Source organism: Apodemus sylvaticus, chromosome 14 (genome assembly GCF_947179515.1).
Source record: "Apodemus sylvaticus chromosome 14, mApoSyl1.1, whole genome shotgun sequence".
NCBI classification, from domain to species: domain Eukaryota; kingdom Metazoa; phylum Chordata; class Mammalia; order Rodentia; family Muridae; genus Apodemus; species Apodemus sylvaticus.
Genome location: NC_067485.1, coordinates 67,475,545 through 67,763,902, shown reverse-complemented (window position 1 = coordinate 67,763,902; position 288,358 = coordinate 67,475,545). Strand labels below are relative to the sequence as shown.

General features: G+C 41.3%; 2 protein-coding genes across 2 annotated transcripts; one reads left to right on the top strand and one right to left on the bottom strand.

Annotated features, from left to right (window-relative positions):
* The first annotated feature begins 7,544 nt into the window (after positions 1-7,544).
* Positions 7,545-15,533, top strand: Vim (vimentin). The gene is made up of 9 exons (XM_052156924.1): positions 7,545-8,256; positions 8,799-8,859; positions 11,369-11,464; positions 11,545-11,706; positions 12,089-12,214; positions 12,821-13,041; positions 13,448-13,491; positions 14,319-14,404; positions 15,172-15,533. The coding sequence occupies exons 1-9, from the start codon at positions 7,694-7,696 to the stop codon at positions 15,211-15,213; spliced, it is 1,401 nt and encodes a 466-aa protein (XP_052012884.1). The 5' UTR covers positions 7,545-7,693; the 3' UTR covers positions 15,214-15,533.
* Positions 15,534-92,814: 77,281 nt separating this feature from the next.
* On the bottom strand, positions 92,815-245,894 carry St8sia6 (ST8 alpha-N-acetyl-neuraminide alpha-2,8-sialyltransferase 6). The gene is made up of 8 exons (XM_052157409.1): positions 245,713-245,894; positions 245,120-245,218; positions 172,419-172,508; positions 135,171-135,257; positions 105,818-105,962; positions 101,434-101,546; positions 96,358-96,450; positions 92,815-95,185 (listed from the first exon to the last, which is right to left on the bottom strand). Exons 1-8 carry the CDS (start codon positions 245,811-245,813, stop codon positions 94,717-94,719), a joined length of 1,197 nt encoding a protein of 398 aa, XP_052013369.1. The 5' UTR covers positions 245,814-245,894; the 3' UTR covers positions 92,815-94,716.
* Positions 245,895-288,358: the final 42,464 nt, after the last annotated feature.

Sequence of the window (288,358 nt, the reverse complement as noted above, 5' to 3'; positions counted from 1 at the left end):
TTCCTGCAGTGTTGTTCGAAGATTGCACAATGTGTATCCTGAAGGACTGAAAAGCTGAAACTCTTCCCTCCCATTCAAGCTAAGAGAAAGTGCGTAAGCAACAGGAATTGTTTTACTTGTAGAAGTGATACACTGTCAAACTCTGCTCCTTCTCTTCCATTTCCACTAGCAAAGAGAAGAGAGTGGGTTTTTTTGTTTGTTTGTTTTTGTTTTGTTTTTTATTCACTGAATTGTATGGAAGGGTCAGGTGACATCTCTGTCAACTCATGTTGATAGGTTGAGTCAAAAGTAGAGAATAAGTTTTACACAGAAAACCCCTATGATGTCTGAAATCCTGGGATGATTCAGTACAGGTACAACATTCTCTGAACTCAAATTAGTCCTGGTTGTTGCTTTCTCAGAACAGGGGGAAATGCAAAGACAGTCACTGTACTAAGAATGCTCCTGCATCACCCCCTCCCTGCCAATGATGAGCATATATCTTACCATATAGGTGATGTGTAGGCTTTTAGGGGGTATGGGGTGGGGAGGGTGCAGCGATCATCAATAGTCTCACCAACCTACAGATCATGCAAGATGTGAGTACTGGTGTGATGGTGGCACTATTATGTGGTTGACAACCAACAGCATTGTGACGGATAGGAGCTCTGCCAAATGCAAAGGAATTCGCATCTGGTTTTGCAAACCTGTCCAAATGGCTGTATCTGGAGATCTTATAGGCTGACGGGGTGGTGCTACTGTTGTATCCATAAAAGGATATATTGCCAAACTGTCTTCTAAATAGTTAAGTTTATAGCCATAGACTAGTGTCCCTCTGAATCTGGAACAGACATGTTCCATTTTGTAAAAAAAAAAAAAAAAAAAAAAAAGACAGGGACTACAAAAACTACAGAGAAAGTGTGAAAATTAAGCAACTGTTTAAGGCACAGCCCTAAATGGGACATTTCTATCATCTGTATCCTGTAAGGCCCAGGGGACATCACAGAACAGGAGACAGAAAGAATTAACATCTAGGAGATGGAGGAGAACTCCATGAAATGCTGTCATCAGATATGATATGGATATTGTGACCATGAACACTAGGCAGCTATGGTTACCTGAATAAGATGGGCCCTTCAACATTTCATCATGGGTGGATAGAGAAGGTGCCAGTGAGACCCAATCTCTTTTTACGAAACTATTGACTTGTCACTGGAGGAGAGAGTAGGATTTTCTTTCATGTTGTAGCTACTGGGGAATCAGAAGGGGTTCAGATGGAAAGAAAGGCATTATAACAGAGGATAATGAGGGTGTTGATATAATCACAGTACAGTGCATGCTTGCATGAGACTTTCAAAACTAAAGAAAAGTAACAAGAATGTTTTTAGATCTGTAAAAGAAAACTGTGCTTCATTTTTTTGTTTTATTATTACCTGATTTTTCACGTAAATATTTCTAGTATAAATAATAGTAACTTCCCACCACTTGGGAACTATATGATCTCTACAAATTAGCAATTTACCAAAATATCAATGTAATTGGCAAACTTTCTAATATTAGCATGACCTTTCCCCCAAGTCTTTAAAAGGTGATAAAAACAACATTATAAGTCACTGGACACACACACATATATATATATATATATATATTTGTCTTGTTGCAGTAATATGGATAAGTAACTACACTGCAACAATTTCCTTTAGGACTCTGTTAAGTGACATCTCAATTTTATAACTCGACTGCCAGGGATTTTTTCTCCCCATCTTTCTTTTCTACTTTCCCCCCAGTAAGTGAGCTGGGGGAAATCCATAGACTCCAGCTACACTTCCTCATGTAATATTTGTTGGGACTGTTTTGGTGTCTACACAAGGATTCCCTTCTGCACATTAGCTATTGGCTTTTGTTCTTTCTACCCACTCCCTACCTTCTTCCTCTATTTCAGATTGCAATAAGATCATTAAGAACTTAAACTTTATGACTAGTCCTATCAAGTACTGTTCTTCCTTCCCAACGCTTAAAGACATCTCTACAAGTATATCTTGGAGTACATTTGTTCCCTATTCTTTTAAGAATGACATAGAAATACTGAAGATTTTTATCGTATCCATAGAAACCAAACACACTGAAAGCAGAAAGCAGGAAGTAATGGCCAGCCAGCAGGAGCTATCTATCACCCCTGTGAGTAGTGTAGAGTCTGAAGACAGTTCTGCCTACCTCTATGAGATGTTAATCTACATTGAGGAGAGTAGCCTGCTTTGGTGGGAGACCTTAATAAAAGCTGTTTGCCATAAATTAATTTCACACCTAAACTGTTCTGCCTAGAATATGCTAATTTTTAAATTGCTGTCTGGAAAGCCCTGAGGTGTGTTAGCTTCTGTCATTCCTCTAACTTCAGCCTCTAAGAATCACCTTCCCTTCAGTTTCCTTTTGATCTACACACAGCTCTCCAGTCAGTCTCCCCAGCTCACCCTGGACAACACATAGCAACAAGTATGCCTTTCTCCTCAGAAACCACAGTGCATTCCCACTGCCCACTGCATCAATTACCAACTCCTCTCCCTGGCATTTGGTCTTCCAACGCATGGTCCCATGTTAGCTTCCAGTTCCCTTCCCCCATCCCTGCTTCACAATCCAGCAACTCTGAGATTCTTGGTATTCCTTAAAAGCCCCCAGCACTCTCCTATCCAAGCAATCTTTGTTTATAATGAGTGGCCAGCATAAGAAATCCTTTCTCCACCATGGCGTACTGTAGAAACCACACAATTCTTGAACCATCTCTTACTATTATACTTTTTCTGTATCACCATCATATTGATCTAATATCTCCATCTAAACCATCCAGCATTTTATGTATGACCCATGGTGCTCAGGCTGGCCTTGAACTCACGACGTAACCTAATGACTTCATTTTCCAAGTGAGGGTAGTATGAGCTTGAGCCACCAGACCTGACTTCTCACCTGCTTCTTAATTCTTCCCTACAGGTAGGAAAAATGTCTGACTTTCTTCACTCTACTAAGAAGTGTGGAACACTGTGGAGAAAATCGGCATCATGGACATTATTACAACTTAAAATTTTGCCGAGTACTGTCTCTGTTGTACCATCTATACATTCACACGGTCTCAATATAATATTGCAAGAAGACATGGCCACACCTGTCATCTCTGGTTTGTGGCAGAGTGCACAACACTGGCTAAATACCCAGTGAATATATTCTGAATAAACTAATAAAAGATATTGATCATGACTTGCCATAAAGTGTAAATCACATCACATCAGATAGACAAGCATAGTGTATGAATGGGATAAATGACCCGAAATATTAGCCTCATTCCCTTCTCTTTCTCACAGATTCTGTAAACATTCTTCTTTCACCACTGCAAAAATAGTAGTGAGAAAAGGAATGAAAAAACTCTCATCTCTTGGAGCTCATGTCCTGGCAAAGGGATGAATGATCTTTAGACCAGCTTGGAGTTTCAAAAGCAAGACCTTTAAGAAAAGGGGGTTATGACCTGAGACAACTGCATTGGTGGAAATACTGAACATCTGGATGAAGGGGAACTCCAGCGGGGGTACCACAGGAAGGAGGTACAAAGGAACTTACGCACTTGAACAGATGTGTGTCTATGGCTATCAGTGGGACACTGCCCCTACTGGACCTAAGAGATGCCAAGTAAGGGCGTAGTGATGCTAAAGTGTCCAGTCTTGTTTCCTTAGTACGGTACCCCAACAAGTGAAGTTGAGGAAGCTGCTGTGGATGGTGGATTTTAGGCCATGAGATGAACTATAATTTTGCTTAGAATACTACTTAAGGAACAGGGCAGAGTTTAGGTGAAAATGTTTAACTCCTAAGTGAAGGTATGCCTGTAGAGTAAAGGTGAAAACACATGCCTATCATTATTGACTATGTTCAGTAACATAAAGTATTTGTTCTATGACTTGGCCAAATTCCTCCAGGAATATGGCAAGCAAGATATTGAACAATGGCCCTGCCTGTTTAGTTTCTAGGACTTAGTAAATATTCTACATGGTCTCTATGAATTGGATGATTGTATGCTATCACCATGAAATCAAACAAAAGAGACACCATCTTCCTGAAATGGATGGCCAAGCACAGTTTGATGGATGCTCTGGCGATATTGAGTTCAATGTACGTAAAATACCTACAATCCTGCGAGAACAAAGCTAAAGCACCTATGTTACTACCTTCATTCCCATGACTTAGGGTCTGCCTTGGTTTTAGCCTCTCGGATTTTAACTTTGATATATAAAACTTATGTGTGTTTATAGGATGCTACATGATATTTATGCCCCCTTGGGTATTTTGTTTGTTTGGGTGGAAAACAGAATCCCATGGATCCTTGGCTGTCCTTGAAATAGTTATGCAGAAAAAAAAATTGGCCTCAAACTTCTGATCTTTCTGGCTCCAGCTTCCAAGTGGTAGGATTACAGGTTTGCATCACCTTGGCTGATCTTACCCACCATCTTATTTCTAATATTCAAGCAGAAGGATCTGCTACCTGCAGTCCTCTTGACATGACTTCCTGTAGGCACCTCTCCAAAAACTCAATAGGCCACTAAGCTCCTGTCCTCACAGCTGGCTGCCCTGTCAGCTCAAGTTACCATGTTAAACTGACATGGCCATAGCTTGCAAATTCCAAAAATCATTCTGTTAAGTACTCGATAGTGTTTGTGCCTGACCTACAAATCATATGACCATTCACTTATTTATATACAAACTTGAATCACACATAAGTTCAGATTTAAAAATACTTCTGAGATAGGTTTTCATTGCAAACAAAAATAAATATGAAAACTAAGAAAGCTATGCTCATAGAACATTTTCCGCCAAAAATAAGCACATAGTGAATGATGACAAGAATACACACTTAGATATACTGATTTCTTTTTTTGTGAATATCATATTGTAGATAAAGTGCTCTGTGTGTGTGTGTGTGTGTGTGTGTGTGTGTGAGAGAGAGAGAGAGAGAGAGAGAGAGAGAGAGAGAGAGAGAGAGAAAGAGAAAGAGAGAGAGAGAGGAGTGTATGTTATGAGTGTGTATATGTGTGTAGGCATGTGTGAGTATGTGTATGATGAAGCAAACTCTTTCCAAGTCTTCTCTTCTTCATCAATGAGTAAAACGATTTTTTATAGCAGTTTTCACTTCTCTACCCTCTAAAACACTTTTTAAAAAGAAGAATGAATTGAAGATAAATACACAGGTTCATGTATTACCACATCAGCAAACATGTCAGCAGTAGAAGGAGAGTATGCATAGATGTCCCTGAAACTACAAAAGGGAAACAGGCCAGGAAGAAGGGACACCCTTCAGGTGATAAAGAGGACCAGAGCCTACTGAAGAAGTCATCACGACCTGAGGAATTTGCTGTGGGTGCCCACGTGGCACACTGCCACACCACACCAGAACCCAGTCCTCTCTTTCCACAGTGACTCATTCAGCAAGAGTCCCCCTGACAAAGCCACTGCACTGCGCTGGGATCAACAAACCATGTAGGAGGAAGGTTACCCTCCCTCCTCCCCACAGGGAAATCACTTTCCTCATCCAGGGCCCTTCCAAGCAATCTCACAATGGTGGCCTTTGCTGAGCAGTGGCTTGAATGAAAGGCTCTCAGTATGCAGAATGGTAACGTGAGGCACAGGCTAACCCCGGGAGTGCGCTCTGGGAAGGACCCACAGCCTCTCATTGAACTGAAAATAAAGAAAGGCGCAGCAGGAGAGCTGGGTCCCAGGGGGTCCTAGAACTGACTGAGATGAGGTAAGCACGGAGTTGCTTCAAAGAGTCTTGTACAAAAAAGCTAGCATAAATCCTGCTTGTGTCTCTCTCTAAACGGCTTTTGTTAATTGCCAGGTAAGCTGGGAACACTCTGTGCTCCAAAGAAAAACAAAAACAAAAACAACACAAGCTCCCTTTCCTTCTCTGTTCACTAATGAACCAGTTTCCCAGGGTTTTTGTTTGTTTGTTTGTTTTGTTTTCTTTTTGATTAATTGTTTCAGTATTCCACAAATCGACTCCAAAAGAAAACTGTAATTTTTCTATCGGTGTCTAATCACAAAGGGCCTGACTTCCCTTTTCTGAAAAGTCCTTCTCCCTCGGAGATCCGAGACCCCTTAGAATTGCCAAGTAGCTAACAAGCAATAGCCTTGAGGTGGGCGTTTTCCTTCTGAAAAGGTGACAGTCGCTGGATCTCAACAGATTCTGATCCTTTTGTTCTGTGGACAGTTGTCTCCTTTTCAAGTCAAAAAAATTCATGCTTTTTGTGTGTGTGTGCAAAATAGGATCTGTGACATTTTCCAGACAAGTCACTAGAATCGTGTCCCCTGCATTCCTGCTCTAAAATCTACACAAATCTGTTTCTTTAGTTTATCACTTGAGTTACATAACTGCTTTTCATCCGAACTCATTCACCGAACTGGATTAGCAACACCTAATGAATTCTTGTCAGACTTGGGTTATCTTCTAATGAAGTCCACTTTCAGAAAAGCAGTGATCACTGACCTTGCTTTTGAAACTACAAAGTAGTTTCCTCTTTCACCCAGAATTTAGGGTGTGGCTTCACGCAGGAAGAAGAGTCAAGAGAGGGAAGCGCAGCAGGGAGACTTAGCAAGAAAAGCCTTTCTGAGTGCTTTTGCGGTCTGGGAGGAGTGGGATGTGTTTGTGGCTCTCCCAAGAGTTTCTTCCTAAGGAGAACTCCCCACACTTCCACAACAATCACAAGCGCGGTCACGCTCAAAGTTGGTTTAAAACTTGGGACAATGAGCTTAGCGTTCTTGGAGTCTGGAGTCAATCTCAACTAACGGTTTTTCCTGAACCGCTAGACGATCTCACCCTCAGGGCTCCATGAGTCACATCCACTGACTCAGCGACCCCACCCCTGTCCCCTGGGCTTTACTCAGGAGGCGGTGGATCCTGATCCTCTGGAGTTGGACAGAGTCCGTTAGATCAGGGGATACGACCAGGTCAAACAAGCCCTCTGCAAAGGATCGGAGCGAGCGAGCGCCCGGCCTTGAGCCAGATATCTTGGACTGTGTGCTTCTCCACCCCCAATCTCGGGCCCTCTTTGTTTCTCTCTCTCCCCGCCTTCCGATCTGCAGGACCGCTTTTTGCAGGCTCTTCCTGCTCCTCCTGATCTCCCCACCCACCCAGTCCCAGAAGACTGCAGCTCTGCGACCGCGCCCCTCCTACCGGCGCGCCTAACCCCACGCCCCTTTGGCCCAGTGCCAGGGACCGCTTTACTCAACTTTCTGGAGCCCCCCTCTTCCCCCACGAATCCTTCCCGTGACCCCTTCTTTCTCAGCACCCAAGGCAGCAGAGAGTTTGGGTGATCACCAGGAAAGCCCCTGAAAGTCCTAGCCCTTCTAAGTAGTAACCGGACTGTGCTTGATCCCCGACAGCCCAGGAAGAAGGCTCGAGGGGAGCAACCCCCCACCCCCCCCCCCCGCCCACTCCTTCCTCACTTCTCTCCCGGTCCCCATTGGCTGGCTCTCTCGGCGGCTAGGATGGCAGTGGGAGGGGACCCTCTTTCCTAACATTGTTATAAAAGCAGCGCCCTTGGCGGGGTCCAGTCCTCTGCCACTCTTGCTCCAGGACCCCAGAGACCCCAGCGCTCCTACGGTTCACAGCCACCGCGCCCTCACTCTCTTCTTGCACTTCTTGCAGCCACAGCAAGCCAGCCCATCTTCGTCCTTCGAAGCCATGTCCACCAGGTCCGTGTCCTCGTCCTCCTACCGCAGGATGTTCGGTGGCCCCGGCACATCGAGCCGGCCCAGCTCCAACCGGAGCTATGTGACCACGTCCACCCGCACCTACAGCCTGGGCAGCGCACTGCGCCCCAGCACTAGCCGCAGCCTCTATTCCTCATCCCCTGGTGGCGCCTATGTGACCCGGTCCTCCGCCGTGCGCCTGCGGAGCAGCATGCCCGGCGTGCGGCTGCTGCAGGACTCGGTGGACTTCTCCCTGGCCGACGCCATCAACACTGAGTTCAAGAACACGCGCACCAACGAGAAGGTGGAACTGCAGGAGCTCAATGACCGCTTCGCCAACTACATCGACAAGGTGCGCTTCCTCGAGCAGCAGAACAAAATCCTGCTGGCCGAGCTCGAGCAGTTGAAGGGCCAGGGCAAGTCGCGCCTGGGCGACCTCTACGAGGAGGAGATGCGGGAGCTGCGACGGCAGGTGGATCAGCTAACCAACGATAAGGCCCGTGTCGAGGTGGAGCGGGACAACCTGGCCGAGGACATCATGAGGCTGCGGGAGAAGTAAGGCCTGACCCACGCAAGTGGGGTGTGGGAGAGAGGGGGGGTTCTGGGCCCTGCACTGGGGCTGCCACGCCCTTGGGGATGTGGTTGGGGTGGCTGTTGTCTAGAGGATAGCAGAGGAAGCGGGCCCCACCCTGAACCTAAACTTTGCAGTGAGCATTTCTCTTTTCGCCCCACTCAAACACTTCCACTGAACTTTTAGAAAGTTTGTTAGGTCCTTCTGGTGGGCTTACAGTTAGCAGACGGGAGGAAAGAATGGGTGTGAAGGATTCCAGACAAAGAGATGGCAAAGGCATCTGGGATGCTGGGACAGGGGATTGGCAGTAATTGTAGGGAAGGGCAGTGATTGTCTTTTTTAGTGTGCTCTGACTCCAGCTAACACCTGCAGAGAGCTGCCACCTCGACAAGTTGTAGTCACTGCTGTGGGTGGAGGCGCCACAGCAGCCCTGGCCTCAAGGCTTGGCGGCTTTAGTGGTTGGGTGTGGCCGCCCCGCCCCTGGCGGTTTCCCAGTTCCCCTTTGGTTAATGTGCTGCTGCTTCAGATTGCAGGAGGAGATGCTCCAAAGAGAGGAAGCCGAGGGCACCCTGCAGTCCTTCAGACAGGTTTGTAGACTTCTTTTTCACATGCAGCCAGCAGCCCCGTGGAGCCAACCCACGCGCGCCATTCTAAAAGTTACTTCGCCCAGGTTTTAAAAGATGCAGAACGTCTCGTCTGCGTGTAAAGCCCTCTGGTGGCGGAAAGTGCACAGATTGAAAAACCAAGGCCGATCTTTGGAACATGAAGGCTTTATTTTTCTGCTTCGTTTCCAGATTTTTCTTATCCACTTCCACACCCCAACAACATTTTCCCTTTTCACTTTTTTGAAACATATCGACATTCTGATATTGAATGGTTACAATTTGAGTATATTACGGATTGTGAGGTGACATTGGCTAATTCTCACAAGGTCATAAAAAGCACAGTTGCTCCCTCCAGTTGGAAATGTAGAATACTCTGGAGGATGAGAAAGTTTAACTGGAGTTAAGCCAAGTTCCCTTTCTTCCTTCGAAGTTCGGCACTGCATGAAAGTTAGCCGAAGAGTCATTGCACAACTATTTTTGAAATCTAACAAGGGTGAAAAGAAGCCATCTGTTCCCGTGGCTCAAGGGTGTTAAAGGTTTCTATGGGCTTCGCTATGGAATGTAGATAGGGACGTTCTGGCAAATGCGGTGGCTCTGGACAGAAATAATAGGGGCCTTTGTGTTCCCAGAGCAGCTTTGCAACAGGCTACATTCTTATTGAATATGTAATGATGTAACCACAGTTCCGATTGGACACAAGTATTTGCTAACATCCGTTATCTAGTGTCTGGGCCAGGCTTGTGAGGTATGTGGTGTTCTTAAAGCTAAAGTCCTCCCTCACCTTTGGAAAGGCCCCTTTTTATGGGGGTTGTAGACTCATTAGCGCCCTCCACAAACAAAATTAAACCCTAAACTGAAGAATGGAGTATATTATGAAGGGAGGCTTTGTTTGTTTGTTTTTATTCCAAAGTTAGGCATGACTTTAGCACCCCAAAGTGGACAGATGGCCAGTTCAGCCTTGTCATTTGGAACACTTTCGTTAGGTTCAACAGCAAAACTCTCCAGATGAATGTTCTAGGGTAATATTCTGAAGGTATTTGCATCCTTAATGGCAGTAGTCAAATATGTGGGTCCTTTCAGTCACTGGGCGTTTATAACCAGCACCCAAGGAATGCTTTGTGTAAAGCACCGAGTTAATACGCAACATCTCTTATTTGTGGACTAAATAAAATTGTTTCATCTGTTTAAATGAAATGGCACATTTCATTGAACTTTTTCTAGGAGGTTAGTCTGATATCATTTGTAGCTTTTTGAGGGCTTAGCAGGAGTCAGAAATGAATGATACTACTATTTAAGTTCTTATTTTCATTTTTATTAATTAGTATTTTCTTTGAAGCTGACAGACTAACTCAATGTTATAGCTCTAAACTATATTGCAAATACAGTTGTTTATAGAGAGAAGGAACAGAAGTATCCCAACATTTCCTTGGAAATGACCTGAATTTGAACAATGGATTACTACTTGAAATGAGTCTAGCCTGGGCACCTGGATGCCAGAAAACTGAGTGCTTATTCTGAATTCCAAAGATAAGCATCCGAAAGTTCGAATACAGAAAACAAAAAGAGCTTGCATACATGTTAACTCTTCTGAGCTCAATTTTAAATGAATATTTTAATGTGTATGTGTTTGTATCTGTGCAAGTGTGTAGGACCTTTATGCAGGTATGCACAAGGCCAACAGAGGGCCCCCTGGAGCTGGAAATATAAGTCCTTATGAGCTGCTGGATGTGAGTGCTAGGAACTAAACTCAGATTCTCTGAAACATCAGCATACTCTTACCACTAAGCCCCACTTTAAAAACATTTTATTTTTATTTTTGAAGCTCTCATTTTTATACCACATGTACTCAAGCAAACACGAAGTTGCAGAATCTCACCAACTACTATTATCACAAAATCACAAAATTATTAAATGTGACACTGATCTTCAGGTTTAAAACTGATAATGAATTTTTGCATACAGAGATGTGGACTCAATATAGTTCACCATACCACGTCATTGTGCATCTACATGCATTTATTGTTGACTTGTCTACTAGTTAGCTTCAATACAACAAAATGGCTTCCTATTAATTTTTATAGCTAAGAATGAATATTGGAATGTGACCATAAATGATTTATAAATTTATCAAATGTCATGAAACTTTCAGCACCTTTATATAATAAGGAGAATGGGTTCGTATGGTTAATTTTGAACAAGCAGATAAATAAGGGGATGCAGAGATGGGCTAAGAGCACTGGCTACTCTTTTAGGGGGACCTGGAGTTCAATTCCCAGCATCCACAGAGCTGCCCACACCCATCTTCAGTTCCAGGGGGTCAGATGCTCTCATCTGGCTTTCATGGATATCACATGCCCATGGTATACTTGCATACATGCAGGCAAAAACACCCATATACATGCCATAAAATGAAGAAAGAATTAATATATACAAATTAGATAAAGCATAGATTTTAGCACCCTCCACATCATGTTTTCTCTTTCCGAAATAGGATGTTGACAATGCTTCTCTGGCACGCCTTGACCTTGAACGTAAAGTGGAATCCTTGCAGGAAGAAATTGCCTTTTTGAAGAAACTGCACGATGAGGTAAGTGACACCAATTTCAGTGGGTAAATACAGCCGCCACCGTGTTTTCTACAACCTCTCCCTGTCTGTTCTTTCCCCAGGAGATCCAGGAGCTGCAGGCCCAGATTCAGGAACAGCACGTCCAGATCGATGTGGACGTTTCCAAGCCTGACCTCACTGCTGCTCTGCGTGACGTCCGCCAGCAGTATGAAAGCGTGGCTGCCAAGAACCTCCAGGAGGCTGAGGAATGGTACAAGTCCAAGGTATGAATGAGCCAGAGTGGCAAGAGCCTCTAGATCTCAGACTCCTCCCTCTGATTCCATTAACAACCTTCAGCTCTACTCAGAATCCGCTTTAGCTTGTACTGCCCAGAGCACCCCTCCCCTACCCAGCCCCATTCACAAAGCTTCCTTTAGTATGGCAAATTCCCTTTCCACTAAGCCGCTGCTCTTGACCGCCGCCATTGCAGTAGAGCAACAACTGTTTGAAAACGCCTTGCTGGTGTTCCGCTTCTCTTTCCCTGGCTTTCCAAACAGACATTCAGACAAATTCTAGGAAACATAGAGGCAGCATGAAAAAGAATCTTCTAAGAAAGTGAAAAGTCATGGAAGTGAACAATCTCCATTTCTCATTCCTTCTTTATAGTTTGCTGACCTCTCTGAGGCTGCCAACCGGAACAACGATGCCCTGCGCCAGGCAAAGCAGGAGTCGAACGAATATCGGCGACAGGTGCAGTCACTCACCTGCGAAGTGGATGCCCTTAAAGGCACTGTGAGTACCATGCAGCAGCAAAGGGGAGAAAATGCCGTGCTCAGTACTGTTCTGTACAGTTAGACCTGTACAAATAAACACACACCTACACACACACCTACACATTCACACCTACACACACACTTACACACACACCTACACACTCACACCCACACACACACATACACACTTACACCTACACACACACCTATACGCACACATACACACACACACCTACACACTCACACCTATACACACACACACACACATTCACACACTTATCCAAAGAAAATGGATTATCAAGATAGTTTTAAGGATTATTTCATGAGTACCTTGAAAGTCTTAGCTTACATGTGTTATTGGTTGTAATAAGAGGGATTTTAGAGGTTACTCCTGTAACCTTAGCATTCTAGAGAATGAGTCAGGAGTATTATAACTCAAGGTTAAGCTAGGCTGCATGTAAAAATGTTATCTCGACAAAGTAAAACATGGAAGTGAAGTGTGTGCTTGTTCAAAGCTAGTAGGCATCTACCATCAAGAGAATTACTGCATGCTATTTATGCATATTTCTGGGGACAGCCGGGTTTTCTGGGAAATCACATGAGAAGTCATTCCTCCTTTCTGCAGAACGAGTCCCTGGAGCGCCAGATGCGTGAGATGGAAGAGAATTTTGCCCTTGAAGCTGCTAACTACCAGGACACTATTGGCCGCCTGCAGGATGAGATCCAGAACATGAAGGAAGAGATGGCTCGTCACCTTCGTGAATACCAAGACCTGCTCAATGTTAAGATGGCCCTGGACATTGAGATCGCCACCTACAGGAAGCTGCTGGAAGGCGAGGAGAGCAGGTACAGGAGGGAAACCCGCATGTGCGAATGAATAACTCAGAGTCGTCTTTCTAGCTCCATCTCATTTAACCTGGAGACGATATAGATGAGGAACTTAAGGCTGTGAAAGTAACTTGCTGTGGTCAGAGCTAATTAATAACAGAGTAGATTTGGACCCACATCCATGCCAAAGTCAATACATTCCCCCTCTATAATTTCTCTGGTTCATATCCCTGTGTGGAAAAAAATATCCTCAGTTATTTAAATGGGCCTGTGAGACAAAGTGTGGGTAGAAGGTTCTTAAACAAGTCACTAACAGCAATAGATTTTCTATTTAATGAAAGCAAGAACTGTGACATCTTGTTCCTGCCTATTGAAGTGCTTTGTTCTCAAGTTTTTGTTTGTTTCTTTCTTTCTCTTTCTATAGGATTTCTCTGCCTCTTCCAAACTTTTCTTCCCTGAATCTGAGAGGTAAGTACATTGTTTTATTTTATGGGGAAAAATGTCACAAGGCCATAGCCAGTCACTCTGCCTATAGCACAGTACCCACATTTTAGTAATTCTTGAACCGTGCTTTTCCAAAGAAAATTCAATGAAACATGATTTCTCTTTTATAAATATATGTATATATCCATTTTATTTTTTAAATATTTCTTTTTGGTTTTTGAGGTTATGATATAATTAAATAACTTCCCCCTTCCTTTTTTACCCTCTAAACCCTCCATATACCATCTCCTGACATAGATGGCTGTCTTTTCAATTTATGGCTTCTTTCTGTTTAATTACTGTTACTTACACACACACACACACACACACACACACACACACATACACACGTTACTATGTATTCATACATACATGAATACAATGGCTCATTTTGTATGTTTCTTACATGTATGTTTTTAGGCTTGATCATTTGGTACTGAACACATTTTTCTTTTTATTATAGTTTTCATGACTGCTGGGGACCAAACCTAGGGCACTCAGCTAAGCTAAGCCCACAGAGCTCCACTTCTAAACTGATACCCTAAGTTTCAAACACAAGTGCACTCTTGCCTTCAATACCCTGTTAAGTGTAAACTCCAGTTTGCTTTCTGCTAGTGGTAAAGTCAGTGAACTACTACCTCAGCCTGAATGAAGGAGGCCTTAGGTGCTGTGTATTCAAACAGATAGTGCTTAGTAGGACTGTGTATGAGTAGCACTTTAAATAACCACAAAAATAAAGTCATAGTGCTTTGGGTAAAATGATAATGTTTTAGTCGTTTTCTTAATTTTCTGTTTTTTTTTTTTAAATTCAGAAACTAACCTGGAGTCACTTCCTCTGGTTGACACCCACTCCAAAAGAACACTCCTGATTAAGACGGTTGAAACCAGAGACGGACAGGTCAGTATTTTTTAGATAAAATACGGGAAAGTTTAAAAGAAGGAATAGTGAATAAATTATACAACCATTTCAAAGATGTGTTGGTCCCCTTTAAGTCAGCAAACAGATATATCAGATGCAGACAGCTAACTTAAGGAGTCCCCCTGCATACTAGATGAATAGCCCCCAATTACACCAATGCAAGAACCAACTAACTATTTGGTCTTGGATAGGACAGTCATCTTTCTGCACACCATAGCTTGTACATTGAAATGGGAGTAAAACGCCCTTAAAGTACCTCCTACAAGAGTTGTATTAAAGTGTACAACTTAATGACATCCAACATATCAGGGATGGTTTGACATTGGACATATAGTTCTCTCTCAGTGACTGTCACCTGTTTATATAGTCCAAGGACCTACATATGGTCAACCAGCTTCTTGTTAGCACTCCATGCCAGGGAAGACATAGTTACAATTAATTATAATTATAAAAGCTCAGCCTTGCGTGAGGATATAAAATGCATTTGCCATGACTCTTCTTATGTCTTGGTTGCTTCTGAGCTTTGTGTTTGGGATTGCTATGGCCGACTTCCTAAACACAGTTTCAAAGTGTTCTTTTGTAAGGATACTTCTATTGTCTGCAGGAGAAGCCCACACTGCCTGTGTATCTCCCTAAGAACCTTGCTCTGAAGAGAGAGCATAACCTCCCAGCCTGCTCAACACATTCTGTCTGATTAGGGCCGGATCTCCTTACCATGAGTTGATTTTTGTTTCTTTTTTGAGCAGGTGATCAATGAGACGTCTCAGCATCACGATGACCTTGAGTAAAAATTGCACACACTTGGTGCAATCACGCAGTACCAGCAAGAAGGAAAGAAAAAAAAATCGTATCTTAGGAAAACAGCTTTCAAGTGCCTTTACTGCAGTTTTTCAGAAGCGCAAGATAGATTTGGGATAGAAACAAGCTCAGCACTTAACAACTGACACCCCTAAAAGATGTAGAGAAGGTTTACAAAATAATCTAGTTTACGAAGAAATCTTGTGCTAGAATACTTTTTAAAGTATTTTTGAATACCATTAAAACTGCTTTTTTCCCCCAGTAAATATCTGACCAAGTTGTTACTGCTTCAATAAATCTTCAGAAATAATGTTTTAGTGTGCTATTTTATAATATCTGAACAACTTTCTTTAGTTCTACTGGTTAATTTGCGAAAATCACGTTTAGGTTTTGAGTTACAAGTTTAATTTATTTATGTTTGCAATATAGTTTTCAAGTTAGCCTTTTAAGAGGGAGAACACGTCTTTTTCAATTGTTTATTGTTTTAATTTGATATGGGTATATGATTTAGAGGTGTGCTTACACACACAGGCCTTTAAATGAATCCATGCATGTTCGTGTGCTTATGCATACACATGTGCACACCCATATAAAATTGATACAAATACTATGTGGTATTGGGGAAATGGCTCACTTGATAAAATGCTGGTTTTGAAATTATGATGAGCTTAGTTTGGACTCCTGAAATCCATGGAAAAGAAGAACACGGTGGTGTGTACCTGTAATTCCAGCACTGGAGAGGACAAGGACACAAAGGTCCCTGGAACTTGCTGCCCATCCAGTTAAGATGATTTGTGAGCTCCAGGTTCAGTGAGACACCCTGTCAAAAAGTGGAGTATGAGAACCTGGTCTCCATCTGCACATGTGCACACACACACTTGCATATACACATACTGTGGGGAAAAATGGGCGGGGCCCACATAGGGGAAAATTGGCTGGGCCCTCGCACCACACCGGGGTAGGGACAGTGGGCACCCGAGTGCCTATATATAGAGAGAAGCTGTCTGGCTAGCAGAGAGCAGGGTGCTTGTTCAGAGGGCGATGCCGTTCTGGCATGGGCCTCCTGGGTACCTGTAGAGGAAGTTTGGCTGAGAAGAGGCTGGGTCCTTTCCTGGTGGCTGGAAACATTGAGGCATGATCCATGCTCCTACATGACAGGTTTTGATAAGAAGAGACAGTTCATAGTTTCAATGCTTCGCTATAGAAAACTAGGAAGAGAAAAGGAGATAGAGAAGTAAAGAGAGAAAGAGAAGATAGAGGGATGAGCGCTGGCCATGACCACGTGGAAAGAGGGGAAAGAATGGGGAGAGAGGGGGAACAGGGAGACAAGAGCAAGGACAAGAGAAAAAATGAGAGAGAGAGAGAGAGAGAGAGAGAGAGAGAGAGAGAGAGAGAGAGAGAGGCAAGAAACCTCCTTTCATAGTGGGCTGGGTTACCTAGCTGTTGCCAGGTAACTGTGAGGCGGGTGACTGTAGGGGTGACGTCCAGCCAGAACGCTAGGGGGCCTGGGGCATGGCTATACATGACTGAAGGCCACCGGATTATGGAGTTGAGGAGTCAGGAGTCTGGGAGCATGGCTCACTGGTTCTGTCCCTTGTAGAATGTTCTATTGGGTCTCTGGAGTAAGCCTTGCTCAACCAGGCCACAGACTTCCTTACACAGACACACAACATACCTGAACACATATGCCATAGACACAATCAAATAAAATAGATGCTATATAAATGGTTCTCAGTTTACAATGGACCAACTTCCAACTGCTGACTCCACTGTATGTCAGAATGATGGGCATCAGTAGAAGCTGTACTTTGCTGAATGGCCTCTTTCTGACATAGATCACAGTGACACAGGAGATGTGGCTGTGATTTCTACACAGCCACACACCCGGTACTCCATACTGTACTGCTAGCTTAGGATGCTAGCTTAGGATGCTTATTATGTTTTGATTGCATGATCGACATATCAAAGCATAACCCCATTGCAAGGAGAAGGACACCTGCATAAAAAGTTATCATGGGCCAAAATGGTGACAGGTCTCTTGAAAATCAGCTAAGCCGGATTTGGGCCCATGTAGGACTTCAGTTCCGACAAATAAGCTTCCTACTAAAGAAGAAAGATGTATTTTAGCATGTGCTCCATATCCATAGCAGAAGCTCCAGCATGTGAGTTAGAATTTCACAAAATGGCTGAGATGCAAATTCACATCTTTCTGTAATGAGACACAGATGAGTCACTAGATGTGGGTGCGCACCTCCAATCCCAGCTCCTATAAGGGGGACGTGGGAGGACCAGGAGCTCGAGTATCCACAACATCCTGAGTTCAAGTCTAGCATCAACTACTCAAGACCCTGTGTTATAGAACAGTGGAAAAGATGTAAAGGAATAGAGTTCACCAAGTTTAATTTACAAAACTGGACTATTTTATGCATGTGTGTGCATGTGTGTGCGTGTGTATGTATGTATATATGTATGTATGCATGTATGTATGTATGTATGTATGTATGTATGTATGTATGCATGTATTTTTTACAGCCCAGCTTAGCTGTCATTCAAGATGGATCTTCTGATAAACAAAGATGCTGCTGTGAATACATTTTCATCTAACAAAACAAAACCTCTATCTTTTTTTCTGAGGGTTGAGATTATTGTATGGAAGTCACATATTAAGTTGTGCTAACTCAAACTGCATATGGTTTCAAACCCTGGGGCAACAGAAAAGTAATCTAAACCCAAAAGGTTGGTCATGCCATGAGAACAGACCTTTGGAGGGTGGATAAACTGAGGTTAAAAAAAGGATGGAAGGTATTGTCCGCAGGGAGTAGAGCTATCGAAGATGTGTGTTCTAGAGCGGAAGACCTCCTAGACTTCACTTGTTTCAAATTCCTATAATTCTATGATTATCCACCCCCTCAAGGACTAATAAGCAGACACTAGAAGTAACTTTTCTTTGTTTGTATCTGTCTTTGAAGTCAAGGGAATTCTCCCAAACCCTTTCCCATAGGCTATGATATGAGCTGTGATTTATATCACTGTTAGAGACACTGCAAAGGCCGAGAAAACATGGGTCACTGAAGTCACAGTTTATGTCTGTTGTATCACCACAATTTGTGTGTCTGTATGTGTTTGTGTGAATGTGACTCTGTGTGTTTCTGTATGTATACTTCCGAGTGTGTCTGTGTGGGTGTATATGTGTCCATATGTATTTGCATGTGTGTTTACATGTGTCTCTATGTGTATATGTGTTTCTGTATCTCTATGTGAGTGTTTTGTTCCTGTGTGGGTCTATATATCTCTGTATATATTATTTGTTCACTGTGTGTATGTATATATAGTATGTTTGGTTATATAAGTGTCTATCTGTGTGTGTGTATGTGTGTATGTATGTATGTATGTGTGTGTGTCTGTGTGTCTGTGTGTCTGTGTGTCTGTGTGTCTGTGTGTATGTATATATAGTATGTTTGCTTATATATGTGTATCTGTGTGTGTATGTCTGTGTGTGTATGTGTGTATATGTGTATGTGTGTATGTATGTATGTATGTATGTATGTATGTGTGTGTGTCTATGTTCCTTTGCTTTCCCAGCACTAGAATTACAAGTGAGTCACCACATTCAGTTTTTTTCCTAGACAGGGTCACATTATGTAAACAAGGCTGGCCTGAAACTTGCTACATATACCAAGCTTACCTTGAATGCACGGTGATCTGCCTGCTTCTGCTTCCTGAGTATTGGGATGACAGCTATGAACCACCACACTAACACACTTGGCTTTAGATGTCAATGACACTCAGGTGTGCATGCTCACAAGGCAAGCACTTTCCCCCTGAACTACATCCAGGTCTCAGAGTAACTATTAACAGTACTTCTTTTCTAACTCATAGTCTTCCCTCTTAGATATAGATGATATCTGTTCATTTTGTCTCTAGAATAATCTAGGAGGAAAGAGACCATGCATACGCTTGGCTCTTCACCGCCCTGTGTTATGACTAGTATATCAAATGCTAATTGCAGCGCTTGACAGAAACCCTTGGAAGATTGCTGCAAACTTGAAGCCAGCTTCACCACAAAGTAAAAAACGAACCCTGTGAGTATCCCAGACCCACACAGACACACTTCTGCATTGTGAGTTGTAAGCACATGGCCTATTATCCATGGTAATAATAATTTTCTGTTAACGGGCGCATAGTGACTCGAGTATATCAACAGCATTGGAAACAAAAATCAGCACCATCTCCCTAAGCACCTTCTCTGCCTTCACTCACTGTGCGATGTTCTCCGAGCCCTGATCTATTGTTTCCATCTCATCTCTCCTTTCTAACTAATCTTTGGCTTGTGTGACTTATGAGACTGGGACTCCCTCAGCTGCGGATTCACTTTCTTCATATAGGTCTAGCAGTTAGTACCATTTAAAGTCACATTTATTCCCAGACGGTGAGAAGGACCAAGACAATAAGGAGTGCTGCCAATACCCATTGAGACTAATAGCTCCCAGCCTGCAGAGCCCCTGACAACTGAAACTCACATCCCAGGAATTGAGGTTCTGGACGTGAGATTCATCTCCTTTATCTGTGACTGTCAGAAATGAGACCTTAATGGAAAGCCTCCTAGGAGACCATCTCATAGGAATTCAAATCTCATTAAGTCTTCTTTTTATTTTTATCTTTAATTACACTGTTAGCATTTTCCTTATCTTCCACTTTGAAAAACTAATAAACCCTACGTTCTCCCCACCTAGGGTGAAAGCAGAGATTAATGTTTGGTTCTTTTATGTATAACATTAATCCAAGATTAAAGGAGATTATTATTTTTTAACTAGGGGATGGGGAGAAAGAATGATGACATAAAGTGTAAGTCTAAGCAATTTACCAAGAGGATTGTGGAAGCCAGGAGAGTGAGCGACTATGAGACCTCCTCTCCTAGGGCAGTGACAGATGGAAGAGGCTTCTGGCTATGTAAGTGCATTTATCCTACAATGCACAGCAGTCAGCTGCCTTTTCTTGATGAGCCTTTAACACAGACACCAGAGATCCACAGTCTCTTTTCTATGGCTACAGATGGACATGAGAAATGGAGAGGGCCATAAGCTTCGACTTTAGCTGCACCCCTCCCCCCAAAAAACATATCGTGAAGCCTACTTCCCAGTGTAACTAATATGCAGAAGTTCTGCCTTTGGGAGGTGGTTTAGTCCTCATTGGTAGAATTTGAGTGTTTACTTAACAGGCCTGGAGAATTTATTTGCCACTCTGTCTGGCAGGACACAGTATGAAGAAGTCACCATATACAAAATAGAAACAGTTTCTCACCAGACACAGAGTCTGTTGGCACCATAATCCATAATCTCCATCCCATAGAACAGTAACCAATGGGTTTCTAAGTATCTATATGGGATTTAACATAATCACAGGTTATGTATGAGACATCTATGGAAGTAAAGGATTTCTAAGTAACTATATGGAACTCAATATAACTATGTGTTTTATCAACCCAAACAGATTGTGATACTTCTGTCCCTAAGGAGCCTTCACAGGCTTCCAGAAGCAAGCAAGGAAGGTTTCCAGGCAGGCTGTCTTTCTAAACTTCTAGACTATAGACAGAGGGTCTGGTGTGAATTGCTTGGTTCATCTGCTAGAGCACAGCACCACAGACAGAGTGGTTTTAAAAACATGCATTATTACAAATAAACATAAGTTATTACAAAAGGTTCTGGAGAATGGGGCTCAAGGTCAAGGAGCTGGAAGGAAGACACAGTAAACCAGAACCATGGTATTACAATTGAATCAGTAATTAACTCTTCATTAAAAAGCAATAGCAAGAAAAGATGGCCCAACAGCTGAGTTGGCCATATCAAACCATTTCATATGTAAATGTGAAATAATCATAAATGGCTTCCTAATCATAAGAGTGATCATTGTGTATATGTTGTCATCCTCTTGTGTTGCTATAAGAAACCACCTGAGATGGAATAATTTATTAAAAGCCAAAAGTTTCTAGAGAATAAGAATCCAGTGCCATCCAACAACTGCTGGGAGCAGACTCAGAGACCCATATCTAAACCCTAGGCAGAGCCAGGGGAACCACACAGAAGAGGGGAAGGCAGCATTGTCAGAGACAGAGGGGTTGAGGACACTGGGAGGACATGGACCACAGAATCAACTAAGCAGGACCCATAAGGGCTCACACAGACTGAATTCACAAACTCAGACCCGGGGCAGATTTGTGCTAGGTCCTCTGAAAACTCATTTGCTTGCTACAGCCTCTCCTAGATGGCTTCTGACAGCCCTCCGCACAGAGCTATGGCTGTTAGCTTGGCATTCCTGTGGGGCTCTCTGACTCTTTTGCCTGTGCTTAGGACCCTTTCCCTCATAATGGGTTGCCTCATCTAGCCTTAATAAGAGGGTTTGTGCCAAGCTCTATTGTATCTTGTTCAGTGGATATCTTTTTTTTTTCTTCTTCTCTCTTTCTGGGAAACAGAGGAGTGGATCTGGAGAAGAACTAGGGGGAGTGGAGGGAGGAGAAACCGTGGTCAGAATGTAACGTGTAAAAGAAGAATAAAATAAAAACAAACTATGACATGGAAACACTTTAAAGCTTAGACTGTGGAGTCGGAGCTGTATCAAGTCATCCCCACACAATTCAAGAGATGTTTTCTTCTTTTTGACAAGCTGCTTCTATATGATGTAAAATATAAAATTGGACAATAATGGCCCCCTCATGAGAATTGTGAGGGTGAAAAGATAACAAAGTATGTGAAGTGCTGTCATTTATAGAGCAGTCCCTGCCCAAACTCATTAACGTGCAACTACCATTGCAACAGTGTTGCAGTGAGACATTTAAGAGAGGGTTCATCACTCTCAATGAAATGGGTTCTGTTATAGGGGTTTCTTGTGCTCCTGTTGCTCTTTCTTTCTTTCTCCATTATGGAATGATGAGGAAAAAAGTCCCTCACCTGATACTCAGTGTTCAATAATTCTGGTCTTCCTATTCATCCTATACAACTATAAAATACATCTGTGTTACACACACACACACACACACACACACACACACACATATGTATATATATATATGTGTGTGTATATGTATACACATGCACTAAGATTAAGGGCATAACAAGCTGGTTTCTTCTAAGGGCCTAGACTCTGCTTCCAAAATGGTGACTCATCATTGCATCTTCTGAAGGGAACAGAAGCCATGTCCTCAGATGGCGCAGGGGTAGAAGGAATGAGAAGGGGAGAGCTCTTCCTGATGCCCTTTTGTGCAAGTGAGGACCTCATGGTGCACTCTTCTTCTGAAAGCCACACTTCCAAACATTTTGTGTAGGGATGTTCTTGTCAACATGAATTGTGAAGGGATCATAAGCCCAACTTAAGGCACAATGGGATCTGTAAACTGCAATCCAATTTTATACATTGATACAGAACCACATATTATAATGAAAAATCAACCATCCAAATTGTGCTGACCAAGATTCTGCAAAAGGCAAGGGGTGGGTTAGACAGGACAGGTGCTTTACCATGAAGGATGAATGGAAGAGCAGAGTGGACACGTGATATGAGTCCCAGGCATGTATCCTGGGCAGGTCTGACAACAGAGAAAGGAAGGAAGAAAAGACAGAACAAGAGTTGTTGCAGACAGCAGAAGAGAGAAGATTTCAAGCAAGCCATCAAGGGATCCCCAGGTCACTTGCACAGGAAAGCAGACTTGCAGCTATGGTTCAGTCCCGTGTCTTCACCATATGTATGTACTGGTTGGGGACAGCTGAAGGTCCTGGATACATGGTGGCAGATGCAAATGTCAGTTCAGTATGTTCCAGTAGCAATCTGTGACCTATATTCCTGCCACTAGACAGACATGATAATGGAATGTTTTAAATATTAGCAAGCACTTCAAGGATGTTAAAATTATTTACCTGTTTGGTTTGTCTTAGACATCCAAGACCAATCAGAGACTGATCTTTAACAGGCTAATGGGAAAGAGCACCACATGATCAGATTCACAAATGGGATCTGTTTAATTGATCATTTAATCATTATATATACTCTTAGAATGGGGACCTAAGAACTTTTCTTAACTGTCAGGAACCTGTACGCAGTGAAGAGCAAGGCCAGGTGTGGTAGTTTATGCCTGGAATTCAGAACTTGGGAGCCTAAGACAGAGAGATTGTGATTGAGGGCTAGCCTGGGCTAATTGGTCCTATAAGACCAAATAGAATAAGAATAGCTACTATCTCCACTCCAAAACACACTACACTATAGAAAAAAAAAACTTAAAAATAAGGAAGTAAAAATCTTGAATTAATGATATTATCGCTGATTTAGTAAATTCAAAAGAATGCTCAAATTCTGTATGAAGCAATCAAAAGGGTTAAGAGATGTGCCATTCGAGACAAGATAAGGTGTGATGAGATGCTAATACTAAGAAAGCATGTCCTGCTAGGAGGCATTACACTAGGCTGACACAGAAATGAGCACCAAAGACATAGAGTGCCCCCTAATCCACATATAGGAAAATTCTATTTCTGATGGCTTTGGGTAACAGAGCTCCGTTTGTTTCTGGATACTTTAAGCAACAGGCAACACTTACCTGCACTAGAAAATGACATCACAGTGGGAGGTTCTAACATCCATTTCTAACTTTCCAAGCTTTTAATAACTCATAACTTTTGTATCTAAGTGCCCATTTTCAACAAACTTTTTTATATCAGTAGTCTAAAGCTAATTTGGGGAGGAAGGATTCTGTAGCAGTAGGCGATTAATCCGCAATGGGATTCTGACTTAAAAGTATTTCTGTTTCCATTCACTGACTTTTCCATTGCCACAAACCAGTCTGTGTTTTAATTAAATATGGGCACAGAAGTTCCAGTTATGCAATCAAATGTGTGTAGGGTCGTGAATCCAGTTAAATAATTGAACGTTTTCTGCACCACCTCCAGATAAATTCTCATGCCCTCTGTGACTCATCGATCATGAGTTAGTTTACTGTGAGAATAAAAGGCATGGATTGGTCGGAGCTGTCCATGGGTGGTAGAGAGGATGAACTGCCTGTGAAACAATGTAATCAGCTCTGGGCAGAATCCATTTCAAAATGTCTCTCCCCGTGGGCTTTGACAGAAACAGGCAGTTTCGTTCCAATTGCTGTGAGCTTCAGCAAATCCTTCTGTGTGTTCTCCATTGTCACTTTTAAGCCCGAGTTACATTCCCCTGCTTTTGCTTTCAGACCAGCAGAGCTTAAGGGAAGCAAGAGGTTGTTCATACAGTTCGAGTGTGTTCTAGGAAGAATTGGATACAGTCAAATAAGCAGGAAGAAGGACAGCGTATCTATGCATATGCATGCGTGAATCTGTGTCCACACATATATGAAGATGATGTCATGAAAGCTATCAATCTGTATGCTTGATTAAGCTAAATAGTAAAGAAAACAAGGAGTTCAATGTGGTTAAGTCTATGCCTGGCCTTCAGGACATGGGATAACGGCATTCTTCAGCTTGATTGTAAGTGCTCTTGACAATACTATATTGTTGAGATTTTACTTTCTCTGCTAAAGTCAACAGCAGACAGGAAAAGTTCACAGTAAGCAAATTCTCAGAGAAACGATGCTTTTTGAGGAAGATGTCAAGGTGAGTTACACCAAAGCTACTCAACAGACCTTGATTAATGGACCTTCATTTAATAGGCCGTGTGATGCATGTGACCCAAAAGTGACAAATCTGAGGACCATAAGCAGAGACTCTTCTTAGTAATTCTCTCTTTGCAAGACATTACTACCCACCATGATTTTCCATAGTCCCCTGACTCTCTCTTCTATACACCTTGTGTTGATTCACTCACATTTCAATCAACCTATCTTTCTCCATCTTTACCCATCTCTTTCCCAGTATCATAACTTTTTGGGTTTGTTTTGCTTTCTTTTTGAGTCTTTGCCCCATTTAGTTAATCAGGGCTACTTGTGTGCCCACTGGATTGGAACGGTTCACTGGAGGAGTCATCGTGCATACAAAATGAAAAACAATGCTTCCTCCTCTTCCTGACTCTATCAGTAGCAAATAACTTAGCAGTGAAGGGTGATGTCCAGTAATGCGTAGGTGATCTTTCGTACAATAAATAGAATTTTTAATTTTCCTAAGAAGACCTGATAAGCCACCACTGGAGCAGTAGTAGAAGGAGCCAGCTGAGGTCTGCAGACCAAAGCTGATGGGCATGAGGCCGACATAGAATAGGGTTTGTTTCCTAGACTGAGGCTGGGGCTATCTGGTATCTCTTAACTGTTAGAATCCAGGGAGCCGTTGCCATGATCATAATGACTGCAAGGCTGGAAGGACATTTAAAGGGACTGACTCACAGGAAACTGGAAAGGTCAGTTATATACCCTGACTTCTTTAGGAAGGAAATACAGAGTCAGCCATCAAGAGTGCATTATGTTCATAGCAGCCTTATGTATACTAGTCAGAAGCTGGAAAAAACCCAGATGCCCTTCAACAGAGGAATGGATACAGAAAATATGGTACATGTATACAATGGAGTACTACTCAGCTATTAAAAACAATGAATTCATGAAATTCTTAGGCAAATGGATGGAACTAGAAAGTGTCATCCTGAGTGTGGTAACCCAATCACAAAAGAACGCACATGGTATGCACCCACTGATAAGTGGATATTAGCCCAAAAGCTCAGAATACCCAAGATACAATTCACAGACCACAGGAAGCTCAAGAAAGGAAGACCAAAATGTTGATGCAGAGATTTCTTAAAAGGGGGAACAAAATACTCACAGGAGTAAATATGGAGATAAAGTATAGAGCAGAGACTGAGGGAAAGGTCATCCAGAGACTGTCCCACCCGGGGATTCATACCATATACAGTCACCAAACCCCAGCACTATTGTGGATGCCAAGAAATGTTTGCTGAAAGGAACGTGATATGGCTGTCTCCTGAGAGGCCCTGCCAGAGCCTTGAAAGTATAGAGGAGGATTCTCTCAGCCAAGTTTTGGACAGAGCTCAGGGTCCCCAATGGAGAAGATAGAGAAAGGACTGAAGGAGCTGAAGAGGTTTGCAACCTCATAGGAAGAACAACATCAATCAACCAGAACCCCCCTCCCAAGATCCTAGGGACTAAGCCACCAACCAAGGAGTACACATGGCTCCAGCTGCATATGTAGCAGAGGATGGCCTTGTCAGGCATCAGTGGGAGGAGAAGTCCTTGGTCCTATGAAGGCTCTATAGATGCCCCAGGGTAGGGGAATTGATGGCAGGGAGGTAGGAGTGGGGTGGGAGGAACACCGTTATAGAAGCAGGAGGAGGAAGAATGGGATTGGGAACTTGGGGGGGGGAGGGGACCAGGAAGGGGATAACATTAGAAATGCAAATAAAGAAAACACCCAATTTAAAAAAGGAAAAAAAAAAGACTGCTTCTTAACTCCTACAAGCAGAGGCGGGAGTGGAAGAGGCAGAAAAGGCTGGGAGCACTCTCACAGTGCAAAGGTGTCTACCCTTTGATCAGTTCTCACTCCTGAACTGATTTTTCCGGCTCAGAACCCAGCAGGTAGTGCCCAGGAAAAGGCTTACAATGTCACAACCCTAGGTCCTGAGTTCTAATACCTTCTGCAAAGGTGACTCGTTGATGGCAACCATTTCCTGAAGTAACTGTGCCCTTAAGATAGAGGCCTAAATCTTCTGAAGATTTTTGGATACCAGGTCTTTCAGGTTTTTTGTTTGTTTGTTTGTTTTTTGTTTTTTTGTTGTTTTTGTTGTTGTTGTTTTTGTTGTTTTTGTTTTTTCATTTTTCAGACTGTGCCTCTAGGAAAAGAAAATCCTTTATCTTTTAATCCTTCTGATGGCCTCTCTTCACTTCTCAAAGCTCCAAAGTTTCAAAATTATTATTGTCTTTTAAAATTATTTTTAACTTAAGTAAAATATACTACTATTAATTCCCCCACCTCTCCTGTGTCCTGACTATCCCAGGTGGGCCTCTGTCCCTCTCAGTCTCACAGGCTTCCTCTTCTAGAACCATTGTTGATAAATTATCTTTTTCTTTTAATGCTTCCTCATCCAAGTAACTTTTCTTGACCTTATTACTGTCTCTTTATTCCATCCTGTTTTTTCTCTAAAAGGCTTTTCCTGTAACACACACATTCCAGCTTGGTATTGCAATCTTATATATGGGGTCACTTGACAGTTTTATGTGGCCTCTCTAGAATGTAATTGCCTGAGTTCAGGAGTCCTTTGTCTGGTTCATCGCTATATCCTCAGAATTCTGCAAATACTGCCTGACCGATAGTGCACGCTTAATGGAAATTATCCAGTAAGAAACTCCACTCTAAGGCAGGCCATACATTCACACTCTAAAGGAAGTTCCTGAAGTAGAAAATAGGGATAGAAAAAAAAGCTACCCTATGGATCCCACACAATCCTTAATCAGTCAAGCAGTCATAATCCCCATTTTATAGATGGGAAAACTAAGGTTTACAGACCCTAACAATTAAGCAATACTGACAAGGCCATCCGGGTAGCAAATCAGGAAACCGAGATTTAAGTTCACTTCCAAAGTGTGTATTCTCAACCACTGTAGAAGCCTAATGAAAAGGAAAACTGAACAAAAAACCAACAAGAAACAAACAAACAAAACTCTACCTTGTAACGGGTTGAGGCTCTGAAGGAACATTAACCTATTCAATTTCTAGACACTTTAAGCATACCAACTCTTGCCATCAATCTTCATAATTGCTAAATCATAAACTCGGCCTTGGGAGTAGTCCTGAAGAGGGTCTCAGCCTTCTCTGGGTCCTTCCATCTTTCACTTTGTCTTGCTAATCAGGCCTCAAAAGTGCGGAAACATTCCTCCCAGAGTAAGAGAAGTCTGGAGAAGCATTAAGTCATTACCAGTGCCAAGTGGAGTGCTACCGTGTGTTTTTCTGGTATTTTAACCCATCTAGTGTCTAATGACTCAGAAAACGTTTCTCTTATTTAATCCCTCTCAGAATGGTTCCTTTATTGAGAAGCTTCTAATACCCTCCCTTGTCAGAGAAGTGAGTCTCTTCAGATACCTGTCAAATGATTTTATGTGGATAACATAAAGCAAAGGTTGGGGGTGGGGGCTTGGGAGAGCAGAGTCATTCTGGAAAGCAAACAAGGAAAAGCACTCAGTTGGGAAGAATTTAATTGTTATTAGCACAGCCAGCGCCAGCTGGGCCATGAGAAAGCCACACAAATCAAAGACCACTGTCTAAAATCAAATGCATGCCAACTTAAACCCTAGTCCTTGGTGGACCCGATCCAGTATCCAGCTTCCTTATACATCGGATAATGCTCTGGAACAGGACCTAGGACACATTTGCATGTAAAACACCATTTGAAAAAATAAATACAGCCTTTGGAAAATCGTAGGTTTCACCCCAGGTAACGGAGGCTCCTCAAAGCCACCAAAGCCACCAGTTCATGTTCTGTAGATTACTGACTCACCTCAAAGGGCTCTTTTATTTTATTATTATTATTATTATTATTATTATTATTATTATTATTTAGATTGGCATTTAGCATGATGAGTTTGTTAAATCCTGTGATGGTGGAGTTGCCAACATCTTTATGAAAATATTTTCATGGGGAAAATAATCTTTTTCATTAAAAAAAAGGAAGCAGAAACTGTGGGAAGATGAGGCAGAAAGAAGGGGAGATATGAAAGGGGAAAACAGGAGAGGGATTGAGGAGACAGAGAGAGGGGGAGCAGGAGGGGGGAGAAGGGGAATGGAGATGGGGAAGAGAGAGAGAGAGAGAGAGAGAGAGAGAGAGAGAGAGAGAGAGAGAGAGAGAGAGAGAGAGAGAGAGAAGAGATTGGACAAAGAATTGTTCTCTGGGGCGGAATGTAGCTCCCTGGCAGAATGTTCTGGTTTTTATCCTTATCCCTCTACCACATGAATCCCTCCATAGGAAGAATTTCTTCAGGATCTCTAACATCATTGAAGAACGTTTGCCTGAGAAGATGGTTCCAAATAAATAAAAGTATCTAAGAAACCACTACCCATTCTTTCAATATAATTGCCCTTATGACAAAGAATGGTGTGGCCATTGTAGTGTTCAAAGAAATACTGACATCTACTGGCAGGTCCAAAAATCACAAACCCTTTCCAAGGACTAATGCTAGTTTCAGGGAAATGGGATTCAAATACAATGGGTATAAAACTCAGTCTTCCTGAGGACTTGAGGTGAGAAATAGCCATTAATATTTCTCCATAGTTCTATATTACCTAGACAGATGTTGACTCAGTTGCTAAAAATATTTAGCAAGAGAAGCAACCTTCCTAGAAGAGCAACAGAACATGATTCCATTTGCTTCATGAACTCGGAACAGACCTTGTTAAAATCAGCATTTCAAAACACATAAAGAGTAAGAAGCAACACTTCTTATTCAGAAGATAGACTTGTCCCTGTGAACTGAAAGTTGCAGAATAGAAAGCCACATTCATGTCGAAGACCCTACAATGTTGATTAGCAGGTTAGAACTTTGTGATTGCAGTGACTTGGAATGTTAAAAATCTATAACCATCCTGACCTATGTGTAGTCCTCCTAACTACTGTTCATTGGTCGCCTCCCAGTCTCACCTAACGTCCTGGGGACTGTGACATGGAAACCTTTAGCAGACCACTAGTTTCCATTAGACTCAAAGATAGAAAGGTCATCGTATGAAAAATATAACAGAATCCTCTCCACTTTATTCACCCTCCCCAAGGGCACCAATGATGTACTTAAAGTCTTCATCTATGACTTTTGGGGTTTTGTTCTATTAAATGTTTCTGTAATGACTCCATTTGGAATGCACCATTCTTGGTAGCTGAGGCCCTGCTCACTCATTTTGGCTTAGAATGAAGTCTCCTGTTCCTTTGAAGTGAGAACTGTGATCTGTAAGAATGTCTAGTTATTGGATTTGTCAGTTCTGCTAAATTACTTCATTTCTCGAACGCTGAGTCTTTTTTTATCTGAAAGGGGGAATTAGAGATATCAGCCCTGGCTGACTCCACTGACAATTAGGGGTGGTTAACAGAATACCTTGTTCACATCAAATGTTCAACTGTGGGAGCGGTTATTATGTTTAAGGGACAGAGACAACCCGGAACCATTGTGTCTTCACTGCCCAAGCTGTGATTGAAGAGGGAATTCATGAGTCACCAGGGAATCTTGTTACTAGGACAGTTCTGATTCAGCCAAGAGGGAACTTGAGATCCAGTTCATACTGTCAGCTCTCTGCTGGGGATCTTCTGGGATAACTTTAAGCCCAGGGAATCTATGGGGTTCAACCCCCTCTAGTGAGCAGGTGAATCAAGATATCTTCTAACAATTCTTTTGTTCATTTTTCTTCTTTGTTTCTTTTACTTAATATATATACACACATACATTATATCCAGACTGGTTTCTCCTCCTTCCACTCCTCCCAGTCCCTCCCTACCTCCTCTCTTCCCCAGATCCACTACTCCTCTGTTTTCCTTCCAACAAAACAAAACCAAAACAACAAACAAACAAACAAATAAGACAAAGCAGCCCTACCAGGGAAATCAACCAAACATGGCTTGATAGGTTACAATAAGAGCAGGCGCAAACCCTCCTCTCAAGGCTGGACAAGGCGACCCTGTAGGAGGAAAAGGATTCCAAGTTCAGGAAAAAAAGTCAGGGACAGTCCTCAGTCCCACTGTTAAAGATTCCCATAAGAGCACCAAGCTACACAACCGTAAAGTACATGCAGAGGGCCTAGCTCAGACCCAAACAGGTTCCATGTTTGTCCCTTCAGTCTTTGTGAGCCCCTATGAATCCTGCTTAGTTGATTCTTAGTTGAAGATGTTCTCATTGTGCCCCTGACCCCTCTGGCTCTTACAATCCTTCATCTCCATCTTCTTTGGGTTCCCTGTCTTTGCATAGTGTCTAGTGCTTTGGGTCTCTGTATCTGTTCCCATCAGTTGTTGGATGACTAGGGCTCTCTGATGACAATTTCACTAGGCACGCATCTGTGAACAGCATTAGGAATCATGTCATTGACTCCTTTTTCCCTCTGACAGTTGTTTGGTTGTATTCTGGGTTGTTTAGTCAGGCAGTGCCATGCCTGAGCCTCAAGTTGGACCAGTCCTTGATTGGCCACTTACATAAGTCCTGAGCCACCATTACCCCAGCACATCTTGCCAGGGGGATAGATTGTAGGTTTTGTGTCTGGTTTGATGTCCAGTTCCGGTTCTGGGAGCCTTGACTGGCGATGGGAGATGGCCAGTTCTGGATCTTTAGCCTCCATTACTAGAGGACTTCGCAAGGGTCACTCACACAAATTCTAAGGAGTTTACACTTTACTAGGTTTCCACATCACCCCCAACCATGGATGCCACCCGATTACAGTCACCTCTCCTCTCCTCTCTCCTTATCAATTTATGAATTAAACTTATCATGAGACAAGGTTGGATTCTAGTCAGAAAGGCCCTGTAAGAGGAGTGTTGCAATTAAAGCCTGTCAGCTAAATGCTCTGCTTCCACTTTAAGCTTAGTACAGAATGCAATGCTTATGAACAATTAAGATCAAAGGGTTTGGGGTTATCTCTTTTCAAGTGGCTGGTGAGGGTAGGGCCATGGGTGCCTGCAGGTCTCTGTTGTTGCTTTTGGTTACTCCCCAGAACTTGAGGGTAAGACCTCATTGCTGAAAAAAATCATATTCTTGAGTCATAAGACATGAAGGAGTCAAGCTTTTATCAATCTGAAAACTTCATAGCTTTAACTGGGTAGTTTTCATGGTGCTGGAAAGTTCTATGTATTCTGCCAGGGAAGAAAATATCAATAACAGTCTTACCAAGCTGTGAACCCTGAGAGCTACAATAAAAACTGGCCTAGAAAGATAAGCCCACTAATGCAGTAATAGAAGAAAATTGAGGGAACAACCGACAACTCTCTTAGTGGACTTAAAGCCCATACCACAAGATGGACCTCATACCTGCTAATGTTAACTGGGCCCCAAACCTGTGTCTGACAAGGTCATAGGCCCTAATAGAGAAGCTAGTGCTGTTATTTTGGTAAATAGACATAGTAATACTATTATTTCCTTGTACCCATAGATTAGTACATCTCTTAACTTTTATCAGAGAAGCTTCTTTTTATACTTCATGGTAATTAATATGGTGACTCACGATTCATCCCTGTGGATAAAACAAGAGACTATGGGAATGCCAATATCACATTCCTCTCCACCTCAAGACTCAGGGATCATCGTGAGAAGGGTAACAGACAAAATAGACACTTATTTATTTTTTTCTTTTTTAAAAATTTTCTATATTCTTTGTTTACATTACAAATGCTTTCCCCTTTCCTGGATCCCCCCCCTCCCAATATGTCCCATAAGCCCTCTTCTCTCCACCCATTCTCCAATCACCCCTTCCCTTTTCTCTGTCCTGGTACTCCCCTACAATGCTGGATCAAGCCTTTACAGGATCAGGACCCTCTCCTTCCTTCTTTATGGGGAATCATTTGATATGCTAATTGTGTCTTGAGTATTCAGAGCTTCTGGGCTAATTAATAACCAGTTATCAGTGATTGCATTCCATTTGTATTCTTTTGTGATTGGGTTACCTCACTTAGGATAATATTTTCCAGTTCCAACCATTTGCCTAAAAATTTCATGAATTCATTGTTTTTAATTGCTGAGTAGTATTCCATGGTGTAAATATACCACATTTTCTGTATCCATTCCTCCATTGAGGGACATATGTATTCTTTCCAGTTTTTGGCTATTATAAATAATGTTGCTATGAACATAGTTGAGCATGTGTCCTTATTGCATGCCGGGGAATCCTTTGGGTATATGCCCAGGAGTGGTATAGCAGGATCCTCCAGAAGTGACGTGCCCAGTTTTCTGAGGAACCACCAGACTGATTTCCAGAGTGGTTGTACCATCTTACAGCCCCACCAGCAGTGGAGGAGTGTTCCTCTTTCTCTATATCCTCGGCAACACCTGCTGTCTCCTGAGTTTTTAACCTTAGCCATTCTGACTGGTGTGAGGTGAAATCTCAGGGTTGTTTTGGTTTGCATTTCCCTAATGACTAATCATGTTGAACATTTCTTAAAGTGCTTCTCAGCCATCCGAATTTCTTCAGGTGAAAATTCTTTGTTTAGCTCTGTACCCCATTTTTTAATAGGGTTATTTAGTTCTCTGGGGGTCTAACCTCTTGAGTTCCTTGTATATATTGGATATTAGCCCTCTGTCGGATGTAGGGTTGGTGAAGATCTTTTCCCAGAATGTTGGTTGCTGTTTTGGCCTTTTGACAGTGTCCTTTTCCTTACAGAAACTTTGTAATTTTATGAGGTCCCATTTGTCAATTCTTGATCTTAGAGCATACGCTATTGATTTTCTGCTCAGGAACTTTTCCCCTGTGCCCATGTCCTCAAGAGTCTTCCCCAGTTTCTTTTCTATTAGTTTCAGTGTGTCTGGTTTTATGTGGAGGTCTTTGATCCACCTGGAGTTGAGCTTAGAACAAGGAAGTAAGAATGTATCAATTTGCATTCTTCTGCATGCTGACCTCCAATTGAACTAGCACCATTTGTTGAAAAGGCTATCTTTTTTCCAGTAGATGTTTTCACCTCCTTTGTCGAAGATCAAGTGGCCATAAGTGTGTGGGTTCATTTCTTGATCTTCAATCCTATTCCATTGGTCCACTTGCCTGTCACTGTACAAATACCATGCAGTTTTTAACACTATTGCTTTGTAGTATTGCTTGAGGTCTGGGATACTGATTCCCCCAGAAGTTCTTTTACTGTTGAGAATAGTTTTAGCTATCCTGGGTTTTTTGTTATTCCAGATGAATTTGAGAATTGCTTTTTCTAACTCTATGAAGAACTGAGTTGGGATTTTGATGGGGATTGCGTTGAATCTGTATGTTGCTCTTGGTAAAATGGCCATTTTAACTATATTAATCCTGTCAATCCATGAGCATGGAAGATTTTCCCATTTTCTGAGGTCTTCAATTTCCTTCTTCAGAGACCTGAAGTTCTTGTCATACAGATCTTTCACTTGTTTGGTTAGAGTCACACCAAGATACTTTCTACTGTTTGTGGCTATTGTGAGGAGTGTCATTTCCCTAACTTCTTTCTCAGTCCTTTGAGTATAAAAAGGCTACTGATTTGCTTGAGTTGATTTTATAACCAGCCACTTTGCTGAAGTTGTTTATCAGCTGTAGGAGTTCTCTAGTGGAGTTTTTTAGGTCAATTAAGTAGACTATCATATCTACTAATAGTGATAGTTTGACTTCTTCCTTTCCAAATTGTATCCTTTTCATCCCCTTACGTTGCCTAATAGCTCTAGCTAGGACTTCAAGTACTATATTGAAAAGATATGGAGAAAGAGCGCAGCCTTGTCTAGTCCCTGATTTTAGTGGGATTGCTTCAAGTTTCTCTCCTTTTTGATGTTGGCTACCAATTTACTATATATTGCTTTTACTATGTTTAGGTATGGGCCTTGAATTCCTGTTCTTTCCAAGACGTTTAGCATGAAAGGATGCTGAATTTTGTCAAATGCTTTTTCAGCATCGAATGAAATAATCATGTGGTTTTTTTCTTTGAGTTTGTTTATGTAGTGGATTGCATTGATGGATTTCCTTATATTGAACCATCCCTGTATCCCTGGGATGAAGCCTACTTGATCATGGTGGATGATCATTTTGATGTTTTCTTGGATTCAGTTGGCAAGAATTTTATTTAGTATTTTTGATATTCTTAAGGGAAACTGGCCAGAAGTTCTCTTTCTTTTTTGGATTTTTCTGTGGTTTTGGTATCAGCATAATTGTGGCTTCATAGAATGAGTTGGGTAGTGTTCCTTCTGTTTCTATTTTGTGGAATAGTTTGAAGAGTATTGGTGTTAGGTCTTCTTTGAAGGTCTGATAGAATTCTGCACTAAAACCATCCGGTCCCGTTCTTTTTTTTTGGTTGGGAGACTTTCTATGACCCCTTTTATTTCTTTAGATGTTATGGGACTGTTTAGATGATCTATTTGATCCTGATTTAATTTTGGTGTTTGGTATCTGTCTAGGAAATTGTCCATTTCCTCCTAATTCTCCAGCTGTGTTGAGTATAGGCTTTTTAGTAGGGTCTGATGATTTTTTTAATTTCCTCAGTTTCTGTTTATATATCTCCCTTTTCGTTTCTAATTTTGTTAATTTGGATACTGTCTCTATGCCCTTTGGTTAGTCTGGCTAAGGGTTTATCTATCTTGTTGATTTTCTCAAAGAACCAGTTCCTGGTTTTGTTGATTCTTTGTATGGTTCTCTTTGTTTCCACTTGATTGATTTCAGCCCTGAGTTTGATGATTTCCTGTCTTCTACTCCTCCTGGGTGAATTAGCTTCTTTTTGTTTCAGGGCTTTCAGGTGTGCTGTTAAGCTTCTAGTGTAGCACTCTCCATTTTCTTTTTGGAGTTTTTCTCTTAGCACTACTTTCCTTGTGTCCCATAGTTTTGGGTATGTTGTGTCTTCGTTTTCATTAAATTCTAAAAAGTCTTTAATTTCTTTCTTTATTTCTTCCTTGACCAAGGTATCATTGAGTAGAGTATTGTTGAGTTTCCATGTGTATGTGGGATTTCTGTTGTTTTTGTTGCTATTGAAGACCACTCTTACTCCATAGTGATCTGATAGGAGGCATGGGATTAGTTCGATCTTCTTATATTTCTGAGGTCTGTCTTGTGCCTAATTATATGGTCGATTTTGGAGAAGGTACCATGAGGTGCTGAGAACAGGGTATATTCTTTTGCTTTAGGATGAAATGTTCTATATATATCTGTTAAATCCAATTGGTCCAAAGCTTCAATTAGTTTCACTGTGTCCCTGTTTAGTTTCTGTTTTCCTGATCAGTCCATTGAGGAGAGTGGAGTGTTGAAGTCACCCACAATTATTGTGTTAGGTGCGTTGTGTCCTTTGAGCTTTAGTAAAGTTTCTTTTATGAATGAGTGTGCCCTTGCATTTGGAGCATAGATGTTCAGGATTGAGAGTTCTTGGTGTATTTTTCCTTTGACCAGCAAGAAGTGTCCTTCATGTCTCTTTTGATGACTTTAGGTTGAAAGTCAATTTTATCTGATATTAGAGTGGCTACCCTGGTTTGTTTCCTGAGACCATTTGCTTGTAAAATTGTCTTCCAGCTTTTATTCTAGGGTAGTGTTTGCCTTTGACACTGAGGTGTGTTTCCTGTATGCAGCAAAATGTAGGGACCTGTTTATATATCCAGTCTGTTAGTCTATGTCTGAGTTCATTGATGTTAAGAGATATTAAGGAATAGTGATTATTACTTCCTGTCATTTTTTTTATATTTGGTTGGTTATCTTCTTTTGGGTTTGATGAAAGAAGGTTACTATCTTGCTTTTTCCAGGGTGTAGTTTCCCTCCTTCTTTTGTTTTTTTACCCCTATTATCCTTTGTAGGGCTGGATTTGTGGAAAGATATTGTGTAAATTTGGTTTTGTCATGGAATATCTTGGTTTCTCCATCTATGGTAATTGAAAGTTTTGCTGGGTATAGTAGTTTTAGTTGGCATTTGTGTTCTCTTAGAGTCTGCATGAGATCTGCCCAGGTTCTTCTAGCTTTCATGGCCTCTGGTGAGAAGTCTCGTGAAATTCTTATAGGTCTTCCTTTATATGTTACTTGGCCTTTTTCTCTTACTGCCTTTAATATTCTTTCTTTGTTCAGTACATTTGGCGTTTTGATTATTATGTGATGGGAGGTATTTCTGTTCTGGTCCAGTCTGTTTGGAGTTCTGTAGGCTTCTTGTATATTCATGGGCATCTCTCTCTTTAGGTTAGGGAAGTTTTCTTTCATAATTTTGTTGAAGATATTTGCTGGCCCTTTAAGTTGTAAATCTTCACTCTCATCTATGCCTATAATCCTTAGGTTTGGCCTTCTCATTGTGTCCTGGATTTCCTGGATGTTTTGGGTTACAAGCTTTTTACAGTTTGCATTTTTTGACTGTTGAGTCCATGGTTTCTATGGTATCTTCAGCATCTGAGATTTTTTCTTCTATCTCTTGTATTGTGTTGTTGATATTTGCATCTATGGCCCCTGATTTCTTCCCAAGTTTTTCTACCTCCAAAGTTGTCTCCCTTTGCAATTTCTTATTTATTTCTACTTCTGTTTTTAGATCCTGGATGATTTTGCTCAGTTGCTTTACTTGCTTGTTTGTGTTTTCCTGTAATTTTGAAAGAGCTTTATGTGTTTCCTCTTTCATGACTTCTGCCTGTTGATCCAAGTTAAAGTATTTCTTTAAATGATTTTTGAATTTCCTCCTTATTGGCTTCTATCTTTTGACTCATATTCTCCTGATTTTCTTTAAAAGATTTTTGTGTTTCCCTTGTAAGGGCTTCTACCTTTTGGTCCATTTTCTCCTATATTTCCTTAAAAGATTTATTTATGTCCTTGTGTTCCTCTAACAGCATCACGACTAGTAATTTTAAATCCAAATCTTGTTTTTCTGGTGTGTTAGGGTATCCAGGGCTTGCTGTTGGAGAATTGGGTTTAGATGCTGCCATATTGCCTTGATTTTTTTTTTTTTTTTTGGTAATGTTCCTACATTTGCTTTTTGTCATCTGGTTTTCTCTGGCATTAGATGGTCCTGCTGTCACTGGCTGGTGCTTGAACCTCCTGTTAGCCTGTAAGGCAATTTCAGCACCACTGGATGAATGGGTTTCCCCTGGCCCAGATTGCTGATGTGCTGCCCTCCTCTTGGGTGCTGTTGGAGCCCTGGTGTGTCCTGCCCCACATAATATTATACTTGGGTTGTCTCTGTGAACCAAACATGGTGCTGCCTGTCTGCTCTTTCAGGAAGTAAAGATGGTGGCTGGGATCCCACAGGTACCCATCAGGGCACAGGACCCATGCCTGGCTGGCACACAGACGAACTGATGATCTGCCCAGGTCCTGGGCGCAGGTGTCAGCCCACAGCTCGGTGGTTTGGGTCTGTGTTCCCAGAGATCTTAGACTCGGGATATCTTGGTACCTGAGGCCGCTTGTCCTGTCTGACCGGGAGCAAAGATGGCGGCTGCCGACTACCAATCAGAGTAGACATTAATAATTAACATGGCAGAGCTGTTGTACACATGAACTCGCGGAAGCTGGAACTTCATGCTCAAGATCACATAAAACAAAAGTCTAAGTATGGGTGGGGCCTAGGTCAAGGGCCTGTAGGGAGAGCTATTGGCAACTATGGCTGCTGGGAAATGGATAGACCATTATCTTCTGGGAAGTGGCCCGTAGAAGCTTACTATGTTCCAGGAAATGGACATTTACCACAAATATACAGGCAGTACTAGGGACTCAGTGGGTTTGTGTTTGTTTGCTTGTTTGTTTGTTTGTTTGTTTTGGAAAACACACACAGTTATGAGGGAAAATTGGTGTTGCCATTTCCCTCGCTGTGCAGAAGGGTTTTAATTTCAGGCAACCACACTCCATACTTTCTGTTCTTTCCTGAGTAATTGAATTCTTTTTGCAAAAAGTCCCTGGCTGTGGTTCTAACTTGAAATTATTTCCCCATTTTCTTACAGTAGTTTTAAAGTTCTTTTTATAACATAGTCTTTCAATCTGTCTTTAATTTATTTTTTTGTACAAGGTACTAGAGATATCTAATTCCATTACCCAGTTTTTCTGAAGGTCCCTCCCGTTCCACCCCCCCAAACAAACAGCAATTGCTATGGAAATGCTCTTTTTGCAGTCATAAACAATAAAATTATGTCATTTTCATAAAAAATTAATGGCACCGAAGATTACAATGTTAAGTAAAAACCAGCCTTCTAAAGAAAAATGTTTTCTAAAGAAAAATGTTTGCTCAAATGTATCTATGATGTATCTATGATGGGAATACACAGGGAATCTTTCTGGACAGAGGAAGGGACTAGTGTGAGAAGAGGGTGAAGGCAGAGCAGATAATTGTGGGGGTAATATGTATAGCACATGGCTGTAGGTCTGTAGGACTGTCATTACACTGTGGGATGAGAACATATGATTGAAGTCATGGTACTACTTCCTATTGGGGATGGCCTAACCTCTGTGTTGTGTGACATTTCTTGGGGACACATGAACAAATACCTATTAACTGTAATAGGACACAGTTTACAGGCCTTAAAATGGATTTAAATTTTGTTCTAGTTCAGCAGTAAGTTTATTGGTAATAGGAAGAAGAAAAATAGGAATATAGGTAAAATATTTCTCAAAGGAATTTATGTAATAGCTTACAAAATCAATGCATGTAGACAGATCAGCCAGTCAAGAGTCTCTTCTCCCATTAATTATTGGGAAGGAACCTTGAAAAATCATACAACTTTCTAATTCTACCTGGACCTTGCACATTTCCTGGATTTTGTATGTTTCACTTAATTCCCAAGTCTTAGAGTCTTCCTTCTTTCCTACAGGAGATGGTTTAATTCAGAAGAAGTAGCTATATATATCACTCCAGCCCCTCATCCTATTCTTACATCTTTCTGCCTCCTCTTCTGTGATCTTTGATTGGAGAATATACTATGGTTAAATATTGGGCCACTGTATCACAGTGCCCACAGACATGGGTCTATAATAAAGCAGAACTGTTGGTGACAATTCTTCTTAGCAATCTGTAAAGTGCCTTTCAGGTACCATGAAATCCAGGCCCCAGGGAGGATGCTTTCCTTTTACTCCTCCTTGATTTTTATGTGTCCTTTAGCCAAAGCTTGCGATATCCTTAGGAATAGACACAATGGAGTACTATTCAGCCATTAGAAACAATGAATTCGTGAAATTCTTAGATAAATGGGTGGAGCTGAAGAACATCATACTAAGTGAGGTAACCCAGTCTCAAAAGATTAATCATGGTATGCACTCACTAATAAGTGGATATTAGTCTAGAAAATTGGAATACCCAAAGCATAATCCACACATCAAATGATGTGCAAGAAGAACAGAGGAGTGGCCTGGTTCTGGAAAGACTCAGTGTAGCAGTATAGGGAAAAACCAGAACAGGGAAGTAGGAAGGGGTGGATGGGAGAAAAGGGGAGGGAAGAGGGCTTATGGGACTTTCCAGGAGTAGGGGACCAAAAAAGGGGAAAACATTTGAAATGTAAATAAAAAATATATCGAATAAAAAATATTTAAAAAAACAAAAAAACAAAAAAACCCAAACAAACAAAAAAAGAAACTTACCACCTAGTTCAGGAATATACCTTATTGCAATGAAAATCACCGTTTTGGATTTGGGAGCTTCAGGGCTATGCTGGCTAACAACTTTCAGAGAGGGAGCCCACCCTAACTACCATATGGCTGCTGTGTATATCCTTTCTACTTACACTGAGTGCCTTTATTTAAACTCTGTATTTGTTGCTTTACTATTCCTCCAAATGTGTTTAGAAATTACACTCAGCATGTAAATAAATCTTCATTTGTTTATCTCTTTTAGAATTTATTTAGAAAATAAATTTAGAATTTATTTTACCTGAAGACTAGAAGGGTTGGGGCTAGCAAGATGTTTCTGCAAGTAAAGTTACTTGCCACCAAAGGTACCTTGTGAAGACTCAAGATAGATTCCCTGCACCCATGTGGTGGGAGAGAATTGACTCTTTCAAGTTTTCTTCTCCTCTCCACACACATGCTCTTGTAATAATGCCTGCACACACACACACACACACACACACACACACACACAGAGAGAGAGAGAGAGAGAGAGAGAGAGAGAGAGAGAGAATAAATAAATATTTCAAAAAGGAGATACTGAAAGCATCAGCATGAGTCCGAACTCTCTCCTTCAATTTCCATAAGCATTGCACCCAAACTCTATCCTTCAACTTTTCTAACATTGTAGTAACTTATCCATATGTTCAAGAGCGGCCAGCACTGGAGGCTTTGGTTGCCAGGAAGCCCTTGACTAACCAAACAAACTAAAGATTACCAGTTCCTTTGCACTCCCTTCCCCTCTGCGGCTGCTGCCAATACTGTGCTCATTGTTGCTGGAAGGGCACCAGGCAGTGAGAACCTGAGAGGAAGGAATTAAAGGGCAATTATCCCCCTTAAAAATTTTTAATTTGAATATCATTTCATTCTCGGTTGAGTCAGGCAAATATCTATCTCCCTTTCTAAAAAGGTGCCAGCACATTATAAAATCCTACTCAATAAATTTATTTCTATCAATAGCACCCCACAATACTGCCTAGCTGAAAATACTGCTGTGGGCCTTGTAAACTTAGAACTGCAGTTCCTAAATGTCAAGTGTTTATTACCTGGAAACAAAGAGAAACAACTATACATTAAAAAAAAAAGGGTTCTGCAGCTTCCTTGATGAGACTTTTTAAGGATCATTAGTTGTCTAAATAGAAATTGTATTTCTGAAAGGGAAGAAAATGAGCGATCGTTCTTTAGTTTCGGGGGATCCCCTTTACCTTGTACTAGACTCAATCTATAAACTCAAGCAGTCATTTGCCACTCTGGTAAGTCTAAGGCCCCTTGAAGTTCCCTTCTTGGTTCTAAAAGCAAATACATCTAAAACCATCTAGCAAGCACAAGTACTGAATAGGCCTCAATTTGATTTCCATTTTTTTTTCAAATAGGCAGAATAGCTTTTATTAATGTAATCTGAGGGTTAAATTCAAGCTGTCTTTGGTTCTTACATATTTTCTGTATCTCATACTCTCCTTCCCCAAATACACTTTTCTCAGATGATAATGGTCACTGTTCAGGGAAGGAAAATAACAATCGTAGTAATGATCATCATCATATATAAATGTTTTCTGTCTGGCAAACTAGAGGACAGCTTCCCATCTGCTTCCTTTCCATTCTTTCTGCTTTTCTTTAGGTGTCTAAATAATATAAATATCCAATTATCTCATGATCAACTTTACAGATGCCAGCCTCACAGACTTTCATTTGGTTTTGCATGATCGTGGAGAATAGGGATGTTGAATGAATTCTACTTTCCCATCTGTGTTCTTCATTTTGCTCTGTGAAGTCTGGGGAGTAGTTAGATACTGAGTTGATGCTATGTGATTCTGCAAGACATGCTCCCACAAGAAGAGCAAGGAGAATTCTCTCTAATGGACAAATGCACTGGACATTAATAGGTAAGAAAGCATGGCATGGCTTTAGAGAAGCAAGTTGTAGCTCCTTCTTGTGGAAAGAAAAGTCACCGGTAAAATGGCTGGGTCATAGGTACAATGAATGATCTATGTCAGAACCCTGGAAATTCTTACAAGCTTCTACCCATACATTAGTGCTTCATTATTATTGATGTTTAATATATTAGGAAGAATGAAATTTGATTTACAATTTATGGAAGAGAGAAATATGCAAGGAAAGTGATGAATGGTAGTGCTTTAAATGATTAAGGATGGCAAAATTCACTAGCGCAGTTCTCAGATGCCTTTTAAGCCCGTGAGGTTGTGTTATATAAAGGATCCAGGAAAAGAGAGAAAATGCATGGGACTGAAGTAATGTAAAAAGAGAAACTATTTCCTATCAAACACACAGAGAAAATCTGGCCAGCACTTCCAACCAGAGCCAAATGCTGCTCTACTGATGGGTAACTGAAGGGAATTCTTTGTGATATCACTACCAACAAGAAGTTGAGACCGCAGCTCAGTTCTCGAGCACTTACCTAGCATGCACATTGCAAAACAGAACAGATGTAAGGCTCATATTGAACATGGAGAAAGTATGTATTTAATGTGCAAAGTAGTGTAGAGTTTGAGGCAAGAATAAAGAAGGCTCAGTATGAACACTGTCTTTCTTCAAGAATAAGAGTTTTCCCTTAGTCCAAGGAGCAAAGTCAGGGTAATATGACATAGTCTATGCTTAACACATGAGGAACTATAAAAAAAACTATTCAATATTTTGACAAGGCCTGAAAGCAACTGGAAAGTGGATTACGTAGCCAAGAGATTAAATCTAATTTATAGCACTATTCAGGAGGAATTTGGCTCTGTCTAAATAACCATTTCCTGCCTCTCCCTTAAATGCTCTAATTGCTTTTTTAGCCTTGAGCTCCATTCAGTTGATAGTGATTTTTATTAGAAGTTTATTTGAAATAACTTCAAAGTTTGAGTGAGATGAACTTTATGTTTTTTCCCCCTCAAACTCTTCCCATTTCAGAATTTAAATTTTTAGAGAAGAAAAGAAAACAGCCTCTCAAGGGGATCAGTTCCCTCTTTATTTTGATTCTCCACAAAGAACTGAGTCAAAGATAGTCACAGAAATCAAAATAAAGCAACAGAATAAGCTGTGGTTTAGAAATATTAGCACTTTATGGTGTTTTATTTGAATGAAGTAAGAGCCTTGATTGGATTATTATTTTTAAAATCCCATGATCGCTAATTTAATCTCACAAAATAACAGTGTTAGTTTTGGTTATTTTCTAATCTAAACTTTTACCCACTTGTTGACCTAAGATGGCCATTCAGTGTTTATCTCTACTCATCTGTGGATTCTCGCTCTTTCAGCTTCCTAAGCAGAGACTAGGACATGATGGGGTAATGGGTGACTTGAGATTTGAAGATACATTAATCCTTTGTAAGACTGAAAGACAAAAGAGTTGTTTTTGCCTGAGCAGTCATTATATTCGTCACTTCTCGTCTTTGTGACCACAACTTAGAGGATGGACAGTTTATTACAGCTTGCTCTCAATTCCACAGTGTAAGGTAAGGTACGGCAGGTAGTTCACGAGACCAGGTCTGTGTGAAGGAGGCTGCTCACATCCTTAGAAACCAAGAGCTAAAGGCCAAGTAGAAGCCCAAAGTCATCTCCTAATGGCCTACTTCAGTACCCATTACCATAGCCCCTCTCTAACAGTTCCATAGCCATGGGTGACTGGGGAACAAGGATTCAAACAAGGGCCTGTCAGGGACAATCCGGGATCAAATGATGCTTTTTGATGTATAGCTTTCCCCCATGCGGAGCCTAAAATACCTATGGCTTTCAGTAGATCATGGTTGCACAGCTCATTTTTCAACCTTATTCTTACTTTAAACCCTTTGAAATGACTTTAAAGCTATGGAAAGGTATACTATTTCTTTACCAAGGAGATGGAATCACAGCAGTCCTAAAACACTTCCTTAGTGTAGCTATCACTTAAATATACTTACTTCTTGGTAAAGATGGAAACATGAGAAATAGTGAAGATGTTTTGGAAATGTGAGAACAAAATTTAGACTTCCCCCCAACGTTACATCCTATCCTTGATGCATAAGTTAAGAAGTACCAATTGGAGGGAAGCTCTGAAATCCACACATGGGCGGTAGCAGTGGCTGCTCCAGCTGAAGGGCCATCAGCAGTGGAACCAAGGCGACACAGGGTCCAGTTAGGCCCTGCGCCCACGACCACTGACCTTCGCTGACCAGCCGGGCGGCAAGCAACTGCGGTTCTGCGGAGCCTTTCGCTGCACGGAAGCCACTTCAGAACTCGGCTGCCCGCCAGTCAGGAGAGACTCACCGCCATCTTGATCCCGGGCTCCAGAGATCGGTCAGACTGAGGTACACAAACATAATCCTAGGCCCAACACCGCAGGGGTCTGAGCCAGACGGGCGTTGGCCTGCACCCAGGCCCTGGGCTGTTCGAGTGGCCATCGGGGCGCCAACCCAGCCAGGAGTTTTTTTTTTTTTTTTTTTGCCCCGGCCGGTGCACGCGCCGCCATTTTGCCTACAGGAGCCAGAGTGCTCGGGAGGGCAGAGACTGCTAACAAGCGTAGCCTGAGGCTAACAAAACGGGGGTCTAGGCCCCAAAAGGCACAGGACTGACCCCAAGAACTGGGCGGCTTGGTGGGCCATCTGTGTGTCAACCCGCCCAGGAGGTTATTAGCACAACAGACTCTCCCGGTGCTTTCGCGGAGCACGGACGCGCACGCCCGCCATCCGGGTCACCTGGCGGACCCAAATAACAGACATAGCCCTAGGGGAACTTTGCTCGGACCTTGGCCTCCCAGGCGTTTGCCTGGACTCAGGGCCCAGGCGACAAGGCTAACCTAGTGTGCGCCAGCCCGGTTGGGGAAATCGGCTGCCCAGCGGAGTGAGCGGAGCACAGGGGAGGTCACAGCAACATTCACCTTCGGAGCTCCCTGGGGGTGCACACGGGTTCCACCTGGTCCACAGACACAATCTGGGGCAAGGCCTCAGGCAGAAGCCCCCAGCTCAAATCTCTCCGCTTCAGATCAGCCTGGGTGGCCGCCACATCTCCAGGTCCCTCAAGAGGCTAGTGGGGGCTTCCGGGCGGCCAGCTGGGAAAAGTCGGTGTGCTCCGATAAATCCTGCGGGCCCCAGCGGGAGCCTTCAGGTGCCTGCTTTGGGATCTGAACAGCCTGGAAAACAGCACCCTGTCTATAGGCAGTGCAGAGTGTAAGCTGTGCACCAGAGGCCAACGGGGAAGGGGCAGCTTGCACTGGTGAGTCCAGCACTGACAAGACCAAGTAACACCAGTGAGAGCTAGATGGCAAAAGGCAAACGCAGAAACGTCACTAACAGAAATCAAGGCAATATGGCAACATCTGAACCAAATTCTCCTCTACCAGCAAGTCCTGGATACCCCATCACACCAGTAAAACAAGATTTGGATTTAAAATCACTGGTCATGATGCTGGTACAGGAACACATGAAGGTCATTGAGGAGAAAATGGATCAAAAGTTAGAAGCCCTTGCAAGGGAAACACAAAAATCATTGAAAGAAATCCAGGAGAATACAAAAGCCAACAAGGAGGAAATGCAAAAAACACTTAAAGAAATACAGGAGAACTTTGCTCAACAGGCTGAGATCATGAAAGACGAAACACAAAAATCTCTTAAAGAAATACAGGAGAACTTTGGTCAACAGGCTGAGCTCATGAAAGAGGAAACACAAAAATCTCTTAAAGAATTACAGGAAAACACAAACATGCAAGGGAAGGAGCTAAGCAAAACCATCCAGGATCTAAAATCAGAAGTAGAAACAACTAAGAAAACTCAAAGGGAGACAACTTTGGAGATAGAAAGCCTTGGGAAGAAATCAGGGGACAGAGATGCAAATATCAACAACAGAATACAAGAGATAGAAGAAAGAATCTCAGATGCTGAAGATTCCATAGAAACCATGGACTCAACAGTTAAAGAAAATGCAAAGTGCAAAAAGCTTGTAACCCAAAATATCCAGGAAATCCAGGACACAATGAGAAGACCAAACCTAAGGATTATAGGCATAGATGAGAGTGAAGATTTACAACTTAAAGGGCCAGCAAATATCTTCAATAAAATTATGGAAGAAAACTTCCCTAACCTAAAGAGAGAGATGCCCATGAATATACAAGAAGCCTACAGAACTCCAAACAGACTGGACCAGAACAGAAATACTTCCCGTCACATAATAATCAAAACACCAAATGTTCTAAACAAAGAAAGAATACTAAAGGCAGTAAGAGAAAAAGGCCAAGTAACATATAAAGGAAGACCTATCAGAATCACAGCAGACTTTTCACCTGAGACTATGAAGGCTAGAAGGTCCTGGGCAGATCTCATGCAGACTCTAAGAGAACACAAATGCCAACCAAAACTACTATATCCAGCAAAACTCTCAATCACCATAGATGGAGAAACTAAGATATTTCACGACAAAACCAAGTTCACCCAATATCTATCCACAAACCCAGCCCTAAAAAGGATAATAGGAGGACAACACCAATACAAGGAGGGAAACTCCACCCTGAAAAAAGCAAGATAGTAACCTTTCATCAAACCCAAATAAGTTAAGCAATCAAATTTAAAAAATAACGTCAAAAATGATAGGAAGTAACAATCACTATTCCTTAATATCTCTTAACATCAATGGACTCAATGCCCCAATAAAAAGACACAGACTAACTGACTGGATACGTAAACAGGACCCTACATTTTGCTGCTTACAGGAAACACACCTAAGGGTCAAAGACAAACACTACCTTAGAGTAAAAGGCTGGAAGACAATTTTACAAGCAAATGGTCTCAGGAAACAAGCTGGAGTAGCCATTTTAATATCAGATAAAATTGACTTTCAACCCAAAGTCATCAAAAGAGACTCTGACGGACACTTCTTGCTGGTCAAAGGAAAAATACAACAAGAAGAACTCTCAATCCTGAACATCTATGCTCCAAATGCAAGGGCACCCTCTTTCATAAAAGAAACTTTATTAAAACTCAAAGCACACATTGCACCTAACACAATAATTGTTGGTGACTTCAACACTGCACTTTCCTCAATGGACCGATCAGGAAAACAGAAACTAAACAAGGACACAATGAAACTAATTGAAGCTTTGGACCAATTAGATTTAACTGATATATATAGAACATTCTATCCTAAAACAAAAGAATATACCTTTTTTTCAGCACCTCATGGTACTCCAAAATCGACCATATAATTGGTCACAAGACAGACCTCAACAAATATAAAAAGATAGAACTAATCCCATGCCTCCTATCTGATCACTATGGAATAAAAGTGGTCTTCAATAGCAACAGAAACAACAGAAAACCCACAAACACGTGGAGATTGAACAATACTCTACTCAATGACACCTTGGTCAAGGAAGAAATAAAGAAGAAATTAAAGACTTTTTAGAACACAATGAAAATGAAAACACAACATACCCAAATCTATGGGGACACAATGAAAGCAGTGCTAAGAGGAAAACTCATAGCCCTGAGTGCCTCCAAAAAGAAAATGGAGAGAGCATACATTACCAACTTAATGACACACCTGAAAGCCCTAGAACAAAAAGAAGCTATTTCACCCAGGAGGAGTAGAAGGCAGGAAATCATCAAACTCAGGGCCGAAATCAATCAAGTAGAAACAAAGAGAACCATACAAAAAATCAACAAAACTAGGAGCTGGTTCTTTGAGAAAATCAACAAGATAGATAAAACCCTTAGCCAGACTGACCAAAGGGCACAGAGAAAAGTATCCAAATTAACAAACTTAGAAATGAAAAGGGAGACATAACAACGGAAACTGAGGAAATCCAAAAAATCATCAGATCCTACTACAAGAGCCTGTACTCAACACAACTGGAGAATCTGGAGGAAATGGACAATTTCCTTGACAGATACCAAATACCAAAATTAAATCAGGACCAACTAGACCATCTAAACAGCTCCCATAAAGCCTAAAGAAATAGAAGGAGTCATAGAAAGTCTTCCAACCAAAAAAAGCACAGGACCAGATGGTTTCAGTGCAGAATTCTACCAGACCTTCAAAGAAGAGTTAACACCAATACTCATCAAACTATTCCACAAAATAGAAACAGAAGGAACACTACCCAATTCCTTCTACGAAGCCACAATTACGCTGATACCAAAGCCACACAAAGATCCAACAAAGAAAGAGAACTTCAGACCAATTTCCCTTATGAACATCGATGCAAAAATACTCAACAAAATTCTTGCCAACCGAATCCAAGAACACATCAAAACGATCATCCACCATGATCAAGTAGGCTTTATCCCGGGAATGCAGGGTTGGTTCAATATACGGAAATCCATCAATACAATCCACTACATAAACAAACTCAAAGAACAAAACCACATGGTCATTTCCTTGGATGCTGAAAAAGCATTTGACAAAATTCAGCATCCTTTCATGCTTAAAGTCTTGGAGAGAACAGGGAATTCAAGGCCCATACCTAAACATAGTAAAAGCAATATACAGCAAACCGGTAGCCAGCATCAAACTAAACGGAGAGAAACTTGAAGCAATCCCACTGAAATCAGGGACCAGACAAGGCTGCCCCCTTTCTCCTTATCTTTTCAATATTGTACTTGAGGTACTAGCTCGGGCAATTCGACAACATAAGGAGGTCAAAGGGATACAAATTGGAAAGGAGGAAGTCAAACTATCATTATTTGCAGACGACATGATCGTCTACCTAAGTGACCCAAAGAACTCCACTAGAGAGCTCCTACAGCTGATAAACAACTTCAGCAAAGTGGCAGGTTACAAAATCAACTCAAGCAAATCAGTGGCCTTCCTATACTCAAAGGATAAGCAGGCTGAGAAAGAAATTAGGGAAATGACCCCCTTCACAATAGCCACAAACAGTATAAAGTATCTTGGGGTGACTCTTACCAAACATGCGAAAGATCTGTATGGCAAGAACTTCAAGACTCTGAAGAAGGAAATGGAAGAAGACCTCAAAAAATGGGAAAACCTCCCATGCTCATGGATCGGTAGAATCAATATAGTTAAAATGGCCATTTTGCCTAAAGCACTATACAGATTCAATGCAATACCCATCAAAATCCCAACTCAATTCTTCACAGAGTTAGAAAGAGCAATTATCAAATTCATCTGGAACAACAAAAAACCCAGGATAGCTAAAACTATTCTCAGCAACAAAAGAAAATCTGGGGGAATCAGTATCCCTGACCTCAAGCAATACTACAGAGCAATAGTGTTAAAAACTGCATGGTATTGGTACAGTGACAGGCAGGAGGATCAATGGAACAGGATTGAAGATCCAGAAATGAACCCACACACCTATGGCCACTTGATCCTCGACAAAGAGGCTGAAAACATCCAATGGAAAAAAGATAGCCTTTTCAACAAATGGTGCTGGTTCAACTGGAGGTCAGCATGCAGAAGAATGCGAATTGATCCATCCTTGTCTCCTTGTACTAAGCTCAAATCCAAATGGATCAAGGACCTCCACATAAAGCCAGACACTCTGAAGCTAATAGAAAAGAAACTGGGGAAGACCCTTGAGGACATCGGTACAGGGAGAAAGTTTCTGAACAGAACACCAATAGCGTATGCTCTAAGAGCAAGAATTGACAAATGGGACCTCATAAGGTTACAGAGTTTCTGTAAGGCAAAGGACACCGTCAAGAGGACAGATCGGCAACCAACAAATTGGGAAAAGATCTTCACCAATCCTACATCAGATAGAGGGCTAATATCCAATATATATAAAGAACTCAAGAAGTTAGACTCCAGAAAACCGAACAACCCTATTAAAAAATGGGGTACAGAGTTAAACAAAGAATTCTCACCTGAAGAACTTCGGATGGCGGAGAAGCATCTTAAAAAATGCTCCACTTCATTAGTCATTAGGGAAATGCAAATCAAAACAACCCTAAGATTTCATCTTACACCAGTCAGAATGGCTAAGATTAAAAATTCAGGAGACAGCAGGTGTTGGAGAGGGTGCGGAGAAAGAGGAACACTCCTCCACTGCTGGTGGGGTTGCAAATTGGTACAACCACTCTGGAAAGCAGTCTGGCGGTTCCTCCGAAAACTGGGCACCTCACTTCCAGAAGATCCTGCTATACCACTCCTGGGCATATACCCAGAGGATTCCCCACCATGTAATAAGGATACATGCTCTACTATGTTCATAGCAGCCCTATTTATAATTGCCAGATGCTGGAAAGAACCCAGGTATCCCTCAACAGAAGAGTGGATACAAAAAATGTGGTATATCTACACAATGGAGTACTATTCAGCCATTAGAAACAATGAATTCATGAAATTCTTAGGCAAATGGATGGAGCTAGAGAACATCATACTAAGTGAGGTAACCCAGACTCAAAAGGTGAATCATGGTATGCACTCACTAATAAGTGGTTATTAACCTAGAAAACTGGAATACCCAAAACATAATCCACACATCAAATGAGATACAAGAAGAAAGCAGGAGTGGTCCCTGGTTCTGGAAAGACTCAGTGAAACAGTATTTGGCAAAACCAGAACGGGGAACTGGGAAGGGGTGGGAGGGAGGACAGGGGAAGAGAAGGGGGCTTACGGGACTTTCGGGGAGTGGGGGGGGGCTAGAAAAGGGGAAATCATTTGAAATGTAAATAAATTATATCAAATAAAAAAAAAAAAAAAAAAAAGAAGTACCAATTGGGTTTTTTAATGTTTCTTTCTTCTTAAGTGATTATCAGCTACCCAAATCCTGAGAATCCAAATACTGGAAATAAAATCTTTCAGCTGATAGTGCAAGATGAATAAAGAAGAGATGAGATGTAATAGAGTCAGAGAAGGAAATAAAAGCTTATTGAGAAACCAAGTATGTGCACCTATAGTTTACTACTTGCTCCTGTTTTATTACAACTGCTACAACTGCATTTGTGCACAAACATTGGTGGAGAGTCCTCCTTGGTGACTGAAATATGTTAGAAAAGTAAAATAGTTGACTCAACTAGTTAAAGCTATAGCAAGAAGATGGTACTGACTGACTCACAAAAGTGAAGTATCTCACTTATTTAGATTCCTCTGGATGCCAGATGATTTTATTTAAGACACCAAGAATACAAATGAACAAAACAAACCCCCTGTTCTAGGCTGTGCATTCACCTCCGTGGTAGAGTACTTGTCTAGAGTGTACAAGGCCCTGGATTCTATCTTCAGTCTCACAAAACAAAATAATCAAAAGAAGCATTTCTTTAAAAAACCCAGTCCTTCAGAAGTTTATACAGTAAACACCAAATTATCAAAAGCATGCTACATATTCATGTATATTTGCACATATTTATGGGCACAAACACAAACACGTATGCACATTCACATACTCACACATGTATACACATAGTCACACACATACACACACAAACATACACACATACACACATAAACATACACACATACACACACAAACACACACATATCCAATACATACACACAAACACATACACAAATACCTACACGCACAAATATATACATACACACATACATACATAATTACACTCACACACAAACATATATACATTCTCACACATATACACAAACATACACACACATACAAATACACAGAAACATATATACACAAACATACAAACACACACTCATACACATACAGACACAAACACATACATACACTCACACACACAAACATATACACACATACAAATACATACACACAAATACACAATACTCAAATACCTATAAGGCACAAATAGACAAAACACACATATCAATACACACACACACACACACACACACACACACTTACAATTTTCTTTTTGAATCTGTGACCATAATATGACAATTTGAAGCAGGACAATAATGGTTGTATACACCAAAAGATTTCGCAGCTCTTACTGAATGAAGTACTACTACCTCTTTCTTCTAAGAATGAGATTCCTGATGTATACAAACACCGGCAAGGACCAACCAAATGGCCATTTGTTACGTACCAGATCCATCGCAATGTGTCACAGAGGAGCCATGGAAGATGTTTTCAGGAATCCCAGATGGAAGGCATTTGGAATTTATACCTATGATTTAAAACAAGCTGAGGTTCCTCTTTGACAGCTCAGGTTTCTCTATCAATGCAAGGATGTACTTTGAAAATAAGTGCTCTGTTTTGGCGCAAAGCATCAACCTGTTCTGGTCCAGTTGAAAGTAAAGAGGCAGCAGTCCATATAATCACCTTCTCTACAGTTTCTCTCTGTGGGTCTGGCCCCTGCTTTGCACACCTCATGTCCAGCTTGTAAGGACGTACCGATGTCCTCGCTTACCTGGATTAGGCTCTCCTTGTGCAGCTCTGCATACCTGTTCTGGGGTTTCACTGCCCAGCCTGGGCTGCACAAACTGGCTGGCCTCAAGCTCCTCTTCTTCTCTTGGCTTTCCAAGCGTCAGGGTTATGGTATTTGCCCTCGTCCCTTTGGTGCTCTTCTGGAAACCAGTATGACACTACCCTTTTCACTGTGCTGTCTCTGTTCTAACCCATGGTTTCTGAAACTGTGGGGCCATGACACTGCATTGGGCTGTGTAATTGGGTTATGAAAAAGTTGGCAACAGAAATAGATTTCTGAATACACTATAGGCAAAAACTAATTCAACTTCAAGCATGTAACCGACGCAAGGTGTTTGTGTCTGTGTCCCCATGCTGCATTCTGTGACTTAACTGCAGCCTAGGTTCTTTTTACAAATTAATTTATTTATTTACATCCCAAACACTATCCCCGATCCAAGGATCCAAGTCCTCCCTTCCTAGAGTCCCTATCCCTACCTCCTCCCCTTCTCCTCTGAGAGGGTGCCCTCCCTAAAGGACTTCCCCAGCCTGACACATCAAGTCTCTGCAGGGTTAGGTACATCCTCTCCCCCAGGTTCTGACCACCTAACACATGGTTGTTCGGTGGTCTCCACACGTTTTCATCTTAACACCAGCAAGTGCTGCTGGGAACATCTTGGCTCAGATGTTACAATCTACAGTGCTAGAATAGTTTGTAAATTACATTTGTGTATGCCTATGTGGTATGTGTGTGTGTGTGTGTATTAATGTATGTGTGTATATGTGTGTGTGTATGTGTTAATGTATGTGTGCATATGTGAGTGTATGTGTTAGTGTATGTGTGAATGTGGGTGTATACATGATTATGTGTGTGTGGGAGTGTTTATGTGTATATATGAGTGAGTATGTGTGTGAATGTGTGTGTGAATGTATTTAGTACCTTTCCCTTACACAACAGTATGTTCTTTACTGAACATGTGATGATATTTTACTTCATTCCTTAAATGCTTTTCAGTCTGGCAACATAAAACATAATCGTAAGCCTTCTGCCTATTTCTGCCTGTGGTAATACATTTTTTTTTAAAGTATTGTGTTTGAAGCACGTCTCCTTCATTAAAAAGTTTTGCTGCAAATGTGCATTTTCAAGTCAGCATTAATTCTTGTTAACTAAAGTAAGGCTTCTAATTAACAATCAAATTCTGAATTCTATGTGGCACACTAGACTACTCCATTTGATGTGTTGCTTTCTAATTCCATGCTTGCTGTCTTCAGTATGGCTCTGCCCCATGCAGTCAGTTGTCTCTCTACCCCAATCTTTGTTGCACTCCAGGTCATGCTACTTATTCACACCCATTCTGCCCATGACCATCTTAGCACACACAGGTCAGGAAATGTCAAACTCTCTCCAACACAAACTTCCAGTATTGTCTCCCAGACAACAAAATCAATACCTGAACTGGGCTTTGTCTCTCTTTTCTTAATTACATTGTATTTACTTATTTGGGTGGGGGCAATACATGTCACTGTGAGTGGAGATCAGAGGACAGCCCCAGGGTTAATCCTCTTTTCCTCCATGGGTCCTGAGGACAAGGTTCAGGTTTGGTGGCAAGTGTCTTAACCTGCTGGGTCATTTCACCAGTCTTGTTTGTCTTTCAGAATCTTTTAACTTCCCTCTTTTTTTTTTTTGCCTGCTCCCTCTAAGTTTATTTACAAAGCTGAACACTAGGGTTCAAACAGATATTATTAAAGCATAGACCCTAGCCTAGTTATACTAAATGAATTGTCTCCGTGCTCAAATGGAATTATTTTGCAAGGAATGAGCAGAAGAAAAGGTTGAAAAGGAAAAGGGGAGTGAGATCTGATGGTACCTGCCAGTCATTCTAGCAGTCCAGAGACTGAGGCAGGAGAATAGCACACTGACTGAGGCTTCCCTGGCCTGCACAGTCAGTTCCAAGTAACCCTGGACTATGTAGTGAGATTCTTGCTTCTAAAAATTGGGAGGAGGATACCTGAATTTTTCATGCTGACCTCTTCTTTTAACTTTTGTCATCTAGAACATGTATGCATTTTACATGTGTGTGCATACATGTATGTACATGTATATGTTTGCATGTTTTGCTTGTGAGTTATATTTGTGTGTTATATGTATGTATATATGTGTATGTGCATGTGTATATGTTTACGTGTATGTGTATATGGCTTGTATGTATATGCATATTGTATGTGTATATGTGTGTATGTTTGCATGGGTGTATAAGTGTGTGTGAGTGTGTATGTGTATTTGTGTATGTGCGTGTTTAAGGTGTGTATGTGCATATGTGTATGTGTATAGTTCAGTATGTGTTTATATATAGGTGAGCATGTATATGTGCATGTGATTGTATATGTATGTGTGTATGTGTGTGCGTGTGAGAATGTGTGCATGTGTGTGTGTGTGTCCATGTGTGTCCCTGTGTAGGTTATGGGTCAATTTCACATGCTATTCTTTCTGAACTGTAGGTAAAAGTAAAGGTAATTATTATTGAGATAGAGTGTCTCACTGGGCCCCAGACCTCACTGATTAGGCTGGCTGACCATTGAACCTCAGGGATCTTTGTCTCTACCCTCCTAGCTCTGTCATTAGAAGCATGCACTATCATGACCAGATATTTCTTATGTGAATCTGGGGACTGAAAACAGGTCCTCATGCTTGCACATTCAGCACTTTAGAGACAGAGACACCTCTCTAGCCACTGTCTCTTTCTTTTGACCTCAGTTTCCACCTGTTTATCTACAGCTTGGAGACTGAAGTCACTGCAGATGTGGGGAATATGTACAAAGTCTCAGACCAAGTCAAGGGTGAGGCACAGGCAAGATTCTTTTTATTCTTTTATCAACTATACTAATTTCCTATTACTGTCATTGCAAATGTTCATCAATTTCGTGGCTCAAATCGCCTTCTGTCATTTTTAGTCCTGGTGTTCAGTTGCCCAAAGTTGGTCTTAGTGGCTAAAAATTAGTGTCACAATGGCTGAATTGCTTTGGGGCAAAAACTCAGTTCCTTAATTACTCCAGATTGCAGAGGATCTCTTCATTCTTTGGGCTTGGGTACTGCTCTCCATCTTTGAAGATGGCTTAATAACATCTTTAAATATTTATGGGAGGACTGGAGATGGCCCAGAGGTTAAGACAGTGTGTGGTTCTTACAGAGGAGCCAAGTTCCGTTTCCAGTACTACATAGGCAGAGTTCACCACTGCCTGTAACTCCAGGTCCAAGGGATACAGTGACCTCTTCTGGCCTGTGCAGGCACTCACACACATGTGCATATGTACACACAGATATACACACATACACATATAAATAAAAATAAAGTAAGTCTTTAATTTCTGGCCTTCTTACTTCAGTCTGGAGAATCCATGTGGTTATCAGATCTACCCACATAGTCCAGAATAATCCTCCCATCTCAGAATCACATGATTGCAGTTTTAATTCTACTCACTACCTTACTGCCTCTTGCATTTTATTACATAAAATATTTACTTTTCTAAAACTGAGAACATTTTTAGGAGTTCATTGTTTTGCTTGCTATATTAACTGAGTCTATGATTCAACAACCAAGTCTCTTAACACACACACACACACACACACACACCTCCTTATGTATATACTAATGAAAATCAGATTGCACATGGGGTCAGAAGATAATTTTTGGAAGTTGGTGTCTCATATTGTCAGACTTACAGGGTGAGGGCTTTTATTCACTAAAATATTCTTAACAGAAAATTTAATTTACACACATAACATGCCAGCATTAAGTAGTATAATGCATGATGGAAGACTGTGGCTATCCAAATGTGTCCATGTACCAACCAACAAAAATAAAGATACTTATAGATATGTGTGGTATTCTAGAAACATAATTAATGAGCCTTATTCCAGAAACACACACGCACACACACACACACACACACACACACACACACACACAGAAACTTTAAACACTTTAAACCAAACAACAAATATCTTAAACGAGTGTCAGAAACTAGAGAACAGCAAAGAGAAAACAGTGACTAGTGGCTGTTATGGTTTGAAACTGAAAATCCCACATAAGGTGTGCTGGATAGTTTTCTGTCCATTTGACACAAACTGAAGTCATCTGAGGGAAGAGAACCTCAATTAAGACAATGTCTCTGTAAGACCAGCTTGTACACAAGCCTGTAGGTCAGTGTTTCTTAACCTGTGCATCACAGGGGTCACCTAAGACCATTGGGAAGCAGAGATATTCGAATTACAATTTATAAAAGTAGAAAAATTACAGTTATGAAGTAGCAACCAAAATAATTTTATAGTTGGGGTCACTCTAACATAAGGAGCTGTAAAAGGGTCATAGCTTTAGAAAATACAGCAAGAAATGCTGTAAGGCTTTTTCTTAATTAGTGACTGATGGAGAAGGGTCCAGACCATTGCTTGTGGTACCCTCCCTGGGCTGCTTGCTGGTCCTGGGTTCTATAAGAAAGCAAGCTGAGCAAGCCACGAGGAGCAAACCAGTGAGCAGCCCCACATCATAGCCTCTGCATCAGCTCCTGCCTTTAGGTTCCCGCCCTCATGCTTTTTAATGAAGAACTGTTATATGGAAGTGTGAATGATATCAACCCCTTTCCTCCCCACCCCCATGTTGCTTTTGGTCGTGGTGTTTCGTCACAGCAATAGTAACCCTAACTGAGACACAAGGATTCTCATGCTTTGGAGGCGTGTTCCTCATCTGGTGGCAGTACTGTTGAACAGAGGGGGCCCAGCCGCGGAGAGGGTCCTCAGGTGCAGGTCTCCGCCTCTTTCTATGGTGGTCACCCATCTCTGTCCACATGAACAGTCTCTGCCAGGCCTTTGCTGAATGTGCTCGAGTGACTCAACCATGCCTCCTGCCATGACAGGCTGACGCCCTAGCAAAACAGATCTTTCCTTTAAATAATTTTTATTGGGGGTATTAGCTACAAGCAGCACTAAACCAGTAATGAACCTTGAAATTTAAATGTTATGAATTTAAATAAAGAATGGTAGACTCAGAAGGGTTAGAAGTCTGAGATTTATTTCATTTATTTTACAGAAATCTAACTTATCACTCGATAATAAACCCTGGGAGAAAAAACGAATCTTAGAGCCCTGAGCTCTTCTGCACAGATGCTGTCTCTCCTACAAAGATAAGGAAGAGAAAGGCGAAGAATGTCTACACCCGGTGACCTGAGACCTTGCTAAACAGCAAGCAAATAAACAGCATTTGAATACTTGTTAGAAGCATCCAGCCTTCAAGGTTAAACTTCAAGCTAAATTAGCTGCTCCTAAATTAGGTAATTATAAGGAAAACAAGAAGCAAAACAAGACTTCCCGAGAAATATGTATCTGACCACCAGGCTTATAATATAGCAACTTAACTATAACACTTTAAAACACTTGTTATAGGAAGCTGATCTTCTTCATGTCAGCTGTAAATGAACTCATCCTCCGTGTGACAAACAACCTACTCAGGCTGTGACCAGCTGACCTTGTGACAGTGAGTCTACCACACTTCCTTTACTCTTCTGTTTTACAGAGTTGTTTAAGTCCCTCCCCCACCTCTCACCACCCACTTATTTTCCCCAACTTTATAAATGACTCAACCTGCCTCTCAAAAACCCGAGCTTTGTATGTACTGTGCATAGTTGCCTTCTTCTACACACCAGGAAAGAAATGTCACAAGAAAAGCCAAACCTGGGTAGGGCTGGCACGATGCCTCCGTGGCCAGCGTGCGTGTTCTTGCAGAGGATCTGAGTTCAGTTCCCAGCCTCTGTATGCAGTTCACGGCTGTCTGCAACTGCACTTCCATAGGACCTGATCCTTCATGCACATACACACATACACACAAGAAATGAATAAATGTAAAATGAAATCAAGTCAAGCCTGGGATTGGAGGGGGATGAAGGAAAATCAAAGTAAAGTAAAACATTTCTGAATTTATTTCATTTCTGCTGTCTTGTGGGGAGCCACAGAGAACCAGTGTCTTAAGTCTGTAGACATTGCTGTAATGGTTTCACATAATGATAAAGGGGGTGTGGTATTTGGTTTTGAAAGCATTTGTCCACAGACAAAGAAAACCAGCACATTTTCAAAACTGAAAAATTTTAAGAAACCATTCTCTGATGCACTCCAATAAAATCGAATAAACACAGAATGCTCCCCCTTAATCTGAAGGAAGGAAACCCACTCCAAACATTTCACAGGAAAAAAAATCAAAATAAAAAGTTGGATCTGTAGAGAAAGAAATGGGAGGAAGGGGGCCTCAGTGTAGAATCAATGACCACTGTGAAAACAGCACCCAGTGAGAGATGGGGACCGTGGAGCCTGTGTACGGGATGTTCAAGGCCACACTCAGAAAAGTTATTGTCCTCAGAGCTGTCGTTTATTGCAAGGACAGGGTTTGTATTAAATCAGAAAGACAGAAGGCCTGTGGGGCAGAGTCCATGAGAAACCAGGTGCAAACTGCAGATGTTCTCGCCCAGTGGAGTCACATGGATGCACTTAATTCTCTCAGAAATGATGTGAAACACTCCTCAGAGGTGTTCCCGGCCAGGGGAATGCACCTGAGCCTTTGAGCACAAAGCCTTTTATTGAGGGTCTATCTATAAGGAATACATTTAGCGTTTAAGAGGATAATACTCTCTATCATGAAGAATAAAAGCAGGCTCCCCCAGAAATCCGGCTGCTAGCATAATCATCTCACTAAACTACTATCATGTGACTCAAGAACCCAGTATGCAAGAAAGCTAACATCAGTCAGAATATACCAACAGGTCCGAGTTCTTCTCCAAGTAGCCAACGGAAGGGCCAGCCCTGAAGATAGAACATGCAGGATCAGTAGCTCAATCTGTACACAGAACTTAGACTTCCCTGGCCAAGTGTCATCATGGGGTCTAAAGCATGGACCATAGGGGCACACAACTGTTTGTTACACTAGGAACCCAAGTGACAAGGGAAAAATATGGTAGCCATGCCAATATTTGAGAAGGAAGGAGAAAGGAGAGGAAAGAGAAGGGGGGTTGGGCAAAGGAGGAGGATTGAAGAAAATAGGTAATGAGAACTCAAGACTGACTAATGTTGTAATATTTACATGCCATTTTATGTGTTTGGGTGTATAAAGACTTGTCTCCAAGGATAAAAGGCAAGTCTCCAAACCTAAATGGTTTAGAGGTATACAATACTAGGATATGGATTTTCCCATTAATTTATTTATTTGTACAGTCCCTTCCCCCATCCCCCAATCTCCTCTGAGAGGATGCCCCCCTGGGAGTCCCCCCACTCCCCTACCTCCCCTAACCCCTCACCCCAACATCAAGTCACTGAAGGTTTAGGCACGTTCTCTCCCACCAAGGCTGAACAAGGCAGCCAAGCTAGGTAAACAAATTTTGCAGACAGACAACATCTTTTAGGGACAGCCTCCATTTCATTTGTGAGGGACCCACATGAAGACTGAGCGTCACATCTGCTACAGATGTGCTGGGGTCCTCAGCCTCGCCTGTGTATGCTCTTTGGTTGATTGTTCAGTCTCTAAGACCCCACAAGGAACCATGTTATTTAACTCTGTTGGTCTCCCTGTGCCCTTGGGGGCCTTCAATCCTTTCCCCAATTCTTCTACAATATGGAGTTTTAAACTTTTCCATACTTCGTTAATATAAGGAAAATAGTAAAATTTGCCTTCTGTGGATCAGTTTTTTTTCAAATAAAGCTGGTTCTATGAGATATGTATTAGGTAAACTGGATTATAAATTTGACATAAATAAATGTGAGTTTTTACTTTGGCTCTCCATATGCTAATACCCACAGTAAGTTCTACCAGTACAGGATTTAGTACAAGTGTTTCTAGATCTTATTTATCCAGAGCCTCCCTCACTCCCTTCTTTTTCTGGGGGGGGGGAAGGTGGGAGAACTTTTGAAATCTTGTGTTCCCCATGTTTACTCCAGGGAGTAAAAACTACTGATGAATTTTAAACAGGTAAATGTTTGTGGTAAATTAATACGGAAAAGAGATGCTAGACACTAATGGCTGTCTTCGTGAAGTCATAAATCCTCCCTGGCAGTGGAATAGCTCAAGGTCGAGATCATTAGGAGAACATCTTTTCTTCATTCTCTCTTTGGGCTGCCCTCAGTGATTTATGCAACTTTACAGCTTTTAAGTTTTTGCCTCTGCAGAACACGGGGAGGGGAAGAGAAGAAAAAGGCTAAAAACGTTCTGCTGGATTATGTGGGAAAGAGGACCCCAGAATCTCGATTATGAACTTTAATTGGTATTAGAGTGAACGGAGCACCCCTGAGGAGCCTCAAACGGCATTGGCACTCATCACCACGAGTTCAGCTTTGGTTATAAGTGTGCTAATGGCTTCATTTGAATTTTACTTGTTTGTAGAATGTATACAACTCAGATGTTCCTTTCTATGTGACATATAATTAGACTGATCACTCCTCTGAATCTTCCAGCTGCTGTGTCTTCAAATATTGGCTCCAGTGGTCTAGGAGACGTATCACGATTGGATTAGGTATGCAAGAGATTTAGAAGGTTTAGCTACGAGAAGCAAAGGGTAGTTTGGAATCAGAGTGACGAGCCTTCAAACCACACTCAGAGAACGGTATCTGCAACAGGAGAAAGGAGAGCAGAGGAGAGCAGAGTGAGGTGCCCTCAGACTTCAGGGAAGTCTCCTCAGGACCATGGGGATGCCCAGAGTCTCGTAGACTCTTATAGTCTTGGCTAGCAGAAATGGCTGTTTTCTGCTACCCTAGCCTCATTGGCTGGCAGCGACTAGAATGGGCGGGGCCTGGGTGAAATCTCTAGGTCATCCTGAGCTCCTTACTAATGACACTCTGTGGATGCCCAGCGGGGGACAGAGAGAACTGTGACACCTCCAATGGCCGGCACACTTTTCACATACCAGGTTTCACTTTCACATTTATTGGAATTCTTTATTCTACATCTCCCCTGACTGCCTGGTTTGTCACGTTCCTGAGCACAGGAGCCATGTCTGATTCATCTTTGGATACATGCCAAGTGGCCACACACTTGGAGACACCACTAGTTTTGTAGCATTAAACAAATATTCAGAAGTTGATTTGTTTTTCTGTAACAAGTTTTCCCATAATTCATGATGCCTTGCGACATGAAGCTGAGGAGGAATTTTCTCTGCTACTTCCGTTGCCCTCACCCCCTTTTGAGTGTGACACCATGCTGTTCCCACCGCCCTCTACTGACTTATCCTTGTGCACTTTGATTTCCTGACAGTACCATGGAGTTGATCTGGGCCACTCATCAGATTTTCTCTATACCACATCCCCCTGCCTGTCTAAAATCAGCATGACCCGTGTTAGATATGACTTTTATATGACCTACAAAGTTTACCATGTGCGATGTAAGGGTTCAACTTGCATGTTTAGCTGATATTGACTATGGGGGATGCCTGATAATTAGCACCGACTTGAACAGATAACAAAAACAATAAATAATTAATTTGGATAACACCAGATAGATCTCTAATTAATAATCCCTTTGTGTAACATTGAATGAGTTTTGTTAGGGTGTGGACTTAGCTTTCTGTTTTTCAATGAAAATATAGAAGTTGCTTGTTGGGATTACTGCTGTTGAAACTATTGTTGAAGACCTCACCAAAAAAGAGCTTATAGGCTAGGGGGTCACAAATATAAATATAATTTTTACAATATAAGGTCAAATGCTCATTTTGTCTGGTAGTCCCTGTTAGTAATCCAGAGTTCATTACAATCAGAATGTAGTTCCTAGGCATCCAGATGTGCATGTGTATCTATAGATAGAGACATTCCCTTTGAACTCCCATATCTCAGTAAACTGGAAGCATTAGAGAAATAATGTGCAACCTCAGATAGGAGAGAAAGGCTGGAGAAATGGCTGAGTGGATAAGTGCTTGATACACAACTTTGACAATCTGAATTTGGATTCTTGGAACTCACACAAAAAGCTAGATGTGGTAGCACACATCTGTAATTCTACTATTCCTAAGGGAATGATCTGGGATACAGCAGAAAGAATGAGACTCTGCCTTAGGACAAGCTGGAAGATAAGACGCAACTTCTGAAATTGCCTCTACATGTACACCATAGCATAGATATGCCCAAGAAAGGGAGAGAGGATGGGAGGGAGGCAGTGAGGAATGGAGAGACAGAAATAGATATAGAGAGAGACAGAGAGACAGAGACAGAGAGAGACAGAGAGAGAACATTCTTTTCATCATCGAGCAATTTAAAAAGAAACAGTCCTCTGTGGCTACACCTTCCTGAATGTGACCAAATATATCTAAAAAGAAACACTATTCTTTATTTTTCCCAGTCACTCAGACCACATAGATGAAATTATGACTCAGTCACTTCCCCAAGATTATTTATAATATAGAAGACTCTCTATAAACAAGATATAGACAAGAATGCTTAGAATTATTTTCCCCAGGGCTTATGTAGGCTTGAATTCCTAGGTACTGGAGGCTTAGGCTAGTGCTGAGCAAATCAATCGGAGAACCTTCTCTATTGCACATTTTTAGGGTGAAATATTGGTCCTACTTAAGTTTAAAATTTCATTTTCCCATGAAACAAAGTGGAATGCTGACCTATCAGCAATCTAAAATATCCTTAGAAAGCTTTTAAAGATTAGGTGAGTGTGAATATTACTACCAGCTCTGGCCACCGGTCAGCTCCATTCATCAGCCAGCCGGGCTTGTGATCTATAATCTCTTGGTTTGCAGCATTTATAATTTGTTTGTAGCATTCCGCATATAATAAAAAAGAGCCGTCTATTAGAGCGAATGCTGTTCCATGTGGCTGTATTAAGCATCCTACTGGGCGTCTCTGGGGTCATACAGAGCCAGCCATTCTCAGCTCTGTCAAACTGCAGAAAATAGAAGCTTACATCAAATTGCCATTTCAGTGCCTGCAATTCTGCTAATCCTTCATTTCAGCAGAGGACCAAAGCCGATTTCACCACAGTGCAAACTGTCGCGAGATGGTGGTGATTGCAAGACTTCTGTCCCATGATACCTGCTCTTGGCTAAAAGAGTAATAATCCTTTAAGAAAATATGATGGTTCCTCCTTCCTTTATCCCACAGATATTAGCCTTGCACCCAGAGGATGAAGCCAAAGAACATCGAGGAAGAGCTGTTGACGGCAAGAGCGGGCTGGAGCCTGCGCGGTCTGAACATTTAGGTTTCACCTCAGGTTCTAGGGCCTGATTGAAATGTGTTTCTATGATTGCAGTTCAGTCCCTAGAGGGCCCTACAGGATAGTAAATCCACATCGAAAAAGCCGTTGTAGGTTGAATTTGTGCTGACTTTATGGGACGACAGCCTTTTCCCATTTAGATAGGTCCAGGCGCCACAGAATGGGATCACGCTGCTCCTTCGGAGGTCACAAGCCTATGCCTTCCTGGAGTGGAATCCGTCACCTAGGATTGCCCTCATTACCCACAGTTTCCCCCAAATCATAAAACCTCTGTTTCCTCTTGACAGCAAGCATTTCACTATCTGTGGCTTTCCCTTTGACTCGCAGACCAGAAGTGCCATAGCCAGAAAACCGGCTGGGTCCCAATGGCGTCCTTGCTCCCAATGGCTTCCTTGTTCCCAATGGCTTCCTTGCTCCCAATGGCTTCCTTACTCCCAATGGCTTCCTTGCTCCCAATGGCTTCCTTGTTTCCATCTTAGTAGAGAAGTGGCAACTTCTCTGGTAGATGGTTTCCAGTGTCAAGGAACCCTCATCCCAAAGAGCAATTCTGCAGCAGCATCTTCCCAAGGGACTGCTCATTTCGACTTCTCCAGAACTTTAAAGGTTGTATGTATGTATAACACACACACACACACACACACACACACACATGCACACACACACACACGACATTCTGTCAGTCTTGATTGTGGTGAATAGGTCACAATGCATATGAATGCAAAAACATCACATTGTATACCTTAAGTTTACATACTTCTTTGTCAATCAATAAAATTTTATTTGCCTCAATATGCAGGGAAAAACACATAGCGCCCAACATTTTATTGAGGAAGGCATGGAAAGAAGAGATATGAGATCATACTCTCTCCCTCCCTCCCTCTCCCTCTCCCTTTTCCATCCCTCCCTTCACCCCTCTATCTGCTGGTGTCTTGTGTCTGGATTTAGCAGCATTGCATGAATTGTTCTCTCTCTCTCTCTCTGTCTCTCTCTCCTTCCCTCTCCCTCCTCTCCCTCTACCCCTCTCCAAGCCTTCCTTTTCCCTCCATCCCCCTGCCCTCTCTCTCTATATATATTTTTTTCTGTGCTATCCATTGGATTCAGTGGGACAATAAATTAATGGAAAGGCTTTAAAATCTTGTTTCTTGAATGTGTTTAGTGTTGAGGAAATCCTAAGAAAGGCAGAGGTAACTGAAAATTTATTAAAACCTCTGAATTAACTGAGGATTATGACAGTAATGAGTTTTCTATTTGTTTAGGATTCATAACCATCTGACACCAGTCAGCAAAGGCACAAGATGCTGATTTCAAGAACTACCAATTAATACCAAACATGGTGTTGAGCAGCCAAGTCAATCAACTTAGTCGCTGCATTCACAGGAATCTGAAAATTCTGCTGGGGTCTGCTGTCTAGATTTAGCAGCATTGCCTGAATTGTTTCTCTCTCTCTCTCTGTCTCTCTGTCTCTCTCTGTCTCTGTCTCTGCCTCTCTCTCCCTCTTCCTCTCCCTCTCCCTCTCCTTCCCTCTCCCTCTCCCTCTCCCCCTTTCCCTGCCTCTATTTTGTGATGCTGGGCATGTTACTTTTCTCAGTGCTGTTACAAAGCCATCCTAAAGAAAGATGGGTTCATTTTGGCTCACATATTGACAACACAGTGAATCAAGGTAGGGAACCATGGCGGCAGGACCTTGAGGCGGCCAGTCACATTGTATCCACAGTTAGGAAGCAGATAGTGGTGACTGCTGTTGCTTAGATCCCTTTCTTTCTATTCAGTCCAGGATCACCAAAAAAAAAAAATGGGGCTAGCTACATTTAAGGTGGGTCTATCCACCTAAATGAATCCAACCTACAAACTCCCTCTCCAACATGCCCAGAGATCTGTCTCCTCCATAACTGCAGATCCTGTTAGGTTGACAGTATTAATCTCACACTTGGGATGGATCTCAAACAACCACTCAAGCACTGAGCTAGAACCCCAGCCTCCATATGCTTAAAGGGGAGTCTACAGTCTCTCTCTTTAGGCGCCACTCAGGGTTTTTCCTCTCAGTGGTCTCCTTGTCTCATGTTGTCTTCAGTATAATGTTGGAAGCTATGTTTTTATTCCTGTGTATTGAGGTAAACGAATATGTAGATTTAAGGTGTACAGTGTGATGTTTTCGTGTTCATATGCATTGTGAAATATTTACTATAATCAAGCTAGTGAGCACACACACACACATATAAAATCTCATCTGCATAGTAACCATTTTGTGTATCTGAACATTGTTGAGAACACGAATAAATGATCTTGGCAACCATCAAATAGACAATGACATTGTTAACTAGAATCTACTTATTATACTTATTATACAATAAGTCTTTCGTTGTTTTTTAAATAAATGCTGATAATTAATTTGTTTATTACAAAATCTCACATATCAGGGGCTGGACTTGAATTCACCTCCCGGCTGAAGGTGATCTTCAGTTGGGATCCTATACAGCTGAAGTGCTGCGATTTCAGGCATGAACCACTATGTCTGCTTTATGTAGTGTTGATGATCAAACCTAAGGTCTTGTGTGTACTAGGCGAACACTCTACTCACTCAACCACACACTCAGCCCATATCTTATTTTTCTCCAATTTAGTTTGCATTCTTTGATCAGTGTTTTTTTCATTCACCTCTGCCCCTGCAACTACCATCCCACTGTCCACAAGTGTGAGTCAGACTATTTCAACCTCTGAGTGTGTATGAGATCACTCACTAATTGTTTCTCTAGGACTATGTAGTTACTGGCTGTTTTTATTTATTGAGATCAAATTATTTTCATATAGTGTCATTTGGTTTTGTTATTCTTCCTCCTCCAACTCCTTCTAGACCCTTCCCATCTTCCTAACCACTCAAGTTCATGTTCTTTCTCTCTCTTCAAAACAAAACTCCAGGAAAATCAAAACAAACAAATAAAATCCGCAAAGTAAAAATACCCAAGGAAAGGAAAGAGGTAGCACAGACTGGCCTGGATTTTGCTAGATAATAGCCCAGGCTAACCTTGAGGTCCTGATCCTACTGCCTCAGACTCCAAAAGGGCTGGGATGACAGGCACACCTAGCACACTGTTTTCTGTGCCTCTGTGCCTGTTTCTATTTAATGTGATTCCTTCCAGGTTTATCTATGTTGTCATAGGTGGCAAGATTTCCATTTTTGAAGGCTGAATAATATTTCACATTTCAAGTATATACATATGTATTGTGTATATACTTATGCATATTTATTTTCCTCATCATTTCATCTGTCTGTGGACACTTGGGTTGTTTCCGTATTCTGACCTTGGTGAGTAACTTGGTGGCCATGTTTTGTGCTGTGTGACTACTACCTGCAGTGGACACTTGACCTAAGGCAGGCCCATCACATTTCTTCTCTAAGAGATTAGAATTTAGAAATATTAGGGGAATAAGAGATGGTTCAATAGGTAGGAACTCTTGCTATACAAGTATAAAGTCTTGAATTTAAATCCTAGCACCCACATGAGAAGCCGGGCATGGCTGCATGGGCCTTAAAACCAACACTTTGAAAGAGAAAGGAAGAACTCTGGGATTTGCTGGTCACATGCTTAACTCTGGGTTCAGTTAAAGATCCTCTCTCAAAGGAATAGGTCAGAGAGTATTAGATCAGGGCACCCCAAATATCCCTTTCCTTTGCACATGCAAAGGTGTGTACACATGCACCGTATGTGCACACAGGCACACACACACACACTCACACATACACACAGGCAGGTAGCTCCGCTGATCTGTGCAGGTAGAAGCATTATTCTTTATACATGTCTAGCTATTAAAAAACACATGAAGGAAGAAAGAGAAAGAGAATATTGGCCAATATCTTTGTTTATGGCTGGAATCGGGATGTGATGGTGTAGAGCATGTTTAAAGGAAAATCAGGGAAATCCAGGAAGCCTGTGGAAATGACATAAGAAGCTGGGTGCACAGTAAAGTCACAGTGGTCCCAGAAAGACAGAGCGCGGCTAAGGCATCACCACACACGTGAAACCAAACAGCTCTTGAACAGGACCTTAAGCTCTAGCAAATTTCCTTTTTCAGTGTGAGATATTTTGAAGTGAATTTACCATTAACAGAAAATAAAATGTTCTCTCACACACTACAAAGATAATAGGATTTAGATACAGGGGAGATTGTGAAAGTTAGGTAAAATATAAATTGTTAGCAAGTATCTTTAATAAATGGTAATTATTGTCATTATGCTTTTTCTGCAAGCAACTTGGGATTATACTCAATAAAGTCCAATGCTGGAGAGAGAATTTTGAATTGAGTTAAAAATGCTAAAAGAGATAAGTGGTACATTAATAGAAAAATATGGTTATTTATCCATGCTAGTATACTTTTCTAGAAACTCAGGTCTGAAATTTCTATACTGTCCCTTCAGAGGCACTGCTGGTAGACCACAGGGCTCTGCATAACAGTGTTTGTGTGTGCATATACACATCTGAACAAGCAGATGTAAATTATGTGCAGTGTCTTACAGATGAAAAGAATTTATTTTCATTTCTTACTGAATTCTGTTTGCAATTATGAGGACATTATCCTCTAATGAAAACTATAATAGATTTAATTCGATGCCTGTTTCATTTGTGCAATTATTAACCAAATAAGCTGGAAACTACCAATTACATCCATGAATCCTCCCAGGCTCCACTACAACTGAGCAGTGATCAGACCCACAAACCTTAAAGTCATGTAGTAGCAATCTCAAGACAAAAGGAGATTCAGTCTCATTAATTTGAAAAGAGGGAGGGGACAGGATAGGAGAGGGGAGGGAAAGAGAAGGAAACTGAATTTCTGTATGTAACAGCAGCAAAGAAAATTTAAACAACTGATTTCTAGGAACTACTGGATGTTCAGTGCAACCTTACCTTCCTTTTCCTACCTACTCGCCATCTTTGTGATTAGCAGAAGGCTGGCAGCTCTGTCAATCCGTGGAGGTAGAAATATTATTCTTTATATATGACTAGCCCTTAAAAACAAAATAATAACATGAAACCTCTCCGTGTCTGTTCTCTTTCAATGGGGTGAACATGGAAGGCACAATTTAGAAAGCATGTGCTGGTGACAGACATGGCCTCAGATGGAAAGAGACAAAGGCCCAGGGCTTACACTTAGGGGGTGACCTGCCTGCCAATGACAGATGCCTAGCCTCAACATTCCTGAGATGGAAATAGCCACGATTGGAATCGTTGCACACATTGGGAGGTATTGGTGACACTTCCTGGCTTTATTCTAAACTCTAAATTTAATATTTATTGATGCAGTGGACTTTTTGCCATCATTTTCTAGGTTTCTGCCTTGTTATCTTTTGAGAAAGTGGCTGTGCTATGTTTCAAGAATCTCCTGAAATCAAAATGGCAAAGAGACTGAGCATGTGGCCCTCTAGTCACCATGCATGAAGTTAAATATCTGGGGAAAGTCAGTGAACAAACACCCTATTTTATCGTTTGCATGTGTTTGTACCCAGCTTGTGTTAAATATTATATAACATAAATGAAGAAAGACCAGTAACAATCACAGAGCTCTGAGGAAATGACTGGAAACCACATATATCTTTAAGCCCAAGGCATAGTTACCAAAAGACACATTAATAATATTTAACTTTTACTTTAAAGGCAACACCAATGCATTAATTTCATCTCTCTCAAATGTTAGCTTTTTCAAATTTGCTATTTCTTTGTAACCAGTTTCTACTAATTTATTTTGAGGGAAAAACATATTTCTTGGAATATAAACTCCTGAAAGCTATTGAAGGTAACATGGCTCTAGAACAGTATCATGGCCATTGAAAACAGGATAGCTGCTGAAAGCTCATGGATAAATCAATAAGAACTTGAAGAGAGCCGTTCATCTGCCCCAGAAGAAAGGGGCTTGGAATACTTCATAAGAGGCTCAGGTTAATTTCTTTTCTTTTAGACTATGGTTGTGTTCCTCAGATATTTCAAAGTTAGTATAATTCATATGCAATAATTGAATTTATATCCCTAGAAGCAGCATTTGCTCATCACCTGCATTTAGGATTTTCTTCCTGGTGCATTTACTACTTTATACACACACACACACACACACACACACACACACACACATGTGTGTGTGTATGCATATATATGTATGTGTATATATGTTCATATATACTCACATACATTGCATATACACACATATACACATACACATACATATACACATATATTACATATACACATACATCATATACATATACATACACACATACACATACATATACACATCTATTGAGGTCTTAGGGGCAGACTGTGAGGATTCTAGTTCACTTAACACATCCCAAACAGATAAGCATGGTTCATAACAGCTGTCCAGTTTTGGAAGTACCATTTGTACATGCTGGTTGACCTCAGTGGTACTTCCTAGACCTGTCAATGTACAGTCTCCACAGCTGTCTTCTTACACAAATTACTGCCCTTCTTACAACAGAGGGTCAGAGCATAGGAAGCACAAGATAAAAATTTAAGTCACATTTGTGCCAAAAACTGTCTGCATTGAGGAGGCAGGAAAACCACCAACAAATTAGGAAAAATGTTAGTAAGAATTAAAGTAACAGTCTGCAGCTGGAGACGATCCACTGGCACATGGCTCCATACCCAGGTGGCACAGGGAGATAGCTAGCCTCCCAGGAGTGTGGTCAGGCCTGTGAGTGCAGGTAGAACCACCCCTTCTGCTCAGAGGAGCCTGCCCAGAACCTTCAGGACACAGGAAATGAGGGGCTGCTTGGAACAGGAGTCTTCCGATTTCCAGCTGCTCCCAGAGCTGATCCTGGGACACAGAGCTACATATACAAATACTGCCAGGAGAGAGCTGGTTGCCCAGGAGTGCCTACACACCTGTGAGCACAGGTAAGACCATCACTTGTCTTCAAATTCCTGGCTCAAGAGGAACCTGCTCAGAGCCATCAGGACATAGAAACCAAAGATCAGTTGGAGACAGGATCCTTCTGGTTTCTGTCTGCACAGAGCTGACCCTGCACTACAGCTTTCCATACCTAAATACCTACCTGAGACAACTGGTCTCCCAGGAGTACTGAAACACACGCTGGACAGACAAGCCACAGAGACAGCAAGACCAGTTAACACCAGAGATAATCAGATGGCAAAAGGCAATGCAAGAACATTACCAACAGAAACCAAGGGGACATGGCATCATCCCAGTTCTCCCACCACAGCGAGCTCTGGCTACCGCAACATACCAGAAAGGCAAGACTCTGATTTAAAATCACATCTAATGATGATGATAGAGGACTTTAAGAAGGGCATAAATAACTTCCTTAAAGAAATACAGGAGAATATGGGTCAATAGGTAAAAGCCCCTAAAGAGGAAACACAAAAATCCCTAAAAAAATTACAGGAAAACACAAACAAACAAGTGAAGAAACTGAACAAAACCATCCAGGATCTAAAAATGGAAGTAGAAACAATGAACAAATCACAAATAAAAACAATTCTGGAGATAGAAAACCTAGGAAAGAGATCAGGAGTCATAGATGCAAGCATCATCAACAGAATACAAGAGATAGAAGAGAGAATCTCAGGTGCAGAAGATAGATAGAAAACATTGACACAACAGTCAAAAAAAATGCAAAAATCTCCTAATCCAAAACATCCAGGAAATTCAGGACACACTGAGAAGACCAAACCTAAGGATAATAGGAATAGAAGAGAGCCAATATTTCCAGCTTAAAGGGCCAGTAAATAACTTCAAGAAAATTATAGAAGAAAAATTCTCTATTCTAAAGAAAGAGATGCCCATGAGTTTTAAAAAAGCCTACAGAGAGGGCCGCCCCAGCGGAACCGAGGCGGCAAGGACCAGGCAGGTCCTGTGCCCACTAACACTGGCCACCGCCGGCCAGCTGCGCTGCATGCGGCAGAACTGCAGTGCAGTGCATTTTACCACGCTGAAGCCCCATTAGACATCTGCCTCCTGCCAGCCAGTTATGAGAGGCGCTCCACCATCTTGGCTCCCAGATGCCAGAGAGATCTGACAGTGCCAGAGGGATCAGCACTTGGAAAAGGTCCCCAGAGCATCCGCCATCATAACTCCCTGAAGGAGCAGACGGGCAACACCAGGTTCACAGAGACAACTTGGGGCAGGACACACTAGGGCTGCAAGGGCACCCAAGAGGAGGGCAGCACATCAGCAATCTGTGCCAGGGGAAACCCAGTCATCCAGAGGTGCTGAAATAGCCTTACAGTCTCACAGGAGTTTCAAACACCAGCCAGTGACAACAAGACCAACTAACACCAGAGATAACCAGATGGCAAAAGTCAAAAGTAGGAACGTTACTAACAGAAATCAAGGCAATATGGCAGCATCTGAACCCAATTCTCCAACAACAGCAAGCCCTGGATACCCCAACACACCAGAAAAACAAGATTTGGATTTAAAATCACTGGTCATGATGCTATTAGAGGAACACAAGAAGGACATAAATAAATCTCTTAAAGAAATACAGGAGAAAATGGATCAAAAGGTAGAAGCCCTTACAAGGGAAACACAAAAATCATTTAAAGAAATTCAGGAGACTATGGGTCAACAGATAGAAGGCAATAAAGAGGAAATGCAAAAAAAAATCACTTAAAGAAATACAGGAGAACATGGGTCAACAGGCAGAAGACATGAAAGAGGAAACAAAAAATCTCTTAAAGAATTACAGGAAAACAAACAAACAAGTGAAGGATCTGAGCAAAACCATCTGGGATCTAAAAACAGAAGTAGAAACAACTAAGAAATCACAAAGGGAGACAACTTTGGAGATAGAAAACCTTGGGAAGAAATCAGGGGCCATAGATGCAAATATCAACAACAGAATACAAGAGATAGAATAAATAATCTCAGATACTGAAGATACCATAGAAACCATTGAGTCAACATCCAAAGAAAATGCAAAAAGCAAAAAGCTTGTAACCCAAAACATCCAGGAAATCCAGGACACAATGAGAAGACCAAACCTAAGGATTATAGGCATAGATGAGAGTGAAGATTTGCAACTTAAAGGGCCAGCAAATATCTTCAACAAAATTATGGAAGAAAACTTCCCTAACCTGAAGAGAGAGATGCCCATGAATATACAAGAAGCCTACAGAACTCCAAACAGACTGGACCAGAACAGAAATACCTCCCATCACATAATAATCAAAACCACAAATGTACTAAACAAAGAAAGATATTAAAGGCAATAAGAGAAAATGGCCAAGCACCATCTAAAGGAAGACCTATCAGAATTACACCAGACTTCTCACCAGAGACCATGAAAGCTAGAAGATCCTGGGCAGATCTCATGCAGACTCTAAGAGAACACAAATGTCAGCCAAGACTACTATACTCAGCAAAACTCTCAATCACCATAGATGGAGAAACCAAGATATTCCATGACAAAACCAAATTTACACAATATCTTTCTACAAACCCAGCCTTACAAAGAATAACAGGAGGAAAACTCCAATACAAGGAGAGAAACTACACCCTGGAAAAAGCAAGATAGTAACCTTCTTTCATCAAACCCAAAAAAAGATAACCACTCAAATATAAAAATAAAATAAAAAATGACAGGAAGCAATAATCACTATTCCTTAATATCTCTTAACATCAATAGACTCAATTCCCCAATAAAAAGACATAGACTAACAGACTGGATTCATAAACAGGACTCTACATTTTGCTGCATACAGGAAACACACCTCAGTGTCAAAGACAAACACTACCTTAGAGTAAAAGGCTGGAAGACAATTTTACAAGCAAATGGTCTGAGGAAACAGGCTGGAGTAGCCATTATAATATCAAATAAAATTGACTTTCAACCTAAAATCATTAAAAGAGACATGGAAGGACACTTCTTGCTGGTCAAAGGAAAAATCCACCAAGAAGAACTCTCAGTTCTGAACATCTATGCTCCAAATGCAAGGGCACCCTCATTCATAAAAGAAACTTTACTAAAGCTCAAAGCACACATTGCACCTAACACAATAATTGTGGATGACTTCAACACTCCACTCTCCTCATTGGATCAATCAGGAAAACAGAAACTAAACAGGGACACAGTAAAACTAATTGAAGCTTTGGACCAATTGGATTTAACAGATATATATATATATATATATATATATATATATATATATATATATAAAACATTTCATCCTAAAGCAAAAGAACATACCTCTTTCTCAGCACCTCATGGTACCTTCTCCAAAATCAACCATATATTGGTCACAAGACAGACCTCAACAAATATGAGAAGGTTGACCTAATCTCATGCCTCCTATCAGATCACTATAGAGTAAGAATGGTTTTCAATAGCAACAAAAACAACAGAAAGCCACATACACATGGAGGCTGAACAACACTCTACTCAATGACACCTTGGCCAATGAAGAAATAAAGAAAGAAATCACAGACATTTTAGAATTTAATGAAAATGAAGGTACAACATAGGTCTATGGGACACAATGAAATCAGGGACCAGACAAGGCTGCCCCCTTTCTCCTTATCTTTTCAATATTGTACTTGAGGTACTAGCTCGGGCAATTCGACAACATAAGGAGGTCAAAGGGATACAAATTGGAAAGGAAGAAGTCAAACTATCATTATTTGCAGACGACATGATCGTCTACCTAAGTGACCCAAAGAACTCCACTAGAGAGCTCCTACAGCTGATAAACAACTTCAGCAAAGTGGCAGGTTATAAAGTCAACTCAAGCAAATCAGTGGCCTTCCTATACTCAAAGGATAAGCAGGCTGAGAAAGAAATTAGGGAAATGACCCCCTTCACAATAGCCACAAACAGTATAAAGTATCTTGGGGTGACTCTTACCAAACATGTGAAAGATCTGTATGACAAGAACTTCAAGACTCTGAAGAAGGAAATGGAAGAAGACCTCAAAAAATGGGAAAACCTCCCATGCTCATGGATCGGCAGAATCAATATAGTTAAAATGGCCATTTTGCCTAAAGCACTATACAGATTCAATGCAATACCCATCAAAATCCCAACTCAATTCTTCACAGAGTTAGAAAGAGCAATTATCAAATTCATCTGGAACAACAAAAAACCCAGGATAGCTAAAACTATTCTCAGCAACAAAAGGAAATCTGGGGGAATCAGTATCCCTGACCTCAAGCAATACTACAGAGCAATAGTGTTAAAAACTGCATGGTATTGGTACAGTGACAGGCAGGAGGATCAATGGAACAGGATTGAAGATCCAGAAATGAACCCACACACCTATGGCCACTTGATCCTCGACAAAGAGGCTGAAAACATCCAATGGAAAAAAGATAGCCTTTTCAACAAATGGTGCTGGTTCAACTGGAGGTCAGCATGCAGAAGAATGCGAATTGATCCATCCTTGTCTCCTTGTACTAAGCTCAAATCCAAATGGATCAAGGACCTCCACATAAAGCCAGACACTCTGAAGCTAATAGAAAAAAAACTGGGGAAGACCCTTGAGGACATCGGTACAGGGAGAAAGTTTCTGAACAGAACACCAATAGCGTATGCTCTAAGAGCAAGAATTGACAAATGGGACCTCATAAAATTACAAAGTTTCTGTAAGGCAAAGGACACCATCAAGAGGACAAATCGGCAACCAACAAATTGGGAAAAGATCTTCACCAATCCTACATCAGATAGAGGGCTAATATCCAATATATATAAAGAACTCAAGAAGTTAGACTCCAGAAAACCAAACAACCCTATTAAAAAATGGGGTACAGAGTTAAACAAAGAATTCTCACCTGAAGAACTTCGGATGGCGGAGAAGCATCTTAAAAAATGCTCAACTTCATTAGTCATTAGGGAAATGCAAATCAAAACAACCCTAAGAGTTCATCTTACACCAGTCAGAATGGCTAAGATTAAAAATTCAGGAGACAGCAGGTGTTGGAGAGGGTGTGGAGAAAGAGGAACACTCCTCCACTGCTGGTGGGGTTGCAAATTGGTACAACCACTCTGGAAATCAGTCTGGCGGTTCCTCCAAAAACTGGGCACCTTACTTCCAGAAGATCCTGCTATACCACTCCTGGGCATATACCCAGAAGACTCCCCACCATGTAATAAGGATACATGTTCTACTATGTTCATAGCAGCCCTATTTGTAATTGCCAGATGCTGGAAAGAACCCAGGTATCCCTCAACAGAAGAGTGGATGCAAAAAATGTGGTATATCTACACAATGGAGTACTATTCAGCCATTAGAAACAATGAATTCATGAAATTCTTAGGCAAATGGATGGAGCTAGAGAATATCATACTAAGTGAGGTAACCCAGACTCAAAAGGTGAATCATGGTATGCACTCACTAATAAGTGGATATTAACCTAGAAAACTGGAATACCCAAAACATAATCCACACATCAAATGAGGTACAAGAAGAAAGGAGGAGTGGCCCCTGGTTCTGGAAAGACTCAGTGAAACAGTATTCAGCAAAACCAGAACGGGTAAGTGGGAAGGGGTGGGTGGGAGGACAGGGGAAGAGAAGGGGGCTTGCGGGACTTTCGGGGAGTGGGGGGGCTAGAAAAGGGGAAATCATTTGAAATGTAAATAAATTATATCGAATAATTAAAAAAAAATGAAAGCAGTGCTAAGAGGAAAACTCATAGCCCCGAGTGTCTCCAAAAAGAAAATGGAGAGTGCACACACTAGCAGCTTAAAGGCACACATGAAAGCTCTGGAACAAAAAGAAGCTAATTTACCCATGAGGAGTAGAAGACAGGAAATCATCAAACTCAGGGCTGAAATCAGTCAAGTAGAAACAAAGAGAACTATACAAAGAATCAACAAAACCAGGAACTGGTTCTTTGAGAAAATCAACAAGATAGATAAACCCTTAGCCAGACCAAACAAAGGGCATAGAGACAGTATACAAATTAACAAAATTAGAAATGAAAAGGGGGATATAACAACAGAAACTGAGGAAATTAAAAAATTCATCAGATCTTACTACCAAAGCCTATACTCAACACAACTAGAGAATCGGGAGGAAATGGACAATTTCCTAGACAAATACCAAATACCAAAATTAAATCAGGATCAAATAGATCATCTAAACAGTCCCATAACCTCTAAAGAAATAGAAGGGGTCATAGAAAGTCTTCTGATCATAAAAAGCACAGGACCAGATGGTTTCAGTGCAGAATTCTATCAGACCTTCAAAGAAGACCTAACATCAATACTCTTCAAACTATTCCACAAGATAGAAACAGAAGGAATCACTCTGCTGGGCAGCCTATCTCCCAACCGGGTTGGTGCACACAAGGCTAGCCTAGCTGCTCAGGTCCCTAGTCTAGACAAAAGCCTGTCAGGCTAAGGCCTGAACAAAGTTCCCCTCAGGCTATGACTGTTAATTGGTTCTGTCAGGTGTGCATGCTCCCTGTGAGTGCCGGGAGAGTCTGCTAGGCTAACAACCTCCTGGCCAGGTTGGCACACAGATGGCCCACTGAGCAGCCCAGGGACTGGGGTCAGTTCAAGGCCTGTCCGGCTTAGACCCCCGCTATGTTAGCCTCGGGCTATGACTCTTAGCTGACTTTGCCTGCTTGAACTCTCTGGCGTCCCATAGGCAAAATGGTGGTGCATGTGCTGGGCAGGCAAACAACCTCCTGGACCGGTTTGCACACCGATGCCTCCCCCCTCCCCCCAACAGCCCTGGGTCTGGGTGCAGGCCAAATCCCGTTGGGCTTAGACCCCCGCGATGTTGGCCTTGGGTTATATTTGTGTACCTCAGTCTGTCTGATTTCTCTGGTGCCCGAGATCCAAGATGGCGGAGAGACTCTCGTAACTGGCTGTGGGGAGGCAGAGTTCTGATGTAGCTTCTGTGGGGTGAAAGGCGCTTGCAGCCCAGCTGGCCAGCGATGGTCAGTGGTAGCAGGCGCAAGGCCTGCCTGGACCCTGTCACCTTGGTTCCACTGCTGATGGCCCTTCCGCTGGACCAGCTGCTGCTACTGCTGCCACTGCCACCGCCTCTCCTATATTTCTTTAAGAGATTTATTTATGTCCTTCTTGTGTTCCTCTAATAGCATCATGACCAGTGATTTTAAATCCAAATCTTGTTTTTCTGGTGTGTTGGGGTATCCAGGGCTTGCTGATGTTGGAGAATTGGGTTCAGATGCTGCCATATTGCCTTGATTTCTGTTAGTAAATTTCCTACTTTTGCCTTTTACCATCTGGTTATCTCTGGCGTTAGTTGGCCTTGTTGTCACTGGCTGTTGTTTGAACCTCCTGTGAGACTGAAAGGCTATTTTTACATCATTGGATGACTGGGTTTCTCCTGGCACAGATTGCTAATGGGCTGCCCTATTCTTGGGTGCTGTTGGAGCCATGGCTTGTCTTGCCCCAAACAATGTTATACTCGGGTTGTCTCTGTAAACCTGGTGCTGCCTGTTCTCTCTATCAGGGTGCGAAGATGGCAGATGTTGCAGGGACCTTTTCCAAGTGATGATCAGTCTGCAGGGCAAATGTCCCCCAACAGGGCTGGGACACAGACAGCCCGCAGAGCTGCCCAGGCCTTGGGCACAAGCAAAAGCCTGAAGGGCTGAGATCCACGTGATATTGGACCAGGGATATATCTCTGTGTACCTGGCACTGCCTGTCAGGTCCGTCTGGTATCCAGGAGCCAAGATGGCAAATACCCCCTCCAAATGCCGATCAGTCTAAGGGCAAACATCCCCCCACAGGGCTGGCACATAGATGGCCCGCAGAGCTGCCCAGGCCCTAGGTGCAGGCAGAAGCTTGACGGGCTGAGACCCATGCCATGTTAGACTCGGGATATCTCTGTGTACCTTTTTACTACCCTTTTCAATAAATAAAAAATAATTTTTAAAAAAGGGAGAACTACACACCCATGTGAGGAGATACAGAGACAAAGTGTGGAGCAGAGACTGAAGGAAAGACCATCCAGAGACTGCCCCACTTGGGGATCCATCCCATATACAGTCACCACACCTGGACACTATTGTGGTTGCCAACAAGCGCTTGCTGACAGAAGCCTGATATAGCTGTCTCCTGAGAGGCTCTGCCAGTACCTGACAAATACAGAGGTGGATGTTCTCAGCCCACCATTAGACTGAGCACAAGATCCCCAATGGGGAACCCAAGGAGCTAAAGGACCTCGCAGTCCCATAGGAGGAACAACAATATGAACCAGCCAGTATCCCAAGAGCTCCCAGGGACTAAACTACCAACCAGACAGTACACATGGAGGGACCCATGGCTCCAGCTACATATGTAGCACAGGCTGGCCTTGTTGGACAACAAACGGAGGAGAGGCCCTTGGTCCTGAGAAGGCTGGATGTCCCAGTATAGGGGAATACCAGAGCAGGGAAGTGGGAGTGGGTGGGTTGGTGAGCAGGGAACAGGGATGGGATAGGGGCTTTTCAGAGTGGAAACCCAGAAAACAGATAACATTTGAAATGTAAGTAAAGAAAATATTTAGTAAATAAAAAAAGAAAAAAGGAATTAAAGTAACAAAATTAAGTTTGGTGAGTCTAACATATTATTTCTGTCTACTCCTGGGTATCTGCCTCTAAACAAATTTTGAAAATCCTTCATTTACCAGCCAATAATCAGACATGGTGAGGGGTATCCTTTCTATGTTCCCATAATCCTCAGTCCCTAGTCCCCTTTTAAGATTACTGAATTATATTGTATTTTGTAAATCACATTTATTTTTAGAAAATCATATAATTTTAGGAAATTATCCATCATGTTTTCTCTAAGTGATAATTTCTCTTACAGTTAAAACATATTAGCCAAATTCTAGAATCCAAATTTTGTTTTGTTTTTTGTTTTATATCCTGGTGCAGCTACTGAACCCAGGGCCTTGTACTGTCTATGTAAACACTGTATTACTGAACTTTAACTTCAGCAGAGTTTCCAGAGAATACATTGGATTGCATTGGCATATCTAGTCACTAGCGCAGAGTAGAAATTTTATCAACATTTGAAGAATCAACAGAGAGCATTTGTTATTATGCAATACAACATGTTAGATTTTTAAAGTTGGTTTTCTAATCATCTCATTGGATATTCAAAAGCCGTGACATACTTAGGATGTTAAGCCAAGAGGTTGGGTATGTGGGTCAACTGATAGAGTGCTTGCCCAGCATATATCAAGCCTTGAGTTCAAATCCCAGCACTGCATTAATTGGGCATGGTGGGAAACATGAGTAGTCCTCAGGCATAGAGGCAGAATGACCAAAAGTTCACGTTCATCCTTGACTTCATAATGCATTCCAGACCAGCCTGGGACATATGAGACTTTCTCTTCAAAAGGAGTTAGGAATAGGAGTAGGGTCTGGAGAGATGTTCAAAAGAACACTTGCTGCATTTCTCAGCATGCACATGACTGATCAAAACCATCTATAACTCCAGCTCCAGAGGACTGGACATCCTCTTCTGGCCTCTGCAAGAACTATACACACGTGGCATGCAAACGTAACATGCAGGCAAAACACCTATACACATAAAATAAAATAAATAATTTTTAAAAGTAAAGCTGAAAGGAAATGGAGGAAAACGTGATTTAACTTTCTATCATGAACCCATTATGAAATCCTAGGAGTTGAAGCTACATAGAATATTTTGGCAACAAACAATATCACATAGCCAAAATGAAGATGAATTTAACAGTGAAAAATAAAATTGTGCTCTCTTATGGCAATCCTTGCTGCTCATTTCCTCCAGCCTGGACTAATTGGACGTCTCAGATTATTTAATGTTGAAGACAAACATATTTATTTAAAGTTATAGTCAATTACTGTAGAAGATTTTTATGGCAACTGACGGAAATAATTAGCTGTATCTGAAATTCTTCCAAGAGCCAGCTGCTTCTAAAGTGGCCTGTTTTCCTTGTCTACATTGTCAGCAAAGTATTGCCTATGGGTTTCTTGGTTTGGGGAAGTAGGGAAGAGAACTTTGGAGGCTAGATAGGCAAACTTGTACAAGTAGGTCTTGCTGAGAACTGGCTGCTTGCCAAGTAGTCTCCATCTCCAGCGAAGGAGACAATCTAGCTGCATCAATGGAGTGGGTGTGATGTTTCGTTGAAACACTAGAAACTTCAAGAATATGATAGTTTGGGGGCTAGGGACAAAGCTAAGTGGTATGTACCGAACTCTGGTTTTAATCCCAGCACCACAAATTAGTGATAACAATAAAACATCTTTCAGCTTTGAAACTACAGGAATGCCAAATGACAATGATGTCATTTCTTGGGAACGTTCCTTAAATGAAGCATCTGAAGATAGCTGGTGTCAGAGCAGATTTCATGATGCTGACGCTAACCAAGAGACATTGTGCCTTATGGTAAGTCACTTCTCCGACAGTCTAATACTATACATGTACTTTTATTACATATCTGTCAAGGATTTTGAAACAACTGTTGAACTTGGCACATGTGATAGATCATGCAAGAACATGACATTGTTTTATATATCTTGGAGAGGGAATCTTACTTGAATGAACACCTCCAGAAGACTGGCCTATAGGCATGTCTGGAGATGGGTATTTTCTTAATGATCAGTGTGGGAGGGGTCAAATCATTGTGAGTGGTGCCATTTCTGAAACAGTGATCTCAGCTATTATACAAAAGAGTTTGAACAAGCCACAAGAAGTCAGCCAGTGAGCTGCACTCCTCTGTGGTCTCTGTATCAGCTTCTGCTTCCAGACTTCTGAGTTTCTGCTCCGATTTTCCTCAATAATTGGCTGTGACCTGTAAGTGTATGTGAAATAAATCCTTTCTTCCCAATTGCTTTTAGTCATGGCATTTTATCACAACAATAGAAAACCCAATGAAGTCACCCTGACTGTGTCAATGTTTACACTCACAAAATGCTGGTAGGTGTGTGGCTTGATGACAGAATGTCAGAATCCACTAGATTTTATATTTCCATATCTGGGTGGAAAGAAAGGTAGACATGCTTAGAATGCATGTCTCCGAGTGGCTGGAGTTCCCTGCGTGTGCATACACTTGAAACTTACGAATCTTCTGGGAATGGAATGAAGATGTAGGAAACCAGTGGTCTTTAGTACCAATGTCCAAACTATGACAACAAGGATGTACCTCAAGATTCTTTTAAGACTCCCAGGACAAGGGGCCTTAGAAGACCCAAGCATTCTTTGTTGTTTGACAACTGCAGTAAGTTTACTTGATGGGGTCCTTGAATGGGGGAAAATCTGCTGACTCTCACCTCTCTGGATTTCCTAATTTACATTTTAGAGGCCAAGAAGGCTGGTAAAATGCTGGCTAAAAAATTACCATAAGAAGGACTTTTCTGAAGTGTTTTCACCTTATATTTCCTGATAACAGGAAGTAGCACAAACTAGTTGATTACAATATGCTAAAGCACAGCAAAAGCACTGTAAAAATACAGAAACTTCTAAAGGATACACATGTGTGTGTGCACATAAACAACGCAGTTATTCTTTATTAAAACCAGGAGTCAATGAAGCATGCTGCTTCAGAAGATAGTTGTCTTCCTGGAATCCATTGCTAAATTTATTGGGGTTATGTAAAAGGACAGCCTCACTTTAGTCTTAGGAAACACTTGCTGATTTAGGGCAAAGGATCATGATCTCACCCATTTACCCTCAAATCAAGAGTGAGTCCTCGTGGGAGGTTAATGGGGAGCTTATTAGGTTATTCCTGTAAATTTCCTGCAAATACAAACTATTTCAAAATAAAAGCTACTACACGTACCTTCCCGAGTTCCCATTTTCACCATATAGGTTAGTTCAAGTTCCTCTTCTTTTGAACGTTCAGTTTCCTTCCCCATCTACAAAAGAGGTAAAACTAACTAGTAACAACTTAAAACTAGTCAATGAAATGATCATGAGCCTGGGAAAAGTTAGTTACAGTTTATGAAAATCACCAAAGTTATTTTCTTAGGCTTGAATTTGGTTTTGGTCAACTACAAGCAGTTAATTCCTTACAAGATAACTACCACTATGCTAATACCATATGCAGAAGCCATATGTATTCAAGGGACATTTATACCCAATATTTAATTTTTGCAAATGAAAGCACTGTAAACATGCCATAAAAAACTAATTTTAAGACAAATTATAATACAAATATATTAATCCAAAGATTAATATACTAACTGAAACCAAATAGAGAAGCTGAAAGTATTCACATTTAATTAGAAATTGGATTTTTAGTAGCTTCTCAAAAATCAGGAGTGACAGACAGAAAGAAAGACAGAAACAAAGAAATAAACAAAGAAGAGGAGAGAGAGAGAGAGAGAGAGAGAGAGAGAGAGAGAGAGAGAAGAGAGAGAGAAACAAGTATCAGAGAACCATTTCCTCATTCTCCTAGATGCAGCCCAAATGTTAATTATTTTCAGTATGTACAGTGAAATTTTCACTTTCCATACGTGTCATGTAAGAAACATATTATCAATATAAAAATTAGGCATTGGGCTAGAGGAAGGACTTAAGGAGCTGAAGGGGTTTGCAATCCCATAGGAAGAACAACATCAACCAACCAGATTCCCCTTCCCAGAGATTCCAGAGACTAAATCACCAACCAAAGAGTACACATGGAGGGAGCCATGGCGCTAGCTGAATATGTAGCAGAGGACGGCCTCATCTGGCATCAATGGGAGGGGAGCCCCTTGGTCCTGTGGAGACTGGATGTCCAGCATAGGGGGGATGCCAGAACAGTGAGGTGTGACTAGGTGAGTGGGTGGAGGAGCACCCTCCTAGAGACAAAGGGAAGGGGGAGAAGGGGATGGGGGCTTTGTGGAGGGGAAACCAGGAAGGGGGTATCATTTGAGATGTAAACAAATAAAATGAATAATAAAAAAAATTAAGCATTGCTGCTTCTCCATGAAAAGCTTGACTTGAGGACGTTGTAATGCAGACCAGTACTGATTTTCACATTGGTATTTTTCTTTCTTTCTTTCTTTCTTTCTTTCTTTCTTTCTTTCTTTCTTTCTTTCTTTCTTTCTTTCTTTCTTTCTTTCTTTCTTTCTTTCTCTCTCTCTCTCTCTCTCTCTCTCTCTCTCTCTCTCTCTTTTCTCTCTCTCTCTCTCTTCCTGTTCTGGTGCTGATGAGAGTTTTATAATTTCTCTGACAGCATTAATATCTAACCTTAATTTTACCTAGAATCATTTTGACAACAACAAAAGTTAAAAAATCATTTTGTTGGATGGCAGGTGCTCTTGCCTTTAAAACACTGAAAACATTTTACTTAGGAAGGTAATCCATGAAGCATGCCTTTTGGCATAAAGGGAAAGAAAAATGAGTGATATTAAAAAAAATTCACCTTCCCCAAAGGAATCGTGATTTAGAGAAGTGTGCAAAGCACTGAGGCGGCCTCTGGCACCTTCAAAACCCAAAATCCATTTCCCCATGTAGACAAAATACACTGAAAACCTCCCCAGTTCCCATGATAAGCCAGTACTCCTGTTCTTATTCCATTTCTGTTGCTGGGTTAAACCACGTTACTGAGAAGCAACTCGGGCGAGATGGGCAAGATGGGTTCATTTCAGCTTGTGTTTCCAGGTTTCATTCTATCCTTGTATGGAAGCCAGAGTGGGATCTAGAAGCAGTTAATCACATCACATCCATGGTCGAGAGCAGAGAGAAATAAACAAAGATGCTTTTTGCTTAGCCTGCTCCGCTCTTACACAACCCAGGACCCAACCCCTTGGGATGGTGCTGCCCACTTTCAGGCTGTGATGCAGAGACACATCAGTTAAGGCCATCACCACCATCTCCCACAGACAGGCCAACAGGCCAACCTGATCTATACAATCCCCTCTGTCAGTGACACTCTCTCCCCAGGTGACTCTAAGCTGTGTCAACTTGACACTTAAAACTAACCCTCACAACTCAGAGAGGGCCAAATGTGTTTTTTTCTAATTTCAAATGTTGTCTTAATGTGTATGGGTGTTTTGCCTGTAGGTGTTTATGCTAGGAATTGAATTCAGGTCCTCTGGATGAACAGTTGGTGATAACTGCTAAGCCACTGAACCATCTCTGCAGGGCCATCACTGTCTTCTTGAATCCCAGAGAGGAAAAAATGATGCATCTCTGGGCAATAGGGGTGCATGCATGCATGCATGTGTGTGTGAGCGTGTGCATGTGCATATGTGTGTGTGTTGTTTGTGTGCATGTACTAAGGTATATGTGTACATGTGTAAGAACACGGAGGCTAACAAATGACATCAGACATCATTCTCTGTCATTACTTTGAGAAGGGTCTCAACCTAACCTGGTGTTCCCTGATTAAGCTAGCCTGGCTGGTTAGTGTGTGCTAGGAATCCACTTGTTCCCATCAATGGCAATGACATTAATCCATCTGCTGCCACACATGGGCTTCTGCCACACATGGGCTTTGTGTTTATATTGGTGCTGAGCACCTGAGCCATGATTCTTAGGCTCACATGGCAAGCACTTTGCCAACTGAAGATGTCTCCAGAGATTTTTGAAATATAAAGTTTAGACTTTCTGCAAGATTATATACATAACATATGGAATCCTGTCTATGCAGACCTACACTAAGGGAATCCATATGACCACACCCACACATACATGTTAAAACTAGACACCCTCTGAAATGAACAGGAATGAACTAAGATGGTCTACAAAATGGAGGTATGAGATTAGCATGTTAGATATAAATTTTTCACAAAATGTTGGTTTAGTGATACATTATGGAAGAAACTACTAGAGATGTTTATTTCTTGGGACCAAACAGTCTTCTAAGACTAGCTAACTATGGCACTCCCAAGACAGAGAGCATTTCATGATTCATGAGAGAAGCACATAACTACTTAATAATAAAGGTTTCCAACCTGTAAAGCCATAAACTTTGAACTATTTAGACATTACCAAAACATATGCTTATCCGAAGATGGCAATTTCTAAGACTTCACATTTGAGCAAATATTCTATTTCACATATTTCACATAAAATTAACCAAGTCATTTTCTTATAAGAAAGGCAAGTAAGAATTAATCCTACATATTGCATTGTGACTTAGCACACTGGAGGAATCCATGACCTAAAAGAATTTTTAAAAGGTTGTTTTAATACCATGAATGAATGTATTTGGTGTGTAGTAATTAAGTTTTAGGAAATTTAAGTCGGCTAGCATATTCTCTCAGTGATCTACAGGAGGTTATGGTCACAAAGGTCAGGGTGAGACTGGCCGTGGAATTTTTATCAGTGATGCTGTGTTTCAGGTTCAAGTTTAAACCTTTAGTGGTAGATGTTGACACAGGAAGCTTTCTTTTCACAAACATGGTAGAGGCCCACCCAGCATCTGCTCGGTTGCCCCTCCTTTCCCAGCATAAACCTGTTGTCCATACACACGTGCCCTCCTTGGACACCTGTGCATTGGGAATAGGACTGTCAGAGTTATATATAAATTATTTTTGTCAATGACACCCACATTCGATAAATGTTAAAGTTTATTGAAATCACCGAAGAGGATTCAGTGATTATTAGATCTCTCTCTCTCTCTCTCTCTCTCTCTCTCTCTCTCTCTCTCTCTCTCCTCTCTCTCTTTCTCTTTCTCTCTCTCTCTCACTCACACACGCACGCGCACACACACACACACACACAACTATGGGTTCATGAACAGGTTGAGCCAACTAGAAATAAAGAAATGTTTGCTGGAGTTTTTGAAGAAAGCTAATTTTCTTTCCTTCTCTAAAGTGGTCCAAAAGTGACCCTGTCCACTTTCCAATGTCATGGCCATTGGTATCAGTGTGTAATTTAACTCCTGAAGGGATGGCATTTCTCTGACAGCTCTAGACTTAAGTTAAGATCAATACACAGAGCTAAGCTGGGCTCAGAAACTCATGGGAAAATGAGGCCAGGACCAGAGGATTAGCTGTTCAGTTTGTGGACTTCTGGGTCAATGGACCAAGAATGCCAAAGAGCTCAGCCTACATTAGTGGGGCTTTTGATATTTTCAGTGGAAAGAACTTGAGTCTTTTATGGTTTCTCGTCTGTGAAATCAGATAGCTGCTTTGAAAGCTTGGGAAAATTCATAGTAACACATGAAAAGCATTGTATAGAAGAGCCTGACCCAGCACACATCTTTAGTGCATGATAACAAAGTTTGAAACTGGTTGTCTGTATCCTGAAACTTACTATTAGTTTTGTTTACAGTTATCTTTGATTTTTGATTATTTATATTTCCAAAACAGATGAGACCAGCGGTATTAACCTCCAAAGGTTAATACACAGTAGTAGCTGAGCTAAAGATGTTAAAGTTTTTTGAGTTACAACGCAAATAATATAATAAACAATAGATAATGTAATTGTTCAGTGATACTTTACTAAATATCACACACATATGATATATATATATATATACACATATATGAACTAAGGAATAGATATATATTTAAATAAGTATATTATACAAATGTGTTATATATTAAATATGTATTGTTTAATATTTACATATATGTATTATATTTGTGTACATACACACCCATACACACACACACACATACACACACACACACACACACACACACACACGCACACACATCCTTAAATGATACCTTAGGCTAGAAAATTAGAAGTTGGAAACTTTGATAAAGAATATGATGGTAGAAGTACAATTTCAATGGGATAATGGTAAAAGTCTAAAATTTTAAGCACTGTAGAAATATTTTTTCAAACAAATGCCACCAATGGCAGCAAAACTACACAGGACCAAATGCTGCCTGAGCTCACAGCCTTGGGGGTCCATTCTGAGCTCACAGCCTTGGGGGTCCATCCTGAGTTCACAGCCTTTGGGGATCCATTCTGTACTTGAATCTTGGCTCTGACACTTGAGTACGATGTGTTCTTAGGTAAATTTCTTAGCCTCAATTTTCTTATTGTACAATGGGAATAATAAGGCCAAGTGAAGAAGGTGGAGAGAAACATGGTGAGGAGATGTAAAGAAGGCTTGGAGAATGCATGGGACATGAAAACTTAGTAGGGGACCGAGGATGGCAGAGAATCAGCCAGCCATGGGTGTGGACTAGCATAGTGGTGGAGGGGAGCAAATGAGAGGAGAGAACAATGATACACATGCATGAAAATGCCATGATACATGCCTTGTACACTAACCTAAAATTAATAATAAATACATAAATAAATAAATATATTTCATATATACATATACATGCATACATATACATGTGCTTGTGCATGTACATGTATATGTATATATATACATATACATATATATATATATATATATATATGTGTGTGTGTGTGTGTGTGTATGTGTGTGTGTGTGTATGACAGATTAAGGAGAAAAGAACCCAGTAACAGTGCATCACGGGGTCCTAATACATGTAGAAACAAGAAGTGTGCAATTAAATACAACTGAAGTGAACATACAAATGAAAAGGAAACTTTCAGATTATAATACAAAACCCAGACACAGGTTTTCTCTAATAAAATAGCTTTAAATATAAAGAGACAGAAGTAAAAATTGGAAATTGGAACAGATGCAGAAAATACCAGATAAACTGAATTCAGAGTAAAGGAATATTACTAGGGCAGAGACAGTGACTTCAGGGTGATAACTGGGCTGTGGATGAAGAGCCTTAAATGTATGCAAAACAGAATTATCTTAAAATGGCTTCTATCCACACCTGGACAGAAGCACTAAGCTGTAAATGCCCCCCACAAAAATATAGGGAATCTTAGTGACCTTGGATTTGGTCAAATGTTTATAATTTTCAACAGAAAGAATGAAAACTCAATAAATTGGAATTCAGTAAATTTTAAAACTTTCCTTAGTCAATAGTTGTGAAAGATGTTAGATACACATTGACCATGTGTCTTGCCATTTCCATACATTTTGCCCCAGAGAAATAATAATGCACATTTACAACAACGTAGACATGACTGTTGGTGATAACTTTATTAGTAGCATCCACCGCTATAGATGACAAAGTTGTGTATAAACAGGTGAGTGTGTAAACAGATTTTGATACACTTACATTATAGTCAGAAAAAATTTAAAATTGATTGAGACAGAAACACAAATTGATCTTAGAATCATTTTGAGAAAAAGGGCAAGACAGCACATAAACATGATTTCATTTATATAAAATTCTAAAAAATGTAAACAGTCTATATTGTAAAAATGCAAGCTAGCCTATAGAAAAAAGGATTAACTGATTACAAATCAGCACAGGGAAACATTTTGGTAGAAATGGAAATGGAAGTTGATAGTGGGCATGGCTTCATGATTATGCGCAGGTCAAAGATTTGCAAGCTGAACACACTTGTCCGGTTGTATGTCAGTTGTAGAGAATGGCCTTCGCTTTCCCTTTCCCTTTGTGCTTGCGTACTGCGGGAAATGGCTTTATAGTCAGACATGAGAGTTTGGATGCTACCTCTGCTCCTATAATGCAACCTTATGTAAATTACACTTTTATGTCTCAGATTCTATTTTGATTTGTGGGAGATAAGAATGTATGTGTCCGTGGCTGCAATAAAGGTAATGACATATGTTTATCCCTAAGCCCATCCCATTTCCCTCTTCTAAGTGGATACTCTGCTTGTATTTGATGTATGAACTTGGTATGTATGCAACTATATATATGTGTGTGTGTGTGTGTGTGTGTGTATGTGTAACAGAATGGCACTGTCTTAGCTTACTTCTCCTTTATGCTAAAGTGTTAAGACTTATCATTATTACTCTATCTCTCTATGGCAGGTTGCTTCTAACTAACTGCTGTGTTAGTAGTTTCTACATTATGTATCTGGCAAACTTAACTCATTAACTTTCCAAGGTAGAAAGTTTGTTGTCTAATCGTCTGCCTTAATATTTGTCTCCTGGAAGTTCTCTGGCACATACATTCTGAAGTAAGATGGCTGGGTCATAGGAGAACTGTGAGACTAATTTCACTCAACACTTCCAAACTGCTTTCCAAAATGTTGAATTCCTAATGCTGGGAATTAATCACATTACTAACTTTAACCAATACAACGGCTATAGCATTCACTCCAATTTTCACTTCTCAGTTTACTAATAAATTTGAACAATTCTTGTTCTTATTAGCTACCCAGGTTTTTCCTTTGTAAACAACATCCATATTGTTATTTTCTCATTTTAAAACTTTTACATTTTGATGGGCAGTCTCTTGAAATGTCTGTCATGAGCCTATGAATATTGAGATGACATTTAGTGAGTAGAATTATTTCACTTTAGTATAGTCACACCTGTTATTTCTTAGCTTAGCTACTTAACATAATTACCTTTGTCACTTGCAGAAGTACAATGTATCCCCCCCTTGGAGTCTATGCTGTTACATTGTTATCCTTGAATCTATCTGGAGCCTAGCTTCACAGCTGACATGGTGCTGGACAGGAGCACATTTCTTCCCAAGTAATGATCTGTGTTCCAACAGTCTCTGTTAAAGAGTTTGACTGTCTCCACCACATAAGCAGTGACATCTTTTTCATACACCATGGGACTAATTTTATAAAACCAAGAATGATCCTAGAAGAGTAATGACCCAGAGTAATAAAAGGTCAAGTGGTATTTGTATCCACCCTTCAGAACCACTTATAAATAGGAAATGCTAAACACACCTGGATTTGGGGATTAAGTATAGAGAAGGATTCTTCCTAGGTCTATCAGATATAACAGATTCTCATGATGTCTTAAATGTTTAATAGCAAAATAATGTTTTTATATACTATTACATAAATAAAATATTGAATATGTCACATCAAAACTATACTTCTGCAATAAGATCATAGCATACCAATTATGTGCATTTTTTTCAATTTTCCCAAAGTTTTCAGAATTTCCTGGAATGATTCAGAATACATGATAAGATACAGCATTTAATTACAAGATATTTTTGGAAGCAAGTAAAAAAGTTCAAGCAAATATGAATCTGGTTTATGGCTCAGTTCAGTATTCCATACGAAAAAAGTCCTCAGGGATCAATGGCTTTGGCTATCTGTTGAAAGTCCACACATTTACTAGGTTTAAATGTACATGTAGAGTTCATGTACACGTACTCTGTCATGAAACTGTCATGAGACTCATGTTCTGTCTTTTCTTTTGGCTGGGAGTTAAAAAAGAGTTATCCCTTTGTCTACAAGCATGCAACACCATAGATGGTGAACTTGAATGTGTATTTTCCTTTGGATTTGGGAAAGAAATTATTTTGAATTTTATTGTCTTGTTACATTACCCAATGATGCCAAACAAAGAACAGAAAACAAATTCAAGCAAGCTGGTGTCTCTCTTAGAGCCTCGATGGATGAGGTATCCTAAAACTCCTAACTGAAAGTCTACCATAACCTAGCACCAATATTCAGACTACCTCTCTTTAATGGCTATAGATGAACTGAAATTTAATAGCAGAATGTAAGATTTAACCCATCTCCCAGCAGTTACACAATGCTTGCCACACAGAGTCCTTGACAGTGTTATCAGACTCCATGTGGTTAATCTTCATACAAGGAGTTGATGGTCATTTTTGTGTTTGGATCTTGGTGGAAGGTTGAGATATTATCATTCACCATTAAGAGACAAAGAGAACTGAGTTTTGTTTTATAATTTATGTAGCTATATACGGATATATTGAATTATTCATACGCTAGCACATTTTTAGAATGTATTCAGTTATGTTGGTTTGGGGGAAAATAAAGGGCGTTATGGCGGATCTTGGGGGAACAACGGGAAAAGGTTGCTTGCTCAGATAGGAAGCATCCTGAGGTGAATGAGCCACCCACGTCCTTTAGACGTGGACTCTTCTAAAGAGAGTTTGAGTAACAGCCAGGAGCCATACATTATGGTAAGATCATAACTACAGACCCATCTGGGAGGGAGAATCGAAGGAGGAGCACGCTAGAGACATGCAGCCCGCATACAACTCATCCAATTCACCCCACAAAACACGTTTTTACAAAGAGCATTTCAGTTTTGGGAACCGTGAGCCATCCGTCACAGTTCTTTTTGTGGCGTGGCAGTGATTTGCTGGAAGTGTCACACTACAAAGTACCAAATTGTCGTCATTGTTGTGGTCATCATCATCATCATTATCATCATCATCATCATCATCTCCAAATTCCACTTGTAGCTCTACAGACTAGGTAACATGAGATCTGACCACAGTACACGGGAAATCTCAGGGCTCTTCTGACTACTGCCCGTGTTAATCCAGGTAGAGCTGTAAAGTGTCAGGTGTGCTCAGGTTTGGCAGCACGAGCATGAAACAAGAATTAAGTTGATGATATGCATCTGTGGAGAAGTCTGTGCTTTTCTAGGAATTTCAAGAATTCCCTTTTCTACTGATTTATGTTGAAACAGGGCTGTCATTGTGATATTAACCTCACATTATTTTGAGAATTTCTGAAACCCATGTGTGTGACACTGGAGTTGTCTGTCTGTCTGTCTGTCTGTCTGCCTGCCTGTCTGTCTGTCTGTCTTGATATTCGAGAGGGAAAAAAAACCTCTGGAGTTAAAATACCATCTTATACAGGAAAAAACTAAGTAAGCTCAAAACTTCCTGACAAGACATAATTTTTGCTAGTGTAATTTGTAACATCTTCACATTGACTATTTAATAACTTAGGTCACTGTAGTGTCCTACCTTTATTTTTCAGTCATATTCTGCCAACACCATTGAAAGACTTTGTTTCTACTTAGCACAAAATATTTTGAGAAAGATTTTTGTTAACTATAAAAATAAGTTTTCTGATGTACTTTTTAAAAGATTTCTTTGCTAACAGCATGTTTGAAATGTGACCAATGTTGCTAGGAGATTATTTAAAGCTAATTAAATCCATTAGCAGCAGCATAAAAGAGCCTCTATCCACCAGAAGAAGATAATAAATACATTTGATTTTTTAAACAAAAAAGCCTTTTACCCGTTGCAAAATATTTATATATGAACTTCTGATATATTTCTAAAGCTAATAAGTTTGATTTGCTATAAAAGAATGAAAGAGATGTAAACTTGAAGCAACATTACAAATGTCAAATACAAGGTGACATTTTATCAGAATGAAGAATTCACAGGGTAATGTCTCTTCAAAAGAGCATGTGATAAGCAAGCTGGCTCAGGTAAGAATTAAAGAGTGAAATTTATAGTTTCCTTGCTATGTAGACCTCATCTCCTATACTCCTATTTCTTGGGAACATCCACAGATGAACAGAATATACACACATGAATATGTAGTAGGTCAAATAACTTAATAAATGTGCTTACATCAAGGGGCGTCAGTGGACAGCAGGAAGGGGTGTAAAATGCTCATATTTTGCATCTACTCAAATTTTACTCAAAACTGATACTTAGCTTATGAGTGTAATTTCTCATGAAAACAATTCATCTTTCCCTGGAAGAATGTGTTAGGTGTTTCCATCCTAAGCCTTCCTTGTGAAGTGATTGGCTCTGAATTACTCACATTTCTTCACCAGAGACCAACAGCTGCCACCCCCATGCTCTGTACTCTCTCCCTACACAGAGATTTTAGGGCAGCCTCACATTTCAGCATACTCAAATGGTTAATTGGAACAAAGGGAACAGATTTCTCCTCCTGTTCTGTTTCTTTTATCCAGAATCCACTTAATTTGCTAAGAATTAGTTTTTTTAATTTTAATTTTTTATTTTTTTGTTTTTCAAGACAGAGTTTCTCTGTATAGCCCTTGCTGTCCTGGAAATCACTCTGTAGACCAGGCTGTCCTCAAACTCAGAAATCTGCCTGCCTCTGCCTCTCAAGTGCTGGGATTAAAGGCATGGGTCACCCCTGCCTGGCTTCATTTTCTAGTTTTAATTGTGAAACCAACTCTTCCCTGAAATAGATACAATGAAGTCAATTCTACTGGAATCAGATTTAACCATCCCTGGCTATGATCCTTCTAGCACTGTGTTCATAATTGTTATGGTGACACTTGTGGTATCTTATCAATTAATGGTCCACACCTGCATGCCTTTCTGCCAGTGACAATATCTTCACATTCTCCAATAGAGGATGGTCCTTGTGTCTGATATCAAGTAGATGCTCACTATTTTAAAAAAAAAATCAGATGAGTCACTTCATGGGTAGATAATGTGTCAGAAGCAGTGGATATTTGAACTACTTTATGCCATTGAGTAGATCCTGTCAGTGGGAGGGAGAAAAAAAAAGCAGAACCCCAAAGCAGTAAGTTCGAGTACAAACTGATCAAGGTAAGGAAAATACAGTCAAAAGAGGCCAGAAATGCCCCAAATCCAACCAACACCTTAACCCCGCTGACATCACAAGTGAACTGAGTCAGAAGCAGGCACATTGCTAAGTAAAAAAGATTGTTCTTCCTGAATCATGAAGGGTGTTTTGTTTCTGTACTCTACTAGGAGGAAGAATAGGAAGGATTTATTAATAAGGAAAGAGCTGTGCATAAGAACTCAGCACATGATTCAGACATTCTCTTCAGAAAGGGTCTTTGGCACAATTGCACACAGTTTCATTACCACTCTGATAAAGGTGGGAACGGCTATCACAGATAGGAACAAGGAAGCATTCCTTGAGTCCCTGCCTCAAATTCTACGCCAATTTGAAAAATGATTTCATTTTACTTAACAGAGTCTGATATTGTGATCTCCATTCTCAGAGAAAGAACATTGAAGATGAGAATGAGTGACTCATGGAGGCTGCAAAGTTCCTGGGGGGGGCTTTGGTCTAGCCAAGTGGGGGAGCTCTTCTGTAATCCTCCATTCTCCACACCTTCCTCCATCAGCGTTTGGAGATGCTGTGACACACCCACTCCAGCTACTGAAATCATCCTTATCCTAAGAAATGTTAAGCAGTTTCACATCTGCTGAATTGTAGTTTGAGGATGCCTCTCATGTGGAGCTGGAGCATTTGGCTGTATTCTTTAGGCATCTGGTGGAAACCATGCTTAGGAAGCTTGTTGTCATAGTAGTGGTGACTGAGAGGGGTTTCTTCCACAGTCTTAGAGAAAGGCCAGAATCCGTAGAGCTTCACATTTTCGCACAGTTCCACCGCAACGCTTGCGATCATCAAACCCGTGGACAGGCGGTACGCAGTCACCCCTTTAGTTCTCCAGAAAAGAGCAAGGTGTCGCAGGTACCTGGGATGGAAGAAGAGAACCCTTTGCCTCATTTTAGATTCTTTGAGTGTTTGGTAGACTTTAAAAGAGATGCCAGTGTTGGCCCGATAGGAAAAGGCTGGCAAGAGAAGAAATGCATCTCCATAAGTAGAAATATCGTCCAGAAACCTTGCTTTTCTCTCCTTCAAATTCTTGTATCTGCCAAATTAAAAAAAGGATGGTCACAGTTTAGAAATAACAACAACAACAACAACAACAATAGCTTTGGTTATATGGTAACCATGCAACTATTCATATCCAAATGCAACTATTTATCAAAAATGCAACTATTTATATCCATTATATTGAAAAGTCAAACTATTGAGTTAAAAACATTAAGTATCAAATAAATATCAAAGACTTGGCCTTCATTTTTCTTTCTTGAGCTACAAAGACTTATTGATAGACAGACATTTCTTCTATTATTTCATATTACAACCCAGTAACATTATCTAATGTTGCTTTGGCTTGTTAATACCTTGAAACTTAAGCCTAACCAAATACCATAACCTATATGTATATAATTTATACATTTTATACATATTTACTCCACAGATTTTTGTTTAGAAAGCCTATGCCTGCCTGAAATGTGTGTGTGTGTGTGTGTGTGTGTATGTGTGTGTGTGTGTGTGTGTGTGTATGTGTACTGGCTTTAGGCTATCATCCTCTTATGCTTCACATGACACCTTAGGAAGAACTCTTTCATGTAACATATCACAATTAGTTTGTAGAAGAAGACAGCTACACTATTTAGTTTTTACTTCGAGATTCTAGAACAATTTAAGGAGTCTATTCTATTATGGATGATTAGCAGTCTCTTCTTGACAAAAAGTGTATATGGAACTTGAACGAATAAATATTCTATAATAGCTACATTGCAAAGAGGGCCATGAAAAATTATTCTAAATAACAAACTATCCAAAATGAAAGCAAATGCTGCTTTGTCAGGCTATGTGAGGGCTTCCTCCAAAACGTCTTTAAAAACAGTTTTGTTTTTAAGCACTGACCACCAGGTAAAAGGTGTAAATAGCATGAAGACTCTGAAGGCAAATGGCAGAAACTGACTTCTCTACTGTTTAAGTTGAAGAGATAAACTGTCCTTTGATTAGAAGCAGGTAGCTCAGGACACTGGAGGCACAGCTGAGCCACTCTTCTGATGGAGCGCAGCCTGCAGGAGGTGTCAAGCTTTGTGCATGTATTCCTTTGTGTTTTCCCCGGAAGCCACCTCAGCAGTGTGTCACACTGTGTGTTGTGTCAGCCTCAGCAGCGGGAGGACCGTGTGAAGTGATCAGAAAGTGTTCTGAGGAGCTGTGCAACTTGCAGGCACTCACTTCAGTGTTATGATGCTGGGATTCACAGTCACAAGGTTTGTTTTGCTTCCAACATCTTTACTAGCACTTCCTGTGATTGGGGGGAGGTTACACCTGGAACAAAGAAGGAAACATATTTTCAAAATATAATCTGCAAAAAGCAGATATATATGTACACATACACACACATACATGCACACATATATGCTCACACATACACATACACAAACATACACACTCACACAAACATACCCATTCATAAACACATACATATATATAACACATATACACACCATGCACATATATACACACATACACACATACATACACACATACATTCACACATACACACATATACACTCATACACTCATACATACATACACATAAATACACACATACACACATATATACACATACACACATACATACACACATACATTCACACATTCACACATATACACTCATACACTCATACATACATACACATAAATACACACATACACACATACATACACACATACATTCACACATTCACACATATACACTCATACACTCATACATACATACACATAAATACACACATACACACATATATACACATACACACATGTACACACATACATACATGCCCAAACATACACACTTATACACACACATAAACACACACATTCATACACATATACATACATATACACATATATACTCACATACACACATAAAACACACACACACTACACACACACACACACACACACACGGTAACTGTTATAATTTCAGAGGAAACCAGCGCTGTCACAAGAACCTCAGAACCCACCTGCTTGCTACTTGAAAATAACCAAGAAGAACAGGGTGTACTTGTTTCAACATTGCACAACATACATTGATTTGATGAGTGATTTTAATATTTTTATTGACATTTGTAAGTACTAAGACCAGAGATTTCAAATCTTTCTCACTATGCTTCTGAAGGATTTTCAAGGATTTTTTTTATTTTTATTGAAGTCATGACTTAGACCAACTGTATTGATGAATACTGATTATAATCTCAAGATGGAATGATTCATACAGAGTTAAAGAAGCCAAGGCACTGAAAATGGTAATAAAGTCTCTCAGAAATAAGACCTACATAGGGACACTGGTATCTTCTGATCTCCATATGGATAACTTCATCACCAAATTAGGTTATTTATGAAGGAAACTCTAGTGTTTTTGTAGCCATTTTCATTCCGCTGTCCTAAACCTGGAGTATCTATTTTTCAATGGGAGGCCATGGATGATGCTAATTTTGAGCATGCTCTGATCACATTAAAATGAGGATATTCTTTACATTTCAGTTAGACCGTTTTTTTAAAGGGCGAGCATGGGAAGCAAACACTGAGTGTCCCAGGGAAGCTGTGCACAGCCCACACCATCTGCAGTGTGGATGGAGATGCAGGACTCTGCTCCATACCTGATGAAACACAGGCATAAATGAAATATAACCTTCTCACATTGATATAAAATATACATCAGAAAATATGTATTCATTATAGATGGGGGGTCACAGAAAGGACCTTATCAGTGGCCTCCTGTAACAAATCACAGACGTATATTCTTTTGAAGTACCCAAAGTGGTTCGTTGTGGTTTGAGGCAGGGTCTTCCTTTGTAGCCCAGGGTGACCGGGGCTCCCTCTGAACCCTAGGATGGCCTTAGACTCTCAAAGATCCTTCTGCCTCTGTCTCCCCACTGTTGTGATTGCATGCATAAGCCACCATAGCAGGCATGAAAGTGGTTCCTCATATAACTGGAGACATTGTAGAAAATGTATGCGTGCAACCTTTTATATGCATATGTGTATAATAGATCTAAGATATTTATGCAAAATAGACACACGGATGTAACAGTACAGCTATAGCATACTATATGATGTTGTGACGGCCATATGTGTTCCTTATACACTTAATGTGTAGCTCCCAATGTTTGGAATGAAAACAAATGGGCAGCTTCTCTGTGTGATGAGCAAACACAGGAAAAAAGTACAGGCTTAAAGACTAAATACATTTTAATGGCATCCACCATATGTACCCCTAATTTTGCTTCCAGTTTGAATGGCCAACTTCAGAAGAAAGAGCGTGTTTAGAAAAACCTAAGCGTCAGCTAAAGCAGAACCTGGAAACCCAGGGCTTGTCTTAAAGTTATAAATCAACTATCTGCTGAGACTTTTCCCTAGACTATAAGCCTAAACTGTTCTTTCTATGGCTGCTATAAAGTAAAATTAATGCTTTTGCATAATACTCGCCACAGATGTTTGTGGGATTTTAAGTCTATAAAGAGCCTATCACATGAACCATTATTTATCTTCATTGTGACCACCCCCCACCATCACCACCACCACACACAAACACTGAGGATTTGAAGAATGGATTCCGATACTGGTCTTGTCAATGTGAAACTTGAAGAATCCAGACACTGTTCTATAAAGAATTCAATGAGGTCTTCTTCCCATTTTTTGAGGTGGGATTTTGATGGGTATTGCATTGAATCTGTATAGTGCTTTAGGCAAAATGGCCAAGAAGACCTCAAAAAATGGGAAAACCTCCCATGCTCATGGATCGGTAGAATCAATATAGTTAAAATGGCCATTTTGCCTAAAGCACTATACAGATTCAATGCAATACCCATCAAAATCCCAACTCAATTCTTCAGAGTTAGAAAGAGCAATTATCAAATTCATCTGGAACAACAAAAAACCCAGGATAGCTAAAACTATTCTCAGCAACAAAAGAAAATCTGGGGGAATCAGTATCCCTGACCTCAAGCAATACTACAGAGCAATAGTGTTAAAAACTGCATGGTATTGACACAGTGACAGGCAGGAGGATCAATGGAACAGGATTGAAGATCCAAAAATGAACCCACACACCTATGGCCACTTGATCCTCGACAAAGGGGCTGAAAACATCCAATGGAAAAAAGATAGCCTTTTCAACAAATGGTGCTGGTTCAACTGGAGGTCAGCATGCAGAAGAATGCGAATTGATCCATCCTTGTCTCCTTGTACTAAGCTCAACTCCAAATGGATCAAGGACCTCCACATAAAGCCAGACACTCTGAAGCTAATAGAAAAGAAACTGGGGAAGACCCTTGAGGACATCGGTACAGGGAGAAAGTTTCTGAACAGAACACCAATAGCGGATGCTCTAAGAGCAAGAATTGACAAATGGGACCTCATAAAATTACAAAGTTTCTGTAAGGCAAAGGACACCATCAAGAGGACAAATCGGCAACCAACAAATTGGGAAAAGATCTTCACCAATCCTACATCAGATAGAGGGCTAATATCCAATATATATAAAGAACTCAAGAAGTTAGACTCCAGAAAACCGAACAACCCTATTAAAAAATGGGGTACAGAGTTAAACAAAGAATTCTCACCTGAAGAACTTCGGATGGCGGAGAAGCATCTTAAAAAATGCTCAACTTCATTAGTCATTAGGGAAATGCAAGTCAAAACAACCCTAAGATTTCATCTTACACCAGTCAGAATGGCTAAGATTAAAAATTCAGGAGACAGCAGGTGTTGGAGAGGGTGTGGAGAAAGAGGAACACTCCTCCACTGCTGGTGGGGTTGCAAATTGGTACAACCACTCTGGAAATCAGTCTGGCGGTTCCTCTGAAAACTGGGCACCTCACTTCCAGAAGATCCTGCTATACCACTCCTGGGCATATACCCAGAAGACTCCCCACCATGTAATAAGGATACATGCTCTACTATGTTCATAGCAGCCCTATTTATAATTGCTAGATGCTGGAAAGAACCCACGTATCCCTCAACAGAAGAGTGGATGCAAAAAATGTGGTATATCTACACAATGGAGTACTATTCAGCCATTAGAAACAATGAATTCATGAAATTCTTAGGCAAATGGATGGAGCTAGAGAATATCATACTAAGTGAGGTAACCCAGACTCAAAAGGTTAATCATGGTATGCACTCACTAATAAGTGGATATTAACCTAGAAAACTGGTATACCCAAAACATAATCCACACATCAAATGAGGTACAAGAAGAAAGGAGGAGTGGCCCCTGGTTCTGGAAAGACTCAGTGAAACAGTATTCGGCAAAACCAGAAAGGGGAAGTGGGAAGGGATGGGTGGGAGGACAGGGGAAGAGAAGGGGGCTTACGGGACTTTCGGGGAGTTGGGGGGGCTAGAAAACGAAATCATTTGAAATGTAAATAAATTATATCGAATAAAAAATTAAAAAAAAAAGAATTCAATGAGTGTTCAATAATTTCTGGACCATCAGATCGACGCCCATTGTGTAATTACTGCCGATATAAATTACAAACACGAGGTAAGTGAAGGAGGAACAATGTTTTGAACGCTGTTTTGTGGCTGTGGTTAATCTGTAGAACAGCAGCATTAAATCCAGAGGGACCAAAGTATCTCAACAAGATTGATATTTCCAGAACAGAAAGAAGTAGACTTCTTCTGCTCCCTCTTCTAAGTCATATTATAGGGCAGTCGCCCCTGTCAGATCCTAAAGCAGGTTTTGTAACCGAGTGTTAGCATGAAGTCCACACAAGCCAATTTTGTGTCTGTTTTCATAAACTATCTTGTCTTCAAACAAAAGTACTTTACAGGACCAGCATTGAGCATATGTGTAATATACATTAATTTTTTTCAAGCTGGAAAACAGTGATGTGTGTGTGTGTGTGTGTATGTGTGTGTGAGTGTGTGTGTGTGTGTGTGTTTGTGTGTGTGTGTAAAGATCTGTGAGAACAGAGATCTTCAAGGACAGAGAAACATTCCTCCTGGGAGCCTTTCCAAGAGAACCCAACACCCTCCACAGACTGAAGGCTCTGATAAGCACCCCAGTCCCAAGACTGTGATTTCACAGTCTCTCCTTGCATAGCCTTATGGTACTGATGTGAACATGCTCAGGAATTCGTGAGTGCCCTGACCTCCAAGGAGGCCTACCTGGGCAATCTCTAGATGCTAGCAATGCAATCTCAAAGACAAAAGCAAAATTGACACAGGATGTGCTTCTGGTGCCCTTTAAAACAGCCAATAGCTCCTTGGTTCCCAAGAAACCATCTTGGCAAGACTCACCTAAAGACGAAGTCAGATTTATCAATTTCTGCTCCGCAGAAAGACTCGTTCAGAATTCCCCCATTGCCAACCACTGCACACTGGTTATAGGGATAGTCCACAAAAGGCTGCGACTGGTGGGAAAGAGAGAGAGGAAACCAATCACAACAACATAGGCTTGCTTAACAATTAGAACAAAGACTGCAATGTGGCTCCGTAGAGGAGATCCAATTCCCAGAACCTTTACAGAAAGAAAACCAGAAATGTCATCAGCTGGGTTCCAGAAGTTTGACTTTTCATGTGTGCTTAGAAGAAGAAAAAAGGAGTAAGAAACAGAAACAGAAGCAGGCGTTAGAGGGGTTTAAAAAAGCAGCACAGGGGCTGAAAAGATGACTCCTCCCATAAGAGCATTTGTTATGAAAACAAGAAGACCTGAGTTCGAATCCCCAGCTCCCATGTCAAACCACAGACGTGCCTGCAGTCTAGCTTGGGGTGGGAGGAGACAGGTGTATCATGGGAGCCCCAGTTTGCTGGTCAGCCAGTCTAACATAAGCAGTGAGCTCCAGGTTCCACAGGAGAGCCTGTCTCAAAACATAAGGTGGAGAGTAATGCAGGAAGACATCTGGATTCTACTGGCTTCTCCGTATATGTGTACCTTCATTTGTGCACCCCCAGCTAGCTAATTAAATAAGTGCATACCATTATGGCCAACTTATTGCAACATAGTTTTTTTTTTGTTTGTTTTTTAAATCATGTAAGTTTGTTACATTCCTCTTGGGAGGGATAAATACTACATAAAATGTAATAGAATGGAGGACTGGAAAAATATGCTTGTATATAAACTGTAATATAATGTTTTTATTGAAGCTATTTTATCATGTAAGTCAGACTGGTTTCAACACCACTGTGTAGCTGAGGATAGCCACTATGTAACTGAGGATGACCTGGGATGCCTGATCCTCCTGTTTCTACCTTCCATGAACTCACCATACCTCTTACCATGTAGAAGAATGGAAGAAGAATGGGGAAAAAAAGTCACATATCATGCCTTTACAACAAGCAGGACCATTCAGGATTTAAAGGGGGACAAAATTAAGAAGTAAGAGAATAGCTTCAACTCTTTCCTTTCAATGTGTAAAAGTAAAGGTTATTTGTCAAATCTATCTTTGCTTCACTAACCCTTAGATATGCAGGCTCAGCGAGGTCACCGGATTTATGCTGGCCAACCTACTAGCCGTTATCAGTGCAGTTTGGGGACCCCAGACAACTTTGGGGTGACATGGTTTTCACCCCCACAAGACACATTAACTTTGTTTACTCTAAAAGGCTGCACATTTTCCCCATAACCTCCACATATGAAATAGAACTTTGCCATTCAATAGTATGTATTTCCCTTACTGTTCTATATCCACTGAAGTAAAAATGTGTCCTCGAGCCCTGGACTCACACCCTACAGTAATGGAGTCCATTCGTCTCTTATGTTAGAGTGTATATCCTCACAGGCAGAGAACGTGTCTCTTCATTTGTCATTTCCCCTCATCTTGCATCCCATAGCTAGAATAATTCAGTGCTCGGAGTGAGCTTTTCATAAGCACTTGCTGGCCCAGGGCTTCCCCACCGCGCATTCCCAGCTGTGTGTTAGAGCTGGCTCATTTGACATTGCAAGAGCCGGCTGGGCAGCTCAGTTCTGTGAGCTGGCAGTTAAATCACCAGTAACATAAAATTGGCTGTGATGTTAGTATCCAAACCACAGAGCATGGGAGAGGTGACAACACCAAGGCTTCCCCTGTCCTCAAAGCTAAGTCTCTGGCCCCACTGGCAAGGTCCTCGGATGGCTGTGGCTCTAAGATGCTCAAGGTGCTTGTAGTCCCCTGAGCCATGATCACAGCCACCAGCTCCTGAGACTGCTTGCCTTTACATTTTAATTGTCATATTATGTTGATTGTATGGGAGGCACTGTTGCATATGCGTAACTTCATAGCAAATTTAACTCACACAACCACTGGGTGAACATTTTATAGATGGGAAAGTAGAGGGGCAGAGTGAAACAGCAGCTCTAGACAGGCAAGCCTGGGCTAGGACCCAGCCAGGCTGCTCCAAGCCACTCCCCAGCCTGGTTTGCTCCCAGTCAGTGAATTAACATGCCCATGATACACTTCAGTCCTCTCTATCCAGAAGGCCGGCACGGTGCCTGGGTTTTAAACGAATGCTTTCCAGCTAGCAGAAGCTATTTCTCATCTCTGAAATTCAAACTCAGGATGGCTCCAGAGTCTTTACTCAATGGTGCCTCAATAAATTCTGAATTTTATAGACTGGGTGGGATGCAGTAATGCAAATATGCTCTTTATGACACATTAGCAAAGATTATGAAGGGAAACATATCTCAAATGAAGCCCTCAAAATAATGGCTGTTTTCTCTGGTTTCTTGGTCACTTGGGAAGAAACAGCCACATGTTTGGGGAGCCAGCCCTTACTAGGAGCTGAAATAAATTACAACCTCAATATCCCCTAAAAAATAAAGCAGTTTTTGGAGGCAGGTACTTCATGGTTTTTGATGGAAAGGTTTTATGGCAAGCTGTTCTGGAAGTCCTAGGTAGCTATGCACAGAGGAGTGGAGGAGCATGGGGACCTCGGGGAGGAGGTTGCTTGCCTCCTGAATCCCAGCCTTGGAAGGTAAAATGGAAGCAGCACAAGGTGACATCATTTTATCCAGGTCACTGCAGGATTTCTTGTTTGCCAACTAAAAGCAAACAGTTTGAGATCATGGGAAGTGCATGCAGTCGTTAATATACAGAATTACCAACTCTTGACAGTTCTTCTCTTCAAGGCGCTGCAGGAAAGGCAGATGCACCGTGGCATCTCTGAACTGAGCAGCAGAACCCACGCAAGAAAACATCAGCAGACTGTGCCTGGACGAAGAGACACCGCTTACACGACCATCCTAGACCTCCCATGCACAAAGGAATACCTGGTTATTAACATGATTTCACTACTGCTAGTTTCAATGCACAGTGGGATGTTTTATGAGGGTCTTGGTTTTGCTCTGTTATTCTTTTTGTATGTTTTGGTAGTTAGGGAATGGAACCCAAGATCTTTTGCCTATTATGCAAGAATTCTTGTCACTAAGTCATACAAAATTCCAGCTCTTGGTATTTGGGACAGTCTCATTATGTAGCCCAGGCTGGCCTCAAACAAACAAAAACAAAGCAAAAGAAAAAAACAATAAAAACCAAACCAAACCAAACCAGTGCCATCCTGCCTCTACTTCCCAAATGCAAGGATTATATACATAAATTACCTGATTGCACTAAGGTTTTTTTCCCTTAAACCTCGAAGTACACTTATTTACAATAAGCTAGGTTCATTTATTAATCACTTAAAAACACCAAATTTGTCTTTATTTTAAAAAAGATTTTACCTGTTTTCTGCATACCTTTTCTATATCTGCAATACTTTTCTCTATCATTTTATAGGTATTTCTCACTTATTCTCAACAAATTAATCTTTCTCTGAAGTGCATTGCAAAATGTTGTAATAACTTCCATGAGCCGCAATAAACTAGTCTCAAGAAGTCAAATAACAAAAAAAAGAGGGAATTAACTAAGAAACCCTATCTTTAGGTAGCAAGCTGCATAAATATATCGATCCTATTCTGATCATATTAATTTGGCATCATTGCTTTTAAACATGATAAAAGACACCTATGAACTCACAAATATAAATGAGAGGTTTTTTTTCGTGACAAATGTCCTCAATTTTGTACTTGTAATACATAAAAAGTTTTTTTCTCACTGCACCTAGCAGCGGAGTATGTATCGTTTACTCATGTTTATTTACAGACATGCAGTGAGTGTAGATATGTACTAGGGAATGGTCTAGGCACCTGGGATACAGCAGTAAACACAGTAGACAATAAAAAGCCTTGTCTTGTGGATGTCATGTGACTGGACCATGAATTCTCATGTAGTCCCTTAACAAAGATAAGCCACGGAAGCCTAGCGCACAAGGATGACAAGTGGGAGAATCTGACCCTAGGCAAAGAAAGCATGGTGGTCTCCTCCCTAAGCCCCCATTGCTACGGCTCTGAAACCCCACGTGTTTCACGACATCCACTGAAAAGTCAGGTGCAGGGATAAAAGCACTTATCACTTGTGATACCAACCCTGACGCTGCACTCAGGTTTGTTTTCATCAGGGCCTGGGGCTGGAACTCAGTGGTAGAGTCCTGACCAAGCTTGGGCAACGTCCTGGGTTGAGCCTCAAGCAGGCAAAAGATAACATTCCAAGACCTGCTTTCTCTGACAGGTCACCACTCTACCGGTTCCACATGTCATAGCATTCACATGGTAGCTTTAGAATGACGCTTTTATTCATGCACGTTGTGATGACATGCAGTCTTCACTCACCACTGGCAACATGTGGAAAATGTTTTCCCGGATGGGGATTTGTCTCTTGCTTTCCACCTCGTAGCTCATGTTCGTCCCCACTGGAGTGTTGTTCTGGGAAACCACGAAGTCTTGAACGGCATCGCAACAGGAAGCCAGTTTTGCTCTACAACGGATGAGAATGAAAGTAAACAGAGAAGGACAAGGAAGAGACAAACAGGGACGGATGGACACTGCAAGAGGAGCCGTGCTGGTGGGTTTCAAAAGGAAGACAAGTCAGGTACACACGTGACTGTGACCATCTTTCTCTGCAGCCCTGGACTGGGGGATGGTGAGAAAACATGCAGACCCTCAGGCAGTAGCACACGTCACAGCATGTAACAGTCCTGAACATAGCGGTGGCAAAAGTTAAAAACCTCCACGCTACAAGATTGCCAGGACAAACAGAGAAATGAGAGAATCCATCACAATAGTCCCCATAGCCACCATAATGTTTAGGAGGTTTCAATCACCCAAAGATAATCTCAGTACGAACCTACTTTACATAACTTTAGTATAGCGCATTGTTATGGTTGTATTTTTAATTATTTTATTTTTATGTGTGTGGGTGTTTTATTTCCTTGTATGCTTGGGCACCATCTGTGTGCAGTACTGGCAGAGAGCAGAAGGGGGTAACAGCTCCTCTGGAACTGAGGTTACAGATGGTTTTGAAGACCATGTGGGAATTAGAATCAAACCTAAATCCTCAGGTCGACCAGGCACCCCAGCATTCTCAAGCACTGGACCATCTCTTTAGCCCCAGTTTTAACTATATCTTATCATGAGTTAGTATTGTTAAGCTCTTATGTAGAGCTTATCAACTAAACACATGCATGTATAATATTCTATGTGCATATATGCAGTATACATTAACAATGTCTATATTCACCTATATACTATGTATACTATGCATATTTAGTAAGTACTATGGATATATACCATATATGCCAAGTATTGGTACATATTAATATTCATATAATATATACAATACAATACTGCATATTATATATCTACTATACATATACGATGTATGCACATATATAGCATACATATATATTACACACACACATACACACATACACACACACACACACACACACACACACAAGTGTGCGAGCAGGCACGTATGGCCCAGAATTCTCTGGAGTTTCAGACAGTCAGGGTGGGGAGGGAGGTTATATAATGGATTTCTCAAGCAAGGATAATGAAGGAAAACATTATATAGCTGTTTTGTAATAGGCCTTCCTGAGCAACTCCTCCCAGCTCACCTCTGTCCCCTTGGGACTTGGCCTCATGGTGAGGACTTGGGGTCCTCTCAGCTCTTCCTTACAGCTCACGTCAGCCATTCCTTCTAGTCCACCTCCATTTCTTTGTCACTCCCCGGCAATCTACAGAATGGCTCTCTATGAAGGTCCCACAGCAGGCACCCATGCCTGGGACTGAGACCAGAGCACCCACCCCTCCAGGTGAAACCAGAGAGCTACATTAAGACACACCATGATCACCACAACTCAAGATACTTCAATCCCAGGGCAAACAACGTGCCGCCCCACAAACACACCAGCTGAGTGTGGTGGCTGTGGACAGAGAGGAGCCGTTCTGCTGCTTGGCAGGGAGTCACACAGAAATGGGCGTGGGCTAGAGTGAATGGCTGACAGGGCCTGCAGGGAGAACCCGGGGGCGGGCCACGAGGCATGTTGTAATAGGCTAGAGAAAGGCCAGTTAGCTGAAGCCCACGACAAGTATTTCAAAATAGCAATTACAAGTATGTTCGAGGACTTTAACGAGGATATGATTCACCTTTCAACCTTGCAGGATTCTGCAGAATCCCCCCCTTCCTTCTGTATTTTCTGAGTAGAGCCCAGCCCCACATTTTTATGTTGGCTCTTAGTTTTGAAGGGCGCCCTTTAGGACACATTTCTACTGGAGTTCTGTGCTTTTGAAGTAACACAGTGCTCTAATTTGTTTTGGTCATTTAAAATTCGATCCTTCAAAATTCCAGTAATTGTTAGGTTACAGAACCTGGAAGTCATTCATACAAGGTCAAGACTTTCTACGCATCAGGGAAAACGTGCTCATAAAAGCACTTCTCTCTTCTTAGTTGATTTCTGTCAGCTCCTATTCCTTTCCATCTTTCTGTCCCTTTCTATCATCTTCCTACCATTTCTAAGACAGTTCATAGAGATAAACAAACCTAGCCATAATAATAAAAATACTCAGTAGTTTATAATTATAAACTTAACTTGATAACAGTTCCTATATCACTCTGCAAACTCATAACTTCACGTGTGATTATCACTTTAAGTGTATCATTAATCCAGTATCCTAAGAAAGGGCAATATAATAAATTCTTACCTACTTTCAACAAGTAACTTAATAAGGCTCTTCAGTGCTTATGAGAACACTACACAACCACAAACAACAAATTCCAACCAGGGTTCTCTATTAGTGCTTTCTTATATTGATAGGTATATCTGGAATTATACTATTTAAGTGTGTTATAATAACATTTTTAAGCTTACAGGAAAGTGAAAAGTGGTACAGTGGGCCATTGAGTAGCCACCAGCTAGATCCTACAGTTAACCATTTACTAAGTAGATTCTATTGTATGGCTGTCGTCCGTGTTCACGACTGTAGTTGTTTCCATCAATCTGAACTGCAGGTCTCATGACGACTCTACGTTCTACACCTCCGTCCTGTGGCAACACTCCTGCTTTCAACTCCTGATTGCTGGATTTACAGGCATTCATGTCAGACCCTGGTTTTACCACTAGAATACAAACTTTGTGTATGCTCTTCTCACCGTGCAATATGTGTGTTTCTTCCCTTTGCTTCAGGGATATTCTGTGTGATATTCTATATATCATTAGTCATTGGCTTTAGGTTCTTCAGAAAATCACAATAAAAAAACGATTATCATTAGGTGCATGGTAACCCGGTTGTACATTCACATAACTAAGCACTTAAGAGACAGAGGTATGAGAATGGAGAATTCAGGGCCAGTCTGGGTTCCACAGTGAAGCCTTGGCTCCTAACAAAAAGAAAACCAGAAAAAAAAAATAAAAGCTCGATATAAACATCTAATGGTGCAAAATGATCTCCAAGGAAATACCAGTGTAACAGAACAAGGTTTCCTGTGCCTGCAGGCTTTAGATGCAGGCTGACAGAACTTGCAAGGGTGAGAACTGAGCATGCTCATTTCACCCCAGATTGTCTGTGTAGCAGAGAAGCAACCAGAGGTAGCACAAAACTAAGTGGCTTGTGACCACCAAGGTAACCAGGACACAAACAAAAACATAACAAAGCAAAACAAAACAAAATCTTGTTACTCCACTCCTAGTCCTCTAAAAAAAAAAAAGAAAAAACGGCCGGCCCTGCTCAGGGTGACATGAAGTCAACCCTGTGCCACAGTTTGCAGACTCTTCCCTTCTTGTGAAAAGTGGAGATACATTAACAAATAGAGAATGCTGCTGTTGCTGATTAGAAGACCTGTCCCTTCTGGCTGCTTAGCATATGCTGAGAGAGGCTTCACAGTCTTCGGTGAGTGTGGAGGTTCACGAGCCACGCACCTGTAAAGCCCTGTGCCTTTACCTAAGCACGTGCAGACATACACTATCCCCACACTCAGTTCTCACAGCGAGGGTGTAGTAGACAATATCATCACACCCAGTTTAGACCTAAGAAACGTGGGGTTGGCACATGAGTGGGCTAAGCACTCTGGCTTAGCCCCGGAATCTCAGCACTCAGGAGGCTACGACAGGAAGTTCTGGCCTAACCTGCGCTATGTGGCTGGTTTGAAGTTAGCATGGGGTACACAGTAAATTCTTGGAGAGGAAAGGGAAGGAAAGGAGGGAGAGAGGAAAGGAAGACCAATAAATGCAGACTGAAAACAACTGAAACTATTTCATATTCTCTCCCGTCTATCAGAATGTGTAAATATTAGGGGGGAACATTGCTTCTTTGATTAAGCATCTTCTTCAGGGAACTTGGTTTACCATGAGGATACAGGTATTCAAATTCATGCTGCCAGCAACACACCTCAAAGCCAGGCAGTGGTGGTACACACCTTTAATCCCAGCACTTGGGAGGCAGAGGCAGGCAGGTTTCTGAGTTCAAGGCCAGCCTGGTCTACAGAGTGAATTTGAGGATAGCCAGGGCTACACAGAGAAACTCTATCGTGAAAACCCAAAAATAAATAAATAAAATAAAATAAAAAAAGCCACACCCCTCGATACCTGCCTATCCAGACACCCCTTATAGACCATCGTACAGCTATGCTCATTCCAAATGCCTGAGTATCCAGACATATCATCCTTAAAGGCTCCTACTGCACGGCCTGTGTTCATTCCGCATGCCTGCCCAGCCAGGCACACTGTGCGTACAGCCCATTGTACAGCCTATGTATATTAAAAGCCTCGACCTCTGTATATAACTGCAGCTGTCAAGTTCTTTCCCATAGAGAAGATACAGAGGCTTGTACTGAATCAGCATTGCCAGGTGACCCCGTCAGTGTGCCCTACACTCTTGACGAGTCCCACCTACAGCTACTTTCTCCATACAAAATTAAAAGCAAAGAGAGTATGCTATCCCACCCCTGGAGTATGTGAGTTTCTCCAAGTCCTCAGGAGCTTCCAAGGGGGGCAGGCTGCTTCTGGGAGAACCAAGCCTAGCATGTTTAGTCTTGATCTCTGATGATTATTCTGAAAATGTGCAAACTTATCTTTGCTTCTCAGACAGCCTCATAAATACACTTTTGAGAAAAGAATGTGTCAAGGTGGTTTAAAATCTCTTTTTCTTTCCACGATAGGAGCAATTTCCTTTTATTTTATTTTATTAGGGTCCTTCCTTGCTTGCTGGCTTTCTCTTTCTCTCTTTCCCCCTCACTTCCTTTTTTTCCTTCTTTCTTTTTTACTTTGTTATTTTATTTGTGTGGAGCTTCAAGGAAAATTCTCCTTCAGTTCTGAGAGGAATGTTTCTTGGGTTTTCCATGAAATGCTAATCACTCCTTGTGGCTGACAGTGGGCTGGACACTACAGGACAGCCTGCATATTAAAGACTTTCCAGCCTGGGCCCAGGGCTCACAGGCATCCAGTCTGTTTACCTCTCAGTGAGATTCCCTAATGAGATGTGGGTCATTTAGAGGCAGAGAAAGGCTGCAGGCTCCTTCTAGGTCTCAAAAAGGAGCTACTGTTTCCAGGACTCCTTTCTTCTCTGTAATTCTAATGAGAATCTTTGGGAAAGGTATTTTAAAATATAAGGATCCTCACAAAAGCAGAAAACTTATTATTTATCATTCCAACAATTGCTAACTCACCCAACTTTTGTTTGCCTTCATCTAGGGCAGGCAGTCTTCTACTTGTCTCTCTCCTGTTTATCCTCATTTTGAAAAAAGATTTATCTTTTAATTTTTTTTCAATCTATGGATGTCTTTCTGTGTATATGTTGCTTCTTGTCCCTACAGAGGCTAGAAGGGGGCATTGATTTCCTGGAACTGGAGAAGGTTGAGGGCTTCCATGTGGAAACTGGAAACCATACTTACTAAGGTCCTCTGTAAGAGTAGCAAGACTTCTCAACTGCTGAGCAGTCACTCCAGTCCATCTTTTCATTTATTTAAATTTATAAGGAGAAGACATCTATTTGACACCCATTTCTTGTTGTCTCCCCCACCCTGCCACAGACGACAATGTACAATTCATTGGCCAAGCAATAATACTCACAAATAGAATAGCCAGTCCTACCCTGTGCCTAATGGTTTGTGTGACATTTAAGTCCAACAGAGATCCTACAAACAGCATACTTTCTTTTAAAAGATTTATTTATTATTATATGTAAGTACACTGTAGCTGTCTTCAGACACACCAGAAGAGGGCATCAGATCTCTTTACGGATGGTTGTGAGCCACCATGTCATTACTGGGATTTGAGCTCAGGATCTTTGGAAGACCAGTCAGTGCTTTTAACCGCTGAGCCACCTCTCCAACCCAAACTGTGCACAGTTAATACTGTTTCTACAGATGAGGACAATTTGAACTCCCAAAGTGAAGAATGTCACAAATCATGCTCATTCAGTCTTGCATATTAGTGATCATTCTTTCATTCATTCACATGTGTTTAGAACTTATTAAATCTTTAGCACCGTGAGAGGTTGTCTATACACTTGTGAATAAAACATCACTGTCTCAACCTTTCTAGTGTTCAGGGGCTATTAAAGAGAAATACTTGAACAAGTTAATTGTAAGGTAGTAAATGACAAAACCAAGATTAAAATCCCAAACTCAAAGCTATATTCTGCAGCCCACTGCCTACCTAAAAGCATAGTGTGCAATGCCTCCCCACAAAGGAACTGTGCAAATTCACATGAGTACATCTTTTTTCTTTTTCTGTTCTAAACCATTGTATCAATAGATTATTCTTGAATCCTCAAGTTCATGTTTGGATGCAGCTCCTAACAATAAAGAAAACCACATGAATTCAAAAGACTTTGAATATAAGTTCAAGCCACATGCACCACACATTAAATATCTACTTGGCTTCTACACACAGGCCTCAAGGCTCAGAATTGGGGGACTGTGTATCTGTTGAGGGTCTGTATGTGCAGTGGCAATCTCCGAGATACTGGAGAGATAGGAGAAAGAAATCATTTGGCTCTGGAGGCTTACACTAAGTGATCTCCAAGGCTAGTTTGTGAATGCTAAAGACTTGCTGGAAGGTTTTTAGTTAGCTTGCTGTAAATCAGCTTTGTAGACCATTGTCATACTTGGGTGTGGTCTACATAATTAAAGGAAGATTGGCTAGGAGGAGAGGGAACGATATCTTGTATTGTGATGAACCATTGTTCCTGTGTAGGGTCTGTGTGGAAGCTTTTCTTTCAAAGGCACATCACCAAAGGCCTATCTGAAGAGAGCAAGTTGAAACCCAAGACAACTGAATCAGACACAATAACTATAAAAGGGAAGATTTAGTGAACCCATGAAACTTCAAGGGAGCTTCCCAAGAGGGAGGGCTGTGGGATATGAGTGCCTGAATACCCGAAAATGTGTATTTTGAAACTATAGCCCCCAATAAGATGGTATCAGGGGAAGGAGTCTTTGGAAGATGACTATGGATGGATGAGGTCATGAGTATGGAGTCATGAGAGTATAAAGATGACTTCCTGTGCTCTCCAGAGAAAGGATCTAATCTGATCCCAATAGAGATATACTGGAACTCCAATCTTGGACTACCAGCTTCTAGAACTGTGCTGCTTAAACCATCCAGACTGTGACATTTCATTAGTGCTAAAACAAGGGTCATTACCTGGCAGCAATTCAGCACATGTTTTAATGGGCAGCCAGAAGGTAATGTCCAGAGCCCAAGATCACGGAAATTAGAACTTATTAAATACAAACATGGATAAACATGGCCTGCCTTCTAGGTGTGTGCTTACATGAGGGAGCTATAATTCATTTGTTGATATAGACTGATATAGTATGGATTGGTGTGAGAAGACCTGCCACTAGGCACATGGGGAGAGCTCCAGGTTAGTGGAGCTTATAAAAGAATCCACAAAGGCATAGCATGGGAACCACACAGAAGATCACAGCCCCCAGTAAGTGTTTGTTGAACTAACAGCCTGTGCTTGGCAACAATAGTTTGTTTTGTCAGAGGACAGAAAGCAGCAGGTGACCAGAGAAAGGATGTAGCTGATAGGCCACAAGGAGAAAACTTCCTAATCAAAAATTTAGATGATTTCATTTTTACTTTTTTTGTTTTGTTTTTTGTTTTATGTTTTTCTCCCAGAAACCTGCATACTGGGTGAGTTTACATTCCCACCAGCAGTGATGCAATCAATCTACACCACTCCTGGAAATCCGCCCAAAGGAGTCTAGGTCAGCCTGCTACAGAGATAATAGCATGTCTGTGCTTATTACTGCACCACTAACAATAGCCAAGTTGGAACCAATCTAGGTGTCCACCAATCGGGGAATGGGTGCAGAAAATGTGGTATACAAACACAGTAGAGTTTTATTCATGAAGAAAGAAATTGTACCATTCAAAGAAACATGGATAACACTGAATGTTGTTGAAGTAAGAAAGATAGCCAGATCCAGAAGAAACAAATCATGTTTTTTTTTTACATGTGGAACTTGAACTGTGTTTGTATGTGCATGTATGTGCATGTATATGATAGACATGTATGGCATGGAAATAGATGAGAGTGGAAAAGAAAGAGGTCTAGCAGGAGTGACAACAGGAAGATGAATAGGGTTGAAAACAGAGGGCATATAGACACAAACAAAAATACCCATATGAAGCATACCCCTATGTACAATGGCATATACTCATAGAACATTTCCAGGGGTGGGGTTGGAGAAATGGCTCAGTAGCCAAGAGCAGTGGCGGTTCTTCCCGAGGGCCAGAGTTTGATTCCCGGCATCCACAGCCATCTTTAAGTCCAGTTCCATGGGCTTGGATACCCTCTCTGTCCTCTGTGGGCACCATGCTTTTGTTCTGTGAGACCTAAACATGCACATGGTACACTGACATGCATGTGAGCAAAACACTCATACACATGAAATACATCTTTTGAAAAGTCTTTCAAAACTAAGTTGACACCAAGCAAGTGGTTTAGGGTACAAAGGGGAGAAGAGACAGATTTGAGATACATTTACTGAGTTCAGAAAACAAAGACAAAGACTGTTAGTGAATAAGGCAAATGCTGAGTGACAGGTGTTCTTCTAGACTCTCTCCAGAGATAGGTGGAATCCACTTATATTTCACAGATATTTATCAAGAGCATCTCCCATACATGGACTGCTCTGGCCAGTGAACAAACACATCAAGTCTCAACATGTCTCAATCCTGCAACAGGCACAGTACAATTCAGATGAAAAGAAAAAATGGGGAAAGCCCCAGAGCAGAGCAATGGAGGTAATGAATAGTTTGTTAATTATGGTTAGCTGGAAAGGTTACCCAGATGAGCAATCTTTTTGTTCCTCCAAAGGGTCACAGAACCACAGGAAACAAAATCAATAGATGTCTGTTGTAAGCAAAGAGCAAATTGATTCTCCCCCCACAGTCATAGAGAATACTGTATTCATAAACTCAATACATGGTTGAAAAGGCAATAGAAAGGACTTTAATGAATTCAGGAGGATTTTATTTGGGTTGTTAAAGGTTCCAATCTGCTAAGGGCAGAAGACAGGCAAAGCAAAATAAAACCATAGAGAAGCCAAGATGGGGCAAAGAAATGAATGAGCACAGGACAAGGCGGAGAAAGAAAAAGAAGAGACATGGTGAGAGTCAGAGAAAGGCATTATCAAGAAAACCAGCGATATAAAAGCAGCAGATAAAAGGCAGATATGAGAGATATGAGACACATGAAACAGGGTGCGTGCATGTGTGCATGCATGCATGCACATTTAGAGAGAGAGAGAGAGAAAGAGAGAGAGAGAGCGAGGGGCAGACATGCACAGTATCACAGTTCTGTAGAGGCAAAGCCATCCATACACAGACCAACAGCCACACAAGAACAGGAAAACAAGAGCATAAGCCTATGACTCCTGTATATAAATAAATATTAATAGCAATTATAAACATATAATCCCTCCAAGCCTTTACCATGCTACATTATTTAATCCTCAAAGCATCCCCAGAAGGAAAAAAATCCTGTTTTAATCATCTTGTTCTCTCTGGCTTTTAGGCATATCAGTTGAGTTGGAGTAGACATTGCTTGACTGAGGTCACGTGACTTGCCTGAGGTTTTTAATCCAAGGTGGACTCATCTCAGTGAGATCCCCTGATAGTTTTTAGGTTCTCCTAGATGGCTCCTGACATAAAGGCAAACATATTAGAATAATATCTGAGTCAGGAGGGCCTGGACAGATGACCTACAGATTGTAAGTAATTATAGATGTCAGCTCAGAATATTATACATAGCCAAAACTTTCAATCATGGTAGATGAAAAAAAGACATTGCACAATAAAACCAAATTTAAGCAGTGTCTATTTACAAACCTAGCACTACAGAAAGTGCTAGAAGGAACCTCCAACTGAAAGAGGTTACCTACATCCAAGACAAAATAGGTAATAAATAATCCCAGACCAGCAAAGTAAAAAAACAACAAAGAGACCAAAAACCAAGGAAAGCACACACATAAATACACACCACCACCACCATGATCAACAACAATAGGAACCAACAATCATTGGCCATTAATCCCTCAACACCAACTATCTTAATCCCTCAATAAAAAAAAAAGACAAAGATTAATAGAATGAGTGTGAAAATAGGAGCTATCCTTCTGCTGCATCCAAGAAACACACCTTAACATCAAGGATAGACATCACTGCAGGATAAGAGGAAGGGAAAAGATATTCCAGCCAAGTTGTTACAGTCATTTTAATATCTGACAAAATAGACTTTAAACCAATACTAGTCAGAAGAAGGAGGCAAGGATACCACATATGCATCCAAGTAAAAATTCGCCAAGAGGACTTCGCAATTCTTAACATATAAGAAGTGTAGCCACATTTATAAAAGAAACACTACTATAGTTTACACCACATATTGACTCTCACAGTGATAGTGGAAGACTTCAATATCCCACTCTCTCCAATGGCCATCAGACAGGTCATCCAGACAAAAAAACTAAACAGAGGCATGCTGGAGCTAACAGACATGATAAACCAAATATACCTAACAGATATTTACAGAACATTTTACCCTAAAACAAAAGAGTATACCTTTTCAGTCCTCCATAAAACTCTCTCCAACTTAGACCACATACTCAAACTAACACAAAACAAGTCTCCACAGATACATGAAAACTGAAGTAACACCCTGCATGCTATCTGGTTTGCAACACCAACAGAAGCAGCAAAAAGAGTACACACTCAGGGAATTTGAACAACTCTCTACTGGATAATGAAATGGGTCAAGACAAATTAAGAAATGAAAGAATTTCTTGAATTGAATGAAGATGAATATACAACATATACAAACTTATGGGACACAATGAAGGCAGCCCAAGGGCAAGCTCATAGTGTGAGGTGCCTACATTACAAATACAGCATGACTAGCACACATATGGACCCTCAGAGACTGAGGCAGTATTCACAGGGCCTCAGATTAGGCCCTAGTGCTGAAAAAGGAAGTGGGCACGCATCCCAAAGCTATTTCCAGATGATTACCATTTACAAATGAAAAATTAGTTTTGCCCAAAGGAGTCTTACAGGGAACACAAACTATTCTTAAGGGTAGATCACATGCCTAGCAGTAGATGGCCAACAAGAAACAAATGAAGGGCACCCTTGGAGGTTCCTTGTCCCATTATGTCAACTCACTGGTTTTTTTTTTATTAAAAATTAAATGAAATTTATATATTTTTGGTTTTTTGTTTGTCTTTTTTTTTTGAGACAGGGTTTCTCTGTGTAGCCCTGGCTGTCCTGGAACTCACTCTGTAGACCAGGCTGGCCTCGAACTCAGAAATCTGCCTGCCTCTGCCTCCCAAGTGCTGGGATAAAAGGCTTGTGCCTTCACCATCTGGCACAATTTATCTATATCTTAACCCTAAAGGTTTTACATACATATTATTGCTTTTGTTTTTGTGTATTTATGGAATTTCTGAGTGTGTGAATGAGTGGGTCTCTGTATCTATACCTGTTTCTTGTGCCATTTCTTGGGTTCTTTTCCTTCTATTTTTCTTGTCATCTGTGATTTGTATGATTTTCTTTTATCATATTATATTTTGTTTTATTATTATCTCCTAGATGCTTGTGGATATAAATGGGACAAAGAGAAGGGGGAAATTAATCAGAATATATACTACCGGGGAGGAAAAAAATCCATTTTCTATGAAAGAAAAAGAAAAGTCATTTGGCTGACTTCTTGTTGACTGAGTTCATAGATTTACTTAGGGAGATATTTTTAGGGAAGGAAAAGAAGAACCAAGAAACATTTTCTTGTGACTGTTGCTATTTTTGTATCCCCCCAACTGACTGTCACCATGTAAGATCCTGAATCCTGACCTATGAAGAATTTGTTTTAATGGTGAATCAGTGGACACCAACATGCTACTCTGCAAAGCATTCTTCAAAAATTCCCTCTCCTTTCTCTCTTTCCCTCTCCCTCCCTCTCTCCCCCCTCTCTCTTTCTCTCTTTCTGTGTGTGTTTGAGTATGTGTGTGTGTGTGTGTGTGTGTGTGTGTGTGTGCATGTGTGTGTCTGCATTAGAGAGGGAGGGAGGGAGGGAGAGAGAACACAAACAATCCAGCGTCTGTGCAGAGAGAAACTCGAGGACAATCCGAACCATCGGCCCTTACCTTCTGCTTTGTTTTGACTCAAGTTCTCTCCTGTTCCCACTGTGCTATAAATTCTAGATTAAATGTACCATAGATTCCAGGGGAATTTTCTTGTCTCCCTTTCCCATGTCACCATAGGAGTGCTGGGATTACAGGAACATGACAGTGGGTTCCTAGGGATTTGAACTTATCATCTGGTTTGCTCAGCAAGTGTATTTTGTCCACTGAGCCAATTCCCTAGTCCCACAGAGCACCTTTAAGAGAAATAGCTCAGTTTATTTTGTGTTGATGCTATTTCGTTTTTCAAAAGCTCTCATTATTATATGAACTTCCACAGACTAGAGCAAGTCTGGATTGAATGTAACTGTAAAAAGCACGCAAAAGATACTGACTGGGGAAATCACACCTTCAGGGGTGGAGGATGAGGTAGCCAGACTATACCCACAGTCCTTTATGGAGGCTGGCTCACATCCACAGCCACTCTCTAACTGCTCCTAGAAAGCCAGTACTCAACTCCAGTGGCAACTGTCCAAGACAACTATCCAGATTCCCTGAGGAATTTATCATCTGCACTTTTGGCTTTAGTCCCAAACACAGCTTCTGTTTCTGCCTGGCCTCTGGGAACTACACACATGTTCTTCCTTTGAGCTTCCAGTTTCTGTATAGATCCTTACTTTTCAAATCTGCCCTCGGGCTCTGCACAACAGCATTTCAAACATGAAGAGCCAACCCCCACTTGGGGTTTCCTGTCTGCTTTCTATTCCCAACTGTATGATAATTAATTCATGCACACAAAACTCTAGGACCTTCCTGTTATTACGCTGGTTAATTTTCAGGCATTTCATCAATACCACTGTTTAGACCTTAGAACTTGGGATTTGATCATGCATACTGAAGAGGAGGGACAAACAGCCAGGAGCTCTTATGGAGGTATGTCCTTTGCTACAGAAAAGGAAAATAATATTCAAGATGATTCTAACTTGGAAAGCTGGGGCTTTGTACTTGGTGTTCAGTGTGACCTATTTTCCATCATGAAAGGTTCAAAGAAAGTTTTAATGGAACAGACTGAATAAGAAGTGTTAGTCCTTACAGCAGGTATGGTAAAAATCTATCTGAAATGATCATAGAATAAAAGCTTGGGCCTACGTGTGTTTATATTTCTCCCTAAGCAGAGGATTGGATCTGAAGTTATTTAATTAGGTATTGCTTTTCCTCCTACATCATCGACATGTTGTATCAGTTACAGATATTGAGAGGGTTATATATTCTTAGTGAAACATTAATAGTAAGCTAAAATGTATTTTAAACTGGAAATAATACTAGCAGTCATATAAGTTAAGCAATCACCAACCTTCTGCTAAGCATTTTACTATAAGGGATATTACTTTTAAGTTTCATCTCCATTTTACAAAAACAAGAGACTAGGGTGAGAAGTAGGCTTGCCTAGTGATGATGATGATGAGATGGTGATGATGATGATGGTGATGATGATGGTGATGCTGATGACATGAACAGCCAAGAGTCAAATGGAAAAATGTCCTCTTGTAATATTTTAATGGTAGATGGGCATAGTAGTTAGTCTACATAGAAAAATCCTATGCCAGTAAGAGCTATATGGCAAGACCATGTCTCAACAAAACAAAACAAACAAACAAAAAGCAAACCAAAGCAAAAAAAAAAAACCCAACAACAACAAGAACAACAACAAAAGGAATAAGTTCAAAGCCTGTACTTCTACTGGCTATGATGCATGGAGCAATCTCACTGTCCCATAAAATGATTTTGCAAAAGGCTTTCAAGACAGTGCAGTGATAATAGTTTTTATCAACAAATGTTACTCAGGTTGATAGATATGAACTTGGAGACCTATTTTATGCCACAAATAATTAATTCAAAATGGATCATATAGAATCAAATGTAAAGGCTAAAACTGAAACTCTTTGAAGGAACCATAGGCTGTTTTAGTTTCTTTCCCATCGCTGTGACCAAATTACCTGGCACAGGGAAAGTTAGCAGGGGAAAGATTTATTTTATTCACAGTCAGGTTTCAGTATATCACAGCTGATGGTAATGGTGAACACAGCAGAATGCTAGAGCAGTTCAGTTTTTGTCACAGTAGCCTAGAAGGCAGAGAGACAGGGAGTGGTCAGGGAGGGCCCAAGAGCAGTTAGCTGCCAGTGACTGAATTCTTCCAGCAAAACCCTACCTTGGAAAGTTTTCACATTCCCTAAAACAGCACTACCAAATCAAATCATGATCCTCTGAGGAAATTTACATATTCAAATCATAACATTCCACCTCTGTCACCCAAATTCTCAGGGCCACCTCATAATGTAAATGCCTTTAATTTCCCAGTGTCTTACTTTGCTTGCTATTGTGATAAACATCATGACTAAAAGCAACTAAGTAGGAGAACAAGTTTGTTTCACCTTGCCCTTCCAGGTCACAGCCCACCTAGGGAAGTTGGAGTAGAAACCCAAGGAACTCAGATACAGGAACTGACCCAGAGACCATGGAGGAGTATGGCTTACAGATTGTTTCTCTTGGCTTGCTCAGCCTGCTTTCTTAAACAAACCAGGACCAGCTTGCCAGGGTGATACTCCCAGAGTGAGCTGAGCACCCCTAAATCAATCAATAAAGAAAATGCTCCATAGACTTGCCTACAGGCAATCTGATGGAGACATTTTCTCAATTGAGATTCTTTCCTGAAGATTGACAGGTTTGGTTCAAGGTCACAAAATTAGCCAGTACCATCTCTATTCATTCCCAAATTGTTCAAAGGTTCAAAGTTTCAAGGTCTTCTGGAACCTCTTAGCTTTGAGCCTCTGTGAAGTGAAAAAGTTACAAACTTCCAACATACAATGGGCATTTCTAATCCCAAAGGGGAATAGGCGCATGGAAAGGGGTAGGTTCACAGCAAGATGCAAACTTAACAAAGCAAGAATATTCAGTACTACAGCTCCAGGAGCAGCACAAAGGTACACAGTATTGGGATGTTACCTAGGAGGGGAATGGGTAACACCATTCTTTGGCCATAGTATTGCTATGTGGTCTTTAGCTTAAGATGTTTCCACTTTCCCCCTGCTACTTCCCTCAGTAAATGTTCTTTGTTGCTAGAAGTCCAACCTCCTGGGGTCTCCATTGACATTTGGGCTCTCCCTGAGAGGCTCATACATCTTTCTCAGTGTCTCCATGCAGGGAGTCTGACCTTGTCAACTGCTGCCCGATATCTCAGACATCTTTTTGCTGCAACCTTGGTGGAAGAGTTCAAGACACTGTAACCCCTGCAGTCTGCATGTCTGCAAAGCTAACATTACACACATGATTCCAGGGTCTGTTTGCTAGCTTGAGAAGTAGGTAGGCGCCCTTAGACAACAGCTACAGAACACACTGATCACATGGATGGCTCAGTGTCCCAGAAAACCATTTCCTTTTGCTACTTTGTGTGAAGAGAGGGCTCTATCAGCTCTTTCTTCTCAAGGGAAAGCCTTTAAAATGAGCCTACTGAGAGGTCTGGCAAATTCCTGTTGTTGCAGTGCAAAACTCTCTTTAACAATGCCTTCCTTGCCTAGCACTTACAACTCATTTTTTTTAGCTAGACTTTAGGTTTTCAAATTCATCTACTCTGCTTTTTTACTTGAAATTTAACTTTAAATCTACCTAAAGTCAGCCAGCAATAACCATGCCACAGCCTGAATTCTAAGTAGTTTTGGAATGTCTTCTACGAACTTAATTGGTTTGTTATCTTTGAAGTCAGCTTTCCTCTGGATTTTAGGAAATCAACAAACTTATCTGCCAGAATATAATACTAATGGCCCCAGTCTAGTGCTCAGTGGAGTCATTTTTCTCATCTGAAACATCACAAAATATCTTCACACTTTCTACATTTTTGTCAGAATCATGGTCTTGATTCTTGCCAGAATTACTGGTTCAGCTCTAGTTACAGTTTAAAGTGTTTCTAGCCCATATCTATCTCCAAAGCATCACCAAATTCTGCCCTAAAATCAGTGGAAAGATATATGATACTGTTTAGTCATAGGAATGAGCATGCTTCTCTGGTATCAGTTTCCTGCTAGGTACATTTCCATTACCATAGCACTGACAACTTAAGGGAGGAAAGGTTTTAGAGTGTTTCCGTCCAACGTGGCAGGTAAGATATGGTAGAGCAATTCAGTGCACAACACGGTATTCCAGGAAGCAGAGAGCGGAACTGGAAGTTGTTCGGGACAATCAATATTCTCTCAAGGACCTGCCTCTAAGGGTCCACCTCCTCCCGCTAGTGCACACCTTTTAATGTTTCCATAATTCCTCAAATAACATCATGTTGGGACTGATCTTCCAAATCATGAGCCCATGAGGAAGCCATTACGTATTCAAACCATAGCATAGTCATAAAGTTTCAGTCAGGGAATATTTTCTCTGCTATAAAACCAAAAGTATCAGTGACCAAAGAAGGATAAATTAGATTGCATCAGAATTTAAATGTGTTGTCCTTCATAGGACAGTTAAGAAAGGGAAAATGCAGCCTACACAATGGGAGAAAATCCTCCTGGATCATTTATGAGATTAGAGATTTGCCAGCAAAAATCTATAAATTATAGCAGCAACTCAAAAGTAAGCTGAAAGCTCAATTTTAAAGTGAGTTAAAGACTGGATTAGACATTGTTCTAATGTAGATATAAAAAGGTTACTGGAGCACATCAAAGCTATTTGACCTCCTGAGTGACTAGGGAAATGCAAAACAAAATCACAACACAGAAATTCCATTGAGGATAAAGAAAAATTTTGGCCTTAACGTGTTTTCAGGAACTGTACACTGCAGTAGTCACTTTGGAAAAGAGATTTAGTTCCTCAAAATACTCAATACAGAGTTACCATGTTACCAATATTTCTATTCCTAACTGTATACTGAAAACATATATTCACAAACAAAAATAAGCGCTTGTCACCTAATGAACAGAGAACAGTCTCAATCATAAAAAAGCTCTTGGGCAAACCCATGGGGCACTGACCCCCTCTGGGCAAGTCTATTGGCGGTGATGATTTTGACTGGATTAATGGAGTTGGAAGGACACGCCCACTGTGGGTGGCCCCATTCCCTTGGCTGGGATTCTCAACTATTTAAATTGAGAAAGTGAGTTGAGCACAAGCATGCACCACTCTCTGCTTCACGACTGTGAATGCCATAGCACTAATTGCCTCAAGTTCCTGCTCATGTAACTGTCCCACCACAGCCAACTGTAACCAGTGAGCCAAAGCAAACCCTTTGCCTTAAGAAGTTTTTGATGAAATATTTTGTCACAGCAACAACTAAAATAACTGAAACAAATAGCAAACAAGACAGCATATCCACATATTTGGACACATGACAACTTAACAAAAAGAAGTACTTAAACATGTCACAATGGGTAGAGCTTAAAAGCATCATGATAAGTAAAAGAAGCCAGTACATAAAGGGGAGCATGCTGAACATGATGTATAGTTCCATGCATATTAAATTCCCAGGGGAGGCAAACATATATAGTCAGAAAGTAGATCCTCAGCTGCTGAAGTCATAAAAGAGGGAAAAATAGGAAGTCACTGTTGATGGGAATAGGTATTTAGGAATGATGAAAATATTCTGGAATTGGTTGTTATATAGGTATATGAATATGCTGAAGACACCAAATTATATTCAATTATTTTAAAACATATTTTTTTAAAAAACATGCCTTTAAAATCATATATGCCTGTATGTTTGGCATACATGGAATGGGTGGTCACTATGTCTTTGTTTATCCCATCTCCTTTTCAGAAAAGGCCACTAATCCCTTATAGGTGACAAGAGTTTATGTATCAGAGGCCAGTGAGTTCTCCACAGAGTAACTGGAATTTTTAAAATGAGAAAAAATAATATTTGGAACATGAAAACTTAACATGGTATGGCAGCCTAGTCCTCCAACCTGGACACTCTATTGAGAAGTAAAACAGAAGGAGCTGAAACAACTTATGGGTGATTACAAAAGCAGGAGAGGGAAATAGAACTCAAGAACCTCACAGAGAGTGGAAAATATTCATTACTGCTATGGACATCAATAAAATATAACGTATAATAGGGGTTATTGTTTTGCTGAGCATTCAACCTCATAATACTTCAATCTACTCAAAGTTCTTCATAACCCACCAGCCACAGCCCAAAGCTGTGCTAGTGACACGGCTCAATGGGAAAGCACTTTTTGCATAACTCTGATCAGACCTGAAACCCACATAAAGGTGGAAATAGAGAACAGACACCACAAAGGTTTTCTCTAACTCCCATACTGGTGTTGTGACATGCACAGCCCACCCCCACACACACCATGACCCAGGCAGACTAAGAGTCTGATCACGTACTTCAGGCAGCTTACAACTAACCATAACCCCAGTCCTGCCAGATCTTATACCATCTTCTGGCCTCCACAGGCACCCTCACATGTGAATCTGTGTGCTTGCGCATGCACGCATCTATACACCACACACACACACACACACACACACACACACACACACACACACAGGTTTTCTTTATATGAGAGCCAAAATTCGATAGAATTATTTCAAGCTTCAGTATAAGACGAGAGAATGTATAAAGACCAATGTGAAACAGCAAGAGATAACGGAGGTTTCCCTTCATGGCTTGTATATGCACTGGTATCTTTAAGTTTAAGAAAGATGAGCTCATCTGTTTGGGTAATGGACTCAAGGCAAAATAAAGCATGAGAGAATGCGATTATCTAAGCGAAGGAGCAGAAACTTCTTGATTGTGCTGAGAGCCCAATCTCAGGCACATTGTCAAAGGGACATTGTCAAAACACTGACTAGCCACATCTGCAGGGATGCAGTAGCCGTGCTTAAACAGGCTATGCAGGGCTGAAGATACTGTAGGCAACACTGTAAAGACAAGAGGATGGACTGACAGGACAGCCTGCAGGGAGGCCCAGCTGATACAGTAAGTGACACAATGTGGTTACTACTGAGTACAACCTGGCAGGGAGTTTTGGAAGAGAATGTAGAGGTCAGTGAATCCCAGGTATGATGCATTTTTATGGAAAACTTCATATCCCAAAAGCTAAGAAGAGGAACTAGCTCCCATGTACAAGACCTGGTTTCTATTACTAAATGCTGAAGTGGTAATGACATGGTGTGGGTTTTGTTGCTTTTCTAAATGCACAGACATGCTGAAGGGTGTGGCAGAGAGGAGATGATGTGACAGGGTATTAACAGTGAAAAACGGTCCTGATGCTGAGGGAATGGCAAGGGGCTTTTGTGGCCTGACAACTGGCCCAGAGCACCCAGCATAAAGTGCACGCTTCTGCTTACATCTGAACGGGACTAAAATATGCATCGCTCTTAGCTGAAGAAACCATCACAGAAACCAGCCATGAATCACAAACAGCAAACACGTAAGGCGATGGAAAGGAGAAAACCGGTGGCTCAGAAAAACTAGCACAGACTTGTGTAACCAGAGGCACATAACGGAGATGATGCTTGCTTCTGACCAAGAAATCTATGCTTCAGAACAAACTGCCTGGAACAGGATATGAAGTCCTGGCAGCACAACAAAGAATAAAGGTGGTAATGAAAGGGAACGCCACTCTTGCTTTTGAATAAAGAAAATAATGGAAAGCCTGGTTTCAAAACTCAGTCTGGTTTTCCAGCTCAACGATTTCTCTCCAGATTTCAAGTGACTTGTTTGTCTGTTTATTTGCAGACTTGGTTTATTTACACCAAATTAAATGTAATGAAATTGCCTTAACAATGTGACTATATACTTTCTTTTATTCGATATATTTTTATTTACATTTCAAATGATTTCCCATTTTCAGGCCCCCCCCCATTCCCGAAAGTCACAGAAGCCCCCTTCCCTCCCCCTGTTATCCCACTCCTTCCCACTTTCCTGTTCTGGTTTTGCCCTGAGTCTTTCCAGAACCAGGGGCCACTCCTCTGTTCTTCTTGTACCTCATTTGATGTGTGGATTATGTCCTGGGTATTCCAATTTTCTAGGCTAATATCCACTTATTAGTGAGTGATTACCATGATTGATCTTTTGAGACTGGGTTACCTCACTTAGTATGATGTTCTCCAACTCCATCCATTTGTCTAAGAATTTCATGAATTCATTGTTTCTAATGACTGAATAGTACTCCATTGTGTATATATATCACATTTTTTGCATCCATTCTTCCGTTGAGGAATACCTGGGTTCTTTCCAACTTCTGGCTATTATAAATAAGGCTGCTATGAACATAGTGGAGCATGTATCCTTAGTACATGTTGGGGAATCCTCTGGGTATATGCCCAGGAGTGGTATAGCAGAATCCTCCGGAAGTGAGGTGCCCAGTTTTCTGAGGAACCGCCAGACTGATTTCCAGAGTGGTTGTACCAATTTGCAACCCCACCAGCAGTGGAGGAGTGTTCCTCTTTCTCCACATCCTCTCCAACACCTGCTGTCTCCTGAATTTTTAATCTTAGCCATTCTGACTGGTGTAAGGTGAAATCTCAGGGTTGTTTTGATTTGCATTTCCCTAATGACTAATGAAGTTGAGCATTTTTTAAGATGCTTCTCAGACATCAGAAGTTCTTCAGGTAAAAAAAATTCTTTGTTTAGCTCTGTACTCCATTTTTTAATAGGGTCATTTGGTTTTCTGGGTCTAACTTCTTGAGTTCTTTGTATATATATGTCCTCTATCTGATGTAGGGTTGGTGAAGATCTTTTCCCAATTTGTTGGTTGCCGATTTGTCCTTTTGATCGTGTCCTTTGCCTTACAGAAACTTTGTAATTTTATGAGGTCCCATTTGTCAATTCTTGATCTTAGAGCATATGCTATTGGTGTTCTGTTGAGGAACTTTCCCCCTGTACCGATGTCCTCGAGGGTCTTCCCCAGTTTCTTTTCTACTAGCTTCAGAGTGTCTGGCTTTATGTGGAGGTCCTTGATCCATTTGGATTTGAGCTTAGTACAAGGAGACAAGGATGGATCAATTCGCATTCTTCTGCATGCTGACCTCCAGTTGAACCAGCACCATTTGTTGAAAAGGCTATCTTTTTTCCATTGGATGTTTTCAGCCCCTTTGTCGAGGATCAAGTGGCCATAGGTGTGTGGGTTAATTTCTGGATCTTCAATCCCGTTCCATTGATCCTCCGGCCTGTCACTGTACTAATACTATGCAGTTTTTAACACTATTGCTCTGTAGTATTGCTTAAGGTCAGGGATACTGATTCCCCAGAATTTCTTTTGTTGTTGAGAATAGTTTTAGCTATCCTGGGTTTTTTGTTATTCCAGATGATTTTGAGAATTGCTCTTTCTAAGTCTATGAAGAACTGAGTTGGGATTTTGATGGGTATTGTGTTGAATCTGTATATTGCTTTTGGCAAAATGGCCATTTTAAATATTTTAATCCTGCCGATCCATGAGCATGGGAGATTCTTCCATTTTTTGAGGTCTTCTTCCATTTCCTTCTTCATAGTCTTGAATTTCTTGTCATACAGATCTTTCACATGTTTGGTAAGAGTCACCCCAAGGTACTTTATACTGATTGTGGCTATTGTGAAGGGGGTCATTTCCCTAATTTCTTTCTCAGCCTGCTTAGCCTTTGAATATAGGAAGGCTACTGATTTGCTTGAGTTGATTTTATAACCTGCCATTTTGCTGAAGCTGTTTATCAGCTGTAGGAGTTCTCTAGTGGAGTTTTTTGGGTCACTTAGGTAGACTATCATATCATCTGCAAATAATGATAGTTTGCCTTCTTCATTTCCAATTTGTATCCCTTTGACCTCCTTATGTTGTCGAATTGCCCGAGCTAGTACCTCAAGTACAATATTGAAAAGATAAGGAGAAAGGGGCAGCCCTGTCTAGTCCCTGATTTTAGTGGGATGGCTTCAAGTTTCTCTCCATTTCATTTGATGCTGGCTACCGGTTTGCTGTATATTGATTTTACTATGTTTAGGTATGGGCCTTGAATTCCTGTTCTTTCCAAGACTTTAAGCATGAAAGGATGCTAAATTTTGTCAAATGCTTTTTCAGCATCCAATGAAATGACCATGTGGTTTTTTTCTTTGAGTTTGTTTATGTATGGATTACATTGATGGATTTCCATATATTGAACCAACCCTGCATCCCTGGGATAAAGCCTACTTGATCATGGTGGATGATTGTTTTTATGTGTTCTTGGATTCGGTTGGCAAGAATTTTATTGAGTATTTTTGCATCCATATTCATAAGGGAAATTGGTCTGAAGTTCTCTTTCTTTGTTGGATCTTTGTGTGGTTTTGGTATCAGCGTAATTGTGGCTTCATAGAAGGAGTTGGGTAGTATTCCTTCTGTTTCTATTTTGTGAAATAGTTTGAAGAGTATTGGTGTTAGGTCTTCTTCGAAGGTCTGATAGAATTCTTCACTGAAACCATCTGGTCCTGTGCTTTTTTTGGTTGGAAGACTTTCTATGATCCCTTCTATTGCTTTAGGGGTTATGGGACTTTTTAGATGATCTATTTGGTCCTGATTTAATTTTGGTATTTGGTATCTGTCTAGGAAATTGTCCATTTCCTCCAGATTTTCCAGTTGTGTTGAGTGTAGGCTTTTGTAGTAGGATCTGATGATTCTTTGAATTTCCCCAGTTTCTGTTGTTATATCCCACTTTTCATTTCTAATTTTGTTAATTTGAATATTTTCTCTGTGCCCTTTGGTCAGTCTGGCTAAGGGTTTATCTATCTTGTTGATTTTCTCAAAGCTCCTGGATTGGTTGATTCTTTGTATGGTTCTCTTTGTTTCCACTTGATTGATTTCAGCCCTGAGTTTGATGATTTCCTGTCTTCTCCTCCTGGGTGAAGTAGCTTCTTTTTGTTCTAGAGCTTTCACGTGTGCCATTAAACTGCTAGTGTATGCTCTCTCCCGTTTCTTTTTGGAGGCACTCAGGGCTATGAGTTTTCCTCTTATCACTGCCTTCATTGTGTCCCAAAGATTTGGGTATGTTGTGCCTTAATCTTCATTAAATTCTAAAAAGTCTCTGATTTCTTTCTTTATACTTTTAAAATTAGTATACATAATACTTTATATAAGTTTATTTTGTTTAACACTATACTTTTTGGGCCTGTCAATGAAACTACTAAATGACTTTAGAGTCTTTAAAAAGGTGAAAGCATGTTTATTTATTGTGTACCTGTGCTTGTGTGTACGTACACATGGAGGCTAGGGGACAACTCACAGGAGTCTGTTCTCTTGTTCTGACTTAAGGGTCTTGGGAATTGAACTGAGGTATAAGGCTTAGAGTGAAGTGCCTTTACCAGCTGATCCATCTCTGTCACCAGCCCTAGGACATTTTCTTACATAGTCAACCCAAGTATTATGGGGTTGTCCTTTAAGAAAATCTATCTTATGCAAATCAGGGAGTTAGTGCAAGCTTTAATAAAACTGTTACCATGTAATTAATAATATTGTTACCATGTGATTCTTGTTGGTAACAAAATAATTAGACACAATATCTGTTTTACAATTCACTGGAAAGGTATTTCATTTATAAGAGTCTTAAACACCAACATTCTACGATAGCACTGGTTTCCAACATTAGGTTTCCATCTTATGTTTCAGAAACATGAGTATGTTTTAATAAATCCACTGATACTAGAGAGCTCCCCTCCAATCTGAAATCAATATAATATTATATGGAGGTCTAGGAGAGGGAAGGTGATAGTAACGTGAGGATTAAGCATGGTTGCTGTGCTTGGTAATTTCTGTAACTGATGATACAGACGAGTAAGTTCTTTTAACGTGGGAAAGCTAATGTGGTAATTACTATGCAAGTAACATAGCGAATCTAAGACTAATGGCGGGAGCCCAAAGATCTGTTGGGATGAAACTTGCTTAATGGAAGTGTCCAGAGCCTTACAGAGGAATTGTAATGGGTGAACTTGAGCAAGAGAGGGAGGGCAAACATGTTTAGTTTCAATGAAACAGCTCAAACATCTTGGTGTCCTGCTCCAATATCACAGGGTCACACTTAAATTGAGTAGAGATTGGTTTATCAGAGGGAGAGGGAAAGACATGAAGACTGGAAATGTCTAAAGTTGAAATCTGAGTGGATTCTATGTGTTGCCTTGGGGAAGTAGAAAGACTCCTAATCAACAAATAGTTTCAAAAGGTGGTAGTATGGATTGGATCGGAGGTCAAGGGAAAAGGGACACAGAACATTTTCAATTCTTGCTTAAATATTTCTTAACTAGGTTCAATTAAGACCTCATAAAAATGATCTATGGCTATGACACTGACTTTCTAGAGGAGAGGCAGGAGTAAATGTTTGTGTCTTATAATAAGCATGTCTATGCAGACAGCACAATAAGCAACCAAACCCCACATCAAGCAGAATCTCTGATGCCTGGGGCTGCTTAGGGATGGCTCTGCCCATTAGGAAAGAAGTGTAATTATCTGATGACAAATTGATAATCATGCATCTTGGTTTTTTTTTTTTTTTTTTTTTTAGCTAGACTGGACTGACACTTGATGTGTAGTCAACACTGTGTAGACCAGGTTGGCCTGGAGCCTGCCACTGTTCTCCAGAGCTGGAATGAACAGCTTTGGGAGACCAGTAATGTGGACATTATATAAAGAAATTTTCCTGTTAAAACTTCTCACTTCCAGGTGAAAACTAAAAGAAGGAAGAAATGTCAACACCAGACTTCAAAATTCTCAAGCCCATAATTAAATGCTGAGTGAGACTGGGTATCTATAAAAGAAAAAAAAAGCCTGCTGAGAAGGGAGATTTTTCTGGATATGTTTTTCTTGCTTGGTGAGCACATTTTCTCTTAGCACTGATACATTTCCAGAATAGGTTAAGGTTTTCTATGGCTAATTGTCCCAGGACCACTTCAAAAACAGCCTGTCCAAACTGGGCTTATCTTCTGAAAAAGCACTTTCCTTTGAAAGCTATGTTTTGGTCAGTAGCACCATGATTATCCAAATCACTCAGACCCTAAGTTTTCATATTTAACTTATTTTTCTTATCCTTTAATTATGGACCCGAAATCCAACTAAACCAAAACAAACTAAGGACTGCTGATTTTTAATTGCACAGATGTAAATGATAGACCGTGAGACACAGGCAAGATAGGCCATGCCCAGAAGAGTTCAAAGTCAAGTGTTCCCCTTTACATTTCATAGATGCCATTGGTATTTGAGCCCCACAGTCTCCTCTGGTCTCTTTTCTCTGACTAGTCCCTTAACTGCTCTGACTCTGCACGCTCACCTAGCACTCCAGTTCCTACAACAGTATGCTTATGGAACGAATCCACCATGTAATTCCTCTGCTAGGAACGCCTGTATTGGTCCTTGGTATACACAAAATGCCTAGAAACCTGCCTCTACCAACCATTGCTCTGCGTGCATCATGAGGTCATCCCGACTCTGCCTCTAAACACCCCCTTTATACCAAGAACATGTTACAGCACCCACACAGATAGACTTGAAATTAAGGTCTGGCCTCTTTGTTCCCACACTGGTCCCTAACGCCCTGTCTATCCACCCTCAGAGCTAATGCTCAGGCTCTTTCCTTCCACAGCACATATCAAGAAATTACACTTCTAGTGATTTTGCATTGGCATATAGCAGCATTTGTCTAAAATAATCATTCTGAAATTATGTCATGAATAAATTCATTTTATTTATTTATTTATTGTCTTTATGAACCTAAAATTATTTGTTTATTTCATGTCTCCTACCACTGAGCTATTTACTAAAGCCCTCCTTGTACATAGCACTATACCAGGTAATAAAGGAAGCTACTGTACTTTGGCATACTAAGTCCTAAACAAATATTTGTGGGTGAATAAACTGTACCCCTTCTCTTAGCAAGTAGCTTGCTTATTTAAGAGGGGAGCATAAAAAGACTTTTAAGTTCTCTTATTTTTAGATCATTTGACCACAGAAATCCTATAATTTTTAAATAGTCCCCAGGAGTCAACCGTAGGAAGTTTCAACAAATGGGTTTCAGATAGTTTTTATTATATATTCACTTGCTCATATTCTTGAGAATTTAATGTCACTTTTGTAAAGGCTGCTAAAAGAATGTTATTGCCTTTTTAAACTATACATTTTATCCTTCGGTTTGACATAAAATGCTATAAATAAATCAGATGGAAAACTATTTAGCTACTTGACATCTATAATAACAGGGGGGTTGTTTCTGCAATGCCAGATTTATAAATAGGCAGAGGCTCCCAGATTTGGTTATTATGATTTAATTGCCTAAACTTCTGCTGAGGGCTTACATCATTTAGCTAACAAATATGTCCATAAAATAAGCATTATAATATAATACATATTCAAGCAAATGAATAAATGTCACTGTGACTATTCTGTTGAATTGCAACAAACAGTAAGTGGTATAGCCCCAGATGTTTACTTCAGTTGGCCCAGAAGGGATGGATAGGCTGCTGGGTAATCACCATGGTTACTGATGCACTCTTTATGTGGGAATGGTACTGAGACAAAATGGTACCATCTATCATATAGCTCCCATCTATCACAATGTGCAGCAGGGATGCTCATAGTGCAGCTTTAGGTTTAAAGAGACTGCTGATTTTTGTTTAAAGTAAGGATGGTTGGGGATGTAGCTCACTCAGTAGAATCCTCTTGGCTAGCATACATGAAACCTTGGGTTCAAAATCCTATACCACATAAACACGAAGTGGTGGTGGTACACACCTGCAGGCCCAGCATTTGTGAGGTGGAGGCAGGAAGGGAGTCCAAGGTCATTCTTGAGTATGTAACCAGTTTAAGGTCAGCCTGGAACCTACACCCTTTATTTTTACAAGGAAGAGGATAAAAGGAATATCTTTGAAAAGAAAATATTATTGTAATTGTGTCTGATTGTGTGTGAGAACTTGCAAAGCCAATTTAAGTCTCTGAATAACATTCCTTTCTTCCAGAGGAGATTTGCTTTCTGCTTCTATTAGTTATCTAGGCTAAGGGCAGATCTCCCAAATCCGGCTGAGGATGGATATAATTCTCCTCCAGGCTCTATTCCTTTTGAGAGCTGGCCTTTGCAGAGGATTCTGGAAGCCATGCATAACTTCTCTGCTCTCAGCCTTTTGACATTCAGCAAGCATCTTGTCAGAAAGAGAGGTCTCAGAGGTGGGGCTCCTTCCCCCCCCCCATCTTAGGCCTCCCTGCCTCCTTGGCTTTCAGCACTGGCACACAAGTGGCCTCATCCCTAGCTTTTCTTCCCTGACTCTCAGGCGCCTTGCTCTGAATCAATGGCCAGAAGCAGAAAAGCTCACAGTCCCATTCTGATTGCCGATGCCACTTTACCTGTCCTTTAGAAAAGTAGCTTAGATTGATCTTTAATAGCTCAATATCCAGTATCTTCTCGTGCTCATCCTGCCTATATAAACAGGTTTCTCGAGATCTGACTTTGTTTCCACTTAGACTTAGCTCATGATTGTGCAATTTTCTATCAGGTGACAAATCTAGTCTTGAACTAGATGGTGTAAATACAAAGATATCTTAGAGCTCAAACTGTTAAACACAGATCCCTATCTGAGTCTATATTCCTTACTTCTGGTGAATAAAATACCCAACAAAACCAATTAAAGTCAAGAATTATTCTCTCTCCCCCGCCCCTGGTGATTTGGTCAAGGACTCCTTCTCCTGATTTGGATGGAACATCATGGTGAATGGTAGAAACATTTCTTCACTACATAGCTGACAGGAAGCAGAGAAAAAGAGACAGGACCTCTACCTGTGACCTACTTCTCCCAATCAGGTCCTTCTCCTGAAGTTCTTAGTATCTCCCACCTCCTACCAAGCAGCAAGAGCACTGAGAACCTAGCAATCAGTGTGTACATTTGTAGAGAATAACTTCGTACTGAAACCACAACAGTGCCTCTCACCCTAAAATGACAGAAAATAAAAAAGGCCAATGTGGGAGGATATGCTATAGGAAACCATGACAACAGCAAGTTCAGAGATCCTCCTGTCTCCACTTCCCACAGCGCTGGGGTTAGTGCACAGGACCACACCCACCTTATTATATGGGCTCTAGGTATTTGAACACAGCTCCTTAAGCTTACACAGCAAGCACTTGAAGCCTGAGCCATCTTCTCAACCCAGTTGTTCTAAAGTGAGGCATCATGGGAGATTCTCTTTCCTCCTTCCACACCTTCTCAAATGTCCCTGGTACTACAGCATTTATTTTATTTTTTTTATTAGATATATTTTTTATTTACATTTCAAATGATTTCCCCTTTTCTAGCCCCCCACTCCCCGAAAGTCCCGTAAGCCCCCTTCTCTCCCCCTTTTCTCCCTTCCACCCCTTCCCACTTCCCTGTTCTGGTTTTGCCCTATACTGCTACACTGAATCTTTCCGGAACAAGGGGGCCACTCCTCCGTTCTTCTTGTACCTCATTTGATATGTGGATTATGTTTTGGGTATTCCAGTTTTCCAGGCTAATATCCACTTATTAGTGAGTGCATACCATGATTCATCTTTTGAGACTGGGTTACCTCACTTAGTATGATGTTCTCCAGCTCCATCCATTTGCGTAAGAATTTCATGAATTCATTGTTTCTAATGACTGAATAGTACTCCATTGTGTATATATACCACATTTTTTTTTTGCATCCATTCTTCTGTTGAGGGATATCTAGGTTCTTTCCAGCTTCTGGCAATTATAAATAAGGCTGCTATGAACATAGTGGAGTGCGTATCCTTATTACATTACAGCATTTTATTTACAAGATAAATATGGAGCAATTGGAAATGACAGGAAGTGTTGACATCAGTCTTACTCACAGTAAACAGCAGAATAAAAGCTTTCCTTTGGACTTGAATTTCTTTGTAGTTGATTCTAGTAGCAAAATTATGAATGTCTCTATCAGCCACTGGAGTAGAGTACCAGAGTTTCACAAGCTTGTAGAGTTTAGCTGTTCTTACTGATAGACAGGGAGCCTCTCCCACTTTCTTTTTAACAGCTTGCTGCCTTTCTCCCCTAAAAATCAAAGGAGCAATGCATGTTTCCACATAATTATTTATGAAAATTTGGTGTTTTACCTAAAATTGTCATATTCTTCTGCTTGCCGTTTCCATGGGCATCTCTGTATGTTCGTGATGACTTGGAGGTAATCATCCTCAGAGTACCTAGGAAGGGAATATTAACATGATTAGTCACGAAAGCCTCACTTCTAGAAGCTCCTCGCTGCCTCTTGATTTAGAAATCAAGCAGAAATCATTGAATATCAGACTTGCTCCCAAATATCTAGGAACATACAGCTTAAAATTAATATTGTTATTGCTATTGTTATTATTATAATGCTGGTCTACAAATATGTATACTGCACATTTCTTAAGCCACGTTCATCATTACAAACCATGAACATGTCTCTGTGTGTTTCTTTCTCTATCTGTGACTCTCTCACAAACAAAAGCAATCCTATATCAACTTTAACTCAATAACAGATAAATACTTTCTAAATGTGTAGCATGAACATATAGGGTTTTTTCCAGATTCTGCATCAGTAGCTTAAAATTAGAATATGTAGTTAGGACCCCCTACACATACAACAATATACACAAACACAGAGACAAAGATGCATGTGCAAACACACACACACACACACACACACACACACACACACACACATTTTGTTTTAATTCTCTGCAATATGCAAGAAACCCAGATTGGGTTATGTGGAGAAAGCTGCATACAGGCATAAAGAGCTGTGGAGAGACACAGTCTGATAGGATAGGCATGGAACAGAAATCCCAGCTCCCTTAGCGCTCTCTCTCTCTCTCTCTCTCTCTCTCTCTCTCTCTCTCTCTTTCTGAAATCTCACCATTAAGTATTAATTCCTAAAGCAGAGAATGCTGTTTCATCTTTAAGGGTGTTCATTTGAAATGCAAATAGCCCTCTGAATTAAAAAAAAAACAATCTTGAGTTTTCTCTTCAGTCTGCTTTCACCCATCAGTCGCCAGCCACTGAAGATCAAAGCTGTGCAAAACACACACACACACACACACACACACACACACATACACACACACACAGAGAGAGAGAGAGAGAGAGAGAGAGAGAGAGAGAGAGAGAGAGAGAGAGAATATGTTGGTTAGTGTGTGGAGAAGAGAGAGGCGAGTACACAACTTTGCCCGGGAGGAGGGGGTCCGTGACCCACATGAATGCAATGAAGGTGGTCTGTAACAGAAAGCATTTCTGACAGGTGGTGGGTAGTCAACCACATAACTCCCTGTAGCTGAAATTTCTTTCCTCTTGGGTTTCTTTCCCTCCAACAATGCTAGCAACTGGAGTCAACTTGTTTCCCACTGACTCTGCAGATGAGCCCAAATAAATCTCCCAAGAATACAGTAAATACTAAGAGCAAAGCAACGAGCTTCCTTCCACCAGAAGGATTCAAAGTAGATGTAAGCATACAGTTCCTAAGCACAGCAGATTCAGACAGATCGCTCCATGGGTCTTGTACTTATCTTAGTACACTAAGTCACTAGAACTCCACGCTGTGACCCCAAAACTGTCTAGATGAGATATTTTCTGGCTAGAGTACAGTGCCTGGCTCTACAGAACTGAAGACAACCTTTTGCAAAATACTGTTAAACTAAAATTAAACAACAACAACAACAACAAAACACCCATGCAGCAACTTACCCGGATCTTTAAGAAAGAGGCACTGCTATGATATCTCCTGTCTAGAGAAGTCTAAATAATTACCAAGACATGGCTTTAAATCTTGTCAGAGTGTTACTGGGACAATCAGTCAATGTACAAACAAGAGCCCACAAACCAATGTAAGCAAACAGCTTTTGTTCACTCAACTTCACCAAATAGAAAGTGTATGGGAGAGGAAGGCCAAGCACATATTTAATTAAGTCAATGAGAATTGTAATTGCATTTGAAGTCAATATAAAATATAATTGGAAGATAAAAGAAATAGGAAGCTATTGTCTTATCATCAGAGAAGCTTAAATTTTATTGGCATGCTCTTTATAAGACAAGAAAAAATGAAAGTTTTTATGATGCATGGCTCAGATTAGCATACTTGAATATTAAGCAATAAAAACTATTGAAAATTAAAAACAAATGGGAAAAGCTTAATGAAATATGAACAAGCAGAACTTTGTAGTGCAAAGCTACAGTTCCAGCATACAGGGGACTGAGGCACAAGGACAGGAGTTGAAGTTGACCCAGGCTTCATAGCAAGACACTGCATTGTTGTAACTTATTGACAAGTAATTATGAACTTTTAAAAGAAGAGGAAAATAGGCAGCAGACAGCCTCGAGTGTTTTGATGTATGTATAATTACAGTCCTCGTAAGAGAGGAGAAAAGCATCTTTGAAGTCTGATGGGATCTACTACCAAAGCTAATGAACACTGTAAATCACAATCCTGAGAAGGCCAACAAACAGAAAGCACAAAGAACATGAGGAAACTGACAACGTAAGAATGAATTCTTAGTGGCATCAATGAGAAAAACTTTAAGTGTAATGAAATAAAACACACCATGTATGAAGAGACAACAGCCTACAATGCAAACACAACGTGCTTCTTGTTAGAAAGATCGGGAGCTGAAGGTGGGGGTGGGAGGTAGGGGGTAGGGGGGTAATGACATAAACTGCAGAATGGGACTGGGGAAAAGCTCATTCTAGAATTCTATACTAGGAAAACCCTTCCAAAGAATGAAGGTAAAAATATTGACACTGTTAGCAGTGATGTTGGAGGGATTGTGCAGGCAGAACGGCAGAGAAGGCAAATCGGTGTCTGGGTTGGCAAAGTATGATGAAGGACTCTGGAAATAGAATATATAAATACATATAAACACACACATGAACCTTTGCCTTTCCTACACTTCTTTAAAAGGCACCTGGGTTTGGAAGAAAACTTAGTGTGTGCAGAGCTTGACTGGCAAGCATGCGGACCTGAGTCTGATTCCCAGTACCCTGGTAACAATGACAAGATGGCACATGCGTTTGTGATTCTGGAAGGAGCGTGCAGATAGGAGGGACCCTGGGGCTTGCTGCCCAGACAATTCAGTATATCTGGTGAGACCAAATAAGGTTGGTGAATATCCTTTCCCAAATTGATGGTTGCCGTTTTGTCCTTTTAACAATGTCCTTTGCCTTACAGAAACTTTGTAATTTTATGAGGTCCCATTTGTCAATTCTTGATATTAGAGCATAAGCTATTGGTGTTCTGTTCAGGAACTTTGATCTGGAAAATATCATCCTAAGTGAGGTAACCCAATCACACAAGAATACACATGGAATGCAATCTCTAATAAGTGGATATTAATTAGCCAAGAAGCTCTGAATAACCAAGGCACAAATCGTATAGCAAATGACTCCCATGAAGAAGTATGGAGAGGGTCCTGATCCTGGAAAGGATTGGTCTAGCATTGGAGAGGAATATAAGGACAGAGAAAAAAGAGGGAGGTGATTGGAGAATGGATGGAGAGAAGAAGGTCTATGGGACATATGGGGGGGGGTCTGGGAAAGGGGAAATCATTTGGTGTAAACAAAGAATATAGAAAATAAAAATATTTTAAAAATTAGATAGCAATGGTTACAGCATTTGTAAAATAAATATAATCAATTATGAAACAAATTATGTAACAATTTGAAACACTTTTGTGTGGTAGAAACCAAAGATGTAGAAAGCATTTAAAGGTAGATTGCAGTAGGAAAAGAGATGTTTACTCTATCTAAAGTAATCAGTGAGAAACAAGGAAAGCCACACAAATGTAGTCATAAAAATACTCAAAGCAAGAGGAGGCAGGAAAAAAAAAAGAAGCAAAGAACAGGCAAATCAAAAGCAAATAGCAAGAGGGTGAAGTAAACACAACTATATGAAGTATAACATTAAATGTAAATGATATGCCCATCAGAAGGCAGAGACCTATAGACTAAAGTCTTTAGAAACCAACATCATCCAAACAAGGAAGTGTGAAAGGAAATAGTAGAACAATAGCCACAGCAGAGATAATGAAAACTATGTTTGACTGACTATAATCACAGTAGAGTCCAAACAACAAAAACAACCATATAAAGCCGGCAGTGGTGGCACACACCTGTAATTCCAGCACTCTGGGAGGCAGAGGCAGGCAGATTTCTGAGTTCGAGGCCAGCCTGGTCTACAGAGTGAGTTCCAGGACAGCCAGGGATATACAGAGAAACCCTGTCTCAAAAAAACCAAATCCAAAAAACCAAAACCAAAAAAAAAAAAAAAAAAAAAAAAAGAAAAAGAAAAAGAAAAAGAAAAACAACCATATAAAAATCAATATTATCAATATTAATGAGCAAGTATACAACTGGGGAATGTGGAGAATATGAGCCTGGAGGGTAACTGTCCTATTGATATGACAATAAATCAACAACAATTTGGCTGTCTTAAATGCAATGGATGCATATGCTAAAGGGAAACCCACAAAAACACACTCAAGTAAAGGTACTTCATGAATACTATCACTGCTATTTTTTAAATGCAATCAAAATAATTTCTGTAAGAAAACATGTTCTTAAATAGCTTTGTTGATTTTATCAAACATTTTAGGTCTGCTTATACAAACTCCAAGTAAGTTGAAGGAGCTGGTTATCTCCCCACTTACTCTATAAGAACAGTGTTGCCCTGATCCTGTGCTTTAAGATGTACAAATATACTTTAAAAGCATACATACGCCGGCCAGTGGTGGTACACACCTTTAATCTGAGAACTTGGGAGGCAGAGGCAGGCGGATTTCTGAGTTCGAGGTCAGACTGGTCTACAGAGTACATTCCAGGACAGCCAGGGCAATGTTTTTACAGAGAAACTGTAAAAACAAAACAAAACAAAAACCCCAAAAAACATACAAAATTTTTCAATAGATGCTTGTTGAATTAAATCCAGTGCTACACAAAAAGAAGCCTCCATGAACAACTGGGGCTATGAATCAGGGATGCAAGGTTGGTGGTGAAATTGGCAACCAATGCAACTCAATTAATGTAATAGCAGGAAGAACCTAGTCAACATTTTAACACATGATAATAAAAACAACATTCAACTGTGCCTAACATTCAACCCCCCACGAAAATTCCAACAGATTTAAAAAACAAACAAAACGAAAAAATCAGTAGCCTCTACTAAAAGGATAAAGAGGCTGAGAAAGAAATTAGGGAAATGACACCTTTCACAATAGTCCCAAATAATATAAAATGTGTTGGTGTTACTCTAATCAAGCAAGTGAGAGATCTGTATGACAAGAACTTCAAGTCTCCAAAGAAGGAAATTGAAGAAGATCTCAGAAGATGGAAAGATCTGTCATGCTCATGGATTGGCAGAGTTAATATAGTAAAAATGGCCATCTTGCCTAAAGCAATCTATAGATTCAATGCAATCCCCATCAAAATCCCAACTCAATTCTTCATAGAGTTAGAAAGGAGAAATTTCCAAATTTATCTGGAATCACAAAAAACCCAGGATAGCGAAAACTATTCTCAACAAAAGAACTTCTTGCTGAAGAGAGGTCACCAACCCTGACCTCAAGCTATATAGAGCAACACTGATAAAAAGTGTATAGTATTAGTACAGTGATAGGTAGATCAATGGAATAGAATTGAAGACACAGATATGAACCCACACACCTATGGTCACTTGATCTTTGACAAAGCAGCTAAAACCATCCAGTTGAAAAAAGACAGGATTTTCAACAAATGATGCTGGGTCAACTGGCAGTTAACATGTAGAAGGATGCAAATCAACCCATTCTTATCTCCCTGTACAAAGTTCAAGTCCAAGTGGATCAAGGACCTCCACATAAAACCAGACATGCTGAATCTAATAGAAGAGAAAGTGGGGAAGAACCTGGAGCACATGAGCATTGGGAAAATTTTCCTGAACAGTACACCAATAGCTTATGCTCTAAGATCAAGAATTGACAAATGAGACCTCATAAAATTGCAAAGTTTCTGTAAGGCAAAGGGCACTGTCAATAGGACAAATGGCAACCAACAAATAGGAAAAAGATCTTCACCAATCCTTCATCTGACAGAGGGCTAATATCCAATGTATACAAAGAACTCAAGAAGTTAGACTCCAGAAAACCAAATAACCCTATTAAAAAATGGGGTACAGAGCTAAACAAAGAATTCTCAACTGAGGAATACCGGATGGCTAAGAAACACCTAAAGAAATGTTCAACATTCTTAATCATCAGGGAAATGCAAATCAAAACAACACTGAGATTCCACCTCACAGTTGTCAGAATGGCTAAGATAAAAAAATCAGGTAACCGCAGATGCTGGAGAGGAGGTGGAGAAAGAGGAACACTCCTCCACTGCTGGTGGGATTGCAAGCTGGTAAAACCACTCTGGAAATGAGTTTGGCTGTTCCTCAGAAAATTGAACATAGCACTACCTGAGGACCCAGCTATAACACTCCTGGTCATATATCTAGATGATACTCCCACATGTAATAAAAACACATGCTCTGCTATGTTTATAGCAACCCTATTTATAATAGCCAGAAGCTGGAAAGAACCCAGATGTCCCTCAACAGAGGAATGGATATAGAAAATGTGGCATATTCACACAATGGAGCACTAGTCAGCTATTAAAAACAATGAATTTGTGAAATTCTTAGACAAATGGATGAAGCTAGAAAATATCATCCTGAGTGAGGTAACAAAAGAACACACATGGTATGCACTTGCTGATGAGTGGATATTAGCCCAAAAGCTCAGAATACCCAAAGTACAATTCATAGACCACATAAAGCCCAAGAAGAAGGAAGACCAATGTATGGATACTTTGATCCTTATTGGAAAGTAGATCAAAATACCCATGGCTTACAGCCAACCAATAGAATGAGCATAGGGTCACCAATGAAGCAGCTAGAGAAAGGACCCAAGGAGCTGAAGAGGTTTGCAGCCCTGAAGGAGGATCAATAATATGAACCAACCAGTACCCTCAGAGCTTCCAGGGACTAAACCATCAACCAAAGAGTACACATGGAAGGACCCATGGCTCCAGATACATATGTAGCAGAAGATGAACATTTCAGACATCAATGAGAGGAGAGCCCATTGGTCCTGTGAAGGCTCAATTCCGCCAGAATAGGGGAATGCAAGTCAGGAAATTGGGGGTGGGTGAACAGGGGGAGAAGGGATGGGATAGGGGGTTTTTAGAGAGGAAACATGGAAAGGGATACCATTTGAATTGTAAATAAAGCAAATACCTAATTTAAAAAAAAAACAGAATTTTCACAGTTCAATGATAAAGAGTTCACAAAATGAGTCTATGGCTGAGATCATACTTCATGGCTAAAGTTCCCAAGGTGAAGAACAAAGAAGGATGATGGTCTCTCCAGCTGTCTTCCACGTGCACTGGAGGTCCAACCAGTAGCAAGGCAACCCTGCCTGGAAAGAAGGAAGCAAAACTGTCTCCACCCAGAGATAACATGATCATCTACTGGATCTACAGAAGAGCTGTTAAAATAAGTAACAGCAAATCTGAGAGATAAAAACACAGCACACTTAGTCAGTTACCTTGGAAGCAATGACTGGAAGTAAAATTAATAATATTTACTTTCAAGGTACAACATCCTGAAATAATCAGGACTACTAGGACTAGCAATATACCTGTGTAGGTGATCATTAAAAACTATGAAATATGGGAGAATAAATTTGATCAAAATAGCACGAGGCTTAGGCATAGAAAAGTACAAAATGCTGTAAAGAGAAATTAAAGAAGTTAATGGAGCCATATCTCATGTCCATTTGTCAAAAACCTCAAGATTATTACATTTCAACTTTATTTAGAAATTTGGTAAAATTAAATAAAAATTATATCAGTGTTATTTCTTAAACTAAATTAGAAATAATTGCAATATGCTAGAGAGAAGAGGCAGAAGACCTCCAAGTCTGAGGCCATTCTGGATTACATGACATATTTGAGGATAGTCAGGGGTACATATTTTTTTCTTTTTCTTTTCTTATTTTTTTTAATTTTATTCGATATATTTTTTATTTACATTTCAAATGATTTCCCCTTTTCTGGTTCCCCACTCCCCGAAAATCACATAAGCCCCCTTCCCTCCCTCTGTTCTCCCACCTATCCCTTCCCACTTCCTTATTCTGGTTTTGTCTTATACTGCTACACTGGGTCTTTCCAGAACTAGGGGCCACTCCTCCGTTCTTCTTGTACCTCATTTGAAGTGTGGATTATGTTTTGCATATTCCAGTTTTCCAAGCTAATATCCACTTATTAGTGAGTGCATACCATGATTGATCTTTTGAGACTGGGTTACCTCACTTAGTATGATGTTCTCTAGCTCCATCCATTTGCCTAAGAATTTCATGAATTCTTTGTTTCTAATGGCTGAATAGTACTCCATTGGGTATATATACCACATTTTGCATCCATTCTTCTGTTGAGGGATACCTGTGTTCTTTCTAGCTTCTGGCTATTATAAATAGGGCTGCTATGAACATAGTGGAACATATATCCTTATTACATGCTGGGGAATCCTCTGTGTATATGCCCAGGAATGGTATAGCAGGATCTTTCGGAAGTGACATGCCCAGTTTTCTGAGGGACTGCCAGACTGATTTCCAGAGTGGTTGTTCAGGGGTATATTTAAGATTTGGTTTCCAAAATTTAAAAAGGTGGGTCTAAAGTTCCTATGGAAACTGAGAGACTAAACCTAGCCAGCAGAATCAGAAAATTCATAGCAAAGCTGAGTGGCCTACCCAAACTCAGGATGTGGTGGACTGCTCCACAATCAGGTGCTGTCTTATTTCAGTCTAGACAGAAAAATTATCTACTAAAAGAATGGAAGTCCTAGAAAGAAGGGTGTTGAACAAGGCAGTGCAGAGTGCAAATGGACAAAAAAACTTTTCAACATTGATTGCTTCAACAACTGGATGGTTAGATCAACAACATCCAGCAACTCTCATCTTGCCCAAAATACAAATATTAACTCTAAATGGTTTGCTAATCTACATATAGGGGCTGTGTGAGAGAAAAATCTTTGTGGTACCTCTATATGTGTATGTGTGTGTGCATGTACTGTGTGTGTGGGGGGTGCGTGTGTTTGTGTGTGTGTGTGTGTGTGTGTGTGTGGTATGCATGTGGGCAAGTGTGCTTGTCTACGAGTGCATGTGCAGAAGCATAAATGTACTTCAGGTGTCTTCCTCAGAACTCTCAATCCTGAACATCTATGCTCCAAATGCAAGAGCGCCCTCTTTCGTAAAAGAAACTTTATTAAAGCTCAAAGCACACATTACACCTAACACAATAATTGTGGGTGACTTCAACACTGCACTTTCCTCAATGGACTGATTAGGAAAACAGAAACTAAACAGGGACACAATGAAACTAATTGAAGCTTTGGACCAATTAGATTTAACAGATATATACATAGAACATTCTATCCTAAAGCAAAAGAATATACCTTTTTCTCAGCACCTCATGGTACCTTCTCCAAAATCGACCATATAATTGGTCACAAGACAGACCTCAACAAATATAAGAAGATCGAACTAATCCCATGCCTCCTATCAGATCACTATGGAGTAAGAGTGGACTACAATAGCAACAAAAACAACAGAAAACCCACATACACGTGGAAACTGAACAATATTCTACTCAATGATACCTTGGTCAAGGAAGAAATAAAGAAAGAAATTAAAGACTTTTTAGAACACAATGAAAATTAAGACACAACATACCCAAATCTATGGGACACAATGAAAGCAGTGCTAAGAGGAAAACTCATAGCCCTGTGTGCCTCCAAAAAGAAAATGGAGAGAGTATACACTACCAGCTTAATGACACACCTGAAAGCCCTGGAACAAAAAGAAGCTATTTCACCCAGGAGGAGTAGAAGGCAGGAAATCATCAAACTCAGGGCCGAAATCAATCAAGTAGAAACAAAGAGAACCATAAAAAGAATCAACAAAACCAGGAGCTGGTTCTTTGAGAAAATCAACAAGATAGATAAACCCTTAGCCAGACTAACCAAAGGGCACAGAGACAGTATCCAGATTAACAAACTTAGAAATGAAAAGGGAGATATAACAACAGAAACTGAGGAAATTCAAAAAATCATTAGATCCTACTACAAAAGCCTATACTCAACACAACTGGAGAATCTGAGGGAAATGGACAGTTTCCTAGACAGATATCCGACACCAAAACTAAATCAGGATCAAATAGATCAACTAAACAGTCCTATAACACCTGAAGAAATAAAAAGGGTCATAGAAAGTCTCCCAACCAAAAAAAGCACGGGACCAGATGGCTTCAGTGCAGAGTTCTATCAGACCTTCATAGAAGACCTAACACTCCTCAAACTATTCCACAAAATAGAAACAGAAGGAACTCTACCCAATTCGTTCTATGAAGCCACAATTACGCTGATACCAAAACCACACAAAGATCCAACAAAGAAAGAGAACTTCAGGCTAATTTCTCTTATGAATATTAATGCAAAAATACTTAAAAAAATTCTAGTCACTTTCTATCTCATTCATTCATTCATTCATTCATTCATTTTGAGACAAAGTCCCACTGAACTTGGAGCTTCTTCTTTCTGCTAGACTGGCTGAGCAGCAAGGCCCCAGATCCTCCTGTTCCCACCCCTAGCACAGGAGTCACAGCCTCGGGGTTGCCTTTCCTACCTTTTTAGTGTGTGTTTTGGGATTTTGACTCACAGAGCAAGTGCTTTATCCACTGAGTTATATCCCCAGACCCAAGTACTGGGTTTTTACACATAGTATGTACACTAAAGAAGAAATGATAAGTTAAATATCAAGTAAAATACTATGTTTAGAAAACACTACAAAGAAAAATTCTAAAGGCATAAATTGAGGAACATATATACACAACACACACAGGAACCAGGATGTGCAGTGAACTCTCAGAACTCATGATGAAATATGTGCAAAAATATCTATAAAAATGTGCAAAAAATTTGAATTGACACTTTGTCAAATAGCAATAATAGATAGCAATGAAACAAAATATAAAGAGAGTGTTAGCTATTAGGAGAGCCAAATTAAAATCATGATAATATACCACAGCACATCAACAAAATGGCTTTTTGAAAATATGGAATATTGGAGAGCACAGAGTAACTAAAACTCTCATGCTTCTTGTGGGAATGCAAAATAGATGATTACTTTAGTAAGTCATTTTGCAGTTCCTTCAAAAGTTAAGCATATATATATATATATATATACTTAATATATATATTAAGCATACATATATATATATATATATATATATGTAGAGAGAGAGAGAGAGATGTATTTTATATGTATAATGAAAGCCCTGCTATCATTTTCCTGGAGTGTTTTGATATTCAAGAGACTCAAAAACACATCCACAACAAATTTTAATGAAGAATGCTGCTTTTCTTCAGAAGTACAAAGGAACGAACCATTATTGTGGCAAGAATATAGACAGACCTCAGACCTCAGAATGATTATAACAAAGGAAGGAAGCCAGATACAAAAAGAGTTCGTGGCACAGATTGCACTGGAAACATGAGAACTTGACCAAAGTGACAAAGGAATTCAGCAGCCACCTGGGCTGAGGTTGGCATGCAGATGCGGGAAAGCCAGGGTGGAGACAGGTGATTACAAAAAGGCCCAGAAACCTGCAGGTTACTCACAGGTTCAGAACCTTCATTACGGTCATAATGGATGTGTATGCAAAGACCCCTCAACATGTACACTTAGGTTGGAACATCTGTAACATTACTTCTTCCTTGAAAAACCTTTATGGTGTTCACAATTGTTCTACAGTTATATTTTGAGGTACCTCTAGAGGTGGCTCAGTAGATGAAGCCACTTGTTTTACAAGCCTGGTGACCTGAGTTTGTTCCCCAGAATACATGTAAGGTGAAAGGAGAGAAACGATTCCATGAAGTTGTCCTCTGATTCCACACGCATGCCATGACTTGTGTGTCTGTACATGTTCACGAACACCAAATGCACAGTAATAAAATAAACATGTTAAAAACTGTTTTTTTCCTATGACAATAGACAGCAATATACAGTGCTCTATCAGACCTTGTTCTGGATCAAGTATCTACAATTAGGATTTTTTTTTCATGAATATATTTTAAATGATAAGACTTTCAGAGTTCCTTGCACAACTAGTGCTGGCTCTCATGAGCCTTTGGAGGACCTTGACCAATGTTTCTCAATGACCATTCTCACATGGTTTTATAAGATTCATATTTAAACACTTGCTTCCTAAGGCAATGAGAACATCAGTATGTCTTAGGGACACAAATGTGAAATGCCACAAGGCCATCAGATGCTCTGAAGAAGCTCAAAGCAACGTTTTCTTGTCTTATACTTTATGGCTTCTACTTGATATTGTCCCTAGTACTGACTTTCACTGCCTTGTCTGATTCATAAGTCTCTCATTCATTGACTGAATTTAGTTTCCTCTTGGAACTTCCAAATGACCGTTAGAGAATTTGGTCTGCTCTTCACACAGAAAATGGAGGAACCATTTCTGATGCTATGCAGTAGGGATCTAACCCCTAGCAACTGGAGAATACAGCAAATTCTTTTTCCATATGACAAAATCCCTGGCCAGAACAACTTACAGGAGAAAGTGTTTACTTGAGCTCATGGTTTCAGAGGAAACTAGTCCATTACGCCACAGAGAATGACAAAGCATTCATGACAGCTTGTACAGCTATCAGTGAACCCAGAAGTAAATAAGACATAGTAAGAAAGCCAAACTATACCCCCAATGCCCACATAGATGTACGTACTTCTGCTAAACAGGCCCCCTGTCCTAAAGGCTCCAAAACTTCCCACAAACAGTGACACCAGCCAAGGATCAAATGTTTAAACATGCGAGCCTGTGGGGACATTCCCCATTAGCTCATGGCCTCTTTATCAGCTGGTCTAGCATTTGATGTTGCTCGTAAGTAATCTTCCTTGAGGCTCATTGTTGGTGCAGGGTGACTATGGAAACCTCTTTTCCCTGCCTCTGCGGTTTCTCACTAACTGGAGCTAGCTCATATGACTCTACTTTTCGAATGAACAGGCTGTTAAACAACTGGTGGCTAGAAATTAGCCAATGTGGGAGCATTTACCCTATAGAAATGGGCAAATGTGAAAAAAGGGGGCATGTCTCTGCTCCCTGTCATCAAGTCCGCTATATTTCTTACACTTCCTCCCAATTGGGTAATGTTTGAGCCTTACAGAGCCATGCCAAGGAGGCCAGCTGTGGCATTGCCTGCTTCTTCAAGCAAACTGATTCAGAGTTGTCCAAAGACTCCATTAAACAAAACTACCCTAAAAAGATCCAAATGGCATTCATAACCCTGGGATATTAAAGGTGATTTTGTGTCCACTAAGATGTGGTGTAAATTCTCTTGAGTTAATTACATTTTTACTTGGGTTTATTCAAAACACAATCTGTGAACCATTTGTCAATCATTCCTGCCTCCATATCAAGTTGCCATTTATTCCTAAGATAAAGGTATGGCAGAAACCTGTGTCGTTGGAGGAAGTGTGTCACTGGGATGGGCTTTGAGATTTCAAATGCCCAGGCCAGGCTCACTGTCACTCTCTCCTTCTGCTGCCTGAGGATCCAGATGGAGAGCCCCCAGCTCCTCTCCAGTCCCATGTCTACTTGCATGCTGCCATGCTTCCTGCCATGATGACAATGGACTAAATATCCAAACTGTAAGCCAGCCCAATTAAATGTTTTCCTTAATAACATTTGCTGTGGTCATGGCATCTTTTCAAAACAACTTCGTGTGGAGCAGAGACTGAAGTAAATGCCACCCAGAGACTGCCCTACCTAGTCCTAGTTTGTTAACAAACCCCGACACTACTATGGATGACAAGAAGTGTATACCAAAGGAGTCTGCCATGGTTGTCTCTGGAGGGGTCCTGCCAGAGCCTTACACATACAGAGGCAGATGCTAGCAACCAACTATTGGACTGGGCATGGGGTCCCCAGTGGAGGATCTGGAGGATGGTCCAGAGGAGCTGAAGGGGTTTACAGCACCATGGGAAGAACAATGATTTTGGCCACCCAGACACCCTAAGACTCCCAGGGACTGAACCATCAACCAAGGGGCACATATGATTCTAGCCAAAAATGTGGCAGAGGAAGGCCTTGTTGGACATCAGTGGGAGGAATGGTCCTCAGTCAGGTAAAGGCTCAACAGAGGCCCCAACAAAGGGAAACCCAGGTGGGAGGAGATGGGAATGTGTCAGGTGGAGGGGCATATTAGTGGAGTCAGGGGGAGGTATGGGGGAGGGTTGGGGGTCTTAGGGGAGAGGGGAAATCAGGAAAGGTTTTACCATTGGCAATGTAAATGCAGATGATATTCAATAAAAAAGGAAAAACCCAACTAGGACAGTATTCAAAACATTTTGTTCTTTGTGATGCATACCTTTTGTTAAATTGGAGCTGTCTCCAATTTAACTTAATATTGAAAGATGCCCATCATAGTGTATCACATTTTGCAGAAAAGGTACTTCATTTTGCATGAAGCTGTCTACGACTTTATAGTGGGTTTTCCGTTTAGAAAGTAGAAATGCTGCATCAAAGCCTTGAGAAGCACCTCCGTGGTTTCCATTTTTACAGAAAATAAAGCTCAGATGTCTGTGGAGGGAAACAGCTTGTTCAATATTTCATTGTAAGTGGGTGAGCTAAGAATTAAGCTCATGTCTTTGGGTTTACATTCTAGCTCTCTTTCTAATATATCATGCCGCATCTCATCTACTTTATAATGAAACTGAAAATTAATCTCATCAGAAACATTTTCTGGTCCCATGACACACAGTAAATCACACTAAATAATGTAGCAAGTTATTTCAACAGAATAAATACTATCTACTTAAGTCATCATTAATAATACTCAAAATTAGACACATTCTAAATAACAGTAAATGATATTAAATAAATATCATATCAAATGTCTCAGGATTTTTTTCAAGAAATGTCTCTCTGAAGATGAATAGCCACATGCTGTGACTGGTTTTATGTCAATTAAGATAAAATTGGGCCTTTAGAATGCTTTAACTTATGGGTAATTAATTGAAGCATTAAATATATATTGGGCACTTATTGGGTGCCTTTCAGTTATCCTGGGGATATTCATCTATTAGTCCTGTCCAGTCATCTGTGACTCTCATAGTTTCTTAAAGTGTCTCTTCATGCAGCAGGCTAAGCTACGCTGCCCATTGACATGGGAAAGGATGGCACACTACTCTCATGTCAGTTTTTGCGTGATGTTATGTGGCATCACAAATAATTTACAGCCATTACCAGAGCTCAGCTCTGCATGAAATGGGACCTGTGGGGCTAGAAACATGGGTAGTATGTAAATTATTTGATACCCAAGCATGTTTTGATCTCCAGAGCCCATATAAATACTGGCATGGCAGCACACACTGCAATCACAGTGCAAGGGAGGCAGGAACTGAAGCCTCCCTGTCTGGCTGCATCAGTGAGTGCCAGGATCTATGAGAGACTCTATCTCAAAATAAAACAAGATAAGGGAGAGGGTGATGGAGGGGGACATATAATGTTGGCTTCTGGCCTCTGTATGAACACTTCCTAACACATGGACATAAGCATGTACACAGCTCATGAATAAATACATGCAGAAACAATGTACAAATTAATACACAGTTGTAAGGTTTTTTTTAGTCCACTCAACTAATCATTTGTATTGAGAGATATTTTTTAAAAGCATGACGGATGAGCGTGTGGAAGCTGAATGAGAAACGTGCCACTGGATGAAAGGCGCCATGAAAATGCACTGTGATTTCATATACCTTTATCCACAAAGGAAGACTTCAATTTACGTGGCTTTTCAACTCTGTCTGTATGATACTGACTTCAATTAGAATGCTGTGCATATTGTCATCCGACATGGAAGGGAAGTATCCCAGACTTGTATTCTCCCCTTAACTCTGACTACCTCTCTGACAAGTTAAGCAAATAATACAGAACACCTTCAGAGCTTAACGCCGAAAAGTCCTTGTTTCCAGCCCCGGTGAAGTGTCCATGGCACTGTATCACAGCATTTGAAAATGTCTAACATCGATTTTTTTTTTTCAGTGAAAGAATGTTTTCTCTGTCTAAGAAAAGTAAAATTTGGGGGTATCTTTACTTACTATGTAGATACATGGGAGGACACGTTACATGCTGTGACTAACCTTGGCAAACTGAAGGGAATGTTCCTTCTCTTATCCAGGTGGGGAGGGGGGAACAATGCTACACTAATTGGTGATGATGCACAGTAAGGCTAGGAAAGAGGTAGACAAGGAAGCTGTTAACATCCCACATCCAAAGTGTCCCCAGAAAGAGCCACGGACAGTGGCTCTTTCTGAAGATGGCCTGTCTTGGTTTATGATAAACAACCATGGTCAAAAGTATCTTGGGGAGTCGAGGGTTTGTTTCAGCTCACACTTTTGTAGTTCATCGTTGCACAGACTCAGGCAGGGACTGGGGCAGGAGCCTGGTGGCAGAAATTGAAGCAAAGGCCATAGGGGAACACTGGTGGCTGGCTAACTCCCTGGAGTTTCCTCAGCCTGTTCTCTTAAAGCACCCAGGACAACTTGCCCAGGGGTTACTGTCTACAATGGACTGGGTCTTCCGACACTAATCATTAATCATTAATCAAGAAAATGGCCCACCATTGTCCATAGGTCGATTTGATGGAGACATTTTCCCAGATGACCTGAGATTGTGTCAAATCCTCTTACTTTTCTCTGTTTCTTGCTGTGTATTCCCTGGTTGACCTTAACTAGAGTCCCATCTAAGGCCGTCAGTGCAGTGAAGCCAGCCTCCTGGAGCTGTGTAAAAGGTATAACAATAGAGACTCCCCCTGGATGGATGGACAGCAAAGATTCCAGAAGAGGAATCCAAGCTTATTCACAGGGGTATTTCGCACTATCACTTAAGAATAACTGAATTTTGCTTCTGTGGAAAATGTTCGATACAATGTAAAAATAACTCAGAACCTCACAGAATAAACCACAGTGTAATCTTCAGTCTCTGGAAAGAGTTCCTTCTGCAGAGATATCTGCAACATGCAAATACATCACTAGGATATGAAGGAAAAAGAAGCAAAGAATGAGCAGCCTATTGAAGATTTTCATATTTACTCTTAAAAATAGGACTTCTATCAGATTTTGGAAGATGAAAAAAAAGTGATGCCCTACTTTTCAAGCTTGTAGAAAGGAATTTGCAGATATATAAGTGGATATCCAGAGCTGAAATCAGTAGGCTAGTGATCTTGCTATGGCAAATGATAGAAATATATTTTGCAAACAGTCTGAGAGAATCAATAAGATACAGTATTTCATGACCTTTGAGTGCCATAAGGAAGTGCTAAATGTCATAGTGTAGGAAGTGCGAGCTACAACAGTCAAGAAACCTAAGCAGCTGGAGTATCTGGTAAGACTTTTCAGCCATGTGTGAGTGGCTATCAGCCCTTTGCCTTTCACATTTATCTGAGTCACACCAGTAGAGGTGACCCTTCCCTCCCATATCTATCACATAATCTGTTCACTACATATATCTATAAACCCAAAGCTCTTATGATTTTACTTTCAAATATTTATTGGATAAATATTTGTTGGGCACTTGCTGTGGATTTAGTTCTGAACATCCGTAGTACAGGAAACTAAACATACAAAGATCCATTCTCTCATGATGTTTGTATTGTAATAGGAGATGACTACACGAACTCCTGTTAAGATGGGGATTAGTATCATGGTAAGGTTTTGTATGCACTAAGTAATCTGAAGAAAAACAAGAAAGGTAATAGGCAAAGAAAGTATAACAGGGTGGGAATTGTTTCAGAGCACCCAGGAAAGTGATTGAGGAGGTAAGGGTTGAGGGAGATTTGACGGAGGTGGTCAGGCTAAATGTATGGGTGTGGATATGCGGAGGACATTCTGAGAAAAGAGAAGGAGGAAAGGTGAAGGGGTACAGCCAAGGACCAAGATAGTCAGGGTAACATTTACCAAAAACGTCAGTAGATGAAATCAGAAAGGATTGATATCATGGGCCTCACTTAAAGTGTGTCTTTCAGACTAGCAATCTTCCATAACACAGCACAGATCTGTTGGAAGTTCAGAACCTCAGGCCTTAGTCCAGGTCTAAAATCAGAAGCTGTGTTGAAACCAAAGCCCCATATAACTTGCCTATGTGTTTCAGCCATGCAAGTGTATCAGTCAAGGTTTTTATTATGTTCACATATATATTCAGCAGTGATATGAGTTTACAGTGCTTGGATCATCCTCCAAGAGAAGTCCTGGCTCCTTGGCCTGACATTTCTTACTTTCCAGAAATTTGGGTTACTGTCTTCGTTGTCAGTCACGTCAACTGTGGTTTGTTTCTGTATCGATTTCCTCTTGGGCGCATTGGGCATTAAGAAAAGTGTTGTTTAATTTTCACATATTTGTGAATTTCCAAAAATCATTTTTCTGATATTGATTTTGCATCTCACCTCCACTGGGATTAGCTAGGGCACTCAGTATTTGTTTCTGTTTCTTTTATTGTTATAAAAGACTCTGCTGATCTTTTATAGTGACTCAGAAATGTTTCCCATGAGTTTGAGGAGGTATATTTGCTTGTGGTCATGGGTTCACAGGTATCTGTTCAACATCGTTGGTTTATAGTGGTTTTTGAGCATGCATTTCTCTTTGACTTATTCATCCACTAATGAAACTAAAGCACCAGAGTCTTTGGCAGGAGAGAGAGGTGCAGTTCTGTATGCAGTCAGCGTTTGCTTCACATACTTTAGTACTCTGCAGATTAGATGCATATTTGTAATTATTATATAATCATCAGAGCTTGGTCTTTCTGTCATTATGAAATCTTTGTCTTCATTCATTAGCTTATTTTGTTTGAAAAGACTGTTTTGCAGTGAATGTGGTTGTAAACATAACAGTCAGGTAGCTGGGGCAGGAGCATTACTACTTTGTGCCTATCCAAGTTACATTAGGAGATCTGGTCTCTAAAAAGGTGAAGCTTGTCTAATACCACTAAAACTGTTAGGATGACAGCATCTGTTGCTTTCAGTCTGCTTCATGTGTGTCTCTCATAGACAACAGAACGTCATATGGGGTCTTTGAATCCCAGTTTGACCATCTCTGCTCTATTCAAATGGAGTGGCATTATTTAGTTATATTTGAGGCTGCATTTTATATGTTTGCTGAGTGTTTTATAAATGTTTTTGGTTGATGTTTGTGCATTCCTCCTTTACAGCTTTCTTGCCTTGGGGGCAACTGTCTAATGATGAATCCTAATGACTTTAATCATTCTACCATCTTCATGCCAAAGTCAGCTTCATTTTTATATTTCTTATATTGCAATGGGTAGAAACATTCTTCCTACATAGATCACTCCACATTTTGGGACTTACTATTAAACAAAACTATTAATGTTAAAACCTAACTACATATTGTGTTAATTATTAACTGATTATGCACAATCATTTTCTTGGCAGACTATGTCTTTATACTGCTATTACTGGTGCACAATATATATGTATGTGTGTGTATGTGTGTGTGTGTGTAATAACACATATCTGTATTGTTTTCTTTTAAATCTGCATATCTTTTATAGTGACCAGGAGCTGTTTCCCATGATTTTGAGGAGGTACATTTGTGGTTGGGGCTTCACAGGTATCTGTTCAGCCTCGTTGGTTTATTGTTTTTTGAGCAACATGTATGTGTATGTGTATATACATATGTTGGTGTATAGTGGTTTTTAAGTTTTGTATATTTATGCAAATGTTTTGTATATGTATGTAAAAGCTTGGTAAAGAAAAGGTTCTTGTAGCCTATAGAAAACATTGACTTTTATTTTGAGTGAACTTCAAGGTATTAGAAGCAAATATATCAAATCTTGCTTACATGAAATAAGGTTTTTCTCCTGTATTTGTTAAGAATCCCTATGGGTACAAGAAGTGAAAGAGAGTAATTAAAGGAGAGACAAACGAGGTTTGGGCCGTAGTGTGCGTGGTGATAAGAATCCTCCGGTTTTCGAATGTGACGTGGTAGCGGCCATGAAAGCTGGAAGACAAGACAAGCGAGCTTCTATAACAAGAGAAGAGGCAAGAATAATCCCAAGGTCGTACACGTGAGACAGTGCCAGGGCAGAGGCTTTAGAAACAAGACTGAGGGCAGGGAAGACTCGGGACTGGCAGAAGAACTTGCTGGGTTAGTTCTGCTTTTGTTTTTGGTTTGGTTTTGTTCTGTTTTGGTTTTGGTTGGTTGGTTGTTTTTGGTGATGTTGATGAGGGTAGTTTTTGTTTGTTTGTTTGTTTGATATAGTTTGTTTTTGAGATAGGCTCTTACTATATATCCCTGGCTTGCCTAAATCTCTTTATATAGACCAAGCTGAACTTGAACTCATAGATTTACCTGTCTCTGCTTCCTGCATGCTGGGTTAAAAAGATGTGACCCACCACATCCATTCCCGGACACACGGAGTGTCCAAAGTGAAGGCAAATGAAGAGAAATCTGCAAATTTGAGAAGGAAAACCAATGTGCTATAAATATGTTTAACAAGTTAACTGCCTTAATACACTGTGAACTGAGAAAACTGTGGCTAGGTGGTAGATTACCAGTCTAAGACTCTGTATTCGACACCTAGCCTGCAATTTAAAAGAATGTCTTTACAGACATGCTCCAAGAGCTCTTAACAATATTTGCTTTGAGAAAGACCCCAAGTGACTAGAAGGCATATTGGCAGGATACAGACTGAAAATATCATTTCATGTGCCTGCAATAGAACCAGAAACATGCTCTTTGCTATGAGTCTCTGACATTAAAATGTAATAGATGACTCAAACATAGTTCTAAATATCAATTCGGAATCATGACGATAATTGACAAACAACCATGCTCTAACCAGGAAAAGGCCCTTGACTACCCAAATGGCAACGAGGCCAACTCTATGCTATAATGCTATAACAATGTAATTAATACCATATCAATGTAATTAATTAATACTATATCAATGTAGTTACATTATAGAAACATAAATGAAAAAAGTATGAAAGAGGAAATGGATGAGAAAAGCATCTTGAGATCCATGGCTTCTGAACATCTTTGCAGTATAAAATCAAAATTAAAATCTGTGAGTTGTGAGCCTGTTCACTGTGAGTAGCACCATAGCAATGATAAGAACAAAACCTATACAAACCAGTCCTGGCTCGGCCACGGTAACTAGCTGATAGTCTGCTAGCCAAAGAAACACTTGGAGCTCACTGATCATATTTGTGGGTTTTGCCATAGTAGCATCTACCCTGGAAAATGACTGCAAGCATTTACAATAGCTGCTAGGTAATGGAGCCCTGAAATAGAAAGTCATGGTTTTCACTGCTGTTGACCATAGTCATAATAACTATTGCCATTATGATGAAAATATAATGATACAACCCATTATGAAATGGGAAATTAATTGGTTGTCTATGAATATGTGGTCAATTAATACAAAGCCTAGTCATTTACAATAATAAGGCCAAGTGGTGGTGGCACATGCCTGTAATTTCAGCACTCAGGTAGAGGCAGGCAGATCTCTATGAGTTCAAGGCCAGCCTGATCTACAGAGCTAGAACTAGTTCTAGGATAGCTAAGGCTACACAAAGAAGCCCTGTTTTGGAAAAAAGATAAATACATACATACATGACAAAATAAACAAATATGATTGCACAGGTCAGACATTTGTGAGTAGCTTAGCTGAGTAGCTATGTATCATCTTTCCTTAGGTTGCAGCCTCAACATTGTTTGGAACTGAAGGACTTATCCACTGCCAAACATCTCTCACATGGCTGAAAAGACGATGCTATCCCTTGGTAGGAGGTGGCAGGTCCTTGCATGAGGACCATCATCCAAAGTCTTCATGGCATGGCAGCCAACTTCTATCACGTCAAACAATCAACAGGTCAGCAAGGCAGAGGCCACAGCCTATAAAGTCACCCATCCTGTCTTACACTAATCTACTGATTCCATAGGTCAGCAGGTACTGAGAACTGGGCAGGTGCCACTAAGATGACCTTCGTGACTACCTTAGAGGTCTGATTACCACAAGCAGTACACAAGTAATACAGTGAAAGATTTTGAAAACTAACATTTGTTTCTTTTGTAGCTATTTTAGTTCTAAATTGCTCTCAGTGACTTTACATGTAATTATTTCTATTGTCATAGTCTTCCCAGCAAAGGCTTTTATCAAGTGATTGATGTGAGCACACAATCAACCTTAACTAGAAAGTCAAGTCTTCCATTTTCTTTTAAAACAAATATTTAAAACATAGTTTGCGACTGAGGTGTCTGTTGGCGGCGGCGGCGGCGGCGGTAGCAGTGGCTGCTCCAGCTGAAGGGCCATCAGCGGTGGAACCAAGGCGACACAGGGTCCAGTTAGGCCCTGCGCCCACGACCACTGACCTTCGCTGACCAGCCGGGCAGCAAGCAGCTGCGGTTCTGCGGAGCCTTTCGCTGCACGGAAGCCACTTCAGAACTCGGCTTCCCGCCAGTCAGGAGAGACTCACCTCCATCTTGATCCCAGGCTCCAGAGATCAGTCAGACTGAGGTACACAAACATAATCCTAGGCCCAACACCGCAGGGGTCTGAGCCAGACGGGCGTTGGCCTGCACCCAGGCCCTGGGCTGTTCGGGTAGCCATCGGGGTGCCAACCCAGCCAGGAGTTTTTTTTTGCCCCGGCTGGCGCACGCGCCGCCATTTTGCCTACAGGACCCAGAGTGCTCGGGAGGGCAGAGACTGCTAACAAGCCTAGCCTGAGGCTAACAAAACGGGGGTCTAGGCCCCAAAAGGCACAGGACTGACCCCAAGAACTGGGCGGTTTGGTGGGCCATCTGTGTGTCAACCCGCCCAGGAGGTTATTAGCACAACAGACTCTCCCGGTGCTTTCGGGGAGCCCGGACGCGCACGCCCGCCATCCTAGTCACCTGGCAGACCCAACTAGCAGTCATAGCCCTAGGGGAACTTTGCTCTGACCTTGGCCTCCCAGGCGTTTGCCTGGACTCAGGGCCCGGGCGACAAGGCTAACCTAGTGTGCGCCAGCCCGGTTGGGGAAATCGGCTGCCCAGCGGAGTGAGCGGAACACAGGGGAGGTCACAGCAACATACACCTTCGGAGCTCCCTGGGGGTGCACACGGGTTCCATCTGGCCCACAGACACAATCTGGGGCAAGGCCTCAGGCAGAAGCCCTCAGGTCAACTCTTTCCGCTTCAGATCAGCCTGGGTGGCCGCCACATCTCCAGGTCCATCAAGAGGCTAGTGGGGGCTTCCGGGCGGCCAGCTGGGAGAAGTCGGTGTGCTCCAATAAATCCTGGGGGCTCCAGCGGGAGCCTTCAGGTGCCTGCTTCGGGATCTGAACAGCCTGGACAACAGCACCCTGTCTACAGGCAGTGCAGAGTGTAAGCTGTGCACCAGAGGCCAACGGGGAAGGGGCAGCTTGCACTGGTGAGTCCAGCACTGACAAGACCAAGTAACACCAGTGAGAACTAGATGGCAAAAGGCAAATGCAGGAACGTCACTAACAGAAATCAAGGCAATATGGCAACATCTGAACCAAATTCTCCTCTACCAGCAAGTCCTGGATACACCATCACACCAGTAAAACAAGATTTGGATTTAAAATCACTGGTCATGATGCTGGTACAGGAACACATGAAGGACATTCAGGGGAAAATGGATCAAAAGATAGAAGCCCTTGCAAGGGAAACACAAAAATCATTGAAAGAAATCCAGGAGAATACAAAAGCCAACAAGGAGGAAATGCAAAAAACACTTAAAGAAATACAGGAGAACTTTGGTCAACAGGCTGAGGTCATGAAAGACGAAACACAAAAATCTCTTAAAGAAATACAGGAGAACTTTGGTCAACAGGCTGAGGTCATGAAAGAAAAAACACAAAAATCTCTTAAAGAATTACAGGAAAGCACAAACAAGCAAGTGAAGGAGCTAAGCAAAACCATCCAGGATCTAAAATCAGAAGTAGAAACAACTAAGAAAACTCAAAGGGAGACAACTTTGGAGATAGAAAGCCTTGGGAAGAAATCAGGGGACAGAGATGCAAATATCAACAACAGAATACAAGAAATAGAAGAAAGAATCTCAGATGCTGAAGATTCCATAGAAACCATGGACTCAACAGTTAAAGAAAATGCAAAATGCAAAAAGCTTGTAACCCAAAATATCCAGGAAATCCAGGACACAATGAGAAGACCAAACCTAAGGATTATAGGCATAGATGAGAGTGAAGCTTTACAACTTAAAGGGCCAGCAAATATCTTCAATAAAATTATGGAAGAAAACTTCCCTAACCTAAAGAGAGAGATGCCCATGAATATACAAGAAGCCTACAGAACTCCAAACAGACTGGACCAGAACAGAAATACTTCCCGTCACATAATAATCAAAACACCAAATGTTCTAAACAAAGAAAGAATATTAAAGGCAGTAAGAGAAAAAGGCCAAGTAACATATAAAGGAAGACCTATCAGAATCACAGCAGACTTTTCACCTGAGACTATGAAGGCTAGAAGGTCCTGGGCAGATCTCATGCAGACTCTAAGAGAACACAAATGCCAACCAAAACTACTATATCCAGCAAAACTCTCAATCACCATAGATGGAGAAACTAAGATATTTCACGACAAAACCAAGTTCACCCAATATCTATCCACAAACCCAGCCCTAAAAAGGATAATAGGAGGACAACACCAATACAAGGAGGGAAACTTCACCCTGAAAAAAGCAAGATAGTAACCTTTCATCAAACCCAAAAGAAGTTAACCAATCAAATTTAAAAAATAACGTCAAAAATGATAGGAAGTAACAATCACTATTCCTTAATATCTCTTAACATCAATGGACTCAATGCCCCAATAAAAAGACACAGACTAACTGACTGGATACGTAAACAGGACCCTACATTTTGCTGCTTACAGGAAACACACCTCAGGGTCAAAGACAAACACTACCTTAGAGTAAAAGGCTGGAAGACAATTTTACAAGCAAATGGTCTCAGGAAACAAGCTGGAGTAGCCATTTTAATATCAGATAAAATTGACTTTCAACCCAAAGTCATCAAAAGAGACTCTGAGGGACACTTCTTGCTGGTCAAAGAAAAAATACAACAAGAAGAACTCTCAATCCTGAACATCTATGCTCCAAATGCAAGGCCACCCTCTTTCATAAAAGAAACTTTATTAAAACTCAAAGCACACATTGCACCTAACACAATAATTGTGGGTGACTTCAACACTGCACTTTCCTCAATGGACCGATCAGGAAAACAGAAACTAAACAAGGACACAATGAAACTAATTGAAGCTTTGGACCAATTAGATTTAACCGATATATATAGAACATTCTATCCTAAAACAAAAGAATATACCTTTTTTTCAGCACCTCATGGTACCTTCTCCAAAATCGACCATATAATTGGTCACAAGACAGACCTCAACAAATATAAGAAGATAGAACTAATCCCATGCCTCCTATCTGATCACTATGGAATAAAAGTGGTCTTCAATAGCAACAGAAACAACAGAAAACCCACATACACCTGGAAATTGAACAATACTCTACTCAATGATACCTTGGTCAAGGAAGAAATAAAGAAAGAAATTAAAGACTTTTTAGAACACAATGAAAATGAAAACACAACATACCCAAATCTATGGGACACAATGAAAGCAGTGCTAAGAGGAAAACTCATAGCCCTGAGTGCCTCCAAAAAGAAAATGGAGAGAGCATACATTACCAACTTAATGACACACCTGAAAGCCCTAGAACAAAAAGAAGCTATTTCACCCAGGAGGAGTAGAAGGCAGGAAATCATCAAACTCAGGGCCGAAATCAATCAAGTAGAAACAAAGAGAACCATACAAAAAATCAACAAAACCAGGAGATGGTTCTTTGAGAAAATCAACAAGATAGATAAACCCTTAGCCAGACTGACCAAAGGGCACAGAGAAAGTATCCAAATTAACAAACTTAGAAATGAAAAGGGAGACATAACAACGGAAACTGAGGAAATCCAAAAAATCATCAGATCCTACTACAAGAGCCTGTACTCAACACAACTGGAGAATCTGGAGGAAATGGACAATTTCCTTGACAGATACCAAATACCAAAATTAAATCAGGACCAACTAGACCATCTGAACAGTCCCATAAAGCCTAAAGAAATAGAAGGAGTCATAGAAAGTCTTCCAACCAAAAAAAGCACAGGACCAGATGGTTTCAGTGCAGAATTCTACCAGACCTTCAAAGAAGAGTTAACACCAATACTCTTCAAACTATTCCACAAAATAGAAACAGAAGGAACACTACCCAATTCCTTCTACGAAGCCACAATTACGCTGATACCAAAGCCACACAAAGATCCAACAAAGAAAGAGAACTTCAGACCAATTTCCCTTATGAACATCGATGCAAAAAAACTCAATAAAATTCTTGCCAACCGAATCCAAGAACACATCAAAACGATCATCCACCATGATCAAGTAGGCTTTATCCCGGGAATGCAGGGTTGGTTCAATATACGGAAATCCATCAATACAATCCACTACATAAACAAACTCAAAGAACAAAACCACATGGTCATTTCATTGGATGCTGAAAAAGCATTTGACAAAATTCAGCATCCTTTCATGCTTAAAGTCTTGGAGAGAACAGGAATTCAAGGCCCATACCTAAACATAGTAAAAGCAATATACAGCAAACCGGTAGCCAGCATCAAACTAAACGGAGAGAAACTTGAAGCAATCCCACTGAAATCAGGGACCAGACAAGGCTGCCCCCTTTCTCCTTATCTTTTCAATATTGTACTTGAGGTACTAGCTCGGGCAATTCGACAACATAAGGAGGTCAAAGGGATACAAATTGGAAAGGAGGAAGTCAAACTATCATTATTTGCAGACGACATGATCGTCTACCTAAGTTACCCAAAGAACTCCACTAGAGAGCTCCTACAGCTGATAAACAACTTCAGCAAAGTGGCAGGTTATAAAATCAACTCAAGCAAATCAGTGGCCTTCCTATACTCAAAGGATAAGCAGGCTGAGAAAGAAATTAGGGAAATGACCCCCTTCACAATAGCCACAAACAGTATAAAGTATCTTGGGGTGACTCTTACCAAACATGTGAAAGATCTGTATGACAAGAACTTCAAGACTCTGAAGAAGGAAATGGAAGAAGACCTCAAAAAATGGGAAAACCTCCCATGCTCATGGATCGGTAGAATCAATATAGTTAAAATGGCCATTTTGCCTAAAGCACTATACAGATTCAATGCAATACCCATCAAAATCCCAACTCAATTCTTCACAGAGTTAGAAAGAGCAATTATCAAATTCATCTGGAACAACAAAAAACCCAGGATAGCTAAAACTATTCTCAGCAACAAAAGAAAATCTGGGGGAATCAGTATCCCTGACCTCAAGCAATACTACAGAGCAATAGTGTTAAAAACTGCATGGTATTGGTACAGTGACAGGCAGGAGGATCAATGGAACAGGATTGAAGATCCAGAAATGAACCCACACACCTATGGCCACTTGATCCTCGACAAAGAGGCTGAAAACATCCAATGGAAAAAAGATAGCCTTTTCAACAAATGGTGCTGGTTCAACTGGAGGTCAGCATGCAGAAGAATGCGAATTGATCCATCCTTGTCTCCTTGTACTAAGCTCAAATCCAAATGGATCAAGGACCTCCACATAAAGCCAGACACTCTGAAGCTAATAGAAAAGAAACTGGGGAAGACCCTTGAGGACATCGGTACAGGGAGAAAGTTTCTGAACAGAACACCAATAGCGTATGCTCTAAGAGCAAGAATTGACAAATGGGACCTCATAAGGTTACAGAGTTTCTGTAAGGCAAAGGACACCATCAAGAGGACAGATCGGCAACCAACAAATTGGGAAAAGATCTTCACCAATCCTACATCAGATAGAGGGCTAATATCCAATATATATAAAGAACTCAAGAAGTTAGACTCCAGAAAACCGAACAACCCTATTAAAAAATGGGGTACAGAGTTAAACAAAGAATTCTCACCTGAAGAACTTCGGATGGCGGAGAAGCATCTTAAAAAATGTTCAACTTCATTAGTCATTAGGGAAATGCAAATCAAAACAACCCTAAGATTTCATCTTACACCAGTCAGAATGGCTAAGATTAAAAATTCAGGAGACAGCAGGTGTTGGAGAGGGTGCGGAGAAAGAGGAACACTCCTCCACTGCTGGTGGGGTTGCAAATTGGTACAACCACTCTGGAAAGCAGTCTGGCGGTTCCTCCGAAAACTGGGCACCTCACTTCCAGAAGATCCTGCTATACCACTCCTGGGCATATACCCAGAGGATTCCCCACCATGTAATAAGGATACATGCTCTACTATGTTCATAGCAGCCCTATTTATAATTGCCAGATGCTGGAAAGAACCCAGGTATCCCTCAACAGAAGAGTGGATACAAAAAATGTGGTATATCTACACAATGGAGTACTATTCAGCCATTAGAAACAATGAATTCATGAAATTCTTAGGCAAATGGATGGAGTTAGAGAACATCATACTAAGTGAGGTAACCCAGACTCAAAAGGTGAATCATGGTATGCACTCACTAATAAGTGGTTATTAACCTAGAAAACTGGAATACCCAAAACATAATCCACACATCAAATGAGATACAAGAAGAAAGCAGGAGTGGTCCCTGGTTCTGGAAAGACTCAGTGAAACAGTATTTGGCAAAACCAGAACGGGTAACTGGGAAGGGGTGGGAGGGAGGACAGGGGAAGAGAAGGGGGCTTACGGGACTTTCGGGGAGGGGGGGGGCTAGAAAAGGGGAAATCATTTGAAATGTAAATAAATTATATCGAATAAAAAAAATACTATATATAAAAAAAAAAACATAGTTTGCATTGTGGAAATGACAGCAAGCAACCAAATGTTGATTAATGGACTTGATGTTGCGTAGTTATCTTTCAAAATCAGAAACATGCGCGTGCGCGCGCACGCGCGCGCACACACACACACACACACACACACACAGAGAGAGAGAGAGAGAGAGAGAGAGAGAGAGAACTAGAGGGGAGAAATCTTATTTTTCCTCTCCATAACTAGGTCAGCTGATTTGGAATAAGTCATAATCCCATTTTCCCCTTCTTTTTAACCTTAGGGAATCAGATTTCATCAAATGATAAACAAATGTACTACAACCAAACAATGCATGTGGGTCAGAAGAACTTAAGAAACGATTGCTTCAAGCTCTTGAGTTGTGATTGTTGGTCTTCTTGTCCTCGTGAAGATGCATCATATCATTAAACACCCCATGAATAGAGTTGGAGAAGTGTGTTTTGTTACAAGTGCAGAAAGATGTCACAGATGCCTGTACCAGCCCACAAGCCTCCCAACGTAAATTTTGATGTCAGTAGCAGCATCCTTTGCTTTGGCTTCTGGGAGATATGTGAAGTACAGATCCTGTGCTGAGAGTATCTGCACATATGTGTGGGTGCCTGCAGAAGCCCCGAGAGGGCATTAGATCCTCTGGAGCTGGAGTGACGCCATTGTAAGCTGCCCAATGTGGGTACCAGGAACCAAATTTGGGTCCTCTGAAGAAGCAGCAAGCACTCTTAGCCAGTGAGCCATCTCTCCTGGCTCGTAAGATATAGATTTTATATTCTGCTCATTGATAAGCTTCTTGATCATCATTTGCTGTTTTCTGACCCAGTTCTTTTCACCAATGACCTGAAAACATGCTAGAACCCTGGGCCTTTAAATACTGACCAGAAAGAACCAGCTTAATCGGTCAGAGAAGAAGAGAGCCAAAAGTGTGCATGTCGCCTTCAAAAGCAACTTTAAAGTTGCAGGGACACGCATCATTTATCATTCTAGGCCCAAAAGATCTTGAAAAGGACTTAAAAAAAAATTTTCCCTTCTACAATGCAACTTGAGATTTAGAAATCCTTGCTTTGTTAGCAGGCTGTCAAGTCAAATGCTCACCCTCTGGCTGTGCTGCTGTAATTTACACCATCTCTTTTCACACAGTAATTCAGGTCATGCTGTTCTCTCCAGGGTAATAAAGAATGACAAAGTTTTAGGGCCAGTCTCCAAGCCACTTCACATGTCACCTGCAAGGCAGTGCCTGTTCAAGGAGCACCTTTATGCTGCCCCACGAAGAAGGCATCTTTCAGGAAATTCTGCTGTAATTGAAAATCGAATGGTATGCAATGGTAACGTATATACTGACTAAGTAGTCTATGGAACAGTCACAGACCAACAGTGCCAGACGGAAGTTCCGAATCATAATTCTGAGCACTGTACCTTAGCCAGGAAAACTGTCTGAATACAAAGTGGGCCTTTCACGCTTTAATGATTTTGCAGAAAGTTGCAAGGCAAGGGCTTACACTTACTTCTGAAGAAGATCTTGGATCCTCTTAGAGGAGATACTTTTTAAAAGGCTCAAAGATTCAAAAGATGTTGAAGGTCGCTGTTAAATACCTTTTTTTTTTTGCTTTAAAATTTTATTTTATTATTTTATGTATGTGGGTATTTTCCCTGCATGTATGTCTGTATTCCTTTATGTGCCGTTGGAGGACAGATGAGGGTGTTGAATCAGATCCTCTGGGACTGAATTACAAATAGTTGTTGAGTCACCACGTGTTTGCTCAGGATTGAACCAGGAAGGGCAGACAGTGAGTGGTCTTAACCACTTATCCATCTCTCCAGTTTGGTGTTTGTGTGTATGTGTGTATTTGTTTGTTTGGTTGGTTTTTTTGTTTGTTTGTTTGGTTCGTTTTTGTTGGTTTTGTTGTTGCTGCTGTTTTGGCTTTGTTTTGTTTGTGTTTTGTGACAAGGCCTCCATCTCAGGCCTCAAACTTCCTGTGAAGCTGAGAAGAAGCTTGAACTTTTCATTCTCCTGATTCTGCCTTCCAAGTGCTGGGCTTACAAATTTTAATCTCCCAATTTTATGTGCTACCAGGATCAAACCTAGAGCTTCTTGGGCATGCTAGGCAAGCCCTCTATCAAGGAGCTACATCCTCCACTGTTATGTAAAAGAACTACTTTTTTTTTTCATTTGAAGAGATGATTTAAGGGTTCTGTGCTGGTTAGTTTTATGTCAACTTGACACAAGCTAGTCATCTTAAAGAAGGGACTCTCAAGAAAATACTTCCATATGATCAGGCTGCAGGCAAGACTGTAGGGCATTTTCTTAATTAGTGATTGACAGGAGAGGGTCCAGCCCTTTATAGGTGATGCCATCCCTTGATTTGTGGTCCTTGGTTCTATTAGAAAGCAGACTGAATAAGCCATGTGTGCAAGCCAGTTAGTAACACCACTCCATGGCATCTGCATCAGCTCCTGCCTCCAGGTTCCTTTTCTGTTTGAGTTCCTGTCCTGACTTCCTTCAAAGATGAACAGGGATATAGAAGTGTAAATCAAATAAGTCCTTTTGTCCCCAACTTGCTTGTGGTCATGGTGTGTCGTTGTAGCAATAGTAACCCAACTAAGACAAGGCCTATAATTAATAGAATGATCAGAATGGTAAAGCTATTAAATACATATGGAATAAGGATGCCTGGTTGACCTTAACTGATAGTGTTCTCTTTCCACAACCTTAAGTTTTGGCTGAAAACAAAACTGTTGTTGGACATCAACAGCAGTCACAATCTACTGACTCAAAGCAGTCAGCAGGGTATGAGTAAGGTTGGAGTCTCTGTATACTGGGTAGAATATGTAATTTCACTTTGTCTTCCCAAGGCACTAACTGTTAGAGATGATTATCAGAATCACTGAGTCAATATTTAGTGGGAATACGCCTGAGGGAGTTTCCTCATCAGTAAGGAACACTGATCATAGTGTGTAGACAGGAAGGGTTTTGCATTAAGACATTTTGAGTTCTGAGAGATTTCACTAGGGCAGCTCATCATTCTGATCAAACAGTGGAGACTAAATATCATAACTCTAATTTGGGAATGAAATCCTGAAGCCAAAAAGAAGAGATTGTTAAAAAAAAAAATTGCTAGCATTTGGGTGTTAAATGTCCCTCAAAAGCTCCTGCTCCTTGCTTGTTCTCTTTCTCTGTCTTCTTGTCCCTTCCCATCTCTCTCTCCACATGCTCATTCATGGCCAGCCTCTACTTCGCTACTCTCTCTCTCTCTCTCTCTCTCTCTCTCTCTCTCTCTCTCTCAATACCTTTCTCTGTCTCTACTACCCTCTTAATTCCCCTCCCCATGCCTTTAATAAACTCTATTCTATACTAAAAACAATGTCCCTCGAAAGTCTCTCTCCCATTTGCCACTGTTGAGAGATGGTGGTAACTTAGAGATAAGACTTGGTAAGAACGTGGCAGTTCCTGGAGATGAGTGTTTGAAGAGGACTGTGGGATTCTCTTGGGTTTGCATTCTAGTCATGTGGATGCTGCTTTCTCTCTGGAGGCCTAAGAGTTTCCTATCTGTCTGATCATACACAAAAGCATCTAAGATTCTAGTCCCTGAAAATATCTTTTCTCTTCATAAGCTGATTTGTCTTTGGTATTGGTTACAGCAAATAAAACCTGACTAACCACAAAAGAGGCAGAGAAACCAAGGGAAGGGATGATTAAGACTCCACCTCAAGAGCACCTTTGAAACAACCACTCTAGGTTAAGTGACTTCATTTGTCTGAAGCAATGAAGACCACAGTAGACAACTTGGATATCAATACAACTGTTTTTCTAAATATACAAGCAAAAACTATAAATAGTAAGTTTGTCATAATGAGAAATGGGCAAACTAACAATGATAAGCTTGTACTTTTAATACAGTTTAATATTGCTGTTGAGTAGAAAGAAAAAACCTAGTAAAAAGGATTATACTGAAGAAACCTGGAAGAGACAGTCAGGGGCAAAGGATCAGTTAGAAAATCAACCCCAGAAAAGCATAAGCCCAAAATCACAGAAGGAGTCTCATAAAGAAAAACCAGCATCAAAAGAGTTAAAACTTAGGGATTGACTGATGATAATTTTCAGTACTTACAGATTATATAGTATAGAAAGTATTTTACAGGCTTAAGAAATAAATGACTTCACTTCCTTATTCCATAAACATTTATGGAATTTCCTAATAATTAAGGGTGCCTAGTTCATGTACAGGCACCAGAGACAGAACTAAAAATAAGACACTTCTCACCTTGGAGTTCAAGGTTTTAAACAGAGAATAAAGAATTTTGGAGGTGAGGATGAAGAAAATGTGTCTATTATGTAAGCATGATGACCACAGTGTGCTTGATCCCCAGAAGCCCCTAAAAGGCAAGAGAGGCATTAGACTTCCAGCTCAGTGAGAGACCTTGTTGAGGACTGAAAATGGAGAAGGATTTACAGACATCAATCTCCGGTCTTCACGGACAATCATGTACATGTATGCATATGTCCACACAACCTTATTAACTACATATACAACACACATGCACACACATACACACACAGATAGAGACATACATGCACACAGAGAGAGAGAGACACAGACAGACAGGCAGACAGACAGACACAGAAAGACACATACACTGAGAAACAGACAAATACACACACAGAGACACAGACAGACAGACAGACACAGAAAGACACATACACTGAGAAACAGACAAATACACACAGAGAAACAGACACACACAGAGAGAGAGACAGTCAGAGAGAGACACACAGAGATAGAGAGATAGACCAGAAACCCACAGACACACACAGAGAGACAGACACACAGATAGAGAGACAGGCACACACAGAGAGACACAGAGTGACAGACACACACAGAGATAGAGAGACGGGCACACACACAGAGACACAGAGAGACAGACAGGCACATGTACACAGAGACAGAGACACAGAGAGACAGACAGACATACACAGAGACAGAAACAGATAGACACACACACAAAGAGACAGACAGAGACACACAGAGATAGAGAGACAGACAGGACACACACAGACACACAGAGAGAGACAGACAAAGATAGAGAGACAGGCACACACAGAGAAACACAGAGCGACAGACATGCACAGAGATAGAGAGACAGGCACACACACACAGACACAGAGAGACAGACAGGCACACGTACACAGAGACAAAGACACAGAGAGACAGACAGACACATGAGAGAGAGAGAGAGAGAGACAGAGACAGAGAAAGTAAATTGCCATGCATAAGATTCATTCTACTGATTGTCCTATTTCTACTGCTTAATTGTCCTTTTATTCAAAAATGTAGTCAACACTAGGCAGAAATAAAAAGAGCACTATTTCCCACCCACTGTAACTCTGTCTCCTAAATCCTATTTTAGCAACCTGAAAGGGACAAATCACCCGATGAAAGAGAAAATTCTAACTCTTTAACAGACCATGACAAAAATAGGGCTAAATAATTATTTCTAAGAAAATGAAATTGCTTTTTTTTTTTTTTATCACCATACACTGAATGGCTTTCCCAATTGTCCCCTGCAAGTTTCCTAATTGTCCCCTGGTTATAGAACTCACAATTCCTGACAACAGACAATACAACTGAAAAAATTAGTCTCCCGTGTGCCAGAATAACACGTTCCTAGCAGTGGGCCATTTGTGCCTGCTCTCTCCAGACCTTTCCTGCACAGAAGACTAGTGCAGGCTAATTATATGAGCTAATCGAAAAATTGTTTGTGTAATGGGAAGGCAAGACCTAGAAGAACAGCTAAGGAAAGGTCTCACCATCAAACCCCAAACAACAGGACAAGGCTGAGAAAATGCCCAGGAGAGCATTGGCTGGGCATTCTCATTAGCATGCTGCAGTTAACCGGCTGCCCCTGCTCACCAAGCATTGTCAGATACCCCACCTCAGGTCAGAACATTAGAGAACTTCCCCATGCTAACTCAGCACTTTGCCAGGATGTACGGAAGCTGATCATCCTTCTTTTGAAGACTTTAAGGAGAAAACATGGACAACATCACTGAGAGAGTCAGCCAGAGGTTAGGGCCACATGCTGACATGCGTTTGGGAGGAGTAGACAGCTTTCTGCAGGGCTTGCTAAAGCAAAGAGTATCATTTTCTACTTCCAGCTTTCATATTTCTTGGTGTCATGTGTCTGATATGTGAAGGGTACATATCTGATATCACATGTACAAGAGATTTAGAAGGGAGAGGCTCTCTGGAAAAGCTATACCCAAGTCTTGTAACAGTCACTGGCCTAAAAACAAGACAGTAGTTATGACAGGATCAAAGCAGCTGTGAAGTGCTGCATGCAATGCATGAGCGACTCTGAGTCCAGTGAGTGGACTGTATAGGTGAGAAGCATTGGCACACCTGTCCAATCTGTCGACAGGACTGTTCTCAAGAGTGAGGTCAGATTATAGGGACTATTAACAATGTATCACTGAGCTGAAAGGGAAAAAGAGGATGATGGAGAGGGAGGGAGGGAAGAACAAAAAGATAGATAGATAGATAGATAGATAGATAGATAGATAGATAGATAGATAGATATTCATAAAGTCATATTCGTCTTTTTGCCAATGATGTGTTGCAGTTAACCTGAAAACCTGGAATGGCCTTGTATGGAGAACATTTTTTTCTCCTTGCTCTTTTTGATCTAATCCAACAAATAAACAGTAAAAGAGCCTAGAGTCTGCAGAGGAAGACTGTGTAGGCTCACCTTTCTGAACAAAGACAGCCAAAAATCAGGGAGCTACAAAGGACTAGAAGTGAGAACAGAGCATTGGGAGCAACAATGGAGGCAACACAGTATAGAAGATCTCTCCAGCAAGCTTATCACTAATCACATGGATCTGAAGAAAAGTCTCTAACTGTCCATCTTTTGTGCAGGATGAGGCTGTCCAATTGGATTGACTCAAATCAGAGCGCATGTAACACTGTTATGCTTTCTGCTGAGTTCAAGGATTCGGGTAGTCAGGAGGCTCAGACAAAACACAGAGAGGGCTGGGACTTCAAGGGCTGACATGCTGGTCTAGCCTTCCCAAGGTGGATTTAGTCTAGAACAGTCCATGAGGTTTCTATGTGAGCTGCGTAAGATTCTCCACACAGCAGGCTCCATTGTACAATAGCTCCCTGTTATATAAAGAAAGTGCAGACCATTCTCAAAGGGGACCTGCCTTCTTCTGCATGCTGGGAGCACTCAGCTCTTAGTTGGGAAGCAGCCTGCTAGGGAACTCAAAGCATTTAGTAGAAGTCCTAAACTGGCTTGCCCCAAGGTATAATTGCAGAGCAGGCTGAACCAGTCCACCTACACCCTGGCATCTCTTCTCAGGTCAGCTTCCCACACATTCAGGAAAGAGAATGTGGATTACCTGCTCAAACCCTTCCTCCATTAGCACCATTTTTTACGGTTGAAAAGTAAGAAAGGGGTATTAGCATAAAGCATGGAAGGAAAGCACCAAGAAGGAAGAAGGACCCTGGGTCAGTCTCCCTTGAAGAGACGCCTATGAGGAAATCAACTCCGTCTCTTGCCTATAGCCAGTTTCTCCCTTTCTCAGCCAAGCACTCAGCAAATGAAATATAGAGCACTTCTTTTCAGAAGATTCTCTCGCCCTTCCCACCCCACACGCCCCCTTTACACCCCCTCTTTTTCTTTCTTTTTGGCAGTCCTGGGATTGAACCTTGGGCCCAGTATGTGTAAAACAAGCCCCTACGACTTGAGATTCACACCCAGTCTCCTTCAGGGAGCTAACAAACACAACACAACTCCATGCTTCACAGGCAGAGCCTCAGTCCAGTCCTACTAGATTTTTCCAGCTATGATCCAAGCACTACCCCAGACATCAGAACCCCAGGCCACCAACACCTCTTCTATGAATAGTGATTAGACATGTTGGCTAGCCTTCTCCCTGGTTTGAAGAAGATGTAGGAGATCATTGGAAAACTGTGAGATTGTAAACTCCAGTCAGTGAGTGATGGGTGAGCCAGAGGTGAACCATTAACCTCAAGTGGTAAGCAAAATTTTGTGCAAGGGAGCATTTTCCTAGGATAATGCCTCAAACAGACATCAAATTTTCAGAAGAGTGTGCAGGCTTTAAATTTTAGCCAGAATGCATAAAGCATAATAAATGTGGATTTAGGACAGAGAATCTGAGTCCTATTGCCAAGGCATGAACTTGATCTGCACTGTGTTCCTGCTCTATCCCCCTCAACTGGGGGTACATTCTCAGAGCCAAGTCAAGCCTGAAGTGAGCCCAGCCTTATTTCCCAAATCATTTCAAATATGCTTTGGGCTGCTTTGAAAACAAAACACTTATTTAAATCGAAATGTGAGGAGTGAAACTTACCGTCTCGTTTTGTTAGATAAAGAGTTCAAACTATACTGCAGGTCTTTGCACTTCTCTGTCATTTGTGGTGTCTTCTCATCCACATATGTGCTGGAAAAAAGTTGGAAAAAAATTGATTTAATATCAAAGTATGTAAGATATTATTAATAAAAATAAGATTTAATTGATAAGGGGTATATGCAAATGAAGACTGGACTTTATTCCATTATTGAATTTCTCCCTGGGAAAGGAAATTGATATCGTTACCTCTGATGGATCTAAATTTTAAAAAGTACACTATAAAATTAAACCGAAAAGAAATCCGTGCTGAAGACATTGTATTTCCATTTTTCCTTTTTGTATTTTCAGTTTAGTATTTATAATAAATAAATGGTTTTAATGGTTGTATGTAAATAGCCTTTTTTTTTTAAAAAAAAAAAAAGAGCTGTCTTTGGTAAGAAGCTTAGAGACACAGGAAATTAATGTTTTCTCCATAAAGAACACAGTGGATCTGGCTTCTGATTGTGGCATTAGTTCTGATATATGAGCCCCACATGATGGTTTTTATGAACTCAGAAAATCGGAGGTAGAACACAAGCAAACCAAAAATCAGCAGCAAGACAAAGGCAATGGACTCTGGCACACAATGAACTCCCGAGGGGCACAACATGTTGCTTAAATGACTCTCTGAGATAACAAGTCTCGTGGACACAGACACGTCCAGTAACTGACTCCCGGACACTGTGAGGGTCATGAACACAGTGTAAACACACTGTGCCTGGATCCACCAGGCAAAAGATCAGCAGATTCTAGATCTTTTCTGGAGCCAAGACAGACAGGACTTATTGATATGCTAGGCATGAGAGGTGATAGAAAAGAGGGCAAGAAGGTAAAGAGATAAGCAAGATAGATTCATGGCTAACTCGACAATAGTTTTCAGAGGGACTTCCTAAAAGTACTGGGTGTGGGTTATCTATGGGTTCACAAAATCTTACCAAGGGCCAGTGCATAATGCCTACAAAGCTTGGTGACCTGTTTTCAGTTCTTGGAACAGGCAGTGGAAAGAACAGTTTCCCACAAGTTGTCTGACCTTCACGGTGTGTGAGCATGGCACACACACACACACACACACACACAATCTATCTGTCTGTCTGTCTGTCTATCTCTCTCTCTCTCTATCTCCTGTATACACACCAAATAATATCAATAATAATACCTTTGATAAAACGAACTGTCTCGGAATCCCGATGTAATTTCTTTCCCCACTCCTTCTTTCCCACCTCCCATCCTCTCTCCAGCAACTCTTCCTGCGCTCTTCGGATGTCTTATCACACTCTCAAGCATTTGTTTATTTCTAATTTGTGGTGTGTTTTATTCAGGCAGCACCGTTAATGAAGTGAATTACCCAGCCAGCAGTGCCCAGAATTATGATGGCCTCGTAATGCTCAATTGTGGGTCAGTGACAACCAGGCACCAATAGAACCGTCATGTACACCTTCCCTTAAACTGGAGAGTATCTTTCTTAATAAAAACAAAATAGCTTTGCCTGGCTATAAACCAGGCAGGCTGTGTGCAAATCTGAGGAGAGTATCTGATGCAGAGCGGAGGTGACAGGGGAGAGACTGAAGAGGCAAAGGGGGGATCTTTGGAGTCACCAGGATCACCTTGCCTCTGGGCTTCAGTCTGGTCTTAGCCTTTGGCAGGAGCGTTTCTCTTTCAAAATTCTTTCCAATAAGCATCAAACAGGATTAGATGGGGTGGGGTGGAGTATTTACAGAAAGACTTGACACATAAAAGCCAGTAACTGGCTGTTGAGTTCTTGCTCTAAACTCATTGTTGAACTTTGCCTTCAGGTCAGTCAGTCCCTCCTCGAGGCCAGTTATTCTCTCCTCAAGGGGGCTGCCTACACCTCTCTCTGCTGGGAGTCACTCAATCCCAAGAGAACAGACAAGCGGTCTTGTAGTTTTCTTTGCCTTCTGCGTCTTTCCATCCCTTTTTTTTTTTTTCACTTGAAATCTTCACTTTCTTCCCTGTCCTCTACCCTGCTCTGGGGTAAGGAAACAAGAAACCTCCACAGCTCTGAGGTGGGAAAACTCATGACCAGCAATCAGCTCCATCTTAAAGGTGGGCACGCGGCCTTGAGGGGATGTAATGACTAGTCTTTAACATCCGATTGGAGGGCAGCTTTCTGGTAAAGCAAAGGGAACAGAGAAAGGGGCAGTCACGAGGAAAACAGGAATGCCAAAGACTCTGAGTCAGAAACAACGTGGTAAAGACAAGAGACTGCAGTGAGCCAACTGTGGGCTGATGTGTACGCCTTCCCAGGGATCTAGTCAGAATGGTCCAACTCAAAGGACCAGGGTAAAGGTGAAACAGACCTGGCTATTGCAAGCCACAGAGATAGCCACAGAAGCAAAGGACATCACCGTCTGCTACAAGAAGCTCATTTTAAACGAGATGAATAATAAACGAGAAGATTCATCCAGTACTAACTCTCAATGAGACCTGAGCTGTTGGTGGAGGGAAAGAAAGCAGGGCAGGATTCAGACGGCTTCAGGATTCAGGCACTGTCTATACAAACAGATTCTGCAAGCTCCAAGTACGATTCGTTTCTGTCCCCTTGGAAGTCTTTATTGTTGTATAATTTCAGCTCATTGTAATTTTCAGAAGAAAACCCCTTACAAACTCACATCAAACAGAAGATAATGAGATTATATAGTCATCACCAAACTCCACACCAAGCACCTTCCCCACCCTCCAGCCTCCACCACCAAGGAGATGTGTCTTAGATAGCACCATGATTCTCTCCCTGGAGATATGATAGAACTTGGAGAGTAGGTTGGCTTTTAATGCTTCTCAGACCAGCAAGCTGAGATGACTCCAACTGACCTTCCTGGGGATGCTCCTCTGCAAGATGACCATCCCTGCTCACCTGCCCCTGAGCAATGCATCAAAGGTATTTGTCACATCTGTCACATATTGTCAGCACCCTAGATGCCTTCCTCCATGAACATCCCCCTCACTCGTTGCAAAATAAGTAACTGAAGAAATAAAGCTCCTACCATACATATCCCTGGACCTGATGCCTGTAGGGCTGGTGACTTGATAAACCCCTGGTGTCCAATCAGTCAGGCCTTCTATGCACCTTAGCAAGCCTATTTCAAGCCTCAGTTCTCTCAGTGGCCACTCTACACGGTCAGTTCTCCTGCTGTCTTGGCCACTCACTGCCCCCCTAACATCTCATTCAATCACGCTGCCTGTTTCAGAGAACACGGTGCTGCCGGGTGTGATTAATCCACAGCTGTCAGTCCTGACCTTCCGTCTAAAAGAAAGACCTCCTCTCTCACATGATGATAATGTATCTGCCACCCCATCCTTCTCTGTCTCCTCTGCGACCAGGCCCCTCTCTACTACTTTTTTTTGAAAGCCTCTCTGACTGTCTACCATTGCCATGATCAATCCACAACTGTCTGGAAACCAAAAGCAAAAATATGTCACCGTGCTATTCACCCTCTCTTTATTGCCCATCCTCATTGCAAGCCACAGCTGCCCTCTTTATAAATTCACTGACTGGCTCTCAGCAAGCATCACCATGTCAAAGGAGATCTCAGTGCCTTGTCTTCGCTTCCCAGCCTTCAGGGAATCTGGTTCCACCCACAGTCCTCCCTGCTCCCCAGCCTCTGACAGCTACTCACAACCCTTCTGCAGCTTTTCTTCTGGACTGTTCTGCATGTCTTGGTATTTTCTGTCACTCTTTTTCTGATATCACTTTAAAGTAATGACTGGTCTTCAGCTACAGGTCTTCTGCACGTTGCCTTGGGTCTCCTGCCTTTGAAACCTGCCTTCTCTCCCCAAGCCTCTCCACATACCTCTCTGTCTGTCATCTATCCTCATTGTCCCACAGTGCTCTGTCTCTCATGAACACTTGATCTGAGCTTGCCACTTCTCTTCTCCAAATCATCCCCCTTTGGGACATGTAGCCCACTTCTTAGTGGGGTATCTAAAGCATCAGCCATCTATCTGGCTAGCCTTTGACTATGAATTCAATGATGGTTTGCTAACCTCTAAATGGTACAAATTCCCTTTTCTCTCCATTCCCTGCAAGTCTTATACCATGAAATATGACCACCTCTATTACTTAATAATAGAATTTGTTTGTTTGGTGCCAACAGACAAGCCTTTGGGCATATTTTCAGCATGTCAGCATGTCAGGAGGAAGCACTCCTTGTAAGACTGCGGGGAGACAATACAAACCCAAGCATTTCGCCTATCATTGTTATCTCTGTGACTGCTGGGATTTCTTGAAAATTCTGTGTGGATAGGTCATCCTTGAGTTGAACGTGATCACTTTATACGTCCACCTGACAAGATGTCACCAGAAAGCAAGAAGTTGGTAGACTGTACTATCTCTTGCCAGGTAATAGACAGTAAGACTCTGGTACTGCAAAGGCTCTGTCTCAAAGAAATGATGTTACACAAATCTGCAGACTTTTGCCATTGGTACTTTGCATCCACCAAGACCTCTGAAGAACAGAATGAATTATAAGCTTCTGTGTGTGACCTGTAATCATGCAATCAGATCCCCGGTCAAGTAAAACATTCCCAGGAACAATCTGCATGCAAGGTTCTCAGGAACAGCACATGCAGCTAAGTTCTATTTATAGTAACATAATAGGTGTCACAAAAAAATGCTTAAAGTCTAATCAATTTTACTCTCTGAGGAATGGATGCATTAATAAATGGCAAAGAGTAGTTTCTAAACACAGAAAACTCAAATAATTATTTTTTAAAATAAATATTTTTAATATCCCTTTCATCTTCCAAGAGTAATGAGATGGGAAATCATGCTGACCACCAGCAGAAAACCCTATGGAGAGGGGTCTAGCAGGCTGGCCAGCCTCTTGGACTCAGGCCATGGTAGTCTCCTGAGTCCTAATTCTAAGCTCAGCAAACAAATTGTTTATGGTGTGCTCCCTACCCCAGGGTGGCTTTCTGAAAAGAGAAGTACAAGTGTGATGATTAATCTTGAGTTTCATCTTGATAGGAACTAAAATCAACCAAAAGACATGCCTCTGGGCAGGCTGATAGGGGTGCTCTTGGGAAGGGTGAACTAAATGGAGTAGATGCTACCTGAGAGTAGGCAGAACTTTCCAGAAGATTCAGAGTTGCAAGAAGATATGTCGTTCTTCATGTTTGCATCTTGCTAGTCTATGCATCTTCTACCCTTTCACTGCCACTGCTGCTGCCATCTTTCACTAATATTAGAACCCAGATTCTTCTGAAGATAGGAGCGTTTTAAGAATTTTCCAGGTCTTCAGCACCAGACTGAGACCACGGAATCCCAGGGCTATGAATTGGGCAGCTTATCAGGTTCTCAGATTCTTCAGCTCACAGACAGTCATTGATGGACTAACTGGTCCATTTGGTATAAGCCAACTGATAAGTCTTTTCTATTAATTGTTCATTCTATTAGTTCTGTTCCTCCAGAGACATCCAGACCACCATGTAGCTAGTTACTCTCCATCCCTATCAAAGTGGTGTTCTGACTTGAAAATCTTTCTTGGATGTGATAAGCATTGATTCTGAAATGCTCATACTCAAAAACAGATAACAGTGTGCCTTGGTGCCTACAAAGATGAGAGACAGACCCTGGTTTTCTCCTTTCCTTGGTCATCCATCAGTTGTGTGTGGAGTCTGTACCATGTGCCTGAGGAACGGGATATGAGATACTACAGTGAATAAGGCTATATCCTTGGAGCAAGCCATCTGCTGAGGAAGACAAGCAAGTATATGCATATATATCATTTGACTTTGCAGCATGATAGCCAGCTATTTTCCATAATCATATTAATTTCAAGAAACCATAAATCTGTGCATTTAATTCAAAATATGGGAACTGCTTTTAAAATGACAGCACAGATAGAGACTTATTCTTTTAAACATGAACACTGCTGGCAGCTTCAATTGTAAAATATTCTTCAGATCATCTCTGTTTACTTGGCTCTTATCTGTTTCCATTTACCATCAATGAAGATTAATCAGCCACCCCTCTATATTAAATCAGTTATCAAGATGCATTCATAGAAAGACAGTTTTTAAAACTGTAAATTCAAAGCTGTTGTAGATATGTAAAATGATATACATTAATGATTTTATTTTGCTCATAAGGGACCTAGTTAAAAGAAGAATCCACAGTACCAACACATTTATAAATCAAGAATATTGTGATGAACATGTGGCGGTGAAACAAGGTAGGAGTAAGATAATTCACATATTTATAGACAAAAATTAGTTTGCATGATATCTAAGGCTTAGAGTTCTCAAATATCTCCCATAGGATCCTACTAAGATAATTCAGAGTTGTGGGATCTAAACACAGCATACTTACTAATGAACCTGATGAACAGATTTCATGGTCACTGGAAAAGAAAAAGCATCAGCAGACTTAGCCAGTTGTGAACCCTATGAACTATAATGGCAATCTGACAGCCAAGGTGTGCCCACAATGGAAACAGTGGCACCACAGTGATGGGTGCAACCAACCACTTTTTTTTTAAATTAGATTTGGGGCAAGATCCATGGGAGAAATCATGCCTGGAACTACATCTGGTGACAACCCGTGGGTGTGGAGATCATGCAGGGGCTTAGATAGTACTGCTGTTTATCTAGGTTGATATGATATCAAACTGCCTTCTAAACACACGTGTTTGCAGCCGTAGACATATGATACTCTCTGCCTTAATCAGAAGCTTCATTCTGAAATGACTGTGTAAATGCATAGACTTATGGTTGTTTTAGATGCTGAGAATCAGGAACAACTGAGCACCCAGCTCTAAAAAGGGCATGGATGAGCCCCTCTAAGACCAACAATTGGAGAAAGCAGCAGCCTACAGAATGGGAAAGGATTTCTACCAACTGCACATCTGATAGAGGGTTAATATGCAAAATACATAATGTACTCCCAGATGACTGAAAAAAATCAAGAAAACAAATAACACAATTAACCATTGGAGCATGGATCTCAGCAGAATTCTCCAAAGAGGAAACTCAAATGACTGAGAAATACTTAAAGAAATGTTCATCATCCTAAGTCATCAGGGAAATGCAAAACGAAATGACTTTGAGATTTCATCTTATGCCTATCAGAATGACCAAGATCAATCAAACAAATGACAACTCATGCTGGCAAGGATCTGGAGCAAGGGGAATACTCACCCATTACTGGTGGGAGTGAAAACTCATACAGCCACTATAGAAATAAGCATGGCTTTTTCCTCAAGAGGTTGGGAATGGATATACCTCATGCTCCAGCTCTCTCACTTGTGGGCATACACCAAAAGGTCCCTTCATCTTACCACTTGCCACTTACTTAACTATGTTCTCTGATGCTCTATTCATAATAGTCAGAATTTGCAAACAAACTAGATGTCCCTCAACATATGAATGATAAAGAAAATGTGGAACATTTACACAATGGAACATTACTCATCCACTTAAAAAAATGAAATCATGAAATTCACAGGTATATCATGGATGGAACTAGAAAACAAAATCATCCTGAGTGAAGTAACTCAGAACCAGAAAGACAAATGTGGTATTTATTAGCTTTTATATCATGGAAAATAGCTGTTAAGTCCATGATAGCCAAGCTACAATCCATAGGAACACAGAGGTTAGGTATAGAGTAAGGAACTGGAGGGTGTGGGGGATCTCCACAGGAAAAGAAAACAGAATAGATAGTTATGAATGGGTGAAGGAAAGGTACTGGAATGGGAGAACCAAGTGTGGAGAGGATGGAAGAGAAGAAAAACAGAGGGAATATAGAGAGATAGTTCAAATTAAAGGAAATCTAATACTTACGTAGAAGCCCCTAGAAATCGATCCATATATAAAGGTAATCTAAATGAAATCACCAATTAATGGGTAAGACAGAACCCCTACAGGACATCTCTTGTCACCAAATGAAGCTTCCAGTGCCTAGATTTTGTTATATTTAATTGAGTTATTGGCCAAAGGCTCCCACCGAAATACCCCAGGCTATTGCCAAAACTAGAGGTTGCTCTCCACAAACTGATGCCAAGGTCCTATTGCTGAAGATAGCACCTACACAACTCATTAACCATGGAGAAGTTGATCTGGTGCTAACATCAAGTATTCACTCCTACATTTTAGTGTCTTTGGTACAGAAAGGTAAAGTGCATGGTACCAGGAGAAATATAAATACCTACCCAGCCACAAAACTTTTTGTCTACAGTGGTAGATCACAACTTGCTGGGACAATTGTGGTCCAAAGCTTGTAAGAATAAAAAAAAAGCCTAATATCTGATTTGATTTAAGGCTGACTCTATGAGATGGAACCCATAATTAACACTGCTTGGGTGATCAAGAACATGAAACTATACAGCCCAGGAACCTAGGGTAAAACTAAATACTATGGTTCTAGTAAACACATGTAAAATAACCCCTAATGACACTCTGATACACTCATAGATCAGTGCCTTGCTCAGCCATCATCAGAGAAGCTGCCTCCTGCAGCATATGGGAACAAATACAGAGACCATAGGCAGACAATATGCAGAGTGAGATACCTTGGAACACTCGATCCTAAATGTGATGTCTCTCAAGAAGAGGAGAAGAAAACAGTGTAAGCGTCAGAAGGGATGAAGGCCATCAAGGAAACAAGGCCCTCTAATCAACAGGCTCCATGCACATATGACTCCCAGAGACTGGGGTAGCATGCACAGGGCCTACATGGGTCTGCACAGTTGGGACCTAAAGCTGAAAGAAGTGGATACATGCCCCTACCCCCAACTCAACCACTATTGCCAATTAATAACCACTTGTTAATGAAACTTTGTTTTTATGTAAGTGAATCATACTATGGAAACAAACTATCTCAAGGACAGAATGCATGACTAGTAGATGGCCAACACAAAATGAACTCAATGTATCTTTGGAGGTTCCATGTCTCAGAATGTCAAGTTGTTTTTTTTTAATATTATTTTTGATGCTTATTTTATTTATGTCTCTTTTCCCTCATTTTTACTCTACAGGCCCTTTGAATATATATTTTTTGGGTTCCAGTACAGTTTTTATGGGGTTCCTGAGTGTGTGAATGAGCAGGTCTGTTTCGATTAGTATTTCTTTACCTTTTCTTGAGTGCTTTCCCTTTTGCTTGATTTGCCCTGTTCCTATTTGTTTTTGTTTTATCTTATTTTATTATTACCCCTTAGAAGCCTGTTTGTGTTCTAATGAGGGACAGAAAGAGAGTGGATATAGACTGGAGGGGAGGTGGAGAGGAACTGGGAGAGGGAGTAGAGGACGTGGAACTGTAATCAGGATCTTTTGTTTGAGCAGAAAAAAATCTACTTCAATAAAAGGAGACAAAAAGAACATGAAAAAAAAAGATGTCCCCACATCTTTAACAACACCATTACACAAGAGTGAATTCACAGTAACAGACTTAACTGACTTGCTTCTTCTGAACTCCAGTCCCTCCCCAACCCAAAGCACTCCTCAAAGAGAAATGGATGCCCCTGGCTTAGGTGTGGTGAGTTCTCTGGTACAGCCAGGAAGAACTGGTTTACATGAGTAGACTGATGTGTATGTGGGCTGGAGAGTAGACTGATGTGTATGTGGGGTGTTAACAAAAGGGCAAGCCTGATATGAAGATCAATGAACACTCCTAACCCAGTGGACAAGAGGATGGTCTTTTTAAAAATCATTCCATTCCTTTACATCTCAAATGATATCTCACTTCCTGGAGAGGCCTTCAAAAAAAAAAAAACCCATCCCACATCCACCCTCTCCTCCGTCCCCCGTGCCTCCATGAGGGTGTTCCTCCACCCACCCACCCTCTCCTGTCCCACCGCTCCAGCATCAAACCTCCACAGGACCACGCCTCCCCTCCCATTGCTGTCAGGCAAGGCCAACCTCTGCTACATGTGTATCTGGAGTCATGGATCCCTCCCGGTACACTCCTTGACCCAGTGCTTCCAGAGACTAGACCACAAGCCAAAGAGGGCAGACTTAATGACCATATTTAGGTAGCAAGAAAATAAAATGGGAGCAGGTTAGGAATCGTGGCAAACTTTGGGGCATCCATGTCTCACTTCACAAATGACTACTCCTGAAGTGTGAAATCTTAGGTGCTTGAAGCAAGTACAAAAGCTGTTAAGTCAGGAAGGAGTCTGCCTTTGGAATGTTTGCCAAAACAATGAAGATGGTTTTTTCTCCTTCCAGATCTGAACAATTTTAAAATAAAATAGTCTTTTTAATGACACAACTGTATTTTCTTACTCTATAATCAGGATTGTTTTATTTCTCATTGGGATTCTTTGAATTAGAAAGTCTCTGTTATGCTTAGGATAGTTTAATGCTAATATATATATTGTGTGTGTGTATGTGTATCTAAGGGTGCATGTAGACATGTGTGCACGTGTGCACGTGGAGGTCAAAGTACAAGTTAGTGTCATTCCTCAAGGACCACCCATTTTCTTTTTTAAACACAGGGTCTTTCACTGGCCTGAGGTTTGTAGAGCATGCTCAACTAGATCAACAGTGAACTCCAGAGATCCAACTGTCTCTGCCTCCCCACCAGTGAGATTACACGTGGTCCACTATACCCTGCTGAGTTCTAAGGATGAAACTTACTTCCTCATTTTTATGAGACAAGCACTTTACCAATGGAATTATCTCCTTACCTCTGTATCAATATAATTTTGACAGAAAAATGTACATATATTAGTGTGGTTAAGAATGAAGTACATAAGAGAAACATACACTTATGGTTATTAGGTAGTGGATATTTTGAATACCTTCCTTATGAAGGTATTCAACTGTTTCATTTATTCTTTTTGAGAATCATGGATGTTAGGTACTGGGTACTACATTTCAGTAAATGAGGAAAGTAAGACATCTCTACAATCACTCTCCTAGTTAAGAGTGGATCTTTAATTCTACATACGATGATTCTGTGTGCTTAACCATCATGATTCTAGTACCCTTCAATGGAACACTATCTGTAGCATTAATGCCTCCTCTTTCTGATCATCTCTTCTGAGTTTATGAGAACTTCCAGGGTTTTCTTTTTGATCAAACTCTGTTAAAGCTTAGCCTGAACTCTGTTCACCTAGCTCCTAGTATTGGGTATCCCCTTAAGAGCCCAATCTACCAATAACCTTGCTCAGTGGGGTTATCTTGAACCCCTTACCCTTGCTGAGTATTCTCAGGATCCCATCAAACTCACTGTCTACTGTCCCACACTTAGCTTTGACTGCTAACTTGACATATCCTAGAGTAACCTGAAAAGGGAGTCTCAGTTGAGGTATTTCTTAGATGAATTTGGATTGTGAGAATATCTGTGGAAGGTTGTCTTGATTGTTAATTTCTGTAGGAAGGCCCAGCCCAGTGTAGGAAGCACCATTCCTAAGTAGTCCTGAACCAGAAACTAAGAAACAAGAAGCTATATAAGAAACTAAAGCTAATAAATCTTTTAACCTTTAACTTCTCGCTTACTGAATAGCATTTTCTCACTCTATGCCAGAAGAATACTGAGTTACCCCCGTTGCATTACACAAACAATTCCCTCGGATTTCTGCTCATGGAAGACAAAATAGTATTTCCATATTATAGTATCAAACAGTAATTATATTTTTCATTCTGGTGACTCTTGGCCATGAATAAAAAGGAGATATAATGAGCATTATTTGCTCTTTAGAAAAGCAAACCACTAAATAATACATCTTAAGTGGAGTGCTATTCCAAAGATCAAAATATGAAACCATAACAAATAAAAAGTAATTTGTTTTTTATCAAAAAAAAAAAAAAGAAACTAAAGCTAAGCCTGTGAGTGAGGTAGCAACAGACATTTCCCATGGTTTCTGGCTCGTGTTCCTTTTCCTGAATTCCTAAATTGACTCCTTTCAGTGATAGAAGATGGTCTGGCTGTATAAGTCACCTGAAGTTTTCCTTCCCTGAATTCCTTTTGGTTAGTGTTTTTATGACATCATCAGAAAAGCAACCAGAGTATCTGATCACTTAGATCTGCCTTCAGCAGAATGCCACACTTGAGCCCTCCATGCCTTAAATCTTTCCCCTCTAATCATTTCCCATACCTTGACACCCCCATACATAAACAGCCCTTAGTTATAAATTCCAGCTTTTCCCCCTGCTCAGAGCTGAGCGCATGTTTGTCTACCATAAAACTCCATGACAGTAACACCTAAGGTGACAGGTATCTAAATAAAGTCCGCCTCACCAACAGAACAAGCGCATGGATGACTTTGTTTCTTGAAGCCATTTTTCACTGTTATACATTGTAGATAACAATAGCGACACAAAGCATTCTCCTTTATAGGCACGCAAATTTCCAGTGCAGAGACAACACCTCCATACATACACACACAGGAAAACTTAGCTGGGTCTTCACACTCACCTCACTTCTTAATTTATAAGTGTGTCTGTGGTATACACTCTCTTTCCTAACCATTATTACATTTCACACGTTTTCTCACTGATACATATCATAGAAGCCATACAGCGTTCACTCTCTCACACCTGAGTGAGATGTGCTCTTACCTTCTGAAAAATATTATCTTTTAGCATCCCACATACGCAGGCTGAAATCATTTCTGAACGGAATAAGCAGAGTACCCGGATCAAGAAAATAAACATTGGTGGCAAAAAAAAAAAAAAAAAAAAAAAAAAAAAAAAAAAAAAAAGACATTAATCCCGATCGCTATTCTGTTCCGTGTTGTACTATTAACCTTAGGAAAGTTATTTAACCTTTCTCTATCTGGGGATAATACTATCACGTGGAAGAGATGCAAAGTCTGTAGGAGGTAATGCATGGGAAAAGCTCAGCCCGGTAATGGGAATGGATAGCTAGCCCATGTAATAAACGGCATTCAGTGCACACTTCACTGTTTATCCTGTGTTGGCTGACCCTTGATGTAGTGCATCTCCAATGGCGGCATGCCCTTGGATCTCCTAGAAACTTTTATTAAAATGCAAATGTTGCTCTAGTAAATGGGGTTGGGCCCTAGTGTGCTGGACTTCTAATTGAGTCCCAAGTGGTGCCATTCTGCTGGGCTGGCGGGAGTGGTTTGAGTTATAAGGTCTTAAAAGTCTCTGAGTCAAGTTCTTCTGCCCTCATAGCCTCTTTTTTAATAGCCCATGATGGTTTAAAAACTAGTTGCCCAACGTGATATGATTTATAAGTACTGTGGGAAAACTTTCTGAGCCTGAGCATATCTGCAAAGGATTATCTAGATAAGGTTAATTGATGTGGGAAGATCTAGTCTGATGAGGGGGTACCATTGCATGGACTGGTGCCCAGAATTAAATAAAAAGGAGGAAAGCTGAACACGGGACCTGCCAGTCTCCACTCCCTGACTGTGTGTGCAACACAGTCAGTTACTTCATGTTCTCCACCACCACCACCAACCTCCTGCACTGTGACCTCAAACAGACCTTTCTCCCTTAAGTTGATAGGGTCAGGTATCATCCCAGCAATCAGAAAGGTAGCTAATACACCTGTGGTGAGACTTCACAGACCAAGATTCAGAGGATTCTTACAGCTGAAGTGCAATGTTGGTAGAAAAGGCAATAAAATAATTTGAAAATCTCGAGAACAAAATGAGCTAAATCGCATGTCACTAAGTGGGGATTCTTTTTTCCATATGAAAAGGCACAACAAAGGAAACTGTGTCTGAGGAGTTTTGTGCGCTGAGAACACTTAACGTAATTGCTTTTCTGACTCAGCTGCAAGGCTCAGTCTCTCAGCAGCTCTGCCACGGAGAACACAGGGTAACCTGCATCAAAGCAGAGCCTCCAGGCAGCCTTGCATGAAATCTGGCCTAAGAATGCAGCCTTTGAATGTCCATTATGCAAAGCCTTGATGACAGCTAAAAGATGCAGGTCACCTCTGAGAAGTCATCAGGGGATGCAGGCACAGGAGATGTCTTCAGATGTCAGTTATATCCACACTGAAGCATCCGTCTTGTCTCTCCAATGACAACTAGCATGTTCTTCCCAACCAAATGACTGCATTTCTGTGCTAGCAATAGTTTTTCACTCAGTCTTGGAGAATCAACCTTTGGACAAGAACATTAAGGAGAAAACACCTTGGTAACCCTCCCCCCACCACCACTACCACAAAACCCTACCATCACATCCTCCTCCTCCCCACCTTTTTTTCACTCAAATGGGTCTTAAACTTGCTGTTTAGCCCAGGCTAGCCTCAGATTTGGATGGGCCTCCCTCAGCCTCCTGGGTGCTGGGATTACAGATGTGCACTCCTATAATTACTGACTCTGGGTTACTATTGCAAGTGTCTGTGAGTGGCGTGGTGTATTCTTGGATCATTGTAAGAAAAGATGGAGCCATTGCTACCAGATGGGAAGCCAAGAGCCAGTCTGATGGTGCTCAGTCTAATGGAGGTAGAGACTTCAGAGAAGTCACATGTCACAGACATTTCATTGCTACAAGAACTAGCTGCGGAGTACACACGTGTGAGAATCTTCTCATGGCTGTTTGTATTTGGGTTTAGAAACCGATATTTTATAAGATGATAGAAACCCATGCATTTTTGAAGAAGGAATTCCACCTTGAATTCCTATCTTTCTCTGTGTTTGGCTGGGATCACGTAAGAGAGTACTGGCCTCCGCTAGTGGGTCACTGTAGACTATCCCTTTGTCTCCCTCTTGTGTGACTGATCATGTTCATAACTCCCTAATAAATTTAATTTATACCAATGAATGAATAAATATCCAAACAGACAGAAGCTTCAAGATTGCAATTTATATAGGGAAAAGGAAATTCCAAAGCCAGTCACAGTAAAATATTGAACAGTGTAGATAAAAAGAAATAGAGCTTGTAGAACAAGGGTCTTCTGATAAACCCCTTGCTAATTGTAAGAATTAGTTAATCTGATGGACTCAGTCTCTTAGCTCTATTTCATTGCGATTTTGTGACGTTTAAAATGAAGTTATTTAAATTTTCTCATTAATATTTAATGGAAGTCTAAGGGACGTATGTAGCCGAATTTACTGTGCTTAGGTATACTGTAATTAAGAAAGGTTAGGAGAGTGTCCCAAGAGGCCTATCACTCACAGCCTGAAGCAATATAATTACAGATGGAGTCCAACCAGGAAACAGCACAAAGACATAACCTTTGAGAAGCTGGAATAGAAGTGACTCAGATGTGGTATTAGGTTCTGAGAAGTGCAGTCAATCAAGTGTCATCTCAGGCAACTCAGGAGCAATAACCCCCTTGATGAATCTGAACGACATATTAATTTCTTAGCTTCTCATTTGCCTGCTAAGTCACCATTTCCCAGTCAATACAGTGTCCTGGTGTGACTTCCCTTACAAACTGGGATACCCTGACTCTAGGTAAAGCAGTACTGTTTTGTCTTGTATGGTATTACACGGAAGTGGGCAGTCTTATCCTCTCAGCCTTGCCCTCTCCCCTTGTAAGTTGGCAGAGCCCAGAAGCTGTCTTCATTGACCATCAAGACCTCTTTCTAAGCTTTCTAAGGCTGGCTTCTAAGGTGCCTCCTGCCAGGAGGATCTCTATTCAACTGCTTACTACTCCTGTTTCCTACTGGTCTACAAAAGGCATGGAGGATCATGCCCAGCAGTGAGTTCTAATGAGAGTTAATGTCTCTGTCTTCAAGATGAAGAGATTTCCATTTCAAAAGACACTTCTAAGATTTTTTTCTTCTAGTCCCAGCCCTGATGCTCTTAAGCAGAATCCAAAAAGAGCCCCAGCTGATCTGTTCAGAGTCACACCACCCTTTGGGCATCTGTCTCCTGTACCCCATCAAGTCTGTCCGGGAGCCTGCCTGAGTTTCTACTTAGAAACCTTCTTCAGCTGGAAGCCTTTCCCAGCTTTCGGTAATGAAGGTTTGTTTTTGTTGTTGTTGTTGTTGTTGTTGTTGTTTTGTTTTGTTTTGTTTTGTTTTGTCTTAATTTGGAGACCATTTCTTTGTGTAGCCTAGGCTAGCCTAGAACCCATGCTCCTCCTGCTCCAGCCTTCTGTGCACTGAGATCACAGGTGTGTACCACCATGCTCCAATGAAGACCTTTCAGTGAGCTTCAGCTGTACTGTGACCACTCTCACACCACCCACAGTTTTGTTCCCGTTGTTCTAGAACACACTACTCCTCAGGCTCCTGCATGCATCAGGCCCTCACACTGTCTCATTCCACTGTCTCCTGACCAGCTGTCCAGGCCAGCCCTAATCCCTTGCCTAAGACTCAAAGAAATGAATCAATCCAATGAGAAGCCCTAAAATGGATGTTCTAAGTAGGAAACTGATCCTAAATTTGGTGGCAGAGTGCAGCTCCCCGGACCTCACAAGTTCTGCCCCAGGTATCTGGCCATAGGTAGAGGAGATGATGTAACACATCAGGAAGCCATGTGCTAGGACTGGCTTAAGCCAGTTTGATGCTCTGAACGTTAATGTTTTCCTGAGCCTGGAGAACATATCACTGCTATATAAGAATGAGTGCATCACTGTGCAAAATTTGAACCAACGTTGTATCTCCTGACATATAAGGTTCTTAAATAATTTTACATAAATGGATCAAAGTGAATGTGCATAAAAGAGAATTAAGGAGAATTTGAAATAAATAATGATTCTTTTATCTAAAATAATCATTTCCACCCCAACTGTCAAAGACAGACCACATTTTTTTAATTCAGGTAATAAAATACTCAGGATAATATTTGTTATTACAGTTCTGGATTTTTCCTTCTGTGGTGAATACTTACATCTACCTCAGCTGCCTACTGTCCTTTTTGGGTCTTAATTCTGTTTCTTTCCCAGTAAAAATATATATTCGATCTACTTCTTAAGCCTCTTTGTTAGATACAATTGAAGATAATTTAGAATTTACTGGCTTTATCACATCCTCCTCCTGCCAGAGAAATAGTTGATACAGGAAGTACTGACTGCCCATATATTTTTTCATAGTTCCTGTAACTCTTTCCTCACAGTTCCTGAAATTGAGATGTCAGGTCTTTGATGAACCTTCCATCTAATCACGTTTGACATCTAGAAGACATCAAATGTCTTCCTTATATAGTGTCCCACGATGAAATGTCTCACTTAAAAGTCACTGATCAGGGCAGTTGACCAAACAATGGCCTATAGCTAAAATAGTAGTAGAATCAACAGTTGTTTAAAAACTAGGGTAGGGAAAGGGCACAGAATAGGGTATTAGACTAGTGTAGGCAGGCCAAGTAGCCAAGTAGCCAAGGTTGACTGTGACAATAAGCCTTTTATAGCAACCTTCAAGTACTAGGGTCACAGGTGTGAGGGGCCATGCCGGCCAAGAATAAACTAACAATTTTTGACACACTTATTCAAGTAGTCATAAATCCATCTAAAGTGCTATGGTTTACATACTAAGAATTTGTCTTCACAGTAACTATAGTAGAACATAAGTGAATCAAGCCATATCTACCAAAATACCTATTTCACCACACTGGTAACTCACTTTGATAGTTTCAGAGTATTTTCATTTGGGTTTTGAAAGAGCCCTGTTCAGACTATTTTCGCCACTTGTTCCATGTAAAGAATGACACTCATTACTGTCAGTGGTAACGTGTCTTTTACGTCCAGCTCTCTTATTCTTGTAGTCACTCATAATGATTCTTTGACTTTATTGAGAACTACTTCCATCCAATCCAGATCTGTTTTCACTTCTCTCCAACTTGCACCCTTCAAATACTCATGACTCATGACTCGCTAGTTTCTACTTTTGTTCCCTTGACTAGCAAGTTTGGGTCCCTGGTTATATCCAACCCCTATCTAGGCCTATCTCTAAACAGACAACTTCTGGAGAAAAAAAAGATCATATAACTCTCTGGAATGATTTCAAGGTACACTTAGCCCCATAACCTTCACACGGCGGCACCAGTATACCTAGGAATCCTACAATGCTTCCTAAACAAACCCTGTACTTCTCACCCGGATTTGGTCTCCTCCTCCTCCCTCCTTCAACGTCCCATAGGCCACACTCTTAGAAGATAACCTTACAGTCCACTTCATTGAAAAAAAAACTGAAGCTTGCAGAGGGCAGCAGGACAGGATCCTTTCTCTGTTGAAACTCCCAGTTCCTATTGAATTGGACTCAAGTAGCTTTAAATAAATAGCACAAGATAGGTAGCTTAAGAAATTGAACTTTGTTGTTTGTGATGGCTAGTTTTATGCCAACTTGCTACAAGCTATAGTCATCTAAGAGGAGGGAACCTCAGTTGAGAAAATCCCTCCATTAGACTGGTCTGTAGGCAAGCCTGTAAGGTGTTTTCTTAATCAGTGACTGATAAGAGCCCAGCCCATTGTAGGTGCTACCACCCTGGGTTAGTAGTCCTGGCTTCTGTAAGAAAGCAAGCCTTGACAAGCGAGCTAGTAAGCAGCACCCCTCCATGGTCTCTGTAACAACTCCTGCCTATAGGTTCCTACCCACTTTGGGTTACCACCTTGGCCTCCTTCTATGGATATGTAAACCAAATAAACCCTTTCCTTCCCAGGTGGCCTTTGGTCATGGTGTTTCATCACAATAACAATAATAACTCTAACACATTTTTCATAGCTCTAGAGGCTGAAAGTCCAATATCAAGGTACCTTGAAGATTAGTTTCTGATAAGGTCTCTTCCAGGCAGGTAGCCATTTTGTCTTATTACTATAACACAACGTTGCCTTTGCCCATGTACAAGAGAGATAGTTATGATGTTTTTTTTTTTTTCTGTAAGGACAACATCTCAATTTTATCAATTTCCCACCCACAAACTCTTTTTAAGTTTAATTAAGTCCTGGTTGTGACTTGAGTCTGAAATATCCACCCCAGGCTCATGTGTCTGAATACCTGGTCTTCCACTAGTGGCTCTCTTTGAGAGTTTAAGTATTTAAAAAGTACAGCCTGGCTTTGGGAGGAAGGACACTTCATACAGGCCTTTTAAATTTAGAGCCCAGCCCTGAGTACATTCTAGGTCCCCCTGCTTCCTAGACAATTGTCATTATGTCCCCTGCCACCTCTTGCCTCTAAAGATGTACTGAACAGACCTTATCATCAGGCCTCCGTTGCTACAGTGGACTGAAGTACCCTGAAACCAGGGGCTAAAATGAATCTTCCCACCGTTATGTTGTTTTTGTTGTTTCTTTCACAGTAATGTAAAAAAAAAAAAAAAAAAAAAAAGCTTCCTTAAGATCCAGTGTCTAACCCCAGCATGGTAGTGTAGGCATGTAATCCCAGTATATGGGAGGCAGAGGCAAGAAGACCAAAATTTCGAGGACATCCTCAGTTATATAATGTGTTTGAGGCTAGCCTGGGCTACAAAGAACCTTATCTCATAGGTGGATAGATAGATAAATAGATAGATAGATAGATAGATAGATAGATAGATAGATAGATAGATAGACATGTGCTCAATTTCTTTCTTTTTTTTATTCGATATATTTTTTATTTACATTTCAAATGATTTCCTCTTTTCAGGCCCCCCACTTCCCGAAAGTCACATAAGCCCTCTTCCCTCCCCCTGTTCTCCCACCCACCCCTTCCCACTTCCCTGTTCTGGTTTTGCCCTATACTGCTACATTGAGTCTTTCCAGAACCTGGGGCCACTCCTCTGTTCTTGATGTGTGGATTATATTTTGGGTATTCCAATTTTCCAGGCTAATATCCACTTATTAGTGAGTGCATACCATGACTGATCTTTTGAGACTGGGTTACCTCACTTAGTATGATGTTCTCCAGCTCCATCCATTTGTCTAAGAATTTCATGAATTCATTGGTTTTTTTTTTTTTTTTTTTTTTTTTTGAGACAGGGTTTCTCTGTGTAGCCCTGGCTGTCCTGGAACTCACTCTGTAGACCAGGCTGGCCTCGAACTCAGAAATCTGCCTGCCTCTGCCTCCCAGAGTGCTGGGATTACAGGCGTGCACCACCGCAGCCCGGCTGGAATTCATTGTTTCTAATGGCTGAATCTAAATATAATCACATTGAAAATTATAGTTTCAACATGAATTAGGGGCTGGGGCATGTGATCCATCCATAACTGTTTAAGATAATCCTATTTTACCCTGGCACACTACAACAAAAGAGTTTCTCCTGCTCTCATAAACAAAGTCAGCCATTGCCAACGTTTTCTGGTTTTGGATCCTCTTCTGGTGTTTTTGTTTTTAGTGTTCTGAAGTAAGATCTTGTGTAGCTCAGGCTAGCTTCAAATTTACAATGTATAGCTGAGGATGACCTTGACCTCTTGAGTTCCTCACCCCCATTCCCACATTCTGGAATTACAAGCTTTTAAAAACATTACATTAACTCATCTCTTCTCTATATAAGCAGAATCGTTCTCTCTCCTGCTTCATTTTCATTAGATACAAGCATGTACCTCCTTTAACTTCACAAACTCTCCCTCTTTCTACTCATCTATTTCTACCTTCCCCTTGAAATTCCCTCAAGGAATTATTTAAAGTCACTGTCTTCCCTTCTTCAAAAACCTCATGCAGTTAATCATAACACTCAAATATAGAGAAAACTCCCTATTCCACACTCAACAGCCCAATATTCTACTTCCTCATTTTAAATTAGAGCTGACCAGAAGTGTTGGACATAACCCTGTGGCCACCAGTCACGTAGGGCCACGCCCCAGGCCCCTAGTGTTCTGGCTGGACTCCACCCCTACAGCCATCTGGTTACAGACAGGTTTGCCCCGCCCCACAGTTACTTGGCAACAGCCAGGTAGCCCAGCCCACTATAAAAGGGGCTGCGTGGCCCCTCCTTTCTCTCTCTTGCCCTGTTCTCTTGTCCTCTTTTCTTCTCCTGCTCTCTTGCCCCCACTGCTCCTCCTCTCTCTCCATTCTCTTTCCACATGGCCATGTCCGGCTTTCTCCTCTCTATCTCCTCATTCTTTCCCCATACTTGTCTATAATAAAGCTTTAAAATCATAGGCTGTCTCCTCTTATCTAAACCCGCCACGCTGGAGCAATGGTACAGGCCTCTCAGCGCTTCTGGTCGCCAGACTGAACCAAGGACTCACACCTCTGCCCCCTTCCCGGCTGGATCTCCCTCAACAGGTACACGGCCACGTCAGAATGGGCCCACACAGAAGAACACCCCTTTCCTGAAAATGCTCCTGCAAGACGCATGAAAATAGGCTCTCTCAGTTTCCCCATCCATCAACTGACCTGTTCCTCCACCTTCTCCTCCTCTGCTCTTCCCAACTCCTGCTTTACTTCCTAATCCTGTAAATCTTGGAAGGCCCAAGAACTTACCCCCCATTCTCCTTCTCTTCTGCAGCCATGCCTGGTGCTAAGGGAATCCATCTATTATTCTCTGCCTTGAACACTCTCCCTGGCAACGACACCTTAATTTATCTGTGCAGCTCTGACCCCTCTGCTGTGCTCCTTGAGCTCCAGATTCATCTGGACAGTCCCTGGCCTCACTGGCATTTCCACTTAGTGTCCAGCAGACTTGTCAAATGCAGCACTGATCCCAGCCCAACCTCTGACTCCCTTCTCCCCTTTCTAGCCGTTCATGTCTCCATGATGACAATGGACATCTTAAGCCAAAAAATTATCATCCTTTATCTTTCTACTTCTTCCTTGCGTCCAGGCTCAGGGCTAGTGTGTCTCCTGTCTGCCCACATCACTTTGTCTCTTCTTCTGTCTTATCAGGCCTTGTCTAGACAGTCTCCTAACTGGTCTTTCAGCTTCCATGGCCCCGGTGATTGTCCAGTCTCTCTGCAATGTTCATAGTTATCTTTAAAACTTGCTCTGATTTTTTTTACTGGAAGAAAACACAAAATCCTCAAGACTTACATCCCGTCACATTCCTAGGCTTAAGAACTGCTTTTGCTCTGCTCCCCCTTTTCCTCTGTGCCCTCTTCTCTCTCCTTTTCACACAGCCCAGCTTCAGGACTGACTGGTGCATTCATTTGCTCTTCCACCTTGAGCAGACCTTGTCATCCTGTAAGTCTCATCCCAGATCATCAGCCCCTTTGAGCAACTTTTCTTCCGTCGTGTCTAAGGCTGATCTCCGCACCCACCTGAGCATCTTCCTTCTACTTTGTACAGAGCCATATTGGGGCAGTCATGCACATGGTCAGAGTTTGACTTTGGTCAAGGTTAACTTCTCCCAGATAGCCAGGATCCTGCTCCACCTAGGGTGGAGTGCTGAAGTAAAGGTTAAGTTCATTGTTCCTCCAGGTCTAGGAATTCCTGAATTAAGCAGGTGACCCACCCAGTTGCCGGAGCAGTCAAGACGAGGACCTCCAAGAGAAGCTAGACAACTTCCACCGGAACTCAGCCCGGAGTCTGGGGGGAAGGGTTTGCCCAAACTGTTAAAAGGTCTGGCGCCATTAAAGTTTCTGGCTTTGATCAGTGAATATTGTCTTAGCCATACTTCTTTTCGCCCCTTCCCTTCCCTATTTATCCCTCAGCTTCTGTTCCAGAAACCCACTTCGTAATAGCTGCAGGCAGCTATGGAACCCAACACTACTTGTCACGTTAATCACTATTATAGAAGTGAGTGTGGCTTTGCCTACCCTTCTCGCTACTACTCCAGCACCAAGCTTAGCCCTGGCATAGGATGCCCGCTGAAATGATGAAATAGATTCAGGCTCTTTCCCTCCATCAGACTGCCAAAGGAAGCCCATAACTGTCCTCCCCCAACTCCCCATTGGTCTACCCACCCCAGTTTATCTTCCAAGGGAAGCTGGCTCAGCAAAAGTACTCCTGGGCTCTTCATACGTCAGAGGTAAAGAGTTGGCAGAATTTATAGAAGAAGATGAGTCCTGAAAGGCTCAGGAGGAGGCAGACTTGGAGAAACTGCTCATCAGTGGAAAGTAATAAAGGGGCAGGGAGAGGGGGTGAAGGATGTGGAAGAGGCGGAGAGCAGTGGAAAGAGAAGTAGATCTTCAGGGTCCAGGTGGAAACAATTCAATCATTGTTATGTGTCTCAAACTTGAATCTCTGACTTGTGGGTGAGGAAAATTAAAAAGGAAATTGGACTTCAAAGAAAAACAGTGTCACTGAAGATTATGAGTTGAATGACTTTTTATGTATTTGGGTTTTAAAAAAATGATAGGATTCCTATTTATGTGGCTGGTTTTCATACAGAGTTCTGCTTCATAGAGCTGAACTATGTGGGCTGAAATGAACAGACTGCATTTCTGAGAGGTGACTTGACCAGTTATCCAGTAAGTAGGAAAGACAGGAGTCACAGGAGAGACTGTTACTTCAAGGGCCTTGTTCATATTATCCTATCCCTGTCCCCCCCCCCCCCCAAAAAAAAGACAGAGATAAGTATTTGGATATATGGCCTCTTATTGTTACTAGTTTCCTTTCTGCTTTTCCACAATTGTTCAAGACCACTGATTTCTGATTTCCAAATGTCTTCTTTAAAATCTTTATCGCCCCACTAGATATCAGCATAATATTTGTATCCTTTTAGTTAGGTGTTTCATTCGGGTTTGGACTCTGGGGTTTTGTTTTTTTATTTTAACTATGATCTCGTGGCCTTGAACATTCTGTGTAGCTGAGAATTTCCTTTTCATCCTCCTCCTTCTCCCCCCTGAATGCTAGGACCAAAGGCGTTCATCACCACGCAGTTTATAGAGTGGTAGGGATTGAACTCAGAGCTTCGTGTATGTTTGGTAGATACCCTGCAAACCGAGCCACACATTTAGTTTGCTGTATCCTCTCCTCTGTGATTCCTGCCAGCTCCCCAGCAGTGAGTATCTATCATCACTGCTAAAGAGCAGTTAGTACCTGGCACCTAATCTGTCTCCATCCAAAGGACTGAAATGACTTACAGTGCAGGGAACCAAACTTCTCCTTCATTGTCTTGGATTTCTATTCTCTCTCTCCTTCACCTCAATTGTTCTAAGTTAAAATACACATCTGTCTATTTCCATTTACATTTGTGTTACTGGAAATTTGTTTTGATGGAAGATTTTTTGTTGTCTGTTTCTTCCTGAAAGTCTTAGATAAACATACTTTCCGAACAAGAATGAAGTACAAAGATGATAACTGTGGTTGCTATTCCTGATTGTCAACTCGATTACATCTGGAATTAACTACAATCCAGAAATGGAGGGCACACATGTCTTCTAGATCTTGAGGCTGGAAGACACAGGCTCCTGACTTGTATCTTGACATGGAGATCTTGAGGCAGGTTGAGTGACCATGGAAAGTTTAGGCTGGGGAAAGGTAGCACACACCTTTAATGGAAGGACACTGAGTCAAAGAGACCTCTGAGTTCAAGGTCAGTCTGGGAAAAAGCAAGTTCCAGATACAGGCAAGGTGGACTACACCTTTAATCTGGGCCACACCTTCTGGAGGCTTACATAAGAATGAAGAAAGATTCATTCTTTGATTGTTTTCATTTACTTGCCAGAATATCTGTTGGAACCTACATCTACAGAAGACCAGCTAAAACAACTAGCCTTGAGGGACCGAACAACTACTAGATTCTCAGACTTCCCATTAACAGTTGCCCATTGTTGGTTAGTCATTACAATAAGTTCCCTTAATATATAAAGACAGTCCTTAAGTTCTGTGACTCTAGAGATCCCTGACTAATATAGTAACCTATAGGTTAATTTCTTAAAATTATAGCCTAGAAGATTAAAGGTTATGAAACCGATTATAAAAGAAACAGCATGCTTTTTCTACTCTGATGAAAGATTTGTGGACCTCTGAATTTCTTGCTATCATCTTCAGACATTTGGTGAGAAACACTCATAAAGATGCCCATGAATAATAAATACCTCATGGAGCCAACTGAGATGCCACACAGGAACAATCTTGGAACGCTGTGGGCCAGGCACACCTCTCCTTTATTCTTCTAGCTGCTGGGTTATCTGACAATATCCCACACTGGATTTATCCCCATGGGCCAAAGAAAAAAGAGCAGTTCCCTCCAAGGTCTCCCACCCCGGAAGGTAGCCACAGCCAGCATGTGATCACTGCTGGGCTTCTCCCCACAACTTGGCCCAAGACAGAAGTGCTCTTCCAGCTCGCAAAATCCTGGTGAAACAAATGATATGCCTTTGCAGACTGTACTCTGGCCCCCTTCCCCCTGCCCCTTTTCCTTCTCCTGGCATTTTAAATTCTATCAAAATACAACAACAACAAAAACTACTACTACTACTACTACTACTACTACTACTACTACTACTACCACTACGACTACTACCACTACCACTACCACTACCACTACCACTACCACTACCACTACCACTACTACTACTACTAAGATTTCAACTATTAAGTAATCATTTAGAATTAAAGCACTCGAAACATTTTGTGATCATGCAATAACATGTCACAGAACTTAAGGAATGTTTCTGTATATTAAGGGAACTTAGTGTAAAGGCTAACCCACCAACAGTCAGCTGTCAATAGGAAGTCCGAGAATCTAGTAGTTGCTTAGACCCTCAAGGTTAGTTGTTTAAGTTGCTCTTCTGTAGCCATAGGTCCCAACAGATGTTCTGCAAGTGCAAACAGTTAGGTTAGGGTTAAGAATGAATCTTCCCCCACAATTATTGTGTTAGGTGCAATGTGTGCTTTGAGCTTTAGTAAGGTTTCTTTTACGAATGAGGGTGCCCTTGCATTTGGCGCATAGATGTTCAGAATTTGAAGTTCTTCTTGGTGGATTTTTCCTTTGACCAGCAAGAAATGTCCTTCTGTGTCTCTTTTGATGACTTTAGGTTGAAAGTCAATTTTATCTGATATTAGAATGGCTACTCCTGCTCGTTTCCTGTGACCATTGGCTTGTAAGATTGTCTTCCAGCCTTTTACTCTGAGGTAGTTTTTATCTTTGACACTGAGGTGTGTCTCCTGTATACAGCAAATTGTAGGGTCCTGTTGCCTTATCCAGTCTGTTAGTCTATGCCTTTTTATTGGGGAATTGAGACCATTGATGTTAAGAGATATTAGGGAATATTGATTATTACTTCCTGTCATTTTTGATGTTCTTTTTATATTTGAGTGGTTATCTTCTTTTGGGTTTGATGAAGGAAGGTAACTATCTTGCTTTTTCCAGTGTGTAGTTTCCCTCCTTGTATTGGAGTTTTCCTCCTATTATTCTTTGCAGAGCTGGGTTTGTGGAAAGATATTGTGTGAATTTGGTTTTGTCATGGAATATCTTGGTTTCTCCATCTATGGTGAATGAGAGTTTTGCTGGGTATAGTAGTCTTGGCTGACATTTGTGTTCTCTTAGAGTCTGCATGAGATCTGCCCAGGATCTTCTAGCTTTCATGGTCTCTGGCGAGAAGTCTGGTGTGATCCTGATAGGTCTTCCTTTATATGTTACTTGGCCTTTCTCTCTTACTGCCTTTAATATTCTTTCTTTGTTTAGAGCATTTGGGGTTTTGATTATTATGTGATGGGAGGTATTTCTGCTCAGGTCCAGTCTGTTTGGAGTTCTGTAGGCTTCTTGTATATTCATAGGCATCTCTCTCTCTTTAAGTTAGGAAAGTTTTCTTCCATAATTTTGTTGAAGATATTTGCTGGCCCTTTCTGTTGTAAGTCTTACTCTCATCTATACCTATAATCCTTAGGTTTGGTCTTCTCATTGTATCCTGGATTTCCTGGATGTTCTGGGATACAAGCTTTTTGCATTTTGCATTTTCTTTGACAGTTGAGTCAATGGTTTCTATAGTATCTTCGGCATCTGAGATTCTTTCTTCCATCTCTTGTATTCTGTTGTTTATATTTGCATCTATGGCCCCTGATTTTTTCTCAAGGTTTTCTATCCCCAAAGTTGTCTCCCTTTGTGATTTCTTAGTTGTTTCTACTTCTGTTTTTAGGTCCAGGATGGTTTTGCTCATTTCCATCATTTGTTTGTCTGTGTTTTCCTGTAATTCTTTAAGAGATTTTTGTGTTTCCTCTTTCATGACTTCTGCCTGTTGACTCAAGTTCTCCTGCATTTCTTTAAGTTTTTTTTGCTGACCTCAAGCAATACTACAGAGCAATAGTGTTAAAAACTGCATGGTATTGGTACAGTGACAGGCAGGAGGATCAATGGAACAGGATTGAAGATCCAGAAATGAACCCACACACCTATGGCCACTTGATCCTCGACAAAGAGGCTGAAAACATCCAATGGAAAAAAGATAGCCTTTTCAACAAATGGTGCCGGTTCAACTGGAGGTCAGCATGCAGAAGAATGCGAATTGATCCATCCTTGTCTCCTTGTACTAAGCTCAAATCCAAATGGATCAAGGACCTCCACAGAAAGCCAGACACTCTGAAGCTAATAGAAAAGAAACTGGGGAAGACCCTTGAGGACATCGGTACAGGGAGAAAGTTTCTGAACAGAACACCAATAGCATATGCTCTAAGAGCAAGAATTGACAAATGGGACCTCATAAAATTACAAAGTTTCTGTAAGGCAAAGGACACCATCAAGAGGACAAATCGGCAACCAACAAATTGGGAAAAGATCTTCACCAATCCTACATCAGATAGAGGGCTAATATCCAATATATATAAAGAACTCAAGAAGTTAGACTCCAGAAAACCAAACAACCCTATTAAAAAATGGGGTACAGAGTTAAACAAAGAATTCACACCTGAAGAACTTCGGATGACGGAGAAGCATCTTAAAAAATGCTCAACTTCATTAGTCATTAGGGAAATGCAAATCAAAACAACCCTGAGATTTCATCTTACACCAGTCAGAATGGCTAAGATTAAAAATTCAGGAGACAGCAGGTGTTGGAGAGGGTGTGGAGAAAGAGGAACACTCCTCCACTGCTGGTGGGGCTGCAAATTGGTACAACCACTCTGGAAATCAGTCTGGCGGTTCCTCCGAAAACTGGGCACCTCACTTCCAGAAGATCCTGCTATACCACTCCTGGGCATATACCCAGAGGATTCCCCACCATGTAATAAGGATACATGCTCTACTATGTTCATAGCAGCCCTATTTATAATTGCCAGATGCTGGAAAGAACCCAGGTATCCCTCAACAGAAGAGTGGATACAAAAAATGTGGTATATCTACACAATGGAGTACTATTCAGCCATTAGAAACAATGAATTCATGAAATTCTTAGGCAAATGGATGGAGCTAGAGAACATCATACTAAGTGAGGTAACCCAGACTCAAAGGTGAATCATGGTATGTACTCACTAATAAGTGGTTATTAACCTAGAAAACTGGAATACCCAAAACATAATCCACACATCAAATGAGGTACAAGAAGAAAGGAGGAGTGGCCCCTGGTTCTGGAGAGACTCAGTGAAACAGTATTCGGCAAAACCAGAACAGGGAAGTGGGAAGGGGTGGGTGGGAGGACAGGGAAAGAGAAGGGGACTTAAGGGACTTTCAGGGAGTGGGGGGCTAGAAAAGGGGAAATCATTTGAAATGTAAATAAATTATATCGAATAAAAAAAAAAGAATGAATCTTCCTTCCAGCTCTTTCTCATCCTACAAACCATGCCTATGGCTGCAAGGTGCAACATGCAGAAAAGGAATGTTTGGATTAAGAGTTACAAACAGTACAAGGAAGTCAAGTCAATGTCAAGTTCTGGCCACGGTGGGAAGGTGGAAATTCCAGCCCTGGAAAGTGAGAAGAGCAGGCCAGCTCCAGACTTTGACTTCTAGCCTCACTGTTCCATGAACTTCTCTCCCCCTCTATAAAAGCCCCTCTGCATGCCTCAGTTACTAAGATGGTGCTGATGAAAGAGGCCCTCTTCTATCTTCTCAAAATGCTGGTCTCAGAATAAAGTTGATTACCTCCCCACCCACTCTCATCTCCTCAGGACTTTCTGACTGTGAAAGAGCCCAACGATACCTCTAGAAGCGGAACTATTACAACAATCAACAGGTCATCATCCCCAGTACCCACTCTGCTTCTTTCATGGGTACCGTTCCTAAAGACACTGTCTAATCAACTTCCTACCCAAACCCCATTCCAGAGTCTGTTTCTGAGGAAGCTTAAATCACAACACACCCTGACTGACACACAATGTACTGAATGGACAGTTGTTCAATTAGCCAGTCCAGAAGAAGCAGGATCTAAGAATAAGTTTTAATTTTTTGCCTTTTAGGACACACATTTTCCATACATGCACATCCCTCCAAGTACAATGAAAGCGAACAGAGAAATGTAAAGGCTCTGTGACAATCTGTTTTATATAGTCCTTTTTAGATATGTTTTAGGATATAATATGATATTTTATATTTTTTTAATTCAGTTGATAATTTACTTACTTAACGTAGTACACCTAACAGTGATATGAAGTCCCTTCTTTTAGTTTTAAACAAAATAACTAAAACTTTTAAGACAATAGAAACAATATTAATTTATATGTTAAAAGAAAAATCTTGAGGGCCGTGAGATGGTTCGGTGGTTAAGAGCATTTGCTGCTGTTGCAAAGGACCAGGGTTTGATTCCCAGAATCCATGTCATGTGGCTCTCAACCACCTGCAACTACAGTTCTCAGATGATTCCATGCCTCCTCCTTTTCTCTTAGGGAGAAAACACACACACACACACACACACACACACACACACATACACACACAAACACACACACACACACACACACACACACACACACACACATACACACACACACACCAGGAGGAGGGGAGGGAGGGAAGAAGAGAGGGAGGGAGGGAGAGAAAAAGACAATGAGATTTTAAGGAAAACTCTTGATATTTAAAAAGGAACATAAAACTACCTTCAGGAAAAAGCTTACACTTGACACAGTTACTACTCCTAAACTTTTATGAGATTCCATTTCTGTTTTGCTGATTAATGAATTTATCCTTTGGATTAGCATTTTGCCTTAAGCACCCCAATAAGTAATTAAGAGCAGATTTATGGGATTAGACTTAGCTCATCACATCCAATTATTATGAATCAAAAAGGCAATCTTTTCCTATTTCTGTCTATCCTCCCATAATTAGCAATCTTCCTTTCTCCAAAGGTGGCCAGTAGCTATTTTAAACATGAACTGGACATCGTACCACGCCACAGCAAACAGAGCCTTGAATGATTCTACTCCTTCTTACGATCCCTGCACTGAATACTGAAAATCCATTGACTTTGTCATGGTTCGTGACGCATTGATTAATCAGGTAATACACATTCTAAACACTTAGTGAAATGGACTGTAAAAAAACTATTTTACTGACTCTTAGGGGCAACGATTTATCTTCCTCCACTTTCATGATGAGGCAGTGGCTCTGCCTTTACAGTCAGTGGTACTTAGGCATTGTCTAAAATGCCTGGTTTCATTGATTTATCGCCACTTAAAGTCAACTGAGTTTTGCTAAGATTTTTCAACAATTAAACAGGAAAACCTGAACAATATTAAGCAACCGGAGAGAACGATGAAAAAAATACAGAAATGGTTTAAGAAGATGTGTTTGACAGGATGATGGACAGTGGTAATTTCACTTTGAATATAACCAAAGAGAAAGGGATGAAAGCCCATTTCATTGTGGCAGAAAATAAATAATGCGTCTGAGCGTTGTCTACATCGAATATTGGTGACATTCACCGTGCAGGTGCCAGAGCCAAGGAGATATTCAAGCAGTACTGGGTAACAACAGCAAAAAAATATGTGCCTGATATATTATGCAGACAAATTAGCAGGTAATTACACAAAATATTGACAGTGCACCAAAGAGAGCAGCCACCCCACAAATTCCAACCACGTGAAGTGAGTGGAAATGCTTGGGACAGTCTCTGTGCCTGAGTGGTCTTTCCTGGTTTCCCAGTTGGAACAGCTTCCTTAGGGGAATTTCCAATCCCCCAGAACTTCTCCCATGGTGCATGTTTTCACGGTGTCTTATTTTCTATTCCTTCATGTAATTTAACATTTACTAATGAATATTTCGCTGTCCTGACAAGGCAGGCAGAGAGTCAGCCCTATGAAGCCAAGGAGCCCACATCTGTTTGAGTTCCTGTATGCCTGGTGTGTGTTCCACATATACTTTTTAAGTGAGGGAGTGATCACACACTATGAATGAATGCCTGACTCCCGTGTTGTTTTTACTACCCAGCACCCCCTGAATCTCTTCATGGCTCTGTGTTTCCCAGTGAATGTTGACATATTGGCCTTCATCTTTCAGTCTTTTTGGTTGTGACTTGAATTGTCTCTAGACACTCTTACTTTCTTTTCTGCAACTACTTTGATGGGAGCACAGTAGCTATCAGCATTGCTAGAATACTCTGACACTTCCAGAAAAAAGGGAAGTCCTCCCACGCCTGTGTTTATGCACACAAAAATAGATCACTTGTTTGGATGTGTTTAGATATGCTCAATGGGTCCTGTAGTACATAAGTAATGATCTTTAGGGGATCTCTCTCTCTCTCCTCTCTCTCTCTCTCTCTCTCTCTCTCTCTCTCTCTCTCTCTCTCTCTCTCTCTCTCTCTCTCTCTCTCTCTCTCTCTCTCTCTCTCCATCCCAAGAACAATACAATGCAAAATTCTACTACTCCCTGAATAGGAAAGTAATGTGGTACTGAAACACCCAGTCACTCCACATCAGAAATCAGAATAATAATAAATTTCCACGGAGTTCTTCTGTTTAGGTACCTGCTGTTAGGCTCATATTTTTTTATTTTTTATATTTTTGGTTTGAATCAACATTTTTCCCTGTATCCCCACCTTTTGCTCAATGCTGATTTCTTAGCCTTAAAGATGTAAAGGATCCTCTGTAGCATCCTTTCAGGTCCTGACTTTGCATTATTCTTAAACAGGTGTGTGAGTTTGTACCCAAGTGTGTATGAACACGCAGTTGTGTGTGCGTGTGGAGGGCAAAGGGTCAACATGAGTGTCATCCTGGGAAATCCTTCTGTGACAAGGTCTCTTACTGGTCTGAAACCCACCAGTCAAACTGGGCTGGCTGGTAAGTGGCTGCCAGACTGTCTCCGCATCCCCAGCACTGAGATCACGAGAGCACACCACCATTTCAAGCGTTTTCTGTGGATCCTGAGGACTGGATTTGGATCCTCACGCTTGCAAGGGAGGTGCTTTACTGCTTTACTACGTGGGCTTAGTCAGCACCCCCTGCCCTTGCAGAGCCTTGGGTAGGCATCAGTGTCACTATAGCTGATGTCATAGTTCTATCCTGAGTGTATCCCATATGGTGCTGGGGGTCAGCCCTGCCATCTGTTAACGTATTCACTGAAACGTCTTTCCCTTCATGTCAAATCATACAAGAGAAACCAGATTCACATTGTAATGGACGCTGACAGGTTTGACATGAATTTTCCTCTCAGTCTGGCTACTCATACTCCACTATCTCCCTTATTAATGTTTACTGGCAGCTTATATTTGTGAACTGTTAATCATTCTCCTCTTTTCTCTTAGAGAGAAATAGCCTGGGCTATCCTCAGCACTGCTGTCTGTCAGTGCTCACCTCCATCCCACCTCACTTCACCCAAGCTCACCTCCACTCCACCTTATTCCACTTCGCCTCAGCCCACCTCTTCCTGGCCTCACCTCCTCTCCAACTTACTCACCTCACCTCACTGACCTGTTCCTGACCTCACCTCTTTCTGGCCTCACTTCACCTCCACCTCACCTCCACTCTACCTCACCTCTACCCTACCTCATATCTACCTCACCTTCACCTCACCTTCACCTCACCTCCACCCTACCTCACCTCTACCCCACCTCATATCTACCTCACCTTCACCTCACCTCCACTCTACCTCACCTCTACCCTACCTCATATCTACCTCACCTTCACCTCACCTTCACCTCACTTCCACCCTACCTCATCTCTACCCTACCTCATATCTACCTCACCTTCACCTCACCTCCAGCCTACCTCACCTCACCCCCACCTCATCTTCACCTCACCTTCACCTCACCTCCACCCTACCTCATCTCCACCTCCACCTAATCACCACCTCACCTTCACCTCACCTCCACCCTACCTCACCTCACCCCCACCTCATCTTCACCTCACCTTCACCTCACCTCCACCCTACCTCACCTCACCCCCACCTCATCTTTACCTCACCTATACCTCACCTCCACCCTACCTCATCTCCACCTCCACCTAATCGCCACCTCACCTTCATCTCACCTCCAGCCTACCTCACCTCACCCCCCACCTCATCTTCACCTCACTCTACTTCACCTCTACCTCATCTTACCTCTACCTCACCCCCACTTCACCTTCACCTGGAAATCCATCCACCTCTTCCTGTATCTTCCTGACTCAAGAAAAAAATCCAGGTTAGAAGTAGATCTTCCTACTTCAGGTTAAATAAAAATCCCTCCCTGGTAGGCAGTCCATTTTTGGATTTTAGTTCATTACAGATGTTGTCAAGTTTACAATCAAGAATAGTGATCACACCTAAAGTCATCTTAATTTGAAAACAGAACATGTAGCAAAGACTAAGGCAGGAGGAGGGTGTCTGGGAGATGATCCAGAGGATTTGGAAAGGAGGTGGGGAGACAATCAGCATAAAACCTAACACAGAGGCCCAGTATTACGCATCTCTTGATACCCAGAGAAAGCCAAGAGTTTGGTGACCTGACTACAAGCCCCTGCCTTTCCTCTGCTCCACAGGAGAGCTCCCTAACCAACATCTCTCATCTTCCCCTGTTTCATTAATGAGTCTTCCCTATCTAATCTCCCCTTCCTCTCAGAAGGACAAAATTCATTTTCCTGCAGAACCCAAGAAACAATCTTCAGTTTCCTGCAAGGTTACAAACTGACTCAATCAGAGCAATCACATCTTCCTGAACACACTGGGGGAAATTCCTGGACATGACAAAGCTAGCCTCCCATACCCTGTGCTCATGCTGAAGTTAAGTACAGTCTCCACAGACTTCAGATCACAGTCTCTATGTGTGATCTGAAGTGTTTTTCTCCAATGAGACGTGAGTATGTGGCTCATTAGCACCGATAACCTGTATTGATGGTTGATTATTGCATTGACATCTCTGAAATCCTGAGGTGGGATTCCCTTTCTCAGCAATGGGATAAACAGGAATCAACTACTACAGATATGTAAGGGGAAGTGGGGAATAAGATGTGCACTGTCTCATGAGTCACTGTTGTGGCACGCTGAGTTACTGGAGCAAAGACCTCCAGAAAATTCTGGCAGAGGTCAGAACCCACCTCAGGAACCTGAGGAGAAGATAAGTTGAGGATTTTTAAAGCCAGATCTTGTGTCAGTCATAGACTGAGGACGGTCTCCATTCTTATTCTCTCAACTCAGCCCTTAAAAGTGAGATTCAGAGGCTGTCAAGGGATTTGTCTACAGCATTATAACTACAATAAGGCCTGATGGGATACAGGCAGAACCCTAGCTGCCACCATGTGATAGAGTGGCAGTCGATTAAGCCAAAACTCCTTTTACCCCTCAACTTTGCTCACAAAATTCATTAATCCATATACAGAGATCTTATTCCTTAGTTAAATAAAGTTCTGTATGTAATATCAAATGATGCCCAAGAAGAAGGAAGGAGTGGTCCCCGGTCCTGGAAAACCTCAGTGCAGCAGTGTTGGGGAATACCAGGACAGGGAAGTGGGAAGGGGTAGATTGGGGAACAGGGGGAGGGAAGAGGACTTATGGGACTTTTGGGGAGGGGGGATCCAGGAAAGGGAAGCCCACTTGAAATGTAAATAAAGAATATATCGAATAACAAAATGTGAAAAAAGTTCTGTATGTAAAAAGAGGAGAAAGAAAATAAAAAACATATTTCGTGCCAATGTTGGAATGAAGCATAACATCAGTCTACCTCTTACACCTAGTACTCCGCAGTGTACTAGCCCTGAGGTCACCTGGTCCCAGGCTAAGACTCTGCAATGGAAACCCTTCCAAGGCAGACCATGATGGGTCATAGGGATTTGCTGGTTAAAATGATGCCACAATAGCTTCATCCGTGGGGGACAGGCCATCAAAACATGAGGGAAAGCCACAGCAGAAAACTCAACACTTTTCCTTCTGCTGTCTTCTATTAAAATGAGACTGTCTTCCCATGCATCAAGATCAGTGATATAGTTAATGCCACAGTCAATGGCAGACCACATAGACAACAGTGATCCCATGAGATTATAATGGAGCTGAAATTTGCTATTGCTTAGTGAAGATGTGGTCCTTGTAATTCAATAGTGCATGTAATGCTGCTTGTCTAAACAACCGACCCCACACATGATCATACAAGAGCACCATACACACAATTACGTTCTAGAAGCAATCCTTGAGAATAAAAGACTCTATTACTACTACTGTCCTCACTTGCTTTCTGTTACTATGATAAAACACTTACCAAAAGCAACACAGGAAGAAAGAGTACACTTGACTTATAAGCTATAGTCCACTATTGAGGGAAACTATCAGGAGCTCAAGGCAGGAACTGAAGCAGAGACCTAAGAGGAATGCCACTTAAAGGCTTGCTTTCCATGACCTGCTTAACCTGATTTATTATATAACCCAGGACTACCTGCCCAGAAGTGGCACTGCCCACAGTGGGTAAGGCCCTCTCCTACGAATCATAAAAGAAGAAAATGACCCATCCACCAGCCAGGTGTTCACAAGCCAATCTGATGAAGGCAATTCTTCAATTGAGGCTCCCTCTTCCCAGGGGACTCTAAACGTCAGGTTGGCTAAAACTACTTTAATTACTTATCACTCTGTGTGTGTGTGTGTGTGTGTACAGTCTTAATTGTGGTTGTATTCAATCATGTGTGCATGTCTGGAAGCCAGTGGTCAATGTCAAGTACCTCCTCTCTGTGGATTTCTACCTTATTATTTTTCTCTCTTGCTGAACCTGGGATAGCTATTCCAGCTACTCTGGCTGACCAGTGAATTCCAGAGATCTGCTTGTCACCACCCCTAGCAACAGGGTTACAGATCTGCTGCCGCTATACCTGGATTTCACTTTGGGTGCCACAGATCTAAACTTAAGCCCTCTTGCTTACATAGCAAGCACTTTACCCTCTGAGCTGTCTCCTGAGAGTACACTCTGCTATCCTTTGGAGTATTTTAGAGTATTTAACTTGTATAGTGTCATGGTGAAACACTGTGCCACGTTGTGTTGTGACAGCCTCCAGGCACCTGTGTTTACCATGCTACTTGACTGCATGGTGAACCCAGGCCAGGTGACAAAACTTAGAACCTATAAACTGTAAATACTCTCTGTGTTGTCAATACAGTGACAAATCTACCTGAGAACGTATCTGTCAGAATAGTTCCTTGTTGCTAGGTAACACATAATTATACTCAAAGATGATAGTGAGTTCAGCCAAGATCCTCATGGACACGCTTTTTTACTCCAGAAACACAGTAACAGGAGCTTTTAAAGGGGAACTGGAGTCAGAATCCTCCTTATTCCCAGAAAGCAGATTCTTTTTGTGGCTCGGGCACAACTTGAACTCTCAACCTTGACTCCTAAAAGGACAGATGCAGGAGTCTGTTGAAAATGGCCTGGTATCTATATTCCATGGAAGACCAGTTGCTCAAAAAGAGTAACTGAGTAGAGCTCTGTCTCTTTGCTTCTGAATTCAAATTAAAAACGGCATGCAAGAGCCCTTTCACTTGTGTGGAAAAATGGACTGAGATCATTTTGCTGATCATCAGTGTTTCGAGACATTGTTTTGGCTTCATTTGAAGCCCTATTAACTTTTAGTATTTTCTCTGTTAGCACATCTCCGTTACTAGCTGAGTGGCTTAATTTCTTTCTTTCAATACCATGACATTAAATACTATAGCATGTATCTTATGAGTTGCTGGGATAATAAATTACATGCATTAAATGTCTATCTGGGTCTGTCTCGATGCAGCCTTCTTGGTCCTGCCACCCTGGACTCTGTCCTCCTCCTTAGTCATGTGATGATTGTTTCTCCTTATAGAATTATATGCGTTATAAATCCTAACACCTCCATTCATGCACTGATTTCACAAACATTGATTTTTATTCCTTAGATGACACTCGGTAAATGCTGGAGCCATGAAATAGGTATGTAGTTCCTGCTGTTGCTTAACATTCAGGATGCTCAAGGGTAGGGAAATGAAGACCCTGTTTCTTTCATTGTGCTGTATTCCTTACATTTCTCAACACTGTTACAAAATACCTCAAAGCAACAACTGGCAGGAAGAAGGATTATTTCAGCTCATGATTTCAGAGGGATTTCAGTTTATCATAGTGTGGAGAATCATGGTAGAACTCATGTGGGCCATAATGTATGGACAGTATCCACACACCTTGATGGTATAGGAAGCAGAGGCTACAGTCAGAATCACAAGTAGTATTATCCTCAAAGCCCTGCTTCTAGTCAATGTCTTACACCAATCAAACCCTACCTCCTAAAGGTGCCAAGTATTCAAATTCAGGCTGCATTGTGGAGGCCAAGAATCAAGGCTTGAGTCTGTGGGGAACACATCAGATTCTAGGTATAACATGTGGCAATGAGCTCTACAGAGAAACATAAAGGGACAGAGCTAAAATAAGGGGAAATAAAATTAAGCTAGATCTACTGAACCAGTGGGACAGAGGAGAAAGTGGCCATTGCAAGATGAACGGGAAACACAGAGTAAAGGTCCAGAGGCCAACACCAGACTCTATTCACATCAGTAAAGAGGGAGTCAGGAAGATTCCAGGTCAAATAAGAGAGGCTGCCCACCTTGACATAGTGGGAACCCGGGGAAACAACTAGTTTTGGAAGGAAGGATGCTAAATTCAAGGAAGCAAGTGATACTGGAGTTAACAAGCATTGACTGACCATGTTGCTAAAACCTCTGCAAAGACGGGGCAGGCAGTGGTTGGGAGCGGAAGTCGGCTTGTGATAAGTTGAGGCATGAACTTCGGTTGAACATAAACAGACTCTGTGGTTGTTGTGGCCTAGACTGCACCACCATCCCATTTCCTGTTGCGATGGTGTACTCATGCTCCTAACAGAGGAGTGTCTAGAGACCACAGGGGCTCACTGCATTTGCCTTATATCTAGCATGTGCCACTCAGCTCTGTTTGCCCATAGTCCTTAGCTTGGAGCCCATCTATTGTCCTTCAAGTGACACTGCCAGTTTTTCAGCTTAAGAACTCAATACACGACCCACCACACCACCAGTTCTCCTGTGTACATCCCTGTGCTTTTAAACTTCTATCTCTCCCTCACATTTTATGGTTTATTTAGCATCATGTACATGGTACCATAGTTACCCCCCCCCACACACACACACTTTCATGCATCTCTGTCATTAAGTGGAGTTGGACTATTAGGTGACCCGAATGATATACTAGCTCATTTTGAGCAGGGACTCTCACTTGTGGCAGAGCACGGCCTAGAACCCTCACGTCATCCACAGACCCCTTTCCTCTGTCCTCCTCTAGAACACAAGCTCCAAAAGCTAGATCATTTCTCTGTCTAGGCTCTTCTGCAGCCAGACTGGATAGATGGCAAAACAAATTTAGGCAGAAATCTGGAGTTTAGAAATTCTCTGCAGATATAAAGCAAAGTTTCAGTATTAGTTACTTTTCTCACTGTGGTAGGAAATCCCGGGGTCTCAGTGGTGGCTTCATGGAAATCCACTTGCTCATGAACAACTAATTTAGGATAGCCTAAATTAGTGCTTTATCTTCGGATTTCTGAAGGTTTCGTTTGGCTAGTGGTTTGAAGGTTTGGTCCATCATGGCAGATGGTGGGGCAGCAAGATGGACCAGGGCAGCTGATCACATGACTATAGTCAGGAAGCAGAGAGGTGTGTGCTGAGCTCACATTCTCATATTCAGCCAGTCCAGGACCTCAACTAATCATGACAAGGTGCACGCCACATTTAAGGGAGGACTTCTCACCTCAGTTCAACTGCTCACATACGTGCCTCAAGGCATATCTTCTAGGTGATTCTAAGTCCTATCTCCAACATACCATCACAAGCTTATTGGGAAAATGCCCTCCCCCACCTCTCCTTTTTCCTCCCTGCCATAATATGGACTACACAGAGGACAGACTCACCTGGCTGGTGGGAAGACTAGAGGCTCTACTGAGCACAGTACAGTGGAGACCAAGGAACATGGGATACTAACACTGCAGCTGCTGGGCTAGCTCAGAACTACTTGCTGAAAGAGAGCCATAAATATCACCTGTTGTGTCTTCTGTCACTCATTGTTCACAAGGAATAAGCAATCATGGATGACATTGCTCCTGAAAGCATTGCGAGAAGGAGCTCGGTGGATGCTTGCTGCTATGAGGCCCTTGAGACTAGTGAGACCTCGAGCTGTCATCCTGTGGCAGTGGCTAAGCAGCTCCATGTTCACAGCTCCACGTTCAGAGCAAGTACACTGCTCCTGCCTGCAATCCTGCTTCCAGCACCACTCCTGCCAGGGGCATCCTACAAGACCACCACAGAGACTGCTAGGATAGATTTCTGGACCATTTGGTTTCTCCAACATAAAGTCCCAGAGAGTCTCAGAAACCTTCCAGGACAAGAATGTATAAAACAGTATCTTCATACCAGTAAAAGTAGATAATCATCCCCCTGTGCATAAAATGACCGATAGAGAGAAATGGCAGAAAAGCAGAGAAAGGTTCAAGAGTGGACAGTGCAGGACATCTGGGGACCTGGCACTTTGGTGAGAAGGGAGAACACACAGGATGGGTGGTACAGCTTGTTTAAAATCATCACATGGGGGCCATGGTGCCATGCACGCTGTTGCTACAATGGTTTGGAAGGTCTAAACATTCTGACTTTCCATGGACACTCCAGGAAATGAATGCATGTGCTGGCTGTGTTTAAAACCCTGCAAAAGTCCATAAAACTACAAGCTATTAAAGGAAGCCTGGACTGAGCCTTGTTGGGAATTGTTAAATAAGTGGCTTCTCTCAGCCTTGGCTGCAAAATGACTAAGCAAATGATTAGTAAATATTTCTCCGTGCCATTCTCCACTATTTGATGTTTTCCCCCCAACACCTTGTTGGGGATTAAACCCAGGGCAAGAGTTGTACCACTGAGCAACATGTTTGGCCTGGAACATTTAATTTTGACTAATAAGATTTCATACAGTAGCTATGAACCTGTACCAAGTTGATATGCCCTGTGCATCTCTAAATGAACCAAAATAGGAAACCTGAAGGGCCTTCCTTCACCTGACATCCTGCTTTAAGGCTCTTAATATCACAAGGATTGATGGCATCTTGGGTCAACTCCAGCTATGACTGTTACTTTGCCAGGATAACAACATCAGAAAGAATCTGAGCGGTCAGGTACAGGTAGAGAGCAGATAGACGAGAGGCAGGGCATGGGTTTTCAACCACATTTGTTATCTTTGTATAGAAAAAAATTCTTCACGGTGTTATTTTGAAGGCATTTTAAGGATGTCACTGCAGCTCGTGACCAGAATAGTGATAAACTGTTTTGAAAGCAGTCATTTTAGCAAATAATAGAAGTTTCATTTTAAGAGGGGGGATGGGTAGGACTACAATATAGATTTATTTAGAATGTGAACTATATAGCCTTCAAAGACTATAGCAAATAAAGGATTGATTTGAAAACAAATTAATGATGAACCTGTTTTACAAACAAGGAAAGAATTTAGAAATCCAGAGCTGACCTTACTGCTCTCTTAAAAATGGCCACAGAAGATGTCCTGAGTTCAAGTCCTAAGTCTCACACCTGCCTCCTGTGTGAACAATTTCTCCATGTCTCTCTTTCTCCATGAAAAGGTGACCGGCATTCGGATGTTGGCTTGTTTCTTCTGTGTCTCAGGTATTATTTGAGGTATAGCTGTAAAGGAAACAGGCGACATGCCATGCCCATGTATAACATCCTGCCTAGTGGGTGGAGACAGATAACAACTGATATGAAGTCTATTTCATGTTTCAAGGTGAACGGTGAGATGCTGAAACCAAAGCAGGGGAAAGTGAGCCGTGGGTCGCTCCTGGAGTGGAGAGAAGGGTGGTGCAGAGTGTCTCAAGCCTAGACTTGAGGCAGGATGCAAGTTAGATGAGCATTTGGGCTGAACAGTAGGGAGCAGTGGTCTAGGCAGAGAACGTGGTCAGAAACAAGACACACACCGGCATAGAAATAGCCTCAAGTTCTTTATGGCTGAACCACACAAGCACATAGGAGAGCCAAATGAATGAGATCAGAGAGGCAGCTAGGCGAGAATTCGTAATGGCTCGTGCTATAAAGTAGACTTTGGCTGTGAGCCTCCACCTCTGTATTTGTCAGGCACTGGCAGAGCCTCTCAGGTGACAGCTATATCAGGATCCTGTCAGCAAGCACTTCTTGGCATACACAATAGTGTCTGGGTTTTGGTAACTGTGTATGGGATGGATCCTCAGGGGCGACAGTCTCTGGGTGGCCTTTCCTTCAGTCTCTGCTCCATAGTTTGTTCCCATACTTGCTCCTGTATTTTGTTCCCCCTTATAAGAAGTCTTTGCATCCACACTTTGGTCTTCCTTCTTCTTGAGCTTCATGTGGTCTGTGAATTGTATCTTGGGTATTCTGAGCTTCTGGGCTGATATCCACTTATCAGTGAGTGCATACCACGTGTGTTCTTTTGTGATTGGGTTACCTCCCTCAGGATGATATTTTCTAGATCCCTCAATTTGCCTAAGAATTTCATGAAGTCATTGCTTTTAACAACCGAGTAGACTCCACTGTGTAAATGTACCACATTTTCTGTATCCATTCCTCTGTTGAAGGACATTTGGGTTCTTTCCAACTTCTGGCTATTGTAAATAAGGTTGATAGGGACATGGTGGGGCATGTATCCTTGTTATATGTTGGACCATCTTCTGGGTATATGCCTAGGAGTGGTATAGCTGGGTCTTCATGTAGTACTATGTCCAATTTCCTGAGGAACCACCAAACTGATTTTCAGAGTGATTGTACCAGCTTGTAATCCCACCAACAATGGAGGAGTGTTCCTCTTTTTCTATATCCTGTTGTCCCCTGAGTTTTTGATCTTAGCCATTCTGACTGGTATGAGGTGGATTCTTAGGATCATTTTGATTTGTATTTACTTGATGACTAAGGATGTTGAACATTTCTTTAGGTGCTTCTTAGCCATTCATTATTCCTCAGTTGAGAATTCTTCGTTTAGCTCCATACCCCATTTTTAATAGGGTTATTTGATTCTCTGAACTCTAACTTCTTGAGTTCTTTGTATATATTGGTTACTAGTCCTCTGTCAGATGTAGGGTTGGTGATTGAACACAGGGTCCCCAATGGAGGAACTAGAGAAGGGGCCGAAGGAGCGGAAGGCGTTTGCAGCACCATAGGAGGAACAAACAATATAAACGAATCAGTACCCCCAGAGCTCCTAGGGATTAAACCACCAACCAAAGAGTACACATGGAGGGAGCCATGGCTCCAGTGGCATATGTAGCAGAGAATGCCCCTGTTAGACATCAATGGGAGGAGAGGACCCAGTGTAAGGGAATGCCAGGACAGGAAAGCAGGAGAGGGTGGGTTGGTGAGCAGGGGGAGGAGGGATGGGTTAGGGAATTTTCAGAGGGTAAACTAGGAAAGGGGATAACATTTGAAATGTAAATTAAGAAAATACCTAATAAAAAAGAAAAAACAAGTAGACTTTGGCTTTTGCTGTGAGCATGTCAGTAACTTGCTAGAGGAGAGTGATGGACTGGAGTTTATATTTTAAAAGACTTTTGATTATAGTCAGAATAAGCACCGAAAGGGGGTAGGCTCTGAGGCACGAACCACCACTGGGAAGGCAAGTGCTTATGAGCTTGTTCTGGTCTACTGGTCTTACATGATGTCATGCCTATGAGCCTAAGTTTCAAGGCACCGCACACAGTCAAGATGCAGTTCAATTGTCAGAGGTTTTGCTACAAGCAGCAATTAGGGGAAATAGAGTCAACAACTACAGCTCCCTATTGTGAACTCAGAGATGGCAAAAACATGCTTCAGGGTCATTTTTGGAGCCTGCTTTATGACCTAAGTCAGTGGATAAGGAAGCGAGACTAGGGCCAGGCCACACCCCAATTCCTCTGGATGTTTTTTTAAATCTTTGGTCTTTCCAATTTTTTTGCTGTAATATTTTTGTTAGTACATATTAATTATACAAAATGGGCTTCACTGTGACATTTTCATACATATGCATAATATATTTCAGTCATATTTGTCCACCATTACCTGTTTTCTTTACTAATCTCAAGGAACTTGTGGTCAAAATTTGAAAGCTAAAGAGTAGCTAGGAATATTTTGGGATCCTCCAGACCCAGGGTTCTCAAAGAATATTCTGAGACTTCATTACTTAGAATACTGTGGTGCTACTGATGGGTGTGAATCAAGAAGCTCCACCCTCAGAGTACAGCCTCATGCTGGAGGTGGCAGAAAACCACCTATCAGTACTTTTCCCAATACTTCCTCCTCTTATCTAAGCCTCAGAATAAAGGCAGACTCATGGCACAGGGTAGGCGCCCTGAAAGAGGAGAATGAATAGTTTAGTCCATTTCCATACTTGGTTTTTATTTCAAAATCCCATGTTGGTCCTTTACAGTCATGACCCTTCACTTTAAATAGTATGTATGAGACTAAGGAGATAGTTTTAAGCAGAGCATCAAGCACCATCTTAGACATATTCTGTAACAATGGAAGATTAGAACTAATATGATCCAATATAAAAGTCATTTTAGCCTTAAGTGCTAAATTAAAAGAGAAACAGAGAGGAGGGTTGGGGTAATCATGTAAAAAAAATCTGTGTATAGATGGTAAATTCCCCAAACCCTCCTCCCACTGAGCCCAGAATGTTAAGAGGCTCAGACCCCAAGGAAGGGCTGGAAGTCATGTGGAGAAAAGAGAGGGAGAATACAAATTGATCACATGATTAGCTGAATGCTGTGAAGCCAGACATAGCTATCTAGTCTGTTGTTTCTCATACCCTGAAAGGGGCATGGCTACACAGCAAAGATGAGAATCACAGGTATGGATATCTGTTGGGTAAATAAATGAATGAGGGCAGTTGATCAGTTTCTGTAATAACCCAAGTGAGCGTGACTCTCCATTGCAGATGCCAGACTGGAATCTCATGAAGAGGGAAGCGGGGATAAAGCCTTTGGACAAGGCCTCAGGGCTTTATTTCTTTATAGTTTTTCCTGAGAACTATCTAAGGGGGCTTCTGTCGGAAATAGGTAACATACAAAAATGAATAGGAAAGGAGAGGAGAGAAAAGAAGAGAGGAGAGGAGAGGAGGGGAGGGGAGGGGAGGGGAGGGGAGGGGAGGGGAGGGGAGGGGAGGGGAGGGGAGGGGAGGGGAGGGGAGGGGGAGGAGAGGAGAGGAGAGGAGAGGAGAGGAGAGGAGAGGAGAGGAGAGGAGAGGAGAGGAGAGGAGAGGAGAGGAGAGGAGAGGAGAGGAGAGGAGAGGAGAGGAGGAAGGCAAGGCAAGGCCAAAATCCAGGTACCTGAGATCTTGATTTACAGAGAAGCCTAAGGGAATTTCAGATGACTCTGAAATGCAAGTCCAACTACCACATGGAAACTGAAGTGAGCACATGCTGTCCTGATACAGGCAGGGAAGCACGTGGGCTCTTGAAGGGGGTGTTTTTTAGAAAAAAGGAACAATTGAACTGATAGGTTATCTGGGTGAATGACTGTGCTAGGTGGGATTTTACAGCTCTTTTGGAAAGTGTAGAATAAAATCTATGTCAACTATTCATAAAACCAAACAAACAAGAATTAAGCAGGAGAAAAAGGGAACAAAGGCAGTACAGTCAGTGCACCATTCAGCTGCGAGCAATGTTTACACTCACAGCAAGGCAGCTGAATACAGAATTAATTGGAAATTGGCTGGACAAAGTTACTACATGGAAGAATTGCAATACGTGTCTATGAGTGCACGTGTGGCTGACTGTCCTTCCATGCTGGCAATGAGGAGAAAATTCCACCCTCACCAACAAGCATTAGTCCAAGTCACGAATATAGAAGGTTTTCAAAAATAAAAATCCTTTTTGGCTTTCTAACGATTTAATGATTACTCAGCAAAACAAAACAACCAAATGTAATCATAAAGTCAAATGACTTAAACTATGTAATTAAATATTTAAATTTTAAATCTTCTACAAATCCTACATTTTAAATTCTATAAATTGTAATTGAGTCTAGTCTAGTCTAATTTAGCTTAGTTTTTACATGGGAGCTATTATAGGCAAAGCTAATACTGAATCTGTTATGTATCTGGGGCTAGCCTTTGACCTTTGATTCTCCTGCTGCAGTCTCTCTCAAGTGAAGGGCTTGTGACACCATAGTCAGCATTATGAAGGGTAATTTTTGAAAATATTTACTGTATGTGTATGTGTGAGTGCATATGTGTGTATATGTATGTACAAGCATGTGCATATGGAAGTCATAGGACAGAAGACAAGTCATGAGAATTGGTTTTCCCCCATTCACCAGGTCTGTTGGTTCCAAGAATTGAGCTCAGATAACTTCATTAGGTGTGGTGGCAATATCTTTATCTGCTGATCCACCTTACCAGCCCGTGGGGGATAACTTTACACCAGACACCACACACAGAGGCTGGATAGACAGAGGCAACATTTGATTTGAGGAACAAGAAGATGCTTTCACTGATGGGAATTCTCCTCTATGCCAGGCTCTGGGGATCTACCGCCTACTGCAAGAGATGAAGGCATAGTGGCCATGAAAGTGGAGGTCAGTTTCATAAGGCCCCATAGTTATAGAGGTGCTATGGTGTGTCTTCACAGAAAATTCACAGTTCAAAGCTGATCACCAGTGCCACAGAAGGAAGGTTCAGCTTGCCTTCAGGAGGTGAGCTGAATCCTCAAGATGGGATTAGTGCTTATTTGACTTTGAAGCTGAAATGTAGCCCACAGCCTCATGGTCTAAATACATATTTCCTAGCCAGAAGTGGCACTCTCAAAGCAGAAGCAAAGCCAGCAGAGTTGCTAGGAGTTGAGCGTCAAAGTTTGGGTCCTTTCTTTGTTCTAGTTCCAATATATTACCTAGTCTACCACGAAGTGAGAAGTCTCCGCCACAAGCACCTCAGCCAACTAGTCACCTGACCCACCATGATGAACTGAGACCCACTGAAACCATAGGCCAACATAAATCTTTCTTCCATAACTTGTTTCTGTCAGGTAATAGGCCACAGCAAAGCAGAACTGATACAGAACTTTTACAAAGGAGACTAGAAGCATCTTGTTTAGCCCTCCTGTCATGAAGGGGTAAATTGAGAAGTTATCTCCCATGAGAAAAGATTGTCACCAGTACCTTGATCTTGGCCTGAGCAACTTCTAGGATAATGAGAAACTAAGTCCCACCAATTATAATTATCCAAAGGCCTTTGTTATAGCATCTCAATAGACGAAGGGAGCAAAGATAATTCCAGAGGCTAACATAATGAGATTGTCCTGTGCCCCTCAAAATTCACAGGCTAAAGGTCTAATACCCTCATCCCAATATAGCAGGAACTTCTGGAAGGCTTTAGTGTTAGATGAAGTCATAAACGTGGGGTTGTGAGCGATTGAAACTCGTGTTCTGACAAGAAAAGACATCCAATCAAACAATCAATCAGTTACTAATCTCTCTCTTTTCCTCCCTCCTTCCCTCCCTCCCTCTTCTCACCAGGAATGAATCATACTGACACCTTGATCTTGGGCATGAGCCTCCCAGAACTAAGATGTATTTCTATTGTGTAAGCCACCCCAGTTGTGACTGTGGAGGCTGACAACAGAGAGAAAATCTAGGTTGTTCCTACAACTTCCTGTCCTAAGAATGCTTATTTTTTCCTGCCTCAAAAGACTTCCTCCTCACTCCCCGACACATATATACTTAGATTCAAAGGCATCTGCACATACTATCCAGAACTCTAAGCCTTTGGCTATGGCCTCTCTGGATACACTGCACTTACATCTACATGAAGTAGGCTTCTCTCTTCCCACACAGCTCACCTTGTGCATAATCTGAATTCCCTGGCTGTGCTCAGGACATGACTTACTTAGATCAAGGGACTCTTGCTCTCTCTGTAAGATTCCTGCCTGAAGCAACCAGTCCAGCTCAGTACCAGAGCCCTTGTCTAGCATGCTTCAGGTCCTGAATCAACTCCAACACCCCTCTAGAATTGTAATCTAAAATGCACTTTGCCAGGCATGGTGGTGCAAGCCCAGCATGCGGCTCCTTAAAATGTGACTTCCAAAAGCTCACCCATGCTGTTTAATGTGTGTGTTGTGGGCTAAAAGTACGTGTGCTGATGTTGTGTTCCCATCCCCTCAGCATATAACCATGGTCAGAGCAGAAGCCTTAAGGACGTAATTGAATTAAAATAAGATCATTATGACAACCCTATACTAATGTCACTGGAGTCAGCAGAGGAAGGGAGATCTGGGAACACAGAGGAAGGATGATGTGAGGATACAGGGAGGAGACAGCCATTCACAAGCCACAGGGAAAGGCTGCCACAGACCTTAAGCTTGTTTCCAGCCCTCCCCCGGAACAGGAAAAAGGAGTTTCCGATTCAGTAATCCGCAATGCTTTGTTACAGCCACCAAAGAAAACTAATACAGTCAATAGTCGCATAGCCCCAAACTTGATTGTGCTCCTTTTACATCCTAATTCTGTCCAACACCAACACATCAAAACTGAAACCCGTTTATGTGTCTCCTTAAAGCCACACCCCAACTTCAGATCATGGGTGATAACTTATTTCTGTCTATGACAGCGTCCTGAGTGTTTTCTCAACCTTTGGTTCCTTCCCTTTTCAGTCTAATTTCTAATTAGTAGGATGTTCCTAAGATAACCCAACTGATCCCAAACAGATGCAGGGCCAGGTCCCCAGAGTGCAGGCATCTGCTCAACCAAGTACCTGCTTCGTAGAACAGGAGTCTGCTACACACCTGGACTCAGCCCGTGTTTCTCCCAAGATTTAATAACTGAGGTGACGATCACAGTGGGCAGCAGCCCTGCTTCACACAAGAAACCTCTCCAAATTAGACCCCATCTCACCATATGTTTCCAAAACCCTCGAATGGGTTTCTGTAACCTGTATCTGAATGCCTGGATTACTTCACAAGGATCACGCCTTTGCTTGCTAATCATTATTTACTGTTCCATCTCTGGTCCATTGATCCTCAGTGGACATCCTAGACTCAAGCTGTATTAGTTACTCTTGTGCAGCCTTGACCAAGTAACTGATAGAGCCTAATCAAGGAAGGAAAGATTTATTTGACTTGTAACTTGTTTTTGTTGTGGTGGTGGTAGTGACTGATTTATTACCAGTATTTGTTTCTTTTTTTTAATTGGGTATTTTCTTTATTTACATTTCAAATGTCATTCCCTTTCCCAGTCCTCCCCGAAACCCCCTATTCCATCCCTCCTCCCCTGCTTCTATGAAGGTGTTCCCCAACCCACCCACCCACTTCCACCTCCCTGTCCTGGCATTCCCCTACACTGGGGTATCAAGCCTTCACAGGACCAAGGGCCTCTCCTCCCATGGATGCCCAATAAGGCCATCCTCTGCTACATATACAGCTGGAGCCATGGGCCCCTTCATGCATGCTCTTTGGTTGGTGACTTAGTCCCTGGGAGCTCTGGGGTGTCTGGTTGGTTGATATTGTTGTTCTTTCTATGGGGTTGCAAACCCCTTCAGCTTCTTCAGTCCTTTCTCTAACTCCTCCATTGGGGACCTTGTGCTGCAAGCATTCCCCTCTGTACTTATCAGGCTCTGGCAAAGCCTCTCAAGAAACAGCTTGAACTTTTGATTTTAGCCATTCTGACTGTTGTGAGGTGAAATCTCAGGGTTGTTTTGATTTGCATTTCCCTGGTAACTAAGGATGCTGAACATTTCTTTAGATGCTTCTTGGCCATTCTATATTCCTCAGCTGAGAATTCTTTGTTTAGCTCTATACCCCATTTTTAATAGACTTATTTGATTCTCTGGGGTCTAGCTTCTTGAATTCTTTGTATATATTGGATATTTAGAGCCTCGAACACATGTCCACAGTATAAAATTTCCTGAACAGAACACTAATGGCTTATGCTACAAGATCAACAATAGACAAATGGGACCTTATAAAATTTCAAAGATTCTGTAAGGCAAAGGACACTGCCTATAGGACAGAACAGCAACCAACAATTGGGAAAAGGTCTTTACCAATCCTACATCCAATAGAGGGCTAATAATCAATATACACAAAGAACTGGCTTGTAACTTCTGAGGGGTTTAGGGATAGGGAAGTCCATCATGATAGGGAAAGTATGGCAGAATGGTCCAGTCAGTGGCAGTGAGAACCCGTGGAGAAGGCTGTTCATAAACCATCTGGCCAGGAAACAGATGAGCAAGACATGAACCAAGGGCTGAAATATAACCTTTCAGGTCAGCCTCTAGTGATCTGCTTCTGCCATTCAGGCCCCACCTCCCACAGGCTTCCTAGGAAGCACCACCAACTGGGAAACCAGCATTCAAAGTAGAAGCCTATGGGGAAGACTTTAGATTCCAGCCACACTACCAGGCACCCTGAAAGCGCTTCATTCTCCAATGCATCTTGCCCTTCATGCCCAGCTTTTATGCATGAGAACTGAGTTTCCTCTGGTCTGGGTGTGGAACTTCACAGTTCTGAGCCTTTCTGTGCTTGGACATGTTCCCAGGATAGTACTTGCTCTGGGTGTTTACTGCACGTCATACATTTTGTTCCCCTTACGTGGTGTGGGGGTCCTTTATGAACAGTGTGGGACACTCCTTCAGAGGTAGGTTACGGGCCATGCCACTCTAGCTGACCGTGTCCCAGCCTCATATGATCCCTAGAGATTAATTGATTGATGCGCTCTGCTGAGGATGCACCGGTGTGAACCTGGTAATCACCTCCCTATGGCGAGAGGGATGTTTTTTTTCCCCAAATCGAATTAGGTCCCACCTGCATAGCCACTCTGCTGCAGTCCAGGCTCTAAGATAACAGCTCGGGTCTCTAGCAGCATAAATATCTGCTGAAGGGATGAATGAAGTCATTAATAACCTTTGACTGTGTGCTGGAGTCAGTGCTCGGCTGGGAAGAACATTTCTAAAAGAAAAAGGAAAATCACCCCTTTGAGCCTGAATAGAAGTGTTTGGTCACAAATCATTCTTTCCTTAGGGGACTAGCTTTTAATGAAAATCACAGGGAATAGGGTGGACATGCTCATTCCTTGAGTCTGGCTAAAAGGACAAAGCATTCCCACACAGAGCTGGTCCTTAGTGAGACAATGGGGCTCAGAGAAACACAGTCAGTACTCTTAATGACTCTTTTATAGCAGCAGAAGAAGGCTACCTGAAGTAGATACCGAGACACACCGCTGACCTTTAAGGGTTTGTAAACCTTTTCTGAGACAACCACAAGTCTGGCAAGGTATCTCTAACCTCTCAGGTTCAGCAAGGACTCCTCTACTGAGCCCCCATTTTAGGCTGCCCCAGGTTGCCTGCAGGAGATGCAGACAAGCCTCTAAAATGCCCTCTCCCTGTGGGCTGTTCTGTATTCTCTGTTGCGATTCTGCATCGGATTCGTTAAGTCTGACTTCACAGTCAGAAAGGATTCAAAGATCCACAGGCTGATCTGCCAGCAACAGGATTAATGGTATGGCACCCAGACCAAGTGCCCTCGCCCCTACATCTCCCCAAATCCTCTGTTCCTGCAAGCCTGTCATTTGTGATCACTAACCACCTCAAGACGCCAGATATACCGTGGGAAACAATTCAAGTGTTGTTTCTCCAACCTGAAGCTTAAAAACAGGAGTACAGCCTCTGGCATTAATACCTTGCTCAGCTGTGTGGCCAGGGCCAGGTTACTAGAAAGTGACTGTGTCTCCATTCCTTGCTGGAAAGTGAGTGTTTCAGTAGTCTTACATAATCTCATTGCTGGGAAGATAGAGCGATCCCATGTACATAAAGCCACAGAATCCCAGTGCACAGTAATAAGAGCTCAGTAATTGCTAACACTCCCCTACTCCATTGAGCTTCATTCAACGCCCTGTGCATCATGGGATCTCACATCTGAAAGGCTAATGTCTATCTTATGAGCCGCAATTTGATCCTGACGCAAATGGCCTAAAAACTTGAGAGGAAATATAAGAAAGACATGACAGGTGTGCTGACTAGATTTATGACCACTTGACACAAACGATAGCCATCCTATATGAAAATATGCCTCCATAACATCAGGTGGTAGGCAAGCCTGCAGAGCATTTTCTTAATTAGTGACCAGTGGGGTAGGGCCCAGTTCATTGATGGGTGGTATCATCCCTGGGGTGATGATAGCCCTGGGTTCTATAAGAAAGTAGGCTGAGCAAGCCAGTAAGGAGCAAACCAGTGAGCAGCATCTCTCCATGGAGTCTGCATTGCTCCTTCTGCCATGTTCCTGCCCTGTTTGAGTTCCTGTCCTGGCATCCTTCAGTGATAAACTATGATATGGAAGTGTAAGTCCAATAAATCCTTTCCTTCCCAACTTGCCTTTTGGTCACAGTGTTTCACTGCGGCAACAGAAACCCTAACTAAGCCAGTAGAGAAGACATATCATCCCCGTATCTCACTTCACACGCCTGTGTATATTACCTGTGGAATCTTTGCTTTGATTTAGACCTCTTTACAAATACTTAAATTGCCTACCTAGCCCAACAACATAACCTCTGCTTATATGTTTCAGTGGATATTTAAACCCAGCTACATAGACACATAAAATAACATGATGTTTATATGCTCATAAGTATCTCAATATAGTTGTTATATTTTACTATAAGTTTTCCTGTGCATAATTATAATTAAATTAAATAATTATAATTAATTTAATGATAACTATAATTAAAATATAAATAATTAAATCCTGTGTATAAGTATAATTGCATAATTAATAATATTCAGTGACCTTTATAGTGAAAATATCAGCATTGCCTGGTTTTTATAACAGTCCCATCTCCCCAAATAGATGTCTTAAACTTATCTTCACTCAATACCAACTCTACCCTTGAGTATCAAACAAGAGCCAATTTGCTTTTTATCTTGGATGATGTTTTATGTTTTATGTGATCCTTACTCTAGAATGAGACATGCAAAGTAAAACTGTTTGTACTATTGCAGCACGTATCAATCTTCTGTTCCTTTTCACTGCTGACTAATAGCCGTGAATAGATATACCACATTTGTTTATCTAACCTCAATGTGCCTTGCTTCCATTACTTGAGTGTTAGAAATAATATCTCTATCTCTGTTCACAAGTAAGCCTGTCATATATTGACATCCATTTTTACTTATCTTCAACAGATACCTGAGACTGACTCATATGAAAATTTAACTTTTTTGAAATATTTCCAATCTTTATCAAATTATCTGCCCTTGGACCTTCCCTGGTGTCTGATTTCAGGTGCACAATCTCTAAGCTCATGTTCAACCTATACACATCATCCTTGCAACCTCTTAACAAGGCGTGTTCCTCCCCAACCCCTCAGTATGTAAATGCAGACGGAATGGCATGTGGAAGAGATGTCCCTGTGTGTTGTGCTGAGACTCGCCCTTCCAAGGGAAATGGCGTCATCGGAATTTAGAGGATGCTGAATCCTGGGGCAGCTTTCCAGGACACAGGTGCAGACCTCTTCAGCCACGTAACATGGACCTAAACCTTTCCAGAACTGAGCCTTCCTCACTGTCAACACTCTTAAACGAGATTCTATTTCCGGCTCCACTCCACAGCGGGCATTCATGTAGGGATTACTATAGGATTTAGAGACAATACCCATGGCTTTCAAATAATAAGACATAAGAAAACATTCCACAAAAGGGGATTGATTTTTAGTCAGTTCTGTAATAATTTCTCAAATATAAAAGCTTGCTTCCAGGTCTTAAGGTTCCCTGTGGACTCCCAAAGAAGACAGAAAGCTACAGGGCTCTGACTGCTTTCACTGTCTGTCCAGAACCTGGCCATCATCCCTTCCTCCATTTCCAGGTCTGCCCTTCCTGCCTGAGTAATAAACATTTCTATGATCTTATCTCTACATTCCTAAGGTTCAGTCTCAGAACCTCAGCTGGGGAACGAACTTCAAGTTATAGGGGGATGCTAAATACCATTCTAGAAAATTGGATCTCATTATAGTTTTGATTGGCATTTCCCTGGTGACTAGTCATGTTAAATATTTTTTACACAATTGTATTAGGCACAGTGTATGTGCATGTGTGTGTATGTGTTCATTCATGTGTGTATATGTTCATGCATGAGTGCATGGGTGCACATGCATAGGCATGTGTGTGTATATGTGTATGTTCATGCATTTGTGGACATGTATGTGCATATGTTTGTGTGTGTGTGTGTGTGTGTGTATGTGTGTGTGTGTGTGTGTAAAGGTATAAATTGATTGCTTTGGTTTGAATGTTTTGCCCACATGCATGCATCAGAAACTAAAGCTTCAATGCAAAAGTATTGGGAGATGAGGTCCACTAAGAGGAGGCTGGGTTAAGAGGGCAGGGTCCTCGTGAACAGATAGATCTCTGTCTACATCAAGGGAGAAGGTCGGTTATCATGAGAATGGATGTGACAAAAGCAACCCCACCCCCCATCCTTTTATTTCCACACATGCTTGCTTGCCTTTCTCCTTTCCTCCATGACATAACACAGCAGGAAGCCCTTGGACTTCCCAGCCTAGGGAAGTGTCTATTCTTTATAAATGACCAAGTCTGTGCTATTCTAGTACAAAGGCAAGAAAGTGGTAGACATTTATCTCATTGCATGGAGCGATCCAAATGTGCCACAATTATTTGTTAAAGAGACTATCCTCTCTCCACCATCTGGAAATCTCACTTCCAAATGTGTTAATTCATTTAATTAATTTCACTTGAAAGACTCTGTCATACCCAATAAAACATATTTATATTAAAAAATCTTATCTGAAAGTTCCACTTTTAAGATGATCTCTTAAACAGCAACTGTATTCTGATTTTAATGGTTAATTGTTTAATTGTTTAATTGCAAGGATCATATAAAATTTTAATATGAGGCAACATCTCATAGTTGCCCATAAGTACTTATAAAAATGGACATTTACACAATGCTGAGGCCACACTACATTGGGGTCACACCAGGTTCGGGTCATCAACAGTACTTATTTTCGGGGCTGGAGAGACTCAGTGGTTAAGAGCAATGATTGTTTTTTCAGAGGTCCTATGGCAGCTTATAGCTGTTTGTAATTCCAGTTCCAAGGGATGCCACATCCTCACATAGACATACACACATGTAAAACACCAATGGACATAAGATAAAAATAATTAAAATCATTTAATAATTTAAAACATACCAGTCCTCAGAAGAGATTAAGAATAAAACAGAAAAATGGAGAAAAGTCTTATGTAATAGTCAAAAGTATTATATAATCAACATTTTTTTCAGGATTAAACTTTTTCTAAGAAAATAGTCTAAGGTTAAAACATATGAAAGCAATGTGCATGCAGTAGTCATATACTATAAAATCAGAAAGTTTGTGTGGACACCTTCTAGTTTAAACCATGTCAGTTTTGTTTGAAATAGCATTCTATCAGCAGCCCAGCATAAATCCGAGTAACACTGATGTTTGGCTCTGAAGACGCATTCTTTATGATTATTTATCTAAAGTTACATTTCAACCAAATGTTTCTAGTAATCTTTGGAGTTTCTGAGTGTTCAACACTTAACAGAAGTAAGGAAGGTTAAGACTGACTGACTGCTAGTCTCTACAGGTTTGCTTTGTAACTTAGAGGAAATGGGAAAGGCACCAGGGGAAGCTTTAATGGGGGAGAAAGGAAGCTGCCCAAAATAGAAGGAGAGGGTGAAAAGAGAGACACTTAAAACCACAGTTGTTTGAAAAGTCCCAAGGAACCCAATTATTTTATGTTTGCCTAAAGGTATATAATACATTCAAGAATTATATACCTTAAATGAAGTTATGCCACTTGGGCTGACAGTACTCCCTCAAGAGAGGTAGACTATCTAACAAAACCCCCAGAACCAAGCATGAGAATTCTCCATTTGAGTTGTTAGCTGGGGTTGACTAATAGACTTCTTACACAATGTAAGGTCTCACCATTGCCCTTGCTTGTCTCCCAGAGGCTGAAGGTAAGCCGTTTTGCTGAAGACATCATACACTTCAGACATAGGATTTCAAAGATTCGAGATGGATCTTTCCTTCCACTCAATGTGTATAATACCAGAAGGTGATGTGCAGGCTCCCAAGGGAGAGAAGCAATCAATGGTTCTATCCAGCTGTGACACCAATGGACCACACCCGTGACTGGTATGCCAAGGCTACCTGTGGTCAGTAAGGTCATGGATCACAGAGGAAAGCCTATCAACACTATTTTACTAGACCAGCCTAATTCCTAGCTGCAGTTTATACCTTAAACCCACAGAAAAGTGTAACTTTCGCCCTGCATTAGAAATGGTCTTCTTGTCGGCAAACAGAGGCCATTACAGAAAAACCATAGGAGTTCATAATGCAGACATCAACAGACCATGAAGAACTCAAGCCACCAACATGTACAGTTGCAAGGCAACTCCTGCACTTAAAGCTCAGGGACCATTTCCAAACATGAGATAGAAAAGACAGTAAAAGCCAGAGGACCACGAAATCTCCTGTGATGTTGTGTCTCTAGAAAAGACAGGGATGTTGCTCTCATGATAGTTCAGTAACATGGCTGTCTCAACAAGTCCTAAAGAACGACTGCAGCAATAAGCATGCAAACTGGAAACGGGGAAATTCCATGAAGTCCCAGCCCCTAGACAAAGAACTGCAGGCAACTAAGGACTGTCGAGAGAGGGACAATTAACCTTTCCCAGAGATGATCCTCCTAACTGATTATATAGCACAAGGTGGTCAGCTCTGAAATTAGATAACAGCACTTAACAGGCCCAACAGGTTGTGTGTAAGTACAGCTGTGGTGCCACCTATTTGAAAGTGGGGGATGTGGGAGGGCCTAAAGAGGGTAAATGGAGGGATGAAGTGATTCATTATGTTTTAATTAAAAGTTTTTAAAGAATCTTCCTATGTACACTACCGTATATGTTTGTTTCCCCATAAAAAATGAGTACAGATGATAAGGTGTTTCCTTGAGTGTGTGAATACAGGTGTGGATGTGTTTACATGTATGTGTGCAGAGGCTTGAAGAGGACCCTGAGTACCTTTCCCAATCATTCTCCACTTTAGTTATAGAGATGCAGTCTCTAGTTAAACCCCAAACTTGCTGATGTCAGGTCCCAGCTTGTCTAGCTAGGCTGCTTATCCCAAAGATCCTCTGTCCTGCCTCCTGAATAAGGGGTCACAGGCATCTGTCCCCTTTGCCCGGAGTGCACATAGGTCCTGGGGATGCAAACTCCAGTCATGCATTATTTCACCCGTGGAACCATCATCCCAGCCCCCTAGATAGGAGTTTTTAACTTTGCAGAATTAATCCATCATCTTCCAACCACTAAGTCGGTCTATGTATATACATGTAAACTAGAAACTCCGGTATAGTTGTCTCTTATGTTTTCACATCTGCCTCGTCTCTTGTCACTGAAGGATGATAAAGATTTAAGTCCGTTGTGTAGGCAAGGCAACAGGAAAAACCCCAGCATGCTGCTGTTATAGCTCAGAGAAGATACAATGACGAGAGAGCTAAGCCAGGTAAAGACAACACAGTACCATTGTCTGCTACAGGAAGAGCATTTCTCAGACATGAGCGATAGAGTACTTTGGCACCTCCAAAATAATCATGAGTATTAAGGGAATTCTCCAGTCAAAAACACAAAAATATGTCCAGAAGATTAATGTGCAAATAGTAAGTCTATGCTTATAAGGAGAAACACATTGCATTCTCTTGACAGAAGAAAGTACAAAGGACACTATCAGGACTGCAGAGACAGAGATGGCTTAGTCAGTAAAGACCTTGCTGCATAAGGTTGTGGACTTGAGTCCCCAGCAGCTATGTATATAGAAAAGCCAGGTGTGGCAGTGCATGTGTTTAATTATGATGCAGAGAAGTCGGAAACAGAAGAATATCTCTGGCTCCCTGGCCAGTCAAACTAGTTAAATCTGACTATGTCACTAGTCAGACTAGTTAAATCTGACTATGTCACTAGTCAGACTAGTGAGCTCTAGGTTCAGTGAGATGCCCTATCTCAAAAACCAAGGTAGAGAGCAGTTGAGGAAGATGCATGATGTCATTTTCTGGCCTCCATATGCACATTCATGCATGCATGCCTTTACACATGTGCACACTTACACACATGCACACACACACACATCAACAAAAAAGATACCATAATAACAAGTTTGGAATTATGTTTGCTATTCCATGAAATAATAGAAAAAGAAACATAACCTCTAAAAGAAATATAAAAAGTATTACATATTTCAAAAAGAAAAAAATGAAACATAATATTTAAAAGAATTATATAAAATATTAAATCTTCCAAAAAGAAAAAAATGAGATATAATCTTTAAAAAATTATATAAAATATAACATCCTCTAAAAGTTAGCATGGGAAGGCATCACTTGTGCCTCAATTAAGACTCCAGAAACCAATGAAAGACTTTAATCATTTGCAGAATTAATGATCTGACCTCAATTTCATAGAATGCTGCAGTTTAAAAAAATTATATGTTAAAGAATGATAGTGTAGTTTTACAATAACAATTAACCAGCAAGGTAAGATAACACAATTTATTTTACAACCACTGCAAAAGAAGAGGTTTTGCCCTATAAAATCATCTTCAGAAATAATTACAGTCATGGATAGGAATGTTCCCAAGAATTACTGACGGATTATCTGGAGCCTGTATAAACCACTCACTGTGCTTGATGAAAAACATTTTTTTTAAAGAAATGTAAAAGTAGAGACATGGAAGGCTGAACTGTCCTGGCAGGCTAACATCCTAAGTATGGGCCAAAAAGTACAGGCCAGAAGAGTCTCCTGTTGTGGTTTGAATCTAAAACTATCTCGGAAGGCTGGGACATCCAGGGCTTGGTTGCTAGCTGGGTTTTAGAGAGATGACTGGATCATGAGGGGATTGATTCAGCATAAAACGGGCTGATAGAAGATAGACCTGGCTGGAGGAGGCAGATCGCTAGGGGGCAATCCTTCGAAGTGTCCACATTTCCCCAGTGTCTCTCTTCTTCCAGACTGCCAGGATCTGAGCAGCTGTACCACACCGCATCTCCACCACGCTGCTCTTGCCTGTCTCAGGCCTAAAGCAATAGAGGCAAGCTGGCCACGGACCGAACAGTCTGACCTGTAAGATGAAATGTCTTTTCTCCTTTAACTTGTTTTTCCTCAGCTATTTTGTCAGCAACAGAAGGCTAGCACACTGTCACAAGGACAATTAAATCCACAAAACAAGGCACCAGGCATAAGACTCCTTCTCTGCAGTTTATCTCCCAAGCCTCAGGGGCTATGGAGGGTGGTTCTCTTTGGGCCCCAGATGAGGTGATAAAACCTTTACCCTTGAAGCCCCTAAAACTAACTCAAAACCATCACAGCACCTGATATGCACTTCTTTCTCAGGAGTCCAGACCTCTGCTCAATACTTCTGCTGTCAGCTAATAATTCCCCAACATTCTGTCTGTCCCAGGTAACCAGGGATTTTGGTCTTTAAAACTCATCCTAATCCCTTTTAGTTCCAGGAAACTATTATCTATTAATATGATATTACTATTACTATAAACAAATGACTTAACAGGATAGTGAGCAAGGAAGTGTGGGCCACCAAACAGAAGGCAGTTCGGATTAACAACGGAGATGTCCATAGCCTTGGCTCTGCCACTCGGGTTGACCAGTTGTCTGATGAACGTCTTCTAGTCACGGGACAGCATCCCAGTCCTTTCTTGAAAGACATATACTCAGTGCAGCCAGCCCTCCCTGTCTGAGGACCTCACCAAAGAGAGGCAAAATATTTGTGGGAAGGCTGGGGATAGGGCTCACTGAGTGAAAGCCTTGCTACACAAGAGAGCCCGAGGCTAAAACCCTAGAACTCACATAAAATCCAGACACATAGTGTGACCCTCTGTAATCCCAGCACTCCTGTGGGAAGATGGGAGTTGGAGACAGAATCCCAGCAGTTGCAGACCAGTCTTACATAGGCAGCTGAGAATTAGTGACACTCTTCACATAAGGTGAAGAGGGAAAACTGACACAAGCTGTCATCTGCTTTCCACATGTGTATGTCAGGTGTGCCTGCACTCACACATGAACAGTCCCCCTATACACACATGCGCACACACATAGGCATGCACACACACACAGAAGGGGAGAGGAGGATATTGACCTATATCTCATATGTGCAGGCCCTTTTCTTGTCATCATTCTCTAGGCAACGTTGTGTAACAACTGCACATAGCACCTACATTGCATTACACACTCTTATGTCATAGCAAGGTGACTTATGCATGCAGAAGACGGTCATAGATTATGAACAAACACTACAGTTTTGTACAAGAAATGTGAGCATTTGCATTGTGATATTCACTGGGTTTCTGGGAAACTATTTCCCTTGAACATTAAGGGATAATGAGAGTGAAGTCCTACAAACACGATGGAAAATAAAATTCTTTTTTTTTTTAATTTTTTTTTATTCGATATAATTTATTTACATTTCAAATGATTTCCCCTTTTCTAGCCCCCCCACTCCCCGAAAGTCCCATAAGCCCCCTTCTCTTCCCCTGTCCTCCCTCCCACCCCTTCCCACTTCCCCATTCTGGTTTTGCCAAATACTGTTTCACTGAGTCTTTCCAGAACCAGGGGCCACTCCTCCTTTCTTCTTGTATCTCGTTTGATGTGTGGATTATGTTTTGGGTATTCCAGTTTTCTAGGTTAATAACCACTTATTAGTGAGTGCATACCATGATTCACCTTTTGAGTCTGGGTTACCTCACTTAGTATGATGTTCTCTAGCTCCATCCATTTGCCTAAGAATTTCATGAATTCATTGTTTCTAATGGCTGAATAGTACTCCATTGTGTAGATATACCACATTTTTTGCATCCACTCTTCTGTTGAGGGATACCTGGGTTCTTTCCAGCATCTGGCAATTATAAATAGGGCTGCTATGAACATAGTAGAGCATGTATCCTTATTACATGGTGGGGAATCCTCTGGGTATATGCCCAGGAGTGGTATAGCAGGATCTTCTGGAAGTGAGGTGCCCAGTTTTCGGAGGAACCGCCAGACTGATTTCCAGAGTGGTTGTACCAATTTACAACCCCACCAGCAGTGGAGGAGTGTTCCTCTTTCTCCACACCCTCTCCAACACCTGCTGTCTCCTGAATTTTTAATCTTAGCCATTCTGACTGGTGTAAGATGAAATCTTAGGGTTGTTTTGATTTGCATTTCCCTAATGACTAATGAAGTTGAGCATTTTTTAAGATGCTTCTCTGCCATCCGGAAGTTCTTCAGGTGAGAATTCTTTGTTTAACTCTGTACCCAGACCCTTGAGGGCATCGGTACAGGGAGAAAGTTTCTGAACAGAACACCAATAGCGTATGCTCTAAGAGCAAGAATTGACAAATGGGACCTCATAAGGTTACAGAGTTTCTGTAAGGCAAAGGACACCATCAAGAGGACAGATCGGCAACCAACAAATTGGGAAAAGATCTTCACCAATCCTACATCAGATAGAGGGCTAATATCCAATATATATAAAGAACTCAAGAAGTTAGACTCCAGAAAACCGAAAATAAAATTCTTATTTTCAACTCCAACAGCCACTGGGAACAGATGGTCACAGGGACTCCTGCTCTACTCCCATCCCCCCATCCCCACCCCCCCACCCCCCACCCCCATCAAGGGAGAAAACCATAGAATATTATTCCTGTCCTTTGAGCTCCCCTGGCAAGCAAACCCAGAGAAACCATTAGGGATGGCAGGCAACGCTCCGAAGCCTCCAGGAGGAACAGCAGCCCGTGGCCGGAAGCCTCTCTCTGGATGAGCTTTGTGGGACACATGCTTTGCCAAAAAAGGACAGCTTATGCAGAGACATGGGAGTCAGAGAACAGACATGAGTGAAGAGGCCTGTCGTGGAAGCCACAGAGGAAGCAAGCCACATCCAAACCAGAATAAACACGAGATCCTTGGGGGATTAACTTAAGATACAATACTGGGGAGAAGGGAAGGAGGCAGAATACATGACCTCAAACCTCCTTTTAAAGGAGGCAACAGACTCAAGGAAACATGATTTTAAACATCAGAACACATTAGTGTTCTTACTTCTCATAGCAAAGACGCAAAGACCTGTAAAGAAGTGATGATGCTTTACTGTTGGAAGTAGAATCCAGTAGCCTTCATCTGGCTGCGGGTAGAGTTGGGTGATGCTTAGTTAACAGGCTTCTAGTGCATGCTGCTTTGAGTGTTCTACAGGCTGCAGTCATGGTGCCAGTTTGAGCATATACGATAAAACGCCAAAAGAAAAAAATAACACCAAAAGCCAATTATTACAATTTTCAGGATCCGACCATAGAGTATAGACAGTAAGTGATTTTCCCTCTCCTGAACTGTTTGTATCCTCCAGAAGACACAGAAAGTCTACCCAAAATGACAATCCCAAGGATAGGTGACAACTATTGTCTGCTTCCGAAGCTCATTCCTTTTGGAGAAGAAATGCTATTCTATTCATGAGCTGTGGAGACAGAGAACATGGGGGAAGTGCCAGCAGGCGGTATAGATTTTACCTGTGAAACAGAGGAGTCCAGAGGAAAATACTAGAGAAGCTGGCATTCGCTTCCCACCTGCGGTCTGCCTCTCTTTCCACTCAGACCAGAAAGTCAAGTCCTTTCTCCCACTCAAGAAGGGACCTGCTTCCTGCAGCAGGAAGAGCCCTCTGTTTGGGGGAGGGGCTCTCTCTCTCTCTCCCTCTCTCTCTCTCTCTCTCTCTCTCTCTCTCTCTCTCTCTCTCTCTCTCGGGTGTGTATGTGTGTGTGTGTGTCTGCGTGTGTGTGTGTGTGTGTGTGTGTGTGTGTGTCTGTGTGTCTGTGTGTATCTGTGTGTCCTCTCAAGAACATGTCTCAACTATAATACATAATATATATATAATGTTAAATGTCAATTATGTTTATGTTATATTATATATTGCATTATACAGTTACAATAATGTCATGGGAAGAATTAGTACGGAAATGATCAATTATTATGACCTGTCATGTGAAGATGCTGGTAGATAACTACAGAACTGACTGAATTCAATCTTCTGGGGATCTGAGTGGCATGTGTCATGCACCATTCCTGACAGCAGTAGGCATCCGGGATCACTCAGGAACACATGCATGTGACAGGCATTAAAGCCAAAACATGGCTGCAAAGGGCAGTGTTGGGCTCTAGAATTGAAAAACTGATAATTAACAAACTATTTTATTGCACTTTATTTTTTCAGATCCACAGTTTTAAATGTAGGCATTTGTTGGAAAGCTTTGTGGTTCAACCTTGCATTTGGTATATGTTCTGAGACGGGGGCTCTTGGTTGAGAACAAGAGGTTCTAATGTCCCTGGTCTGGTGACATAATAATGGGGAAAGATCCCCTCCTTTGGTGGTACCTAATCTAAAAAGCAAACTCTTAAAAGATGTCAGAAAATTCTAAGACTACATTGTAGGAACAGACCACAATTGCTTTTTCAGGAGAAATTCTAAGTTTCTATTAAAAAAATGTTTACAGTGAGCTGTAGAAAAAAAAAAAACCTTTCAGAAAGCAGGTATTACATGTTCTCAATAAACACAAGTGTCTTAGAGTTTTGTTGCTATGAAGAGACACCATGACCACAGCAACTCTTGTAAAGGAAAACATTTCACTGGACCTGGCTTACAGTTCAGAGATTCAGTTCATCATCGCAGTGACAGGAAGCATGGAGGCAGGCAGGAAGACGTGGTGCTCGAGAGGTAGCCAAGAGTTTTGTATATTGACCTTGCAGGCATTAGGAGTGAATTGTCACACTGGGACTGGCTTCAGCATCTGAGACCTCAATGTCCATCCCCAGTGACATACCTCCTCCTGCGAGGCCACACCTCCTCCATCGAGAACACACTTCCTAATAGTACTACTACCTATGAGCCTCAGGGGGGCATTTTCTTTCAAACCACTGCAACAAATAAACACAATGTAGGGAGAAACTCAGTCTGTACAGTTCCTTGAGGGCTTGGTTGTCAGCACTTGCAGGGAATGCTGGATAGAGTGGTCTGTACCTGGATTAAAACTCCTCTAGATAAGGACATAGAGGCAGGAAGACTCCCTGAGGTGCCCGGCCAGCCAGTCTAGCTGAATCAGTGATCTCCAGGTTTAGTGAGAGACTCTTTCTCAGAAAATACTGTGGGGCATGACTGAGGAAGACAACGCACAGTGACTTCTGGCCTGCACAGGCTTGAGCAGACATGTGCAGATACAAACACAGACAAATACGTGTACACGCACAAATAATAGTTTAAGAAAAAAACTAAGAAAACTAAGACAACTTTTCTGTGAGAAAAGCTTTTATGTTATGGTACAGCCTAAAGGAAAAGGTAATACAGGGCAAAAAAAAATGTAATCCATTCACTAATTTAGAGAGGACAAAGATGAGAGCAGAGGCCACAGCTCAATAATTCAGTGATACTGAGAAGACATATAGAAGCCATCCCTAGAGGCAGGGTAAAGGGCAAAGAGAGAATGCACGTGGAGGAGAAGTCAAGAAGTCCACACCACGGGGCAGAAAATAATCATGGAAATCGGAGATAGAAAACCGTGAGCCACATCATGAGTTCAGGCAGACCTGAGAACTCCTGAAACAACCACACAGAGAAAACCACAAGGCCTTTCTAATTTTAAATTAGCTAACCCTGATGCCTAAAGAGAAAGCATTCATCTAAAGGTACTGTTGTTTAGACATAACATTGTGGGGTAGTTGGGGTTTGGGTTTATGATTGTTGTTGTTGTTGTTATTATTATTATTATTTTGGGTTTTTTATTTTTTGTTTTTTGTTTTTTATGTTTTTCTTTTTGTTTTTGTTTTTGGCATTTTTGAGTCACAGCCTCATGTAGCCCAAACTGGCCTTCCACACATAATCCTCCTGCCTCCACCTCCCAAGTCTTGGGGTTACATGTGTGATATGAGTCAGGGCCTGACTGTTCATACAAGGGAACCAAATACACATGTATGCACACAAAGGCATGAAGTTGAAATCTGGAACCTTCCTCAATAACTCTACTCCTTATTCGCTAAGGAAGAGCTTCTCAATTGATCCCAGAGATCGACAATACAGCTAGTCTATCTAGGCCAGCATGACATGGAAATTCAATGTCCCCTCTGAGAACCAGACACACAGGCAGCCACTATGCCCACCCAGCATATACGGGGTCTGGGGACCTGAACTTGGGGCCCTGTGGTTGCACAGCAGATACTTAGCCCACTAAGCCATCTCACCAGCCATTAAGTTTTGCTGTCAGTATCAAGTCAAACAAATAATTAAATCAATTACTTCAGAAGCTATGAAAATAAAATTGTCAAGGCTTCTTATCCTGAGGTTGAAATGTCAGAAAACAGGAAACAGTGTCTGCAAAGTCTAGGGGAAAATATTTTCAGTTTTAAAGGAGGAAGTGACGGAGAACCTGCCTAGCATCCACAAGCCTTAAATTCCAAAACAGCAACAACCAAAAGTATTAAGGAAAAAAAGACAAAGAAAATGAAATTGCCACCCTAGAACTGAGTACCAGGGTTTCAGAGAGATTGGCATGTACATCCCATGACTAAAGGTATTGAAAGGTTTATGCCAACTGACCAAGAAAGAAATGAAAATGAAGAGGAAACAAGGAAAACCTAATTTAAGATGGCATATGTCGGACATTTACAAGGAGACCAAAATGATGCTTCTACGTTTTTTTTTTAACAATAACTAGGTTTATATTAGAAAAGAATTTTCAAAGAAGAAAGCATTTATGAGGATAATAACAAGCGAGAAATACCACCTCTTATGATGCATCCAAAATAAGCTACAATGGGTCAGTTTAAGTATTCTCAAATTAAGTAGTTTTAAACTACAGATACACACTAACTAAGATTCATACTGTACTGGCTGTTTTTGTGTGTCAACCTGACATGAGCTGGAGTTATCTTAGAGAAAGGAGCTTCAGTTGAGGAAATGCATCCATGAGATCCAGCTGTAAGGCATTTTCTCAATTAGTTATCAAGGCTGAAGGGCCCACTGTGGCTGGTGTCATCCCTAGGCTGGTAGTCTTGAGTTCTATAGTAAAGCAATCTGAGCAAGCCAGGGGAAGCAAGGCAGTAAGAAACATCCCTTCATGGCTCTGCATCAGCTCCTGCTTCCTGATCTGCCTGAGTTCCGTTCCTGACTTCCTTTAGTGATGAACAGCCATTTGGAAATGTAAGCTAAATAAACCCTTTCCTCCCCAACTTGTTTTTTGATCATGATGTTTTGTGCAGGAATAGAAATTCTGACTAACAAAAATTGGTACCAGCATAGTGGGGTATTCCTGTGACAACCTGACCATGTTTTGGGGGAGGACTGTGGGAAGACTTTGGAACTTTGAGCTTGAAGAGCCATTGACTGTTAAGGGCTCTGTGGGATGTTCTATTGGAGCTTGGAAGATAATATTGAGGACAGTGCAAAGATGGAAGCCTGGCTTATGAAATTTAATAGGGAATATTAAAGGTTCTTATCAGGGCCATGTTTTGATTGTGAAGGTTTTGGTTAGCTGGGGCTGAAGAATCAGCTGTGATTAACAAGATACCAGAACCAATAAAGTAAACCTCTGTGTTACTGGTACTATTGATGTTTGCTAGCTGGAACTGAGAAATTAGTTGTGATTAAGAAGAGACCAGCATCATTGAGGTGAAATCTTCTGGGAAGTGTTTTCTGAGAGCACAAAGAGGCTGTGTTGCAGAGATAGCCCTGGTTGTACCTCATGCTACAGCTGGACTTGGTAATGTGTAAGAGCCAGCCAAGTGGTACTGGTTTTGAAGGCATGAAGGAGTCATGGAGAGCAGCTGAAGCTTGGCACTGTGAAAGGCCATGGAAGGCCATTGGTGAAAGTGTAGCCACAGTTGCAATTGATGTCCCAAGGACTGAAGGGGTCATGCAAAGGAGTTGAGGCTCTTGAAAAGAGCCTATGAGATGCTATTGGTGAAGCCTAGTTGCAGTGGAAGATAGCAGCATTTTGGAGATGCCAGTACCATAGGATGATCACCAAGAACAGCAGCAGCAGTGGAGTACAGGCAGCTGGAGCCTGGAAGACAAGATGTGTGCTACAAAGGGCAGAGCTGGAGATGTGACCCAAACCCTTGGAGGAGCCCAGAAGATTGCGAGTGGATCCCAGATACTGGACGGTTGGGGTTTGATTTTGCTTTTGATTGTGGCTGTGCCCTGATATTTTTCCCCTCTTGAAGTAAAAGTATTTTAGTGGAGCCCACAGTTAAGAGACTTTGAATTTTTTAAAAGACTTTGAATTGTAAAAGATATTGGATATTTTAAAGGGATTGAACCTTTAATATGTAAAGACTGTGGGACTTTTAAAGTTATTTAGATCTTGGGGATGAATAAGAAAGTAAGGGTTGAGGCTTAATAGTGATGTGTTTGTGTGTCAAGTTGACAAGGGGTCAATTGTATTGGCTAGTTTTGTGTTTCAACTTGACACAACCTGGAGTTACCACAGAGAAAGTAGCTTCAGTTGAGGAAATATCTCCATGAGAACGAGCTGTAAGGCATTTTCTCAATTAGTGATCAAGGGGGAGGGCCCCTTGTGGGTGGTGCCATCTCTGGGCTGGTGTTCTTGAGTTCTACAGGAAATCAAGCTGAGCAAGCCAGGGGAAGCAAGCCAGTAAGAAACATCCCTCCATGGCCTCTGCATCAGCTCCTGCTTCCTGACCTGCTTGAGTTCCAGTCCTGACTTCTTTGGTGATGAAGAGAAATGTGGAAGGGTAAGCTGAATAAACCCTTTCCTCCCTAACTTGCTTCTTGGTCATGATGTTTTGTCCAAGAATAGAAAGCCTAAGACACATACACACTTTGAAAATTAAAACTGGGAAGAGAAGGTGAAGATGAAGGATACATCAAGAGAGAAACTGAAAACATCAGTAAATAACGGCAAGCACAATTAGATGTTAATAAAAGCTGGGAAATAGTTTATGCACTATATTATACATGTGCTATACATGAACTTCTCATAAATCAGAGACAAAAATCAAATACCAATAGAAAGATATTGAAAGTTAATTTTGAAAAAAGTATAAATGTCAAAATGTTTTTTTTAAAAAAAAGTCTATCATAAAGGGTAATTAAGTCCAGATTAAGGCATCAATTTTGTTTCATAAGGATAAAGTTTTAAAGATTGCAATGGGAGATGCAAGTCCTCTTGGAGTTAGGGTCAGCTGTCACTCACTTTTGCATGCTGCTAAAATTAGAAAAGGCTTTGTGACGGATTGTCACACAAACCACAGCAGCATTGTAAATGTCCCACAACGAAGCACCTCTGCTTCTAGGAATTCATCCAAATAATCAGAGGCCCAAACACACTCAGGGTACAAGCCAAAATCAGAGATGATAAATAACCCATGTGGCACAGGGACAAAACAAGTGCTTTAAGGAAAGATCTCTACATTCTACTACTGTGCCTGGAAAAGAATGCTGCAGAAGAAAAGTCATTACATCCACAAGTGCCCAGATGATGCTTAAAGCTGTCATTCTGTACCCCAAAAATGCATGGGAAAATTGAAACACACACACACACACACACACACACACACTGTGAAGGAAAAAATTATGAGTGGAAGCTATCTTTGGGGTATTGAAATGCCTGGGATTTTTCTTTTCTGAGTATTCATTTAAAATACATAAGAGTTCTCAGAAAGACCCTCAGGGTCACGTGAATATGAATGTACTAGGACTGACATCTGAACTCTGCCTACTTCCAGTTCTCAACTGACACAAGCCAATCACCGGTCAGGGTGATTTCTCTAAAGAGAAAGGTCATTAAAATAAACACCAGGAAAAATTAAAAATGAAGATGTGTCCCAACATTCTGGAAAATTCACTGTGCAGATACTCTAGATAGGCGAAGACGAACACCAACTAGCCAGAACATCCAAAGAGTAGCTGCTGATGACTAGAAAGCACCAGGAAGTCACGACCCCAGCTCATCACCACTGATGTTGAAACCCCAGTGGAAACTGCTACAAGTGGGCATCGAGACACAGTGAGCACTTTTATAGTTCCTGTGAAGGATTCTAGGAATTCCAGATTCTGTCACAGACATCTGTGCTAACTATTCAATTCCTCACTTCTAATAATTAACTATTTAGGAACTCACTCATGGATACTTCAGTAGAATTTTGCTAGACTTCTCTTATACGCAAAAATGAAATTAATATCATTTAAGAAAATATTAATATTCAAGAAAAATCCAACTGCTTAGGAGATAAGACCCAAATGATTTAAATGTTATTGCAAATAAATATTCCTACCCCCAACTGATATTTAATATTTGCTTTATTATTTTAACTATGTGGTGGGGAACACAGGGATCTGTATATGGGTGTATGCTTGTGAAGTTGCTACTCACAGAGGCCAGAAGTACTAGGCCCTCTCCAGGAGCTGAGGCTAGAGGCAGCTGTGGAACATTCAAAATGAATGGAGAAATCCCAACTTGGGCCCTCTGCAAAGGTAGTGCATGTCCTTAGCCATTGAGCCACCCCCTAAGTCCCTAGTCTATATAATTGTATAATTATATATATTTAAATTTTGAATACTACATCTTAAAACTTTTAAAATGTGTTTATGGGAGGGAAATGGCTCAGTGGTATAGTCTAACATGCCTGAGACTATGATTTCAATCCATAATATCACATGTAAATATATTTTTTAAAGTGATTCCAAAGCTGCATTCCAAGGAAAATTCATAGTACCAAACATTTTCACTATAAAGGGAAAGGAAAAAGCACATAAAAACTCAACCCTGCATTTCAAAATATTGGAAAAGAAGAATAACTTTTTAAAAACTACAAATAAAATGGAGCACAGAAATACATTTGAGGAGATATAAATCCAAAAATAAAATAAAATAAAATAAAAAGCCAAGGACAGACTTTGGCAAAGTTTATGTGAAAAAGAAAGAATTTATTGTTATATTTTTAATTCTTGGTGTGTCTTGATTAATTCTTAGTATGTCCTCTCTTCTGTCTTTAATGCAGGGCCTACTCTAAGGCAATTAGAAATATCCTGTAGGGTACATGGAGAACCTGAAGAGGTTTGACTGAAGGGAGCAGGGATAAAGGAGACAACAGATCTCTCTGCAGTTAGCAGAGAATTTTCCTGAAGGCATGTATACGCCTGCCTCCTTTCTCATTCAACCACTTCACTGGAAAGGCACTTCCCCTGACCCTCTGCTTCCCAGATCTAACCACTAAAGCCTATGTCTTAATTAAGGCTGCATTTACATTGGGTTCTGGCTTACTGAGAGAAGGCTGGGACAATACCAGGGTTAAGTTTAAGGAAGCAGTGGCAGAAAGGGGTTGCTGCCTCCTCCAATTTAAAACAAGCAAACAAACAGACAGACAGACAAAAACAACAACAACGAGCCATCATTCGATTTTTTACCAATGGAGACTTGGGAGCCAGATGCTGGGTGAAAACCTGCCAGCTCAGAGCTCAGAGAGGCAGAGAAAGCTCCCAGCTGACCTTCCTCCTCAGACAACATCACCCAGCTCACCTTCCTCCTCAGACAACATCACCCAGCTGACCTTCCTCCTCAGACAACATCACGGAAGGAAAGAGGAGTTCTCCTTCTCCATAGTGTCTCAGAACCCCTCCAGACTGGATATCCCTTCCTTCTATTTTCTGTGTGGCTCTCTATTTGCCCTCCTGTCCTCCTCTTACTCTGTATGGTTTTGCCCTGTGTTCACTCCCTGCCAACTGGTCGCTTGCTTCTCCTCTTGGCTTATGACTTTACTTAATCCTGTTTCAAATAAGCAGAAAGCTCTTGGGTTAAGAACATGTGCTAGGGCTGAGACACACCATAACTAAAAACAGGTCTCTCTGGTAAATAATACAATCTCAGGGTTCATAGTGTGATCAAATATCCTGCAATAGACAAAAACAAACATTTTAGTGACCGACTAGGACAGACTGAAAGAAGATCTTGAGCAGGATGCCCTCTGGCTTCTGGGACTCCAGCAAGAAAAGGAGATAGGGAGAGAGGGAGAGAGAGAAAGAGGGAGAGAGAGAGAGAGAGAGAGAGAGAGAGAGAGAGAGAGAGAGAGAGAGAGAGAGAGAACACCACAAGCTGCAGTTCTTACAATGGTCACTGACAGGAATCTGGTCACCAAACAGAAAAGGGATTATTTTGCAGATAAGGGAGTTAAAACATACCATGTCCCTGAACTCCAGCTTTATGGCCCCTGCCCATATATCTAGATGCCATCCTAGAGGAACAAGAAGTGACAAAAAAGCAATCTGACACATGGAGTGTGTACTTCAAGAGAGAGTGGATATTATCAGAAAGAGTTGCTTAAACTGTCACACACCTTACCCAGAACTCATAAACACACTCATGCACACATACATACACATACATACATACATACATACACACACACACACACACAGGCACATACATGCATATCCACTTGAAGGAGTTTGAGAACAGGCTTTTGGCTCGATGTGACCTAGGTTTGACTCTTGGCTGCCCAAGTCTATGACATCAGGAAATTATCTTGTGTGTTTCAATTTCTCAATCTATAAAATGAGGAGAACTGTTTCTTTTAGCAGTTCAGAAGCATCAATGAGTTAATAAATATAAAATGCTTGGATCAGTGTCTGCTATGCAAGAAGCATTCACGGGATGGTGGCCACTCTTACTATTGCTAAGATCAGTAACAAGGAAGAGAGCAGACCAGCCACCGAGAAATGAAAAAAATGCCAATTTCTCTACATAGCCAAGCAGTAGTGAATTACAATGTACTTCCCTGCTCCATGAATAATAAAAACCATGAATGAGAAAGATATAAAATAGATCAAAGGACAAAGAGGTTTTGGTCACGAACACAGCAGTCTGGTTTAAACAAGAAGAATCATTTTTTTTTTTTGAAAATGGACCATGTTCAGTAAAAAATATGAATTGACAATATTAGTTCAAGAAGTATGGCAAGTAGATCTTTCAAGAGAAGGATGCCAAGGAAATAAAAATTAATTAGTGACCTCTGGAAAGACCTGGGACTAGACAACTAAGGAGTATGTGCTTTTGAGCCTCCCCAAAGGAAAACCCCAGGATGAACAACAGTGGAATGGCTGACTTGTAGGCAGGCCTCCCAATCTCATTTAATAAGAAAAGCTACCTTTTTCACATACACAAAGTTGGGCAAAATCAAGTACATATCAATCTTTTTTATCAAAAGTTTCATTACTCCAGGAGTTCCTAGTGTCTCTAACAGACTCTGGAATTCCAACAAGCTACCTGGGGCAGCCTGCAACAGTTCCTCGGTGCAGAGTTTCTTCCAAGTACTTCCAGATCTTTCTGAGGATCAGGCCCAGAGCCTTGTGGGAAGCAGTGTCCAACCATGCTATCAGAAGATTAAGATGGATTCAAGAGCTAAAAATATACAGAAGGATAAGGATGGAGAAAGAGAGAGAGAGAGAGAGAGAGAGAGAGAGAGAGAGAGAGAGAGAGAGAGAGAGAGAGAGAGAGAAAGAGGAGGGAGACAGTATACAAAATTGCCATTGTAATAGCAGAGCAGAACGGGACACAGCATGCTCCAGAGATGTGTGGATGCAGAAATTGATTCAACTGTTCTAGGAAGCAATTGGAAAGAAATGTGATTTAGAACATTAAATGCACCTTCATTTTGACCTAATAATGCAACTTTCTATCAGTCCTTCTAAGGAAATGAGTCTGAAATGAAGATAAAGATTTACATACAAGGATAGACTTAATAGAATATCTCCTAGCAAACAAAAATGAAATGAAGATAGGAAAGCATTTAAATGAGTAAAGAAGAAATTATTAAATTGACTACAGAATATTAAGATGGTGAATAAGTAATAATGAGCAGCCTTGGTGGCAGGTGGTAAAATCATGTCAGGCCGATGACACACGAGTCACAAAGTACAGTCTCACATGTATTTTTCACATTTAGGAAATAGACATGACATAGACATAAAGCAGCCCCAACCTGAAAATGATAGCTGGGTATAGTGCTTTGAGTTAATATTAATTTCTTTTATATATTTCCCCTACGTCTTTATGTATTCAGTTGTACTGTTTCTATAATCAGAAGAATAGATACCCAACAATCACTGTACATTAATACACACCCATAATAAGGAAGAAATATAATTCTTCATTCATCCAGGACAAACACACTGAAGAATTGCATTCCCTCAGTCTCAACACAGATACACTTTAAAGCACAGAAAACAAAACCCACCAACCAAATCCCTCAGTAAAGCCTCAGTAAAGATAGGCAAGTGACTTCTCTGGGGGCTTCCACACGTGGTTATCTACAGAATTCAGTACCCATCTTTGAAAGTGTAGCTGATATGGAGAGATGTGTTTTCAAAGATTGATGAGCTCAGTCTCTCTCTCCCTCCCCCCTCTCTCTTTCTTTCTCTCTCTCCCTTTCTCCCTCCCTCCCTCTTTTCCTCTTTCTGTGTGTATGTGAGAGACAGGCAGACAGACAGACAGGCAGGTAGGCAGACAGACAGACAGACAGGCAAAGACAGAGGCAGATATCCAGGCAAACCACTCAAGCGAGTTCCACGGGTCTGGGTCTTGCAGTCTTGCCCAGTCCTTGCCCCTCTGCCCCTAGGGGCCTTAGTACCTGTTCCTGGTGCGTGGTACTGGGGTTGTGGGGCTCCAGAGTGTCCTCAGTGCGGCCGAGGTACCACCGGTGTCCCCTCTGCTTTCCTCCACCAACAGCCTGCACAGCCAGCGAGAAAACTAAGTTATTACACCGCGTTGGAAGCCAGTGTGGCCGGCAGACTGGGGCATTGCGCTCCAAGCGTATCCAGAGCATCTTTGTGCACCCTAGCTCCCGGGATGGGTCCCTAATCTTGAAGTTAGGGAGGAAAACAATCCTAGGACAAAACCGGGAGTAGAATGGGGGAAGTCCTGGAGCCTGGCGGGAAACCTCTTCAGCAGGTTCGGCTCAGCAGCTCCCTCGCCCACAGAGGCACTATCTGGAGCTCTCCCAACCCCGACGTGTCCCTTTCCACTTCATACCAAGCCATCCAGCCAAGCGTCGCCTCTCTGCGACCCCCGAGCCCCACCCTACCCTCAAGGAGCTGCTTGGTCAAAAGTCTTAGAGTAGACAGTCACCCGGATCTTTCCGGGGTTCCCCGGGAAGCAACGCCCAGAGCACAGCGTGGGCGCACTGGACCTTGCAGGTGGGGCGAGTTGAGGCCAGAGAATTACCTGGAGCGGGCAGGCGCGTCCGCCGGACACCAAAGCAGACGCAGGAGGAGCAGCAGCATCAGGCTGCCTACCAGGGCGAACAGCGTGCCTCCCGGTCGCATCCTGAACCACGGGCGCCCTCGCCTCCAAAGCTGCCGGGGCGAAGCGCAGCCCGGGCGGCACCGACTCGCCGCTCCGGTCACCGCCGCCGCTGCCGCCGCCACCGCGGCCGCTGCCACGCACACCCCCAGCGTTCAAAGGCGGTGGCGCGGGCCCGCACTCTGGGGGCTGCCCGGAGCCCAGCCTGCAACAGTGTTGCTGGGCACCGAGCCGAAGAAGCCGCGTCCGGGCTCGCCCGCTTCTTCCAAGCCAGCCCCCGGCCGCCGAAGCTGGCGGACGGCTGGCGGATGACGATCCACGGAGCTCGCCGCCTGTCCTCCCGGAGGCGCTCGGAGCCGCTGCGGGCTCTGGTCGCTGCAGCCGCCACTGCCTCTGCCTACTGCTACTGCCGCCGCCGCGCGGGGTCACCTGAAGGTTGGGGCATGAGCGCTCAACTCCGTGCTGATTGGGCTCCAACTTTTCAGCTGCTCACACCTTCGCCCGAGTGTGCGCTTGGCCCCAAGCGACCCACCCAATCACAACGCGGCTCTGCTATGTAGCTGGGGCCCGAGCTAGAACCTGAAGGACTGAAGGGAAGAGCAGAAAGGACCCACTTCAAAAAGTTTGCAAACTGAGCTGCTCAGCTGGATCCTCCCACGTGCCTGAAAGCTACCAGGGACTTGGTGACATTTGAGTAGACCTTGGCATTGAATGGCAACTTCCCACGATGTAATGTGGACAGTTGACACCAAATTACCAGAACATCTTCAAGGGCGACTAGTCCACCCACCTTTGGCCAGATGCATCCCTGCTTGCTTTTAAAACCTGTTTTATTGGACATCTTTGTGTCCAGTAATTTGTATTATTATGAGTGTGTGATTGTGTGACAGATTGACTGCTTATAATAAGGGCGGAATTGAATAGTGGTGACTGAGAGCCTATAGCTCTCAAAACCTGAAATGTTTACCATTGTTTACCAAATGTTTTCCAGAAAAACAGATTTGCCAAAGGAGGTTATCTCTGGATTTTAAATTCTTGCCTAACCCAAAACCTAATCGGAATTATAATGAACACGAGAATTTCACCAATAAGAGAAAAATGCACCAACCAATCATAGGCAGCCAACTCATCACACCATGCAAATAGTCTGTTTGCATGTAGCCAATCAGGTGATCCCTCTACTAAGACTCTTTGTGCCCGCCCACCAAAATCTTGCTGTCCACTGCTGGACTGATGTCCCTCCCCTCTTCTGTTTCTGAGAGCTGCCTAATTCATAAATCCTTTTTTGTTCAAGAAAATCGCTGACATTAATTTGTCTAAAATATTTCATTTTTCATTGCTATAGGTCGATAGCCAGTTTGTGTGTTGAAACTCTAGCCTCTACGTGTGATTTGATCCAAAGGGTGAATCTCTCAACGTGAGGTTGGAGAGATGGCTCACCTGACTTGGATGAAATGGCTATGTCAAGGTTCCGTGGGAGGCTCTGTGCCAAACATAAGGTGGAGAGTGATAGAATACCTCACTCAATACCTGCCTCTGGCTTTTGTTCGAGACACACACACACACACACACACACACACACACACACACGGGAAGGAACAGGAGCTTCCTTTCTCACTATTTTGTAAGGGGGCAGCCAAAGGCCAACCAAGAGTTGAGCTTTACCATGAACTTCACAATGCTGGAACTCTGATCTTGAACTTATCCAGATCTTTAAAAATACATTGTTGTATCATCCACCCAGGCAAGATTATTTATCTATGAAGAGCTGTGACTGATGAGGACAAGGATGCTTCCTTCAGATCATAATGAGGAATATCTCACTTATTGGTTAAAATCCCATTTATTGATCAGAACCTCACTTGATGCAGAACTGTGAGCCAATGATGAGATGATACAATCTGGCTTTCCAATTATTTATTTAGAAAGCTATCCTGACTCTTTTAGCCTTAAGCTATCCTGTCCAAGCATGGTCTGTTGTCTTGTCTGCCCTGCCCCCTAAGGTTAGGCAAGGCTCCTCTGCTCTATCTGTAACTCTTAGATCCCTAAAGTACATCAACAGAGCATAAACTTCATTTATCAAATGCATTCTTCCTTTGACTATTCATTCTACTTTTGAACAGCTGAGATTATTCCAAAAGCAACCTTAGTGCTCTATCACTGGGGGGGGGGAAGCTTAATTTAAAATATCTAGAAGAGCCAGAGAAGTAGCTGGGGGAAGGTAAAGTGGAGTACTGGAACCCAGATTACAGCGTCCATGTAAATAGCTAGGCAGCTAGGCCAGACAGTTCAAACCTGTAACTCTACACAACACTAAGGGGGGTAGGGGTGGGGATGGGAGATCTCTAGGGCTCACTGCCCAGCCAGTCTAACCAGGACTACCGAGAGACCCCGTCTCATAAATACCATAGAGAGCAATAGCGGAAGATGCCCATCGCCATGCTATGCCCCCAGTCACACACATTTAAGGATTTCTAGTTCCTGGTGCCAACCTGTAACTCCAGGAAAAACACTTGGTTAAAACCAAACCAGAAGTTTGCACATAGCCAATCAGTAAATGGCCAATGAAGTAAAACCACTTTTGAATGAATGTTATTCTCAACGAGAAGAAGGATGGGGAAGCAGAGAATAAATGTGACTGTAGTTATGATTTTCCTCTACAGCTTACCACCATCATTAAAATGTTACTAATCAAGAAAGAAAAGAGCTCCTAGTCTTCCACAACTGGACATTTTTAGGGATTCAGTTGCTTATTCTACATGTGATACCAAGTAATGCGGCTACATCCCAACAGGGCCAAAAATGATGTAGCAAGATGGCTCAGTGGATAATGCACTTGCTTTGAAAACAACCTGAGTTTGATGCCTTCCCCATTGGGGAAGGAAAGAGCCAGCTCCTAAGGGTTGACCTCTGTCCTCCATACACAGGAAATGGCACACATGTGTCAACCCTCAGGCACACACATCCTAGTATGTGCCTACACGGAGAATAACAACAACAACAAAAAATCCAAATGGAAGAACAAAGGTTAACTAAAGCAAAATGAAGTGGTATTACAATCAACACAGAAGTTTACTCCACTTCTTAAATGCATAGTTGCAGCAGAATTATCCTTGACCGTTGAAAGGCTTTGGAAGATATCCTGAGTTGTATTTCCATGCAGACAACTCATACTAACAACAATCTACAGAAAGGAAGGAGGACATTAGCTATCCACCAGGAAGCTGCAATGTCACCTAATTTACTAAAGTTTAATATTTCAGCACAGCTGGGCTCAAGGCAACTGCTAGAGTCAGCCCTGCGCTGGGATCCCTAAACACCCTGGCTGTAAATGGAGTTGCTTTCTATCGTGCCCATGGCTATAGTCAGGGGACTTACAAAAGCCCATTTTAATTGGGAAACCAAGTGTGAATTTGCAATGGGAATTCAGAGCTGAGCCTTAAAATTTGACAGTGGAAACTTTACCGTAAGGCTCATCATTTAAGTCTTGAGTTGGTAAGGTATTAATTAACTTGCTTATCCTCGAAAGACAAGAAACTTACAGACACATTAAGCCATAAATACTATTTATCAGTTGAAAACTGATACCAAAGAAGCTATCAACTTTCTGCTTGCAGGTTTGACCCCCAAAGATCTTTGGGAGGTAAGATATGGGATATGGTAAGACCAGGAATCCAGATCCAAGCTCAAGCCTCTAGGCCAAACTAGTGTGTGAGTAGACAGAATACGGCAAATATGCTAGTTATAGATGGATAGTGGGTTTCAGAGGGCATCTTCTGAGATTTCCAGGTTTTTTGTGTCTCAGAACAAGGAAGCAGACTGGGGATGTATGGCTAGTGGCAGAAACAAAGATGATTCTTTAAGAAAGAGAACATTTTGGGAGATCAGAGAACAGTATAGTTTAGATGCTTAATGATCCTGGTTTACAAAAGTCGTGCTGTTTTATGGGTCATTTACAGTGCCTGCCTTCTCCTGCATTTGGTTACCTACTCTATTAATCAGGGTTCTTTAGAAAATCCAATAATCAACTAGTCGCTCAGTCCACAAGACTGGATGGCTCAGCTGATCTTCATTACATGCTGAATTCCCAGCGAAATAGGCTCTAACGTCAGTGAAGGCATGGGCCTGGTAGCAAAGTGAGAGTAAGCAGGGAAGGGCAACGGCTCCCTTTCTCCATGTCCTCACATAGTCTTCCAGCAGAGGGCTTGACTCAGATTAAAGGAGAGTTTTGCCAACTCAAATGGTCTTTGTCTTCCCAACTCAAGATCTCCAATAAAGTCATGACATCCTACCTCAGAGATACAGATTAGGAGTGGATCTTCCTACTTCATATTAATCAACAATCCCTTCAAGGTGTGCCCTCCATTTTGAGGGGATTTAGTTAATTCTAGATGAAGCCAAGTTCACAAGCAAGAGTAGCCACCACAAATAACTGTACTGTCTCTTCACAGTAGGAATATCCTTTCCTTCTGTCACTGGCTTTTTCACATGCTTGGTGTGTGTGTGTGTCTCTCTCTCTCTCTCTCTCTCTCTCTCTCTCTCTCTCTCTCTCTCTCTGTGTGTGTGTGTGTGTGTGTGTGTGTGTGTTCAAATCTAACACTAACCCTAACCCTAACCCTAGCCCCCAAGCCCTAGCCCTAGCCCTAAACCTAACCCTAACCCTAACCCTAGCCCTAGCCCTAGCCTGAGCCTGAGCCCTAGCCCTAGCCCTAACCCTAGTCCTAGCCCTAGCCCTAGCCCTAGCCCTAGCCGTAGCCCTAACCCTAACCCTAACCCTAACCCTAGCCCTAACCCTAACCCTAACCCTATCCCCCAAGCCCTAGCCCTAGCCCTAACCCTAACCCTAACCCTAGAACTAGCTCTAGCCCTAGCCCTAGCCCTAGCCCTAGCCCTAACCCTAACCCTAATCCTAACCCTAGCCCTAACCCTAAACCTAACCCTAATCCTAATCCTAACCCTACCCCTAACCCTAACCCTAGTCCTAGCCCTAGCCCTAACCCTAACCCTAACCCTAACCCTAGCCCTAGCCCTAGCCCTAATCCTAACCCTAACCCTAATCCTAACCCTAGCCCTAACCCTAAACCTAACCCCAATCCTAACCCTACCCCTAACCCTAACCCTAGCCCTAGCCCTAGCCCTAGACCTAACCCTAACCCTAACCCTAGTCCTAGCCCTAGCCCTAGCCCTAACCCTAACCCTAACCCTAACCCTAACCCTAACCCTAGTCCTAGCCCTAGCCCTAGCCCTAGCCCTAGCCCTAGCCCTAGCCCTAACCCGAACCCTAGCCCTAGCCCTAACCCTAACCCTAATCCTAACCCTAGCCCTAATCCTAACCCTAACCCTAACCATAGCCCTAGCCCTAGCCCGAACCCGAGCCTGAGCCCTATCCCTAACCCTAACCCTAGTCCTAGCCCTAGCCCTAACCCTAACCCTAGTCCTAGCCCTAGCCCTAGCCCTAACCCTAACCCTAATCCTAGTCCTAGCCCTAGCCCTAACCCTAGCCCTAATCCTAACCCTAACCCTAGCCCCCTAGCCCTAGCCCTAGCCCTAGCCCTAACCCTAACCCTAACCCTAGCCCCCTAGCCCTAACCGTAGCCCTAACCCTAACCCTAGTCCTAGCCCTAGCCCTAGCCCTAACCCTAACCCTAACCCTAGCCCTAGCCCTAGCCCTAGCCCTAGCCCTAACCCTAACCCTAATCCTAATCCTAGCCCTAATCCTAGCCCTAGCCCTAGCCCTAGCCTTAGCCCTAACCCTAGCCCTAACCCTAACCCTAACCCTAACCCTAATCCTAACCCTAGCCCTAACCCTAGCCCTAGCCCTAGCCCTAACACCTAACACCTAACACTGGGTTAGCAATCACTGTTACACTACCCCACCTCACCCCTGCCTCAAAGCACTGCCTCAGCATTCATTTTGATTCCCTTTCTCTGCCTTACGATTCTGCCACATGGCCAACATTTGCTGCTTATATAATCTTTACTATTCTTTATTCATTTTTCCCCTGATAGTTCTTACTTCAAGAAAATGACATTAAAAAGAAAGATTGGGGCATTTTTATATATTAAAAAAATGTTTGAATAATTGAAAAATCTTCCAGAAAGTTGAAAGTTTTTCTATTTGGGGCATATGGTTTTATATAATAGTAACAAGTGCCATTCAGCAACAACAAAAATGACAGATCAAGGAAAACTAGAGATATGTTTGGTTTCCCATAGGCACAGACTTCAGGATTCATGAAGATGGATACCAAGTATAGACTGTCCGAACAATGTGCATGTGTGTGTGTGCATGTGATATATATATATATATATATATGTGTGTGTGTGTGTGTGTGTGTGTGTGTGTATGTGTGTTTGTGTGCATGTGATATATATGTGTGTGTGCATGTGATATATATGTGTGTGTGCATGTGATATATATATGTGTGTGTGTGTGCATGTGATATATATATGTGTGTGTGTGTGTGCATGTGATATATGTGTGTGTGTGCATGCGATATATATATATGTGTGTGTGCATGTGATATATATGTGTATGTGCATGTGATATATGTGTGTGCATGTGATATATATGTGTGTGTGCATGTGATATATATATATATATGTGTGTGTATGTATATATAGGATAGATGATAGATAGATAGATAGAGAGAGAGAGAGATAGATAGATAGAAAATATATCTGTCTACCTACATCTACTTAAACATAAGATAAATGGAGAGACCTACCTCCATGGATATAGGAATCATCAATATAAGAAAAGAAATGAATGCTGTAAGGTATAAAGAACTGATGCACCAGGGAACCCTCATTTACATGACATTTTCCCCTTTCTGTCTAGAAAGGAAAGTATCTGATGTCTCCAGACTGCCTGATCGGTTTTTGCAATATTAAAGATTTGTGAGGACGGCAGGACAATACCACATTCATAACATTGAAACTACTCCTTGGAGGGGAAATTCATAAGAATAGTATAACCAAGGCTGCACACTTTCAATAAATCAGCAGATATAAATAAAAGCAGAAATAATTTCAAGAAATCAATGACCTTGTATGAGGGACATATCCTCAGATATGTCTTATTGCATATTTTTGTTCACTGCTAATTGAATATTAAATATAGAAGGAATTCTAAGAATAAAGATGATCTTACTTTGAGAGTAACTGAAATTACACACAAAAATTAGGATCATCACTTGCTTTGCTAAATATAATTTTAATGTAAAAACATTAAAATTCAAAAACATTGCTCTCTGAAATCCACTTAAGAGATCACAAAAGACCAAAGAGAAATGGAAACAGTTATTTTAAAAAAAAATATTGGGCTCATGTATTTCTCCATTGCCAATTGTCCCTGTATTTTATCTTTAAAATGGGCCAAAATTATACAATGAAAAAAGAAAGCATCGTCAACAAAGGGTTTGGTCTAACTGGATGTCTGCATGAAGAAGAATGCAAGTAGATACATATTTATCATCCTAAACAAAACCCACGTCCAAGTGGATCAAATACCTCAAACATAAGACCAGATACACTAAACATGATGGAAGAGAAAGCAGGGAATAGCCTCAAATCCATCGGCACACAGAAGTAAATTTCCTGAACAGAACACCAGCATCTCAAGCACTAATATTAACAATGAATAACTGGGAACTCATGAAACTAAAAAGCTTCTATAAGGCAAAGGATGCTGTCAAAAGGACAATACAAAATAAAAAATTCCTACAGAATGGAAAAGATCTTCACCAACCCCATATTCAGCAGAGGGTTGATATCCAAAATATATAAAGAACTCAAGAAACTAAACAGCAATAAACCAAACAACCTAATTTAAAAATGAGGTCCAGATCTAAACAGAGGAATCTTGACAGAGGAATCTCTGATGGCGGAGAAGCATTTACAGAAGTGTTCAGCATTCTTAGCCATTGGGGAAATGCAAATCAAAATGACTCTGAGATTCCATCCTACCCCTGTCAAAATGGCTAAGATCAAAAATCTCAAGTGACAGCTCATGCTGTTGAGGATGTGGAGCAAGGGGAACACTCCTCCACTGCTGGTGGGAGTGAACACTTACATAGCCACTTTGGAAATCAATTCGGCATTTTCTCAGAAAATTGGGAACAGTTCTACCTCAGAACCCAGCCATACCACTTCTGGGCATATACACAAAAGATGTCCCACTGTACCACAAGGATACTTGATCAACTATATTCATAGCAGCCTTATTTGTAATAGCCAGAAATGGAAACAACCCAGATGTTCTTTACCTAAAGAATGAATAAAAGAAAATGTGTTTCCTTTCTGAATTGTGCGAGTTATACACAATAGAGTATTATTCATCTATAAAGCAATAATGTCATGAAATTTGCAGGCAAACTATATGGAACTAAAAAAGATCATCCTGAGTGAGGTAATCCAGATAAAGAAATACAAACATGGTATGTACGTGTGTGTAAGTGGGCATTAGCCTTAAACTAAAGCACAGTCATGCTCCCACCCACAGATCCAAAGAAGCTGAATAACAAGCAAGCCCCAAGGGAGCATCTCACTGAGAAGGGGAAATAGAATAGACATGATGGGAGGATGGGGCCAGCAGGTGAGGAGGGAGGTTGGATTGGGGTAAGAACAGGAGGGTTCAGGTTGGGGGAGGAAGGAAGGAGAGAGTACTGTGAAATACAACTGGAATGGCTGTGGCAGGGAGGTGTCTGGGACAAGCCAGAAACCTAGGGCAATGAAAACTCCCAGGAGTCTGTGAGGGTGACCCTAGCTAATACGTTAGCAATGGAAGATATGTAGCCTGAACCTGCCATTTCTTGTAATCAGGCAAGACTTCAAACGAAGGAATTGGGACATGTGTTCAGCCATGAAACCTTCGAGCTGGGATTTGTACTGTCTACAAGATGTACTGGGAGAAAGATGGAGCAGAAATTGAGGGAGAGGCCAACCAATGACTGGCCCAACTTAAGACCTATCCCATGGAAGAGAGCCAATTCCTGAGACTGCTAATGATATTCTGCTATACTTACAGACAGGAGAGCAGCATCACTGTCTGAGAGAGGCTTCACATAGTAACCAACGGAGCCAGTTGAAGAGAACCACAACTGAGCATCAGGCAGAGTTTGTAGTAACCCGCTGAAGAGAAGAAAGAAGGATTTCAAGAGCCGGAGGGGTCAAAGACATCACAAGAAAACCTACAGAATCAACCTATCCCATGCCCACAGGGGCTCACAGAGGGCATGCATGGGGCTGACCTAGGCTCTCTGCACATATGTAACAGATGTGTAGATTGGTCTTCATGTGGGACTCCTAACATCAGAAACAGGGGCTGTCTATGTCTCTGTTGACTGCCTTTCCTTCCCTTTTCTCTGACTGGATGTCCATGATTAACCTCCAAGGGAAATGTGTCTGGTCTCACTGTAACTTGATAGGCCAGGGCTGGTTGATAGCCATGGGAGGCCTCTCCTTTTCTGAGGAGAAATAGAGGATGAGTGGGTGGGGTTGGCAAATATGAACTGGAAGGAGAGGAAGGAGGGGAAACTGCTATGCTCAGGATAGAATTAATTAATTAAAGTTAATTAACTAACTTAGTAAAAGAAAGTAGGAAGCAGAAATCAGTACAGATTGATAGAAAGGAAGATGTATCTAATCCCTCCTATAGTGAGTTTCCAGTTAGAGGACAATTTTTAGAAAGCTCTGAGACAGAGGGTATGTGTAAATCTAGCTCTGAGATAACTAGTCCTTTCCTGGGAAGAAGGAACCTGTACCCTGTGCTGCATACTCTCTTGGTTATAGAAGCAGTTTGGGAGGCTCCATTTTCTCTCCACTTTTATAAGAGTGAAAAATAAAATTCTCCATTCTAAGCCAGACAATGTTCTTCATTTGAAAGTCCATTTCTTGGATAGGTAGTGTATAGAACACTTTTCTTTCATTATTTTGAGGCCCAGCTTCAAAATGCAAACTCTACATTCCTTTTAAACACATTTATTTCACAAAGCAGTTTCAAAGCTAAAAAGGGGTGGGAGGGGCACCCGTGTCTCTCTTGAGGAAAACTAGTCTCCTACTGTGACTTTAAATACGGTTAGCATTACAAAAAGTTCAGGACCCCATCCCACAAACTCTTCAGAGTGTCTACCAAGGTTGAACCAATTGGGGAACAATGTCAAGCTCAAGATGTTCCTCCTCTCTGTTTTCTTAGATCTCTGGGAATGATGTAGAAAAGTTTACAAAGCCCTATAATACTCCATTCAATAACGAAAGACTGGGAATAGTCCACCCACATGACAATCATCATTAAAAGATACTGGCTGATGTTGCCAGATATCAGGGTCAATGGTTACCTCCAGACATCTTCTAGGCTCCTATGTTCTAAAACAAGGAACAGGATGGACAGAGACCAGTGGACAATATCCTGAGTAGGGCTAGCATTAGAAAACAACACACATGCCCCCAAGGGAGGAGCAGGCCAAAGCAGAGACAAAATATGATGTTCAAATAACAACTACTCTACTCAAAACAGGATCTTTAATGTTATATCTTTCAGACTTCAGGATCAAATCTATAATAAAGGCTTTCTCACAAACACTATTACATGTAATTCTACACACAACTTCATGCATCACACGTGTCATTAGATGTTTTGACCTCCACCTCAGGGGTGTAGGCTTTAGTGTAATGATGCAGATTCTAGAGTCCCTCTGTGTCTTGTCTGTGCTCTGTGCTTTGGCAATTCAGCCTCACTATGCTTATTTCCTTCCTCTTTGTCACAGGTTTCTCTCCTGTGCTAAATCTGCAGCCATCATGAGACCTTCCAGCTCTCACTCAGCACTGCTATCCTACCTCCAGGTAGGATGAGGAAGAACAGTGACCACCATTTCTGTTTTCAGTGATTATAGGATCCTGACAGAGGAACTGTGGCCCTCAAATAATGTGCACCTTGGACAGAAAAGCTGCAAAGGAACACTGTGACTCTGGGATGAAGTTGATCTGTCGCCTGAGGTCTCACTGTAGGTCCCCATGACTCCCCATCCCTCATGATCTCCCTTGAAAGAATTCAGAGGAGACACACAGAGCAGAGTGAAGAAGATAGCAGTCTTATTGCAGAATAAAGAATAACACACTTTCAATGGGTGATTGTTGGCATGAGATCAGTATGAGAGACCATCACTCTGATATATATTCTAATCAGGCCTTACACTACTACTGTCTCTAGGACAGACAGACAGCCTTTCCTCAGGCATGATTCCTGTCCAGATGCTTGACAGGATCTTTGGAATGGGTTTTATGGAAAAGAACTATGGTATATGCTTGTTTCTTATTAGAAAGCCTCTGACTAAATAGTGGTTTCATAAGGTTCACATGGTAACCTACCAATGGCCTTCTGAAAGATGTGTCTCCTCCAAGGGACACAGTTATTAAGGCCAAATAGTAAGGAGGAACATGAAGAGCAAACGGTTCTTTCTCTGAAGATGAGATTTCCTAAGAGTCAGCAAATGTCAAACACCACCGAGAAAACCTCAAAACACTGTGGTTCCTGGACACCCCAGAGATGTCAAAAACAACATAGAAACTATGTTTAAGACTGTATCAAAATTATCCATAACCTTGACTTTTTTAGCATACTTTCTCATTCCTAATCCTGGACCATACTCTTTATAAATCCACATTACAACTTTATTTACAATGAAAAAAATCTTTAACCTTTAAATTTTGCTGTAGATTGTATTGTCTGAGCAATAAAATTGCTGTCCTGAGACAGTCACAGGATCATATACAGCTGCTGTACAAACAAGATGTGACTCTTGAGAAGTCCGTACTTAGGCTGGGTCCCCGTCATTCCTGAGCACTTATTTATCTTTATGCTCGACCCCCTAACCACCTCAATAAACTGCAACTGTGGTTTAGTTCTGCTTGTTCTGAAACTCTTTTCTGAAACAAATCAATGGATTCTGGGTTTACACAGGCAGAGTTTCTAAAAGAAACTCCCTGGCACTGTTGCCAGTGGCAGTGAGGAGCTGTGTCTCTTTTGTCACCATCACTGATAATATGACACAGGTTATGCTCAAATTATATGCTAAATATAACTCCGTGTCTCAGTATTTATTGTAGAAAAACAGCACCAATTGTATCTATTCAAACAAGGTAGACCTTTGAATTGTTGGGTTTTATACAAAACTAGGGAATCATGGTTAGTTCTAGGGTCTTCGGGGCCAGAAATTGCCCAGTTAATGCAACAGATTGAAGATCAAATGTTGGGGATGCAGAGTTTATGTGTAGAAATGTGCAATTTTTCTTCCCTAACTATTCACTCTTCGAAATCTAAGCTCTAAGCAGACAGTAATAAAACAAACAAAAAATTCAACAGCAAGCACCTTAGGCAAAATCAAGTTTCAGCAAGTGAACTCTGTCCAGGATTTGTTACTCGTATTACTCCTGGAAACCAGCAGAAAGAAACAGACATGACTTCTGTCAAGGAGAAATGAGCAGAGAAAAACATCATTCAAAAGTTCTGATGATTATATGATAAAAGAAAAAAGACTTAACCAGAAAATGTGAATTAATGAAGTGTGTTGGAAAAAGATTTATTCCAAGAGATTTCAGAAGATAACTTAAGCAACAACCAATTCATGATCCCCAGATTAATAGCAGGATACAAGTACTCTTCAGGAGACTCTGGGGAAGAACTTGAATAGAGAGATGAGATTATAAAGCAACATAGGAAGATACCAAGTGAAGCAATGACAGTAACAAACCACCATTGCAGAGTTCAGAATTATCACTGGAGATCTCAGAAGAAGAAGTACTATGGTAAAATCTGAACCAGCATCATAGATATCAGACTAGGGACCATCACATACTCAAACCATGACAAAAGAGAGAGAAAAACACATTAACGAAAGGGGGAAGCAGATGCACTGGAGATAGATACTAAATATAGATGTATAAGTACTAGATGATTCCTTAAAATTAAGCATTAAAAATTAAACATTGGAAACTTTTAGGGACCAAAAGTGTAGGAATCGTTGGCGCCTTCTGTTCTCTTGTTCTGAATGCATTATGTGAGCTCACAGTGTTACTGAAAATTTTAATAAAGAACAACTAGCTTTAATCTTAAAGGTATTCAGACGGAAAAAGTAAGGCTGAACAGATCTGCCTACGCCTTTGTCCAGGTGACAGCAGGCACAAAAGGAGCAAAATTGTTTCCTTGTTGCATGGCTTTGTTCTGTTTTATTTTGGTTGGTATGGCCTGACACTAAAAACAGGGTCTTACTGAATATCCCAGGATGGCCTTGAACTTGAAGTCCTTCTGTCTCAGCCCCTCAAACCAGAGACTATAGCTGTGTTTCCCCATATTTGGCTATTTACAAAATTTTAAAATACAGGGTACTTGGTTAGAAATCTTACAATAATGAAGATAATTTTCATAAGTAAAAGCAGTTATGTTTCTCATGAAACTTTCAAATAATTTTAAGTGTACAGATGCTCAGGAGGTAACATCCATGTGCAACTATCAGAAAAATAAAATCAACCTGAGTCCTAACCTAACCATAAAACACACATCAAAATAACTCAGTCAGTGATGTAAAACGGTTTCAGGCATCAATCAACCAAATATACCAACATGCTCCTACAGGGCTAGAGTAAAATGTAAAAATCCCTATCTATTTTACCTTTTCCATGTTTGATTCACAAATTTGTGTCATTGTGTTAAAAATACATACTTTATTCAGCGCAGGAGATAGGCTTTACCACAAAACATAGGTGCATTGCAGTAGAATAAATCACTTAAGTTTATGTTTTTACCTAACAATATTTCCCAGTGATGCTTTTCCCAGAATGCATCTCTACTATTAACTTATTTGTGACTGTAATTCACAATGAAGAAGTCTTGATGGTAAAGAATTCAAGTGATAGATAGTTCTCATGTAGAATTATGAATAAGTAACAGACTTCAACTAGGATCTCTTTTACAAGAGCTACAGAAGGGCTAGGGATGGAACCCAGTTAGCAGAGTGCTTGTCTAACAAACACGAGCTACACAGCAAGTCCGAAGCCATCCTGGAATATCTGAGACCCTGTTCCCATCCCCCTGAAATATGGCTACATAAATATAAGATTTGGAGATGCAGTGTCTTAGAAAGGAAACTCCATTTGATGAAGCATAATGAAATGGATGGCCATAGAAGAGTAAGGGCAGCATGCAGGAGCCCACGTTACTCCTCTCTTCTTTCAATATATATGATTAATCCGTTAAAGATTAGCAATCAAAGAAGCAATAGCTATTTTACTAAAAAGTACGAAAAGAGATAATGTCTGAGTGTGCATTCTGCTCGGGTCTCATACATTTAGGATTGTTTTACAAAATACAACAACAGAAGTTAATATTTATCAAGCATAATGTATGCTATTATAATCCTAACATTCGGTGTAGCCGAGGCAGAAGAATCGTGAATTGGAGGGCAATCTGGAGTATAGAAGAACTTACAGTCTAGACTGAGCTGTATAACAAGATCTCTTCTAAAAAGGATGCTAAAGAAATGGCTCAGCAGATAAGAAGTGTGGATGCTCTTGCAGAGAAGCCAGGTTCAGTTCCAAGGACCCATGATGCTCATGAGCCTCTGGAATCCTGCTCCAGGAGATCTGCTGCCCCATCTAGCTTCTGTGGGTAAAAAGTACTAACATAGTTACATATATATGTACATACATACATGCATATACACATTATATGTATATATAGCATATATGGTATATATAATGTATATGTAGACAAAACACTCACACACAAAAAACAAATAAAATCATTTAAGAATTTAAATAGATTTCTGAATAAATTTAATACGTAGATGAACTCAGTTTAAAAACTCCCATGGCCTAGGGAGATAACTGGCTGGCTAAAGTAACTGGTGTGAATGCATGAGAAGCTAACCTCAGACCCTTGAACCTGCATTTAAAGGTTGAGTATAAAGAAGGAAGCTCAGTTCTGATCCTAGCTCTGGGAAGTCAGAGCTCAGCAGATCCCTGGTAACTCACCACACTGGGCAAGAGATGGAAGAAAATGAATGAAAAGCCAACAGCCCTGTAAAACCAAGTAAGAACCTGTAGGCCATTGCTATCAACTGCGGCATAGCACCACACTAAACATCTAGTGATTTAAAACAGTAACTAGCTTATTGTACCTAAATAAATATGCTGTGGGCCAGAATTTCAGGCAGCATGCAGGTAGATGATACTGTTTCACATCCTGTCATGCATGATCTGCAGAGTCTGGTACAATTTCCATGTGCAGATAGCTAAAAAGCAAGGCTCAGCAAGTACTGCCAACTAGTGCTGGCATAAGCATCCAAGGGTAGCCAGGTTCCTTACACAGAGGCTCATGCATGGTTCCCAACAAAAACATTCAGAAAGGTCCATGAAGAAGCTATAAACTTCTTCAAACCCAACCCCAACAAGGCCAGCACTTTATGTCTGCTGTGTTTGATTAATTATATTAAGTCCCTCCATCTGGGCTAAGGCTAAAAACTCAGGAGACAGCAGGTGTTGGCGAGGATGTGGAGAAAGAGGAACACTCCTCCACTGCTGGTGGGGCTGTAAGATGGTAAAACCACTATGGAAATCAGTCTGGCGGTTCCTCAGAAAACTGGACATGACACTTCCGGAGGACTCTGCTATATGTCTCCTGGGCATATACCCAGAGGATTCCCCGGCATGCAATAAGGACACATGCTCCACTATGTTCATAGCAGCCTTATTTATAATAGCCAGAAACTGGAAAGAACCCAGATGTACCTCAATGGAGGAATGGATACAGAAAATGTGGTATATTTACACAATGGAATACTATTCAGCAATTAAAAACAATGAATTCATGAAATTTTTAGACAAATAGTTGATATCTGGAAAATATCATCCTAAGTGAGGTAACCCAATCACAAAAAAAAAATACACATGGAATGCAATCACTGATAAGTGGATATTAATTATCCCAGAATTAAGAAGCTCTGAATACCCAAGACACAATTAATATATCAAATGACTCCTATGAAGAAGTAAGGAGAGGGCCCTGATCCTGGAAAGGCTTGATCCAGCATTGTAGGTTAGTACCAGGACAGAGGAAAAGGAGGGAGGTGATTGAACAATGGGCGGAGGGAAGAGGGCTTATGGGACATATGGGGAGGGGGGAACCGGGAAAGGAGAAAGCATTTGGAATATAAACAACGAATTAAGAACATAAAAATAAAATAAAAAAATAAAAAAGTCCCTCTAACTGGGCAGATTAGACTCACCTCTGGTATATATAAATAAGCTGGCAGCTATCTTATTTTTTTTTAAAGATTTATTTATTCATTTTATGGACGTGAGAACACTGTTGCTGTCTTCAGACACACCACAAGAGGGCATCAGATCCCATTGAAGATGCTTGCAAACCCCCATATTGTTGCTGGTAATTGAACTCAGGACCTCTGGAAGCATAGTCAGTGCTCTTAGCCGCTGAGCCATCTCTCCAGCCCTCGCAGCTATCTTTAACCTACCACTATTCAATGTTCATGAAATAGGAATTCTGGAAGGAATAAAGAAACTAGAGAACAGGGATGAGAGGAATAATTGAAAAGCAATTGGCTGCAAACCAGGGCCAGGGAAACGCCCCTGGATGGAGAGACAAACTACGGCACCATTATACCAGGAGAAATGAAATTGACCCCAGAAGAAGAAGAGATTTTAAAAAAAGTGAATAAGGGCAGTGGAAAATAGTATTAACTAAATAAAAGCAACGAGTGGCCATTGATCTGTAAAGGAAACCATAAAGCAGGACTAAAGGAGAGCAGAAGAGAGCATTGTGTGTTTGGAGGAGTCAGTCAGAGCACACACCATGTAAGCTACGGAAGTAGTTACTCCTGAAACTCATACATCTACAATGTTAAGACATCTGACAAAAATAATCTTAAGTGACATTTTAAACAACATAGGAGAGAATGCAATTTAAGAAAAATCAATCCATTCAGTAGAAGACAGAAAAGGTGGGCAGAGAAGGGGGATTGTAAAAACACAAAGAGATGGTATAAATAAATCTAAATACAGCAGTGATTTTGTGAATATAAATAAATTAGGATTGCCAGTTAAAACTGAGAAATTCACAGTCTAGATAAACATAAATAAAATTCTATATGAGGCAAAGGTTGTCTGTAAAATGATAAAGGGTTTGCTACCTAAAAGAACGCTAAAGCAGACATGGAGGTGAAAAGCACAATGAGGAATGAAGGGTTCTCTCCACCGTGAGAGGCACAGCGTGCGATGTGAGGAGAGTGAGGGTAATGAAGCCGAATGCAGACCACACAGCACACAGCACAAATTCAAACCGCACACAGCAGGCTTCACAGCGGCAGCACTCTTCTTTCTCAAGGAGGCTGTGTGTGTGTGTGTGTGTGTGTGTGTGTGTGTGTGTGTATAAAAAATTAAACAAGGATTTCATAGTATAATGTAAACATTCTTCTTAAGCTAGTCATGTTTTGGCTTCTAAAACAAGCTCAACAAGTCATTAACATGTATATATCTAGATAGATGATAGATAATAGATTGATAGATAATAGAGATCACAATCAGAAAACATATAAGCTAATTTTAAAATATTAATAAAGCTAGCTTCATTCTTAAATGCATTTTCTATTAATTCATAGGTCAGAGAAATCATCTTAAATAAGTTTAGAAATAGTTAAACAAAACTAGTGATAAAACGAACATATTAAGTTGCGGGAAAGCAAGGAGATGTTATATTTGAATGTTTATGTTGAAATTCAACATCGAAAACCAACAGGGCAAGCATTCAACTCAGCCTCATAAAATAGGGCAGAATAAACTCAGATAATGGGAAACACAGCACCCTAAACAAACACTAGAAGATAAGGACATTAGATTAGTCCCTGGAACCTTCTTTTCTAAACAATAAGCTGTCTTCAGCAGCCCCGGGTCTTTCGCCCACATCTGAAAGCAGAGCTGAGACCAGTGCTTTTGTGCGGGAGCTTTTTAAAATATATATCTCCAGGAGAAAGGATTCTTAATAAAAGACCTGAAGGAAGAAAAGCGGAGGAAAGCAAGCCAGGATAAAACTACATCATCAAGTGAGACGCTTTGAGAGTGACCCAAGGTGGGGAGTCTCAGATGAGCCTCTTATCATCCGCTGAGGATTACCTGACAAAGGGAAGCCTGGCACTTCTCCATCGCCTCTTGTTACATATTGCATTTTCAGATGGCACACGAATGAGTGACAGGTGTCCTGCAGTGTGCCATGTCCCTAGATCAGACCTCGGTTCACAGAAGACTGTTCTTTTACAAAAAATAAAAAATAAAAAAATAAAAATTCTCGCTTCTTCAGTCTTATATTCTGCCTCTCCTGGCCCTGCACTTTTGAGATACAAACTCACGGGAGTACTGCTGGCTGCTGCTCCAGTGTTGGTGGCTAGCACCTCCCCGAATGTACAATCTTGTTCCAGGCAAGCTGTGGCCTGACCCTCAAATTAGATCCATAGATCCGAAGTCAGTGAGGAAGGTGAGGGCAGGTCTACAAGAAGATACCACAGTGTGAATATCTACCTTTGAAGACTTTGCAGTGGATGAGGCCAGCACAAGCTGCTTTCTCCTAGCAGTGGGGAGGAGCTGCTCCTGGCAGCCCTTAAGGATGTAAATGTTTCAATCTTGTCAAAAGTGCAAGTGTGACTAGCTTTTGAACTTTGAGACATGATGTTGTCATCTACAATTTTACCTTTAAGGACATAACATCCTCTCTCTCTCTCTCTCCCTCTCCCTCTCCCTCTCCCTCTCTCTCTCTCTCTCTTTCTCTCTCTCTCTTTCTCTTTCTCCCTCCCTCCCTCCTTCCCCCCATCTCCCTCCCTCTCTCATTATTTTAAGGAAGAATAAAATTTTTGTATTGATCTGCATCTTATCTTTGGTCCCATGTAGTCCATAAATCACAGGTTAGGCAACACTGGCAAAGACCTTTGAGGGTTCAAGATCCTTGAATAACCCTCTCAAACATTCCCAAGATCACCTTCAAAGTCCCACTCCTTTCTATCATAATCTTGATATTTGCACAGGCCATCTGTCCATGCTATCTATTGATGCAATACTCTCTACAGCTCTTTACCCCATGAAGTATAATGCTGGACCAGAATTTGCTGTAGATAGAAGTGGTGTTTTCCTCTTGAATCCTACCTTGGGGGTCCTCTAGCATACAAAGCTGGCTTACTTTTAGCTAACAGTGTGATGATGATGATAAGTGCCTTCCATTTTCTTAAACTTTCTAAAGAATTCCTCCAAATCTACCTCCCCACGTTCCTTCTAACCACCATGACCTTACTATGCAGGTCTTACTTGTCTGACTGCATCATCTTCACCTATGCCTCACCCCAACTCACTCCAGTGAAGTCCCAGGACTTGATGTGAAAGTTCCTCGCCCCTCACGTCTTAACACTAGCACAGAAACCTGAGCCACTGGGATAGAATACAATTCAGACACTAAATACCCAAAATGAAACACCAAGAAAAGGCAAAATCCTCAGGCTAGGAAAGAAGTTGCAAAGTAGATTCTCTGAGTTTTCTATCTGAGCCACTCCATGTTCCTGATATGGAAGCTTTCACTACCTTTATGTTAAAAATGGAGCTAATAAAAACATTACTCACTTCCCAATGATACCATAAATCCTTGAACTGTTAGTGTTTATTTGCATGATGCAAGGATGGTTTAATGTGAAAAAATCTAATTTCCTGACATAATTGAAGTGATATCATGACCATTTTAGTGAAGGACTTCTCTGAATTGAAAACAAACCTTTGGTAGCTGAAGATGAATTTGATAGCATATTCTAATGAAAATGGTAAAAAATAAACACTTCACATTGAAGATTTATGATACATAAATGTCTCGTGCTTAGTTCTTTTCATAATAATGCCTTTTAAATCTGGAATTAATATCTCAGTATGCTTATGGAATGAAATGATCTGCATAGATCCTTCATATGCCATGAGAAAACTCAACATTCTAAAAATAAGTTTCTTAATATCATTAAAATTTTAAGACTAAGTGAGACCATCTAAAATATTCATAACCTTTATTCATATTCTAAGAATCAGTGTAATTGAAAGATCACCAATTGTTCTGTCCCTAGATTTAATCTTTGGGGGTTAGAATTAATGTGACAAATATCTCATGTAGCCATATCATGTAGAAAATGTCTGACTGTACAGTCAGTGGTAATTACCCAGCGTGGCAAACACACCTCACTACTCACTCGCACAGCAATTGGTCCCCAGAATGTTGACTAAGATTCAGATATAGATGGGAGTCTCTCGCTCTCTTGACACAAGAGATTCAACCTTTAATTGTCGCTGGGCTTATTTTTCTTCCAGACATCCCTCTACTTCATGGTTTTATATTTCCAGATTGGGGAAAAGCACCCAGAAACACTTGGAAACGAGTCAGGAATCTTAGATAACCTCCTTCTTGACTTTGTGTTTCTGGCACTGTAATGGAAAGAGTGCATGAGGCTCCTGGGAAATGAATTCGGCATGGATTTGCCACACTCTCTTTGCATTGGCTATCCCCTACTCTCTTCCAGGAAAGTTGCTTGAACTTTCTCTCTCTCTTTTTAGTCTGATACTACCTGAACAAGGTAAGAATTACTCCTCAAACCTAGATGGCCAAGCCTTCGGTTCTCTTTTCTTGCCTCATGTCTCCTCAGCACTTATACTACCAAGTACCTTTTACATTTATTCTCTTCTTTTCTCTCTCCCCCAATAACACAGAGATTTCACAAAGGCACAGAGCACTTTGTCCTATTTCCAGTCTCCCAGCACTTAGAACACCTGAAGGATAAAAACAGGTATGTACTAAATAAAGGAACGGATGTAAATTCCTGGGTATTTGTGATACATAAGTGATTTTTTACCGCATGTCAGGGATGTTAAATGTGGTAAGAATTATGATGAAAGATTCAAGACAAGGAGAAAATTCTGTCATTAAATGGAGCAAAATAAAGTACCATCTAAGACCAGAAATGATGCGCTTGGGTCAAAGAATGAAAAGTTCTAGTAGAGAAAAGTTCTCATTTTCCCATGAGAATATTTCTTTTCATTAAAATCAGATTTTTTAGGGGAAAATGGTATGCAAAAAATGCAGTGCTGATCTACATCCCATACTTCCTCCCCAACCCGTTTCCATGTAGATGTCTCCACCCCGGCCCCACCCCTGACCTCTAAACTCTCTGGGGCCTCCAGTCTCTTGAGGGATAGGTGTATCATCCCTGAATGAACACAGACCCAGCAGTCCTCTACATGTGTGTTGGGGGCCTCATATCAGCTGGTGTATGCTGCCTGTTTTGTGGTCCAGTGTTTGAGAGGAGATATGGGACGTGGAACAGTGAGAGGAAAGACGGGGTTTGGGGAGAATAAAATATGGAGCATAAAAAATAAAATATAAAAAATGCAGTGCTGAGATGTTAGTGGTCTGTGCCACTGTCTGCCTAGGCCAACAACTGGGCCCCTTGTTTGAGTTAAAAGGCATGAGACTTCTATTTCAGCAGTCTAGTGTGTGCCCAGGCTAGGTGCACAATTCTTAGCAAGATGTTTATTTATCTCCCCTGAATTTTCTCACTGGCAACGCAACGGGTTGGTATTCCGCCCTGCCAAAGATTCCCTTCCTCCTCCGAGGCCCTCTAAATGAAAAGAACTACTTAGACACACACATGTGTCTGTGCGTAAAAATCCTGCTCATATTTACCAAATGAAGTTTTACAAAATTTGGCCCTATGTTCTTTTGAATTTAGACTGATAATCCTTTTTGAAGTATAAAGATGCTCTCATCCAAAAATAAAAATTAAAGATTGAACAAGCAACTCCTATCTTGTGTATTGAAAGCCCAGGAGCCAGATAACCAGATGGAGAAGTCCTCGCCCGCAGGACGACAAGTTCATCCTTAGAACCCCAACTAAGACATTTGAGAGTCCTGTGATCAGGAGGTAGAGACAGACAGGCAGAACCCGGGGATTCACTGCCAAGCCAGCCCAACCTAAACAAAGAGTTTCAGGCCACTGAGACACCCTGTCTCAAAAGGGAAAGCTGGAGGGGTTGTTTGTTCTCTGGCCTCCACAAATATGAAGAGACAGAGAGAGAGAGAGAGAGAGAGAGAGAGAGAGAGAGAGAGAGAGAGAGAGAGAGAGAGGAGAGACCGAGACAGAAACAGAGACAGACAGACAGACAGACAGACAGACAGACAGACAGACAGAAGAATAAGACAGGTGAAGAGGAGGAGGAAGAAGGAGGAAAAGCAGAAGGAGGAGGAGGAGGAGGAGGAAGAGGAGAAGAAGAAGAAGAAGAAGAAGAAGAAGAAGAAGAAGAGAGAAGAAGAAGAAGAAGAAGAAGAAGAAGAAGAAGAAGAAGAAGAAGAAGAAGAAGAAGAAGAAGAAGAAGAAGAAGAAGAAGAAGAAGAAGAAGAAGAAGACATGTTTGAGGCCTTCTAGAACTTCTAGAACAAGCCTACATCCGACATGTTAGAAAGTATGTCCCTCATTTCGATCACGTGCTGAATGTCTGTCACGTGTCCCTCACAGGCCATTTTCAGGTGCCTTCAACTCCATTTCCACATCAGTAGCATGCTTCTCTACTTGTCCATACTTCTGTTTCTAGAGGGGGAGGTACATGGATATGCAGAAGAAAGCAAGGCTTAAAAGAAAATACTAACCCAATGTGGCTGCCCCGCTGCTCCAATGAATAGAAGCACAAAGAACTTGTGCTGCCCATAAGCAGCAGTGCCCCCTGTAAAAGGTTATGGCACAGAGGCTATCAAGTATTTATGCTGTTTTTATACATACTGTACATATTTCATTTGCTAGCAAATATTAAATATTCACCTTTTTTCTTTAAAAGATACTGTAAATTATTCAAAGTACAGTACATTTCACCTTTTCCCCCCCACAGGTAAAAATAGGTTTCTTGGATAGGTAGCAAAGTTTTTAAAAAGCAAGCTGGAAAGCCCTGGGGGGAAAACACAATAAAAGAAAAATCAAATGCCATAAGGAGTCTTAATTTTTCAAGCATCTAAAAATGGGAAATTGACTATCCAAACGGAAAATCAGAGGTGGTCACTTAGGGATTAACAAAGAACCCTTTTGTGATTGGAAAATAGCACAGAAATGAGATAGTCCTTTCATGCCCAATGAGGTAGAAGATGAAGATTAAAGTTTAGAAGCATTTTGTGTTTAATCACATGCATGGCACTCGAATTCTGATATTTAAGAAAACCTTTATTGTTCTACTTTAAATCTGAGACAAGGTTTCAGTGTGTCTCACACTAGTCTAAAACTTGTTTTGTTGCCAAGGATGTCTTAAACTCCTGATCCTCCTGCCTCCAAGTTCTTGGTCATGACTAGGTAAGAAACCCTTGAAAATGAAATATGTCATTACAGACCTTTTATATATGTAGGTATGTATGTAGGTATGTATGTATATATTGTATATGTATGAATATATTTAGTATGTGTGTAAGTATATATTATATATTATGTATGATGTGTTATATATGTATAATATATGTATTATGTATGAGTATATGATGTATGTATGATGTATGTATGTATGTATAGCACACGCAGCACTTCCCTAAGAGTGCAGTTGATAAGGATACTCACTTTTGATTTGTCGTGCTTCTGGGAGTATTTTCTTATTCTCTCTCTGCTGCTAACTTTCTAAAGATTGATGATTCCATGCCTAATACATTGATCTCTGCAGTGTTCAAAAACACTTACATTACAAACTAGAATTCTTATTCCCTTGGAGTCTACATGATGTGCAAAGTGATAATTTTACACTTAAGTTATGCAATAACCCATATGTTTACTCGGTTTAATTAATTTTCCCCTGGAAAATGTTCCTTTAATTATGTTTTGCCTATCCGAATGATTCTCATTTTGTACCTGTGTTCAAAGGCACCTGACTTTAATGGCTTGCTTCTCTGGGTTATGGAAAGGACGCCATTACATTTTCTCTGTTTTGATAATAGAGTTTACAAGTTTGACCTACCTAGAATTCTGTGCCCTATTTTCTCACCTCATTAACTCGATTAAGATGTTTCAATGACATTTAACACCTTACGACTATCTAATTAAAATACAAATTTAATTAAAGTTACTTCATAACCAAAATGATAGAATAAAGACAACTCAGAGTTCTCTTTGCGCTTTCTCTGAGGGATGTAAGCTTGACTCTTCTCAGCCAGTGCTCTACACTGTTCCCTGGCCTCCTGCACAGCACGCATGCACGTTTGTTTGTTCTTTGCAATTTTAATTGAGTTTCCCTTGTTTTCCTTCCTTCAAGCTGCAAAGCGTAAACCTGGAATGAATGGCGTGCTAGGAACATTCGAGTCCACATCATGCTTTGTGTTTGGATGGCTGTAAAGTGATGAACAGAGCTAGAATTTTCTTTCCTGCCTCATCCAAACAAAGCCTCATTACCTTTTCTGTTCCAACTGTGAAAGCCCAACCAGTAGGAAGTGAAATGATTTCTTTTCCAGGTCCCAGAGCAAGTTATTAGCAGGAATGGTCTGAGGCGTCTCTGCTGTCTCCTCCGGTACCCATCAGACATTACCCTTTGTGTCCACTGATCTGGATGAAGATACTTTTCCTTTTTCCTGGAAACAACTGCAGGTTGCCCAGGTCCTGAGATGTTATACTGCCTTAGAATTACTAATGTCCTAATTACTTTAAATTTATTCCTAAAAATAGTTTACACAAGTACAATAATATCGGTATATTATTGCAGCCCATACTTTCAATAAAAAGTGCCTAAAAAATTAAAGAATTTTACTTAGAGATTTTTTTGTCAGGTCTATTTATACAAATTGGAGTAATTTGTTGGTGGTGTAGAGATAGGGAGATCAGAACAGGCCAGAAAAAAATGTTTAGAGATTTAATTAAAGTCAAGGACATCTGGAGAATTAATTTTTAATACCAAGGATTGTGAAATTTTAAATTATAAGGGGATGATGAATTGACATTTGAAGAAATTTACTTTATAGAGTCATCAGGGACCTTTGAAAAGAACTGAATGGATGGATAGCATCCCACATAGGGAAGATCCCCCCATCTTATGTTGAGACAAGCATTTCAGATATTCCACTCCACCTTGTGTGTGTGTGTGTGTGTGTGTGTGTGTGTGTGCATTTGCGTTGGGAGAATTTAATACTCTAAACCAGTCACTGAAGGCCTTTTGAGTGGTAGGAAATAATTTGTCCATTTAGATGACCTCCCCATCTCCTTTTTCATAAATCATTTCACTTAAGAAAATTGGTTAAATTTTGGAAGACAAATGTCTCTAGAGATGAGATAAATGTTGATTGTTTTGTACACAATAGACCTTATTGTTATTAAAATGAACAATACTTGCTTGTAGAATGAAAGGATAAATGAGGTGCTGCTTGTTAAACACAGACTGAATGTTCCTCTGTAACATATGCCTTATTTCTGGGTATGAAGGCACACAACTATAAACCAGCACTCAGGAGGTAGAGGCAGTTATCCTGAATTTAAGGCCAGCCTGGGCTACTTTGGGAGATTTATCCTCCAAAATATTCATGGATTATTAGGGTTCCTTATAAATTATGCATTATTTAGATTTTAAGTATAATTATGAGTTTTTCAATGGCAAAGCCTGTAGGAATCTCCATCCTGGTAGATGCTAAGAATATAACATTCTCTTCTAAGCCCGACTTAAACATTACTTTTCCTAGTGAAGAGAGACAAGTTCTATTTGCAAAGTGGTGACTCCTACACAGGAATGGTGTTGTCAGAAACAGGAGGCCAGAAAGCATGAAAAAGGAGCTTATTCATGAAAATCCACAGCTAGCAGAGGTGGGAGGGTTGACTCGTTGTGTATATACACCCACACACACCACAGGAACAAGCCATGGAAAGCGCAAAGAATAGCTCCTTTTCAAGGAGAGAAGGGCAGGTAGTAAGTACTTATGAGAAGCTCTCACGGGGACTCTGGTCAATATGCCTTGTCCCCAACCCACTCAAGACATACTCGTCACTTAATGGGTCTGTTAGTGAAGGGTGTGTGTCTGTTGTATGTCAGAATTAGAAAGTGGATGATGGAAACATACCAGAACACCTCGCCACTTGCCCCCCACCCCAAGCCCAGTCCTCCAACCCATCCTGCTGCTATGATTCTCAGGGGACATCCTTTTTGTTTGATAGATGATTTCAACTTTTCACTTCTTGAATGAGTAGTGACTCCTGTTTCCAGACACCTGAAGTTTCTAAATGCACCTGATCTTCTTCCCCAAGCTATGCCTTCCTGACGGTCTCGCTAGGTCACAAGATACCACAGTTGTTGGCAACCCCGTACATTTCACAGGGTCCTTGTTAAAGGCTCTCACTCTTCCTCCTAGCACTTCACACCTCTCCACACTGTCCTCCTCTTATCTTAAAACACCAAAGCAGGGCCTTTGACTTCACTTATGTCCGGCCTGGCCCATTCCATGGCTTATAAAACATGTTTCTTTAGAGTTTCTGCAAAGCCACGTCCTGTGCATGACCTGACATCAGTACATCAACAAAGCTCAACTGACAATCGCTTGGGAACTTACTTGGGAACTACACTTGGGAACTTACTTGGGAACTACACTTGGGAACTTACTTGGGAACTTACAACCAACATTTGCTCTCTAGTAACAAAAGACTGACACCTGAGTTCAACATTCTGCATTTGTCACTATCTGCTTGCCCCCCAGATGCTAACTCTTTGTCAGTTTCTCCATTTGAGAATCTCCTCTTAGAGCGATGTACAGTAGTACTAAGTGCTTAGTATTTGCCATGTTGTTACTGATCTTTATGATGGCCAATCTTATATCATTTCCCCACACAACTTCTCTTTGCTGATTTCTGAACCTTCTTTCAAATAGATACCTCTGCATTAAATGTCCTTTTTACACCCCAAGTAAGGGTTTTTGGTTCTTTTTTTATAAATCTATCTCAAACACCAACTTTTCCTTAAAACCTTGCCATTTTCTGAATCCAAAGTAGCATGCTTTTCTTAACTGCTATTACTTTCTGATGGAGTGATACACACCCGGGCATCTTTAGATGTCCGTATGCGATGATTGTCTATAGAGCTTCTAAACTCTTCTACTGGTCTCTTTTGCAGCCATGCTCTGTAATTTTTATGATGCTATTTGATTTCATATGTTTATAACTCTCATTGTGAGATTGTTTTCAAAAGCAAAATCACAGCTTTGGGAAGAGCCTTCTGGAATCATAACACTTTGAGGTTTAGGAATATTTTAAAAAGAGGACTTAAAAGCTTTTTAAAATATGGACACACGAAGCATTTTTGTGGAAAATCAAGTTCTGTGCCAGTATTGTAGCATTTAATGCTACTTCACGGATAATTTTTAAAATCGGATGACTGTTTTCCTTTCAGCCCTCTTTTCCCTGCTGTATTGCTACCTTGCATCATTTTAAAGATTGATCTCTCATGGTTAGACAAATTATACCTGGGGAAATTAGCCCAGGTGCAGCCAATTAATTGCCGAGCCGGAAACTCCCTGGTGAGGTAGGATGTGCCTCCCCGCTGCCGTCTGTACCCCAGGCTTCTAGGACAGATCTTTTCATTTAAAGAAAGACAAGACCCTGTGTGGTTTTGTACTTGACCTTGGATTCTTTTTTTCTAATCTAAACATTATTTCTTTTTCTTAGGACAAGTAGGAGGAAGGTGATATTCACCCTAGCTTCCATTTACCTCTTTCTCATGTGACTTTTTCAGAGAATCAATTAAAAAAATATCTCCTCACCCCATGTAGCATTGATAATGAACCAAAGAAATAACTCTAGCCAAGCCTATCTTAGTGAAACTGAATTTACAAGGATTAGGTATAGTAATACAGGAAAGGGATTACATATAGGTGCCTAGATGACTCAAAGACAGACACATCCCTGTAAAACAATGGGTAACCCCTCACAAAAGCTGCATCCATGGAGTCCCATGTATAGTTTGCAGGCAGTTCAGCCTATCAGAGAAACTCCAAGAAACTTATCACTCACGTAATCTTGGGGAAGGATCTAATGAATCTTGTAAGTTTCAGGAAATTCCTGGGACTTGAGTTGTTTGCTTCCTGGGTCTTAACTATAGCTTCTTTCCTGGCTGGCATATTTGAATGTGGGAAAAGCTATGATGCAATCTCCTCAATGGGAATTCTTATGTGTGACAGGTCTCCTGATCTCAAATTGATGAGTTTACACCATCCCCCATCCATTGGTACCTGTGTATCTTCAGAAATAGGGACTTTTGATGAACCAATCCATTCTAATCTCCTAACAAAACAGAAATGCTTTCGAGTAATGCTCTGAGACTTATTAGCTCTCTCCTTTTATCTAATTATTCTCATTGTTTTCCTTGACCACTCTCTTTTTTTCTACAACCATGCTGTCAACTTTTTCAATGAATCCTATGCATACTCTCCGACTTGTGTTTATTCTTCTAAGTTATTGATTTTGATTCTGCATGTCTTTCTTATGGCTTTACCTAAGAAGTATTAGTATAAACGCTGTAGATTGTATTCTTTATTATGCTAGTTACTCTTGTCTTTAAAACTTGTTGGTATTTTTCTGTATTCATATAGTTCCTTGCTGTAGCTACTCCTCAAACTACTGCAGTGGAAGTGTAGAACATTATTGCCATCCTCTAACCCAGTGCTAGATACCTGGATTGCTTCCAGCACTCAAAAAAAAAAAAAAAAAAAAAAAAAAGAACATCCTGCGGACCACTTGCAAGCATGTTTCTGAATAATACTACAGCATTTTCAGGAATCTACGTGGAGTAGCAGTCCTGAACCTTGAACTGCACATATGGTTAATTTGCTTGTTTCCTTTCAGAATGTTCTGTAGCATGATTTTTTTCTAATTTATATTCCTATCAGCAACACATAATCACAGGAGTCCACATCCCTATTGTTTTTCAAGGCTATTGTGTCTGAAATCTTTCGTTGTAATGTAACTTAAATGCAGATGAATAATGAATTTAAGCAGCTCTTTCGCGTGTATCAACCTTTAGGGCTTTCTGTTCTGTAAATTGCCTATTCATGGTCTCATCCTGATTTCATGTTAGAGTTTCTCCCTTCTAGTTGATTTTCAGAAATCCTTAGTGCATTCTGTATTCTGGTTGTTGGTCCCTTGTCAGTTTGGGGCATTGTCAAACAATTTCTTAATACCTGTCACTTCTACTTTTGTTCATGGCGTCTTTCATGCAATGAAAACCTTGTGTTATCCAATTTGCATGTTCTTTCAGAAAAGAACAGTACTCGGTGCAGCTGAAAAATAACCAGTTCTGGCAGGAATTTTTATCCATTGGCCAATAAGCACAGAAGGGAAGCTTTAGAAGCATCATTTTCCAAGTAGGCCCGGTGTCTGGGACACATGCTGCCTTCAGAGCCTTGCATGGGAGGGGAAGAGATGCCCAAGGATCAGCAACAGCTTCTATTCTTTCCTCTTTAGACATTATTAGCTGTGTCTTGGTGATACAAGTGTCTCCATATTGCTCAGGCAGGCTTTCAGCTTGTAACACTGCTGCTATAGACCAAGTAGCTGGGGGTTGTTTGTTGTTTTGTCCTGTACACACACACACACACACACACACACACACACACACACACACACACACACAGTGTTTGGCGCTTTGTGAGTGCCTGTTGTGGTTAGCTATTCATCTATAAGCTACGGGAAAGAATAAGTCTCATGATTTAGCAGCATCCTTGGCCACAATCTGTTTGCTCTGTAGATGTACAAGTCCAGGAACAAAGAGAAAAGGAGAGTGTGGCTGGTCCCTTCTCATCTACCTTCATAAATATCTTACTCCTGCAAGGATCTTTCTCTACACTGAAATTACCTCAAAGATCCTAGCACTCCACAGGGCTGGGTTAGAAAGAGCTGATGTCTGCAGCAGAGTCTCTGGCAACCACTGATCCAAGACCAAGAAAGGAGGAAGCAACAACAGCTTGGGTATTGTTCTCCAACCCATGTGCCAACATTGTTCTCCTCAGGTTGTCCTTCTTTCCAAACCTGCCTCCCATCTCTTTCCATGTCTACCATGTTCCCATGAGGTTTATACTCTTTGCCCTTGCTTCTCAGACCTACACTTTTGTTACATTTCTTCAAGGTTGTTTTGGGGAGAGAAGCAGCAAATCCATCCCGTTCTACTCTCCTACAATGAAGCCAGAATCAGGGGAGTTTTAAAGCAGCTCTGTGGGGATGCTGGAGTTCACACTCGCCTTTTATCCGTGCTTGGCAGTCCCCATTTTCAGCTAGCAGTGGTAGCTGACAAGGAGAAATGTTATAGAGGGAAAACCTAAATGAACCCTTTAGCATTACTAGCTCCTGGTCGGCTTCTAAAAATGACTGATTTCGGAAGCCATGAGATAGACATCACATTAGTAGTTCCCTAACAGTTTTATTATAGATAATACTACTGATATGTGGGCCATGATGATGATGGCTGCCTATGTGACTTTTCAGAGTCCATCTTTCTTGAAATCACTGCTTCTTCCCTTGGACCAACAAACACTACCACATGACTGAAGAGGCTGAGAGGGCTTGGTTTCTTTGTCTTTGTACAGATTACTTTTCTTCTTGCTGTGGAAAAAAAGTAAATACCCAGGAACAAAAAACTTAAGAAAGAAAATGGTCCCAGCTCATACAATTTATCAAGGCCCAGAAGTCATGGCAGTGAGAGCTCAGGTGGCTGTTGATAGTATGCCTGCAAACAATCAAGAAGAGACAGATGAAACTGTCACTCAGCTTACTCTGTCCTTTTTATTCATCGTGGGACTCCAGCCTATAGGATGTCACTGACAGCATTATCTCTGCCTACAATGTCATATGTACATTTTCTCTGCACAGTTAAACTTTTCTGGAAACATTCTCATAGACACAACACATATGTTTCCATGGTGATGGAATCCCATCAAGTTGACAGTGAATGCTAAGCATTATAGCCTTCATAATATGTTCATCTTTTTTCTTTCCTTTTGCTTTCATTTTGCTGCCTTAGCCTGTGGGTCAGATGCTACTCAGTTCTGTATGTAGACATGCCTACTGATAGTGTGAGAAACGTTTTGTCTGTGAGTTTAATACATGCTTAGTTTGACCTAGACTTGTCAAGTGTTTCTTCTTTCCTATCAAGACTTAAGATGCCTATCTGATACCATGATTGGAAGATCTCCCGTCCTCATCAGAAAAGACGGAATATTTTTCTTATTTATAAGCCTAAGTGTCTTTCATTATTTTTGCTCCATAGCTGTCGTTCTTTGACTTCTTGGAGCTGAGAAGTTGGTGCAAGCATAGTTTCCTCCTTTCCACTCTTCATCCACTGACTAAAATCCTTCTTTCTCTCCAATACCCTGGACATTGGTCTCTTTATAGGACGAGAATCCAGACCTCAGTGAACAGAGTAGAAGAAGATATCTTGAGAAAGAGAAACACTACAGCGATTAAATTATTATAGCACTCGTATAACAATGGCCCTCTCTTACTGTAATTGTTATTGTTAATCTCTCGCTGTACTTAGTTTAGATATTAAACTTTATCACCAGAGATCCTAAAATGTATTCCCTAAAGTTATTAGAAAAAGCAATTCTTATTTTTATTATCTTTAATCATTTTTTCAAGTCTAGTCATTATCCTCCTCCCAGTCCACCTTCCCAACAGTTCCTAATCCCATTCCTTCTCCCCCATCTCCAAGAGGATGTCCCCACCCATCCCTCTAAACCTCATGATTCCCTGGAGCTGCAGGTCTCTAAAGAGTTAGGTGCATCTTCTCTCACTGAGGGCAGACCAGGCAGTCCTCTGCTGTATATGTCAACACCTTGGACCAGCTAGTGTATGCTGCCTGGTTGGTGGCTCAGTGTCTGAGAGATCTAGAGGGTTCAGGTTAGTTGAGACTGCTGTTCTCCCTATGGGGTTGCCCTCCTCCTTAGTTTCTTTCTGCCTTTCCCCAATTCAACCACAGGGGTCCCCAGCTTCTATCCATTGGTTGGGTGTAAGAATTTGCATCTGTCTCAGTAAGCTCCTGGTTGGGCCTTTCAGAGGACAGCCATGCTAGGCTCCTGTCTGTAAGCACACCATAGCATCTGTAATTGTGTCAGGCCTTAGAGTTTCCCCTTGAGATGGGTCCAAATTTGGGTCAGTCACTGGACCTCCTTTCCCTCGGTCTCTTCTCCATTTTTGTCTCTGCAGTTCTTTTAAGACAGGGACAATTCTGGGTCAGAGATTTTTACTGTGGGATGGCAACCTCATCCCTTCACTTCATGCCATCTTTCTACTGGAGGTGGACTCTCCAAGTTCCCTCTCTCCACTGTAGGATATTTTATCTAAGGCTCCTCCCTTTGAGTCCTGAGTGTCTCTCACATCCCAGGACTCTGGTACATTCTACCTCCTCCCTGTTGAGGTTGCCTATTTCCATTCTTTACGCTGGCCCCCAGGCCTTCACTTCTGCCCTCCCAATACCTGGTCATGTTACCCTTTCACCTATTCAGGCTCCTCCCTCTGCCCCTGCCATGATTGCTTTCTTCTAACTCCCAAATAGGATTGAGGCATCCTCATTTGGGTCCTTAGACTTGTTAACCTTCTTGAGTTCTGTGACTTGTATCCTAGGTATTCTGTACTTTCTTGACTAATATCCATTTATTAGTGAGTACATACTATGCTTGCCCTTTTGGGTCTGAGTTACCTTACTCAGGATGATATTTTTTAGGTCCATCCATTTGCCTGCAAAACTCATGATTCCTCATTCTTAATAGCTGAATAGTATTTCATTGTGTAAATGAACCACATTTTCTGTATCCATTCTTCTGTTGTGGGACATCAGGGTTGTTTCAAGCTGCTGACTATTACATAGTGGAACACAGGCCCCTATGGCATGGTGGGGCATCTTTTGGGTATATTCCCAAGAGTGGTATAAATGGATCTTCAGATAGGTCTATTTCCAATTTTCTGAAGAACTTCCCAATTGATTTCCTGAATGGTTGTACAAGTTTGCTGTCCCACCAGCAATGGAAGAGTATTTCTCTTTCTTCACATTCTTGCCAACATGTGCTGTTACCTGAATTTTTGATCTTAGCCATTCTGATTGGTGTAAGATGGAATCTCAGGGTCATTTTTACTTGCATTTCCCTGGTGACTAAAGACTTTAAACATTTCTTTGAGTGTTTCTTGGCATTCCAGATTTCTCTGTTGTAAATTCTATTTAGTTCTATATCCCATTTTTGACTGGATTATTTTGATTTTTTTGGAGGTTAGCTTCTTGAGTTCTTTATATATTTTGGATATTAGCCTTCTATCAGATGTGGGATTAGTGAAGATTTTTTTCCCCAATCAGTAGGTTGCCAATTTTTCCTATTGACTATGTCCAGAAAGGACAATTCTTATTTAGTGAAACTTTTGGTCTTAAAAAGAAATGAAGAATGCAATCACTGTAGTCTGGAGGGGGAAAAGTTATCCAGATGCAACATTGCAAGACCACTTATTTCAAACTTTATAGATAAATGCAAATTACTCAAAACCATCTAAGACCATGTCTGAGAAAGTGAAACATTTGGAAATTCCCTTGATGGCCACCTTTCTGTGATTTACCTTAATTGTTAAGGTGAGCAGTGTAGGTGGGGGGAAGTCTGAAAAAGCTTTCCTCCCCATCACCCATCAGAAACTCATTATATATTGGACACAGCCATAATCAGACTGTCCTGTATGTGCTGTGAGTATTTTCTGAAATCTGTGTGGGTTGCTCGTTATCTACATAGAAACTGACTCAAGGGCTTTCGGGGAGAGGAATCATCATTCAGGTCACTTTGTAGCACACAAAAACACAGGATGTAGTCAAAGGTTTCTGGATGCCTGCATTGCCCAATGCCACTGAGTCAACTTGACTTTGATTGAGCCCAAGGACCATTTAGAAATCAAGCCTCTGGGCACTGTCACAGCCCAAAGCCTCAAAGAACCTGTCTGGGATAGGAATGAAATTGATGGATGTCAAGAACGGGAGAAACAGTCCTAAAATATTGCATAAGAAGTTTGATGAGTCTAAGTGTGATTTTCCTACCTTTTCCAAAGAAAAAGCAGAGCTGTCTACAGTTTTTTAAAAAAAATACAAACCACAAAAGAGCCCTTCTAAAAAGACCAAATTATAGAAAAATATCAACAGGGGATAATACTATTAACTATGAGATCAGATTGATCTAGAGATAATATGTTCACACACTACCTTTATTATCTTCCCAGACCTTATTCTCTCCATCACATCATCTCCCTCTAGAGACAGCTTTGCCTATTAGTATTAATTAGATGTGAATGTTAACATGTAGAAAGATTTATAACTTCCTTGGCCTGACAGCTGTGCTGTAGCTGAAATGCATCAAAGAGGATGAATGGCCCTGTCCGCCACACATGAATTATGACCCACTTCTCCAAATTGGCCAAAGCATTTTTAAAAGTATTTTGGGGAACTTGCCAAACAAGCCTTTCCAACCCCATCTCCTTGCTCCTCTCTAAGCACTACCACCATCATAACTAGACCAAGTCTACATGAGTCTGTGGGTAAAATCAGGGCTCAAGACTGATGTGGGGGGGCTATCCAGGAGGTTGGGGCTAGAAGATCACTGAAGTTTAATGTCAGTCTGAATGACATAGTGAATTCAAGGTCAAGTTGGGCTATATAGTGAGATCCTGTTTTAAAATCCCCTAACATTTCAAAAGGATTTAAAAAGTTAAAAACTAATGACCGAGTGAGCTAGTGGTAAATATTTTGACCTCAAATTTAATCTGTTTGGAGCACAGTTAATTTGAGTGCATAAAACAGTACATCTTTCACATACTTTGCTTCCATAGGTTTAGGATGGGGCAGAGACTATATTCTTGTCCTGTTTCCAGGTGTAAAAGCACCTGAGAAAAAGGATGGATGTCAAAATATCTCTGAAATGTCAGAACAGAAACTGACAATTACATATAAGCATGACATTACATGTAGTTTTCAAGCCTGACTCTTTAAAACTTTAGCCCATATTATGATGCGTGAAATTCACACAAAGCTTTTAAACTCTACTTTTGCTGACAATGCTGATCAGTGGCAATAAGCTTGCCTACCAAGCCCAAGGCTCCACAATCAATCCCCACTACAACAAACAGGTAAACCCTGCTGGATTGACTATGTATTCAACTTACAATCATAATCAGAGTGACCTCATTAACACACCTCTTATTATTGCATTGTCTTTACAGCCTTATTAGCACAACTTTACTATTTTATATTACTCCTACCTTGGGAAATAGTCTAATTGCTCATTACTAAAAAATTCCTGATAGACCTATCAGCACTTCATAAGGATCATCAAGAGGAAGGTTGGCTTGTGCTTACATAAATACCTGAGCCTCTTGTCTCAATTTTCCTGCTTTTCATATCCACCAATTCTAAATTGTTAAACAATGATCCACCTTGTAACCAGATCAAGATCTGTAAGTTTCTCCTTAAACCAAACTTCTGGCTCTCAATAGAAATTGACATTTCCCCTCTCCAGAAGACCCCTGGGAACTTGTTGGAGGAAATACCCTCCATTTCTGAATGGAGGGCAAACTTGATTCTGTCTCATCTTCAGGCTGGGTATGTGTATATGTGTGTGCTGTTCTTCAGCAGGCACTGCAGCATGCAGGAAAAGTACTTAATGACTTCCAGAGAAAAGAATGACCTATAGGACACACTTTTCATATCAGTAAAAATAGATATGGAAGAAGAGCTGGTAGAAAGATTGTGTTGTTGGAAATGCTAACTGTGAGAATCTCATGCCCCATCACATCCTGTTCCCCATATCTAGCTGTCGTAGCTCCAGGTGGTTTCAACACTTAGCACTATCTGACATGCTAATCACATACTGAGAGACCCCAACTCAATATTTTTAGACCGCAGCAATTAGCTTAGCACTGAGTCACTGAGTAACTTGCCTTTCTGCCCTCAGCTTGAGACATTTGGCTTCAAGAGATAGTCCACCCTGTCCCAGGAACTAGCTCACCACATTCTTGACACATCTGATGACTGGCCCAATGTTTAACTATACAATGCCCCAAGAATGTTTGCTCCACATAATCTCTAACCTTCCTTAAGGCATAAACTATTGCCTGACTTGCTCATTCTGTACTTCCTGTCCCATGCATGATATATTCTCCACCCCTTGATTTGTGATTTTTTTCCCCTTTAAATACCCCTGACTTCAGTTGCTCAGGGTCCCACAGTCCTCTACCCCTGCGCTGTGTATGGCTGTGGACCCCAGAGCTCTGGAATAAAAATCCTCTTGCTTATTGCATCAAGACCATTTCTTGCAAATGATTTGGGTGTCGCCTTCCGAGGCATGGGGCGCTGGGGTGCCCTCATTTTTTTTCGGGTCTTACAATGCATATATATTTTCTTGTTTATTTTTTATCTGTTCTTAGTGAAACATAAACTTTTTAAGGTCAGAATCATGGCTTATGCTCTGCTGCTATCCTCAGCATCATAAACAATAGAATGCAAAGGAGAGAAGAAAGAAGAAAGAGAGGGGGGAAGGAGGAAGGGAGGAAGAAGGAAGGGAAAAAGTAAATAATTTCTTTTTCTTCTGTATATCATGAGACAAGATTCCTAGAATTAGATTGACAAGATACAGATTAGCATGTAGTGGATTTTTGAACATTGTATGTACCCACAAAGACCTCAATGATGATAACATCGAATGGGTGGATAGCATCTGGGTTTGTGCAGCACTTTAGCAAAGAACGATAATTTTGTAAAGAAGTGAAAAGACAAAAGAGGTCAACACAGCACATCATAGAAGAAAAAATTATGTAAGAAAAATTAATGGAGGATGAGGTGCTTTTGCAAGGCTAGTACCACTGCCCTGGCCCTGTTTCCTGCTCCGATTGTCATAAATCACTGTCTCTCCTAGGTGAGTGTCAACACTGGCATCTTAAATGTCTTCCAAAGCCCATGTGCTCAAGGCTTGCTTTCCAGTCTGTGACAATGGGAGGAAATGAGATCATTGAGGATGTGATCTTGAAGGAAATATGACCTTAGTCACTTCTTCCTCATCTTCTCCTTCCCCCCTTCTCATTTTCTTCTTTTCCTCCCATCTCAGGTACCATTAGGCGAACTCCTTTCTTTTTCTAGGTAATGCCCATTAGCATGCTCTGCCTAACAACTGCAGACTGAAACTTTTGAAACCGTGAGTCAAAATAAATCTTTACTTCTTGTAAACTGGTAGCCTCACATATTTTGCCACAGTGATGGTGACCTCTGTGGTAGTACAGTGCAAGATGGCACAGACCTTTTCTTGTGTATGCTTTTTCTCAGTTCAACATAATCCCTGTGCAAGAGTGATGTAGTTGTAGGCATGTCCAACCCATAGCCTTCAGGTCTGTCTTATTTAGGGTTTTACTGCTCTGAAAAGACACCATGACCGAGACAACTCTTATAAGGACAACATTTCATTGGGGCCGGCTTACAGGTTCAGAGGTTACAGGTCATTATCATGGGAGCATGGCAGCATCCAGGCAGGCATGAGAGGAGGAGTTGAGAGTTCTACACCTTTATCTGATGACTTCTAGCAGAATATTCACTTCCAGGCAGCTAGAACTAGGGTCTTAAAGTCCACACCCACAGTGACACACCTCCTAATAGTGCCACTCCCTGGCCTAAGCAAATACAAACCATCACAAGGTTCATACAACTGTATGTGACTGAAGACAGTTATGAAAACGGAGGTGGATGGCTTTTGTTTTTGTTTTGTTTTAAGAAAAAAGCATAATCTTTCTGAAAAATCAGAATTGTGTGCTTTTTTTGGTGTTTTGGTTATGTAGTTCTTAAAGGTGAACTTTGTATATGACAGCATTGTGTTACAGTGTCCAAAGTTTGGACTACTTACTAGTATCACACTATATTCTGATCGGGGAGAAGAGGTGGGGAGGGAGAGTACAGCACATGAGAAATTCCCTAGGGGAGAAACAATGGCATCTATTACTCAGCACAGGTTGTGAAGTCTATGTGCTCTCCTCTTCTATTATTTTAAACCTGCGAGAGTTGACTCTGGACACCTGGGTTATGTTAGTGGCACTCTGGTGACTTTAGATGTGAGAAGCCACAGGAAGTGCAGCTGTCCCCTGGCCTCCAGGCTTAGATGCTATAGTGCCTTTGAGAGTATTCTATAAATGGAGAGTGGTGCTTGGGAGTTCTACAGGCAGCAGGTAAACATGCTTCAGCCTCTACTAATTCTAGCACAGACAAAACCAAGCCCAACATTCCCAAAGGGCACAGAAGAAAGCCAGGTTCTGCCACCGTACTGACCCTGATTTTGGAAGGTATGGTTTGAATGTAAAAAATGTCTCCCACAGGCTGATGTGTTTGAACACTGGCTCCCTAGAGGGCTGCTCTGTTTAGAAGAGGTGTAGAAGCTTGAGGAAATGAAACCTCACAGAAGGAACTTAGATGCTGGGTGGTGGGACTAGATTATAGATTGTAGGCCCATTTGCCTCTGGCCTATTCTTCTGGCCTCTGAGTTTATATGCCTCTCAGCTTCTGGGACTGCTTTAATGGGATCAAGTTGTACTCCAGGAGTTGGTCCTGCTCTAAGATGACAAACTAATCCTCTCTGAAGCCATTAGCCATAGCAAAACCTTCCTCTATAAAACTGTGTTTGTTGCCTATTTGGTCACAGTGAGGAAGAAGGTTACTAATACAGGAAAGCAGATATGCTGAGACAGGATGGAGGGAGGAGGTGGGAGGGTTGCTGTGGGAGGACTACAGCAGGCTCAGGACAAGAACAAGGTCAGTGAAGTACTCTCTTCAGTCACCCAAATTCGAGAGTGCTTCAAACACTTGGCAATCCAGGAAATAAGCTTTTCACACAGCATTTTAATAAATTAAAATTAATGCAGAGCAACCATGATGAACAAATACCCAATTTTAAGACAAAGGCAGAACCATTGCAAATGATTTGTTTTTCCTTTGCCTCAAGTTCCAACCTGGCTCCCCACAGCATTGCTACGGATTCTAACTTTATCTAAACTGTTGATTTTTTTTCTTCAGTGTGGATATTTTTGCATTAATGTTGATACTTGAAAATAGGTCTCAGAAGACAGCACAGTTGACAACATGCTTGCCACGTGAATACAAAGACCTGAGTTCACTTGACATCATCCACATAAAAAGTAGAAATAGCAGCATGCACCTAGAATCTAGGTACTAGGGAGGTAGAGACAGGCTAATTGTGAGGGCTCATTAGCCAGTCAGTCAAATCAGTGAGCTGCACATTCAGTGACAGAGCCTGTCTCTCCAGCCCGGTGTGACTGGAGAAAATACCTGTTTTTGGTTTCTGGTCTAAATACACACACACACACACACACACACACACACAAATATTGTACTTGTCTATACTTCATCAAAATAAGAGAACCAATAGGAAATATACTGGCATGATATATATAAAAGAGATTTATTATAAAGCATTAGCTCATGTGATTACAGTGATACAAAATACTGTGATGTGCTTTCTGTATCTAGAAATGCAGAGAAGCCAGTGTCTTCATTGTTTCCAATTGCTGTGATAAAATACCCTGACAAGAGCAACTTAATGGAGAAAGGGTTTGTTCTGGCTCACAGTTCTGAAGGGGTACAGTCAATCATGGAGGGAAAAGCAAGGGGGCAGGAACAGGAAGTGGATGAGATATGGTGCATCCATACTCAAGAAATAAAGTATGAACAAGAAGTAGAGCTGAGTTATAAAGCCTGACCACACACACACACACACTACCACCACCATCACCACCACCACCACCACCACCACCACCACCACCCACATACCACCAGACACACTCACTTCCTTCAACAAGGATCCATCTCCTAAATGTTGTGACACCTTCCCAAAAAGCATCTTCAACTTAGAATCAACCAAGTGTTCAAATGAATGAGATGATGATGGGAAGATTCACATAAAAACAAGAACATCTTGGCCAAGTCTCACAGTCACAGAACTAATAGTGTATCTTATAGTCTGAATCTAAGAAAGAGGATGCATTGCATCTTTTTGTTCGATCCTGGTCTTCAACACTTTTGATAATACCTGTGGTGCTGTGATATAGCTCAGTTGGCTAAGGACATGCTTACTGTGTGCAAGGCTATGGGTTCAATGTTCAGTACTGCGATAAATAGCAAAACAGATGATGCCTATGCACACTGAGGAGGACCATCTGTTTTATTCGTAACTGTGTAGCACTCCTCCAGATACACCCAGAAATAATGTCTAGTAAGTGTGCTGGCTTGTTTTTGTTAACATGGTACAAAACAGAGTCACCTGGGAAGAGAGAACTTCAACTGAATAATTGCCTCCATAAGATTTACCTGTGGACATGTCTATAAGGCATTTTCTTAATTGCCATAATTCTTCAAATTTATGTGGAAGGGGATATGAGGACAAATTCCAGTGGTCTTTTCTCCTGAAATCCTTCAAGTTTCCTAGATCCTATCCAATAGTTTTCACTATATTTTTCAAACAGCATTATGTATATTAGAGGAAAGGGTGATTCTATTAAAAAGAAAAACAAACTCTGACCTTTGCCTTTTACATGCTTTGAAATGTCCACAGCACCACAGTTGTTGCAAAATAACCAATGGGAAAAAGGCAGCTGCTGCAGCAGCAATGGCTGTCTTTTTTTTTAATCATCCCTATATCCCTTCAATAAAGAGAGATGGAGCCATTGTTATGAGAAAACAAAAACAAGATCTATAAATGACAAGCACAACAGAAGCAAAACACTCCCTGAGAAGGCTTCAAATCACCAGGAACAAGATGCCTGTGCTCTCAAGTAAGAGGAAAGGCTGAGGAAAAGCAAAAGACATCTAATGAGTGGCCTAGAAGTTAATAGATGACAATCCATACCTAAGGGGAAGTATCCAACCTCATCATGGATAGTAACCAATCCCAAGTGAGAAACTTGAACCTTCTGCATGAATAGTGCCAATCCCAGAGAAGGAAAGAGAACCATTTTCAGAATGGAAAGTGTCCAGTCCTAATCTTGTAGAATCTATCTTCAGCATAGGTGATACCCAGTTCCGAGACAGAGTTCACCTTCAACATAAGTCCAATGGAATGGAAGAAGTCTACTATCAAAACTTGTAGGACTTCTCACCAGAGAGAGTAAAGATGCTAAGACTTCAAGAAAGCATTTGCTGTGAGCATGAATCATGCATAGTCTCAAGAGGAAAAGATCCAACCTTGGCGTTAATGGTACCTAAACCAAGTCTATACTCTACATGATGGATGGTACCCATTGCCCACAAGAACAAACTGGGAAGTACCTTTGCAGGCTTCAGATCCTCCAAAAAATTCAGATCAGTAGATATATTTAAAGATAAGGAAGTCTTTGTGATTCTAAAAGCCATAATTTACATAAAGATGAAATAATGGATTTTTATGCATTCAATGTTACTTTAGAGAATTAGGGCAAGTCTTCATACCTCAGGAAACTGTTAGGCATTGCATGGAAATAAAACAGAATAGGAACACCCAGGCAAAAGAGAAAGGCCAGAGCTCAGTAGTTGGGTCTGTCCTGAGGTACAAACATAGCACACTGGCAACAAGGGGTAGGGTTCTAAAGCACCAAGCTAGAAAATTGTCTGTTTCTGTGCTGTCTGGGATACTAGAGAACCAGAAACAACAATGCCTAGTTGACTCCTGTGTCATGTTCTCTTAAGAAATGACAATTACAGAACATTGTTTCTATAGACAATGGAATCACATCATAAAGACAAGAACAGACAGCAATGAAAATCTTAATCTTGTATTTCTCTGTGAGCTTTGAGAGTTTGGAAACAGTAGAAACCAGGTGACAGTAACTGAGACTGAGTGATTGACAGAGAAGAGAAAATTATTCAGATCATGGTTTGGATTAGAACACGGGGTGCCTCGGTAAGGTTTGAAAAGTGGGCTGAGAACATTTAAGAAAGAATTCAAAGTGAAAGAAAAGCTCAGGTTTCAGACTTAAGTAGGACGCAGTGAAGAGCAGAGGCACATCATAAAGAAAATGATGGGAAAGGAGAATTGGGAGAAATGAAAAATAGCAACAAAATGTGTAAAAGGATCGAAAGTGCTGAAGGGAAACATAAGAATGGTCACTTGAAGCTGTGGTTTGAAATTCAATTGCATATTAAGAGGGACCCTTAACTGGCGGTGTCATGAGCAAACTGCCCTCATCAGGGGATGAAGACCATTATAGTGAGAATGGTTTAGCTAGCCAGAAAATGGGATCCTAGCAAAAGAATAACATTACTCATTTTTCTGTTTTGCTCATGTTCTTGTTTGCCCTTCCACTATGACAAAGCACAAAGAAGACCCTTTTGAGAGGCTAGTGCGACACTCTCAGACTTCAGAGCTTCCTAAACCATAAGCCAAATAAACACCCATTCTCTATAAATTACCCAGCCCCATATATTCTTTCATACCAACACAAAATTGATTAAGAAAGTAGCATAT

Excerpts from the sequence above, each read along its gene's own strand:
- Vim (XM_052156924.1), top strand. The coding sequence starts at position 7,694 with ATGTCCACCAGGTCCGTGTCCTCGTCCTCCTACCGCAGGATGTTCGGT. Across the intron at positions 8,860-11,368 it reads CCCTGCAGTCCTTCAGACAG|GATGTTGACAATGCTTCTCT; the intron begins GTTTGTAGACTT and ends TTTCCGAAATAG. Across the intron at positions 13,492-14,318 it reads TTCTTCCCTGAATCTGAGAG|AAACTAACCTGGAGTCACTT; the intron begins GTAAGTACATTG and ends TTTTAAATTCAG.
- St8sia6 (XM_052157409.1), bottom strand. The coding sequence starts at position 245,813 with ATGCGACCGGGAGGCACGCTGTTCGCCCTGGTAGGCAGCCTGATGCTG. Across the intron at positions 135,258-172,418 it reads TTATCTAACAAAACGAGACG|GTACTCTGAGGATGATTACC; the intron begins GTAAGTTTCACT and ends TTCCCTTCCTAG. Across the intron at positions 95,186-96,357 it reads CCCAGCATCATAACACTGAA|ATACAAGAATTTGAAGGAGA; the intron begins GTGAGTGCCTGC and ends TTAATTTGGCAG.